Source organism: Pogona vitticeps, chromosome 1, assembly GCF_051106095.1.
Source record: "Pogona vitticeps strain Pit_001003342236 chromosome 1, PviZW2.1, whole genome shotgun sequence".
Taxonomy (NCBI): Eukaryota; Metazoa; Chordata; class Lepidosauria; order Squamata; family Agamidae; genus Pogona; species Pogona vitticeps.
This window is the reverse complement of record NC_135783.1, coordinates 120,270,501-120,541,446: the sequence shown is the minus strand read 5'-3', so window position 1 is coordinate 120,541,446 and position 270,946 is coordinate 120,270,501. Positions and strand designations below refer to the sequence as shown.

The 270,946-nt window shown below is 41.0% G+C and overlaps 2 protein-coding genes across 2 annotated transcripts; both read right to left on the bottom strand.

Annotated features, from left to right (window-relative positions):
- Positions 1 to 28,419: 28,419 nt before the first annotated feature.
- On the bottom strand, positions 28,420 to 140,936 carry LOC110073003 (eyes shut homolog). The gene is made up of 7 exons (XM_078386662.1): positions 140,844 to 140,936; positions 138,087 to 138,168; positions 124,882 to 125,072; positions 119,597 to 119,688; positions 97,826 to 97,976; positions 68,597 to 68,709; positions 28,420 to 30,598 (listed from the first exon to the last, which is right to left on the bottom strand). The coding sequence occupies exons 1-7, from the start codon at positions 140,934 to 140,936 to the stop codon at positions 30,304 to 30,306; spliced, it is 1,017 nt and encodes a 338-aa protein (XP_078242788.1). The 3' UTR covers positions 28,420 to 30,303.
- Positions 140,937 to 147,120: 6,184 nt separating this feature from the next.
- On the bottom strand, positions 147,121 to 199,085 carry LOC140707322 (protein eyes shut homolog). The gene is made up of 3 exons (XM_078386185.1): positions 198,056 to 199,085; positions 191,967 to 192,198; positions 147,121 to 190,684 (listed from the first exon to the last, which is right to left on the bottom strand). The coding sequence occupies exons 1-3, from the start codon at positions 198,212 to 198,214 to the stop codon at positions 188,856 to 188,858; spliced, it is 2,220 nt and encodes a 739-aa protein (XP_078242311.1). The 5' UTR covers positions 198,215 to 199,085; the 3' UTR covers positions 147,121 to 188,855.
- Positions 199,086 to 270,946: the final 71,861 nt, after the last annotated feature.

The window sequence follows — 270,946 nt, the reverse complement described above, 5'->3', positions numbered from 1 at the left end:
AAAGAAAAGACAGAGACACAAAGGCAACTCTTAGTCCCAACTACAATAGACCTATTCAATCAGTGGATCTACAGTACATATGCATTGATTTACCAGGATTCCATTCATTCAATACATCTGCTCAAGCGGAGACAAGCAGCTGGATTACTGACCAGAAGAAAATAACAGGATGATAATGACTAAATGACAGGGTCATTTGGATGCTCCAGAAAAGGGGAATGAATGAAGCACAGCAATGCCCCACTAAACCACTAGTGTGAAAGACCTCATAGAATGATATATAATATACTAATACTGCCTGAAAATGTGGCTGGTATTTAAGAAAACAACAACTCATACACTAAAACTACTGTCTTGATGACTACTGCATAATGCCAGTGGCATTCTGAAACCAGATTTGTCTTATTCTATTGGTAAATTTGCTAAACAAACGTCACTGTATACTAATATCATTATTTCTTGTCAGAAAACTACCAGAACACTCTAAATTCAGATGTGAGATGATCTAAAATTCTCCCAGCTGTTTCACATAACTGTAGATCAGCATAACTGCATATCCTTACCCCATGGTTATATCATAGTGTGCTAGGTACAGCATTTCCGCAAAAATATTTATAGCTTGAGCGTTCTGAAAATGCCTTCAAGAGAACGCACATATTTGTGTACTTCTCTGTATGAAACTTGCACTCTGAAAGAGGACCACATTGCTGGCTGTGCTACACAATTTTCCCCCATTCGGATTTTGCCTAAAAATTCTTGAAATGGCATAATAGTCACAATCTACTGGACCGAAATCTTTTCCTTTCCCAAGAAAGAAATAAGTTTCAGTAAAGAGTGGTATATAATTAGGATTCCCCATACTTAACTGAATTCTTTCCCCGACTTTTTCAGAAAAGTAAAATTTTCTCTTCTCTTTTAAAAACCTTCTCTCCAGTATTTGTCAATTTTGTTACTAAGGCTCAGACCTATAATTTGTGAATTACTTTGGCTACAAAAGGCAATTTCCATTTCCCCTGGTAATTTTACATAATGCATACTAACAGCTGTAATTGCATAGGATGATGATGATCATCATTTTATTTAACAATTCATATAAAGATAGCTAGAATAATATATCTTGGGCTGTTGCCCATCACTTCAATGAAGAAGTTTCATGTTTTCCATAGATACTAAGACATTATCATGTAATCAGCCCCCAAATTTTAACCCCCACTTAATGACACACAACTGCTTCTTTTCAAATATATATTCTTAATTTTTTGAAAAATGTTTCCTTTTGCCAATCACAGCTTATTCAAACTATGGTTGTGAATATTCTCCAATTCCTGCATTCTTTAATATCGAAACTGGTTCTTTTCCCATTCTCCTTGTTGAGAAAGAATTTCATGCACTGAATTAGTCAGGAATTTTGCTATTAAATTTCAGACTAGTTTTGGAAGTCATTTTGCTAGCACACCATATCTATAAACAAGCAGCCACTACAACAAATTACAGTAGCATAGAGTATTTCTGTTCCAAATGACAGCCAATCAGTCTTATTCTCCTTCTGCCTGGTTCCATCCTCCATGCCCACTGACCATCAGAGGGTAGACTTTTTGTCTGCCTACTCCAGCCAGCATGGCCAAACATTTATTTTAAAAAATGGGTAAGCAAAATATCTTCATATTTCGTGATAATTAACAAATCAGCTAGAACAGTATCAACACTGTCATCTGACTATTAACTTTCTTGTATTTTTAAAATCCCTTCAAAGCTAATTTTTAATTCCTTTGATTTGTCAGTTGGGTTTTCAACAACTACAGTACAGTAATTCTTCATTGGTACATATTACATTTCTCTGTGAAAAATATAATACATTAAAAACTCACAGCAATATGAAATTACTGCTGCATGAAGCCAAATGACAATAACCAATATAATTAACCTCATGGCTAAAGTTTCAAGAGCAATATACAGCAGTAGGAAAAACTAATAAACTTCCCTCCAGGACTTTAGGAAAATACAGTGGTGCCCCGCTTGACAACGAAATCACTTGACGATGAGTTTTTTGTGATCGCTATAGCGATCGCAAAACGATGGTTCCTATGGTTCCTATGGTTTTTTTTTTCGCTTTACGTCTATTAGGTGCCTGCTTCACGAACCATTTGTTTGCAAAATGATGTTTCCCCCCGTCTCCGCAAAATGGCTTCCCTCCTTTCGCAAAATGGCTGTTTTCCAGACAGAAGTTTTGGAAGACAGTGATTTTAAACAGCTGATCGGCAGTTCTCTATGAGCGATCTTCACTGGACGATGAGGTATTTCCCCATCCGGTTTTCAATGCATTCCAATGGGGGTTTTTTTTGTTTTGTTTTTTTTGCTAGATGACGATTTCGCTTAACAGCAATTTTCCTGGAACAGATTATCATCATCAAGGGGGGCACCACTGCTATTGCAGAACATACAGAGACTGGCTATACAGTGTCTCATGGGTAGATGAGGTTTTCAGGACCCCTCAAGAAGATACAGAAAACGAGACCTATATCCATGATTGAGACAGACAGTTGGGTCTATTTCCAGTCCATGTCAGTCTTAACAGTGTTCATACATAATCCTCATTTATATGTGGGTTAAGTTTTATATGTTGGTTGTTGCTTTTTCAAAATCTGCACAATATGTGAAATATTGTGACATTTTCAACATATTTTCGCACAACATAGCATTAACACACAACTTTTATCTCAAAAAATTGCATATTTTACCTCAATGATTTTGGTGAAGTTGTTGAATCTTAAGCCACTTTAGGGGAAATTGAGAAATGCAAAATCTGAACCTTGGTGACTATAAATCCCAGTTTCCTTCTATTTCCTCACAGGTTTCACTCTGAAAATTAGCTTCTGGGATTTGCCATACCTATCTCAAAGAAATGGTGAATATGAAGATATTTTGGTGTGCTTTCCTTCTTCTTGAACTGAAGAATTCCAAGCTTCTTCTTTACTATTCCTGCCAGCTTCCTGGGTCTCCAATGCCATCCCCATCTCTGCATTACTTGTACATCTCCCAGTTACACTTCCTGAACACCATCGGCTTTTTCAGCCAGCATAGTAGGATGCTACATAGCTGTGTGCCCAGACTTCCTTCTTTCCCATCCACTAGTACTGCCACCATCACTAACCTAGTACAAGCTTTAAAGGAAAGCAAGGAGTAAGGATGTGGTGCTAGGGTGCTTACCGAGGGTACTTTGTGGTATGGGATGGAAGGGGTGGACTACCATATTTTTCTGTGTATAAGACACCCCCATGTATAATATGCCCCACATTTCTAACCCAAAATTAAGAAATCTAAGCGGAGCTTAGCAAGTGGAGGGGGGAAACAGGGATCAAAGTGCTTTGATTCCTGCTTTCTCCCTCCACTTTCTTGCCAAGGAAGTCCCTGATTTCCACCTCCACTTTCTTGTGAATAAAGTGCTTTCCCCCTCTACTTTATTTGCAAGAAAGTGGAGGGGGAAGGCAGGGATCAAAGTGCTTTGATTCCTGCTCTAGCTCTACAGTTTCTTTCAAGGAAGGTGCTTTCCTCTTCCACTTTCTTCACAAGAAAGTGGAGGGGGAAAGCAGGAATCATCAGAGTATAAAAGGCACCCTTTCTCACTGTCATGAGTTCAGCTGAAGAAGACCTGGAATTGGAGGATTGGAGCCAAGGGAAGTGTAGGGGAATTAGTGGAACCAGAGGCCCCTCTGTTATCACAGACAGCAGATTGCTGCAATTAGTAATGAATCACTGCCAGATCCGCCTCCCCCACTGGCCAGAGTTAGAGATAGGCTCTGGCAGAAACTTACAATACAGGGATCTGAACCTCGCATGCATGCTTCTCATAGAATCATCAGATCAGCCAGTCCAGAGTTTTAGCAGGATGAAGTTTTCCAGGAACTAGATGATTGTTGCTACTATATAACTTGTACACAGAAGTCTGGGAACTCATGGAAGCAACAAGTCAATTCCCTGGCTTGCATCCACACTCTTGCTTATCTTGAACTACCTGAATCTTGCTCTTCTGACCCTTGGCTCTCGGACTCTGACTTCAGACTACAGTTTGTGTTTTGGTTTTGACGATTCAGCATCTATTTTGATCTCCTGGGCTGTCCACCTTGGGCTGGCTTATCGGACTTTCACCTGCTGAATCCCCTGAGAGCGTGACACTCACTGGCAAGTACTCCTAGAAGGAAACTTATCAGAACCCAGCACCAGTCAGTGGCATAGCATGGGGGAGAGCCACAGGTGTGGTCACTCCAGATGCAAAGGAATCCAAGTCTCTGTGGGGGCTCTTATCTTCTCCCCAGGGACAACAGTGGCCATCTTCAGAGGCAAGAGGCTGGCCTTCCCTTCCAGGAACCAAGGGCCTGCTGCCCCCCCCCATCATCTGCAGAAAGGCATGGGCCACTCAGGAAGGGAAGCCTCAGGAGCAGATGGGGGGGGTCGTGCAGGGTGGCAGGGGGGGTCACAGAGGGGGTGAGGTGGGGGTCACTGGGGGGTCAGGGGTGCTTGGGTTCCTTTTCAGGCCCACTGTATGCACGGGCCTGGAAGGCAGCAGGGCAGCAGAAGCACATGGAGAGTTTGCCTTGCTGCAGATGGTGGCAACCCACGCCATGACAACTGGCACCAGTTGTGCCAACTTCTGACTCAAGTTGCAAATTGGACAGGAGCTCCAAATGGCAGGTCTTCTATCTAGTTCCAACTACATTCCCTTTCCTTCCTGTTCAATAGCTGTTAAGCCCTTTGTTTCAGAAGGCAGATGAAAGTGCAGAAACCGGGATACCTCAGATATGTAGTACAGTATACCAATGGAGAATTGTTCTGCAAACAGAAGTAGAATTCTTATTAGCGAGTGTAATTAAAGAGTGTGGTTACAGTCACAGTGGAAAGGTAAGTGCCGGCATGCCAAAATGTGTGATTTACTTGTGGCTTCTTTTCCCTTCATTCTAAAAATGTGAATTACTGAGATGAATTTATTTCCCACAGTTCTTTGCATGATATCAAACCAAAGGTTGATACCCTAGGCAGTTAAAATTGTCTGATTAAGCATTGAAAGAGGAGAATGGAGCTAGAAAAGTCATTTTCTCCCCTGGTGTAATATTTTTAAAGTCTCTGATGTCTCTTATCAATAAAATCAGCCTACACACAGCTTTTCAAAGGGATTTTGGAAAAGAGGTTGTTAGAATGCAGAAATTGAAAACTGGAAAAAGATAGAGTTTGGCTTTAGGGAAGAGAGAAATCTATTTTGTTTAGCTTTGACTTGCCCTATATTACCCATTACAACACTTTATTTAAATACATGTATAAATTCACATTGCTTCCTTTTTCAATTTCTAATCTCAATATACATGAGAATTTTTTTTATACAGCATAGCACAGTTAAGTAAGAATGTGTGTTCCAATTCAAATTTTATGTCCACCATAACCTAACTCAGGGCAAGACAGCATGTTAACTTTGAAGATGTATGTAGCATTTGTGCCCCAAACCCAGTTACGCACTTGTATTAAATCTGGTGACCATGACCCTTATTATGTCACTGAGAGCCAGGATGTGCTGAACGAGGGCTCAGGAAATTCACATTTAAACCACAGAAACTCATTTGGGTGTGTGTGTGGCCATGGGAAACTACTCCTCGAACATCTCAAATTCTTTTAAAAAAAATCCTATTAGGGTTGCCATAAGGTTAAAGTGACTTGACAGCAAATGTCACTTGAAGGAAGCTCATTCATTTTGTCTTAGTGGATTTTTTGGGGGGTGGTTGTTGAAAGAATAGAAGAAACTGTGGGAAAACTCAGTGGAAAAATGTTCTTGTCTAGACCCCCACAAAATTCCATGGATAAGGCCAGATGGCTGTACCATGAAGTCTTATCTGGAGGTATCCTACTAACAGGATGTTCATGCAAGAGTGCTTCCTATCTGTAACTTTCCTCTGTTTTCCCACTACTTCATTCATTTTTCTTTTAGCATCAAAAGACAGGAGAAGAATGCCTTTTGACTGGTAGTCCTAGAGATGTCAGTCCAGAACAAGTCAGGATACATACCATGATTATTTGTGTCTTTTTGCTGTTGGATATGTTTTAGAAAGTGTACATCACTTTTTTTTTACTGGAAGCTCTCTCAGATAGGAGGCAAGAACTAAAAGATAAAAGCACAAGGATAGGAAGATAGATGTCTGTGCTTAGGTTTGTTAAAGTTACATTAGTATTTGAAGGAATTCCATGAATCTGAGCAGTTGTTCACAACATTAAACAACTGAGAAGTTGTGTAATATGGAACATGCTATCAGGACCATATCCTAAATGACATGCATCTACAAGAAGGAAGAAATGTTACTTTTGTAAGATAACAAGAATTTCACAGACTATATTTCCAAAATGTAGACCAAACATGAATAGAGAGACAAGAGCATTCCTGGGAATATGTGAAGTGTCCCTTCAAATATATTACTTTTTTGATATATATATAAAGCTTAGAGGAGGTCTCTTGGATTTTCTTCAGATTTTTAGAAAGCTATTAGGCTGGATGATAGAATGATTTCATGCCAGTTCCTGAACAATCTCAGAGTGTTAGGGGATGACTTTAAATTTTAAAGGCTATTCTATGTTAAGGACAAATTAGGCCATAGTTATAAATTATATATCCTAGTGTTCCCATTCTGGCTGTTATTACTCCTGTTGCTGTTCTAGCAGTTTTATAAGTAATATACAGGGAACACTTAAGTATTCAATCCAAGCTTATTTGATACTATGTGACTCAACAAAAAAAACATGCTGTTAGCTTTTATTTGCTTTTACCTGCAGCCTAAACAGTTTTAAGATTTTGGACTACACTTTCATACCCTCCAGCCTGTGTTTTGAAGGTGACCTAGGTCAACTTTCCCTAAGCTACTGTCCTCTTGATGTCATTGGACCAGAGGCACAAAGGCCATGCTTTGTGGGAATTGTCATCTGAAACATCTGGAAAGCACCAGTGCTGGGGGAGATTGGTTTAAATGAATATTTTGTGACATAGGTTCATGCTGCCAACTTTAGCCCTTTTCACACATTTTGCAGAACAGATCTGGGTTTGCCTCTGAAAGCAGTCAATGGCGACATTTAGGGCTAGTACAGACATTCTGTTAACCAGGCAGTCATTGCAAATAACTACTTGTGTGAGTGGTCCAGAAGCAGTGCAAAGTCTAATGGGAATATCTGAAGCTATCAGAATGCTGGCTTATAGGAGACACTCTGTTATTTCTTGGTATTCTTATTGTAAGGAAATGGAAGGAAACTGGGACTTGTAGTCATGAAAAAATGGAGTCTGTTAGGTTCTGTGTAAGCTGAATTTAAAAGAGATGTTTTACTTTTTAAATTTTTTTTATTTCTATAACTATAACAAAAGCAAAATCATATGCATAAAACATATAAACTCAAATACAATAACAGTGTTCCCCACCACCATATACGGGACCTCTTGCCATATTCTTCTTTTTCTTCTTCTTCTTCTTCTCCTTCTTCTATTGTCCTCTTCTCCAGAACTGCATAGATTCTTGATTTGGAGATGTTTTTCAAGAGCTTGTTGTGCAGAGTTGTTTGTCAATGTCACGAGGTTGGACAGTCCAGAAAAAGAAGATGAAACAAAAGCCTGGTGCATGAGAACCTTGGATAGTGATCAGAGCGATCTGAGTTACACCCACTTGGACTTAATTGGGTGTTAGCTTGAAAGTGTAATGAAGAAAGAGGTCCTAAAGAGTTGTAAAATGAGAGGATTTGTGTATGTGTAGAACGGTCCATAAATGCTGTGGAATGTGAGACAGAAAGGCTTGGTTTTTCTTTTCAGGAAGGGGGAGAATAACTCAACTTTTAGATGCCAACATGTAGGACATAGAGCAAAGAAGATTATGTAGCTGTTTTTATTTTAATTAGAAATTGTAAGGTTATTTAAATATTGTAATAGTCTGGAGATGCTCAATGCATATGCTTTAAAGCTACAACTGTATTCTAATGCATCTATTTTATTTTCTTAATAAAACGATATGATTCTTCAACAGAGGACTAGTCTTTTGCTACCGCAGGACTATATCTAAATCCAGTGTAGATGAAAGAAACTTACAGTGGGGTCTTGACTTGAGAACTTAATCCGTATTGGAAGGCGGTTCTCAAGTCAAAAAGTTCTCAGGTCAAATCTGCATTTCCCATAGGAATGCATTGAAAACCATTTGATCCGTATTTGCTGTTTTCCGTCCATAGAAACTAATGGGAAGCTGCTATTCCGCCTTCGACCACTAGAGGGGGATATTTTGTTTCTTTTTTTTCTTAGGTCAAGAAAGGTTCAGGGAAGGCAGGGAAAATACAGTCCAGGCAGTACCAGGCAGTCTGAAGACTGTCTCCCAGTCCACTCTCTAAACGCTGGGACGAGTGAGGAAGCAGACAGGCACCCTTTTCACTGGCCAACAGTTAAATGAAAGTTCAAATTTTGCACTTTCCCTGCCTCCCACGTGGGTTTTTTTCAGTTTGTAACTCAAATCTAAGTACGTAAGTCAAGTCAATATTTTCCTATGAGAGTGGTTCTTAAGTCAAAATGTTCTTAACTCGAGCCGTTCTTAAGTCAAGACCCCACTGTAATAGTTGCCACTGTAAGTTAAGAGGTCCTACTATCATACTTGGTGCGGCTGTTGTGCATTCTAAGGAAACAAAAAGCCTATCTTTTATTGCTTTGGAAGCAATCAAAGGTTACTTTTAAGCTTCTGGCTTGTCTATGGGACTTGTTACGCACTTCTGAAGCCTAGAGGACCTACCTCAGGAAATAAAGGTGGTAGTTTTGCACCCAGAGGGACTCCCTGACTGTGATCTTTGTCTCTTTAGGGAGATGGGATTGTTACACTTATCATAAATATGTAAACAGTTTTTTTCAGAGGACTGCATGCAGCCAGTTTTGGCTGTACAATGTAATTAAAAATTAGCAGGGGGGATATCTGGCATGCTAGACTTCCTTGTCTGTTCCTGTGAGGTCTCAAACTAACCCCAGACCTCCTTCAGTCTCCTTTAATAGGAGCTACAACCTAAAGCTCTAAAAAGAGAAGGCTTCCCTTACATGGAGAAGAATCCAGGTAAGCTGGCAACTTGGTATTCTTATTTTAAGGAAATGGAAGGAAACTGGGACTTGTAGTCATGCAAGTTATCGGTTGTGAGGATTGCTTTTCATGCACCGAGAAGAGGATGTCTGAGAAGAGAAACAGATAAGATGGCCGCCTCACAATCAGAGAGTGATGAAAGAACAAAGTGAAGCAAATGACTGAAGAGGGCTTTAAGTAATGGCATGATAAAACAAGCAGAAGCAGGAGAAGTGAAAGATACATTCAATTTCTTGTTATGGATTTTTGCACATGGACATCCACCAGTATTTCAGAGGTCTTAATGATGTCAGGGTGCCTAGCTGTGGATTAGATTTGAGTAATAATGAAGCATTATTTGATTTACAGGCTGGTAAGTTTTCGTATGCTTCTTGAAAAATTTCTGGTTTTAATCATGTGGATTTATATCTGTTTTAGCCACAACTGCAATGTCCCATTGCTATCAATGGCACTGGCTCAAAAATTAAAGCAGTTTTCATCCAAAAACCAAGTAAAGAAATATTTTGTGAAATCTGGACATACGTGAGGTCAAGAATACAGAGAGAGAGAGATAGGTATTTCATATATTGGCTCTAGCCGCCATGACTCTGTTTAAACAGCCCACTGCTAGACAGAATGCATAGGGGCTTCCTATCAGGTCTATATTTCCACACCGACATGAATAACAGCAGGATGCCAGTTTACTAACCTTGGTCCAAGTTATTTGGCTTGTCTCACAACTTCCTCACTGCTTGTCTCACAACTGCCAAATTTGAAATCCAATCTGGCAGGAAGAAGTGCCTGAAAGAATTTTCTCAACGTATTTCAACAGATGGGGAGGCTCTAAGTACATACAGGAAGCACTTTTACACTAACAGGGACGGTTCTGACTGCAAGCAAACCTCTGGATCAGGACATCTGTATTTTTCTGGCCACTTTCCAGTGACAGATAAATTCTTCTATGGTTTTTGACAAACACATTTTCCTTCCAGTTTTCAGTGCCTCAAATGCTGCAAACTTGGAAGAAAAAAACAATCTGTATTTGGCAGCTATAAACTGGTCGAGGAAAACCATAGAAGTGAAGGCCATCATCTCAGAAATATCATCCTTATATATTCTAGATGGTACCATCCAGAACATTGAAAAATATTGTCTTGATTCTTTAGAAGCTGCCAGCACATATTTCAGACTGATAGTACTGCTGGTAATATAGTCACGAAGCCTTAGGTCTTTAATAGCTAAAATCTTTATATACTTGTCATATTCTGCGAACAATACAAGGAGATTTCACGATCAAAACCTCTTCTGGAACCATTCTGTTATAACACATGACAGCAATATGAGCCCTTGGTCGGGGAAAAACAAAAACAAACAAACCCTCAGTTATCCTTGACGGCCTCCTGAAAGAATTAGGACTTCACCAGGCCTCAGGAAGGGTAGCCATGAGGCTCCATAGACCTCTCTAGTGAAGTCCTTCTAAAACAGCCGAGAAGTGTCAGTGGTAGGATTCTGTTTAAAGAGTAGACAACCTCCTACTCTCTTTTTCCTCTGCCTCAGCTTGGTTCACCTGCCATTGGAGCCCCTGTTTTTCTATATCAATTTTTTTAATACTACATTTTGCTAACCACCTCTGAGGAAACCTATGCTTTGTCAGAGAGTCTTTTGGGGAATAGGTACAAAGGCTTCTGTTAAAAATTCCTGCTCATCACACTCTAGTCTGCTGTGTAAATCTGTGGTTTTGGTCTCTGGCTGCAGAGCCAGAGGTTGGGAGTTTGATGCCCCCACTTGGCCCCCTTGATAGGGGCTGGACCTGATGACCCACAGGGTGCCCCCTCCAGTTCGGCAGTTCAGAGGTTACGTTGGGCATCTCCTGCTTCTAGCATTTTGTTTCACCTGTTAAAACTTACAATTTTATCAATGGATCTTTCTGCTTCTTCCTTTGCCTTATTCAGAATGGTGTTGCTTTCCTTTCAGGCAATCCTGCAGTGGTTAGTTTATATATTAAAGAAGGGGATAGATAACTTCTGCGGCCTTCCATGAAAACTGCTTTGGTTCTAGAATGCTTTTGTATCTCAAAGCCATTGTCTCTCACTATCTTCTGTGTAAACAATTGCTGCAAATTGATTTCTGCATATTTAAATAAGCATCTGTTGTTATTTTTATTCCAGCAACACAATCAATTTCCCTACTCAGTTCTTGAACTATCTGATTTAACTTGGGGCTTTGGCTCGTTGCTCCCTCTTTAAATACATTGGCAAGATTAATTTTTTTTCTACATCTGATCCCATCAATTTTCACAGTAAAGCAACAAGAGATTTAGTTGCTCATGTAACTTTAGCCTTATCCCAGATTCTAGATATTAGTGGTTTCTTTTTCAAGTCTGTAGCTTACTGATCTTTGTTCCTGGGGAATGGTGAGTCTTTGCTTACCACTTGCAAGGCAGCTAGCTCCATGGAGAGCAGAAAATCCAGCACAAAGCTACCTCCTATTGCTTTCAAAATCTGGAGCAAAAAGCGGGTTATAAACGTTTACTACATTTTTTCCACTACTGGTAATGATGGTGGGGCCTTCTAGAGAACTGACATCCAAACCAAGGACAGTTGCTAACTGAGGCAGAGAGAGTACCCCAAGAAATTTTGGGATGAGATGATCCCATCTCTGTCCATAAGCTGTTCACATTCCACATCATCATGATGGCCAATGACACCCCATCCCTCTTCTAGACCTTCTGTTAATGCAATATCAACAATAAAGCCCATTGAAGATTGACTCACAATGTTGTATGACCTGTGGTACAATCTCTCTGACTGCATTAGCAAACCCACAAGGTAAATTTCTAACTCTCTTGTCTTGATGCAGCATGTCATTTTGCTTGCCTAAGGATATACTGCTGAAATCCTGTTACTTAAACATAATAAGTTGCAACTAGAGTAGGCCCATTGAATCAGTGGTGATCTGGTGAGTCAACTCCTCTGTAAGTTCCATTGATTAAATGAGCTGCTCTAGTTGTCACTTACTATGCTTAAGCAACAGGGCCTCAGCCATTTTGATTTGAGTTCAGTTCTAGAATTGTTATAATATGTGGAACATTTTCAAGCTGCCTGGAAGCCATCCCCACCAGTATTTGGCTTTGTGTTAAATGCAGCACAAACTCATTCTCCTGCATAATGCAACAGCGAGGCTGTCATCCAGATATCACCAGCTGTGCCAAGGACAAGTAAGTTTTGAATTATTTCTGTCCATGGAAGCAATTGTGTGTGCTCCAATCCAAGGTAGTGCTGAAAGACTCTGAACTGCTGTTTTAGAAGGAAAGAATCCCTATATTCCACTTATGACTCATCACAGCTATTCCACCTTTTCATGATCACATTACTGTTTTTCTTGCCTATTGTTCGATGGCTTAATTTTTCAGTTCATCATCCATTGTTTATACCAAACAGCTTAAAGACTTCTTTCAACCTGAATGATAATTCACTGAGCAAACTGCAAGTCTCTGTTTCTTTTCATGGCAGTGGGTTTTCTTTCTTTTGATATCCTCTTGATATCCTCCCAATGAAAAAGAAAATTCTGCAAAAACTGAAGTCACAATTCTTGGGCATCTTTGGAAGCCTCAAGGAACAGTAAATAAAAATAAAAGAGAAGTGGAGTTCAGGCAACATTTGGCCTTGACTGCTTGTACATTTTGCTTATTTCAAGGAAGCAGTTCTTGGTAGGTCCTGGCAGTAAGTCTTAGACCTTCTGAAGTTTCCCATTCCTGTCATAATGTGGCCTATACAGTTTTTGGAATAGGTCTTCATATACAGGACATCATGATTCCTGACAGAGAACAGGTTTGAACTTTACATTGTTTTTTAATGGTTTGAAGTTCTACCCCAAAGAAAAGTCAAAGAATTCTGGCAAAATGGACTAGAAAGTGGTTGCCAGTTCTGAGGACATCTGCTGAAGCCCTAGTGAATTGTTGTGCTCTCTGGCTCTCCAGACAAAGAGACAAACTACAGAGCAAGCAGGGTTAAACAAGGAGAAAGTTTGGGTTTTGAACATGAGGTGGCTTTATAGCTTGGGCAATCACCTTCACTCATTCTCAGCAAGTGCCCAGGCTTGCTGTGTATGCATGAAGGAGTCTTTGTTGGTGCTGCACTTACACAACAGGGCATCAAAAATCCAGAAGTGAGGAAAGTGGACTCAGAAGAGAGCTGTGAGTACTTGGCCTTGGGCGTATTGTGCCATTTGGAGCAAAAGAGAGAGTGGTGTACTACTACTGCTACTTATGAACCCTCTCAGAGCAGTGATACAAGGCCTGTGGGGAAATGGCCCTATGGGATCACGATGAACCTTCTCCCATGCCCCACCTGTGATGGAGTTGAAGCGGTATGGGATATGTAGTCAGAGAAATATAAGATGGAGTCAGACAGGTTCTGTGTGAAGATGATTTGAGAGACATTGGAATGTGTTTTCTAAGTGCTATGAGAGCATTTTTCTGAAGACCCCTACAGCGTGGTTCGAGATAAAGCTGAAGGTCGGACAAGGAGCCTGTGAAAGACTCAACATTCTAAGCTAATTGGAGAAGAGATAAAACACCTGGATTTTCATGGGAATTGAGGGAGGAGGAAGATGTTATAGCCCCTCAAGGCTAGTTGGTTAACAGCCATGAAGTGTTAAGAAGGGAGGAGTTAGAGAATGTAGAAAATGGATGATGGGTTATGTGGGAGAAGTTCAAAAGTTCTATTCCATGATGATGGGAGAGAAACAGAACTTGATGGTTTGAGTACGTGGCTTGGAGGAAAAAGAATGTAAGTGGGAAGAAAGGAGGAGGTAGGGCTTAACAGCCCAGCTTAATAGTGTTTATTATTTTAATGGGGATTAGTTATTTTATTTAACTGTAATGATCTTTGAATATGTTCTTTATGCTAAAGCTTGAGCAATATAAACTGATTCTATGAAACTCTATTTTTCTAATAAAAATTAATTATAAAAATCCTTACAAAAGACTGGTCTCTTGAACAACAGGGTCTGGCTAAATCCAGGGAGTGGAGAGGGCCAGAAACTAGCTATCTTTAAGAGTCCTACCTAACTGAGCTGTTGTGAGTTCTAAGGAATCACAAAGCCCATGTGTCTGTACTTGGAAAGTACTGGGTAAAAGTAAAGTGTTCTTTTAAGGTCAGACTTGTTCAAGGGGCCTACGCTATGTCCTGCTGAGATCTTGGGACTTGCCTCAGCACAAAGGTGGCAGGTAAGTGGCCTCTTGAACTCTCTGACCGAGTGCTAGGCGCTCCTTAGGGAGGCTTGGGCACTACACCACCAACAAACCACAAAATACATGTAGGGCCTGAACAAACTCCCCATGTCTCACATGTGGTAGGTAAGGTAAGGTAAGATTCTGGCCAAAAGTCTTTTCAAGTAGTTCTCAAAAGCCTGGAACAAATCTTTCCAGTTTCATTTACAGTAGGTTTTGTGCAAGAAACTAATATTTAGGTCAGCACATAATATAGACATGGGTGGGAAAATTGCCCCTGCAATTTCAGTACCTAGCATGTCCACATGCCAGGGATTATGGAAGATGTAATCCAAAGCATCTAAAAGGCCAGAGATACAGATAAGATGGTATATTCAAATAAACATTTTTTGTGTTTTATTGCATGGTATTTAAATAGCCCTTTTCTACACTGGTGCTTTTATTGGGGGGATTATAATAGCCCAAACTCTGAGCCTGTTTAAAATGTTAATCCCACAATTAATAATCACAAATGTCTAAACCCCCAAAGCACCAGCCACTGAGAGTCTAAATCTATTATGGTGAACTTTATAGAAACAGACAGCCATCTGCCAATATCCAATCCTCTTCCATGAAACATACACGGATGATGTTATGTTTTCTGCACTGGGAAACAGTGAGGGGGTAGGAATAAATTAACTGACTTTCAGAGAATGAGATTTGCTTTTATATTCAGACCTACAGGGCTTACTTACATATGAATAGATCCCCTACGTTGTCTCACCTCTATGGCATTTCATCTGGCACTTTCCTTGTTCCAAAATAAGGAACAAGGAAAGTTCCCTCAATCCCTTGGTCCCATCACTGGTGGGGACACCTGAGAGGGTCTACTCTGTTATTGCTCTCAGACTCTGGAACTGCCTCCCACAGGAAGCTAGGCTGGCCCCATCATTGCTGTCCTTCCGCAAGCAGACAAAGACCGTTCTCTTCAGACAGGCTTTCTCTTAATGACCGGTGGTCTGAAAGAGACTTTTAAATGGATTGTTGGGCTCTGTTGTTTTAAATGTTTTTTTAAATATTGATTTTATTTACCATTTTAAATATAATACTCATTTAGTTCTTTTTAAATAGTAGTTTTAGCTTTTAAATAGCAATTTTAGCTTTTGAATAGTGTCTGTTAGCTACCTTGTGATTTTAGCTTTTGAATAATGATGTTAGCTTCCTTGGGTCCTTTTGGGGAGAAAGGCTATAACTATTTTAAAAAAACAAACAAACAAGCAAGCAAACACAGGTTAACCAGCATAACTATGCAGCATTAAAAATATGAAAATCCATGGACTGAAAACATGCTCAACAACCAGGTGTATAAGTATAACCCTATTCAGATCTGTGTGTGTTGTTACCAACAAGGGTAGGGATGAATGACTAGCCCCTCTGTAGAAAGCAATGTGTCTGAAGAGGACAGGTTGCTGATGATGTGCCCACTTTCCATCCATGGAAGAACCCTGATTCACAAAACCATTCTGTATGTGAGCAGGAGTTTCCCTTCGTCAGACAAAGCTGAGTTTCTCCTCTTCAGAAAAAGGAATAACTGACAAAGAGGGGGCTAGTCAAATCTTTTCCAAGTATGTTGAGAACAACATAATAGATTTATTTATGATTTATTTATTTAAAATATTTATATGCCACCTGTCTCCTAAAGGATCCAAGGCAGCTTATAGTATTAAAAGAAACAAACCTAAAAGTTAAAATAATAGATTATTACAATATTTTTTTTAAAAAAAATGTAAACAAAGATTGTATTAAAACTAATAAATAAGAGCAATTTTAAAAGCACAAATAAAAAAAACATAATGAATGAATGAACATAGGATAATGAATGAACAGAGCTTTCGCTTTTTGGCTGACCCTCATCATACCTAAATTGGAAGAGAATAATACCCAGAAGAGAAGAAAATATTGTTTGGCTGAATGTGGTTAAATTGTTTCCACACTACATCTGCTTGGCATCTACACTTCCAATTACCTTACCCTCTTGGGATATTTGTAATTGGCTGTTATTTGTCTATTATCTCACAGTTCAAAGAAGTATCACACCATTCTTTTGAAAGAGGTGAGCATAATTCCCTCCTGAAACAAGGCATTATCCACTGCTTGGATCTCCTTTCTCTTCTAAATCCCATCAATCAAAATGAGCAAGAGTTAAGTGAAGAAATGATTCACCTAAAACCTGCTAAGTATTATGCAGTCAGCAAAAGCATGGTATAACTGAACTCCATATTACATGTTAAAAGGAGAAGTGTTTTTTCTTGCTATAAAAGCAAAAAGAAGTCTATGCAAAATAAGCTTGTGTTTACTTGCAATAGAAGCTTGTGTTTCCTTTCCAATGAGCAGTCATTTCCTGTTTCCAATGAGCAGTCATTTTCCACTGTTCAAGGTTCAATCAATATGCCCAATACAGTCATTTCTTACTATCTAGGCACTGTTGGTTGTTGCTGTGCACTCTTTTTGTTTGGCACGATCACTGAGAAAGCGTTGAAGGACACAGGGAATTCCTTAAAATTTTTTTCACTTGTATTCTTGAAGGCTTTCACGACCAGGATCCAATGGTTCTTGTAGGTTTTTCAGGCTGTTTGGCCGTGTTCTGAAGGTTTTTCTTCCTAACATTTCACCAGTCTCTGTGGCTGGCATCTTCAGAGGACTGGACTTAGAACTCTGTCTGTGTTCTGCTGTAGTGTGTGGGATAGTTGAGTATTTTTATAACAAAAAACACCCAGATCACCACAATCACTCAGTCTTCTGGAAAGGACAAAAAGCTGATCCCACAACTACAAAAGCTCAACTATCCCACACACTACACCACAACACAGACAGAATTCTAACTCCTGTCCTCTGAAGATGTCAGCCACAGAGACTGGCGAAACATTAGAAAGGAAAAACCTTCAAAACACAGCCAAACAGCCCAAAAAACCTACAACAACCACCTTTTTTTTGCTTGTGTGTGTTTAAGGGGATTCCAAGCCTCCATGCAGAGGGTAAAAAAGCAGAAGCATTTGCTTCACATTGAATCGTCTCCGCCTCCCTCTAATGGTCAATTCTGGTAAATACACCCTGGAAATGTATATAAATACTGTACCTATTTTTTTAAATTAGCATTTTCAGCCAGTGGATAAGTGAATCAACGAATACTGATCCCATAAGCAGGGGGTCCTACTGTATATAATTCATACTGACTGTAATGACGTTCTGGATCTCTGAAATTTCTGAACTTTTATCATTCTGAATTCCAAATCTGAAGGACTGTAATTTCCTAATTTCAGGTCCAAATTTTAGTGCTAGTGCACATCCCTAGTTGACAAGACCCAAAAGACAGAGACCCTTTTGTGGTAAGTGAAACCCAGACAAAAGAGGCGCCTCCACTCAAGAAAACAAACCAAAACAGAAATTAAAAGTTTCTGTCACACACTGGTGCTAACTCTCGTTTGACCCTGAAACTGACCCACACCCTGGAACCAGACGGTGCTTCGATAATCTCCGTTGGTTCATCAGGTTTGATGCAGCTGTGAGCAACATTGTCCCCCAAGTCCATTTGTTCCAACAAGTTGCAGGTTGTCAGCTGAGCCTTCTCTGGGATGCTGCTAAGTAGCCGGTTCATGACTCGATGCAGCTAATGTGAGTGGTGCTCTGAGGATGGTGGTAGAGAAATAAACCTTCTTTGCCACCAGATTTGAATTATTCTCCATTTATAAAAGAAAAGGTCACACACATACAAAGTAGCAGGTCAGACAGCAGTATAGGTTGCAATCCCTGCCCCACTCCCGCCTTTGAAATTCTGTTCCGTTAAGTACAAAGACATTTTTTAAAACCTGGAAGTGCCCTCCGAAGATTATGCCTGGCTGTGTTCTGAAATGGTACAAAGCAGCCAAAGCTACACCACCGGATTGTTCTGATCATGCATTATCCTCACATACTACATGTCTGGAGATTTCCACTCAGTGTGGGCTAGCTGGCAGGAATAGCAATAAGCTCAACAGGCAGATGCGGACTGATTTTTCAAGCGGGACATGTTTTCAGGAAACCACTGCACCGTTCACTAAATACACGAAGCAGAACCGAATGTAAACTTGCTTGCTTTAATAGGTGGATTGCAGTGCGCACTCCCAGAAACCTACCCTCGGCACAAATCTAAATTCAAGATATTATAGAAGATTTAAATGCCATCGTCATAATGCACATGAGCAGGTTTGCCAGGTCAATAATATCCCATTCCTTGAGAATCCAGGGGACATATGACTGAGGCAGCTTGTGAACCAAGACGGTGAGTGCCTTTCCCCAAAAATTTCAGGAGAGGCACCTTGCCTGCCTGGTCAAATGTGGGCCCTCAGTGCTCCATGATGTCACAGAGGCATGGCACTCGCGCATTGGGAGGGAAGCACATAACAGTGCTCCTGCAGATGCCTCTGTACTGAGCTGCATCGCCTTGCCACCAGCTTGCAGTGGGTGGAGACAGTTTTAAATCCCAGGTGGACAAACCCAGTGGTGGTGGTGGGGACCTTGAGGGCCATTTCTCCAATTTGCTAAAACCTTGACAAGCTGCGTTTTATTTTTACTTTCCGATTTGCTTATGGAGACTAACATGGAAACTTAATTAAACAAGGAAAGCTTGGACCTTCACGTTTACCTTCATTCCAAGAAATAACATAGAGATCAAAGACTTATTTGTTTAATTATAATGGTTAAGGCAGAGAATGGGCATTTTACACAAAAACAAAAGTGCTAGACTCTCATTTTAGAATTAAATTAACACTTGAAAAAAAGAAAACACACAACCGGCCAAAAAGGATGACACCCTATGTGCTGCTGTATAAGCAACAGAGACACTGAGGTCTGTAGTGGAAATTCTTTATTTTCTTTCTTTATTTGGGGTGGTGGTGGTGGTGGTGGTTATCTTCTGCCCCCCCAAATGTCTTCTGTCCCCCAAAATGGGTCCCCTCCACTATATCTCCCCCCCATTACAATTTATGCTCCTCCAGCACTACTTGACTTGAGACTTGTTCCCTTGTCTGGAGACCTCAAGAAGCACAACAGTTCCCTCTTCAAGCTTCAACCCTGAGACTGACTAATCTTCTGCATGAGAGTGAAGTTTTACGTTATGTTATGAATATGTGGGGGTATTGCTAAGGTGGCCCGATGTTTCCGGATCTTTCTTTATCATTTGCACTAAACAGACATATTATGTGATCTGTCCTACCCATGCCATCTGCTGTTTCTTGAGGCTTCTCAGAAATGGATCGGAGGTGGGGGAAGGGTTTGTGAACACAAGTCTCAGTACTACACTTTAGATCAAAGATCTTTTCTCGTTAGGGACTGGACAAGCTGTTACAGCATGTAAGACAATAAGCAAAAAGCAAAAAAAAAAAGGTATTTAATTCCAAATCATTTGACACTGATGAGCAGAAGATGGTTATTATGAATGAATTTCATTGCAGAAGCATGGGGATTCTGTTCCTGTCCCCAAGCATGTATTTATTTTTAACCTGATGAGAAGTTAATGGAAGGTAAGAAATGGAGTTATTGTGTGGAGAATTTGAAAAAGATGAAAAGATGAAAAGAATTAAATGAAGTGCATAAAAGGAATAAAATTTTAATCTTAGAACTGCAAAGCTGGAAGGGACCCTATGGATCATCAAGTCCAGCCCTTTTCAAAGAGACAAAGTGGGGAGTCAAACTTGCAACTTCTGGCTCAGCGGCCAGGGGCCTAAACCACTGACCTATCCAGCAATTAAGGAATTTGTGTCTTATTTTCCTTCTACCATTGACTGGGGGCCACCTGCCAACTGTCACCTTTTAAAAGAATCAGAACCAAAAAACCCCACACCTTTTAACAGGCTATTTGTTCTACGATTCTATCAGCCACACAAATGTTAGAAATTCAGCAATTTTATTTGATTTCAACATCAGTGAAGGAGATAAAGAAAGTCTACATGTTTAATTTTTCAGGTATCAAACTAATGTTATAAGTATAGACTCTAAGCCAAGGAAAAATAGTGAGGGTACTGAGAACTTCACATTTTCCATTAGTAAATAAATAAACAGAGTAAAGCTTCAGCAGTAGGAAAAGATTTGGGATGGGTGTCAATCATATGATTTGCTGTGAGAAGAGCCTTTCAAAGCAACTCCAGTGACCTCTTACTGCCACCCAAAATGCAACACAACTTCAAGGGGATTATCCAGGCAAGGGTTCAGCAGCTGAAGCTTCAAGGTTAAATCCAGGGATTGCTTCCTCGCTTGTCAATATAGAGGGCAAAAAAGAAATGTGGAAAAGGTTATCTCTCTTATGAGACAACCAAGACATAGGTCACTTCAGAGACTGGGATCTGAGATGCTGATGCACTAACTCAGCTACTTCTCGAAGAAGATGCCAGGGAAAATTAGTAAGGACCATTCCTTGAACTCCCTTTGCCTCTCTGCCATTTTCTCCCAGCTGCACTCCACACAATGTTTTCTTAATTTCAAGCCTTGCTTTACATAAATCTGAGAGATACATTGCCACAGATCAGTTCTCCAACAGCAGCTTGAAAAACATGAATGCTGTTTAATTTACTACAAACATGAGGAACAGGATTTTTTTAAAAATACTTTTTGAAATCGGAGGCGTCATTAACCAGGACTCATCATTTCTAGCCCAGAGTCATTTACTGGATTCACATACAGTGTAATGACCTACTTTCAACCAGCGTTGCCAGCTTGGTTTCCATTACTTTCAAATATATTGACAATCTGGCAAGTGCATTTTTGGCTGTACTTGCCCTGTACTTATTTCATACAATGGAAAGTCTATTAGAAGGATATTAGAGCTTTAATTATAATAGAGGCACTCTTTCATTTTGCTACACACTAGTAACTCCCAATAACACTAATGGAAATTATCCAGCGTCAACAAAAGGAGAATGTGCCTTAGATGCTAGCAGTCATTTAAGTATCAGACATATCAAAGAAATGAAGTTTCTGGGAAGTAATTGAATAAAAAGGTTATGATTGAAAATTCAGAAAGCAAAAGATATTGACTGGTTTGCTCCATAATGTTTATATACGCACACACATTTTCCAAAAGTAGTTGCTTTAGTGTTTTATTTCCTTTGACTTAAAAAAATTTAAATGTCTTTATGGTAATTAAAAGTGGCCAGTTATAATTGAATATGCTTAGTAAAGTCTGTGCAAATTCAGGTTAAAATCAAATATAGAAGGTAGAGATTAACGCATACACAATTTTGAATACTCTGTGGATTTTTCAGGGAACACCTTTTGGTTTGACTTTAGTTTGACAGGGGCTTCCAACCACCACCACCTTATGAGGATATTTTGTGTTGCTGGCCCTTGTAGTTTTGCACAATTAAGGTCCAATGTCAGGATGATTAAAGGGGATGGATCTTTCCCCCCCCCCCCGGATGAATAAGAAAAAGACTTCAGATAAAACTGGTCTGCCATATGAATGAAGTCATTTACACTTACAGTGGGGATTTGGTGATCCCGTTCCTTCATGCTCAGACTCTAGATTTAGGTCTGGTCTACAACTATGGCAGCGAAGGCTGGGCAGGGATTCTAGAGTCCTGAGATGGCAAGGATGAGAGGCGGCATGCCTCTCAACAACAGCAGCTGGGAGATAAAAGTGGAGGAGGAGTGCTGTATATGGGCTTCCCCCAGACCTCTCTGCTTGACAAGGTCAGGCTTTTGGTCTGATCCCCCAGGGATTCTGCTTGTGACACCACATTCCTACAAAAAGACATACATTTCTATCTGCAATCCATTTTAATCTTCCATTTAAAAAAATTCCATTCAAGTAGAGAACCAACACAGAAGAGAGTAAGGTTATAAATTGTGAAGGTGATCGAGAGAGTGTGCCGTCCTCCGTTAAAAAGGAAGATGTAGAGGAAGGCGGATGTGTGGAAGGGGTGCTGATAGAACTGGACCAAACGGAGGTGGTGTCTGAGAGGGCTGAGGAGGTGTGTCTTGTGGAAGAAGGAGGGGAGGAGGTGGATCTAATTATGTGGGAGGAGATAAAAGAAGGAGGAGGCGCGCGGGACTTTAGAACTTGGACAGACTTAAACGTGAACAGACCAAGACACCGAGGGGTCCAGACTGAGCCCATTCTCGACCCAAGTCAAGCGTCTGGAGCAACATCGGGGTTCCCTAATCTGATGACAGGAGGGGGACTACTGCCGGATCCACCCTTCCTGGGAGCCAAAGGCAGAGGTATTGAGCCCCTGGAATGGAAGGTTTCAGTTTTCCCCCTGAACTATCCTGGGGGAGGGAGACGTGTGATCCGGCCCGGGCCAGAATATCAGAAGAAACCTTTAGAGGGAGATTGGGCCCGCCACCCTTGCTGCGGCACGGTGTGTGCACTGAGGAGCGCGCCTTTGCGTCAGATGACAGACAGGGAGAAGTTTGGGCCAGCTCCCTTCTAGGCGAACAAACCGCGGTTCCTACTGTTCGTCCTAAGAAGTACCATTTGTTGAATGATCGGTTGTTGCAAGATCCGTTTGATCCTTTAGAGTTGGAAGCTGTTTACAATAAAGTGTTTAATAATGAACCCCGTGATGAGCCTCCGTGTCTGTTTCCCGCCTTCACCACAAGTGCCCCCCCCGCTGGAGAAGGACCTTCTTACACTGGCGCCCAACGTGGGGCGGGGGCGGTACCGAAGGCGGGAAAGGAAGAATGGCTGGGACTAAAAGAGACTATGGACCGGCAGGCGAAGTTAATAGAATATCTGGTTGAACAACAAACGCTGATCGCGAGACAGATAAGACGGCAAGGGCCAGAGGAAGAGAGAACGGAGAGACCGGCGGCAGCAGTAAGGGGGGGCTTGATAGCAGGGCCTGCCCCCATTCGTATGCAAAAGATGACAAGCTCTGATGATCCTGAGGCCTATTTGCATACCTTTGAGAGAGTGGCTGTAGCAGCTGGGTGGCCGAGAGAACAATGGACCCTTATTTTGATTCCATGCCTTACAGGGCTGTTGCAGGAAGTGGTGGATACTTTGAGCACACAAGAGGCCTCCCAATATGAGTCAGTAAAGAGGGCTATACTTCGAACATTGAATTTGACTGAAGAAACGTATAGGAAAAGACTGAGAGATCTAAAATGGAAGCCGGGTTCCCACCCCCGCACAGTGGCGCAACGGATGAGGGCAAACGCGTTGAGATGGTTAAAACCTAATGGAGAAGACAGCGAGCGGGTAGTGGATTTGATTGTTATGGAGCAGCTAGTACAGACGTTAGGAGCTGGCGCGAAAAACTGGATTCAACGAAACAACCCGAAGACGCTGGAGAAAGCAATTTCCTTATTGGAGGATTATAGTATGACGGAGGAGGCTGCGAAAGAAGGCAACACCCCCTGGGCGGAGAAAGGCAAACCACGCGGTGGAGAGGCTTCGCTTTCGTTTTCTAATTCAAGCACGCGGTCAGCAGTAGAGCCAAGCGGAACGCAGAAATTCAAAGGGAAGATGTTCGAACCCTTTGGATCTAAACCTGTGCGCCCGGTAACTGTGGATCAGCGGATTTATGCTCCTGGGACGGGATGGAGAGAGGGCAAGGACGGGCGCCCTATTTACACTCCCGGAGCAGGGGTACGCGAGAACAAAGAGGGGCGCCCTGTCTGCTTCGCCTGTGGGGTCCCTGGCCACGTGAGGAGGAATTGCCCGGGGGCCGACTGTTCGTGGGTGGGGCTGTATGACAAACCTTCCCCCCCTAAAGTGGATTCATCGGAGAGGTGGGAGGAAGAAGCCTGGGTGAATGGAGAAAAGAAAAAGGCTCTGATAGACACAGGATGTGCCAAGACGTTAGTACGGGACCTTTTGGGACAGAAAAAAGAAGAGGGATTGACTGTTCGCTGCATACATGGGGATGTAAAGAAATATCAGACATTATGGGCCACTGTGAGGGTAGGGGCAGAAGAACGAAGGATGAATATAGGTGTGGTGCCGGGGTTATCGAGGGAAATGCTGCTGGGAAGAGATTGGGTCAGATCTAGAGATGTGGGGAAGATCAAGGAGGGATTGCAGGGAGAAATGTTGAAAGCTGAAGACCAGTCCGATTTTTTGCAGCGCGCCTCGCGGGAACAGATGCGATTGATGCAGCAGGACGATGCATCGCTTCAAGAACCATTGCTAGCGGCTCAACCGGTGGGAACTGTGGTGAAGGGGCAAACGGGATGGGAGTTGGATAGGGGATTGTTGTATAGGGTGGAGGGAGACGGGGGGAAGAAGCTAGTGGTACCCCTGAAATGGCGAAGTAAGGTAATGGAACTGGCCCATGACGTACCCCTAGCTGGGCATTTGGCAGAGGAAAAAATGAAAGCACGAATTAGGCAAAGGTTTTGGTGGCCAGAGATGGAAAAGGAAGTTAGAGAGTATTGTGTCACCTGTCCACAATGTCAAAAAACGCAAAAGCGCCCAGCAAAGGGTGCTGAATTAATGCCAATGCCCCTCATGGATCACCCTTTTCAAAGAATTGGCCTTGACATAGTAGGACCTCTGGTTAAATCAGCAGGAGGTCATACCCACATTTTAGTGTTGGTGGATTATGCCACCCGATACCCGGAGGCAATCCCCTTAAGGTCCACCACGGCTAAGGTAATTGCACGAGAGTTAATGCAGGTATTTACAAGACTAGGCTTCCCTAAAGAAGTCATAACAGATCAAGGGACCAACTTTATGAGTATTACACTGAAAGAGATGTGGCGCTTACTTGAAGTCAAACCTATTCACACCGCGGTCTATCATCCACAAACCAATGGCTTAGTGGAGCGTTTTAATAAAACACTAAAAGGCATGTTAAGGAAACTGGTTATGGAAAAACCTAGAAGGTGGCATGTATTAGTGGCACCCTTAATGTTCGCCATTAGGGAGGTACCACAAGCATCTACGGGCTTCTCTCCCTTCGAGTTAATGTACGGATGGAATCCCAGAGGCATACTGGATTTGGTGAGGGAAAAATGGGAAGAGGGCCAAGATGATGCTCAGATCACGGTACAGCATGTGATGGAAATGAGGGACCATTTGAGGACTGTTCTAAGTATTGCCAAAGATCATTTGGGAAATGCCCAAGAGGGACAAAAAAGAAGGTATGACCAAAGGGTAAAAGTTAGAGAATTCCACCCAGGCCAAAAAGTCTTGTTATTGATGCATTCCGAACAAGCTAAACTATTTGCCACGTGGCAAGGTCCCTACGAAGTGGTTAGGAAGGTAGGAGCGGTAGATTATGAAATATACATGCCGGATAAGACCAAAAAGAATGGGATTTTTCACGTCAATTTGTTGAAGGAATGGAAGGAAAGAGAAGCCCTGTGGGGGGAAGTAGGAGAGGAATTTGGTCCCGAAGTAAGTATGTGCCTAAGTAAAGACCTAAGGTTAGAGGTTGATGAAATTTTGGAAGAGGCCCAACAACTAGATGTGAGGAGGTTGGAAAAGGAATTCGAAACGGTATTTTCAGGCATACCAGGAGAGACAAATCTCATTCAGCATGAAATTCATACACCCCCGGGGATGGTTGCTAGAATGGGGGATAGGACCTGGCCCTATCATTTGAGAGATACTATCAATGCTGAGGTAGCAGAGATGGAAAAATTAGGCATCATAGAACCATCCCGCAGCCCTTGGCGAAGCTACCCAGTACTAGTTCCTAAGCCAGATGGGCAAGTTAGGGTATGTATTGATTTCAGGCGCCTTAACGAAATTTCTAAATTTGATGCCTACCCAATGCCAAAAGTGGATGACCTCTTGGAGAGGCTGGGGGGGGCCGTCTACCTGACCTCGCTGGACCTCACTAAAGGTTACTGGCAAATTCCAGTAAGGAAGGAAGACCAGGAGAAAACCGCCTTTGTCACCCCCAAGGGGCTGTTCCATTTTAAAAAAATGCCCTTTGGGCTACATGGAGCAGCCGCGACTTTCCAGAGGCTTATGGACCGTGTGTTGGAACCGGTAAAGGATTTCGCGGGTGCCTACATTGACGATATTTTGATATACAGCAAAACTTGGGAGGAACACATTGACCACCTTAGGAGAGTCTTGAGGGAAATCGAGAGAGCCGGGCTAAAAGTTAATCCTTCCAAGTGCAAAGTAGCCAGGAAGGGGGTCAAGTTTTTGGGGTTCCGAATAGAGGGAGGAAAGATTCAACCAGTGTCTGACAAAGTAGACAAAGTAGTGTCATGGACAGTTCCGCGGGATAAGAAAGAAGTCCAACAATTCCTAGGACTGGCTGGTTATTATAGGCAATTTGTGCCACACTTTGCAGAAGTAGCTGCCCCTCTCACCGACTTAACCCGCAAAAGGAAGAAGAGCCGAATAGATTGGGGTCCACCGGAACAGAAAGCCTTTGAGGAGTTAAAGGGGGTATTGTCATCTTTGCCTAGTCGTTTCGCTCCTGATTTTTCTATTCCCTTTATATTGCAAACGGATGCTTCGGACAGAGGCCTAGGTGCAGTACTATCTCAGAAGAAGGAAGAAGTAGAGTACCCCATAATGTATCTGAGTAAAAAGTTGAGCGACCGGGAGAGGAAGTATGCCACCATAGAAAAAGAGGCGCTGGCAGTAAAATGGGCCGTTCAGGCCTTAAGATACTACTTGTTAGGAGCTCCCTTCATTTTAGTGACGGATCATGCCCCTTTACAGTGGCTGAACCGAATGAAGGATACCAACCCTAGACTTACCAGGTGGTATCTAAGCTTACAACCCTATTCTTTTCAAGTGCAGTATAAAAAGGGGACAGCCCATTCTAATGCGGACTATTTCTCTCGACAGGACAGAGGGGAGCCCGAACTGGAGTCGAGGACGGCCCACTCGGAAGGGGGGGCGTGTGAAGGTGATCGAGAGAGTGTGCCGTCCTCCGTTAAAAAGGAAGATGTAGAGGAAGGCGGATGTGTGGAAGGGGTGCTGATAGAACTGGACCAAACGGAGGTGGTGTCTGAGAGGGCTGAGGAGGTGTGTCTTGTGGAAGAAGGAGGGGAGGAGGTGGATCTAATTATGTGGGAGGAGATAAAAGAAGGAGGAGGCGCGCGGGACTTTAGAACTTGGACAGACTTAAACGTGAACAGACCAAGACACCGAGGGGTCCAGACTGAGCCCATTCTCGACCCAAGTCAAGCGTCTGGAGCAACATCGGGGTTCCCTAATCTGATGACAGGAGGGGGACTACTGCCGGATCCACCCTTCCTGGGAGCCAAAGGCAGAGGTATTGAGCCCCTGGAATGGAAGGTTTCAGTTTTCCCCCTGAACTATCCTGGGGGAGGGAGACGTGTGATTCGGCCCGGGCCAGAATATCAGAAGAAACCTTTAGAGGGAGATTGGGCCCGCCACCCTTGCTGCGGCACGGTGTGTGCACTGAGGAGCGCGCCTTTGCGTCAGATGACAGACAGGGAGAAGTTTGGGCCAGCTCCCTTCTAGGCGAACAAACCGCGGTTCCTACTGTTCGTCCTAAGAAGTACCATTTGTTGAATGATCGGTTGTTGCAAGATCCGTTTGATCCTTTAGAGTTGGAAGCTGTTTACAATAAAGTGTTTAATAATGAACCCCGTGATGAGCCTCCGTGTCTGTTTCCCGCCTTCACCACAAGTGCCCCCCCCGCTGGAGAAGGACCTTCTTACATAAATACAATATATTACTCTTAATACAAATATTACTCTTAATAGGCTACCTTCTCCCATCCTCTGGGAATACTAAATCAGCATTCCTTTTGTGTTTTGAAATAGTACCAGTCAGGAATTTGCAGCCTTATTCCTCTGCAGTTGTACACCAGACCATATAATCCATTTGAATTTGGACAATGCTACATTATTCTGCTGAAAACAGGAATGGGAGAAGACAATGCTTTCTGTGCAGGTTGCTGACTCTTACGGTACCCTTCAGAAAGGTCACATTAGCAAAGGGCTTCCCCTAATCTATCAAAGACCTGTTGGACAACGGGTGCTGAGTTTTATTGGCTCACATATTGTACTGCTTGAAGCAAGAGGAATGTCCTGCAGTAGATATTGATAAATGATCTAGAGATTTTAAAAGCTTCTCTGATTTCTACTGTTGTTGAGAGCTCCCAAGACTTCCATTATGACCCTGCAGTGATGGGAGTGCTGGAAGAAAATATTTTTCTCAGACTTTCGACAGGAAACTGTCAGAAACTGATTCTTGCTTGCCTCGATTCAATATTCAAGTATGGATCAACCTAATTCTTGTTATATTCTGGTGATCTAGTAATAAGGCAGAAAGGATCCTTTCACTTTCCCATTCTGGTGGTTGTGTCTGTCAAGATAAAGTACATATCTGGGACTGACAGATTGTCTGCAACTTTCCAAACCTATCACACCAGCCTCTAGATTAAAGTGTGTCTCAGTCCAAAAGGCTAGCTCTATTGGACCAATGAAGCAAGAGAGAGATGTCCAACACTTGGTTGACTTTGCAAAGAGAAGACTTAAAAACTTTCTCTCCCACATCCATCCCCAGTACTCTGTGAAAGGGACCGTGGACCAAGAAGGATCTTTGCTTCCCAACATTCCTCCTGCCAGTCTAGAACCAGGGGAGCAATCAGGATCAGGCCACGTCCCCCAAACTACTTTTCTGAATTTCAGCACAAGTGTATTGCATATAATGATCACACACATACACTGGACAGAAGCAGAACAATATGCAGGAACAATGCCTACAGTGTGACAAATGAAAGTAGAATGCATTTCTATATATAATGCCTCTTGTGTGCTTGCTTGGAATGTGTAGAACAGACCTTTCCACACATGCGTACCATAGCAGATCAGTTTTATACTCTCCTCACCCCTACCCTTACGAACAAAACCCATGTGCAAAAAATAACAAGGTCCTACATGAGAGTAATTAGAATTGCCTCTGCTAAAAACTAAATGCACTAAAATCCTCATGCAATCAATGTGATCCAACACTCTCTAGATTGTATCCTGTTCCTGATCTCCAGTACATGCTGCAAGGTAGACCCATAACAGAAAAAAAATGTGGCCAGACTGACACAGCTTTGATATAAGTTTGATACAACTTTACATACTCAGTTTGTTCAAGCTGAAGCCTGTCAACATAACTGCTGAGAACATTACTCTTTGGATATACAGTACTGTAATTGCCAGCATGGCTACCCATGGATTTTGGGAGTTGTAGTCCAAAAACTTACACACACCCCCCCAATAATGCATAATGGGGTGTTGTAAAGGTACACAGGTTGGGGCTGCATCTACTGCTGCTATGTGTTCTGGCCACATCCCCCACATCATCAAATGCTTCTCAACTTCTGAACAGTTTGAGAAAAGACTTTATACATATAGGCCAAAATCCTGTTGCTTAGCATAGTAAGCATAAACCCACAGAATCAGTAGGGATTTAGTTAGTCAACTGTTCCATAACTTCCATTGATTCCAATGGGTCTACACTAACTGAGATGCATCCAAACCTAGTAAGTCACAGTTAGAGTAGACCAATTTTAATTAATGGAACTTACAAGGAGTTGACGCACTAAATTTCCACTGCTTCTGTATGCTTATTCTAGTGCAATTTACTATGCTAAGAATAATAATTTTGTCCATGGTGGTGGACCTCCATAGAGTTCTTCTTAACAAGGAGCGTTCCTGGCCCACCCACCACATGTATTCTTTCAATGGCTAAAATTCAGTAGTGACAAGAAAAGGTCAATTGAACCCCTGTGAAGCTGGTGAGTCAGCACCTATGTACATTCTAATTTAATGGCCCTACTCTAGTTGTGACTCATTACTGGATTTCAGCCAGTGTGTGGGTATATTTGTGTAGGTGAATGAATAACACAGGTTAGGCATCTACAGTTCTGGTGCTACAAGGATGAAACCAATATAAATAAATTCAACTACTAGGGCTGGTGTGCATGATCCAAGTTAGACAACTCTTTCACTCAACCATATTTCCCTTAGAACCCCCCCCCCAAAAAAAATTACTTTATGCATTCTGTGTTATTGGAATCAGCAAAAGAACTGTAATTTTTTTCGTAAGTTGGAAAATGCACAGAAAAGTGAAGCACGCTTACCTTTTTCACAGAAACGGCCAGTGAAATGTAGAGGGCAGTCACACTGAAATGAAGCCACACTGCCTGGAAGATTAATTTGCTGACATGTCCCTCCATTTTGGCACAAGTTCTCTGGGCAGGCTGATAATAATCCTGGGTGGGTCGGTGAGGATGAAGCTGCCTTGAATGCTTCAGACTCCCCTGAAAAAGTGCCCTTGATGGCTGCTGATGTTCCTTCAGATAGGGAAAACCTGTGGAACAAAATTTGTTTCATTTTAGGCATTTATATGAAGCAATCTTGTCACTGACAATGAAATCAATAAATCTCAGATTTGCAGGAAGTCTGCCACTCAGTACCAGTGGCTGGACAGATGACTGTTAATTTCAAGCTCAGCTGGCCACCTTACTAGAATCATGTGGCTAGCCGATGAGCAAAACAGGATTCTGCACTAGATGGACCTTGTTCAGCAGAGCTCTTGTATTTCCATGAATACATGGAATTGATTTGGTCACCCCAAGGAAATGGAACTTTCCTTTTAAACTGGCTAACACAATGTAAAAACATGCATCTTCTCTTATCACAGAAAATGCATATTATAGGCACTTTTAACTGATCCAGATGGCAGACAGCATTATATAGCCAGCCATTTGTGTGTACATAAACTCAATATGCACGTTTGGTGATTTTTCCTATGCCAGCACAAAAAGCCAACCACTATCTCCTTGCTTTCCCCAGCCACTGCCTCTAAGAAAAAGTGCACAGTATGGTGTGTAGAAATAGCATAGAGAGGAGTCCATCGATTATGCCTGCCATTATGGCATGGATGCCATATGAGCGTCCTTCACTGTCACATAAACCTTTGCTTCAGTTGTCACAATATACAGAATACCAAATATGCCATTTAGTCCTTTAAATATCTGTTTGACAGTCTGCTTCTCATTTTCTAGCCAAGCACACTTCTTTCTAATTGTCCAATTATAAGCTCTCTTTTCATGTCATAGGAAATCATGTCATATAAATAGTGAAATAGTTGAATTCTGCCAACTGCACACCATTGTACTGATGAAGAAGAGGTGAGAACACTGAGGATTTGAACGGTTTATCCTTGCCTTAATTTATATTTAAAAAAAAACAAATTAAGCCCATTCACTAATCTGACATTTTGCTTCTTAGCTGTCTAGTGTTTTATCTACACACATGACTCACTGATTTCCAAGCAACATTTGAAAGCAACGAGACAGACTTTTCAGTTAATTATTATTTTAAAATAAAGGAAACAAAATTGTGTACAAATTCAAGTCTTTGTGAACTTCAAGAAGAACCTTGGAGAGATCCTGAGACTTGAAGAGAGAGAGAGGACAGAAGAAGAAGAAAATCTGAAGAGAGCTAAAAAGAAGAAAGAGCAAATGAGACTGGATGGGGAAGAAGAGAAAAATGAAACACAAAGAAAAACAGTGTGAAGGAGAGAACAGCCACCATTCATAGAGTAGTAGCAGCAGCATTGCTAGCATGTAGAACAGAGACATCACCTTGCCAACAAAAGTCCGCATAGTCAAAGCTATGGTTTTTTCCTGTAGTGATGTATGGAAGTGAGAGCTGGACCATAAAGAAAGCAGACCGCCAAAGAATTGATGCCTTTGAACTGTGGTGCTGGAGGAGGCTCTTGAGAATACCCTGGACTGCAAGAAGAACAAACCTATCCCTTTTGAAGGAAATCAACCCTGAGTGCTCACTGGAAGGACAGATCCTGAAGCTGAGGCTCCAGTACTTTGGCCATCTCATGAGAAGAGAGGACTCCCTGGAAAAGACCCTGATGTTGGGAAAGTGTGACGGCAAGAGGAGAAGGGGACAACAGAGGATGAGATGGCTGGACAGTGTCTGCGAAGCAACCAACATGAATTTGACACAACTCCGGGAGGCAGTGGAAGATAGGAAGGCCTGGCGTGCTCTGGTCCATGGGGTCACGAAGAGTCAGACACGACTAAATGACTAAATGACGAGAACAGAGCCTGAGGCTTACACCTGCTTCCAGCATTTGTGCAGTCTGAGAGTTGTTAGAAAAACTCTGAATACACAACTCTGTTTAACTCTACTATTGGACTCCATACACCCCTATTGTGTTGCCCAAATACCTGCTTTAAACTGTGCACGTATTCGGCTTGTTGCTTTCGTCTTTTCCGCAGCCCCTCCCAAGAGCCATCTAAATCCTAGCTCTCATTCATAGGGCTACCCTTGAAAAGTGCCTGGAAGCTTTGCAGCTGGTGCAGGCCAGTACAGTATCTGGTGCATGGTTCAAGGTGATGATTTAAACTTCTAAACTTTTAAAGGGTGTGCAAGTTGCTGACTGCTAACTTTAAAATTGTATGTGTGGCACCAAGTGGTGTACAGTTCAAGGTACTTGTATTTAAAAGTAAACAAACAAACAAACATTAAATGGCTTGGAGCCTGCCTATGTGCCCACTACATTTCATTGTAAATCTGCCTAGATATTAACTTCCTCGGGAAATGCTCTCTTGAGAATACCACCACCTGTGGAGACACACTTGACTAGCTCTCTCACGTGGCTCCAGATTGAGAAAATAACTGCCCTCAGAGTTGCAGTCAGTTCCCACTCCTACTGTTTTTAGGTGGGGCATGAAGACTCATGTCTTCATAAGAGCCTTTAAAATGCTTTTACAGGTTCTTGTGAAATCACTTTTGTTATTGTGATTTTAATGGTTTTATTGAACCATCTGTTTTTGAGTTGCTTTTGATGATGTTTGAGTGCTCCTTCTTAGCAGAAAAGAGGAATACTGTATAATGGTTGTGTCTGTGTCTCCCTCTCTATGTATATACTGTATATGTATATAAGCAGAATCGTGCAAGTTACCATGACTAATTGTGGGGGGAGGGGAGGAAATCTTGCAGTCAGACACAGACGGATCAGGACGGAAAAGAGTCACATCCCTGTTAGAACACCTATTGAACTCCTTTCTTCTTTTTCTTTTTGTCTTTTCCTCTACGAATTCTTTCCTATTGCTTTCCTTCTATAATCCAAAATCCCTTCTCACTCCCCATTCAGTTCTTGTCATTTGCCATAGATTTTCAGTGTCTACTTTGACAATTCTTTCTGAAAGGCTTTATGAGGGAACATTTCACCTTAGAGTCCTAGTCCATCACTCTGTCCCTTACAGCACACTGGCAATCCAACCTTGGGTCCCCAGATGTTCTTGGACTACAGCTCCCAGAAATCCTGCCCAGCACAACTAGTGGTGAAGGTTTCTGGGAGTTTTAGTCCAAGAACACCTGGAGACCCAAGGTTGGGAACCACTGCGGTAAGGCCTGGGTAATGTGCCACAGCTAACTGCAGTGAACTCATGAGATGCTAGCGAACATCTCAATTGTCCAACTGAGCATGTGACCAGGCATGTGACCAAGAAATGCCCTGGCATCTTGCCCATTAGCCACAATTAGCCTTCAAAAGGTACCCAAAACTTATGGGAACACCAATGATTCCCATAAGTTTCCCCTTTCCACCCTGAATTTCTGGGACCAGAATTTCAGCTTTCCCCCCTGAATCCCTGGGACCACACTGGTTTGCTTGTACAGCAGCTCCAAGTCTTCTATCATCTTTGAAAATGCAAGGTACAAATGCAGTTCAACTATAAATGCCAGATTTCCAGTGTGTGCATTTTTAATACATGCGAAATGATCTATGCTTGATTACGAGGACATTATAACAAACACTAAGCAGGATAGCTAACAAGAAATACAATAGCTCTGAGCTGGCCTTATCGAAGCAAACACATGGAACACTTGCATAAAGCCAGATGTCTTCAGGAGATTCAGACCCTGAATAAAATTACACAGTTAAAAAGCTGTTTCACCATTTATTTGCATAATAGACAAGGGGAATTGCTTCCATTTTGTGATTTGAGGTTTGGTCACATACTTTGGAGAAAACCTGTTTGCTAATGCATCGGTGGTCATTTCACAAAACAATGAACCTCTATTAAGGACTTGAATGTAATGTGCTACACATGTTTATATGGCTGTTTGTCTCCCCAAACACAACACAAATTATTTGCAGCTAAGTGCACATCAGATTGCTACCTCAAAAGATCAAAAGACAATAGCAGCGTTGATCTTTAAACATTTTTGTCTTAAAATTTTGTGTTCTGGCTTTCTGAACGATATTCAAAGTGATCCATATTAAAAGAAATAATAATGTTATTCGCGAAGGCTTTCACGGCTGGGATCTAATGGTTGTTCTGGGTTTTTCGGTAGAGCACAGGTTGTTGCCCTCTGAAGATGCCGGCCACAGAGACTGGCAAAACGTTAGGAAGAACAACCTTCGGAACACGACAAAGAGCCCGAAAAACCCATAATAACCAATAATGTTATTTTTTTTGGAAAATTATATGTTTGTGCTAGATGCTCCTTTTTTAAAAGGGTATTCTCTTTGCATCACTTGTTATTTTTAAAAAAAGTAGCATGTAAACATGTTCTGTTTCGCTGTTCTTAAGTCTTGAGTATATATATGTAAGCCGCCTAGAGTGTTCGTAATGAACAGATAGGCGGGGTATAAATGGAATAAATATAAATAAATAAATAAGTAAGTAAGTAAGTAAGTAAGTAAGTAAGTAAGTAAGTAAGTAAGTAAATAAATAAATAAATAAATAAATAAATAAATAAATAAATAAATAAATAAATTAAAGTTCCCAAAATCAGTGTTTTAAAACAAAGTGGTGGGCTTTAGGCCCTATGGCCAAATATGGCCCTCCGAGTGCCCCCTCCCCAAGGGCACCACTGTTGGATAGTTTTCACACCCTTGTACTCGCTTGAAAGTAGAAATGCTCCTCCTAAGGTTGGCATGCTGGCAGTAAAAGTGATAAGTGTTGTTATTTCTGGTTCCAACCTTTTCTGGTCCAGCAGGGCCTTTGGGCCAACTGGAATGCATCCCCAGCCTTTAAAAAAAATCATCTGAAATAGTATTTCGCTCTCAGGCCCAAAGATGTTCTTCATGCTTGTTTCAGCCATCTATGTGAGTGAGATACCCGATGTGGTGTAGTGGGTAGAGTAACAGACTAGGACTCAGGAGGCCTGGGTTCAAATCCCCACTCAGTCATGGAAGCTCACTAGGAGTATAGAGCTGGTAAAATCAGTCCTTAAGATATCTCAGTTATCTTGAAAACACTATTAAGGTCACTGTATGTTGGATCTTACTTGATGGCAAACAACAACAACAAATACAACAGAACTACGGTATTTGTGGGGGATTGTTTCCAAGCCCCCCAGCAGATGCTGAAAATTGCAGCTATGCAAGCCCTATATATATAAAGCATAGTGTCTTGTTTCTCTGGTTCCCCTTTTTTAATTTAATATTTCATTTATTATTTTCAAGCAGCACAGCAGATTACTGAAACCATGGGTGCTGATCCCACAGATATGATGATCTCTCTGCATGTAATACGGTACGTATTATATATTATACTACTTATTCATAGTACTTGGAATGAATTCTGAACTTGCAGATGTTAGGTCCATTAAAGTGCTGGCATAAGCATTTCTACAATGAAGGGTTCACCAAAAGAAGACACACACACACACACACACACACACACACACAAAATATACGTATATATTCATCATGGAAATTCTTGTGCCAGCTCTTTAGTCGATCAAACATTTGCAAGTGCATTCAGAATTCATTCCAACCGCTATGAATAAGTAATGCTCCTGATTCCAAACAGTTTAACTAAAACGCTTCTTTGAATAAAGACCTAGAAAACATTTAAAAGTCATTTAGTAATTGAGGGAATGGAAGCTTCAGCAATGCATAGTAGAATCGTATCTATCAAAGCTTCATTTGACTTTCAGCAAGGTTGCAAAATATTCAGTGAGTACTATACTACTGTTTTAGCCTCACATCTCCCCATAATTTTATTCTGGATTGTTTGCCATTCCCTTATAGCAAAATATTTAGCTGCCTTGGGGGCCAGCATCGCAGAAAGTGGATTTATATTTTAAAGAAACAAATGACTAAAACAAACAGGTGAAAAATGAAGGCTAGAATCCTGTGTACCTGATATTAGAGAGAAAACTACCTCAAACTCAGTGGAATTTACTTCCCAGTATATCAAGATATGTCACGGGTAAACATGAGCTGTAGCTTGGCCATGAAAATGTTTTTATTCCGGTCATCACATGCTTAGGAGTTTAATGCAACTGCTGTGCTAGAACATTACAAGAGGGAAGATACATTGTAAAGTTGAGATCATATCTTTATTGACCATTATAATGCAAAATAACATTTCCAAACTACTGATTTAAATCTGTTCTGAAACACCTCACCTGGGACTGTGTCATTGGAACCATCATCCATCAGAATGGGCATTTTAGTCCTGCAGGTTTAGTTTTTGTTCACAAAAAAACTGGAGCTACAAGCATTTTACAATAGCATTTTTATGACATTGTCACTTTATGCTGTAAATGTCTCTCAGTTTTACCCACATGCTTTGTAAAGGATTGTTTGCGGCTGGGACATAGGTTTCTCCCAACAAATGTGCTGTTTTTGCTAGTGGAGTTCTTTGCTAGTGTAACGGCCTCCCTCTACCTCACAAAGGGGGGTCGCTACGTCACTCCAAATCACTCTTCTTTTCCACTGCCACCAACCATTCCCTCAAATAAGTAGCTTCAGGCCAAAATATGATTTCAAAATAAAAACTCAGGTTTATTGGGTACAATGGTAAATCACTTATAATTAAATAATAATTCACTCACTATAACCAAGGCTCTAGCATACACAGACTCTCACTATATAACACAGATCTCCTAACTCTATCCAAGCCCTCTCAGTCCCTATCAAAGCCCTATCTGGCCCTATCTAAACTCTCTCACACACATTCACTCACATTTATACCACAGCTCCACCCCTTATGTCCTACCCTCTGTCACACCATTGGTAGATGACTCACAGTTTAGCAGTGACGGACAGGTGAGGTCATAGCTGTATGTAACAAGCATTTTACAATAGCATTTTTATGACATTGTCATTTTATGCTGTAAATGTCTCTCAGTTTTACCCACATGCTTTGTAAAGGATTGTTTGCGGCTGGGACATAGGTTTCTCCCAACAAATGTGTTGTTTTTGCTAGTGGAGTTCTTTTTTGTCCCACCCATTGTAATGTATTAGGCCAAAAAATATCCAACTTTATTTTGTTAAACAAATGATATACCTTGTTGTCAAAAAGACTGGCTTTGTTCGGCAGCAGGATGCAAATTTAAATTAAACCTGTACATCTAACTCCCACCTTAACCCTATCTTTACCCCAACCCCTGGCATGTGGATGTTCCAAATGACCAAGAATATAAAGAGCTGGCCCTTGGATAACCCCGTCCCTCCTGCAGTCACTCTACAACTGTCTATCCATTCCAGTCCACAGACAAACCTCATTACATCAAGACAAGAGTCATAGCTTAACAGGGAAATGCATGCTTTGCATGTAGAATGTCCCAGGTTGAACCTCAATGTCTCCAAGAACAGACAGGAAACAGGTCTTCCTGAAACCACAAAGATCAGTTGTTAGTGTTACCAATGCCAGGCTAGAAGGACTGTATTTAAGTAGCATTATGGGTAGCATCAAATAACCTACAATTAGGCCCTTGGAAAATTAAAACTCAATATAAAATAAAGCTGATTACTCTGTATGTCAACGAGAACACAATTCCTTTCCTTAGAAAAAGTGGCATCCAAGAGCAGTACCCAAAGGAAAAGCAGATGTTAGCATGCCACAGAACTTCTCCAGGAATCAGGTACAGAATGAAAAAGGCCATTTTATATCACATTTGTAATCACATGAACAGATGCTTGAAATCTGTGTTTGTAGCTGGTGGAAATTTGGCTTCTGTAACCAGCATAAAATTTATGTAAGAAAATCTGGCACTTAGTCCTACAGCTATTGAGAGGAAAATTAGTGCACACTAAAGAATTCTTTGTTCAGGTAGCTAGATTATAGCAGGTTCATCAATCATGGCTAATCTACTGACATAACTAGCACTGCTGATCAGTCTGTAACAATATCGTATTCTCACACCTTCAGGTTCATCCTGTTAGCAACAACAGAATGCTCTTTTGTGCACTTCCATAGAGATGAAGGGCAGGTATCTTTCAAGTCCTCCGAACTGCCAAATGTGTGCATCGCTCGTCATCTAAGGCACTGGTTCTTAACCTTGGGTTACTCAGGAGTTTGGGACTGCAACACCCAGAAGCCTTCACCACCAGCTGTGCTGACTGGGGTTTCTGGGAGTTGCAGTTCAAAAGCATCTGAGTAACAAAGGTTAAGAACCACTGATCTAAGGCAGTGGTTTCCAACCTTGGGTTCACGAAAGTTCTTGGACTACAGTTCCCAGAAATCCTGGTCAGCACAGCTAGTGGTGAAGGCTTCTGGGAGTTTTAACCCAAGAACACCTGGGGGCCCGAGGTTGGGAACCACTGATCTCTAGATAGAAGTGTCAGAAGTTTGTTGCCTAAATCTCTCTAGATATCACAAAACTTCCTTAAATACAAAGATTTAAAGAAACCAGGAGAACATCTTGGAAGGAGGATGGGTCACATCTGCAATTCAGGAATTTTTGAAACAGTTCCCATGGGTGTCCCAGGTACTGTAAGCATACAGTGCTCCACATCTGACAGTTTTGTGCCCTCATATACTCCATGGTGTACTACCTATTCTATATTGTACACCACCAATCTAGGGAAATCAGAGCTGTTCCTCTATCCATGCACAATGAGGAAGCTGGAAAAGATGATAGATTCCTGAAGTGTATCACACTAACATGTAGGTAGGAGACTGTCTTTGTCAGTGTTATCCAAAATAAACTCTGTATGGAGAGAACTAACATAAAGGACTGAAAGGTTTGGCACCGGCTGGCGAATCGATGGCCCTGTGGATGTTGTTGAACTGCAACACCCATCAGCAAGTCTTAGCGTAACCCCAGGATCTGCAATCCAACTAAATTTAGAAGGCTATGCATTCCCTACTCTTTGTTTACAAAAAGTTATCTCTCAAACTTGTCCTTTTACTACATGCTGACAGTTCTTATGGAAGACAATATTAGAAAGTTGCCTCCTAGAACTGTATTCTGAGATGCCCAGTTCCTATTGTAAGGCTATAACCTCAACCTTCATAAAGTATACAATTCCCTAGAATGATGCAGGCCAGCTTTCTCTATGGACAAATTATGCTTAGTCTGATCTTGGGCTGCTTAATTTTAGCCTGTTCTTGGGCTGCTTAACCTTGGAGGGCTGAAAGGAGTGGTAGAATATACCAGATGGGTGGGATATAAATTAAACAAACAAACAAACAGGTTAGTAATGGCCATAAACTGACCTCCTGCTACACACTAAGGATCCTGCTCCCTCTTATGGCTGTACTACCATATTTTCAAGTACCCAGCAGATGACACCTCCCCTTCACCCAGCTTTTCTCTTTGCTATCAAGGGAGCAAAGGGCTGGGCTGAGTTCTGATACTGTTATTTGTTTCAGAAATGCATATGCATATAAAACATATCAGAGGGACACTTTGTTCTGGGAAGTCCAACATCTGGAAATTCCACTTCTGCTGGGTCATGTGTGTTATGTGCTGTCTTGTCACCTACGTAGGGTTTTCACGTTGTGTGAGATATTTAAGGAAAGGCTTTATCATTGTCACCCATGCATTGAGCTTTGGAGGCCAAGAGAGATTCTAATCCAAGTTTGATTAGTACTAGTCCATTACTCTGTCCACTATGATATACTGTATATCCAATGGGACATACTGCACATGGTTTTAATTTAAATTGCAAGTCTTCACAATGGTGATTTTAAGAAGGAGTGGGAAACATGCAGCCCTCCTGGGATTATTGTTAGGGGCCAGCTCCCATGGTCTTTTACCCTGGATTATTCTAGTTAGGGTTGATGGGCATGAGAGTCCAGCAACATCTGGATAGAAATGTATTTCTTTCCCCTGCTGCATGGTATGTACTTACAGGACAATAGATGATAAGACACAACAGGGAAATGGTATGAAGCAGTAGTTTCAATGTGAGACCGATGTTCATGTCCCTGCTTATGGCCACCCCTAAAGAACACTGGTGGTCCTTAAAATGGTATATCTGTCTCTCAGGTTTTAATCACATAAAGGAATTGTGTGACAATAAAATGGGAAGAAGCCCTGTGTCTGCAGTAAAGTGTGGGGAGCTATAGCAATGATAGTGACAACAATAAAAATTTCTGAAAGAGCTTTGCTGGTATTTAGGCAAATTAGACCAGCTTGATGTTGAGATAAGCCATACTGATTCCACTCAGCATTTTTCACCTTTGTAATTTGAGAAATGATCTGATACTTATTATGCAGAAATGTTGATCCAACTCTTAAAAATTGAACAGGCAGTTCTTCCTGTTCGTGTTTGCAATTAATACTTGAACTGATGAGCACTCACAATTTCTGTGCTCCTCTGAGTTTTGAACCACCAATCATATATGGTAAACATCATTAGGCATTTTAGAAGGTTTGCAACTTTTACCTTTTTTTTTTTTTAAATAAAAAATCTGCCTTAGGCTGCAGTCCTAGGCACATGTAACCTGGCAGTAAGCCCCACTGACTTCAGAGCACGCTGACATTTCACATTTGTAACTTCTGCTTCACACTGAAAGTTTCGAGGCAATTTTAATTAAAGCTTATGGTGGGGAAAAAGCCTTCTTTTATGGCCATTTGTGCCTGATAACTCTGCCTATCCAGAGAGAGTAATAATTGTCAGAATCCTTCATTCAGCTAATGAGCCATATAAGTGTGGCCCCCATAGGGCAAGTATAGCTTGGTTTGTAATTCTCTCTGTCCTCTCTTGCTATAGGACAAAAACTGTTCCAAATACTTTTTTTTTGCACTGGAGCAGTGCTTTACAATCCATTTGCTCCAAGCACCTCCTGTTAGTACTCTTATTATTGCCCACTTACATGTTCCTTTATCCTTAATCTCAACCAACAATAAAGGAGCACAGGGAGAACAAAAGGATGAGATTTGGGGAAAAGTTGCACCTTTTGAATACAATTGTGGCCACTTGTGGTTGAAAATGATTTTACAAACCTAAGATAAGGGCATGCTAGTGAGTTGCACAATTAATGAAAAACGTTGGGCTCTGCCCTTCGAAGGAAGCAGTAGGATTGAATATGTTTATATAATCAGCACCATGGAAGTTCATTACATCCATCTGTACTTCATTTACTTTGTTCCTATCCCACAACCATGTGCTCTGCTTATATAAACCAGAGGCCACAGTACTTACTGTCTTCCACACTGTATTCTGTAACACTAAGAGTATATCAGTCTAGTTGGAAGGTTAGTATATGACAGAGTGGGTAAATGATAGTCTAGGGATCCTCAAGAGGGCTTTCTCCATTTCCTCCTCTCCATGCAAACACACAAGCATCTTCAGTGTAAGACTCTCACACCTCCAACATTCTTTAGAAGTGATGTCTATGATTTCATTTTCACTAGATAAAATGTAAGGCCCTCTCTTTAAGAAGGAATAAGCAAGAAAGGGGAGGCGACATAAAGCAATATAGGCATACAATCTGGGATGAACAAGCAGTGTCCAAGGAAATGAAATAGTAGATAAAAGGAGAATTCTGAGGTGGAGCTACAATAATGTCACAGCACTTCACTTTTTTTCCACCTCAGTAGGGAAACTGAACAGCTGTACAAGCCGTTTCTGGAACGTTACTGCAACAATGATGCACATTTATATATTACATCTTCACCCACTTTCCTTTTTTTCTTTTTGGTTGACAATATTCTACTAAAATAAAAAAAATGTAAATTAATATTGCTAACATACATTTATTTATTTAAAATATTTTTACCCCACCTTTCTCCTTAAAAGGACCCAAAATTCTATTACACACCTGAAATCCTGTTACACTGTTATGCAAAGGCATAACTTCTGGAGATGAACTGCCATTAAGTTAAATCTCTGTAGGTGCAACTCAAGTGTGCAACAGATAATGTCTACAGAGATTTCTCCATTTACAGCAATTCACCTCTAGAAGTTACACCATTTGCATAACAGTGCAACAGGATTTTGGCCACTGAGTAACAAATAGAACATTCTTAACACCCAGCAAATATAGCAGCAAGGTGGAATCGCTGATATGCCAAATTTCTGATGGGAAGAGGAAAAGCATAACTTGTTTCTGAAATAATGTACTACAGCTGCTTAGCCAGGCCACACAGAAGAAAGAATTGCCAATAGCCTAGGATTTTGTCAATAAAAGCACTCAGTGATTTTCAGTATATTTTAAAGTGCTTACTAGTTCATTCATTGCCGCATCGAACTAATATTCCACCCACAATGGGTATTTTATACATTGTACTTTCTAATACAGTTGGAAATGTTTGACTGTCAGTTGACATGGAAATGTTGTCTCACAAGTGCAGACTGAAACAGATCTATATCTAGTGGCTAAAGAATATTTAACTATTTCACAACATGGTTTGCAGTCATAGTCAGCTGGTGAAAAAAGCAGACATGCAGCTGGAGACAGTTTTCTATCTGGGCAAGGAACTTTTTAGACTCTTTTACTGAACATTCTTTTTCCAGGGCTCAGCCCTGGCTTTCATTTTCAGTTGTTTGGATGTCCTGGAACATCAAAAGTTAGAAAGAGAATTATATAAATATGGTTCTAAGTAGAGGGAGAATACATTTCCATATTACATTGTCTGAAGAGGCTTCCACAGCAGAACACGTTATTTCCATGGCATCTTAATCTGAAAATTAATGTATCTCAGGTGAGAAGGTACTAAGATACTACTCTATCTCTGCAACTGTTATAACTCTTCCAGTCATTGCACTGGCCAGTCTTCTAGCTATCTACTGAACTGGACCCGTGTACAGGTAGAGTCGTAGAGTTGGAAAAGACCACTGAGGCCATCCTGTCCAACCCCCCGCCATGTGCGAACATCCATCAAAGTACTCCCAACAGATGGCCATCCAGCCTCTGCTTAAAAACCTCCAAAAAAGGAGACTCCACTACACTCTGAGGCAGCCTATTCCATTGCCAGACAGCTCTGTCAGGAAATTCTTCCTAGTGTTCAGATGGAATCTCTTTTTCTGTAGTTTGAAACCATTGCTCCGTGTCCTGGTCTCTGGAGCCCTGGAAAACAAACCTGCTCCCTCTTCAACATGACATCCTTTCAAATATTTAAACATGGCTATCATATCCCTTCTCAACCTTCTTTTTGTAAGGCTAAAGATCCCAACTCCCTAAGCCGCTCCTCGTAGGACATTTCTTCCAGACCTTTAACCATTTTAGTCGCCCTCCACTGGACACGTTCCAGGTTGTCAACATCCTTTTTGAACTGAGGATTCAAATACTCCAGGTGAGGTCTGACCAAAGCAGAATTGAATGATACTATCACTTCCCTTGATCTGGACACTATACTCCTACTGAGTATACAATCAAGAATTGCATTGGCTTTCTTGGCAGCCACATCTCACTGCTGACTCATGTTAAGCTTGTGGTTTACCAAGACTCCTAGATCACTTTCACAGGCACTGTTGTCTAGCCAGGTGTCTTCCATCCTATATCTGTGCAGTTCATTTTTTTCTGCCTAGGTGTAGGACCTTACATTTCTCCCTGTTGAAATTCATTTTGTTAATTTTGGCCCAAGACTCTAATCTGTCAAGGTCATTTTGAATTTCAATCCTGTCCTCTGGAGAATTAGTAACCCCTGCCAATTTAGTATCATCTGCAAATTTAATCAACCTACTCTTTATTCCTTCATCTAAGTCATTGATAAAGATGTTGAATAACACAGGACCCAGAACAGAGCCCTGGGGCACCCCACTAGTCACCTCTTTCCAGGATGAAGGGGAGCCATTTGTGATCACCCTTTGGGTTCGGTTAGTCAACCAATTCCAAATCCACCTGACAGTAGCACTATCCATCCCACATTCTACTAGCTTCTTTGCAAGAACATTGTGAAGAACTCTGTCGAAGGCCTTACTGAAATCAAGATATGTACATCCACAGTGTTCCCTTCATCCACCAGGCCTGTAACTCTAAAAAAATTGAGAGAAAGAGAGAGATCAAATCAGTCTGGCATGACTTGTTTATGAGAAACCCATGTTGACTTCTAGTAATGACAGCATTGCTTTCTAAGTAATTACAAACTGTCTGCTTAATAATCTTCTCTAGAATCTTTCCAGGAATTGATGGAATTCCTGGAAATTGATCAGATTGATGGGGCGATAATTATTTGGGTCTTCTTTTTTCCCTTTTTTGAAGATAAGGAGAACATTTGCCCTCCTCCAATCTGCGGAGACTTCCCTGTTCTCCAATAATTCTCAAATATTATTGACAATGGTTCTGAAATTACTTCTGCCAGTTCTTTTAATATCCTTGGATGTAATTCATCTGGCCCAGGAGACTTAAATTCATCCAAGGTAGCCAGGTAATCCTGTACAACTTCTCTACCTCTTCTGTGCTGCATTTCCCACACTACTGGAACTGCTCTTAGTCCCTCAGGTTGAGCACTATTTTACTTTTTGGAAAAAACTGAGGTAAAGAAGGTGTTGAGTAGTTCTGCTTTTTCCCTGTCCCCTATTAGTAGCTGGCTATCATCTCCACGCAGAGACTCTACCATTTCCTTCTTTTTCCTTTTACTGATGACATAACTTTTAAAAAATCCTTTTTTGTTATATGTGTGTGATGACACTTGGCTTCCCCTTCCCACTGTATAACAAATTTGAAGAGAGTATGGTCACTCCCAACTAAGGCTCCCACCACTTCAACCTCATTAACAAGGTCCTCCCTGTTGGTTAAGATCAGATCTAATATAGCCGTTCCCCTTGTTGCTCTTCCACCTTCTGGACCATGAAATTGTCTGCAAGGCCAGTAAGGAATTTGTTGGACCATGTGTTCTTGGCAGAGTTTAACAGCCAACATATATCGGCATAGTTGAAATCTCCCGTTACTACTGCATAGTATCTGCACAGGTAACAAAACCTATGGCTGAAATCCTGGTGCACGGCTCCATGTGTGCAATGGGAATGATAGCATCATCAAAGGTCAATTGCTGCCAATTAAAGATTTCCTTTGGTGATTTCAGGGTGCATGCAGTTTGTACATAAAGTGAAGTCATGTGCACCCCAAAACTGCCAAAGGAAGCCTTTAATCAGGGACAATTTTGCTGCTGTTGCTGCTATCATTTCTATTGTGCACACAATAGTATTTGCAACTATATTTGTCTTCCTGAAGTTGTTTGCATCATATTTAGCTGCATATTTAGGGCAATTCAGAACAGAATATTTCCACCATGTTTGGATGAAAATTAAAACGAAGCATTCTTGGACTGCATTAATCCGTCAGTGCAATTAAAAAAAAAAAAAACTCACCCGCTCCAATTTAGCTCCAACAATTTTACATTTTCCTGATCAGATTCGGAAAAGCAGGTTTAAACTTTTGACTGCAGAATAAAGATGATATTGAAATAAGTCCAGTGTTAATAATGCATTGAAATCTAATAGATCTATTTAGAGAGACACTTATTTTAAATTGCTTAATTCCTGTGGCCCATTTCAGATAGTTCCTTTTTAGGCAATCTGCCAGCTGATCAATTGGAACTGTCTTCAATGTCACTTGGCCTGGCTCCTCATTCTATATACTGTACTGCCACCCAAGGTGAGCTAAATTTGCCTGAAGCACTCCATGTCATTCCTTATTAATAAAAGCAAGGAATATTTTGAAGATGCAGGAAGGATGATGATTATATGGTATTATCTTGCACCCATTCTTACAAGGATTTTCTATCCTTTTGGCTATGTTTCATAATGCTCTTATAGATCACTCTTCTTCCCTCTGAGACAAATTAGAGACGAATATGCAACGTGTAGGCACAGAGCCAAATGGTTTGGGACATCATATGCTGCTGAAATCTTGCATAGGGTAGACTCAGAATAGGGTTTTCTACTACTTTTCTTTCTTTCTTGGGTATCTGAATCATTGAAGTTCATGTCCCCATCTTGAAACTGCTTGAAACTCTTGCCACTCAGGGACTGAACAGAATGAAAATGTGAGTTAAAGTTCCATCTTTTCCGGTATTATGAGGATGGGTTCCTCTTTCCTGTGAGGACTGCCTTCTGATTTGCAAAAAAAGATTTATGACCTAGATAGCAAAGAGGACATGATGGTGTATAATGAGAAGGCTTTCAAAATCTTCACTGATCATTGAAGCACTCCGTGAATGTTTATGACCTTAGGTGATGGGATGAGAGAAGAAGGGTGGGGTGAGATCAACACTTAGGAAGAGAAGGACTTTGACACTTTCACTGAAGTCACTCACAGCGTGGCAGAGATGAGCTATCAGTTTATAGTGTACTTCATGGATCTGGGATCGTAAGCAGCTACATTCCTTCACCCCCCTCCCCACTGCTTTCTGAAATGTAAGAGAGAGAAAAAGCAATGCAGCTGTGGTGGATCTTGGCCTTCTTCAAAATGTATGGCAAATGGTGGTTATATTTGGTGAACACAATAATATTGCAAATTCTGATGTTCCAGCTTATAAAGAGCTTTCTAACCTGCTTTTCTTGTGAGTTGTGTGAGGTTTGCATAGAAAGTTGTGTGTGCGTGGGGAAATCACATGCTCTGTCCATCTGTCATCCACACGTTACTGAAGATGAATGTGAGGAAGAGACAGAGAAATGATTCTCCAATTACACTGTATTAATTTTCCTTATTGGAAGTGGCCCATACATAGAGTATTTCAATTCCCTTGCAAAGGGTTTTAAACAGACTAATGATGTCCTTGATTGCAGGCTTTATGTTTCAACCACCCTCCATGAACCTGCAAAAAAGCTTTACGTTATATCAAATAATTGTTTATCTAGCCCACCATTATCTGTTCTCTGCAGTATGTTCCAGCTCTGATACTGGAAATCCTTTGAACTAGATTGAACCAGAAATGTTCTGAATTCAAGGCATGCACTCTGCTAGTGGAATACTGACATTCCCTCCCGTTGCCTGCAAAAACTCATGTATCCATGCATCGGTTAGGATGAGGGGTCTGTCACACCCTTAGATGTCTGTGACTGTACATGTGCTGCATTGCCTGGATCAACATGTATTTGCCTACACTGACTACTAGAACGTAGTAGTCAGTGTAGCCTGATGGCTATAGTGGTGGTAGTGGGGGAAAGATGGAGAGATAAATCAGTTAGCTTGCAAGCACACATTGCTATTCCTAAATGCAAGAGCACATTGTCTATCTTATTACTGATCTGCTGGATTTTGAATAATGATCTCACAACCCTTACTAGCATTTAAAACACTTAGTATGAAACTAGGGGTTTAGATCATATGTATTACAACTGGTATATAAAACAAGAAAGCAAAAGAACCAAATGGATTTGCCCTCCACAAATCATTAAATTAACATAGCCAGGCTGCAGGGGGCACTGGTACACTGTGTATCTAAATTACAGTCCTGTCGTACTCAAGACATAATTTGGCACAGAAATACTGTAGGTTATAGATACAAGGAGGAGAAGCATAAGAACTATTTAAAATCAACCTAAACTTTGAGAAATTAAGCAAAATATTTATATGCAAAGCTCTCCTCGCTCCTTCCAAAATGCAATTTCTTTGTTAACATATCTGCTTGCCTGCTTGCTGCATTATGCTAGTGTTTGCTAACAGAAATGTTTCCTTTACTTTTGCTGTCAAGGTCTGATAAAGGTCACTCTATCTTTATAATGCTGCATTAGCCCTATCAAACTACCAGCCTCCTTTAGCCAGCAATGACTTTGCTGAATGGATTCCCAAATGATCCCATGGAGGATGCTTAATCTCGTTCACCAGTCAAATGAAGACCTCCAAAGCACTTCTGCATGGAATGTGGCAATCGTGAAAGTTTGGAAAAACTCTTTGTTGGGATTACAGCTCCTAGAATTCCTTAGCCATCCCAGCTAGTGCGTAAGGAGCCCTTTCCTTCTGATGTGTGCCTGTCTGTCTAGCTTATATGCGCCATTGGACAAGCTCTAGGCAATTTCTGTGTCCTTTACACCTAGCACACTGCAGCATGAAAATTCATGTTTGGTGACAAAAGAGTAAATTTTAATAAGTCACTGAGAGGTTGAATCATCCTGAATCCTCAAGGCCAGTATTCTAATTCTCCAGGAATTTTGACTGATTAAATTATCTTCTTTCAAATTCTAGTTTGATTAAATACTCCTCACACCATTGATAACCCCCTCTGTGAACACTGCTTGTGGAAATAATGAAAATCTGTAGAGCATATAGTAGGGCTGCAGTGAACTGTCAAGGATCATTAGCTGTTCCCCCAACCATAAAATCGGCTTTTTTGTTATGAGGTACATTTTGGGAGTCCCGTAGAAGGAATGGAGTAGCCCTCATAGTCAACAAAAGAGTGGGAAAAGCTGTAATGGGATACAATCTCAAAAATGATAGAATGATGTCAATACGAATCCAAGGCAGACCATTCAGCATCACAATAATCCAAGTTTATGCACCAACCAACATTGCTGAGGAGACTGAAATTGAACAATTCTATGAAGATTTACAACACCTTCTAGAACTGACACCAAAGAAAGATGTTCTTCTCATTCTAGGGGACTGGAATGCTAAAGTAGGGAGCCAAGAGATAAAAGGAACAACAGGGAAGTTTGGCCTTGGAGTTCAGAATGAAGCAGGACAAAGGCTAATAGAGTTTTGTCAAGAGAATAAGCTGGTCATCACAAACACTCTTTTCCAACAACACAAGAGGCGACTCTATACATGGAAATCACCAGATAGGCAATATCGAAATCAGATTGATTATATTCTCTGCAGCCAAAGATGGAGAAGCTCTATACAGTCAGCAAAAATAAGACCTGGAGCTGACTGCGGTTCTGATCATCAGCTTCTCATAGCAAAATTCAAGCTTAGACTGAAGAGAGTAGGAAAAACCACTGGGCCACTCAGGTATAATCTAAACCAAATCCCTTATGAATACACAGTGGAAGTAAAGAACAGATTTAAGGAACTAGATTTGGTGGACAGAGTGCCTGAAGAACTTTGGATAGAGGCTCGTAACATTGTCCAGGAGGCAGCAACGAAAACCATCCCAAAGAAAAGGAAATGCAAGAAAGCAAAGTGGCTGTCCAACGAGGCCTTAGAAATAGCAGAGAGGAGAAGGGAAGCAAAATGCAAGGGAGATAGGGAAAGTTACAGAAAAGTGAATGCAGACTTCCAAAGAATAGCAAGGAGAGACAAGAGGGCCTTCTTAAATGAACAATGCAAAGAAATAGAGGAAGATAACAGAAAAGGAAAGACCAGAGATCTGTTCAGGAAAATTGGACATATTAGAGGAACATTTTGCGCAAAGATGAACATGATAAAAGACAAAAATGGGAAGGACCTAACAGAAGCAGAAGACGTCAAGACGAGGTGGCAAGAATACACAGAGGAATTATATCAGAAAGATTTGGATATCCCGGACAACCCAGACAATGTAGTTGTTGACCTTGAGCCAGACATCCTGGAGAGCGAAGTCTAGTGGGCCTTAGAAAGCCTGGCTAACAACAAGGCCAGTGGAGGTGATGGCATTCCAGTTGAACTATTTAAAATCTTGAAAGATGATGCTGTTAAGGTGCTACATTCAATATGCCAGCAAGTTTGGAAAACTCAACAGTGGCCAGAGGATTGGAAAAGATCAGTCTACATCCCAATCCCAAAGAAAGGCAGTGCCAAAGAATGCTCCAACTACCGTACAGTTGCACTCATTTCGCACGCTAGCAAGGTTATGCTCAAAATCCTGCAAGGTAGGCTTCAGCAGTATGTGGACCGAGAACTCCCAGAAGTACAAGCTGGATTCCGAAGAGGCAGAGGAACTCGAGACCAAATTGCTAACTTGCGCTGGATTATGGAGAAAGCCAGAGAGTTCCAGAAAAATATCTACTTCTGCTTCATTGACTATGCGAAAGCCTTTGACTGTGTGGACCACAGCAAACTATGGCAAGTTCTTAAAGAAATGGGAGTGCCTGACCACTTTATCTGTCTCCTGAGAAACCTATATGTGGGACAGGAAGCAACAGTTAGAACTGGTCATGGAACAACTGAGTGGTTCAAAATTGGGAAAGGAGTACGGCAAGGCTGTATATTGTCCCCCAGCTTATTTAACTTATATGCGGAACACATCATGCGGAAGGCTGGACTGGAAGAAACCCAAGCCGGAATTAAGATTGCCGGAAGAAATATCAACAACCTCCGATATGCAGATGATACCACTCTGATGGCAGAAAGTGAGGAGGAATTAAAGAACCTTGTAATGAGAGTGAAAGAGGAGAGTGCAAAAAACGGTCTGAAACTCAACATCAAAAAAACTAAGATCATGGCCACTGGTCCCATCACCTCCTGGGAAATAGAAGGGGAAGATATGGAGGCAGTGTCAAATTTTATCTTCCTGGGCTCCATGATCACTGCAGATGGAGACAGCAGCCCTGAAATTAAAAGGCGCCTTCTTCTTGGGAGGAAAGCGATGACAAATCTTGACAGCATCTTGAAAAGCAGAGACATCACCTTGCCAACAAAAGTCCGAATAGTCAAAGCTATGGTTTTTCCTGTCGTGATGTATGGAAGTGAGAGCTGGACCATAAAGAAAGCAGACCGCCGAAGAATTGATGCCTTTGAATTGTGGTGCTGGAGGAGGCTCTTGAGAATCCCCTGGACTGCAAGGAGAACAAACCTATCAGTTCTAAAGGAAATCAACCCTGAATGCTCACTTGAAGGACAGATCCTGAAGCTGAGGCTCCAGTACTTTGGCCATCTCATGAGAAGAAAAGAGTCCTTGGAAAAAACCTTGATGTTAGGAAGGTGTGATGGCAAGAGGAGAAGGGGACGACCGAGGATGAGATGGCTGGACAGTGTTTGCGAAGCAACCAACATGAACCTGACACAACTCCGGGAGGCAGTAGAAGACAGGAGGGCCTGGCGTGCTCTGGTCCATGGGGTCACGAAGAGTCGGACACGACTAAATGACTAAACACACATTTTGGGATGAAACAAATATTTTTGATGTGGAAAGAACTGGGGCAACTTTTCCTATGGTCAGGTCAGCCCAGTTCTGAGGTCCTCGCTGGGGCCTCCAGTCGGGACGTGGTGGTGCTGTGAGCTAAACTGCAGAAGCCTGTGCTGCAGGGTCAGAAGACCAAGCAGTTGTAAGATCGAATCAATGTGACAGAGTGAGCGCCCGTCGCTTGTCCCAGCTCCCACCAACCTAGTGGTTTGAAAGCATGCAAAATGCGAGTAGATTAATAGGGACCACCTTGGTGGGAAGGTAACAGCGTTCCGTGTCTAAGTTGCACTGGCCATGTGACCATGGAAGATTGTCTTTGGACAAAACACTGGCTCTATGGCTTGGAAACGGGGATGAGCACCGCCCCCTAGAGTCAAACACGACTGGACAAAAATTGTCAAGGGGAACCTTTACCTTTTATCTTTTTACATTTTGGGATAAAACAAATATTTTTGATGTGGAAAGAACTGGGGCAACTTTTCCTATGGTCAGGTCAGCCCAGTTCTGAGGTCCCTCTTCAATGCTGAGCAACTAGCAGTCTTCCCTGAGATAATAACGGGCCTCTCAGTGAGTCCAACCACTCCAGGAGACAGCAGTGGCATACTAGAGATACAAACACATAACCATGGAAAACACAAACTTGTATAAACTTGAGTCGATCATTTCTTTGCGTTATGTAGTGGTATACACCACTACAAAGAAATGCTATTCACTGAAATCAACTTCTTTAAAACAAAATAAATTTTTAAAGCAAATCCTTCCTTCCTTCCTTCCTTCCTTCCTTCCTTCCTTCCTTCCTTCCTTCCTTCCTTCCTTCCTTCCTTCCTTCCTTCCTTCCTTCCTTCCTTCCTTCCTTCCTTCCTTCCTTCCTTCCTTCCTTCCTTCCTTCCTTCCTGTTTTGCAAAGCCCCAGGAAGAAAGAGGAGGAGGTTTTGTAAAACCCTAGGTAAAAGCAGAACAAAAAGTTTAAAGAGGAATCTCATGTTGTCTTTTGGAGAGAGGTGATCAAAGATTAACAGTGAAATCCTATGCATGCTTAAGAAGTAAGCTCCAATGAGCCAGTGGTCAGGTCAGCCCAGTTCTGAGGTCTACATTCTACGGGCACACTTTCAGAAGACAGTGTGCCTGTACTCAATAGTGATCACAATGACATTTTAAATCAAATGCTGTGTTACTGCTGTGATCAATCCATTGTGCTTTCTCCACACCCAGCTAATATGGTTGTGTTAACTTTCCAGCTCCTCCGTTTTCTGTATTCCCTCTCTTGATGTTCTGCCAAAACATTCCAAGACATATTTGTAAACATGTGCTATGTAGCTCCCTTGGTTAACAATAAATCATAATTATGTGCAATTAAGTCCAGCCTAATTTATGGCAACCCTTTCCAGGATTTTCTAGGCAGAGAGCATGCAGAACTGGTTTAGCATTCCCTTCTTATAGGGGTGCTTTGGGACTATGCGGCTTGCCCTAGGCTACATAGGCAGGCTCTTCTCAGACACACAGTAGGGAATGGAATTCCCAACCTCTGGCTCTGCAGCCAGATACCCAATTTAAGCAGCAATTACATAGTCAAATACTGTGGGATATGCTGAAGGTACAAAATGGCTATTATTATTATTATTATTATTATTATTATTATTATTATTATTATTATTATTATTATTATTATTATTATTATTATTATTATTATTATTATTATTATTATTATTATTATTATTATTATTATTATTATTATTATTATTATTATTGTAAATCACACAACACAAAGGCCAATTTGAATCAGGGTTGTCCGTTTGGTTCTGATGCATGGTTTTGTTCTGTCACTGGGGGCATTTTTCAAGCTGGAATGATTTAAAAGGACTTTCCCCCATGTGAACAGTGCTTTAGTTCTGCAAAATGATGGGGTGTGGGCAGTGCTGTGGTGACATACACGGACAGGGGATGAACTTTAAGGACTGCAGAAACACCAACCCCTGTCTTCTACTTTTTAAAAGTCAAATCCTTTCACTTTCTCTGGTGCAAAAAGGAAAGGCCAATCAAGCACACACACACATGCACAAACACAAACAAAGTGGTGTCTTGGCAAAGCACTTTTCTGCTTGTCTCCTGCCTCACAAGGGAAGACCAGGAGAGCATGCACACTCACACAAGCAGAGTCAACATTCATCTCTCTTTATAAAGCCTCTCTCCTAAGACACGTCTCCTGTGCACACCTGCTATTTATTTATATTTTTTACAGTTCACAAGATATCTCATGATCAAGACAAGACAAGGAAATAGAGTTATTGAGGATGGAAAGCCATGTTAAAGCAAGTTCCTTTGAATCATACCACCTATAGGCACTTCAAATAGAACTGCAATTAGAAGGATTTCCCTCCTCCTCTTCTTGCATGGCCACTTAAATGAAAGATAACCAAATACTCCAGCATGACTTCACAGTGAAAGAATGCGAGCTAATCTGCATTTTCCTTGTTGTGCAGTCGCATCCTTACTGAGATATCAAGCCAGCAGCGAATGGCCTTGTTGCTACTGCTGTTAATGCTGGGTATCTCCTCTTAAATCTTATCCTTTCCTGATCAATGCCACCTAGTCAATTCTGCAATGCAATTCTGCAATGCCAAACTGAGTTGGGAAACCCAACTCAGTTTGGGCTTCCCAGCTGAGTATCAATAGAAAATAAGAATGCAGGGCAGTGCTATTTTTATTTCTACTTATGCACAATCTCATGTTGTTAGATGCCAATTGCGCAATTAGTCATGAATTCTCATTTGAATTATTTAAAATGCTTTCCTCCTGGTCCCCCCTTACTTTTTTTCTTTTCTCACTCTTTCTGACTACTCTCCCCTTTGCTCCAGACTTCTGTTGTAAAGAAGAGTGGGAAGGAGAACCACAGCTTTTTAGTTAGCATTAACTAACTAGTGTGTGTCTGGGGATGGTGGTGATTATTCTCTCCTAGAATATCAATTCAAATTCATAAGTGAAATGAGTTAAGTGTTACATCTGGTGCAATAACAATTCCTCATATTTACAATCTTGCCATAATATGTATTTCATGAAATAATTATAATTCAGGATGGTCCAATATGGCCCCACATATTGAAGCAATTATGCCTCTGAATAATCCATTTTGATTGTCTTTGCAATTACTCCTACTAACTAAATGAAATACTCTAGTGATTGCATGTAATATTTTGCTGAAAATATTTATTTTAAATGGGAAATATCTTGAAAAATTATGATAATAATATCACAGGACAGTGTAAAGCTAAAGATATATATATAAAAATTCAAGATACAGCAGGTAGGAGAACCACTTTTCAGTTTCTCTAATATTACCATGCCTTTACATTTATGAGCTTTGTATATGCAAAAATAACATTGGACACCAATGGGAGAGCCATACGGTAAAATAAACTTTGAGAAGACAAACACTCCCTTTCAGCATGTTTAACATCCTTATCCATTTTCTTTAATGGGTTCTGCTTCATAGCAATACAATCTGGTACAATAACAATGGCAACTTTATTTCCATTATAAGAAATTCCCAGTAGATAACATGGAAATCTAAGAAGCCTGCTGTGAAGTTCTTAACTATTTATGAATGCATAACAAAACAATTTCCCTTTATTTACACTTTTTTTTCTTTGGTAAAAGATCAAATTGCAAGCTTTCAGATCTCAGTAGCATGAAGCAAACTGAATAAAAAAAACATCCACACATTCACACATACCACATTTCTTTAACCAGTTCTTCACTGGAACATTTTTCTTTTCTTTTCTTTTTTGTATTTGACCTCTTTGATTTTTTAATGTTGATATTTCTCTAGCAGAAACGAATCCTGCAATAACGATACAAAGTTACATCTGCAGTTTTTAAGCTCTTTTAAAAATAAAACCCTCCTGTGTTCTTTCATTCAACCTTGTTCCTCAGCTAATAGCTAAGTAAGTGGCAACAAAATATATATTTCCATCTGATGTAGAAGAATAGTTTTACTTAAATGCCATTTATACCAAACATAATCATTATATTTCAAACTAGCTGAGAGAGAAATCTGAAGACGGCTAATGTTGATTTTGCAAGGAATCCATGAAAACGGACTCTGTTGGGCTTTTGCATTTCTTTTAAAAAAATCTGAATTAGTCTGTGAAGTAGTTCATTTTTGAAAAGCCCTGATGATTTATACACACATGTGTGAGACCCGAGGCGAGGCTATAGAAGTCCTCGCCGGAGTGTCATCCTCATTTAAGAGAGAGAAAGAGACACAGACAGCGCCTACGACTTCCTGCATCGCGTTCAGACACCAGGGGGTAGACACGGGGGATTTGGAACAGGGTATAGAGAAGATGTCTGTAGTTACTCAGACCAGGGTAGAAAAGGTGGGAACTCGGGTGGATGAGCGACCGTTAGTAGAGGCGGGGCATGGAGAGTTGGGGGAGGAGCAAGATAAGATACCCGGGGGTTGGGAATTAATCTGGGTAGAGGATCCCTGGACAGGGAGATGCGAGAAGGTTAGGGTGCCTCGGGAAGAGGTGGACTATCGAAGAGGTTTGCCTCCCAGACCATCATACTGGGGTGAATCAGAGGCTAGAGAGTGGAGGAGACATTTGAGGGAAGAAAAGGAGAAGGTTGAGAGGGAAGAGAGGGAAAGGAGAACATGGCGTTTGGAGAAGGCTCATCAGAGGAGGTGTTCACCGGGCCCTGGGACCCCTATTCGTAGGGAGTCGACCCCTTCGACCTGGAGAGGGGAGATGAGGAGACCTTACCATTGATTGAAGTGGACATCGAGGCAAAGGGACCGGGTGATGTTAACCCGTTTACCAAGGGACCTTGGTACGATCCGAGTTTCAACCCATTTTTACAAGAAACATGGACACCCTCGTTTGACCCATTGCTGACGAGAGAAAAGAACACTGACAAGTTTAATGTTGATACCTTATTGTTTGATGTTCCAATAAACCCAAGTTCTGTTTTTCAAGAACAAGTGCCTCCCGTGTTTGTGTCTGATAAGCCTGAGGTAATCACTGAACCCTCACAACATGTTAAAGAAATACGCATCTTATGCTTGGACATAAACATTCAGCTACAATTTAATCTATGATCCATGTTCTACCAGATATTAGTTGGAAAGCAGCCAATGAATACAAAAAGATGGTTCATTTGAGGGCCAGCTATATGTTCAGGAAAGCCATCATTAGATCTGCAATCATATCAGTAATCTATTCATTTTATCTAAAGTAGGAGTCTGAGATACCCTGTGTGCAAGTGCCACAGGACGTGGTGATGACGTGCGGCCTAGATGCCTATAAAAGGGGATTGGACAGATTTCTGGAGGAAAAGTCCATCCCAGGTTACAAGCCATGAAGGGGATGTATAATCCCCAGGCTTAAAAGGAAGGGACCTCCAAATGCCAGATGCAAGGGAGGGGGATCAGGAGACAGGTATCTGGTTGTCTCATGTGCTCCCAGAGACATCTGGTGGGGCCACTGTGAGATACAGGAAGCAGGACTAGATGGGCCCTTGGCCTGATCCAGCAGGGCTCTTCATATGTCCTGAAGTGTACTGTAGTGTTAAACCCAAAAATCTACTGAAAGCAGATGATGGGGAATGTAAGGATAGGCCTGCTGCTGCTTAGAACCTGAATCTGTGGTTTAGTTAGTTAGTACTATAAAAATACAATAGCACTCTCAGTGGATTCAGTTTGGTAGATGGTATAATCTGGCCCATATGATTTGAAGCACACCTAGTGGGGGAAATGTTAATGTTCTGGCTCTAGAGAATAATTTCTTAAAAGGTAAGATAATTTCCAAATTGTTCTTTGAGCTGCTTTTATCTTTTGAACCTTTGATTTCCTGTATGTGGGTTATGGACTGTGAATCCTCAGACTCCAACTGAGCTGTTAGCTTTTGTGACTTGAGCACCTCCCTCTTTAAGCCAGTGCTCTCTAATTCCATGGTCCCATCTTGAGGGGGTCCTTCCATGTTAATGCAGACCAACAGAAGAGGGATGCATACTAGAGTGTTCTTGAGCTCTGAAAACAACATCAGCGTAGGTCCTTGGTAACACTACATTGTCATTTGATGTTTCCCATAGGCTTCTATATGATTGTTTCACAAGCCTGGCAATGCACCCACATTCTAGAACTACACAGAAAGCTTTAGAGTCTCAGGACTCAGTTGAAGTAAAGACAGATAAAAGCCTTAACTCCTTGCCAACTGTATCTAAAAGCTGATCCATGAACAAAATAATACCTCTCATGCCCCTTATTCAACACTCATCTCACAGAACCAATGTACATTGGATGTTCACACTCTTCCCAAACATTTCTAAGGCAAAATGCTAGCTGACACTATAACTAGCCAAAAGATCTCTCTCTCTCTCTCTCTCTCTCTCTCTCTCTCTCTCTCTGAAATGTGAGAATGTAGCATTTTAGCAAAATTCTGTGTAATTGGCCCTACTCTAATGTCTCCACCACAAAGTCTCCCTGCTTCATTTATTTCCACAGAAATTTTAAACTCTTGTGCAGCTAACAACATACCAACAGTGAGTGAAGAATAATTAAGACGACTGAAGTAGGAATTATGCAATCCCTTTTTCCTTCCTTTTTGTCGACACTGTTTATGGTGATTTAAAGTACAAAACCATGTAGCAGCTACAGACAATAAAGCTAGTACTTCCATGGAGTCATGGAGAAGAGAATCTTTTTATTTTATTTGTGTTGTGCTGGTCAAGGAGAGAGGTCCATAAACAAGCTGGAAATTGTATTTAGATGCGCAGGCGCGTGTGCGTGCGCGCGCACACACACACACACACACACACACACACACACACACACACACACACACACACACACACAGGATTCGTTTAATATCCAAGCCAATCCACCAGAGCACTTCATAAAACCACAGCACTGAAGATTTAAATAATTTGCAATGGTTCTGAACATTAAAAATATACAATAAGATTACACCTGCCCTCTTTTCTAGCACTATCATTGCAACGCATCATTTCCACAAGGAGTCTAAAGACAAAAAAATGGGTGACAGGGGAAAACACACACAAAGGCAGATATGAATTTGCACAGAAGGAGCTACAAAGAAAAGAGCAGAGTGAAACAAATGTAATAAAAGGATCAGGAAAATCAAAGACAGCAAGACAAACATAGGTGATAAAAACAATGCTCAGACATCAGAAAGTGAATAAGGGAAAATCACAGTCATTGAGGAAAACTTTCAGGAGATTCAAAGAAAAGTCCTTAAGGACAGCAGTGCAGATTTTTCATCCCCTTTAGGCCACAACTGAGACCACCCACATGCACCACAAATGATCATCTAGCCATTCTTGACCAGTATGCTTGTTGGCACACCCCTGCTTGCTTCCAGACAACCACCCAATCTCAAACAACTATTGGCACACAACAAATTGCACAACACTGATGCAGAGATGGGATGTAAACTCTGTTATAAACCCAGATACAGTACCAGCTCTATTCTCACATCTGCTCCGGCAACAGAGTAACAAGCCCCAACAATGTTATACTAAACATCAGGGATGGGTTTGCTTGTCCCTCTGCTAACAAGTGGTATGCCATCCTTTGCTAGCAATGCCTTTCTGCGCTCTGCATAGGACAAACAAAACAATCTGTATAGAAGCAAATTAATGGACATAACTGACATCAGAAATGGCAATACAGAAAAAAGATTCAGAATATTTCAGTTCACTTGGACAGACTTTGAATGATCTGAAAGTGACTGACTGTCTTACGAGAAAAAACCACAGAACTAGATTTGAAAGAAAAACAGATGAAATAAAGAACACACGGATATTGGAGACCCACTCAAAAGGATTAAACATCAATCAAGGGTTCCTAACTCATTACCAAGTATGAAATCCTACATTGATTCCCACAGTTTACCCCTTGGATCAGCATTGTTGTTGGTACCTTGTAGACTCATACAGTGGTGACTAAAATTATTCACAGAATAATCTCCTTTACTAGCAAATCATTGTTACTTGGTTCACCATCTATGTATGTCCTCACCTGCTCACACAGGGTGATGTGTAAATATGATACACTGGTGCCTCGCTTAACAATTGCCTCACTTAACGAGGAAATCGCTTGACGATTAGGTTTTTGCAATTGTAAAGCGATTGCAAAACGATGGTTTAAATGGGAAAAATCCGCTTCACGATGATCGGTTTCCTGCCTCGGGAACCGATTTTCACGTTATGACGATCTAAAACAGCTGATCGTCAGGTTTCAAAATGGCTGCCGCGTGTACAAAATGGCCCCCCGCTGTTTTCTAGGATGGATTCCTTGCTTTACAGGCAGCGAAAATGGCCACCCCTGTGGAGGATCTTCGCTGGACGGTGAGTTTTCAGCCCATTGGAATGCATTGAAGGGTTTTCAATGCATTTCAATGGGCTTTTTTATTTCGCTTAACGAGGATTTCGTTCTACAGCAATTTTGCTGGAATGGATTATCCTTGTTAAGTGAGGCACCACTGTAGTTATATAGTCTCACTCTTAATGTGTGAGGGAGTTGAACCATGAAAGCTTAAATTAAAATACATCAGCTAATTTTTAAGGTGCCACACTGTTTTTGTCTGGTTTGTTTTTGTTTCTTTGTTTTTGTTTCTGTCTGATATGCTTGTACAGATTAATATGGCTACTTCTTCAAAGATGACAACCGTAGAAGGCATTGGATTCAGCCAAATACATTGGAGATCCATCGACTTCATGAAGCGATATGGCCAGGTACAAATGGTCAACAAGTTCCTTTCAAACAAAACTTCATCCCCAGGAGACTTACACTGAGGAATCTTTTATGGCCAGCATACCCAACTAACTGTGGTGAAAGATTATGCAGCACTCTACAAAAAAAAAATTACTGACCAACCTAATCAGCATCCTATACAGCAAAGAAAAAAAAATCCAGGAGGAAATAGCAGATCTTGAACCACAGGTACAGAACCAGCCCTCTGAACTGGACAACACACAAATCTTCTTCACCACAAAAACAAATGAACAAACAACACATCTACAATGCACAACTTGCTTCCCTATGGGAAAAGAAAGGAAACAGACTTAATCTACTGCAGGACACCTTGGTCCACAATAAGATAACGGGCTTACACGAGAACATTATAAATCGGTCCAGCCACACACTGAATAAAAAAGAACTGTCAGCCCTCTCATGGGACCCATACCTTGTCCCACCAAGTCTGCACAGATGATACAGCTCTGTGTTCATCTGGAGGCCTTTTCCTGCAGACTATTACTCAAAGAATATATCCACAACTGTGACAACGACCAGTACAGCAACACACAATATATGTATATCTCATTCTCTACAACCTGAGAAGGAACTACAATACAGGTCTCTACAATACTGGAATATAATACATACCCACCCGTAGCCACTTTCTTCCCAACATTAGGGAAAGAAGAACTCTACACAGAATCCTCCTTGAAGCTTAGAACTGAAATTTTTCCATATACCTCTATCAATACCATGCAATCAATGTACAGATCACCGTCCATTTTATTGGCCATAACAACTATGTGGCAGAAACAACAGAGTTACAAAAGTTAAAGGAGCACGTAACCATGTTACTCTATAACAAAAGTGAAACCAGAAGTCTTGTAGCACCTTTAAGATCAACTATTGTTTGCTTGTGTTTTTTTTTAATTTCAGAAGCCTTTGTGTGTCCAAGCACACTTCTTTACATTAATGGAGTGGCAGAGTATAAAATTGTTAACCATATGCCATAAATACCCCCAGCTACATTAGAGATGCCATGGATTTCCTGAGGGAACTGCAATCCATCAGAAGATAACCATACTGGCAACCAGGATAAAAATAAAGAATACCATCCCGGAGGGGACCACAGGACATCTGGCCTTGAAACTCTCCAACCCATGCTGGCCTACAGACAGCTATTCATCCTAGAGTATTCTAATCCGTAACAGCAGACTGTCCGCTGGAAATACTGACTGACACAGAACCCAGATGCCAGGTGTGGCCACCTATTTATACAGCAATTACCATCAGAGGACCAAACAACATAATCCACAACATCAAGGGCTCATACACTTGCTTACCTTCTAATGTGATTTATGTCATCTTCTGTCAGCAATGCTACACTGCTTCTTATAGTGGACAAATAGGCCAAATTTTATTTAAGAAAGTAAATGGGAACAAAATGGACATTTGCCTTTACTGGACATTTGTCTTCTGATCTCAGAATTATGATCCTTAAACAAAGACATTTCAGAGACAGATTCCAAAGGGAGGCTACTGAGCAGGAACACTTCAGAAAGTTTAGCACACTCTCTCTAGACCGTAACAAAAATAATGGTTTCATGTGTCATTACATATAACAGTGGAATCATCTGAACTAGAGATGGGCATGAACCTTGGTTTGAAGGTTTGTGCAGGTTCACATGTATGATACCACAGATGCCACACGTTCCCTTCCTCAGCCTCACCATCTAGTGAGCCATTCACCAGTTGAAGTGCGCTCCTCTCCTCCTCTTTGACTGTTCAGCCAGTTACCTGTCTTGCCTTTTTGTCTGAGTGGGCGATCAGCCAAATAAGAAAGTCATTGGTTGGGGAGGTGGGGGAAGAGAATGTGCGGCACCTGTGGCGTCATGCATATGAGGCCGCAGAAACCTACAAACCAGGGTTCATGCCTGACTCTAATCTGAACCTTTGTCACTCACTAAGACCTAATCACCACCACTGTGTTGAAAATCATCCCTTCCTACTTGGCAAAATCCTATTGCATAATTACGTGAACGCAATTTGAGGTTGTCCCTGTAACAGTTACAATAGCACCGATGTAGAAGTGCTATTAACAAAGCCCTTCTGACAGCATGATGTGTAACTGGGCACGCTGGGGGTGCACAACCAATTATGCAATTGAATAAGGCAATTCTTTGCTCCTAGGTGCAATGCCTGGCACATTTATGCCAGCATAATTTTATGTTATGATGGTGTGAAAAAGATTTTCCCCACTGTCTGTTAAACTGCTGGTAAGGAGAACTGTTGGCAGTGTAGACCTGTTACCAGTGGTTTTAAGCTGCCAACAGTTGCATACTCCACCCAGAGACAAGACAATCCCATTCTCCCAAAGAAGTCTGCTTGGGCATACAAAGATTTGTGAAAAATAAAAACTAGTTACCCTTATAGGTGCTATGTGATTATTAACATACTTAGAAAGTAACTCAGTTTCAGCTTCACAAACCCATGAAGTAAGGCTAAAAAAATTGTGACGTGGTCAGCAACTGGCACCAGATCACACACTGACTGTAGAATGAGCTCTGGCCTCTTAGTTGACAACTGAAAATCAGAAAAGAGTGTTGTGGAGAAGAGATTACGGCTTTGGCCTTCTCTGTTGGGTGGGTGCCTCAAAGTGTTCCTCCCTTAAATAATTGTTTGTAATCAAGAATACAGCACCCTCCACAGAAATATACATATGCCACGTTGCATCCTTTTAAAGGAGAAATGCAGGACAGAAATATTTTAAATGCATAATAAACAACATATCTTCTAAGTTTTCCATAAAAATATTTGTAGCTCCTTGAAAACCTAGATGTGGGCTTCACTTCAGAAGTCCATGCTTGGCCGTAAAAGGGACGTCTCCCACTGGAGTTTTATATTTTCTCCCTTAAAAATAGAAGAAGACTGAGGCGGAGAATGAGAATATCACATGGAATCATTTCATTTCATTTTCCTTTCATGTTATTATTTATACACTGCCTTTCTCTCAAAGAAGACCCAATCAGATGCAAACTGAATCAGCTTTTCCTGGTATGTGTGATGAAAAGGATCAGGTGCAAACAGAATTGTCTAACATCTTTTCTGGTATTATCTTGTGTTGGCAACCAATTAGCTAGGAATGGTGCTGATGTTGCTAGAGAGGGTATTTAATCTCTGTTAAGGAAATAAATGGATGGAGTCATTTGACCAAAATTATAATATGCCTAAAGGAAAATCTAGCAAAAGCCAGACAGTTTTATCTTAATAAACTATGAATGAAGATAAACTTTCCTTGCACCATGGGAATACATTGCATGGTTTCACCAGCTAGGAAGCAAAGGACACAGTAGTGAATATGCGGATTTACAATATGCAGAAAGGTAGGATTTTCCGGTAATTATTTTTCACTGCTATGACAGACTGTTCAAAATATTATTCCAAAGAAAGCATAATTCAGTAATTATTGGTGCACAGATTAAAACTCCCTGAAATCCTGGCCATCACAGCTAATGGTGACGGCTTCTGGGCATTTTAGTCCAAGAACATCTACGGACACAAGATTGGGAACCACTGCTATAGACTAACTTGACTGCCTCCATTGGTGTTGTCAACATCCAGGCTGCCCTTTGCTATGTAAAGCTTGGGACCTTCTTCCTGCTGGCAAAGTGGGCAGGATATTGTGAAGCAATTTCAGGCCATTTCCTGGCTTTTGGAATCATGGGTATAGAAGCACAATATCCCACATTCACAAACCAGAGGTTGTGGTGTTGTTGTTTCTTTTCTTTTCTTTTTTAAAGAATTGAATATTATTCAAGATTGTTCAACAGGAAGTATAATTCAATCAAGCCTACTGTTTTTCATGGGGAACCATGTATGTACAATTATGCCATATAAGTTTTGAAAAATGGAAAATTTTTGTGTGGTTGAACAGGTAGCTTAATTGTACATGGTTTCCCATTAAAATTGTAGCGATCTTGAAGGAACACACTGGCTGAAATCCTGTTGCATAATTGTATGCTGTGTCAGGCTGATTATGTCATCAGCTGCAGATGTTTTTCCTAAATTAAAAATTTGTAACCCCCTCACAGAAGGTCCTCAAGCTCCCTCAGGACCCTTTTCACTGGGTGGCATTGGATGCAGATTGTCTTTAGTTTCTGAAAACTGTACTGATACTACCAATTTTTGGAAATGAAGAAGTTCCAACCTCACCCTTATCTTGCAGCTGTCAATGGCTTCCCACAAAGAAAGGCATCCCTAAGGAGACATGGGGCCTTGAGACGGGAACTGGGAATATTTACTATCTGAAAAATTGCCATGAACATTTCCTCTAATTTTCCAAAGCTTTGCTCCCTGCATGCAGTATTCCAGATGTGACCAGAAGCAAATGGGTGAAAACACCAGCTTGGCTATGTGAACTCGATGCAGCACTGCACACCTGCACGCCTTAGGGAATGTTGGCCATGACTGATGATGTCATTGGTCCAATGTGGTACAGTATAAAGTTGTGCAAGAGGATTTTGCCTTTGGTTTAGTTCCATTTTGGTCCTTTCTGCATTTCATGTTCAGAAGAACAAACCAGGCTATTTCCCACCCTTCCCAACATGTATAATTCATCTTCCTGTTATTTTGCTTTTTCATGGATCCACCAACCCTAATTATTTTGTTCTTATCTGTAAGTTCCTAATAAGATAGTCTTCTTTGGAACTGGTGGTGGTGACTTATGGTTGTACAGCATGCCCAGGACGCCATTTGCAAATTCCTACCTCACCATCTTGTGGAGGAATTATATGTACAGAAAACCAGTAATTATAGAAAGGGCCCCATATTCTTCAATGTCTTGTGCAGTGATATAAACTGCCTTGGTGTATAATATTATAAAGTATATGTGTCGTCTCTTGAACAGAACTGTTTTACAGGAGAGCAAGTGAGCCTTTGAAAGGTTAATGAACTGCATGTGAAAGTTTGTTGTTGAAGACTCAGTACATTCTGCACATACATTAGTTTTCCTTTTGGTATTTTGAAATCAAAACAGATCTAGTTATAGAAATGACAGAATGTGTTTGGGTAAATTACAAACTGCTTAAATATTCATAAGTTTAAAATATACTCACAAATCTCTAATTTTTTAAAGGGGGTTTCAGGAGGGTGAGCTTACTCTAATTCCTCCTGGAAAGGGAAGAATAATTAAATAGCTAAAGCTCCTTACAGCAGTGTGATAAATTAAAGAAGGCACTGGAGAAGTTATAGGAAGAAGAGGAAAGGGTAGTGTGGTTGATGGAGAAGTTTGAATGACCTTGAGGAGGAGCACAGAATATTTTTTTTAAAAAAAAAAAAACAGCATTTTTTCAAATATTCCACACTGTTCTTTCACACACTAAAACATTTTTAGAAGCTAATACAGGTTTGATAGTACTGTTTGAAACTAGGCTGTAGAAGCTCTTGAGATATATCCCACAGATTCCAAATAAAGGAATAAAGAACACATGTAGTTCAAAATGGCATTTTTTTTAAAAAAAATGTCTATGCAGTCACCCACTGCTAACAAATCCAGAAGCAACTCACATATTTCTATGCCATGGAAGTGTACAAGTTGTCCTTTCAAACATTAACTCAAGAGCCTACCAAGAAAAGGCTGTGCTTAAGTTTTTCCATTTAAGCTATCTTATACATATGTAAATCAGTGTATTCACAGTAGTAAATCATTCTATCCTATGAACCACTTGCTATAAACTAAAGACTAGAGCAAGTGCAGGCAAAATCCAACCTCCAGATGTTGGAAGATCACAGGTCCTACCAGCCCTTGTAATTGTTGTCAATGGTATGAAATGCTTGGAGTTGAGGTCCAGCAAAACAGGGAGGGCTCCACTTTGTCCTTCAAGCCTATGTCCTAGATAGTTAAAGAACTGCCCAGATATCTTAAAAAAGGAAAATGTGAGATTGTTCTGATGTGACAAGTCAGAGCAACCAACCATTTGCTTTTAAACGATTTTGCATTTATGGGACCAAAGAGGTCCAACAGTGATGAAAGTGTCTGTAAAAATCACTACCATTATTGCTCTTGGTGTTTAATGTCTGGGTATTAACACTCTGAGCATTTTTGCTGATTTTTTTTAAAAAAAGAGGCCTTAAGGGTGTATGTGTGCGAGTGAGTAAATGTTTTAAATGACATATTATGAGTGAGTAAATGTTTTAAATGACATATTATGTATGTTATATTATTGTGTTTTATTATTCATGTAAGCCGCCCCAAGTAGACTGTCTAGAGGGGCGGGGTATAAGCCCAATAAAAGTAAAGTAAAAGACCTAAATGTTACTTACCAAGTCTTAGAGTTCAGTCACATTGTCCCCAAAGATACAGTATGTAGTTCAGTGCTCTGTGTGATTGCACCACCTTAGAGTGCCCGTTCACAACTGTTTATTTAGAAGCACTCATTCTCTCATACAGCTTACACCTGGAGAAGTCTTCTCCCTTTTTGGTAACCATTACAATCACAGAAACATCCATACAAAAGATCTCGCACATGCATTCTGCAATGGGACATTTGTATACCTGGTGCCTGCCTTACACCTTTTTTAAAAAAATCATCTCCAAGGGCTGAGGAAGACAAACCAAAGCTTGGGAAAGGGATTCTTTGGACTACAACGGATGGAACTCCGCAGCCAACAAAGCCTCTGGAGAATGTACAGAGTTGCAGCTGAGGCCAAAAATCAGCTGGGGTTGTCACCTTTTTTGCTGGACTCTTACTTTTGTGTGACATAAAGATTTGTAATATGAGCTTCAATAAGAAGACGACGACGACAATGATGAAGAAGTAGTCAAGTTAAAAAAAAAGTCAAGAGGTAGCATTGTTTCCAGTTGATATATGGTAGGAGGGGGATGCCAGAATCCTACAGGTTTGCTATCGAAGTGTAAGTGCAATAGTAGAAATCACAGCCATTTTTAAACTCATGCAGCAACTCGCGTGACTAGCTGCAAACAAGGGACACACACTGCAACTTGTTAACCAATAGCAGTTTGCTGCTACGGTCTATGAGCTTGCGCTGAATGAGGCAACCAACCAATGGGATTCTGGCCAAAGTGTTGAAAAACTTTGTTAGCAGAGTTACTGGATGCTATGCAGTGATTAAATGCACAGAACATTACTGAAAAAGACCAAAAGAAAGAAAGAAAGAAAAATAAAAACTGATAGGCCATCAGAGGCTTGGAGAACATAAAATTGCCCATCTCTATTCCATTAAATCCGAAAATAGCATTTTAATTTGTTGTTTATCTACCTATTGCAGGTTAAATGTCATACATGGCTGCAAAAGCCAACAATTACACTCCACTTCCATTTCATCTAAGCCAGGAATTAGCACCATAATACAGGATGCTTGCCTGCATGGGTTTAAACCTAGAAGAAGGCAGTTAACATTGAATCAGGCAGACCCAATTTCACTGGTGATAAATCTGGCACCATAAAAAAGAAGAGGATATTAGAAATGAGGAATATAAAAGGCCACATCTGCTGAATACTGAACAACACCTTCCTTTTATATAAATAAATAAATTGCTGACACTTTCAAAACAGTTTTAGAATTTCTGTTAAACCGTTCAGCATATTATACAGCTGGAAAGAATTCTTTAACTTAACTGTAGATGCCAAACGAAATGACAGTATTTACTGTAAAGAGTGACTACACAATATATCTCTTTGCTACCAAAACATCATGTATTATTATAAATAAAGTAATTACAGCTTGACTCCACTGGTCATGGCCTGGGAGGCAGTTCGTGCTCCCTGTCCTTTCTGTGCTTTCCCGTCCCCTCCCCTCTGATGCCCTGTGCAAGCTCAAGAAAACTCCATCCCAACTTCAAGGCTATCATATCTAACAGCGACTCGGTCATCAGAAATTCAATGGATGGGACTGTCACCTCACTGCATTTCCATGGTAGGAAGAGCTGTGCCTGTTGAATTTTTTGACTATTAAACACCGGAAAGCAAGGAGGAGATGGTGTTTATTTTCCACCATCTGGCATTATTAGAGCCCAACAACATTCCTCCTACTATTCACATGCAATATTAATAGGGATTCTAATATGCTGAGGTGAAATCCACAGAACTCTCCATTTTCCCTCCCTCAACCACCCAAGTATTTTTCCCTTTAGTTTTTATCTTGTATTCTTTTCTCTTTTTTTCTGTTGCCGCCACTGAGTAGAAGCTCAGCAAATGTAAGGTGTCAAGCTTAATTGGACATACCGTATGCAGTTTAAAAAAAATTAGGAGTAGGAGTAGAATGCTAGGAAAAACAAAAGATACATACTGGACATCATTCTTCTATGTCTCTTTCAGACTACTCAAAAACACGGGGAAGGATTGCTTTCTTTTGTTTGGAATGGATGCAGAAGGTGGTTTACCTGCAGCTTTTGATATTGTGTCTGTCCAGAGCCTTACGAAAGGTGAACGGTCCAATGTTATTGATTTCTGTAATTTCTAGACAGCCAGTAAAATTGCACATGGATCCAGTAACCTAAGAGGGAAGGAGAGAAATTCAAAAGAATTAGACATGTCTCATACCCGTGGTAAGAGGTCAACCCAGCTCTGGAACCATGTAGTTCCCTGCTGTGAGGAATTCATGGTACCCAGAGAAGGAAAAAAGTCCTGCTAACAGTCCTCCTCATGGTAGCAAGCAAATTAGATAGAAAATTTGCTTTATATCAAACGCTGAATCATGAGCATTTCAAAACATATTTTAACATTTATCTGGACCTACTAAATTAAAAGATGCCTGCTTCTTGGGAGGAAAGCAATGACAAACCTTGACAGCATCCTAAAAAGCAGAGACATCACCTTGCCAACAAAAGTCCCCATAGTCAAAGCTATGGTTTTTCCTGTAGTGACGTACGGAAGTGAGAGCTGGACCATAAAGAAGGCTGACCACTGAAGAACTGATGCTTTTGAATTGTGGTGCTGGAGGAGGCTCTTGAGAGTCCCCTGGACTGCAAGGAGAACACACCTATCCATTCTAAAGGAAATCAACCCTGAGCGCTCACTGGAAGGACAGATCCTGAAGCTGAGGCTCCAGTACTTTGGCCATCTCATGAGAAGAGAAGACTCCTTGGAAAAGACCTTGATGCTAGGAAAGTGTGAAGGCAAGAGGAGAAGGGGACGACAGAGGATGAGATGGTTGGACAGTGTCATCGAAGCTACCAGAATGAATTTGACCAAACTCCGGGAGGGAGTGGAAGACAGGAGGGCCTGGCATGCTCTGGTCCATGGGGTCACGAAGAGTCAGACATGACTAAACGACGACGGACCTACTAAAGGATCAGCATGCTTTTTTCAGTGAACATATGTGAAACAATATAAAAGGTGAACGTATTAAAATGCAAGAGAGGCTGCCCAGCTAAAGGTAAGCACCATTAAATCCAGTAGGTTTAACTGGAAAGGACAGCATGCATTTTTGTGTGTCTTTGTACATGCACTCACCTACACCGAGAGTCACATTACTTAACCTTGTCTTCTATTTAGACATCCTGTTTTATGCAGGTATCTGCACATGCATAACCCTGCTGCTGTAATAAATGAGTCTTTTCTTTTGGCTGAATCATGCCCAAAATACAGCAAAGAATTGGTACATTTAAACTTGGCCATGAACCAGGAAAAGAGAAATTGTGCACTGTTTCACAGAAATATATATATACTTGCTTGAATTATTCAGAGGATATGAAACTTCATATAAGCTGTCTGGATAGCTCAATGAGTTAGGTATCGGGCTGTAGTCAGAGGTTGGGAGTTCTATTTCCCACTGTGCATCTCAGAAGAGCCAGCCGTATAGCCTTGGTGTGAGGGCCTCCCATGATTGACACCACAATAAATAAATATATATAATTTTAAAAGCAGTTTACAATCTTGAGTTCAGTTATCCTAAGAACCAGTCTGGAAGGAAGACCATCTACTCTAGTGCAGAGAGATGAGCCAGAAATAGCAAGTAGCAACAAAAAAATGACATGTTGTGGGACTCCAGAACAGCCTAAATGGGAACAACCTTTGGGGACAAAGAATCATAAGAATGGGACAACCCCAAAGTTTGTGTAGCCTTTTCCTTGGAATTTATAAGATCCATTTACAGTGGGTCATCAGATAGCTAGCAATCTGACAATGTTCTAGCCAGATACAGCATTTGAGGTGGGGAGCAAAACTCCTGAAACTAAGGTTGTGTCTACACCACTGGTTCTTAACCTTGGGTTACTCAGGAGTTTTGGACTGCAACTCCCAGAAGCCTTCACCACCAGCTGTCCTGACTGGGGTTTCTGGGAATTGCAGTTCAAAAGCATCTGAGTAACAAAGGTTAAGAACCACTGCTCTAGAACAGTGGTTCTTAACCTTTGTTACTCAGATGTTTTTGGACTGCAACTCCCAAAAGCCTTCACCATCAGCTCTGCTGGTTGGGGTTTCTGGGAGTTGCAGTTCAAAAGCATCTGAGTAACAAAGGTTAAGAACCACTGGTCTACACAACAGGGGGGGAAAGCATGTTGATCCGCTATTAATTCACACCTGGGGATTTGGGGTTCTCTGGGTAAATTTGGTTTAGCTACCCTGAAAAGAGTTGGAAAGAGAAAAAGGAGGAAATTGCTCATCAACATATTTCCAACTTCTTACAGTATTTCTGCTGTCTCTTATTCTTTATTTATTTAGCTTATAGACTGCCCAACTTTGTGAGATCGCTACTTGGGGCAGGTGACATGATATAAAATAAACCGTACAACCAAAATTAGATTCAAAGGGAATACCCTTGGTACCTTAATCAATCAACATTAAGAAAAAAAGACAACCCACAGGTGATTAATAACTTGAACCAATTACAAAATCGTAACAGAATAAATAAAATATGCAATATATACTAGATAATAAATGAAAAATTATTAAAATACTGCCAAATCCAAATCACAAATATGGGTCACAAACAATGTTCCCTCTAAGCTGTGCAGCACTGTTTTGGTGCTGCACACCCATAGTCAGTGTTCCCATTCACTTGATTCCTGTCGTGGCCAGAATTTCATGCATGTGAGGTGGGGTTTCCGCTCAGTACTGGTGAAAAATTAGAAGGAAGGTTGGTCACAAAAGATTAACACTGAATGTTGCCAGAGGCCTCCCTAAACAATTCTGTCTTTAGTGATCTTCTGAAAAACTGTGGGGAGGGGGGCAGTCTAACCTCTAAAGCAGTCGTCCCCAATCTTTTCCAAACTGTAGACTGGTTGGGGAGCAGGGTCCGTGTGTGAGTGGGGCACCTGTGTGCACCCATGGGTGTATGGGGTGTATGCAGAGGGCGGGAGATCTGTTTCCGTTGCTCAATCCTGCTAAGGCCACAGCCTGGTACCGGGCCGCCGAATGGGGGTTGAGGACCCCAGCTCTAAAGAACATTTGTCCCACAAGGAGAGAGACAGTGAGGAAAATAACCAATTCTTAGTTATGGCTTTCTTTATTTCTCTTGGAGTAGACACCCTCAGTAATGAGGCCTGAGATGAATGGGGCGATGAGGTAGATATTTTAGAAAATGATATTTGATGTTTATGAAAGTTTTGATTGTCTGCTAGTGACCACCTGGGTTGTCTCACAGCATTTATCCTCATTTGAATATTTTAAATAGACTTTCATTATAATTTCCCCTCCTTGGGGTTCTAAACTAGGCAAGACAAATAGAATGTCATAGAAACAGGAACTCCTTAAGTGCTTACAAGATTTCTGATTATCATAGCACAAGCTTTTCTCACCTCCCGTAACTTTCACAATAGGTTCCTTTTATGATTGGTAATAAGGAGGTAAACATGGGCTTTCTTAACAATTCTGATTCCAAGACTGAAAGAATTCAGCTTCCACCGATGTGCTATTGCCACCCCAACCCCGGAATAAAGACACGAGACAGTAGATTGGATTAAATGCGGGCCACACTTTATTTAAATAATGAATTCCGTAAAATTGCCTTTCGGCCAGTTAAAGAATATGGGGGCCTGCTGTAGTGCGGAAAGCTGGTTAACTGGGGGTATTCCCATACCACCTGATCAATAAATGGGCGAGTCCCCAGCCCCCAAGCTCTGGTGGTCCCGAGACCACAGGATCCTGGCTAGCCGCTAATAAACACCCCCAGACCTCAAGACATCTTTGACTGATGACTGTTGGTCCGGAAGTGGCCCAGCACATCCTCCCCCCACAGGAACTGTAATCGCACAATCCGCAATACCAGAAGGTCAGATGCGCTGTTGGCTTACCTGATTTTACAAATTGGGATACACCGAAATACCGGTTATTTCCGCACTACCCACCAGTGCGACCAAATTAATTTCCACCAAAAGCCAACAACCCTCATCCAGTGTGGGATAGGCAAAAAATACCCCCATCCAAGGCCAATCAAGATGGAGGTCAAAAATTCCTATCCGGCCCCAGATGGTGACCAGAAAAACTCACACTAGATTTAGGGAGGGCGGGTAGGTGCCCGGAAAGAAGAGGACAACATGCGCTGGGTGAGTCACCTAAATAGGTTCCTCTCTCCCCCCAACCATCACGTGTCCCTGTAATGTCTCTGCCTTTTCCGGGGTGGGAGGCAAACAACGCTCGCTTGCTCAAAGTCTGCAGACTTAGCAGCCAGCTAAATCTTTGTATCACTTAGTTTGACACTCATTGATATCTATCTCTGCAAAAGAATACTATCTTGAGTAGTGGAGGGTGGCACTCAGCAAAAGTGATGCACATGTGGAACTCTTGCACCACAGAAGATGATTAGCGCCATCAAAATAGGTACCATCATCACCTGTCTTACCAAATTGCTAGCACACAACATCAACATGCATGTAACATTTTGCTCTTTGTGTATGTCTCTGGATCAGGGTCAAAATTACTATTTAATTTTAATAAACAGAGACAGGCCTGCACTTATATTTTAATGATATCAGAGGTATAATGTTGACATCAAGTTCGTAAGGAATTATTAATTGATTCTTGAGATGAATAATCCTGCCAAATCATATATTGGTCCCATGATAACAAGCTGTAACTGGATTCTTTAAGAAGTTCTGTTTTAAGCTTCTGGGTGGTTTGATGAATCTTTCAACCCTCCTTCTTCCAGTATCTCCCATATGCTAATGTTTCCAGTCAAAATCTTGTTATTGTTAGCAAAAGAAGCAAAACAACAAGCTGTGATAAAACTGTCAAAGGTCAAAAGCACCCCCATTATAACACTTACATCAGTGGCTGTCTTCATCCCCGTTCTTTCAGCATTTCTAATGTCAAGTTAGTGTGGGCAAAATCATCACCATAGCAACCTGAAATCTATATCACATGCTGAAGAGCAAATTAACAAGGCAGTTTGGGAATAGATAAAAAAGAAATTGGGGGGGGGGGCAGAAAGAAAGGTTATCAGCATCTTCTTGAAATTTTATTCTTTGTGTGTGTGTGGTTGTTGTTGTTGTTTTTAATGTTACAGCATGATTGACAGAAGCCAAGCCTGAGTTACATGGCCAGTTCCTCTGGATTTGTGCGTCTGTATATGTCAGACATAGTGCTCCCCCCCAATTAAAGATAGAGTAATTATGAGTCTTGCCTTCTTGCCCTGAGCACCACAGTCTCACAACCATTCCTGTCAAACAACACTCACCCACATGGGGAAAGCTGGGCTAAATGAGCTGCAGGACGTATACATAATTTGAGAAGCTGTTTATGGGTAATGGTGGCTGTTAGAAGGGAAGAAATGGGAATGAATGCTTCTGACCTTTAAAAATTTGCCCCAGAAGTGTTGAAGACCTGTTATATCCATCAGAACTAGTTATTACGCTAAGGTTTTTCATCAGTGTTTTCACATTTAAATTCATTTAAGATTTTTTTAAAGTGTATCTAGACACATGGAAAAGCTTCTTTTGTGAAAAGCTTCAACATTAGTGCTACTAATTTAGCAAGTAAGGTTTTTCTGTCTTCAAGGCAAAAAAAAAATGGCCAGAATAGTCACATTTCATTTTCTTTAAAATTGCATAGTAATGCAATGCAATCCTAAACCTTGGAGAAAGTTAACTGCAAGGTTTGTAAGCAGCAGCGTTCCCTCTCCATGGTCAGAGAGAACGATATAACCCTTACAAGTCTCATAATGGTAGTAGACATCTCCACTGTCATCACTGGTCAACCAGTAGTTGTCTGATGGAATTAGATTAGAGCAGGCCACTGATACACAAAATCCTGTTCCCTCTTGTCCACCAAATGGAGCCGATATAGTTAATTTTCTCCCATGGACAACAGTGGGATGAAAACAACCACCACAAAAGAATCAGAGGGGAAAGGTAAAACCAAGCTTCCACTCACACCTTCCATTCTATGTATAGAAAGGGCTCAGATGGCAGTAGGAAATCCACCAAGAATAACCAGTAGGAGATCCACCAGGTAGTCTGCACCACCAGATCCATCCTGGCCTAATCAGGACATGCACACCCTATGGCATGCCCTACCTGCCTATGCAAATACACACAAAGAGCTGACTTGATTAGCAGCCCCATCTGATGTGTTCTTAATCTGGAGGCAGCAGGGGAGCTGACCCTTAAAAACTACAAGTTACTAAGGCAGGGGCTGTAACTGATCTATAGGCCATCTTTATCTGCTTCACCTACAGAAAACAACAGACCATCAACTCTGTCTGAAATACTCTGTGATAGGCTAACTGTGGACATGTTACAAAGGCATGAACAATCATTGGCAATTAACATGTTAAAAGAATCAGGGCTTAGGAAGTTACTTTTAAAAAGGAGCTTGTGTCCATTGCTTATTACATTGTCTGAACAGTAGCCTGTTATTGTTACTGATTACAACACTGACTTTTTTTTTGGGGGGGGGAGTTACTTATTGCCATTTTTTTCGGGGAAAGAAACTCTTGGGATTGATAAAAAGATGGCATAAAACTTGAAAAATCCCTGACAAAGTGCTTCTAAAATGCCTTTTAATTCCCCTTAAATAACTTTTGAAAGCAATTGAAGAACCTTACCTATCACACCAATATAGTAACTTTGATACTGCTTGTCATGCTGCTTTTGGAAACACCACCATTACTCCAAAATGTAATTACATTACTTGTCTTTGTTTCTTCCAAGGTCTGACACAAATGATAGTAACTGGCTCTTAGCAGTCGGAGAGCAATGGTGAATGTAGTACACTGAAGGCAAACCCATGGATCTAAAGGCACCTAAGATGGCCTCTATGAATGACTAAGGGTGCAATTACATGGTGAGAAAAGCATGCATCTGATCCCATCAGAAAGGGTTGCTTTCACAGGAGAGAACTCGCTTCAGTCCAGCCCCAAAGAGTAGACCTACAGATGGACCCAAAAGCCCCAGCTTGGGCATGGACAGGCTGGAGCACTATCCCCTTTACATCATGAGATCACCAAGAAATAACTCTCATGGATCACTCCATCCGCGGTCAAAAATGTGAGCTATATGCCTACGTATGTAATCGCACCCTGAGTTATTACCATGCTATGAGAACACTGATGCTGAAAGTTTTGGTCGAGTGGGAGGAAACATAATTAAATTGTAAACAACACAGAGAGTGCTTTTACCACCATGGGGTGGTATATAAGCAGCACACTTTGGTTTACTGACTATCCTTCACTCCTGAATGTATTCTGTACATCTTTTCCAATATGTAACAAAGGCATTCTCAACACCTGTTTCAAATTGGAATGTACACGTTGTTGTACATCCATCTCCACCTCCTTCATGATTGCCACCATCCCTCTTATAAATGCAAGTGTACTTCCAGATTTTGACCAAGCAGAATATTTCAACATCCCTTTTGAAAAATTCTAAGGAACAAATTGCTGCTTTTCGTTGTAATATGTGATTTCTGGAGACTTCTTTGCCTTATTAATTTCTCCCTGGTCCAGATCTCTCATTAGTTTCTGCTGGCCAATCCAGTTGGTTCATTGACAACATTCCTCTTTCTGTTTCTAAGCACTGAAGGAGTTGATTTGGAGGCCTAGAGATGCCTCTGCTATCATGACTTTTCCTTCCCACCACTACTATTTGGGGCCCTCCGGGCTTTTCTTGCTAGGCAAGAACTAGCTTCTTGGAAGCTAGTTCTTCTCTTTCTAGATTGTACGTACGTTACCATTAATTGTAGGGATGAATGCCAGGAAACCTTTATAGCCTTTATGGTAGATTATCAATGTTGCCCGAATACGTTGGCTGAGTTGTGATAACGGCATAGGCATTATGTTGCTTAGGGAACCAATCTATCTGCTGTCCAATTTTTGTGAGGGATGAGGAATTTGTCAGTTTAGCCAAGGTTAAAAACCTCATAGTCTGAAGACTGGGAAGAGGTCCCAGAATGTATGAAAGCCAAGGGGGTAAGCATGGAGATTGAAGGGAAAATGCAAAGCTGGAAATAGGCTTACAAATAAATTGGTTACATATATTCAGCCTTTGGCTCTTTGCTTGCACTTTTTAGTATAATCACATAGATTTATGCAGTTTGCCAAGTTCAGGGCATCACATGTGAACAAACTGTGGCACACATATGTATGTCTAGATATATTTGATAAACTTTAGCCATGCTGGATGCCATAGCAAACAATAACAAAAAGGAAAGGAAAACACCCATGATGGCTTTGCATTTCTCCCCCTCTTGCCTACCAGAAGCTGGAGGGCAAGACTCATGGCCTGGTTGAGGGCTTCCAAAATGGCCGCTGGTTAGTCAGTGTGTGAGCTGGCCTTCAGTCTCATTGAACAGGTCTCCTCTTACATTCTTGTATTCTAATAACTTAGCCCAAAAAGAAGGGGGGGAAAAACAGGACAGCTAACAATTTTCAAGTTTTACAGCAGTCTGTATAAAGTGTAACTTCCCTCCTTTCTTCCAAATCCCTCCTTTCAAATCCCTCCTTAAAACCCAGTCTTTTCACATGGAATTTCATTTAGCATCTTATTCTCAGCCTGTCATCTCATTCCTAGTTTCAGTCAATCTCTAGCTACATTTCTGCTACTGTTTTCTATACACAATATGAAACAAATGCAGACGTCTTAATAAGTGTGCTAGAAAGAACTTGAGATGATGATGATAATGATGATGATGATGATTTAGTTAACATGGGAAAAAGCTAAACCAACAGATTCACCAGCCCGCAAAGAGGATTTTGAATGCTTAGTTCTTAAAAACCTGGGTTTGGATCCTTGTCTACACAGCCATGTTGGCAGGCCTTATGTCTCCCTAGCTGGCTTCTCATCTTCAGCAGCCTCCATGGCAGGGAGACACAACATTTCCCCATCTTTTGCAGTGGCCAGGGTCAAACCAATACCTTTTGTTGCTTGAGGTAGAGCAACAAATGGTAGCTCCCCTGAAAGCCAGGATAACTAGGCTGATATTCTGTACCTGTATTGCGGAATATCAAGTTACAAAGAAACTTGACATTACACAAGCAGTAGCTGTACATGGAGGTGCTATTCACGAATTGCGCAATCAAGTCATGCAAGCTTAGCTCCCTGGCAAATCTATGCCTGCATAACTTTACGTAATGAAGACCTACAGAGTTATTTGGGCAGCTCAGCCCTAAAAGCTCATGAGTGTATTTCCTCAGAGTAAAACTATATATAAAACAGCCTTCCTTGTGCACCCCTCTAAAGTCAGCTCTCTCTGCTGTATACTGCACTCTGCCTTATGGCAAGGGCTGATGAAGTTTTCCATTCCTGTCTTCTCCTGCCTTCTGGCTGCTCTTGGTCTATCTTTAATCCTAATTACTAGAAAGAGATCAATATCAATTTCCCCTCCTCATCTTTGAACAGCATGAAATGAAAAAAGAACAGGCAGTCCAAGAATAATGTGTCAGATAAATTGTGCTGTGTTTGATATGTTACTAAAAGTTCAAAAATGCCAAACCAATTTCAGAAGTGCTTCTCTCTGATCCAGGAATCTGTAGCACAGCAATTTAGAGTAGGAGTGGGCACATGTAATGCTGATGGACTAAGCAGTGCCATCATCATTGTCGTCACTGCTGTTTTCCTATCCCACCTTTCTGTCACAAATAGCTCTCAGAGTGACTAACTGTAATTAAATGCAGATTAAAAACAAGACATTTATCAAGACGCAACACCAAAAACAATCCATTTAAATCACAATTAAAACAGACTTATCAAAAACAAACAAACCTAGAACTCAACCTGTTAACCTTATCATGAATATCACCAGTAGTGGGCTAGTTTATTTGCCTGCCTCAATAAAATAATTTTTCCCTGTTTATGGAAGTATAGCAGACTGGAAGGCAACCTAGCTACTCTGAATAGACAGTCCCAGAGTCCAAGAAGTACTGTAGGTAGAGAAGATGCAACCAAGGGCATCCAGAGGTGGAGTTTGAAATCTACATTTATTATTGGGGTTTGCTGCCTACATTTCTGAACTCACCTTTAAGAAAGAGATCTAGCACAGACATTTGCCATGACTTTTTTGACTTTCATTCATTCATTCATTCATTCATTCATTCATTCATTCATTCATTCCATATATACATATTCTGCACTATTCTCAAAATATTGGGGCATAGCCTGACAAATACTAGTTCAGAATGAAAGCTAGCATATTTTTTTTAATTAATAGACCAATAAAAGTATCACTTGCCCTTGCTTTTATATTGTGTAAGAACCACATAGTTTTGTTTGATTTTTCCAAAGTCTCACAGTGGTTACTGGAAAGCTTTTCCTTGCAGCTTTATTATATGTGGCATTGATCGTAAAGATAAGCAGCGTTTTCTGATCTGGTTAAAAATGGACAAGGTAATCTTTCAAATAGCTTGCTGCCAATTCATATAAGGCTTTATAGGTCATAAACAACAAAGGAGTCACAAAGTCCCAATAACACACCTTGGTCAATCTTGGAACAGATTAAGTTTTCAAAACATTTTCATTGGCAACCCTGTATACCAGTGGTTCTTAACCTTTATTACTCGGATGTTTTTGAACTGCAACTTCCAGAAACCCCAGCCAGCACAGTTGGTGGTGAAGGCTTCTGGGAGTTGCAGTCCAAAACTCCTGAGTAACCCAAGGTTAAGAACCAGTGCTGTATACAATACATTGCATGTTATGAACTTATGCATCACTATGGCCATTTATCTGCAGGAACCAGTGCAGTTTGAGAAGTGGTCTCAGTGGCTCTAAATCACACCTGTCATTAAATTCTGTCCAGAAGTGATCTAGATGTATTTGGGTCCTGGAGTATCTCATTTTTAGAAAGCAGATGGTTCTGCCTCCTAATTCTGAGGCTCTTGCTGTCTCTTCCTGGTTTCTGTTCCTAATGTGCAAGGAAAGCAAATATTTGCAACAGTTTCCTCTCTACTGCATTGAATGATTGGTAGACCATAATGTGACAGGGGAAAACTGGCCACATATTCCTTTCTGTTGCCCAGTTCACTATCTTTATAGGGAAGGAGAAGAGTGAGAGTTTCATATAGGCTATGTGAATCCACCTGTATGCTGATCAGGGATGGAGATAATTGTTGGACCACAACTGACATGTTTCTTTAATAGGCCAACTAATGAGGGTCACACTTCAACATCTGAATAGCTCAGTCATTTAGGTCTCTGGCTGCGGAGCCAAAGGTTAGGAGTTCAATTCCCTTTTAAAATTTTTTATTTTTAAACTACTTGGAATAGGGTAGGGAATACAAAAGGTAAAAGGAAATGGAAAGGATGGGAAAAGGGTTTTAAGGGTAGGAGAGCACAGAATATACAAGCATCCAATCTATTCATTTTTCAATAAAAAAATCAACTTTCTACTTTTTTTGACTGTTTGATTACCCTCTAACTATCAGCTTACATTTATGTTTTAGTTTAAATCTAAGTTACTCCAACACTATCAGGAAACTGAGACCAATTGTAAAATACATCCCCTCTTTCAATTTCCTTCTGTCTTGGACATACGTTCAGCATGCCTGAAAAAGTATCTATTTCTATCACTTCCCATATTTTCTCAGTACACTTCTCTTGTAGGAGTTCAATTCCCCATTGTGCCTCCTAGACAGGGGCTGGACTCAATGATATACAGTGGTGCCTCGCATAGCGATATTAATTCATTCCGCAAAAATTGCTGCAGAACGAAAACGTCGCTATGCGATATTAAAAAGCCAATAGAAACGCATTAAAATATGATTAATGCACTCCTATGGGCTTAAAACTCACCTTTAAGCAAAGATCCTCCATAGCACCGCCATTTTGGTGCCTCTAAAGCGAGGAATCAGTCCCTAAACACAGCGGGCAACCATTTTGTTTGCCCGACGGCCATTTTGAAACCGCCGATCAGCTGTTAGAAATTATCGCTTTGCAATGATCGGTGCCTGAAGCAGGGAACCGATCATCGCAAAGCGAAATTCCCCCATAGGGAACATCGCAAAGCAATCGCTTTTGCGATAGCAAAAAATGCGTCGGAAAGCGATTTTGTTGTAAAACGAAGCGATCGCTATGCGAGGTACCACTGTATAGGGTCTATTCTAACTTAGTATATTCTAAGATATTCTAAGTCTGAGTCCTAAATTCAGTACATCCAAGTCATGAGCCTGTCTTCAAGCAGAGTGCAACCCCATTCAGCACAGACTGAATTCTTATTCCCTGTTCTGCCTCTCAAACAATCAGGAGTAGGGTTCCTCCCCCCCCGCCACCCCAGGTATGTAACAGAACTTCAGTTTATTCATTATCCATTACAAGCATTAGTGATTTCAGACATGCAACAAGACGAGATTCCTTAGATTTAGATGGAAATGAAAGAGAGAATTTGGTGTCATCAGGATACTGGTTTTATCAGTACCTGTAAAATGAATCATTACATGTGCTCGAATCATTTCCAACTTATGGTGGCCTTAACAGGGTTTCTGTGGTATGTGGAATGTTCAAAAAATGGTTTATCATTGCAGCCCCTTAGTGAGTTTTCATTGCTGAGCAGGGATTTGAAGCCATGTCTGCTGATTTCTAGTTTGATATGCTATCTACTACCCCACAGTGGCTCTCAACGTCAACCCTGCTGAACATTTTAAAATGGAATTCTGAAAGCACACATACCAAGTTAGTGTTTGTGATCACTAGCCATACGTGTACAAATGAAGTTAGTCTGTACTGATTATATAACTTTAAACAGATAAAAATGGCCATAAAGTTTAGCCTCCATTATTTAATTTGGGGAAAATGTCTTGATGATTCTATGTATAAAACTCATTTTATAATACTCCAGAAAGTAACTTAGGGTTCACACACAACTTACTGCTTTTGAACATACATTTCTTCTGCTTGCTTGATTTTTACAATAATAATATGATAGAGCTAGTTTCCTGTAATTCTTTCTTGTTTTGCTTTTCTAAAGAATAAGATACAAAACACACCTGATTTACATTACAAACAAAGAGGTTGATCTCAGTAAACTACTGTAATGTTCTAAAGCTCTGCTAGGAAGAATAAGTGTACAAGTAGCTCTTGCAGGCCCTGTTCCATACTCCCCAATTTTGGATGGCTTCCAATAGCAATTTCTTCCCATTCCCAGTTCCTGTGCTCTATTGAACTGGAAACCAGGGAAGCACTGGTGTATTTGTACATAGATAGTTAGATCTGCACATTTGGCTTCTTGTGTTACCAGCTACCTAAGTATGGATTCTTGCCCATACTCATCTTTAACTGATTATGATTGATCTTGAATATTTTGTTAAAGACAAATGTATGGCTAAAAATCCATACTTAGGTAGCTGGTAACACATGATTGATCTTGACTTCCAGCTTGATGCTACGATGAGACAGCAGGAGGAAGATGGGCTGAATTCTAACCTGTTTGGGATCCCCCAGGGGGTTAAAACCACCCTGAAGAGGTGGTGAAATGGGGGCAATGCCTTTTGATCATGGGGGGAAGCGGTGGTTATCCATGTTATCCAATCAACCAGCGGGCGGAAACAAGCAGCTGAATTAGCTTGCTTGCAAGTCGTCGGCAGCCAGCAAATGAAGAAGCGATAAAACAGCCAATTGACACATCGTCATTACCACTGGGTGAGATACAACATTTTAACTATACTGCTCTATGCTTATTATCCCTGGATGGTATAATGCTTTTAACAGAAATAAGTATCTCTTAGCCCCAACACTAAATAGAGCAGCGGTGGATCTGGAGAAGGGGAAAGAGACGCAAAGAAAATAAATTATTTAAACACTTAATTATACTTCAAGGAAGGAAGTTTGGTATTACTTTGGTGTTAAACTTAAGAAATTTCCCTCTTTAAAATATTTTAGCCAAACAATGCTGGGAGTAAAACTGTTTGTTACGACTATCTTACAGCGTTGGCAAAAAGCCCAGAACATGACCTTAAATACTCAAACTTGGAACTCTGTTTTGACTTTCCTTTTTTTCCCCTGAGAACTGACTAAAATATAGACAATTAACTTTGGAAAATCTAATACAAACATCGAGTGAATGGTGTTGTCAACTTACATCAGAGACTGGATTCAAAATTAACTCTAAAGGTGATCAATTTACTAAAGTGGACTTATTGAAGCAATTATTAATGGCACTGGACTGACTGCTCTAAGCTACTGGATATCTTTCACTTAAAATACAAGTACTTGGCATCTTGGGACATAATGCTACAACAAGGGAAATTTTGGGATGAAACAAAATCTAACTTTCAAGCAATATTAGAAATAGTGAGATCCCATAACAAAGAGGTGAAATCATTCAAGGAGCAACTAAAGAAGGACTATCTTCAACAGGAGACAGGGAACAATGAACAAGAAAATGTGAGGGTGGTGGATGATGTATGCCAACCAAAGGAAGGGCTGGAGGATATCAGAGGAGAAATTTTAGGAGATTTAATTCTAACCTTAGTGCTGAGGAGAATTTTAGCTGTGTTAAGGGAAGATAAGGGGAGAAAAACAGCAGAATTAATTATCAATAGCCTGGAAGATCTATTGGAGATAGATCAAGTGCATGAAGATGTATTGGAGATAGATCAAGTGTATAAAAGATGACACAAGGCACGGCAGAATGTTTAGGGAGATAGAAAGAAGAACTGGGAAAAGACAAATAAGAGCAGGAGTTACTTAGAAAGATGAAATGGGGGAAAATATTAAGGTGGCCCTCAACGTTGAAAGCATGTATTATACCTAACTTCTGGAATGGTAAAGGGGCATATCTTATATATTGAAAAATGGAATTAAACTGAAATAAGGGATCACTAATCAGGGTTAAGGCATAACACGGTGGTTTTTAAGGTAAATTGAAGCTAGATATAAGGATGGGGCAAAACAAATAGTACTGATATAGACATGATAGAAAATGTGGAGATAGAAATGGTTAAACAATTATATAAAGAAAATCTGTATCAAATACTTTAGATAACATTTATTTATTTATTTATTTATTTATTTATTTATTTATTTATTTATTTATTTATTTATTTATTTATTTATTTATTTATTTATTTATTTCCCGTCTATCTGGTCAGTTACGACCACTCTAGGCGACTATTATGTGTTAGGAACCTTCTCAGTTATTATTGGTATAAAATACAAAGTTCATCAGTTAAATCACCTCAAAATTATATAGATTTGGAACTGGAATTACTTTTATTAGATATGTTATTAGAGAATTTTGAGAACATTGTATACTATGAGAGCAATAGTATGATAGTAGCCAATATTGTATACCAAAATACACACATGAACAGTTTAAATGTTTAAAAAATGTATAGACTTTGAAGAGACAATTACAGTAAGACACCAAGATGCAAAAAAAACCAAATAATTCTAAGCAACCCAAGTAACATGATGTTTAACAAGCACAAATTGAATGTAGATAGATTGAAAAATTAATAAAATGTTTTAAAAATAATAATCATGATTTATCTGTGCAACTGCATGAGGACTGCAACTATAATAATAATCATGTGTCATCAACTCTGACTTATGGCGACCCTTTTCAGGGTTCTCTAAGTACTCAGAAATGGTTTACCATTCCCTTTTCTGTGAGTGCTCTGGGACTGCACAGCTTGTCCAAGGCCACACCGGCTGACTCTACTCAAAGGAAGCACAGTGGAGAACTGAGCTATTCAGACAGCTACAGTATAGCCACATTTATATGTGCTTTACCTTTGTAACCACTACTTGAAGGAATTATTCTATTACTCTATTCTATTTTAGCATCACAATAATCTTGTAAGGTACTTTGAGTTAGGAGTAAGGAATCCAAGATCATGCATTGCACACTGAAGGACGTTCTTCACTGTTGTGGCTGAACACTCCATCCACTGCAGTCCACCACTCCACGCTGGCTCTCTTTCATAATGTTCATTCAAAGTGATACTTTCTTGTAAAGCTCAGTGGGCGGTCATTTTATTTACTGTTGGTTCTCTCTGCATTTTCAAAAATGTATTCCTAAATCTGGGTGGGGGACAAGGGAAACAATAATGCTTCTTTTTACATTTCACTCCTGAAAGAAAGATTTAGATGGTGAATCAGGTGTCTAGCTCAAACACCCAAGTGTTCCTGTGTTTGCAATATACAAAGCAATTAAAATCCCATTGGGTAAAATAAAGTAATAAAACCTTGACTGGAAACATTACATTTGGATACTGACAATTAGAATAATTACTGGCCAGAGGGGGTCTCGGCAGCTTCCTCTGTCAAGTTCAGGATCTGAAAGCTGCAGGTAGCTTGAGTTCTTCCTTATTTCAACCTGTTAGAGTTGTTTCCAGTAGCATTCACTAGATGTCTTTATACAAGTGAAAAGCAGTCACTGCCGAGCCTGCCACAGTGTGATTCCTGTTAACAAGACACAGGTGACAGGCATAGTTTTGCTCTGAAGAGCCTACTTTACAGCCAGCCACTCCATTTTGCACTTCAAAGGGTGTACTGTATTTTAAGTTGGAGCCCTTATTGATTCCGGCAGCTTTTGGTCAGTGTTTTGTACATGAGGTGCTGGACACTCTATGCACTGTTTTCAGATGCTCGGATTGCTGCATCACAGAAACAGAGACCAAGACCAAGAGATACCATTCGGATTTATTCTGTAACAAGCTTTGCATTTAACACAACTAAGCTGGGATGTCTTCATTAACTGACTAATTAAAGGATCTCTAACCAGCCCTGTATCAATGGATCTCAGTGTGAGGTACCATCAGTAAAACTGCCTTAAAATAATCTAAAGCAATTTAACAAAGAAATAACTGTGCTTCACATAAAGCAACTTGCAAAATCTATGCTAACATAGCCTCTTTATTATGTACGCAAGGTTTTGCAATCACTTCTTCACTTGAAACAATTGAGTACCATGTGATCCTGAACAAATATTTCTAGTTTATAATGTTCCTTGTGAAAATAATGAACTAATTTGGTCTGGGATTCCCAGTGTGGTGTAGTGGATAAAGAGATGGACTAGGACTCTGAAGAAAAAGGTTTGAAGCCCTGCTCGGGCATGGAAACTGAGCAGGGGAGCTGGTAAAATATCCTCCTTAAATATCTCATTTACTTTCAAAGCCCTACATCAAGAGTCTGTTGAGGTCTGCCACTTTGCTGTTTGACCTGTTCAATTGTAACTAACAAAACCTTTTATTCTTTCTCTTACTAATGTCTCAGAATGCGTTATTGATACTGTAAATGCCAACTGATGAGGAAAAAGGGTAGACTATTCTGGGGAACTTGAAGCTAATCTGCTGTGAATCCCTGCCCCTGTCACACTGCTAGCGGAACTGAACTAGAAATTCAAAACTCCGCAACACTTTATGTAGGAAAGTCCTCACAGCATGCATTGGGCTTCACACATTTGTCTCAAATATGCCTCAGCTGAACCATGCAAGCAACAAAATGGGAAAATGCTATTTAGAACCATGAGGTAAAATCATTTGTGGTCAAGCAGTTTGTAATACACAAATTGCTTCGTGACAAAATGGAGATCAGCTCTCTCATAATTTCATTCATCGTTCTAGATTATTCCTTAAGTAAAAAATTAAAAATGAATACCTGTTAAAACATGAAAATAATGTGTACTGTGATGCTACTGTATGTGGTTCTGCAGTGATGTGCCTTTCTCTTGAGCATTCTGTAGTGAGTCATCGCCACCACAACAGCAATGTGGGCTTCATTGAAAGGGCATTCACTGAAAAAAATAACCCTTCTTCACTGTGCCCATTGTCCACAACTGGGATTTTTGCATTCTCTGTACATGCAGATAGAGTGAAAAGCTACGTACAGCAGTGACGATTTGTTCGTATCATTTTAAAATGTCCTTGCCCTGCTTGTGGATGGTGAGGCTCAGAATGATCCCACTGCTTTATGGAAACTGCTCTGGGGACCTTTTGTTGTATGGGTCAATAGGTGTGAACCTTACCCAGGCAACCAAGCCTCCATCTATCTCCTTACATAGCTTGGAGCCGGTAGTCTGGGCTGTGACTGCACTAACAGGGAGATGAGAGTTTTTGCATGCCAAGTTGAATAGTGAGCTTATCATTTAGATTCACAGAAGCTATGACCCTAACACGCCCTAGGTTCTTATTTATCAGCAGCCTCTCATTCTGCCTGTTACGTAGCAATGGGAGTGGTGTAGGACAAAATATGATCCCACTCTCATTGCATAGTTATTGGTTTGCCTTCCACCTGGCCCATGCATCATCCTGTAAGCCAATCAGCTGCACGAGTTGTTTCTGAGGATGGGGCCTTGTAGTGAACCTTTACACCCAGTCCATGGGTAGAGATCTGCCACAGACTTTAGCAGAGGCTCTTAGCAGTGGAGGTCAGCACTTGGGCTAAAACCCAGGGCAGATTCATTGTCCTCATGAAATTAGAGTGACCAGCCTCTTCTGTGCCTTCAAGTCTACAGTTTGCAGCATTATCTCACTCCAATCAGTTTCCTTTTAAGCAGTTTGCCTACTGAAACTGTCTCTCTTTTGCTTTCTATTTTCAACCAAGGACTGCAACCCATACATTTCACTGTGATATGAACATGTTGCTCTTGACGTCTGCACTGCTTTCATGTGCAGCCCGTGATGTGGAAAGAAGCAGCAGCAATCTTAGTCAATCTGTTTTTTTCAATGCATGTCAGAACTATTTCTTAGGATTTTAGCCAGGATTTCACCCAACACATTCCAAGAAATATACACTTCTACTGAAGGTAAACAATTCTAACAAAACAATCCAGATAACATGGAATTATTCGTATGGCTTCACTGGGAAAGCTCTCTGGCAGACACCAACTCTTTGCTACACTTCAGGCAGCTTTTTAAAATGTAAAGTTAATTGAAAATTGTCCCCTAATCTGTGCCTTTCATTTCTGAAATTCATATAAAATTAAACAGTAAAACAAAGAGTGACTGAAATGAATGAAGCTGCACAGAAATCAGCACAGCCCCTGAACACAGTAGAATTCTTCCATTTAATTACCCAATAAAGATGTATTACTATATGCACTTATTTCTTCATGAAGGTTAGTTTTGTCTTTTACCAAAAAAAGGGAGTTATGCCTTGTTATTTTGGTTTACTTTGCTTCCAAAACATGTACATCATCTTAAGGACACAGGCTTTCTGATCTGTATTTCACAGAAGTCAGGGGTACCTCTGACACTTTTAAGGTGTCTTCAATAAGTCCAAACCTCTCACTAAGAAGAAACAAACTTCCTAGAAATATATTGTTTCCATGGCAATTAATTTTCCTCTGTAATATACAGCCGAATGAATTCTCAGTATGTTTTAAATAGCATTTGTAGTGTGAAAACAGGCATCGCACAAAGGGAACTTCACAACTGCCCTTAGCTCCACAGATATATAGAGCAGATACCACTACATCTGGCTTTTGAACTCTTCAGGGCTTGATATTGCAAAGGGAAATGTACTTCTGAATTTAAGGGTAAAGCTCAGTGGTAGAACACATGTTTTGTATACAAAAGGTACCAGATTCAACATTGCAGCTGCCTGAAGGAAAGGCGTAAAGGACCTGACAATAGAACATGTGATGCAGACACAGCCTGGATAAAATGCAGAGATGAAATGCAGTGAAGAGATGCTAAGGAGCAAAGATTGTCCTTCAGAAAGCTCTGCTTTTTACCTTAAAATACGCAGAAGCGCAGAACTTATGAAAATACTGCCAACTATGGCACCAACTTAACATGATCATGTGACCCAGGATTCCCAAAGGATCAGCTGAGTGCCAAACTGATCCTTTGGGAATACTGAGTACTTTTCTTCAGCTCTAATATAAATTCTGCAGTTAGGCAAAAAGCACCTAAGAGTCTGATCTGTTCTGAATGGCCAAGGCCAACGTTCTTAAACATTCATTTGTTTGTTTGTTTGTTTGTTTGTTCGTATAGTCGTTTAGTCGGTGTAGGTGAGTGCATGTACAAACACACAAAAAATGCATGCTGTCGTTTCCAGTTAAACCTACTGGATTTAATGGTGCTTACCTTCAGCTGGGCAGTCTTGCATTTTAATACCTTCACCTTTTATATTGTTTCACATATGTTCACTGAAAAAAGCATGCTGATCCTTTAGTAGGTCCGTCGTCATTTAGTTGTGTCCGACTCTTCGTGACCTCATAGACCAGAACATGCCAGGTCCTCCTATCTTCCACTGCTTCCCGAAGTTGTGTCAATTTCATGTTGGTTGCTTCACAGACATTGTCCAGCCATCTCATCCTCTGTCGTCCCCTTCTCCTCTTGCCGTCACACTTTCCTAACATCAAGGTCTTTTCCAAGGAGTCTTCTCTTCTCATGAGATGGCCAAAGTACTGGAGCCTCAGCTTCAGAATCTGTCCTTCCAGTGACAGGAAAAACCATAGTTTGACTATTTGGACTTTTGTTGGCAAGGTGATGTCTCTTCTTTTTAAGATGCTGTCGAGGCTTGTCATCGCTTTCCTCCCAAGAAGCAGGCGTCTTTTAATTTCATGGCTGCTGTCTCCATCTGCAGTGATCATGGAGCCCAAGAAAGTAAAATCTGTCACTGCCTCCGTATCTTCCCCTTCAATTTGCCAGAAGGTGATGAGACCACTGACCATGATCTTAGTTTTTTTGATGTTGAGTTTCAGACCGTTTTTTGCACTCTCCTCTTTCACCCTCATTACAACGTTCCTTAATTCCTCCTTACTTTCTGCCATCAGAGTGGTATCATCTGCATATCGGAGGTTGTTGATATTTCTTCCGGCAATCTTAATTCCGGCTTGGGATTCCTCCAGTCCAGCTTTCCGCATGATGTATTCTGCATATAAGTTAAATAAGCAGGGGTTACAATATACAGCCTTGTCGTACTCCTTTCCCAATTTTGAACCAATCAGTTGTTCCATATCCAGTTCTAACTGTTGCTTCCTGTCCCACATATAGGTTTCTCAGGAGGTAGATAAGGTGGTCAGGCACTCCCATTTCTTTAAGGACTTGCCATAGTTTGCTGTGGTCCACACAGTCAAAGGCTTTTGCATAGTCAATGAAGCAGAAGTAGATGTTTTTCTGGAACTCTCTGGCTTTCTCTCTAATCCAGTTCATGTTTGCAATTTGTTCTCTAGTTCTTCTGCCCCTTTGGAATCCAGCTTGTACTTCTGGGAGTTCTAGGTCCACATACTGCTGAAGCCTACCTTGGAGGATTTTGAGCATAACCTTGCTAGCGTGTGAGATGAGTGCAATTGTACGGTAGTTGGAGCATTCTTTGGCACTGCCCTTCTTTGGGATTGGGATGTAGACTGATATTTTCCAGTCCTCTGGCCACTGTTGAGTTTTCCAAACTTGCTGGCATATTGAATGTAGCACCTTAACAGCATCATCTTTTAAGGTTTTAAATAGTTCAACTGGAATGCCATCATCTCCACTGGCCTTGTTGTTAGCCATGCTTTCTAAGGCCCACTTCACTTCACTGTCCAGGATGTCTGGCTCCAGATCAGCATCCACATTATTTGGGTTGTTTGGGATATCCAAATCTTTCTGATATAATTCCTCTGTGTATTCTTACCACCTCTTCTTGATGTCTTCTGCTTCTGTTAGGTCCCTCCCATTTTTGTCCTTTATCGTGTTCATCTTTGCACGAAATGTTCCTCTAATATCTCCAATTTTCCTAAACAGATCTCTGGTTTTCCTTTTCTGTTATTTTCCTCTCTTTCTTTGCATTGTTCATTTAAGACGGCCCTCTTGTCTCTCCTTGCTATTCTTTGGAAGTCTGCATTCAATTTTCTGTAGCTTTCCCTATCTCCCTTGCATTTTGTTTCCCTTCTCCTCTCTGCTATTTCTAAGGCCTCGTTGGACAGCCACTTTGCTTTCTTGCATTTCCTTTTCTTTGGGATGGTTTTTGTTGCTGCCTCTTGTACAATGTTACGAGCCTCTATCCAAAGTTCTTCAGGCACTCTGTCCACCAAATCTAGTTCCTTAACTTCATACTGTATGATCTCTCCCATCATTCGCAGCTAGCAGGATAGTTGTGGTCTCACACCAAGTTGGGATAGCTGGTTTAGAACATTCTGACCCTTGAAGGAGGAATGTGCACTTCAGTGCCTCACTATGTGAGAGGAGTTCCTGTCTGGAAGCCGTGTACCTTTAAGAAGATGGGGTTCTTTCTTTATTTTCATGGCAGTTTGCGTCAATCTATTTTCTAAATTGTATTAATTCCCTTTTTGAATGGCCAATTGGGAGACAGCGAGAATGTCCCCCCCCCAACACATGTCTGTTGTCCAAAGCAAGTAGCACTGAAAGATTTGTCCTTCCTGGAGAGATGACATATAGGGAGGAAACAGGTTTTTGCCTTCATGTTTGATCTGACTCTTAAAGGCACTACTAGACAATGAACGTTTGGGCTCTGACCATTTCCAACGGGACTCCCAAAATGGAACAACAGTCTTGTAACAGCTTTGGCAGCCACTCTATGATCTGACATGGGAAGCCGCTTGCAGATATTGACTGCAGCCTTAAAAGCACTGTGCAGTTGGAGTGTATTTCAGTAGCCTCCATATAAAGGCATTAATATTTGAAACAGTTTTTTACAACTTGCTGCCCTACAACAAATCCTCAAAGTGCTTTAACGGCTACGTTTGATTATTATTTTTTAAAACATACACACATAGACCAGGAGATTTGAAGGCAGTGTCATGATCATGAAAACAAACAGACACAACCAAGCTATTGGTGCAAATCAAACTGCACAAGGAGAATGGCTGCGGTGAAAAAGAGAGCAAATTACATCCTGCCTTATATCTGGATTCTGAAATTCCAGTGCAATTACCTAACTGAAATATGGTAACTAAAGTATCATTAATTGCTTAATTAGGTTGCATTGTGGTGCAGGGAATGTAAAATAGGTGCACTTGAAGGAAGATTAAAGGTTGTTGTCAAATACTCACACTACCAGTTGATTGCATTAATGGTGTTATTTGTGCTGCTGTAATTATTGCAGTAATTTATACTTCTGGGCTTATTATTATTATAGCACTGAAGATGTCAACTGTCATTATTTCATACTCCTCCTCTGTATATAAAAAAGACTCCTCAGCATAATTACACTTTGTAATGAAACTAAATGCATAAAACTTTGATGAGAAAAGAACACTCAGGTGCTGCAGCACTAATTTTTGCTGGAAATTGAGGAAATAAAAGGGATCAGAAAACAGCCATGACCGTTACCAATGGGGATGTTTCCTAAGAGGGCCACTTACACATTACAGAAAAGGGAAGAGAGGGATGAGATGATCAAAAGAAGAGAGCACCAGTTTGCATAAAATCTGTGACAACCCCCTCCTCTCCCCATTTTACCTTCAGGATATTGATGAGCTTATTGTCAAGGAAATGAGAAGGCCCCACTACTAGGTTCCCCTTCTGTCATGGCATTCACACGACGACAGCCTTGCGAAAAAAGTGGAGAAGATGTCCGTGTGCACTTCGTCCACCAAACGTTCCTTTGCACACTTAAAGGTTTTCCTTCATTGCACAACTTTCCATTTTCTCTCTTTATTCATACCAGAGTGCTGCACGGTTTAAAACTATGTACTTATATGAAAGATAGGTAATATGAAAAAAAAATGAAATGTTAAGATAATTCAGCTATTTTTGACCAAAAGTGGGCTACTTCAAGAGTGTTCTTGCAGCCATTTGCTGGATCCTTTTTAGTTCATGTGGTGGGGCATAAATTGCATGCACATAAATGCTGCATTGACTGAATTTCTCTGCAGTCACAGAAAATCTGGTCTCTATCAAGGAGACCCATTTTGCTTCATTATTCTTTGATCTTCCTACTTTGCTTCAATGTCTGCTAAGTGGCTGCCAGGTGGTCCAGCTGGAATCTTGTCCTGGTGGGAGACACTCTTTGGCATTCAACCATTTGACAAGACATGTTGTTTTCGTTCTCCATAGGTTTAGCCTTCACTTCCAGAAGCATTGCACTGTAAACCTTCCACTGATAAATAACTATGTGCACCTGTTCAACCTTTTAACCAGATGTGCTAGTTGGTTTGAGGTGTGGAGTTGGTGCACGAAAGGCAGATCATGGCACTGAGCTTGGATACAGAAATATATTTTGGAGCCACAAAAGTCAACAGGGTGAGTGAGGAAGAAGAGTCACATGACAGAGCCCTGACTTCAGTATCTGTGTACGCAGCATGAACGTCTATAGAAGGGAGAGTTATGTTGTTTTGTGAACTGGCCCCTCTGTAAACAAGAACCAGGATAGTGCCATGTCTCTCCGGGGGAGGTTTATGCTTTATGTGCATACATTTGGGGAGGTATTGTGGTACTGTGGATGAGGCTACCCAGTATGGCATCATTCATTGCTAGTGTGTTCAATTCCAGAGCACTTGAACAGGGTTAATGGAGGTGTGCACTCAGAAAGTATAATGCTTTGATTTAAACAAAACTAAAGCACTGATGGTTTGGCTCTTCCTACAATCCATCCTGTTCTTTCTGTCAAAGTTTTTCTCTGCCAAACAAATCTCTCTTAGTCTGTAATTTGCTCAGTGCTTCTGGGTGTATCTTTGTATTTGGACACCTCAGCTCTGGCAGAAGCCAGAAGGGTTTTTTCCCAGCTTAAGCTGACGTTATCTGCTGCATTTGTTTCTCAGGATGTCAGAATGGGCTGTGGTAGTATTTGCCACAGTTATATCCAGGCTGGATTATTTCTAGAGAGGTCTGTCCCTGAAACCCTGTTCTTAGCATAGTAAGTCACACCTAGAGTAGGAATCAACGGGACTTATGGAGAAGCTGATTCTCCAAATCCCTAGGGATTCAATGGGCCCACTCTACTTTTAACTTACAGTTGGAGTTATAATTTTTCCCCCTGTCATTCTGTTCTAGAGTTACACCAGACGGACAACAACAACAACAGCAGCAGCAACAACAATGGTTGTTGTAGTTTTTTTGGGATGTTTGACCGTGTTCATAATTTCTTAAACAGCCCGAAAAACCTACAACAACCATCGGATCCCGGCTGTGAAAGCCTTCGAGAATACAACAAGATTAATAATCAAAAAAATAAAAGACATAGTTAAATAACACCACAGAAGCAGCACTTGGTGGTTGTGGGAAGTAGCCAGTGTGAAGCCAGGTGGGTAGAGAACAAAGCCTCAAATGCATCTATTGTGGAAATCCGTGAAGCCCTCTTCACCGATATACAGCAGGCATCCTTCAGTCTCAAGAGACCATGGTAACAGAGAGGGAACAGCATCTAGTGTGGCTGAGAAGGCCAATTCAAAAGTAGCAATCCCTTCCACTGAAGACAAATACAATCTGTCCCCTGCCCAGCTCTCTGATTTTGCTGGTTTGGGGACTGCCTCTTTGCCTCGGCCTGCTGGACAATTGCCTCTTCAAATAGGAAGATACCATGCTGCACTGCCTGCCTCCAGGCTGCTCAGATGTCAAGGTTTCCCATCTGTTGAGGTCCATTCCTAAGGCCATCAGATCCCACTTGCAGATATCCTTGTATCACAGCTGTGGTCTCCCTCTGGGGCGATTTCTCTGTACTAATTCTCCCTACAGGCGATATTTTGGAATCTGACCATCAGCCATTCTCATAACATGCCCAAGCCAACGTAGAAGCCGCTGTTTCAGTAATATATACATGCTAACAATTCCAGCTCGTTCTTGTTGTTGTTTAGTCATTAAGTCATGTCCAACTCTTCATGACCCCATGGATCAGAGCACGCCAGGCCCTCCTGTCTTCCACTGCCTCTCAGAGTTTGGTCAAATTTATGTTGGTCATTTCGATGACACTGTGCAACCATCTTGTCCTCTGTCGTCCTGTTCTCCTCTTGCCTTCACACTTTCCCAGCATCAGGGTCTTTTCCAGGGAGTCTTCTCTTCTCATGAGATGGCCAAAATATTGGAGCCTCAGCTTCAGGATCTGTCCTTCCAGTGAGCACTCAGGGTTGATTTCCTTCAGAACGGATAGGTTTGTTCTCCTTGCAGTCCAGGTGACTCTCAAGGGTCTCCTCCAGCACCACAATTCAAAAGCACCAGTTCTTCAGCAGTCAGCCTTCTTTATGGTCCAGCTCTCACTTCTATACATCACTACTTGAAAAACCATAGCTTTGACTATGCGGACCTTTGTCAGCAAGGTGATGTCTTTGCTTTTTTAGATGCTGTCTAGGTTTGTCATCGCTTTTCTCCCAAGAAGCATGTATCTTTTAATGTCGTGGCTGCTGTCCCCATCTGCAGTGATCATGGAGCCCCTGACCTTCTTTTGGAGTGTGCTATGACTTTACCACTCACACCCAACTCTGAAAATGAATCTGGTGCTACTAAGGGCTTCTTGTCCTGGCTACCTGGGGAAGACCTTCTGAAGTTTTAAAAATAAAGTATAGAAGGATACTTAAAATCTGTTTGGCTGTTCGCTCAAGAAGGAAAAATGAGAGGGAAAAACAGAATGGCAACTGCTAGTGGTTGAAATGTGAAAATATGACTTTTTTGGAAGACAACTTCCAACTTCCAGAATCCCTCATCCAGCATGTCCTGTTGCATTCTTCCCGAACGTTTCTATTGATGTATATAAGGGAGAGATGCCTTTAGAAGGAAGGTATCATGCGCTGGATTATGGAGAAAGCCAGAGAGTTCCAGAAAAACATCTACTTCTGCTTCATTGACTATGCAAAAGCCTTTGACTGTGTGGACCACAGCAAACTATGGCAAGTCCTTAAAGAAATGGGCGTGCCTGACCACCTTATATATCTCCTGAGAAACCTATATGTGGGACAGGAAGCAACAGTTAGAACTGGTCATGGAACAACTGAGTGGTTCAAAATTGGGAAAGGAGTACGACAAGGCTGTATATTGTAACCCCTGCTTATTTAACTTATATGCAGAATACATCATGCGAAAGGCCGGACTGGAGGAATCCCAAGCTGGAATCAAGATTGCCGGAAGAAATATCAACAACCTCTGATATGCAAATGATACCACTCTGATGGCAGAAAGTGAGGAGGAACTAAAGAACCTTGTAATGAGGGTGAAAGAGGAGAGTGCAAAAAGCGGTCTTAAACTCAACATCAAAAAAACAAAGATCATGCCACTAGCCCCATCACATCCTGGCAAATAGAAGGGGAAGATATGGAAGCAGTGACAGATTTTACCTTCTTGGGCTCCATAATCACTGCAGATGGAGACAGCAGCCACGAAATTAAAAGACGCCTTCTTCTTGGGAGGAAAGCAATGACAAACCTTGACAGCATCTTAAAAAGCAGAGACATCACATTGCCAACAAAAGTCCAAATAGTCAAAGCTATGGTTTTTCCTGTCATGATGTATGGAAGTGAGAGCTGGACCATAAAGAAAGCTGACCGCCGAAGAATTGATGCCTTTGAATTGTGCTGGAAGAGGCTCTTGAGAGTCCCCTGGACTGCAAGGAGAACAAACCTATCAGTTCTAAAGGAAATCAACCGTGAGTGCTCCCTGGAAGGACAGATCCTGAAGCTGAGGCTCCAGTACTTTGGCCATCTCATGAGAAGAGAGGACTCCCTGGAAAAGACCTTAATGTTGGGAAAGTGTGAAGGCAAGAGGAGAAGGGGACGACAGAGCATGAGATGGTTGGACAGTGTCATCGAAGCAACCAACATGAATTTGACACAACTCCGGGAGGCAGTGGGCCTGGCGTGCTCTGGTCCATGGGGTCACGAAGAGTCGGACACGACTAAACGACTAAACAAAACAAAACAAATCATGCCATACATAACAACATACATATAAATTATTACATTAAAAAATAAACTAAATTTAAGACCCTACCTTTTCAGGTGACATAGAATTCTATGTGGCTATGGCTCCCCATTACAGTGGCAGCCTAGCCACATAAATATCCCTACCCGCCCCCAAACACTCTAAATTACTGTTTGTTCTTCCTCTCCACTGAGGCCATCAAATCCATGTACTGTACACAACGCTGACACTTCCATCTGCTGACTGAAAATTAATAATGTTTTTCAGTTATCTTAAAAACAACATCACAATAGTTCAGACATCCACAAACATTTTTGCAGCTTCTCCATTTTCACAATCCATTAACATTTTATCTCCCAAAAAGTGATTTTTAGTCTTGTTGCTTCCTTAGCAGCCATTTTTGTTTGCATGAACGGTAACTTAGTAGTAGCTTAAATGGATGCAGAAAAGATTACTCAATTCATTAAATCTTTTCAAATAAATATTTCACACCTTCAAGGGAAAACTGGGTGCAATGGGAGACTCATTTATATAGTTCAGCACATCTGTAGATTTTAACTGATTTCTTGTTTAGCCCATGGAAGCGGAAATAAGGTAACAGCTTATTATGTTTCTTATTAACTCATCTGGAAATTTCACTTAAGCTGCAATCCTACATTCATTTATGTGCACATTAACTCCCACTAAACTCAAGGCATACTTCTGAAGAACTATGTAAAACATTGCCCTGCAAATATTATTCAGACAACTAAATGACAACACAATAGCTTCCATCTATCACATTTTAAGGAGTGCATTTATTAACTTACAAAACAAACTGTTAGCCTTCAACCAATAGTTTATTATCAGCTATAGACAAAGCCCAATTACTCTGGCTTCACAGACAAGCAAATGTCAAAGCAAATTCTATTTAAATATAACCTTCATTTAAAAATACTGGTCCTCAAATGGCTCTGTGTACAAGATTTCCAGAAAGCATTCTGTAGCATGAACAATCCCGATAGGATGTGTAATATAGCTACGCATCACTATAATGAGGTAAAACAGAAAACGCCTTTCCAAAATATTTATGGACTTGGATCTTTAGTTCCTGTGAGAGGAACTCTGCTGATGGGATTCTCCTGCTCATGAAAGTGGAGAAGCTTTCCCCCACTGTTCCAGCTATGGCCCTCACACATCTAATCTGAAAATGTGGAAGCCCTTCAGCAGAGTGTGAGTTTGTGTGTGGCAGGGGCTTAGATGCGGGCTGTGAGGATAACAGAGGATCAGTGAACATTTATACAGATGGGACTTAAGTATTTCTACTTCCATCCCCTTCCCCAGGCAAATTTATGGTAGCAAAAGGTTCTGCTTTTTCATCCATCCAGCATCCCCCTCTTGGACCTACTCTTTCAACCATCATATGAAACAAAACACCACTCGAAAACCCTCTGCAGAGCTAAACCATCATTAGGTGATTTTAACCAGTAAGCTCCCAAGATGGAGCATCATATAAAATGCAATACAGTACCTGCTTTCTTGCGTAACGATGTGGTAAGCCACCTATAAATATGGGTCCTGTTGCCTGCCAAATTAAAGATGACCAATGGTTGCTGGGTATACTTTTCTCTGTAGTTATTCCAAGGAGAGTCACTTCAGCTTCACACCTCACCAGGTCTTGCCTGCATACATTTGGAAGAAAGACAAAGTTTATTAATATGCCGCATATTGTGTAAATGCTTCTCTGACTAACGAATTAGAGTGTTGCCAAATCAAGGGAGGAGGCAAATGAAGTAAGCAGCTCATCTTCTATTGAACCTTATAAACTCATTGATGGCAATTTGAGGAGGATACTAGATATTGATACATCTTTGGAGGAGTATGGGACGTGGTGGCGCTGTGTGCTAAACCGCAGAAGCCTTTGCTGCAGGGTCAGAAGACCAAGCAGTCTTTAGGATCGAATCCACATGACGGAGTGAGCACCCGTCACTTGTCCCAGCTCCCGCCAACCTAGCGGTTTGAAAGCATGTAAATGCGAGTAGATTAATAGGGGCCACCTCGGTTGGAAGGTAACAGCATTCTGTGTCTAAGTCGCACTGGCCATGTGACCATGGAAGATTGTCTTTGGACAAACGCTGGCTCTATGGCTTGGAAATGGGGATGAGCACCGCCCCCTAGAGTCGAATACGACTGGACAAAAATTGTCAAGGGGAACCTTTACCTTTACCTTTTGGAGGAGTAATTGCCATAAAAATGGAATTTTTAATGTGAATGTTATGGGTGTAATCACAATTTAAAGATGAGGTGGTGAAATCAATTATGGTAAAACCGATAAATACTTCTAAATCAAATGTTCATTTTCTTACTTCCTGGCAAATGCTTTCAAATACAATGCTGATGCATCATTAGCCAAGTAACATTTTCATACTAAAATGAAAGGGTAAAAAAAAGACTGCTTCTGTGGGCAGCTCATGTCTTGAATGCCACCTGCAATTCTGAGGTAAATTCACACTCCCCCCGGTCCAACCCGTGAGGTGCAACATATTCCTAGTTTAAAACATAGGACAAATGGAACAATTTCAATGCACTTGAATCAATGGTAATAAGTCAGATATTAGGAATGGCATCACAGAGAAAACCATTTCACATCATTTTAATTTACCAAGACATTCCACAATTTGAAAGTGGGGCCGTCCTAGAAAAAAGAAGCTACAGGACAAGAATCCAGAGAGAAACAGCTGAGATAAAATACTGTATATACACATGCTAGACACACATATCAATGGACTTAATTTAAACCAAGGTTTTTGGGTGCACTACCAGATATAAACATTACAAATATCATACTGTACTGCATCTCCTAGATATTTTCCCCCTTAACAGATCCACCTTAGAAATTTCTAAAGGTAAAACAGATTCTTTACTCTGCTCTTGTGGCCATCCATTGTCTGAGGTTAATTTACACACTATTGCAACAGATTACAAAGAAAAGCTTGTAGGGCAAAAGTTCATCAATGACTGTAAATAGCCCATCTAATTAACATTTACTTTACTGTACTGTTTTAATTTTACCATTGTTATGCTACCATTGTTAATTTATGACAGAGGTTTTCTCATTCTTTACAAGACAAGCTTCTATGGAAGACCTGCATATCAAAGACATTACACCCACTGGCTTTCTTACCTACCAATCACGATCCCTATTTTGATATCTATACTTTGATGCCATGTAGAAATATTTGCCACATTATAGCTCCTTCTTTTATGTCTGATGAAGTGTACATGTCCACGAAAACACACATTAGAAATTATAAAAGTTAGTCTTTAAGATGCCACCGGATTATTTTCATTTTATTTTGTTTGCACCTATAATAGTTTAAAACAGAAAATCTGCTGGTACCACCAGTACTTAGCCCCTTCCAGGATATCATTTTGGTGTTCAAATTGCCTCACATCATAGCTTGGAAAAGTTACATTTTTAGACTAAAACTGCCAGAATGGTTAAGGGATGCTAGAATCACAGTTTAAAGAGATAACTTTTCCAGCCTCTGCTTCACCAACATTAGAAATCTTTACAGCAGCCCTGTAAGGCACCAACACCATCATCTTAGAACTGCATAGCTGGAAGGGACCCTATGGATCATCGAGTCTTGAAGTAGCAAGATAATCTCCACGAATGTCTACAAAGAACAGCCAGTCCACAGATAATTAGATGTAATATCTCCCCCCTTCTGTATAGTAGTACAGTGATGTCTCGCAAAACGAATGCCTCACACAACAAAAACTCGTAAAACGAAAGCATTTTGTGATTTTTTTCGTGACTCGCAAGATGAATTTTTCCATGGCCATTCTTCACAAGATGAATTTCCCCCCTTTTTTGGGTTTGTTTTAAATTGCACAACCATTTGTACCGTGCTTCGCAAGACAAAAATTTCACAATATGACACGACACATGGACAATAATCCTGGAAAAGGTGGAAGGCAGCAGGAAAAGAGGAAGACCAAATAAGAAATGGATTGACTCCCTAAATTCCACAGGAGTTGAGCAGGACTGTTGAGGACAATACATTTTGGAGACTGCTCTTTCATGGGGTCACCATGAGTTGGAAGCTTCCAGATTTCAATGGGACCTTCTTCCAAGTGTGTATGTCATAGCTTAACTCTCACTCTTTGGAATAATACAGTACAGTGGTGCCCCGCATAACTATGATAATCCGTCCCATGAAAATCGCTGTTTAGCGAAATTGTCATCATGCGAAAACCCTTTCCCCATTGGAATGCATTGAAACCTGGTTTAATGTGTTCCAATGGGGAAAATACCTCCTCATCCAGTGAAGATCACCCATAGGGAAGCCATCTTTCGAGCGCTGATCAGCCGTAAAAATGGCTGCCCTGCGAAGCATGGCTCTGGAAAACACAGGGCAGCCATTTTGTGAAGCTGAAAAAATCACTGTATTGTGAACAAACGGTTTGCGAACCACGGACCTAATCAAAGTCCAGCGAAAATCCCTCATTGGAATGACTGTTTGGCAAATCACTATAGCGATTGCAAAAAGTCATCGTTATGCAGATTCATCATTTAGTAGGGTCGTCGTTAGCAAGGTACCACTGTATCTATAACTATTAGTACTACTACCACTAGCACAAATCATCATCATCATCTGTCATTCTGCAAACTGTTTTACTTAACCTAAGAGTTAAGGCCAAATATTTTATTTAAAGTATATCTGTTTGTAAAGAAAATAGCTTTGATCCTTCAGCTACAGTGAAGGGTCAAACATGCAAACATAGTTCACAGAAAACATTTGGCACAAGGCAAATGGTGTGGTTTTATTTTTCCGCTTAACAATGCCACTTTCATTAATATGCCTTCAGCCAACTCACAGGAAATGTTCTCCCTTAATCAAAGGAAGCACAGTGAGTACCTATGAAAATCAGCAACAGCCTCTCTGTTTGCTGTTTCATTATGTTCATCCTTTTTTCTCCAGCGCAGCAAGAAACAGAAGGCTGCTTATGAGCAAGGTCAAACCACTACAACTTGATCAGTTGGGTGATTAAAAAGATTCAAGACTCTTATGCTGTGGTGGCGACAGGACTGATAGACTGATATCGTATTATTCCAAAGAGTAAGAGTGATAAGCAACATTAAAATAAAATTATCTTCTTGAGTGGAAACAGGTTCTTGCTCTCATGGAAGTGAGGATGCTGCAAGCATATAATGTGTGAATTTAGTCGTCTGTGGACAGTGTATTATCCACTGTCATTCTGTAACTGATTATATGTGCCAACCCATGGAAGACTTTTTCACTCCATCTCCATGCATCCACTCTTAATCCACACTCCACATAAATACTGAAGCACATCTGACTGAATTATTCCCACACAGCTTTAAACTTCTCGGTTATCTCAATGAAAGCCCGCCAAAATTAGGCCCTTCTACTGATATGCTTCCTGGATTTCCCTTGAGGAATTTGACAGAAGATTCCTCAAACTCTCACCACCTCCATCTAAAGTTCTTCTACTCCTTTTGCCTTATTCTCCCTGACTGCCCCACATCCAAGTGAAACAAACAGCCATCAGAAGCTTTTGTTTCCAGAAATGAATTTTTTCACTTAAAAAAAAAGTATGTGAGAGGTATACCTGGTTCTTGAGATTGTGTGTCCTGGAAGTATGATTCTCTTAGGTGGTTGGTTGTTTTGTTTGTCAAAAAATCTTGTTTTCTGAGGTGAAAAAAAACAACAGGCAGTCTGAAGCCCACAAAATCACCCCCTTGCTCTGTAGTTTAGTTTATGAATAAATCCAGCCCTAATAATAGTGTAGTCCATCATGATGCTCTAACACGTGGCACTAAAGCAGCTGGAGATTGCTTCCTTTTTCCTATTTCCCTTCCTTTTCTCTGTTGTTTTCCCTGGTGCTGATTTTTGAACTGCAAGCCCCATGGGATAAGAGGCTGTTGTTATGTGTTCTGTAAAGAGCTGTACATGCTGATGGCACAATTTTAATAAATAATCTGTATTTTCTGTGGCATGCGTTTCGTCCTTCAAAACCCAACAGGGACACTGTCAAAATGGCCACAATGACTGTAGCTATGAACTGTACAATTGTTAACACAAAATTATGATTTTCTCCCTCCCAAACATTTTTCCCCCAAACAGTATTCTTCTTCTTTTTAATATCAACATATTGTTAAGTATCCTGGCTAATAATAATGGAAAGACTGGTTAATTTTTTTTTTTCCAGTTGGAGCTAATGGCACATTAGCCCCATGGCACAATGGTTAAACTGCAGTACCGCAGTAAAGGCTCTGCTTATGACCTAATTTGATTCTGATGGGCTCAGGTATCTGGCTGGAGGTTGACTCAGTCTTCCATCTTTCTGCAGTCATTAAATGACTACCCAGCTTGCTAGGGGGCAAAGCGTTGTTTGCATAACTATGGTATGAACTACCCAGAGACTGCCCAAGCACTATGAGGTGAAATATATGTCAAAGTAATGACAAGAACAACAACATGGTCATTTCCTAATATTAGAATATCTCTGAGAGATTTGAAGGAAATGGCCCAGAGAATGTGACATTGCAACTCTGTGTGGGGTTTTGAGTGTGTGTGTATGAGAAAGAGACAGATAGACACACACACACACACACACACACACAGAGAGAGAGAGAGAGAGAGAGAGAGAGAGAGAGAGAGAGGAGAGAGAGAATGATGAGGAAGAAAATAAGAGAAATTACACATTTTGGAAGAGGCAGTCAAAGGTGGCAGGAGAGAGTGCTATAAGGGGACTTTGATATGTATGCATATTTATGTACCACAAATGCTCCCAGAAGGTCTTTCCTAGGTTTTGACTTTTTAATTTCTGATGTCCTCGGAAAAGTAGGCCATCTTAATGTTAGAGACAGAGAATATTCAGTCATTATTAAAACATATGGTAAGCACATGTGACAAAAAACTGTCCCAGGCCTCCCCCTCCATCATCACATTTACCACAGAAAGTGACAGTCTGAGGAGAGAGAGCTTGATGTATGTATGTAGGCTCCCCGCTCAAGCTAGAACTCCATCTCCTTGGGCTGCAGGAGGGAAAGAAGAGGGAAGCAGAACAGCTACTTTGACTCGATAGACCAGCAAATGTCAGCTTCAACCTTATAATTTTGTTCGGGGGGGGATGTCTATTACTAGAACTTTAGAAATTAAGGAATAGTCTACCAATATACCGTAATCCTATGGGATATTTATGCACAAAGACGAGGAATTGCAGAAGCTGCTGCTGCTAATTGTGGCTAACTGACTAGGTATCAATGCGTAAATGGCACCGTACCAATTAGCATGGGCAACCTCTGCAGTTCCTTTTGTGCCTGTGCAAACAGTTTTCAGCCACTTCTTATTTTCTGAAAGCATCTCTCCTTCCTTCCCCTGTGATCACTCTGACTCAGTATAAGGCAGCTTCCTGGGTTCCCAGGTGATGTACAGCCAAACATTAGCTGCAGGTCTCCAGCTGATAAAAGATGTAGCTGTTGCTACAAGAAGTGTTCAGCCTAACAGCTGTTACATATGCATTTGCCTATGAGCTAGTAATATCCTGGAACAGGTTTCTAGAGCTTATATTCGGAGGACAAGTTGTTAACAATTCAGTATGCTGTTGGGCAGATTTCACCTTGTGCTTGTCAAGAGTGCAGCCCAGCACCTTTTGATTATGCTTGATTGGATCTTACAGGTATTGGCTAAATTGAAATAACCTTCAGATATTATTGTTTAACATTTGCTACGGACACAATTGCCCGATCACAGAGACATACTATAAATATGCCATACAGGTTTCAAAATGTTTTTTTTTTTTTTTGTCGTTGTTGATGTTTGAACAATCACTACACAGAGTGTTTTAAAGGTCAAGTGAGTTGAACATACTTTTGGGTTTCTCCCCCCCTTTCCCTCCTTTGCATTGTTGTAAATGTTGAAAAATGCATGCACAATCAGGCAAGTATTGCTGGTAGTTAGCTTCTAGTAATTGTATCCCAGCTCAACCCAGCCGTAATTGGGTAGCTTTCTCTTTTGTGCTTCTATAAATATAATCATGAAATACTGGCTTACTAATTGCAACCTGGATGATGATTTCTGTCTTTGCAGCGCTGAATGCTGTGCCCAAAGCCATTCAGAGCTGGATGGATTGAAAGGTCAGACAATCAGTAGCAGCACCACAGGGATACAGGGTGACTTAACACGGCAGTTATATTTGCATGTGTAAGTCCCTCCAAACCCTTGCATATGAGGTCCTTCTATTTAGTGACATTTGTCAGTGATAATTGAAAGTGTGCTTTGTATTCCATGGCACAGTATTGTAAAATGTAATGACACAGACAGATGCCATTTGGTAGACATACTGAATGTTACTGGGAATAGAGTCTCTTATTCTAGAACATGCTAGAACTAGAGTTTTTAAAAATTCATTTACATTCCGTTAAAAAGAGAGCTCAATTGAGACCTAGCGATCAATTGCTTGCTCCACTATTTCTTACTTCTCTTGCAATTTTTATCATGGTTTGTAGAAAGTCTGGAGCAAATCCAAGCAGACCACTAGAAAGAACGTTTCTGAAATCTTATTCTGTGGCAGTGATGGCATCCAAAGAACTAGTTCTTCTATTATATATCCACAAATTTACCCAGATAGCCAGATGTCATTATTTCCTGACCCAGACGAAGAGTACAGTTGCAATGGACACTTTTAAATTTTTGTGGACACAATTCTTAGAGGATTCAGTCCTTTCTTGTCCTAATGTTGGACATTAGGGGGGAGGCCCTTCCCTTGGCTCCACCGCCTTCCCAACCTCATTTGGTGAGGGCACGAGAGAGGGCCTTCTCAGTGGCTGCTCCCAGGTTTTGGAATGCCCTGCCCCAAGAACCCAGGTTAGCCCCTCCCTCTTGTCGTTAGGTGAAGACCTTCATCTTCAGGCAGGCCTTTAAGCAGTGAGTTATCTCAGGAATGCTGGTTTTTAACTGACAGGTATTAAAATGTTTTTGAATTGTTCTTATAGTTGATTTTTAAATGTTAATGTATGCTTAATTGTTTTTTAAAATGATATTTATATAATGTTTTTAAATGTATTGTTTTATCTGGGGAGAAACGGAGCATATAAATAATTTAAATAAATACATAATAAATTAAATAAATATACAGGCAGACTGGGGAGGGTGAGGAAGGCCTACCTGAGTTTGTCAGGTTGATGATGAATGATTCTTTACAATAGGGTGTGAAAGAGATTCAGGGACATTACACGGACCAACATGGTACAGGCAGATATTGCCCAGCAGGAGGCTCCAAAATGGAGGGCATGGTACACTTCCTAACAGAAGGTCCTCTGTATGCAGATGGAAGGGAACAATATCTTAAACCCTTAACAACTGGGATCAAGAAGACTTCCCCTTTATGTACAGTCCTATTTCTGCTAGCTGGCACAGACTACTATATATTCTATAGGGCCACTAAATCTATTAAACGAGCCACGGAAAGACAGAACTTATTGCCTGCTTCACAGATTCTTCAAGTTCATTTCACATCTTGATACTTATTTTTGAGAATCCTTATTATTATTATTATTATTATTATTATTATTATTATTATTATTATTATTATTATTATTATTATTATTATTATTATTATTATTATTATTATTATTATTATTATTATAATATCATTGTGTGCTTTTAATGTTTCTTTATATATACTTACATGAGATGCCAAGTACTATTTTAAATATTAGTTTAATCTATGCTCTTGCATACAGCCTGATGGGCTACAAAGAAATTAAGTATTTTGTATTCATATTTGTGATTCCATCTTGTCTAAAAGAGGTCTTGTTATTGAGACATTTGCATTAAAACCCTCCAAAATGGGGCTCTGTTGTGTGCCTCACCCCTTCATGGCAAGGAGTGCATTAAATCATGAGCCACTGTTCCACTATTCCATTGTTCCATTCCAAGACATGCTCAATCTTGAAGGATCCCTTCTTATTGTCTATACCACATTGTTGACCCTTCCCTCTGTTAGCTTCACCAGTATTGGCTCTGGACAAGGATGCTAGAGGACTCTACACCTGCTGTGCGCCAGCCTTTGGCCAGCCTTCTTAGCTGGTGGACTGGCAGTTATACACTTTGTTGTGGAGTCATGTCCCAGCATCCAGAATGACATACCAGCACATAGTTAAATGGTCAGAGGATCAGGACCCAGTACCTAGACAGGTGAACCAGCAAGTTATCAGAATGTTGTAGGATTAGTAGGGTGTGGGAAATAGGACTTCAGTAGTTACAGAAAGCTAGTGGGACCTGCCACAAGATGTTGCATGATATACTAGTTCATGGTTCCAGTAAGCCAGTCAGCAAGTTTTCTGGCAGTCAAGGCTCCTTCTGGTTTGAATATCCAATATCATGAAGTAGCTTCACAAACAAGCCACTTAAGGGTATTGGCAAATTGAACATTTCATTTGCTCTTTGGTGGAAGGGCAGGGGCAGTGAATTTTTTTTTTTAAAAAAGCACAGTAATAGACCATCGCTGATACACTGCATCAGTTATATAAAAAATATTCTCTTCACCTTGTTTTAAAGAGCTGGTCGAGAAACTGCCTCTGCCACCAGCCAAATCCGCTGCTGAATATTAGGACTGTGTTACTGCTCTTTAGTCTCACCTTTGAGACCGATTCTGGTAAGGAGGGATGTTGTTTTCAGCACTGTTGCTGCTTTTGTTTCTGTTGTTATTTACTTTGTTGCAATACTAGTACTAGTATTACAGTATATAATTTATTACTATAGTGCAACAGTAGCATAATGGGACAAACTCAAGTATTATAGAAGTAAATCATGAATACCTGATACAAATGTTAAATTTGAAGCTATGTCAAAAACGGTTCACAATTCATTTAATTTTTAATGATAAATCCTGTCTTAGAAATGCTTAAGTTTTATTGAAGATTTATTCTGATGCTGATCTTGATTGTGTTCAGTCCTAAATTTCTCTTTTGATGTCACTGGTTTGCAAAGATCTATTACGTGATTTGTGTCAAAATATGGCATAATAGCCTCATTAAGCTGTTATCTTTCAGAGGCTGCAAAACAATGGTTAGTATCAACTAATTGGTATGATTAGGTTGTTATTAACTCCATTATGATCAATTAAATATAATTACATTCATCTTGTTCAATTAATTTTGTAGAAATAGCAACTGCTTGTTCTCCCTCTATTCAAATGAACTTTCCCAATAATTACTTATGGGAAATAAAACACAGACACACACACTCCAAGTAGTGGGCTTTCATTTAATGAACACTTACAACTCTTTATAAAAACCATTTTGGAACAAATACAGTACAGGACAGCAGAAGAGGGCTGGATAGAGAGTGATAAGCCATATAACTATGATAGGCATTGGTTGGAATCATCTTTGAGTCAAACTGCTTGTACAACAGGTGTAACACAAGCAATTTGGCTTTTTGGCTCTTGTGCAGGGAGGTATCCAAGATCCAGGTATTCCAAATGCAGATCTCTGCTTATGCAAGGATAACACTTATGCAGGTAAGAGATCCCTCATTACCATACTGGTAGGATTCCGCAATCTTCCAGAACCAAACAATATCCTGGATGTTATATTTAAAGTGGATTGCTCATTATTTGGGTCTCGGCACACTCAAAATATCAGGCATGAAAGTGTTTAAAAGGATGAAATGTTATGGGCAAAATCTGGAGAAGTTTGGTTGCATTTTAAATCCTTTCAAAATAACTAAATCCAGTAAGGTTCGTTCCAGTAAAGTTCATTATACAGTATGTTTAAACCTTAGTGACTTCAAGGAGCGTGGGTTATAGTCCTTTGAGTTTTGCTCCAAGAGGAAAAAAAAATATTAAGAAGTGTTATTTCAAGAACTTCGTTGAAGTGTGAAGATGAGAAACAGTGCTTTATGGTTTGCACCTTCTCCTTCCACCCAGGGCGAGGGAGAGGGAGGGGGAGGGGGAGGAAGGGAGCATGATGAAATTCACAGAGAATGTTTATATGTAATATTCACACTGTAATTTTTGTGCAAATCTGGAATGTCAGCTAAGGAAAAAATGGGGTGGGGGATAAAAAAGAAGACGCAGTCTGTGATCAGGAACCAGGCCTTCTCAGGAATGCTGTGCCTGCGGAGATGCACCAGGCCCCTACCCTCCGAACTTTTAGAAAGCACAGTAAAACCTCCGTGTTCAGAAAGACATTTCAGGACATCCTTCCTTTATAATTGTTAGTTTTAAATTTATTTTTCTATGTTATTGGGTTTTTGCCTGCGGCTGCCATATTGTGCCTTTTGTGAGTTGCTTTCAATATTTCATGGTGAGGGTGGGGTGGGAACAGCTGTTATTTTGCATTTATCTTATGCTTTTGTTGGAAACCACCCATAGTTGTGTCATGCCACTAGATGGTGCTGCACAGAAATTTAACAGACAAATAAACAGACAAACAAACTAACTAACTAACAGTGAATGTGATAAAATGTATACAAGCAAAAGCTCATAAGCAGAGCTCCTATCAACTTACCTTCCCTTTTTTTCCTTCCCACCCCACCTTCTGGAGCTGTTCTCAGGGAAAATAGGTGTTGGAGTCTTTTGGGTGTGGAAAATGGCCCCTTAGTGCTCTTGTAATTAATGTGGCTTGCTTAAATGTGCCCACTCACTGCTTAGTTCAAATGAATGCACTGCATGTTTGGCATTTACACATTCTAGAATATACCTAGGAACCCACACCTTCTCTGAACATGCCTGGACATGGAATGGCACCTTGATCAGGTGGATAGGGAATAGGGTTGTGTCATTTGCTGTTCTTTCTTTCTTTCTTTCTTTCTTTCTTTCTTTCTTTCTTTCTTTCTTTCTTTCTTTCTTTCTTTCTTTCTTTCTTTCTTTCTCTCTTTCTCTCTTTCTCTCTTTCTTTCTCTTTTCCCCAGATTCCAATTCCAGAGAACTGCCCAATGCTCCCTGGAAAGACTAGATCTTTGTGGGAACTGTAGTCTCACTGCCCATTAAGCTTTATAGAAGATCCCTCTCAAAGAACAAAAAAGGAAGCACTAGGGCAGTTTCCTTTTTTGAACTGGATGTAAGGTCTGAGGTACAAAGCAAAGCCTGAGATAAGCCTTGGTCCAGGTGAGTGAAGTATATGTGTCTATCTTTGGGCTGGAAATCCCAGAATTCTGCCAGGAGAAATCCTGGAATTAGTGTCCTGTTAGAATTAGTATCCTGCCCCCTTCCCGGCTCGCCTCTGAAGACGGGAACTCTGAAATAAAGCCATAACCATTGCCTAGAATTTCTAAAGCAAAGCAAAACTCAACCTAATTGATCTCAGTTAAATTTTTAAAATCAGATGTATAGGAAGTGAATAAGCTCACGCAGATACACACTATGGAAAAGTGTCAGGCACATATATATTGTAGATTTCATTGAAAGATGTAATGTCTACTGATACTGAGTGGTGTGCAAGACCCCACCACCTTCAGTTTTCTTTTACTATAAAATGAGAAAGCACAAAAATAAACGACAAATGATTGTCCTTCTCTGAGATTTAAAAATTTCAGCTACTTACCCCGCCCCCAAATAAAAGATTAAAGATAATGAAAATTATTGTTTCAAATGCAGATTCTGCTTACGGCCAGGCAGCTCTTACAACTACAGTAAAACAACCTTTGCCAAACCATTTTTTTTCACATAACAGATGAACTGAATTTTGCATGCATTTACCATGAGTCTCTGCTTCTGACATTCGCAGGTTTGGTGATGGGAAAGCCATCCTGTATAAGGGAACCAGGGAGTTTTGATGAGGGGTAAATGAGCAACCGCAAAGAACAATTACACTTGCCTTGGTTAAGCAAGGTGGGAGAAATAGTCATGCATTCCTTCCTGTTATTTACTTACCTTTTCAGAAATATTTTAACTGGGTTTCAGCTAACCAGAGCTGGTCATACATTTTTATAACATTGTGTTATTTCCCCCATAATACTGCCTAAAGTCCTAGCTCTACAATCCTTCCAATAGCCCTACCTTTATATTAGTTTCATTAGGGAAAATGACCCTGGTGCAATGGAAAGAGATTGTTCCAGGTCACAGCGAAAGAATACCATCATTCTGCTCCTAGTTACTGTGTGATTAAAAATAGACAGACAGGCAGGCAGGCAGGCAGGCAGATAGATAGATAGGCTTCAATCTACAGAAGGTTATCATTTTAACTTTTGAAACAAAATATGAAAATATCCAAGGTCAGTAGTTGCTATAATTAATAAAATGAATTGTAGGCAGCAAAGCTAAATGGAGCCAAGAAAAGGTTCCTGAGGGCGGACCTGATTGAGACATATAAAATTATGCAGGGGATGTAAGTGGATAGAGGGAAGCTCTTTTTCCCTCTCATGCAATTCCAGAACCAGGGGATATCCACTCCAGTTGAGTGCTGGGAGAGTGAGAACAGACAAAAGAAAATCTTTCTTTATCCAGCATGTTGTTAGTCTGTGGAACTCCTTGCCACAGGGTGTGGTGATGGCATCTGGCCTGGATGCCTTTAAAAGGGGATTGGACAGATTTCTGGAGGAGATGTCCATCGCAGGTTACAAGCCATTATGGGGATGTACAGTATAATCTCCAGGCTTAAAAGGAAGGGATCTCCAAATGCCAGATGCAGAGGAGGGATATAAAGAGACAGGTATCTTGTTGTCTTGTGTGCTCCCAGAGGCATCTGGTGGGGCCCCTGTGTGATACAGGAAGCTGGACTAGATGGGCCCTTGGCCTGATCCAGCAGGGCTCTTCTTATGTTCATATGTTCATACAATGCTTACTAGAACTATTCATTTCTGTCTGGATTCAAGTCATAGGTTCAGGATTAGGTGGTGTGGTAACAAATAAATATTGGATCTGGACTATGGGCAACTTCTTGAATTGATCAAGAGGTGGATAATTTCAATGATCTTTCAAAACATGCACATTAATTGAGAGGATAAGACAAAATGGGCAGTATCCAAACTAAATACTTCCCACCTAGGTCTTACTGAAATCATTTGTGGGAGTGAGGTCCCATGGATTGCAATTGATCTAAGTGCAGCTTAAAGTGTAAGTTTTCATTTCATAAAGACATTAGTGCATTAATTTTTAAATGAAACAAAGAACTAATGCTTCTCTGCATCTTGTTTCAAGGGCACTTTCAAGAAGAACATTACTTCTTCAGGTCAGATGGTGTCCTCAGACTAGGGAGAGGATGATTTTTCAAGATAAGATTTGTTATCAGCTATTTTTGATGTTTCACCTTGTCAAGAGGTCCAGTGAGAATTTCGTGCTTCTGTAGGTTTCTGGCCATCCCTGACAATGATTCCAGCTCTTAATTTTCCTCCACCCACCTTTCCTACAATTTATTCTGCACAAGTAATAACCAGGTTCAGGCAGCAAGAGCTTCTTGAGTGGGAAGCATTTAGTGGTGGCACTAATCCATATACAAGCAAACCAGAAACCAGATACAGAGGATTTATTTTAATGGTTATCTTCGACATTCTTCACAGTGAAAGATAGCAGATTCCCATAGGAAATTAGGAGCAGAGTGGTCTTCTTCTGTCAAGAGCTGAGATGGGACATTTTCACTGAGAGTGCTGATCTCCCCTCCACAACAAAAAGAATCTTTCTTGGCAAAATGCCCACGACATATTTCAAGGAGAAGGTCTGGAAGACATCTGATTTACAAAGGAGACTAATTTTGCTATCCACGCTGTGATATGAAAGTTTTCTATGAAGTACCCATTCTCTAATCTGAACAACAACAATTCCAAACAATACTGTTTTCTGTTTCTGTGGGAAACACATGAGGAAATGAAGGACACTGTACTTTTTGATGGCTCAACATCAGATCCCTTTGACATCCGAAGCAGAGTGAAACAGGGCTGTGTCCTCGCGCCAACACTGTTTTGGATCTTTTTTGCTGTCATGCTGAAGCACGCCTTTGGAATTGGAACAGAAGGTGTCTGTCTCCAGACTAGATCAGATGGAAAGCGAGAGTTCTTCATCGATGATGCAGCTGTTTTTGCCCATTCTGCTGAAGACCTCCAATAATTTATGAACTGTTTTAGTAAGGCCAGCCAAGATTTTGGATTAACAATCAGTCTGAAGTAAACACAAGTCATGGGCCAGGGCGTGGACTCGCCTCCCTCTATTACTACCAGAATTAGAGGTTGCTCATACCTTTGTGTACCTTATCTCAATGATCTCTGACACCCTCTCCCTAGATGTCAAGTTGGATAAATGCATTGGCAAAGCAGCTACCCTGTTCTCTAGCCTCACAAAGAGAGTATGGCTTAACAAAAAGCTGACAGCATATATCAAGATCCAGGTCTATAGAGCCTGTGTCCTGAGTACACTCCTGTACTGCAGTAAGTCCTGGACCCTTTGTGCACAGCAGGAGAGGAAGCTGAACATGTTCCATATGCGTTGTCTCTGATGCATTTTTGGCATCACCTGGCAGGACTTGCAGTTCTAAGATCGAATCTACACAAGGGAGGAAGCCGCCATTGCTTGTCGCAGCTCCCGTCAACCTAGTGGTTCGAAAGCATGCAAAATGCAAAATGTGAGTAGATAAATAGGTACCACCTCGGTGGGAAGATAATAGCATTCTTTGTCTAGTCACGCTGTCCACGTGACCACGAAAGATTGTCTTCGGACAAACACTAGCTCTATGGGTTGGAAACAGAGATGAGCACCGCCCCTAGAGTCGGAAACAACTGGACAAATTGTCAAGGGGAACATTAACCTTTACCTAGAACAAGCTGGAATTTCTAGCATGCATACATTACTGAAACAGAGATGTCTATGTTGGCTCAGGCATGTCATGAGAATGGCTGACAGTTGGATTCCAAAAGATCTCCTGTATGGAGAATTAGTGCAGTTGAAATCGCCCCAGAGGGAGACCACAGCTGTGATAGAAGGATATCTGCAAGCAGGATCTGAAGGCTTTAAGAACGGACCTCAACAAATGGGAAACCTTGACGTCTGAGCGTTCAGCCTGGAGGCAGGCAGTGCATCATGGCCTCTCCCAATTTGAAGAGGCACTTGTTCAGCAGGCCGAGGCAAAAGGCAGTCCTGAAACCAGCAAAATCAGGGAACTGGACAGGGGACAGATTGTATTTGTCTTCAAGGTGGAAGGGATTGTCACTCTTGAATTGGCCTTCTCAGCCACAACAGACGCTGTTCCAAGACCTCTAGCCAGATCACGTTACCATAGTCTCTTGAGACTGAAGGATTCCTACACAACATCTGTGAGATAGCCAAGTAGTCCTGCAAAATCTCTCTCCAAAGACATCTCAAAAGTAGAAATCTCAGAGTTAGGAGAACAAGAGACTGTAACATCCACACCCTAGTCACACCATTTAAGTGGACGTGCTCCATAGTAGTAGTGGATGCTAAGTTTGTTACAAAGCTCAGTGAACTCTGAGTGAAGTAGATGGATCCAGCCACATATTTTAAGCCTGGAAGGAGTAGTTGTCCCCAGGGCTCATAGGAAATATGATGAGAAAGAAGCCAGCTTATAGTTTTCAAACAGCATTAGTATTTTGTCTGGATGCTACAAGGTCCTCCTGTCTCAGGCTTGTGTGTGGAATTGTAGCAAAAAAGGAACACAATACAACTGTCTGCATATATACAACTTGGATTGGAAACTGATCTGTGACATGCTTCAGCCACTGCTTTGCATGCTTGTGTCGATTTTATTTTTCTTCTTTTGCAACTGGATAACTGACATTGAATATATCTATTTATTTATCCATCTGCTTTGAAAACAGACCCCAAGGATGGAAGGCAGGCAGGCATGGAATTAAAACAGCAATGAGTAGTAAAATCTTTAATGGTGGCTGGAGGATCCACTTTACTGTGTTCTCCTACCACTGTCCATAGGTTGCCAGGCTAGCAATGGAACTACAGAACTGCCATCACTGACCGCTCATGCTTGGCTGAGGAAGACATTAAAGGAAGTGATTCTCATACTTCAGGAGGTAAGCATGAAAAGGACATGAGATTTCTTTGCACCAGATTTTTTTCCCCCTGAGAAATCTTACAGAAAAACTCATACAATTGTTTGGAGTGTGTTGTTGTTTTGTTATTGGTTCCTGGAGGAAATGCCAATTCTATATAGAATTATGACAATCCCTGGACAGAATTGCATCTATCTTGTTCAGGATTCATCTGGAAAAACAGAAGAAACGCCAAGCTGGGCAGGGCTTTCACAATTCCTGTAGAGAGTGCCATCTTTCTTGCATAGAATTCAGCTGGAGAGGGTAGAAGAAACGCCAGCATGTACAAGATTGTTTTAATTCCAGAATGGTCTGAGAACTCTTGCTGATGAACAGGGAAATCTTGGCAGTGTGTCTCACTGAGAATGAGAAATCTGGTGGGTCCTCCTCACATCTCAGATTTGCTGCACTTTGTTGACACAGCCTATTAATCTTGCTTGGCTGATGTACAGAACCTGGAAAAGTTACTTTGAAGAGGACTATGGCGACCAGGATTCCTCTGATAACATGACCACTGGCTAGGCGATTCTGAGAACTTCATCTGCCCAAATCTTCGTCGGCACTGATGTTTGTGTATGACAACATTAACTGTTGAAATTGCCCAGAAGCATCTCCAATTTTTGAGCTCTATATACAGTACTTTAGAGAGCATTCATTTGGCAATTATCATGACATATGAAAGGAATCAAAGCTGAATCCCAAATTGATTTGTACACTTACTTGTCTGTAGTATTCCTGCATTCATTATTACCATAGTGTTATCAACACTTTAATAGAATGGACTTGATAATTTCCAGAAATTTGTGTAATCTGAAAAAGTTGTTTTCCTTGAGGGTTTAGGGTTATAAAATCCCATTCTTTTATGGTGTGTTCTTATTTAGCTCCCCCCAAAAATATACTTGGAGGCTCACAAATTTATGATACTTCCTAAGATTGGTTATTACCCCAAGGAAGTGAGGTTATTAGTCCATCTGCCACTCCACTCATCTGTGAAAAAGACTAAGACAAAAATAATACTTACTAAACAGACTCTGCAGGTTAATGAAGCAAATTGAAAATATAGACATAGACATATTGGGAATAAAATGACTTAGTTAATCATGATTCTTGAAGGTCTTTTCATAGCCCTTTCTTCTTGGGACTAGCATGTTTTATGACCAGATAATATTGCATCTTAATTCTCACACACGATAATGCCACATCAAAACTGAATAATGTGCCATAATTTCCCCGTCTCCCATAAAATCAATACTTTGCAACAGAAGTTTTCCTCTTGTGCTCTCTTCAAGAAAGACCAGCTGCTCCAAGCAACCTCATCTTTTTTTAGACCAGTTAACCACCATCCTTGATTACTTCCATTTGATCTTGATGCATACTATGAATATATCAGCTTCCATTTATTTACCTTCTATACCAATTTATTCAAACCATTGCTTAATTACAGAAGGGCTCCAAATTAATTGCACTTATCTATATAATCATACCTCAATCGACTGTGTCACACGGATGCTACAAGAGGCAGTATAGGAGCAAGACTTAAGCCACCTGTTCAGATCTCACTTCTGCTATCAAATCATTAGCTGGCCTTACCATAGCCTTAGCCTTCTACAACATATGGATAGTAATATTGACGTCTATTACCAAGTTGGTAAAATAATTACTAAGATGAATGTGACATGGGCCCAAATCCTGTTTAGTGTAGTAAATGACACTACAGTAGGCCCACTGAATCAATGGAGATTTAGTGAGCCAACTCCTCTGTAGGTTCCATTCATAAAAATAGGTCTATTCTAGTTGCAACTTATTATGCTATAGAAATTCACTGTTAGATTAGGCCTATTAGAACCAGTGAAGCTTATAGAGGAGTTGATTCATGAAATCCCCATTCATTCAATGGATCTACTCTAGTATAATTTGCTACACTAAGCAACAGGATATGGGGTACACAGTGGTATAGAAATGTTTGTTACAGTGGTGCCTCGATTTATAAACTTAATCCGTAACGGAAAGGTGTTTATAAGTTGAAATGTTCATTAGTCGAATCAGCATTTCCCATAGGAATGCACTGAAAACAGATTAATCTGTTCCGGCTGCTTTTTTGTTCTTATGTAGAGACATGGTTTGTAAGTCGAAGCATTTCTTCCCATAGGAACTAATGCAAAAGCAGTTAATCCGTCCTCTACCACTAGGGGGAGAATTTTTTTACCCTATGATGACCTAAGGTTAAAAAAAGGGCAGGGAAGGAGGGAGGGACCTTTTAAACCAATTTTTACATTTTAAAATTACAGTACCAGGCAGTCCAAAGTCAATTTCCCGCTTTCCCCCCATTTTTTTCGTTTGTAAGTCGAAGCTCCGTTCGCAAGTTGAAGCAAAATTTTGTGAACGGAGCTGTTCGTAAGTCAAAATGTTCACATGTAGGGGCATTCATAAGTCAAGGCACCACTGTACTTCTCAATGACATAGTCACCTTGGGGAGCAGCGCAGAGCAATGAGATATTTGTTCCTCCTATGCTTGCACAATTCCTCCTGCTCCAAGAGCTTCTGCTACTCTCCTACCAGCTCTGATGGGGGAGGGTTGCACCAGATGTCAACACTGTCAGCATCACCTCCTTGCCCACCCATTCCTGTTTCAGCTGTCTGACACACAGCAGCTGCCCATCCCTTTGCTTCTTTGTATGGGAAGAGAAAGAAACAGCTTCTGTCTCGTGTCAAGTCACCCCAGATGGTTCTTCAAGTCCTGAAATATGCCTGGTCTGCAGTTTGATGGCTGGAAGGCATACAGGTGACTTCTAAGAACAGGCCAGTGAATTCCAAAAAGTGTTTTGTGGCAGTCCCAGTTCTCTTCAGGTACATCTCTCTCTGCCAGAAACAAGTCTGATCCAGTGTTAGGACTTAGCTGCTTGGTGGCACTTGAGGCAAATGCCCTCCCAAACCCACCCCAACTTTTGGGCAGTCTGCAGAGGATGTGTGGGTGAGGGGAACATCTGCCTCACACCTTTCTCCTCTTTTTCCAGTGGGATGGGATGTGGATGTCACTATGTTATGATGTGCAGTACTTTACTTCCCAATTCAGGTGAAAGTAAAGTGTGGCACTGCACCACACACCATATGGGCCACCTTTGGTCTTAAACAGGTACCACAAAGTGGCTTTCTAAAAGAACTACTACAGTGAACACAGTGACTCATTTCAAACATAACACAAACGAATAGTTCTTCCTATGTGTGCGAGCTGCAGTAACCCCCAGCTGTCTAATGCTTTCCTCCTCTTTTATGTGTCTTTCCCAGAGACCAAAACTCTGCATTGCTGGTTTTACTCAATTACAGTTCCATCTTTTCTGACCTCTGGCCAGGATATAAGAAAAGGAAGAGCACCACACAAATAAGAAACCATGGTTTAGGCCAAGTCAATAAAACATGAGAATCTTCCTGAGAGGAATGTGGACTTCACTATACTTAATGGGAGACAGTTGCTTTTTTTTGTAACTATAGTTATTATTGTCATCAGAAGGTGGGGGCAAACAGTAGGAAATTTCCAGATGAAACCATAATTCCTATGTCTGTTTGAATGAAATCCTTTGATGTTACCATTAGCATCTTCAAACTAGTTGGGGTAGGTTTCACCTAATTCAGGGTTTATGTCCACATTAAAAAACTTCATAGCATCTTCTTTTCACATTTTCTCTGAAAATTAATATTTTATAATTCCAATAAGGTACTTCATGGTGTGTGATAAGATCTACTAATGACAAGCAGTGGCGAAGAAAAGCACTTGGCCTAAGGTCTCAGTCTTAAGGCACTTAAAATTAATAAAATGTTCCTGTCATATCTTATTGCTCAATTAACTTACTTATTGAATTTTTAAAGTATTCTGCTTCATTGGAATTCATGGTGCCATAGTATAGCTAGTTAATAAATAATTGAGGTGATAAAATGTGCACAGTTTTATTAATTTTATTTTGCAGTTGCCTCTAGTCACTATGGACTGGTACAAACCTCATGCCAGTCCCTTGAAAACTGTTTTTTTTACATTTCAGCAGTTAGCGTCAGTGACACGTGCTCTTTGTCCTTCCCTACCCTCAGCAAATTGCTCCCCTATTCTCTTGGAGAACTTCAATCTTCAACCATGGTTTAGCATTACATTGGTGAGAACTTGGGTAATGCTGAGATTGACAAGACATGGTATCAAGTCATGGAGCCCCAATAACTCCTTGTACCTGCCATATGGGGCTGAAGATCATAGAAATCATAGAACAGTGCAGTTGGAAGGGGCCTACAAGGCCACCAAGTCCAACCCAATCATTACATTTCTACAGAAGGAACCGAGTGTCATGTTGGAAGCATCCTCCAGCAAGGGTGAACCTGACACTCTAGAACAGGGGTTTTAAACTCAATTTACCTGGGGGCTGCTAGAGGCAGAGTCTGGGTGAGGCTGGGCCGCATCAGATTTTCCGCCAAGCGGAGCAAGAGCCTGAGGAAGCTGCCCAGGAGTTTCCTTAGCCAACAGACAGGTGGGCTGGCTGGCAGGCTGCAGTTCTGGATGGAGGGTGCGAGAGGTGCTGTCTTGGGAGAGAGCCGGCGAGCGAGGCAAAGCTTTTTTTTTACTCTTGACAGCAGAGAATGTGTGGGCACTTTGGGGGGGGGGCAGGCAAGGCGAGGGCCACAAACTATCATCTGGGGGGCCGCAAATGGCCCCCGGGCGGCCGCAAATGGCCCCCGGGCCGCATGTTTGAGACCCCTGCTCTAGAACTCAGGAACCTCAGACTGTGGATGACACATAGCCAGAGGCTGAGTCAGAAGTGAGGCCCTTGCTCAATCCATGGAAATCAAGAAAGCTTGAAGCTCTGCTGCTCCCAGAAGGTTGATACCACCAGTGCATGGGTGCCAGCAATTCTACTGGGAATCAGGACTTATGGGGAGGGTGCATCTTGCTTCTTAGAACTATCTCCCCCTACGCACACATCCCAAAATCCAGTTGGGATATGTGTCATAGAAGGAATACTTGGTAGAAGGCAAAGCATGTGGCTCCCAAAAGCCTTTTGAGATGGGAACATATAATATATATTAATGAATGACATTATTTGCTTGATCATTATGCTACTGAGCTCTCTTTCACCAAAGTCAGTGCCAAATTCCTTCTGACTTCCTTAAAGTTAGGGCTGCATCACTGGCTGTGAGCAAAAAACAAACCAATTCATTTAGGCTGATCAACTAAACTGCGATGCCTCAGGCTGATCTGACTATTTTGAATAAGAAATATTAAAAAAACCTACCTAATTCGCACTTTGTATTTCCGTCCATCATTCACTCTAACGTTAGTACTGATGTTTCTAATTTCTTCTTGGACATCACATGCAAACTGGTACTGTAAAAAAAAAAAAGGGGGGGGAGAAATCCAAGGATGATATATTGTAATTGCAGCATAGCAGGGATTTTAAATGTTGTTGATTTCAGAAGTTAGCCTCGGTGGTTTTTGGACATTTGACCAAAGCAAAGCAAAGCAAAGCAAAGCAAAGCAAAGCAAAGCAAAGCAAAGCAAAGCAAAGCAATAAATAAATAAATAAATAAATAAATAAATAAATAAATAAATAAATAAATAAATAAATAAATAAATAAATAAATAAATAAATAAATAAATAAATAAATAAATAAAGCAAAAAACCCCCAACAGTAATAGGAATCCAATATTGCCATGGGACCGTCTCCACCTATCCTGTCTGGCCCCCCCCCCCGCAACAAAAATTTCTCCAGAAACTCTCCCAGTATACTGGATGCTGTGCTTATCTACTGCTCTACTGCTGCATAACAAGATGGAGAGAGACGGAGGATGGAGGAGGAAGGTGGGTACATAGAATATGCAGAAGGAGGAAGATGGGAGTGTCCTGGAAGCAGAAATACAGTATACTTAACCCGAGTCATCAGACCACCCACAGAGGCTGCAGGCGCCCGCAGATGAATGGGGGAGTCTGGAGAACACCCGCACTGCAGGGGAAGAACATTTATTTATATTTATTTATATTTAATTTTGACACTGACTCGAGTATAAACCGAGGGGGTGCTTTTGCAGCCAAAATTTTTTGCTGAAAAACTAGACTTATACTCGGGTATATACAGTAGTTTTAAAAGAAAATGATGGATATTTCACTTTATTTCAGATATGACCGGGTATGAGTAGTTCCCCTTAATTTTCAGTGGCTTCATGTAGACATTATTATTGTTGCTGTCAATGGTAATCAAGGTTACATTTCAGGCTAAATCTTTTTTCCCCCCCGTTTTTTGCTGACTCCTAACTGAGGAGACCAAGGATACAAAGGCAGAGAGGTAAGTAGTTTAGATTAACAACAGGAAGTGACATGGGGTAATCCCTGGGAATCCCCCATTCAGAAGCACCCTGTGCTCAGCTTAAGAGGAAGGGGCATGCCCTGATAACTGCTGAGAGCAATAATTAGCAGCTGTGAGAACTGGTAGGGCCTTTCTGTTTGCTGATTTCTAACAGAGCACAGTACAGGAACAAATCTGAGAGACCCCAGGGAACAAGTGACCAGAGTAAGCGAACAGGAATTTGAAAGTGGACACCTCTAAAAATATTTTTGTTTTCTGGATATAGTTATATATTAGTGGATATTCCCAGCATCCTTCAAGACAGAAAAAAAACCCTAAAAAACCAAAGGAAAGGGTACTAAGAGATAAACAGAAGAAAGTAAAAAAAGGGTAGTAAGGATTATGGTGGGAGGAGACACTTCAGTGATGGTGACCTGCAAAATGTGTGCAATGTTTCTCTTCATTCCTGAGAACAACACTGTGCACACATGCAGCAAGTGCAAACTATTTGCATTGTTGGAAGACAAAAATTAAAGAACTGGAGCAGCAAGTGGGCATGCCTAAGGCTATAAGAGAAGATGAAGAGTACAGAGACAGAACTCTCAGGCAACAGTAGCCAAGGGAGAGACACTGGAGGTGGAAAAACAGCAAGACAAAGCAGAGGAGGAGACTATGGAGGGGAGAATGAACATAGTGGCGGAAGCACCATGGAAAACAGTCACAGATAGGAGCAAAAGAACAAGAAGACACTCCTCACCAGTGGAACTATAAAACTGCTTTCAGATTCTTGAGGAGGAATCTGGTAGACAGCATGCAGAGGAAGACATATAGGAGACCCTGCAGGAGGATATGGGAGAGGCTAATGTTCAGCCAAACAGAGTCACATAACTCACAACCTAGAGAGAGAGAGAGAGAGAGAGAGAGAGAGAGAGAGAGAGAGAGAGAGAGAAATTGTAGTAGGAGACTGCCTACTGCAAGTGATTGAAATGGAAATAGGCCAGGAAGATCCATGGACCACCAGGTATGCTGTCTTCCTGGAGAATAGATTAGAGATGTGTCAGAAGGATTACCATCACTCATAAAACCCACAGATGACAATCCCTTTCTTCTTATCCACATGGGGACAAGCTACACAGCCAAGATGACTTATGAAGAAATAACATCAGACTTTGGAGCTCTGGGAGAGAAACTCAAAGACTTTTGAGCCCAGATAGTCTTCTCATTTTTATTGGACTTGGATGAGGGGGTGCAGGGATTGCTTGTGAACTCCGCAGATGAGACAAAATTGGGTGGAATAGCTAATAACTGAAAGACAGATATAAAATGCAAAAAGCTCTTTAGAACCCTGAGCACTGAGCTGAAAACAACAGAACGAAATTTTACAGGCATAGGTGCAAAGTTTTATACTGGGGGGGAACCATCTGCACAGTTAGAAGATGGGGGATAGTTGGCTCAGGAATGCCACAAGTGAGAAGGGTTTTGGAATTGTTGTAGATCACAAGCTGAATATGAGTCAACAGTGTGATGTAGTTGCAAAAGGGCAAAGGGGTTCTGGGTTTTAGGATTGTTATGAGGGTGTGTGGGTTTTGGTCTGGTCTCTGAGTGTTCTTTGTGAATTTCATTGTATGTGTATACAGTGTATATACGTTCAATGAAAATAAAATTATACTATATTTTTATATTAAATGCATTAATAGAATATAGTTTCAAAATTCCATGATGTACTAGTTCCCAGCAATTTGGCATTGATTAAGCCTCATCTAATCAATCCCAAACTGGAATTAAGATTGCCGGAAGAAATATAACAACCTCTGATATGCAGATGATACCACTCTGATGGCAGAAAGTGAGGAGGAATTAAAGAACCTCGTAATGAGAGGGAAAGAGGAGAGTACAAAAAATGGTTTGAAGCTCAACATCAAAAAAACTAAGATCATGGCCACTGGTCTCATCACCTCCCGGCAAACAGAAGGGGAAGATATGGAGGAGGCAGTGACAGACTTTACTTTCTTGGGCTCCATCATCACTGCAGATGGTGACACCAGCCATTAAATTAAAAGACACCTGCTTCTTGGGAGGAAAGCAATGACAAACCTCAACAGCATCTTAAAAAGCAAAGAATCACCTTGCCGACAAAAGTCCGCATAGTCAAAGCTATGTTTTTTTCCCGTAGCGATGTATGGAAGTGAGAAATGGACCATAAAGAAAGCAAACTGACAAAGAATTGATGCTTTTGAATTGTGGTGCTGGAGGAGGCTCTTGAGAGTTCCCTGGATGGCAAGGAGAACAAACCTATCCATTCTAAAGGAAATCAACCCTGAATGCTCACTGGAAGAACAGATCCTGAAGCTGAGGCTCCAATATTTTGGCCATCTCATGAAAAGAGAAGACTCCTTGGAAAAGACCTTGATGTTGGGAAAATGCGAAGGCAAGAGGAGAAGGGGACGACAGAGGACAAGATGGTTGGACAGTGTCATCAAAGCTACCAACATGAATTTGACCCAACTCTGGGAAGCAGTGGAAGACAGGAAGGCCTGGCGTGCTCTGGTCCATGGGGGTCATGAAGAGTCGGAAACAACGAAACGACTAAACAAAAACAACAACAAAGGCCTCATCTTGAGTATTCTGTCTAGTTATGGATTCCACACTTTAAGAAAGATGTGGGCAAATTGGAACAAGTTTGGAAAGGTGCAACAAGGATGAGCAGGGGAATCAAATCCTTTCAGGAAAGACTAGAAGTACTGAGGGGAGAAATGATAGCATACTTGAAAGACTGTCATAGAGAGGAGGGGCAGTGTCTGTTCATGATCGTCACAGAGTGCAGGATACATAATAGTGGGCAAGTTATAGGAAGCCAGATTTTTGTTGAATATGAGGAAAAACAACCTATTAGAGTAGTACAACAATGGAACCAATTACCTCAGGAGGTGGTGAGTGCTCCAATACAAAGAAGAATAGAAAATGCAATAGAAAATTTTACAACCTGTCAATATACTTTTATTTGGATTCCTGTATTGACCAGGGAGCTGGACTCAGTGGCCTTATAGGCCCCTTTCAACTCCATTATTCAACAATACTATGATTATATAGTATTTTTATAAAATAAATAAATAAATAAATAAATAAATAAAATGACATACTTGTGTAGCTTACAGCTTATCCACATATTTTGTTATGAAGAACAGTAGTGCAAATGTGAATCTTTGTTTGTTTCATTCTCTGTCATGAGAATGAAATTTTCAGAAGTTTTCTTCCTGTTGGATATGATTAGGACATTTTGTGCATTTTTCACATTTTCACACTTCTTCATAAAAAATGCAGTGGTGTTTCTTGTGCAAGAATGTGTCTTGAATAATAAGAACTGTGGGAACTTGGTTCTTAAGATATCAGTCATTCTCATAAAATTACAATACTGACAGGTCCTTGGACAACCATGTATGTGATATTGGTAAAGTTATAATGAGAATATGATTTCAAAATATCAAACTGTGCTGGGTTAGATGGTAAGTAATCCGATCTAGTACAACAGAGCTCTCTGCTTTACCTTGTATATCTATGTGGATTGTCAGCTTAGGTTAATCAAATGTTGTATCCTAAAGTAATTGTTTGCACTATTTTTAAAAAATAAATATTACACATATGTCTGTATTTTTCAACATCAGTTTTCATAGTTCTGCATCAAGAAAACTGTGAAGATTAAGGGAAAAATAACAGTTATCTTTGAATCACCTTTTTTTGATGTAATCAAAGTTAGAGCAAACCTTTGAGGAGCAACATAAGGATTAACACCTACAAGTCACTGACTGATTCACTAATTGAATGGCTGGCTGGCTGGTTGGTTGATTGGTTTTCTGTCCAGGAACTTTAATATTTTTTGTGATGTATGTCATACTAACTCATGGTTCAGTGCATTAGAAATATTTTGTTTTCAGCCGAGAACCTAGAAACAGCAATGTATAAACAGGACTTTTATGTCTTAATTGACTTTTGTACATTAACCAAGAGATAATCCCCACATCGCTTTCCTATTCTATTACCCACAAATATCATTCCTAAGTGTCCTGCTTATAACTTGTACTGGAATTCAAAAAGGGGGCAATTCAAGCAATGGATTCATTTAAACTACACTAAACTGGACATTTGTAAGCACAATACCTGGAAAAATTAGATAAATGCTTGTAAAAAGAAAAAGCATATAGCTTAAACATCAGTATAAGAGAACAGACTATAAGATTACCTGTAAGAAACCATGGTTGATGTAGAGTTGAATAAAGAAACGTCCCACTGTTGTTGGTCTCTGTTCAATATATAGAAGGACTCCCTGGAATCCAGTAGTCTGAAATTCTAAACTGATGTTGTTTTGTGGATGCAAATGGAAACCCTGAAATTCCACATAAGAGTCTTCTTGAAAGTGGATGTAGCTAAAATCTGGAGAAATTTTTTAACACATATTAATTAATTACATGTTGAAGAATTAAGGGAGGATGTTCTTCATTATAAAAATTCATAGGTAAAACAGCATCACTTACGATCAATCATGCATGTAAGTAGAATCCCTAACTGCCCAAAGTTTGGATGGCAGGATTCCTGAGCATTAAATATCATAGTACAACCAGAAATCAATGAGCAGAACTTTTATCTAGTATGGAGACTCAGTGATAGGGAAGACCTCCACTTTCAGAATTCTGCCTATTATGCAACAAACAGATTTTTGCCCCTTCTGACCAGGTACCCCGAATGGTTAGTTTATATAGTTCACACTATAGGAGTTCTTGGGAGCAAATTCTTTTTAAATTGTTTGAGAAACAGTAACCATCCACAAAATGCATTGACTGATGTCAGCATCCCTATAGTATGGTGCATGCGTATCCACTGGACAAACACAGTGAACCCATCAACAATGACTACACAAAGAATCTGGTGCATACAATCAGCTGTCATGTCTCCAGCCATGAATAAGATGAATGACTGAAGTTATTATTCATTCAATGAGCTACAGTAAGAAGCTTCTCATTTTCTGGATGGTTGCCCAGTTACTCAAGAGGAAACCTTAGGTGTGCCAATCACATTGTCAAGGTTATCAACGGAAACTGTCTTTCCCCCCCCCGAAATGCAATAAAAGCACAAAAATGATCAAAATATTAAGCGAAATAAAATGATAAAAGGCAGGTGAGGAGAAAGATTTCAATGTAACATCTAATTCAAGAAGCAGTGCTGAAGGGCCAAGCTGGATACTAACATATTTTCCCCCTAGACCTCAAGTTGGTTCCAGAATGCAAAATTTCAATGTGTTGCTAAGAGAGTAAATAATGGGGTCCCTTCCAGTTCTACAATTCTGTGATTATATGATCTGCCTATCTTACCCTAAAAAAAACTAAAAGTGACAGATCATCACACTGAATTCTATTGTCTTTGTATACTTTGTTCTGTGTGTGGTGTGTGAGAGTTCAGGTGTAATATTCACATGAAATACATTTTTCAAATTCAGAATTTCACAGAGTCTTATTCAGTATGTGCCGGGTAGGTGGGGCTCGTCAGCCATGGAAGGCAGCCCATCTAGGAGAAGGAAAACTCCAATTTCAAACCTCCACTGCCTTGTGGCTATATCCACTGATGGAAAAGGCTTCAGGAGTTAACCTCGAGGCAAAATCCGGAGCTGGAGTCCCGAAGGCAGCATGTGTCGTTCTGCCAACTCCTGCGACATTGCTGGAACCAGTTGTATTGGCTCTTGCCTTTCCATTGGACCATTTCAGCAATGTGGAGAGGGGGGATCTGCTGCTTGGGTAACAGCCTATCCTCCATATTACCTTACCCGGGCTTCATGCTCTGGAGAGGACACTCCTCGATTCAGAGTATGTTACCATAGTCTCTCGAGACTGAAGGATGCCTATGCTATTCAGTATGTGACGCTGGCATTTGAATGTGTTTTGAAGGGCACAAGTCTTGCTTTCAGCCTTCAAAGGAAGGGGGGAGGGAGAGGGAAACTTCACAGTTTTTAGCACATTTGGTTCAACAGCAGCCATGACAACATCCTCCCATTTTTAGCACACTCAAACAATTCAAATTCTGAAATGCTTAAACAAGTTAAGAGGTGGCATCCTCAACCCTGATGTTGATGGCTACAGAAGAGAAGCATTGCCAGAATCAGGGAGCTGTGGGTGTTTCTACCTCGAAAAGCACAGTGTACCTTGGGGGAAATACACACAATCAGGAAGCTTGCTTATAAACAAGTGGCAGGCCATGAACCCCAATGGCAGCTCCTTTGCCGAGTCCTTTGCATGGTTTACAAACAGAATAAACTGTGAGCTTGCAGCCTTTTACATGGCTAGTTGCAAAAGATTCAAAAGGATTTACTTGTAACTAGACTTACAAACTGTTCGTCTGATTCATTAAGTTAGCTCTCCCTCTTTTTGCCTAATTGCTACAACTGTCCCACTACAGTATAAAGGCTCCCTTCCTTAAGTCATAAAAGGTTTTGATTATTTAAACAGATAAGGCCAAGGCACAATCAGGTTTGGAAATCAGCCAGAGGCTTGTGTTAGTTCAAAGGTTAAACTACTCAGAGGTTTATACAAAAAGATACAGTAACCAGAAACCTCAGAATGGCGGTTGGCAGTGGGGGAGCCTTCTGGCCTAGCCCTCCATTAGAATTTTTTCCTCAGCGAATGTTGGTTTTGCCCTATAGCTAGGGAAGCAACTCCAAGTTGCCAGTCTTCTCCAGTAAGGGTGACAGCTTGTCATGGAGAGCACTACCTCCCGTTTATTTTAAAATCTGGACTGTAGTGAATGCTGTATTATTCCCCGATCCAACGGTTGTTGTTATTTATGTAATTTATTGATTTAATTTGTTGTAGTAATTTATTGCTATCATTTGTTGATTTTTTGATACTTAATTTTGTTACATTTTCATACTTACATGTGTTTGTGGATTATTGGTTCAATCTAAATATGGAAGATATTAACATAAAGGCTATCCCGGAGACAACTAGAAGGGGCAGATATGATGTGGGGACGAAACAAACCATTACAGAAGAGGTCATTCTAAATAACACAAACTGGAGCTCGAAACAGATACAACACATATCTGTTTTGAGCTCAAGTTTTCCTTCCTGCCAGCAGTATTGAGGTAACCAGCTCCACCGACCCTCTGATCTGACCCTCCCGCTGATCACTGCTAGGTCAGTATATTGAGAATTAAGTAACTTAGATTTATATTATATAGGCTGTATATTGTCTCCCTGCTTATTTAACTTCTATGCAGAATACATCAGGCAAAAGGCTGGACTGGAAGAATCCTAAGCCGGAATTAAGACTCCCAGAAGAAATATCATCAACCTCAGGTATGCAGATGATACTAGTTTGATGGCAGAAAGTGAGGAGGAATTAAAGAACCTCGTAATGAGGATGAAAGAGGAGAGCACAAAAAATGGTCTGAAGGTCAACATAAAAAAACCCCTAAGATCATGGCCACTGGTCCTGGCAAATAGAAGGGGAAGATATGGAGGCAGTGACAGATTTTACTTTCTTGGGCTCCATCATCACTGCAGATGGTGACACCAGCCACGAAATTAAAAGACACCTGCTTCTTGGGAGGAAAGCGATGACAAAACTCGACAGCATTTTAAAAAGCAGGGGCATCACCTTGCAAACAAAGGTCTGCATAGTCAAAGCTATGTTTTTTCCAGTAGCGAGGCACTGAAGTGAGAGCTGGACCATAAAAAAGGCTGACCGCCAAAGAATTGACACTTTTGAATTGTGGTGCTGGAGAAGAGAGACTCTTGAGAGTCCCCTGGACTGCAAAGAGAACAAACCTATCCATTCTAAAGGAAATCAACCCTGAGTGCTCACTGGAAGGACAGATCCTGAAGCTGAGGCTCCAATACTTTGGCCATCTCATGAGAAGAAAAGACTGCCTGGAAAAGACCCTGATGTTGGGAAAATGCAAAGGCAAGAGGAGAAGGGGACGACCGAGGATGAGATGACTGGACAGTGTCTGCGAAGCAACCAACATGAATTTGACCCAACTCCGGGAGGCAGTGGAAGACAGGAGGGCCTGGCGTGCTCCGGTCCATGGAGTCACGAAGAGTCGGACATGGCTTAACGACTAAACAAGAACAAAAATTGTTTACTGAAACCACTCTTCAGTGATGTATGCCTGAATTCTTTTTAGTAAACACTCTATTTTATACTACATCATTATGTGGCACTATTCTGCATCATTATATGGCACTATAGTTCAAAATATAGATTTAACATTTTTGTAATACTTCAGTCTCAGCACTCAATTACTGCTGGTGTTTTGCATGCCACTATTTTGATGTGACTTGGCTGATGTCAACAGCTGGGCAAAAGGATCCCTGTTTGTTTCACTCACAGAAAGAAACCACTTCCACCCCCCGATTCACAAATGTATGTAAGCAACTGAGCAAAAATAAACAATTCATGATTGTGCTTACAGGATTCACAACATAGAAACCATTACCCAGTGACTATATTAGATTATCATTCTCAATAACCCTTCATGGAAACATTAAGGAGAGACTTTTAAAAAAAAAATCTAGATGTGCAGATTACATTGCATCGTTGTCTAGAAGAGGGTATTCCATCAGGTTGCAATACTATGCAATGGCAGGCTTCACCTGCTACGATTTCTCCTTTTGCACAACTTCAAAAAGGTGCAGAGGCCCTGCTCTCTTTGACACTTAGTCACTTCCAAAATTGTCCTTACCACACAGACCAATCAGTTTGCAGTTCCATTTATAAGTATTCTTTCACACTTCCCAGTTTCCTTAACTGCCACTGCTGGCACACATCCCCACATACATCAATGGATCAATTAACCCTAATCCATTGCCACACATGCAAATGCAAACTTTTAGGTAAAATATCTATAAAGTGTAAAATTGCCACACCTTTTAACAGCTTCATGAGGTAGATACAATTGTTGCCTCCCCATTTTTGTAGATGAGGCTGGGATTGCCTAAAACCACTGATGTTTTTCTACCTGAGGGAAAAAATTCATATCCAAAAAAGAGGTGGCCAATGCGGATGTGGGTAACCATCAAATCCACTCCCTTGGTGTACACTCTGTTGCACAGAAGCAAACAAAATAGTCTCCAGATCTCCCACCATTTGTTTTTTTTAAAAGACAGCAAATTAACCAAATAATTTTAACAAAAATCTATCAGAGAAAGCACACACCATTAACAAAATAAATAATACAGCAACTTCATGAAATAACAATTAAAAAAAATCAATCAGAGAAAGCACAGACACATTACACACAGAAAAAGGACACAGCTACTTCTTTCGGAAAACAAGAAACTAAACAAATGAATAAAGGCAAAACCCAATAATCAAAGCCCTCCCAACAAAAACTACCAGACTAAGAGATCTGTCTCCCATCTGCACTTGATGCCTTCTCTTCTCTTATTTGAGTCCAGCAGGCAGCAGCAAAAATGATCCAAGAAAGGAAGGAAGGGAAACATCGAGAAGGAAAAGAAATTTGGGGTTGGGGTGGTAGGGACTGAAAATAATACTCCCAAGAAGGCATGCTGACAGGTTGACTATCTCGTGGCAGCAGCAAAAGTAAAAAAAAAGGGAGGGGGATTTTGCACAAACATTTTGAAAAAGGCAAAAGAGGAGAAAAGGATAATAGATGGAAGCAGTGAGGGAGGCAGAAAAACAGGCAGCACAATCCAAGATGGAGGGCACCATGAACTCAGCAGCACACAATAGTCTCACCCAACAGGAATGACTGAAGCAAAGGCGTATCTGGGTTCCAACCAATCCAGGCCCTTGTAAAGATTTAAAAAATCATTCTCTCTTCCCAGACATTTTAATTGGCTGCTGACAGTATTGGTTGAAAAACATTCTGAGAAATTTGATAGACAGAGGGTGAATGAAAGGTTAAACAAAAGAGGGAAATATACACACACACATACAGGAACAGTTGTGTGCCTTTTTAAAAATTCATGTGAATCGTTCGTGTTTTAGAGGCTCTCTTTTGCCAATAACAGAAAGAACATGAAAATGAAAAAAGAGCCTCTTTTATGATTTTTTTTGTCTTTCATTAAAAAAATGAAAGAGCCACCCCTTTTCTTCAGTGGAATCTCAAACAAGTCTGCTTAAAAGGAAGCCCTGCTCAGTTCAATGAGATGAACTTGAAGGTAGTTAAGGATTACAACCTTAATTATGCATATTTTTTAAAAATGGAACAACTAGTTCAGCAAATGATTTTAAACATATCGGACTCTTTGTCCCCTTTCTGCTCAACTTTGATTAACATAAAGACATCTGTAAGAATTTCAGTACATCTGTTTCCTCCTCATTTCTAATTTTTTGTAACAAAAAAGTGTGTGACAGTGCAGCAAAATGGTTAATGGTTTCATATGGCCAGAACATATTGAAGAGAATTTAGTAATCTCGTACTAATTTATGGATGGAGACAACAAAGACCCTGTCTTTAGATTCCCCAAACATTTCTGCTTTGTGGGATATTCAAATATCTATAGCTTTACTGAACAGACAGTTTTAAAGGAGTGCCAATCAGTCCCTCCCTCCTTTTACTGAATAAATATTCTCCTCTAGTAATGATACTTGGACTGTGGCTTTATTCACGGCAAGTCTGTACCCTGAAATATTTATTTTTTATTAGATATAATGGCTTAAATCCTATTGCTTTGTGTAGTAAATCATAATTAGAATACATCCATTTGAACTTACAGTGGTGCCTCGCAAGATGATGTTAATCCATTCCATTGAAATTGCTGTCTTGTGAAAACACCATCTTGCGAAATGTGATTCACCATTGGAATGCATTGAAATCTGTTGAATGCATTCCAATGGGGAAAAATCATTGTCCTTTTGCAAAAATCGCCCATAGGGAAGCTGTTAAAATCACTGTCTTGCGAAGCATCAGTCCCAAAAACACCCGTTTTGCGAGTCGCGGACCTAGCTGTCAAAATCGTCTTCTTGCGAAGCACCATCCCCCCCCCCCAAAAAAAGTCTTGCGAAGCATGGACCAAAACATCGTCCAGTGAAAATTGCCCATAGGAAACACTGTTTTGCCAAGCGCTATAGCGATCGCAAAAACTCATCATGCGGATTCGTCATTTTGTGAGGTCATCGTCTAGCGGGGCACCACTGTACAGAGTTGTTTCACCAAATCCCCACTGATTCAATGGACCTACTCCAGTGTAACCTACTGTGCTAGGTAGCAGGATTTCAGCCACTATTTCCCCCTTCTCCCCACAATATGGAAGGACAAGAAAGGTATCTAATAAAATGTATATGAAATTTAATCACAAACATTTCACTGAGAAGAACTTCACAGTACACTGGAGGTTTTTTTAAAAAAATATGGCTTATTTGGATCTATTGCAAATGGAAACACTAATGGAAAGGAGACAGGGCTTCGCTTAAAACTGGCAAAACTACAAATATAGGAATGATCCGGCTAAAATTAAGGATTTCCTCTCGCTATTCTTATTCTTATTGATTGAATATCCCTCCTTTCCACCACATATAGCACTCAGGGCTAACGTGCAATATAATATATGAAATGATAATTAGAGTATAAAAGCACAGAACCTAAAAATGCATCCATAGAAAATGAAACAATCATGCATAAGCTTATATCTACTACTGTGAACAGGTTAAAAGGCCAAAAGCTTGCCTGGCAGAAGGACAACAGAGACAACATTAGAATTTGTCCCTTGTCCTTTTGGCAAGAGTTCTGAAGACTGAGTGCCTTTGCTGGGGTCAGGTTCTTAAGCATTAAAAAAATAATAATAGTAATAACAAAACCTCTCACTAAAATAAATAATGGGATTTGGAAGTGCTTTGTCATAGCTAGATTACATCCATGTTAAATAAACTATTTTCACCTCCTGTCCCTGGCCATTTGAAACTGGCTACATGGAGCCTGAAGTGGAAAAACAAATTACAACACTGATTAACTGAATAACGTATTTTTGGTGTGACGTGTCTTTTTGATAGAGTTCAGTTTTAGGTGCTGGGCTGGAACATGGGAGATCCAAGTTCTAGTTCCTGCTGAACCATGAAAACTCGCCCAGCTTCTGCCTTTCCCCTCTCCAGCACTCACTTCCCAACATGCTATGACTCATTTATCTTCCGCTGTTGTTGTGAGGATAAACTGGACTGAATTAGAGCCATTTACTCTGCCTCGAACTCATTGGGCAAAAGGTGGGGTATAAATGTATCTAAGAAATAATGCAAAGGTAAGTGCCCCACTTATACTGGGTTGACCTCCATTAGAAAGCCAGGAATCGAGTGCTAGAAATGTGAAGAGAAAGTAGGGAGGTTTTTTTTTCATATGTGATGGATGTGTAGTAGGGCTAAGGACTTCTGGAAAACGATACATGAAATTGTAGAGAAAATTTTATGGGTTAAAATTGCCTTAACACCAGACGATTTTCTATTGAACATGATACCACCCACAGTTGAAAAAAAGAGGTTTATTTGATTTTGCATCTGATAACTGCAGCAAGAATTTTGTGCGCTAGCAATTGGAAGACCACAAAGTTACCGACAAAAGAGGAATTTCTTGACAAGATTCTAGAACTGGAAGAAATGGACATCTGGACAGACACACTAAATGACAGAATAACAGGAATGAAGAAAAACAAATGGGAACTGCTTTATATCTGGATTGAATCTACATTGACTTAAGTAGAACAAATTAAATCACTACTATATTAGTTAGAATAGGATGAGATGAAAGGAATTGTATATACTGTAATAAACCTCTGATTGCAACAACACGCAGAGAAGTAGAAAACAAAACACAATAAAAATATTTTTTAAAAGAAAGAAAGCCAGAAAGTTATAATGTAGGAGTAGACATCCTTCAGTCTCAAGAGACTATGGTAACGTAGCCTATGGAGGACTTGGAACAGCATTTAGTGTGGCTGAGAAGGCCAATTCAAGAGTGATAATCCCTTCCACACTGAAGACAAATACAATCCGTCACCTGTCCAGCTCCCTGATTTTTCTGGTTTCGGGACTGCCTCTTTGCTTCAGCCTGCTGGACAAGTGTCTCTTAAAAATGGGAGAGGCCATGATGCACCGGCTGTCTCCAGGCTTAATGCTCAGATGTCAAGGTTTCTCATCTGTTGAGGTCCATTTATAAGGCCTTCAGATATGATCTTTGTATCACAGTTGTGGTCTCCCTCTGGGGCGATTTCCCTGCACTAATTCTCCATACAGGAGATATTTTGGAATCCAACCATCAGCCATTCTCACGACATGCCCAAGCCAACTTGGATGTTGCTGTTTCAGTAATGTATACATGCTAACAATTCCTGCTCGTTCTAGGACTACTCTGTTTGGAACTTTGTCCTGCCAGGTGATACCAAAAATGCATCAGAGACAATGCATATGGAACATGTTCAGCTTCCTCTCCTGCCATGCACAAAGGGTCCAGGACTCACTGCAGTACAGGAGTGTGCTCAGGTCATAGGCTCTATAGACCTGGACCTTAGTATATGCCATCAACTTCTTATTAAGCCACGCTCTCTTTGTGAGTTTAGAGAACATGGTAGCTGCTTTGCCAATGCATTTATCCAGCTCGACATCAAGGGAGAGGGTGTAAGAGATCATTGAGCCAAGGTACACAAAGTCATGAACAACCTCCAATTCTTGTGTGGAGATGGTAATAGAGGGAGGTGAATCCACGCCCTGGCTCATGACTTGTGTTTTCTTCAGGCTGGTTGTTAATCCCAAGTCTTGGCAGGCCTTGCTAAAATGATTCATGGGTTGTTGGAGGTCTTCAGCAGAGTGGGCAACAACAGCTGCATCATTGGCAAAGAGGAAGTCCCACATGCATTTCAGCTGGACATTGGTCTTCGCTCTCAATCTAGAGAGATTAAAGAGCTTTCCATCTGATCTAGTCCAGAGATAGAGACCTTCTGTTGCAGTTCCAAAGGCATGCTTCAGCATGACAGCAAAAAAGATCCCAAACACAGCCCTGTTTCATTCCACTTTGGATGTCAAAGGGATCTGATGTTGAGCCATCAAAAACTACAGTGCCTTCCATTTCCTCATGAAAGGACCTGATGATGTTAAGGAGTTGAGGAGGAGATCTAATCTTGGGAAGTATTTTTAAAAGGCCGTCCCTGCTAACCAAATCAAAGGCCTTTGTGAGATCTATGAAGGCCACAAAGCGTGGCTGTTGTTCCCTGCATTTCTCCTGCAACTGTCTGAGGGAGAATACCATGTCAGTGGTAGATCTAATAGTTCGAAATCCGCACTGTGATTCTGGATAGACTCTGTCTGCAAGCACTTGGAGTCTCTTCAGCACAACACAGGCAAGCAGCTTCCCTACAACGCTGAGAAGAGAGATGCTACGGTAGTTATTGCAGTTGCCCCTGTCTCCGTTGTTCTTGTACAATGTGGCAATGTTTGCATCCTTCATGTCCTGTGGTACTCTACCTTCCCTCCAGCAAAGACAAAAGATTTCATACAGCTTGGTGGTGATGATTTCTTTACAGCACTTCAGCAGGGATGTTATCCTTCCCAGGTGCCTTGCTGGAGGCGAGGGAATCCAAGGCCGCTTTTATTTCTGCTAAAATTCGTTCGCTGTCCAACTCTTCCAAGGTTACTACATTCTTTCTGGAATATAGCTCAGAGTGTGTAGGAGGGTAGGAGTGTACAGATAAAATATCACTAGGTCTTAGCCCCTCTTAATATGCACCAAGCTCCATGTTTTGACCGCATGAGTTCTTTAGTTTCGCAACAGCTCCTCCATGCATCCATTTTCTGATCATCTATCCTTTCCTGACTTCTTTTCCTGATTTCCCTGCCTTCCAGGTGATAGCACAGAATGGGTCCTATGGGAGATGGCAAGTAAATAGGCAGTGATGGTAGCCGTGAAAAGGAGGTGGGTCTACTCAGGGACGAAGGTCCACAGAATATACACTGCTACCCTGCTAAGCCTGCCTGTACATCAAATAGTCAATTGAGTTCTGTATAATTTGTGACCTATCAAGCTAACTATATTTAACCAGCCATGTGTTGCAACACACAATGGCTCCCTAGAGATCTCTGGTAAAAAGAAAAAAAATCTTCCCCAGGACTGAAAGATGGGAAATTTGAAGTACAGGAGTCATAAGCTGTGTTCTGCTTGGTGGGAAGTTGGGTATGCAGGCTCATATTAAATTTTACAGGGAAAAAAGAGGAAGATATAAAATGGAATGGCCCCACAAAGGTTTGAGTAAGAAAAATGAGATACAAGGCCAGCAATTTGATTTAAAGAGGACATGAAATGCAAGCAACCAGTGTTGTAGGTGTTTTAAGGCTTTATTCACCAGATTCATTTATTTGTATTTTGTTTTAAAGAAAAACTTGCATTCAGTGAGATGTGGCGTATTTTGGGACCCTGTAAGAATTCTAATATATTGAGGATTAGTATTCAGAAGAGAAGACTCCCTGGAAAAGACGGTGATGTTAGGAAAGTGTGAAGGCTGGAGGAGAAGGGGACAACAGAGGACGAGATGGCTAGACAGTGTCATCGAAGCAACCAACATGAATTTGACCCAACTCCAGGAGGTAGTGAAAGACAGAAGGGCCTGCCGTGCTCTGGTCCATGGGGTCACAAAGAGCTGGACACGACTTAACAACTAAACAACAGCAACAACTAAGATTAGGGTTAGGGTTGTGTTGTGCTTACGATTTAATATGCACATACTATTTTTCCAGAACCTGCATAAAATTCCAATGTTCCCTTCTGAATTGGGTCAACACACTGACAAACCAGAATATGTCCTTACTGCTCCTCAGCTTCATAGTTTGCACAAAAATAGCATGGAATCTCTTTTGGTCTCAATATACTATACAGTACATTATCCTGGATTTGATTTTAAAAAAACATGTCAAGTATTTCAGAATCTGAATCTAAGGTATTTACCCAAATGTCCCATTATTGTCCAAAAAAATCACTTTTGATTCACCAGCGACATTTCAGAGACTCATGGACCAAACACTGCAAGGGCTTAGCGACTTCACAGTGGCTTACATTGATGATATAGGGATCTTTAGTCATACATGGAAAGATCACCAGTATCACCTGGAAACAGTGCTGCAGAGAGTGAAAGCAGCAGGGCTAACAGTGAAAGCTAGCAGGACTTTGATTTCAAGGTACGTGTAATTAAAGGGACTCAAAATGGTGCTGCAGATGCCCTTTCAAGAAGACCCGAAGACTAAATAAGAAATAAAAGGACTTTGGTAAAATGGCAAATGCTATGGAATATTTAATTGCACCTCATTAAATGTTGTATGCTGTGGGTTATATGGAAAAAAATGTATATAAGTATTTTAAGTGTTATGTCATGTTGTTGAGTAAGCACCTGTATAGGCAATTGAATTGGTGAGTAATGTAGTTGAACGAGTAACAGAATTACAAAGGTAATGTATAGCATGCAAATAAGTTGTTGAATTATTGCTTATGTTCAAATGTGGTAAGTTTGATTGCAATGTTGTGTAATGGATGATTTACTACTGTAAAGCTCCTCATTGTTCATGAGGGTAAAGCACTATAGCTTTAAACCTATGAAACAACTTTTTAAGGGAGGAGGTATGTAGCGAACAGCCCTGCCCTCACCTGTCCGTCACAGCTGAGCAGTGGAGAAGGAGCCAATGAGAGGACGGAAGGCGGTTCCAAGGGGGAAGGGGTTTGGATATAAAGGCTGGTGTATGGGGTATGAAGGCAGTTCAGTGAGTGAGAAGAGAATCTGGTAGTGAGAGAGATTCTGGTAGTGAGAGACTGTGTGAAACTTAAGAGTGAACTCAGGGTGATTGAGAGATCTGTGAGAACGCTGAATGGTACAGAGAGTGGAAAGAGCTTCAAAGTTACAGTAGTACTGATTCAGATTCAAGTGATTAGCAACCTGTGATTTACCTACTGTATATTAATCAGATGTTACCCTCCCTGATCAAATAAATAAGTTAAGTTTCAAAGGTACACATGTTTCCTTGAGTGAATGGTATTGAGACAGCAATACCTGGTGGCAGCGAAGAAGGAAGAAGAGTGAGAACCTCGTGAAGGCCTGGGGGAATAGTAGGGGCTTCAGAGGAGACCGCCCCTATTTCTTTTCTTTCTTTCTTTTTCTTTTTCTTTTTCTTTTTGTTTTGTTTTTGGCCTTCAGTACAAACATGCCCATCCAACATGTGGAGGTGCCTTGGGAATTTGTCCCCATACTGAATCAGAAATAAAGCATGGACCAAGATTCCTTTTTGCAATTGGGAAATTTAAAGTGGTGGAGAAAGTCAAATGCTGCAAAAAAAAAAAAAAAAAATCACTTAAAGTCCTATAGGTAAAAGACCCCAAACGTAGTGACTAGAGATGGGCACAACCTGCCACTCTGGCAGTTCATGACAGTTTGTATTTTGGCCATACATGTGTTCGGCGCTTCCCAGCCTCACCTCTTCTGGTAGGTGCCCACTCCAAGGCAGTGGCTGGAGGCGGTGGGGCAGGGAAGCCAGGACACTGCCTCTGAGTGAGCACCTGCCAGAGAAGGTGCGGCCAGGAAGCATCAAACATCTGTTTGACTGGAAAGCAAACCAGCGTGAATCGTCAGTATGGTGGTTCATACTGATCTCTAGTTGTGCCATTCCTAGCCTCCTCACACACGGTTATGAGTATTCTAAGGCAGTGGTCCCCAACCTTGGGCCTCCAGATGTTCTGGATCTACAACTCCCAGAAGCCTTCACCACCACCTCTGCTGGCCAGGATTTCTGGGAGTTGAAGTCCCAAGAACATCTGGAGGCCCAAGGTTGGGGACCACTGTTCTAAGGGACATCCTTAGCGAGAGAGTTGTGCTGCAATGTTACCGTGCTCTTACTTGAAATTTCATTGACTGTCCCCTTTCTCTGCATACACCTTTCACCCATTTCCCCTGTGAGATGGAAATAAAAGCTAAATGCCATGATGTGAATGAGATGACTTTAGCAATCACACAACGCAAATAAAGAATAATAAATAGTCCAGGTGCCAAGTCAGCAAGCAGACTTTAGTAAGCAATTCATAATTTTTCCAGTCTCTTTGCAAATTATGTGCAAATAAGGAAAAAAATGTTGAGATGCATTAAACAAACTATTTGTTCTTGGTCCTTTTAATGTTCTTCTTAACCAGTTTTGATCTCACGTTGTTTGGCAGTTTGAAAAATGACTGCACATGCAAAAATAAATGCATTATTACAAACTAAGAGATAACTTAGGGAAAAACAGAGTCATAACGGTCAATAGCTGGGACGTGGTGGCATTGTGGGCTAAACCGCAGAAGCCTGTGCTGCAAGGTCAGAAGACCAAGCAGTCGTAAGATCGAATCCACGCAACGGAGTGAGCGCCCGTTGCTTGTCCCAGCTCCTGCCAACCTAGCAGTTCGAAAGCATGTAAATGCGAGTAGATAAATAGGGACCACCTCGGTGGGAAGGTAACAGTGTTCCATGTCTAAGTCACACTGGCCATGTGAACACAGGAGATTGTCTTCGGACAAACACTGGCTCTATGGCTTGGAAACGGGGATGAGCACCGCCCCCTAGAGCCGAACACGGCTGGACAAAAAATTGTTAAGGGGAACCTTTACCTTTACCTTTACCTTAACGGTCAATAGGCAGCAGCCAAAGATGTCACCACTGGTTTGAAGTGTTCAGTGTATTTATCTATGGCTTGACTTTTTCCCCCCCTCCAATGACTCTAATTTGACTCTTGACTTGGAGCCCTCCCACCCCTCCCTATTTTCCCTGCAGAAAAAAAGGTTATTTTCAATAGGGACTCAGACCTGGGGCTTAGGACTTGCTACTGGGTACCAAAGATGTGGATTCAGGACTCAGACCCAAATATTGATGACATTTAGTGGGGCTTACTCCCAGGTAAGTGTGTATAGGATTGGGAGCTCACTCAGCATACATCTGCGACTGAATAAAATCATGCTTCTGTGGCAATGTTGGTTGTGTGCGTGACAATTTCTTCACCTCAGAAGAACTTCATGTGTGAGAAAGAAGAAGGAAATAATTTTAACTGAACAAAACGTTTGGTTTTTAATCCAACATAGAGATGGGCAAGCTGGGAACCTTTGGATATTACGGTTTACAATTCCCATAATCCATAATCCCTGGCCATGCTTGTTGAGCTGATGAGAATTGTAGTCCACAATATTGGCGGGGTGGGGGCACAGCACTGATTACTTGATCTAACCAGATAATTAAGGGCTTCGGCCCCAGTGGCTGGAAAGGAGGGCATTAAAATAAGTCACCTTTCAGAAACAACAGAGGAGAGAGTTGTCTTGCTTTTGAAAATGAAGGGGCATACAGATTCAGAGCAGGATTTTCTCCCCCTTTACAGACCATAAAAATACCTTAGGGGTTAAGGCAGAACTTTTACGTGCAAACAAATCCACACTCTTTTTTTGGCATTCTAAGATGCACACTGGAAATACATTTTTCATAACTAGCAAAAACAACAACATTGGAGCAATTTATGGCTTTTGTGGTTCCACTTTTCAGATGGCCATACAAATCACTGCAGAACATGCCCTATTTTTCCTTTTCCTTATCTTATACGCTAAGTCCGTGGTTGCTTTCAGAATAACTTTTTGCTTTACAACAGAGTATACTCCTAGTCATTCCAGCTCAACTGGCTGAAATAAAAGCATTTGAATGATTCCTAGTCGTTGTGTTTCCAGACACGCTGCTGGGCAGATATAACGCTCCTCACCTTTGGTTCCACACAGTGAATCCCGGCTTACGAAGAACCTATGTTTTATTCTGTCAGAGAAGTCTGTGCTGCCTGACTTACTAAGAGTTATGGTTGTGTTTTTCCTCACAGAGTTGAAATGCCCTCTAATGTGGCATGCTGTACAACGATAAAGTGTGGTTAACGTCGAAAACTGTTTTCAATGGAGCCCATAAGGGTTTCTCAGGCAAAGAAAAACAACATTTATGAATAAAAGCTCTTTAGTACTCACTCTGTCACCACCAAGATCAACCCCAAGTCTTCAGGAAATGACAAAAATGTTCTATATATCAGGACACTGATGAAATACCAAGGGAGGATTCTCTAAGACAATGTTTTACATGCCATGAGAAGGCAGTAGCTTTGCTTAAGATAGAAAATAGTGAGTTCCCACAGCAACACTCCCACTTTCTTGCTGGTCTTTTCCCCCCCCCTCCACCCCAGTACTTGTTCAAACTCCATGCCACTGCTTTCTGTTCCTTCCCCTTCCTCTTCTTTTCTTTCTTTCAGGCCATTCTTTTCCTCCAGTTCTGTATTCATTCCGCCTGTACAAAGCAACATCCCAGTGTCCTTCCTCTTGGTCTCTCTATGACCACTTCTGCAACAGTGTCCTTTCCCCACACGCCCATATACCCAACACCTTCTTTTTCTTTCTCACTGGTCTTTCTCTTCCTTTGCCTCAGAGTATATCCAATCATCATGAAGCAAACAAACATATCAGAATTCTTCTGGAAGAAAATGAATAATGAGTATCTGTATTTTAAAAACTCATCTAAGGCTCTTTAAAAAAACAAACACAGAAACAGAAGTGTTCTGTCTTGACAGTGAACAATAAGAGCCATTAGTATATTTAATAGGCCCAAGTCCCATATAGGTAAAGGTAAAGGTTCCCCTTGACATTTAGTCAGTTGTGTCTGACTCTAGGGGCGGTGCTCATCCCCGTTTCCAAGCCGTAGAGCCAGCGTTTGTCTGAAGACACTTTCCACTGTTACGTGGCCAGTGCAACTTAGACATGGAACGCTGTTACCTTCCCACCGAGGTGGTACCTATTTATCTACTCGTATTTGCATGCTTTCGAACTGCTAGGTTGGCAAGGAGCTGGGACAAAGCGACGGGAGCTCACTCCATTGCATGGATTCGATCTTACGACTGCTGGTCTTCTGACCCTGCAGCACAGAGGCTTGTGCAGTTTAACCCACAGCGCCACCAAGTCCCATATATATGCTAATAAAAACCAAATTTACATCTGCCTATTTGTAAAAAGGAAGCAATCATAACAAAAGAATTTGAAACAATTCACTTTTGCCAAAAAATTAAACAATTGTAAAGATAGCTTAATGCCCTTGTACATTTTATTTTTCATCAGTATGTCCCAGTGGCCCCTTAGACAGTATTATGTAGTTAGGAGGAAGGGGCTAAATTGTGATGACAGAACACATTCTTTTCCCAAGATAAATTCCTTACCTGTGTATTTAAAAAAAACCATACCCAGTAACTAGACTGAAATGACCCTCTTTTTTTGAATTTTAGGAGATCTGCTGCCAGTTAGAGTAAATATTCCTGATCTACCCAGAATTCAGAAAGGGATTTTGTAGAACTTCAGCTCCGAGGTGTGGTACAACACTCACCAGGCTGGTTGGGAAGTTCTGGGAAAGCTGTAGTCTTCCCGCTTCCCGACAAACTTTCCCAGTCTGTGATGTAGACATACCAGTTGTCTGGCAATGCAGGACAGCTACAGTACAGTATATGTCTTTGCGTGATGTGATACTTGAAACCCTCTGCAGCTCACCAGGTGATCAATAAATTTATTCTGTGCAGTTAGAGGACCTGCTGTGATTCAGGATCAGAGGCTCAGCAAAATTCCTACGGCGATGGGGTCGACAGGGTGCAGTTGTCATTGGGTCAGTGGCTTGTGGTGGTGGCAAAACATGTTCAGTGTAATAGCTGGAGAGTAACATAGAGAACTTGTATATTACCCAGACAGATCTTACCTAGCAAAGGTTAGAATGTCTTGTTTTTCTGTCAGATTGCCTGAATCGAAGACAAGTTTGCTTGCCCTCCCCATTGCCTACACAGATGTGGTAAGCAATTTTGTACATACTTCATTTGGATGGTCCTACCCATTAAACCCCTTCTGCCTCTGTCAGGCAGCCCCTTGAAGGTGCCCCTTAAAGGCATGGTGGTCCATGGGCTGAAAAAGAGTTGCCGCCCACAATGAGATTCAACGTATCGGCCACTGCAAATGGTAGATCTATACGAGAGAGAGAGAGAGAGAGAGAGAGAGAGAGAGGAAGGCACGGAGAATGAGACCTGACCCTTAACTGTGAATGATCTGCAGCAGATCAAGAATCAAGGACTACTCTTATGGAGATTATGGAATATATTTTGTAATTTTAGAAATCCTAAATTCCAATAATTAGGAACTGGGTTTTTTTTTTTCCTTTTCTTTTTCACCTACAGAATGATTCTGGACAGTCCAAAGAAAGCACTGTATTCCTGTGTTTTCTACACTAGAAAGCAGAAAGAAGGTTGAGATGGGACATGATAGCTATGTTTAAATATTTGAAAGGATGTCATGTTGAAGAAGGGACAGGTTTGTTTTCTAGGGCTCCAGAGACTAGGAAACGAAGCAATGGTTTCAAACTACAGGAAAAGATATTCCATCTGAACATTAGGAAGAACTTCCTGACAGTCAGAGCTGTCCGGCAGTGGAATAGGCTGGTGGAGTCTCCTTTGGAGGTTTTTAAACAGAGACTGGATAGCCATCTGTTGTTCCCGCATGGTGGGGGGTTGGACTGGATGACTTCAGAGGTCTCTTCCGACTCTATGACTCCAGCACTGTTCTCTTTTGTGTCTAACAAGCAGCTTGCTACCCTCCTGTTGAGCCAGCCATGAAGCTCTGCTCCCACACAGGTGTTCTAGAAATGCACAAGGATTGTGCAGGAATAGCCCAAAGTGGGTTTTAATCTCTCAGTTTTATAGGAAACAATTATTTCAGATTATTTTAAGTCTAACATTGCTGGGAATACCCTTATGAAGTTTTACTTCCTCCAACACACACTATGATCCTTTCTCTCACAGCACTGTTATTTGTAAGGGTTAAAAAAAAGGCAGTGTTAACAAATCCTTTGTTAACGCTGCCTTTTTAAAAACCCTTATAAATAACAGTGCCATGAGAGAAAGGATCAAAGTGTGTGTTGGAGGAAGTAAAACTTCATAATCACAACACACTTGTGATTATGAGCTGTATCCAATGTTGAACATTCATGTACAGTATGCAACATATTAAGGGGGGGTATGATTTCTCCTTCCTGTTAGAACCCCTCTGAATTAGTTTTAGGTCGACCCCAGAGACGACAATGGGGAAAAGAAGGGAAAGAAAGTTAATGTGAGTTGCTTGGACTGTATAACTATTAGCAAAATATGGAACTGGATATCACTGTGTAATTCTGAAGAGGTATTTTAAAAATAATAATATTACTTTTATGAATGTATATATTTATTTTATATCCTGCCTTTCTCTGCCGTCTTTCTCACAACACTCCTGTGAAATGGCCCACATTATGGCCATATAACTAGCGAAAGATCACTAAGTGTGCTTCATGACCAATTGAGGATTTCAGCCTAGGTCTCTGAAGTAGTCATCTAACGTGCTAACCATTACACTATGCTGACTCTAGAGATTCTACTATTTAAGTTATGGTGGTAAAGGTAAAGGTTCCCCTTGACAATTTTTGTCCAGTCGTGTTCGACTCTAGGGGGCAGTGGTCATCCCCGTTTCCAACCCATAGAGACAGCGTTTTGTCCGAAGACAATCTTCCGTGGTCACATGGCCAGTGCGACTTAGACACAGAACGCCCTTACCTTCCCACTGAGGTGGTCCCTATTTATCTACTTGTATTTGCATGCATTCGAACCGCTAGGTTGGCGGGAGCTGGGACAAGAGACGGGAGCTCACTCCGTCACGTGGATTCGATCTTACAACTGCTTGGTCTTCTGACCCTGCAGCACAGGCTTCTGCGGTTTAGCCCACAGAATTATTTCCATGTGGGTTTTTTCCCATACTTAAAAGCCTGCCTGCCTCAGTGCTTTAGTCCTCTAGATTTAGACCATTGTCTCCGATGTAGTAAACTTGGCTTCAGTGAAGTGTTTCAGTTTAATTAGGTTGTAGTACTGTCCAGCTGTGACTTGGCTTAATTTATGTTAAAGCAGCTGATAAACTGAGTCCATGAAGTGCCATCTTTTCTTTTCTTCTAGGATGATAAAACATCTGAATAAAATACTCAGAAAAGATAAGCCCTAGAAGCTCTTCATTCCTGTTGTGTTCAAATAAAGATTTCTACAGGGGAAATGAAGTAAAATCCAAGCCTCTTCTTAAATATCACGGAGCAAGGATCACCACAATTCTTTCACAGATATAATAATGGACGAAGCAGCAGACAAAAGACATCTGAAATAACACTGCCCTTTTTTTAACATTAGGATGACAATATTTATTTCATTTATAGCTTTAGCAAAGTAGAAACTGATTCTCTTTCGGTGTTAGAATAAAATTGTGGCCATGTATTCCAGTTACATTCCTGCAATATTTTCTGAAGAATACAATTATTATAATTATTTACTAAATTTGTTGTTCACCTTTCACTTCTAGTAATATACGCAATTAAGTAATATTAATCCAAAGATGCAATTGTAACGTCAAAAGAAAAGCTTAAAATGGGGCAGTCTTATACTGGTCTTTCAAGCAAGAATAAAAGGCCAGAATTCTGTTGGTTAGCTATGCTGACCTAAGTGAAACAGCGTAAATTGCAGTGGTGAATTGCTGCTGGTTAACAAGCCTTCTCATTGCATATCAGCTATGTGAGTTGGTGCATAACAAGGGATACAAGTTGCAATTTGTTAATTAGAAGTCATTTACCACTATAATTTAGGCCATTGCACTTACTAAGGATAGTGCCCATTCCATCTGTCACGGAATTGCTTCAGCCCAGCTGCCCAAAATACTAGTAGCCCTACAGCCAGATCAAAAAGTTCCAGTTTAGGCACAGATCAGGGTCAGGCTGGAGTGCAATTCCTTGTGTGTCATGCAATTGCCAGGAAACAGCTCACGGCAGCCTGCTCCACAAGTGGTCCAAAATGTGATCTAGCTTCATAACTAAGCAATAGCATTCTGGCCAAGATACATTTTTTTCACTAGAGCTTTCCAAAAAGGAGCTGTCTTCTCAGCTCCCAACCCTTGTTTATTAGCAGGCATCCAGTTCTTATTGGTGCCAAATGTGTCCCAAAATGTGTGAACTTGAAACCTTGATCAAGGCAATTGAAGGGGTTCCATCTGCACACATCCATTTGCACTCCCTTCAGATTGGTCCAGGTCACACTTAGCCAAGGAAAGAAGTTGTGTTCATTGCCACCTACAGGATGGGAGAAGTTCTGCAGGTTCTGGCTAGCCTTGTTATGCACTTGGTGCTCTTCTTTCTGACAAACTCCTCACAGATTAAAAAAAGAGAGAGCAAAAAATAATAGCACTTGCTATCTTGTCTTCTGACTGACAGAAACTTTTTCTTTTTCTTTAGCTACCAAATGGTGGCTCATTTAAGAATAACCTTTCTGAATGTCATTGCATTCTGGAAGCTGTTTTTCCAAGAAGTTTGTCACCATATGATCCTTTGAGTTTTCAGAATATGGAGAAAAATGTTAATTTGTAGAAAGGTATTTGAGGACGTAGGGATAATAGCTTTAAAATTGCTTTCAGTCATATATATTTTAATTATTTTTCATGTGGAATTGTAATCATCTTTGTTTGAGAAATATGCCATATAAATCTTTTAATAATAATTAAAGAGATCTGCCTGGTCAGTTTGTGTTCAGTGAGAAAAAAATAAGTGGGATATCAATTTTAAAAAAATAGATAATAGTAATTGCAATGTTTCAAAATACCATTTATTATGGAAACTGCAGTATTTATGTAAATGAATGAGAAATCCTTTGAAATTCTCTGGCTTATTGAACAATGTAGAAGTTAATTCTCTATTAACATTGTCTAATAGCTGCCATAGTTAGAATAGCTTTAGGGTTATTTCTTCAGCACAAGTGTTATGAAGAGAAACTATAATTACAGTGGAGAAAAAAAATCCTGAAATACAAATGCCTCCCAATAATAGTTTACATTGGTTCAATATATATATGTACATTTGAAATATAATACTGTATATGCAATATTGCACCGCCTGATACTTACGGTATGTTGCCCACAGCAAACTTCCTAGCAGAAAGCTGTTGATAGAACTGATTTTTCTGTGCTACTGTCTTTACTCTACTGATGAAGAATTACATGTACTTATTCCCATGTGATAGAGGAATTTGTAGTGACTATTGATAACTTAAGGTAAATACAATGGAAGTCCAATTAGATCCATCTCCGGAAACATGATCAAAAGTGTAAACTTGCTATATTTAGTTCTATTTACCACATTAAGATAGTAATTATTAAGTGCAATTATTGCTGTCAGAATATTTAAAGCCTTTTTTCTTTCTCCTGCAAAAAGTTGAGTTTCTATTTTATACCTTGTTTTTATGTATAACTTATTAACCGATGTAATTGAAATTGTTTATTTAGGACTTGAGAGACCTGGGTTTGAATCCCTACTTAGCCATGAAGGTCACTGGGTGATCTTGGGCTAACCCAATTCTCTCAGCCTCACCTACCTCACAGGGCTATTGTGAGGAGAACATGGGGAGAAAGGGAATCATTTGTGTCATCTTGAGCTCATTGGAGAAAAGACTGGATATAAATGTACCTAAACAATTAAATAAGTACATTTATCTCTGGATATACCTTCATGGATCATTTATTACTAATGACAGGTGAACCTAGAAAAATCCAGCTTTGGAATTAATGGTATTGTCATGTTTGTCTGGATTGCATATCCTGCTTTAGCCTTTATTTGGGGCAACAGTGTCTCCTGTATGAGACACTTGTAGTATCATACCTGTGATGGTCAGCTTTCCAAAACAGAGGGCAATTTAGAGAGTCCTATTTACTTTGTCAACTGGCTGACCTACGTTGGGGCTCAGTATGAAACTGATGCAAGAGATGAGGATTCCAGCTTGTTCCTCAATTACAGATGTATCACATTTCTCCTTGGATCTTTAAGCCAGTTAATGGATCTTAAATGCACACAGAACTGAAAATGGACTTATAAATGTATATTTTGAAAAAAAAAAACAGTTATAATTTTCATTCCAAAGAGCTCACAATATGATACAGACCAGAGCCAGCTCAACAAGACTTTGTTTCATTGATTCATACATTTCTGTGGATAGCCAACATAATTATTACTCAGTTCAGTTATTTCTACATAGTGTTATCAAACCATTTTTTTGGTTGATCTAGTGCAGTAATGATGCTTAAAGTTAAGTAGTTACTGAACAGCTCAGAACCAATAGTTGAGATCCTGTTGCTTAGCATAGTAAGTTGCAGTAAAGTGGGTCCACAGAAACAGTGGGGATTTGGGGAGTCAGTTCCTTCACAGATTCTACTGATTCAAGTGGGTTTTCTCTAGTTGCCATCTACTACAGTAAAGTGGCTACTAGCGTTGGCCCATTTGAATCAATGGAATTTAATTCAGCAAATCCCCATTGATTCAATGAGCCTACTCTAATGCAACTTACTACATTAAGCAATAGGATCTCAGTCATCATTTACATGTCATCCTTGAATGGAGGTCAGAATGCAAAGAATTCATAATTTACTTGTCAGAGAAGAATATCTGCTTCATGCAAGCCCAATGATATATGTATCTTTTCCTAATTTTTCTTAGTGGTACAAGCTTCATTTCTCTTTTTCAAATATCTCTGTGTACTTGCAAGACCAGTAACACTTTAAAAAAAAACAGGACTCATCTTCAGCATGGATTATTGCTATTTTTCACTAGTACTCCATCAGAAACAAACAAACAACTACACACCTTGTTGTAACATTTCCTTTAGTATTAATTTTGATGTGATGGAAGTATGATGGTCATTAATATCTAGCCTGCATATGGAATATAACAGTTCTAGTTGCCTAGCAACGACCAGCTGAGTTTGTAAAAAAAATGAAGGCAGCTCCAAAATTAGGAAGGTTTTAGCTCTCGCACATTGCCAGGCTGGGTTAAAGCAAAATGTATTGAACTGAAAAATGGACCCCATTGTTGTAGGAGGAACATTGCCACCCAGACTTTCCCAAGAAGCTTACTGGGAGGCACTAAATTAGCCTTTCTGTGGTATATCTGTGACTCATATCTGCGACTTATCCAAAGTATTATTGTCACTTGAAAAGTCACATAAAGTACAGTACTGATGGATGTGTGTGTGTGAGTAAGTGAGAGAGAGTATGTATGTGTATGAGAGGGAGGGGGAGAGAGAGAATTTTATAAGAGGAGTGTTACGCAGTGGGTGTGTTTATTACCATCTCCCCTCACTTTCATCCCCTATCTTTTGTCAGATCTAATTCCCTCACCCCACAAAATTTATGTCAAGTATTTTATTTTCAGTCTCTCAGAATCTGTTTCAGAAGCTAGTTTGCAGCTCCCAAAACAACATCTTGCATTATTTCTAAAAATGGCCCTCACCTCCATATTTAAACAGGGATTCTCTGTCTTTACTAAAAACACTTGTAATTGGATATTTAGCTATATAAGCTTTCCCGACCAAAATCTGTGGTACTGGAGGCTTGCCATTTAATGTTCTCCATTACCAGCAAAGGGATATGTACAATTACTTGGTCTCATAATCCAATGAGCAAGATCAAAGAATATTTTATAGTTCCCCTGCCCTGTGCTGGTTTAAAGTAACCTAATAGAATCTCATGCACCAGTAGATGCAGTATTAAACAAATTAAACAGTTATTGGATAGGCTTCTATGCAGACTACACAAGCCATTCTCTCAAACAAGAGCAAACCAGGTCAGCTACAAATGTAAGCAGTGAACAAAAACTCAGGAGAACATGCACAGTTTTTATCACCTAGCCGTTGTTAGCTTACATAACTACTCTTCCGAGGTTCCAGTGCATCAACAAGAAGATAACTATGATTTATGGGTAGATGGGGAGCTTGGGAAGAACTTCTTTCTACATGTCTTACACTTGATTTTTCAAGAATTGTATTTCTACATTTCTAACTCTACCAAAAAGATCTGAAAACAATACTAAAACCCTGTTCTAATTCTAAAAAGGAATATGCATGGCCAGCTTCTTTCATTATAGCAATGTGGAGTCTTAGCTTCTGAAGATCCCCAACAACAAATAAGGCAGAATAATGTGGAATGTCAAAAGTCCATAACACAATATTCAAAACAAGCTGGCTGAGAGGCTGAATACACAAGATATTTAGCTCGCTCTTGTGCACTCCAAAAGATGGTGATCAGAGACCTCTTTGCTGGAGCACACCAACCCACCCCCAGAGTGTTTCTCCCCGCACCATTCAGGCCTTTGACAAGGGTCCTCTACTCTTCTGGCATGGGTAGGATCACTCTGGTTTGGACAAGTTCCAGTATGAACCAATCCAAAGCGAGCCTTCCTCTTTCAATTTGCCAGTATTGTGAAGTAGCTTAATAATTGAGCCACTTCAGGATATTCTCAAATTAATCATTTCTCCTGCTCGGCAGAGGGCAGGGGAAGTGAAAAGAAAGTATTTTTGACTAAATGTAAATTACTGCTTATGTGCTAGATCAGTTATACAAATGTTATAAAACTATTTTCTTCACCTCACCATTAAGAGTTGACCAAGAAACCGCCTGCAGTTGAATCCACAGTGGTGGCTTTGGCTATAGGCAGTCTTAACTGGCTCTTTAAGAGAAGGCAAAGAAAATCCATTTTAAAATAATGGATAGAGTGCATCAGCAATAGTCTATATAAAGTCTCTACTTCCCCTGCCCTCTGTTGAGCAGGGGAAGTGATTAATTTGCCAATATCTTGAAATTGCTCATTTATGAAGCCACTTCATGATATTGGCAGCAGCAATTTCTGTGTGAATGGTCAGGCTTGATTAGATCATTTGCAATGCAGTTCCGTTGGAGGAATTTTGCACACATTCTGTTCCAGCACAAGACATGTGCCAATGCTTTACTGTGTAAACCTGAACAGGTTGATTTAAAAGCACACCCAACTGAGTTCAATAGGATTTTTTGCAGCTTTAGTACACATAGTTTTCCATATACTGGATCTATACAAATGAGAGAGACCACTGGGAGATTGTTGTAGCATTCCACGTATCAGGCTGGCTTCCCATGAGGAATACAGGGTTTCTTAGAATAAAAGCAGTAGTGGTGTGAAGAATACAACAATATAGGCAATCTTAACACATTGTTGACATGCTATTGAGAAACTGCTGCTCCTTTGGTCCCTCAACCTCCTTTGGTGCATCCAGTATGAAATAAGACAAAGACATTTTAATTTTTCTACTGAGGCTTCAGCAACATTCCCTGTGTCCACTTGCACTGCTACTAAAACACCCATACCAATGGAATCTCTCTTCTCATTGGTGAGAACAAAAAGTTTGGCGACTTCGACTGCAGAATGCAGATTATGGGAATCACCTCCCCAGAAAATAACATTTTGCCCTATCATTGCACACTTATACGGGTATTCAATACAGGTCTGTGTTAGCGGGTGTTTCTTTTAAGAAAACAATTCTGGATACTTTGTTGGCGTTGCTTCTAATTAACTGCCTTTTATTGCATTTCATATTATGATTATTGTGAAGGTGTTATATTGTATTATTTGTTGATTGATATATATGAACAAATAAGCAACCCTGAACTTTTTTTTGATATTAATCTACGAAAACCCATGGCATCTGTTCTCTTTTAACTTGCAGTTCTGAGGAAAAGACTGTCCAGTGATCACCTACTTGAGAATGAAAGCTGTAAGGGGAATAGGACTCTGGTGTTTGTTTCTAGAGAATAATAAGAGTTCATTTACAATCTGCACTTGAATGGATTTTCTTTAATGCATTTCCTCAGTCGTTTACCATAGCCTGTCTCATAATGGCAAGGGTGCTGTTTAACCAAGCTATAACATTTATTAACTTCTTGAAGCATCCCAAATGCTCCTCTGGGGCCCGAAAAGATACAGAAGCATTATTCCAAACACAAATCACAGAAAACAAAATAGAGGGATTCGTTGGTAGTTATTCCCATTTGTCTGTCTTTGTTTAGCTTTGTTTATCCTCTGCATGTTAACTGAAGTCTTTTCAAGAGTTTGTGCTGGCTGTGTGGAATGATCCAGACCAAGGGTGGAGCAATTTGATGAGGTGCATGACAAATGGCCATCTCACTTTCTCCAGCTCACAGAAATGGGTGGCTTGTACAAAGACACGTTGACATCCTGTCAACTGGGAATGTGCCAAGCCTAGCCTTATGGTGATGACTCACGATCCTTTATAAAAGGGAAGGGTGACACACACGCCACAAGCTGCATTATTTGGTCAGTGAGAAGTCTCATCACTATTTTTTAAACTCAAGTCAACATGATTCTTCATTAAAAGATGGCACACCCCTTCCAGCTTCCTGTTTAGTACAAAGTGGGACCAGGTAATTGGAAAAAGGAGGAGATTCTTCCTCTGCTCTACCCAAGCCTGCTTGCAAGGTCCAGCTGGGGGGCTCCAGTGGAGACAGATGTTGCACAGTATGGCAAAGTGGGGAGCAACCTACTTTGGTGGGCACATATCAAAGGACTGGAGATGAGGGTGCTGGGCTTCCCACCCACCTCATATGAAAAGCATAAAGGACACTCCTATAAAAAGATGAGACAAAAATTTAAAACAACACCATGCAGTTGGAGAAGTTGAACACTTATAGGCCATGAAGTATTGCTGTGGCCTCATTCTCCATAACATTTAGGAAACATACTGATGGACAGACTGAATGATTATTTGAAGCCACTGCTGTGTACCAGATTTGAGATGTTTGTGAGATGCTATGTAATCTTAGCTTGTGATGCTTTGTTTGTGATGGGCATTTCACACATACAGTTTATCATTTCTTCTTCAGTGACTAAATGATGAAAGAGAATGTGCAATCTTCCCCTCGGAGCCACTGTATTGCATGTTAAGCTCTGTTTGGAAGAACAGAGTACAACCATGTTTCTCCCTAAGTGACACCCCCCTTCCCCAGTGAAATAAGGACAAGGAACAGTGAAGTCAAAAGGAAAGGAAAGGATACAGTTCAAAAACTACTGGGGAGGCAGTCCTCCACATATATTAAGAGACTTAAGGTTCAGTAGCAAACACATTTACTCAGAGGTAAATCCTACTGAGCTCTGCAGCATTTACTCCCTGTGAACATTAAGTTGGCACCAGTAATGACTACTAAAGAAGTCACATAACTTTAGTGAGGACAACAACAAAAAATCAAAATGGCCAAAGATGTTCTATTCCTTGACTCAATCATTGACCAAAATGGAGACTATAACTAAGAAATCAAAACGAGATTGACACTAGAAAGGGCAACCGTGAAAGAAGAGGAAGAAGAAAACCTTAGGAACAAAGATGTGTCATTGGAAACCAAAGTCAAGATACTTCAGAATATGTTGTTCCTGGCCATTGAATATAGATGCAATGAAGCAGGTTGACTGGGGGAGGGGAAGATGATATATTTGAAATGTGATTTTATGAGAAAATGGTAAGGTACCATTGGCCACCAAAAGGATGCTAGATCAAACCAAACCTGAACTCTCATTAGAGCTAAAGTGATTGAATTGACGCCATTGTAATTTGGCTGTATTATGAGAAGACAAGGCTCAATAGGGGAAACAATAATTCTAGGGGGGTGGGAATGGAAGTAGTAGCTTATATTTTTTTCAGCATTTGTGCTACTGTTTTCCATAGCTGTAAGACTTTTGGATGTTTGCAATTTTGCACTATTTTTGTGCATTTGATTGCTGTTGAATAAACCTTGTAGAATTGGATAAACTGACGTTGCCTGAATTATTGCAACAATGCAAAGACTTATATCTTGATACACAGAGGAAATGTGATATGATTGAAAATGATTCATTTCATTCTAGAATTAACCCTTATTTGGGACAAATGTCATCTGTGGTGAACACAGGTTTCTGATTTTTTTCCCCTAGAGTTCTATAAAGTTCTGTAGGGCTCTTGGGGCGACGTTCAGGCATCAGAATTTCTGACCTGACACATGGATGGATGACAACCATGTGAAGCATGATAGCATGACATTCTCAGAACAGTTTACAAAATAAAAACAATTTTAAAAGTACAAGAGCAAAACATGCAATATAATAGGCATAGTGAAACGTTTTTAAAAACTGCTGTTATAAGAAACAAGATAGAAAGCAGGGATAGGAAGATTAACCGCAGACGTAAGAACAATGTTTAAAGAGCTACAAAAAGATTTTAAAGGACTGGGGAAATAATTCTTAATTTGGCAGTCAGAAAACATTAACAAAAAAAGTGCATCTCATTTGCCTCTCAGAATGCTACAAAATTTCCTTTTTATTATCTCAAATACATCTAATCTACATGCATAGTGTAGGAGGTAATCTTAAACCAGTAATGTCCCCCTCTTGTTTTTCTAGTTAGTAAATTTGGGAAAAACAACATGAAATACTAAACAGTATGATTAAGTGCTTAGACATTGAGCTAATCTAATAGGCATAACTTTCCTCACATATTTTGTTAAGTGTTTTCTGCACTTCACATGTCCATTACTGGCTAGTGGAAAAAAGACAGGCTGACATGGCTACATTATAAGTCAACTAGTGTACTTTGAATCACACATGCTCATCTGACACACATAATAAAAATGCATTAGGAAATTATAGGTCTGGAATTTAGAAGCTTTTTTAAAAAAAAATGGAGAAAAGATTAGAAAGACATAAAAAAAAACCTGCAATGTGCATGAAGAAATAAAGATAAAAGCCAGTTTTGAATATAAAACCATTGAAATTATGCAGAAAGGGCCATTTTTATCTAATATGTGAAACTTCAATTTCTGCAAATGAGAAGGAATATAGAAATACAGAAACCAATTGGATATATTATGTTACATTTCTGAAGTTTAACTAGTTTTAAAAAATAAATTAGTATAAAATTCAATCCAAGTATATCTATACCACTTCCACTGAGGCAAGAAGCTAAGAATAGAGATGTACCATTACTTTCCTTGATGCGGACACTAGAATGCTGTTGATGCAGCTGAGTATCAGACAGCCTTTCTTTGCTGCATCACACTGTTGACTCATGTTTACCTTGTGGCTTACTAAGTCACCGAGATCTTTCTCACATGTACTACTCTCAAGCCAACTGTCTCCAGTCCTATAACTGTGGATCTGATTTTCCCAGCTTAAATGCAGAACTGTTTATTTTTTCCTGGTGAAACTCATCTTGTTTGTTTTGGTACAGTTCTCCAGGCTGTTAACATCTTCATGCGTCCTGATTTTATCTTCTGAAGCTTTATTCATTCCTCCCATTTTAATGTCAACTGCAAATTTAATGAGCATCCTGTCTAGATCCTCTTCCAAGTCATTTATGAAAAAGTGGAACAAGACCGAGGCTAGGGCAGAAACCTGTGGCATTTGCCTAGTCACTTTTCTCCGAGTCTTAATTACATCCATTCACGGGACTAGAATGAAAAGGTTGTGCCTATGTATCTATGTAACACCCTCTGTGTTTGTGTTTCTCAACTCTGTGCCAAAATGAGGTAAGCGGGCATGAATAGGAAGAGGTATCAGCAGGCCAGGCAAGGGTGATCAGCTGTGGAACCCCTGAGACTTGATAGATGCTCAAGAGTGCCAATCCAGACAATATTGTTGTGCCACCAACCTAATCCATTTTCAGAAAGAAGCAAGACTTGACAAAATTGTAATACAAGGAATATATAAAGCCACTGGTTTCAAAAAGACAGTTTGCTCTTTGAATTGGCAAGATGAAAGAAAATAGATGGTAATCCGCAACAGGAATCCATATGACTCCAGATTACCTGAAGATATGTCAAGTGTCAGAAAAGGCAAAGGTTTCTGTAACAAGCTTCCAACCTTTCTTTTGTCTGATCTGCGCTGCTGAGGATAAACTGAGTCTGTTTTGCTTTTTTGCCAGGCTAATCCTCGATTTGTTTCAATAGTCACATGTGTCAATGTCCCCTAATGCTTAGGAAAAGGAATTATCTTGAGGCATAATGAGAAGCTACAGATTTCCTTTAACCATCACAGTCTGCATGCTGAATGCCAGTCTTTTGAAATATACAGTAACTCTTTGCCTAGGAAAATCCAAAGACCCTCAAAAGTGCAGACATTAAGTTTCCAGTTAATGTTCTATTTTTTATTTAAAAGGTGCAAGGCAACAATTTCTTATGGCAGAGTGAGATCACTAAGAAACCAATTACTCTCCCAATTCCCGCCTCAGATCAATTTCAAGGGAGCTGTAATATGTGCATTGCACTTGTGCATCTAACTATAACTCATGTATCTTATGAGAGTGTTTCCTAATATCCTTTTGCCTTTCCTCCTAATAGGCCTTTTGGTTCACGAACTTGCTTAAAGCATCTATACTGGCTAAATCTGCAGTTTTTAAAAACAAGGTAAGCTCCTTTTGTAGCCAGGACATTTCATGCACTGTAGGGCTCCTTTTAGTCAGGAGAGTGGGACCTGATATTTGGAATCAACGTCATTTAATGTATGTTTGTGTCACCTGAACACTGCCTACAATTTTCAAATAATAAAAAAGACTGCATGTGAAGGGCAATATGAAGGAAAGGTGACTTCTGTAACCACTTTTGGTTGCGCACATTGAAAAAATTAGCATTCATTTGTTTAGTTCACATGATTTGTTATTAATTAGCCATAAGGAGAGACAAGGAATTATGCAAAGCACAGAAGGCCTTCATTTTGATAATAAGTAGTTTCCCCCCTTTCCTATTGCTGGCTTTTGAAAAATCACCAGGAATTTCAAAGACACATATGAATGTATCGTTAAATCATAAGGGATAGAGATTTTATTTTTTCCTTTGTTTATAGTTTGCTTTATGAAAAATTACGTAGCTTCTGTGTCCAGTATCAATTTCTGAGACCTTAATTAGAGCTCAGGCCCTCTTTCCCTCGTTACATATAGTACCACTGCAACCACCTCTTGCCTCACCTCTCTCAACTCCTGGCTGCTTTCCTCTGACCCTTGTCCTCGCTGTTGTTGCCAGTTGGCAAGTTTCTATGATACCTTCATAGACCACTAAAAAAAACCCATGCAATCTACTAGCTTTCATGGATCAGGACTGTCCACTTCGTCAGGCTTATACTGGCGTAAAGAATGTAAAGTCCCAAAAGTTCATGGCAGGAAGGTTTTTACAAAGTATTTTTCTTAGCTGTAAGTTATGAGAGATTGAGGCTGCACTGAAGTTGTTGCTTTAAAGTTAAAGCAGAGGAAGAGGTGGATTGGATGTCACACCCCAGTGCTTCAAATAAAGAAGTGCAGACCTATGCACACACCTTCCCCTTGGCCTTTCTTTTGAAATTACATGTTCCAGTTTGGCTTGGGAATGGGGGTGATGAAGAAAACCTGGAGTCCTCCATCTTGTTGTTCAACAGAGGAAGAAGGGGTGGGAGCAGCCTGGCCAGCCAACAAGCAGGCGGTGACAAAGGTGATGTGAGATAAACCAGAAGAGGAGGAACCACCACCACTAAACAAAGGGTTGGCTCTGCTTGAAGCACACTTCCCACTTTGAGTGGCCAGTACTTGTTGGCAGAGGTCAGCTGGCACTGAGCTGAGGGGATGGAGGTGAGGCAGCAGCCATATGACAGTGGTGAGGATAAACAGAAGAAAACTGGAAGAGAAAGGTGTAAAAATCAGCTCCGTGAAACTTTTGTAACAGCACAGTTACAAAATGTGTAGGCCCTTTGTTTATTGGACTACTCAAACATTACAAGCAAGGTGAGCTTTGGAGTTCTACAGAACTCATCAGGCAAAGATAGTCTAGAGAGCTTGTGGTTCAAGCAGAAAGACTAGAAATAGGGCCAGTCTGGCAGGCATGGGCCACAGCCATCAGACTGACTTAGCTCTTAGCAAGGGGGCTGCCATAAAATGTGAAGGAAAAACAGCATTGCCTTAGGTATAGCCCAGAGTACATTCCAGAAGACGGGATCTGCTTGAAGCACGCTACCCATATTGAGAGGCTGGCACGTGCCAGCAGAGGTCTCACTGAGTAATTCAATGAGAATTAATCCCTACTATGTGTTTATAAGGTTTAAGGCTACACTTGCTTCCATATTTGGTAAGCAGTATATTACTTATAGTAATTATATGTTAGTTTGATTACACCAGCATATATTAGCTGAAATTTAGGTATGCAAATGTAATGTGAAAATGTCCTCCTTTTGGGTGAAAATGTCCTCCTTTTTTGGCAATATGTGTTCTCTGTTTTTGTGGTACATCTCCTTTTTGACACTGCAGTGATGATCATCCTAAGTGTGACCATCACACGACTGCTACTACATTAATTAGCTGCAGTTTGCCACCACGACCTACTCCATTTCACTTACTTTGGTGTAAAACCCCAAGAGAATTCTGGCTGGGAAGATTTCAGAAGCAGAGGGTCCTAAAACATAAGGTCACCATTATTAGTAGGTTCTCTGTGTCCTTTTTATTTGGTATGGCGCAAGAGTATATGCATTCCTAGTACTGTAAAAAGTTAATGAATAGCATGACAGGTATGCTTGCACATATTGGTAGACTTCCAGGAGGAAATCTTTTATTGCACATTAATACAGATGTCATTTTCCCTATAATGGAAATGTTCAAAGTTAATGAATATCAAAAGCAGAAATAGAAGTGTTATTCTGATCGTATTTTGCAGATTTCTCAAAAACGAATGAACTATATTAATAAACGCATGCAGCCACATAAATCCTAGACTGCACTGAAAAATGCTCATCTGGAGAAGAGGAATAAATATTCACCAAAAATTAGTGCACTGAACTTAAAAATGGAATTAGGTTCTGGCAGTATTTTTTTGTCAGTGCAATCCTTGGTTCAGATCTAAATGAAAAAAACAATACATGATGTATTTTATTAGCTTTTCTATTGCATGCAACACCATTGTACCTTAAGAATATGGGGAACAGGTCTGAAATTAGCTATATTGACCGATGTTTGAACTTTGATGTCGAAGCCTTTAATCTTCATTTCCCCATTTGGCCTGTGATGAACAGAGAATGAAAACTGCACCACTGAGCTGCAAAACCACCAGGAAATGATAAATGCCTCCAAATGAAGGTACGAGGAGAGCAGAGGTAGTCATAAAAATGATTCTAAAAAGTGTTCATTGTCTTTTGAATGTATGTCCCTTTTAAAAAAATTTTTTCTAATCTGCATCTGAAAGGCATGTGTATAATGGGAAGAGAGAACTGTCTGGTGAGCTTTTGTAGAACTGGTTCATTGTACTGAAAATGGCCTAAAAAAACAATAGTGGAATCTGAACAGCTGTGGCAAGGCCTTAATGTAACAAGTAAGGAGGGACAAACAATTTATACAATCTGAAGAGGTGCCAGAGTATAAAACACTTTTAAAAAAGAACACTAATAAAATTGTGACGCACCTCACAAAAAAATGCAAAAACTCAGGCCTAAATCCAGTTCCTATTTGCAAACAGATGACATGCATTGAATCAACTAGTGAATGTTAAGTCAGCACATCCTGTGCCTAGATATCAGACGTATGGTGGAGGAAAGGCCCTCCACACCATCTGTTCTTCTTACTTAGGTAGATACAGTAACATCACCACGCGGAAACTCTACTCCCAGGAATCACCATACTTTGAGGAGGTGGAGTGGCGGTATACTAAAAGCAGAGTTGCTGCTGTTCTCCTCTGTGGCCACGGAAACAACTGCAGCACTCAGGAATTGTCCTGCCATTGTGGTGGCTGGAGCTGCCACGTCATCAGTGTAAGAGGTCAGGGACAAAACCTGAAGTTCGGAGTGGGCTTTCCCCATGTCACAGGGAAGACCCTTGTGGGGTCACAAGTAATTGTTAAAAAAAGGGGGGGAAGTGGGCTCCAGGTATGAACCTGAGGCAGGAAAATAATTGCTCCAGCAGTCAGGTGGCAAACTATTGCCACCAGCTGCTATGGTTGCTGCTGTTCTTTCTAGAGCTCACATTCTATATGCTGGGTCCACAGGCACACATACTACAGTTTATGTACAGCACACATAATGCATGAGTTTTTCTAGGCCCTAGGCTGGGCACAGGGAAAGCTCACTGCCAGCCCATGGCAGGTTTTTCCCCTGGTTCAGCACCCAGGGTTTGTGCCACAAGAAGCTTATGTGCTGCAGTGCTAGCACTCCAGTCCCTTGTTCCAAACGGCATGAGGGGGTCTAAATGCACCCACCCACCAGCGTTTTTATCAGTCGTCTCCACTCAGACCTGGCTCTCTAGTACACCAATGCTGTAGAAGCAGATTGCTACCTTTGTGCTGATACTAGCTGGCAATGTTTGGCAATGGATGCTCATGCTTTACAAACCCTCTCACAAAGAAAACGAAATGGTCTCCTTTTCCTCCAGTATAGCTGACCCTGAGATTTCTCTTTTCCCCACCCCAATCTGAAGACCCAGAGAAGCATAGTAAGTTCCTTTGATTCAAATAGGCTTACTCTAATTGTGACTTACTTGCACATTTATTATGTTAAGCCACATAATTTTGGCCATTGTGTTGGCCAGCACGTTGGACTCATACAGAAGTTTGGTGTGGCCCAGATCATACAAGACACATTATAATTCAAGCCTCATGAGATTTCCTGTCTCTTTAAGGCCTCACTACCTTTGGCAGCTGCCAGTCCCACAAGCAGATGGATGAATGAGAGGAATGTGAGGGCTGTTAAAAAGCATAGGCCTTTTATTATCATATCTGAGATATGCTCCATCTCTGCCCATTTTAGATCAGGGGGATGGCTAAAAAACCCACCATGTTAGAGTTAATGAAATGCCAATACTAGTAAATATTTCTCTCAAAAAGCACAGTCATGACTGCAGAAGGTTTTTCCTGCCTCATTAGAATTACCCAGACTCGGAGGTATTAATTGATCCAGAAGCTATTAATATTTTAGACGTATACAAGGCAAGCAAGGGGGGGGATCAGAACCTTTCATCAGAGAATTATCTACTATGAAGAACTGACAAGCTAATTGAACATGTCATTCAGCAAAGAGGTGATATATAACAGTACAATTTCTCTTCAAAAAAGCACTATTTTAGTATCCTGTCTTGTTCAGAAAGTAATTTTTCTTATTATGGACAAAAGGGAGGCCCTCAATGTTCCTGAGTCCATGACTTCTTTAATTTTACATCTTACCCAAATGGCTGCTTTTCACAGAAAAATGACTAAATGATATACAGCTGCTATCCAGGAATGACTGTCTATCTCCCAGTCAAGAAATTTGATAAAGAATTAAATTTTGTGGAACATACAGACTAGCTGAGAGCAAGAAATGTGTTATGACACTACCAATGTAATAACAAATGCAATATTCAGATGGGTCTTGAAATGGGGTCCAAGGTCTGCTGTCTGGGTTAACAAATGAAGGGCCTGGCAACATTATAATTCTGTAGCTATTGTAGACTGGCCACATTTCGATGCTGAGACTATAACTGCTCACAGTTATGGACATATCCTTCAGGATTGTCAGAATAGAGACATGGGATCAGGTCTGCTGGTGGTGATTTCTGATTATTAAAGGCTTCTCCCACTATTCATGAGGTTTCCAAAGGATAAAAGGGAGCCCCAGGGAACTTCAGAACCTAAAATAGAGGGATAGGAAGCTTTTAATTAATATAAGTTAAATATTACCAGCACTGGCTGATGACATCATTAGCTTCCACTGGTACAAATTTACACTAGCTGGATTTGGGCCTCTGCGAACACAGTCACAGTGCATATACCGTGTGTGTGATTTACAACTGCTGTTTGCTTTTCATGCTTGGTTATTTTGTATTACTGAAACATTTTAAAATGAATATGAACGATTAATAGATGAGGTGTTTTTTCCCCAAAGCAAGGCAGAAGAAAATATATGTGCACTCCCAGTCTCCTGTCTGTTCTAGAATAGAATAGTCCCTGTGATACACCTTAGTGTCTTTTGGGGTCTCTGTAGGATACAGGATGTGCTACCAGGCTGCAACACAAAACTGTGCATTAGATAGTTGTCTGTCCCCTGCTTTTCCTTCCTCTGAGATATTTATAGCTCCCATTCCTTCTGACCAGCATCCTGTTTACTAAAGTAGTAAGTTGCAGTGAAGTGTCACATTTGAGAGTGCACAGGACAACCTAACTTGATGCTGGTTGCAGTAGAAGATTCAATTCTTCAAGAAACCTCCAGTTTATCCATGCAGGGTATTGTGCTTCTGTATTCACAATTCTGAAAGCCACACCTCCAATGCAGCCTGTGGTTCCCCCCCTCCCGTTCATCTTGCCATGGGACTTTCATTTATAACTTTTCTGCACTATCCACATAATATCAGTGCACGGCCTGAAAAAGTGGACCTGACCCACGAAAGCTTGCTGATTGTTTGATTGTTTTAGTGGGCTAATCAAGTTACCCTTCCAACTCCTGCATTAAAATCTGGCAATAAGCCATAATATCCTTTATACAAATTTACAGTAGTAGAACAGTGCCAATTCTAACTTGACTTTTGAATCAAGAAAAATCTCATGCTGGGAGGGCGATACAATAAATGCATCCATGATAAACCCTTTAATTCTTTGATCAGTCAGTTAAGATATTAATGAGAGATACAGGCAACCAGCCACCCTGGACCAGCAGCAGAAACATCTCCATGACTTGATAATGACGAGATGATCAAAAACAGTGGGTGAAAGTTTAAATACAAATCCACCTGTGCCATAAAACAATAACTTATATGCATACTAATACAATAGCTATTTGATAAATTAATGATGGTAAGATACTTTAGAAATTACACATAGATCATTAGGTTTTCCCAGATATAATATGTACATATTTTATTTTTCATATTCCATTGGTTCAGAGATACTTTTCTTTTCTTATTTATGAAACAAAGTCAGAAAGAACATTGGTGCATTCAGAATTTATAAATGCTTAAGCCTCACAGCTTTGGAATCTGAATAATTCCCTTTCAACACTGCCAAGGGAAATAGCAGATTCACAGTTCAACTTAAATTGGTAGTGTTGCCCCACCCACCCAAGGAAACTTTTAAAAAAACTTACAAACTGTCATTGAAGAGGGCTTAAGTTGAGTTAGGGGTCTGACTTAGAGCCTTTTAAAAATGGTAGGCATCAGCACAAAAATATAAATCAATTGCTGCATCTCTGAGTGTACTGCATTGCTTATTGACATTTGCAGGCTTTCGGGTTTTACAAAATGGCGCGATGGCAAAGACTCGTCACTTTTTGGAGTAGAGAAACATGAGGAAAAAGAGGCGGTCAAATCAAGTAGCTATGGCTAGGAGCTTCTAGAACTGAACCTGAGCACTGGCCTTGGATCTTCCCTCACCATGACTAACTCTCATGCTGTCCCTGAACTTAGTTTGAACACCAGCTCTGTCTGGCTGCACACATTCCAGGAACTCCACAGTAAACTTTTTACTGTGGCCTGTCTGAAAATAGGTGCAAACCCACCTGTTTTCCTCACACCAAAGCAGCACGTAGAGCAGCCACCAGCCTGCTGGCCAGCCGGCGCTAGGAGGTTTCCCACCACTACTAACAGGGCCAGGGTGGGGGCAGAAGCTCTCTCTCTTGACATGCAATGAAAACCGCTACTGGAGCAGCTCTTATTCAGGAAGGACAATGTTGCCAGCTGGCCAGTGCCAAGGTGGCCAGGAAGTACTGGCTCAGCAGTGATGTTGGTTCTTGCCTGAAGGGGAGAAACAACATTGTGTTGCATGTCGGGCCCTGATCCCGATGCTGTCGGTACCTGGGAAAAGTCCCAGGCGATGGAAGCCCTGGTGCAGTTTTAAAAAGTGCATCTTGGTGTTATTTTTAAACCACACCAGGGCTGGTGCGTGCAGCCTCTGAAATCACTGTGAATCCATTTTCCATTGCCCTGTATTTTTAGTTACAGCCACAAGGTCTGCTTCTGAAGTGTAGCACTATAAAGAATAAAAGGGTTGGGAATGCTAGAGAATGTACCACTTCTATCCCAGCCTGAATAACTGTTATGACCGTAAAAAGGGGGCATTTCTTAAGTAAGGCAAGAGCTCAGTGAGTAGCAGCTGGCAATGACATGACAAGTGGAAAGGGGGAAGAAAGAATCCCAGATCTGCAAAGATCCAAGTTGAGTTCTCTGTCTTATCTGTAAACATCTTACATTTCTGAAGTTTCTTAGCTGTGTTTGGGGGTGACAATACGACACCAGGCTAGAGTTTGGGGAATGTTTTGTTCCACTTGTTCTCATGAGAAATCAGCTATATCCCTCCATCCTTTCTGGGGGGGGGTGCCCTTGCTTTTACATACAATAAAATATAGCACAAGATGCACCAAGAGAGAGACTCAGTACCTCCTGGGACCGAGCCGAATGCCGAGTGTTATTGTACACTGGCGCTCCGTGCGCTTTCATTAAAGCACAGCAAAAGGGCTCTGTTTCTTTTCTCACACATACACAGTCCTAAACCTTGTAATATTGCCACATCTGAAGTGTCTGCAGGCTTGTCTTCTTCTTTTTAACTCCGACAAATGCAAAAGTCTAAAGCACTGGTTTTGTTATTTCTCTGTTATTGCAGCCCTATTGAGGTATTCAATAGAAATATTAATTCTAAGTTGTGGGTAGAGGAAGCAGGCTGGCTTCCTCCCCATCTTAGCTCTCATTTGTGGAAAGTTAAATATGAAGAAGACTGCAGTCGCTATCTATGGAGCTTGCCACAAGATCGGAGAACCTGAGGCTCTCAGCTGTGTGGAGATGCTCCAGATGTACTGCTTTTCCTTTCAGATGTAGCTTTTTTTTTTTTTACAAAGGAGAGCTCAGAGAGATGGGGGCAAAATCAGCTTGTTCCCTCTGCTTTTGGGTGAAAGTGAATGCCCAAATAGGGTTTATATCTCATTGTTTTGCTGAAGTTCTACAGACCACCTATTACCCACCAATGCCATTTGTGAACCCTACACTGGCCAAATGTGCTTCTGATGTCAGTGACAATCCACGGCACCCAAACTCAGTGACAACACCAGAAGACAAGTGTGTGAACCTTGCTTCTGGATTTCTACCCAGGCCTTGTGGGACAGCAGGTTGCACTCACGTTAAAAGCCACTGCTGCAATCACTGGATTTTGGCAATGGTGGTAAGACAATGCCAAATTTCAGTGTGACTCCGGATGGGTTCCAAAAATTTCAGTGCAGTCTCTAATCTCTGGAAGTCCTCCCCACTCCCCCAGTGTTATAGATCTTTGCTATAACTTAACCAGTCTTCCCAACTGGTGTCATCAGATAGATTGGCTTAAAATTCCACTACCCATAGCCACTATTGATGAAATGTTCATGTTAACCAGAATGATGGGGGGAGGGGACAGAAAGAGGCTCTCTCTCTTGTGTTTATAGGGTCCTTTCATGGATTCCTGAAAGAAAGACTCTTAAACCCAAAGGATTCATTTAAATGAAAGAGAGGAAGACTATATGTCTCTGTTTTGTGTGTGTTTACCTTTTATGATGAACTTTTCCTTCATCTAAATCCAATGGGAATTTTTCCTCTCCCACTGCCACTGGTGGGCACCTTGCCCTGCCGCCAGACCTGTCATTCCCACTTACCCCTCACCCTCCTTCCCTCACTTGTCACCCCTGCCACCACACTCCTCAGCTTCCTGCCAGCCCTCCCTCCCTCTACTCTCCCCCCCGCCACCACCATATTTCTTACCCTCCTGCCAACCCTGTCACCCTAGTTTTTCCCTGCTCCTGCTGCTTCCACCATCAAAAGAGGTAAAGCTGGACTGAGATATACCAAAAGAGGTACCATGTTTTGGGGGTAAATGAAAAGAGTTTCACTCCCCCCAAACCCCCATGAACTATAGAAGCACCCCATGATTGCAGCAGCTCACTTAATTTTCCAGTTTGATGTTATTTTCTGGCATTTCAACGATTTTATTTATGGGTCACTTCTTAGGAAACTAGTGCCAACTATTTATTTGATTTTCCAAATTTCACATAGTCACACTTTCTCTGCTTCTCCATCTGATCTGAATATCCAAAGAGGCTAATAAAAACATAATAAAGAGGAGAGAAAGAGAGAGCAAAAAAAAATTCTCCTACTGTATAACAACAGAATCAATATCTGACTCAAGAAATTCACTAAAGCGGTCAAAGAATTCAAGTTTTTTTGTGAGCAGCCTCACAAAAAACTAGGTATCCTATATGGCATACCGAAAGCAGGATTAGATGCCTGTTTCCCAAAAACCCTCCTATGAAACATGACAAATGGCTTTTCAAAGAAAGGTACAGTTCAAAACAATTTGTGATATAGCGTGCAAACCTGTGTCTGCACGCATGTTCGCATGGTTCAGAGCAAAAGCATGACAAATCCCATTGGTACTCGTCAGCCTTTGAGCTCACTTAAAATAGATAGCTGAGTTTATACATTAAGGTCATGCCCCTGTCATGGTCTCATGAGGCCCTTTCATGCACCATTCAGCATACACAGTTGATTGTAGGGAGAGGATATATTCTCATATTGAGTAAACACCCCTGTTTCCCTGGGCCAATCTTGGATTCTGGATGCACTTGTAGACTGGACTGAAGAATATCGAACAAACATTTGCTGACCACTTGGAGGAGGCTGAGAATCCTTGAAAGGCAAACAGATGGGCTCAACCAAAAACAGACAGTCAGAATGTTCAGATCAGTTACAGTTATGAAGAGAGGCTTAAAGTGCTGAGAGTGTTCTATGTGCTGCCTTTACACATAAAGACTTGGGGGTGAAAACATTTTTTTTGAAGGGAAGACACTTTGTAGGGAAGTGATCCGTTGGAAGAAATAAAGCTTTAGGTCATGCCCATCTTCTCACAAGGCAGACACAGCTTACCATACTTCGCATTCCAGATCACAATATTTCACTTAATTGTGTAGTGTTTGATAGGTATATTGAACATTTGATCACTATTGTCAATTTTTTTTATTTGTAACATTTCTAAATTGGAAATATTTTAAATACTATCCAAGACAGAGAACAGAGAAATTAACATTGTTGTGCATGAAGGGACGTTACTGCTTAAAATTTATTGCCTAAAATAAAAGACAGAACGGACTTCTTGATTAATTATACAAAAGTTGCAAAAGCAGTAAATTAACAATGTAATTACATTCCAGAAAAGACATCTAATCTCTTGTGGAATGTTCAGATATTTAACTGGGATTTAGCAACTTAGCTGTAACAAGCTAATTAAATAAATTGCTAATAACTCTACTGGGCATATAATAAATAAATCAATAGAATTAGAATTTGATAGTGCAAATTAACAATAACTTTGATAATACTTTATGCTGATAAAATGATTAAATAATGTCTCATTAAAGTGTGTTAAAATACTACTAATTTTATGTATGGATAAAAATGTAATTTACATTGATAATAAAATTAATTCTCACCTAATTGTCCCAGATATAAACCAGGTTATAATCTGCTTATTCATTACATTCCAGCTTTAAACAATCAAGTTGGACATATAATTAAATTAACATAACTTTGTTTTACCATGCAAATTTAGCATTTTGTTTGTCTCAAGTTTAGTTTTCTTTGTAATATTAAAACTTAATACTAAAATGCATTTATTTACTGGCAGATCATCAGATCTGGGTTCTCTTTTGGCAAGAAGATATATAGCCAAACAGAAGTCTTCAAGAAGGCCCTGTCTTACATTCCTGCCAAAGTCTGGCAGAACCACTTTTGAAGCTTTTAAATAAACATCTCTAGAGATTTCATTATTAATAGGAACTTTTAAATAAAGACATTTACAAAGATGAGTTAAATGAACTTATAGACTAAATGGAACACCTGCTTTTCAGCATGGAAACTGTACTATTATTACATGCCGTGATTACAGGATGTTCAGGTGCAAACTAGGAAAAGATGTCAAATATGCATTTTCTATGGGCAATTTCAGATTATAGGATGATTTTTTTTAAAATTCTGAAGAATTTCCCTATGACATTTCTTAGGGCTGAACCTGATATTTAGAATAAGAATATTTGAGTCATTGGAATTATTGCAGTCAATGAGGCTCCTTAAAAAAAGCCCTATCCTAAGCATTATAACAGTAGGAAAAGCACAATGTAAGGTAGGAGACCTTTCCATAACCATCTCTGTCACCCTGTTCACATGCAGAGTGACTTGCTGAAGAGGATACACTTTCTAGGTGATCTTGACATTCCCAGGTTCCAGATCATGTGGAGGGTCTCCACCAATAGAGGAAAACCTCCTCTTCAAAGAAGTGTACTGAAAGGGCTAGCATTCCTCTCCCCATATTTTAAATATCCTCACATCCATAATGCCTGAAGATGAGAAAACAAAGTGTTTGCTGTTAACTGTGCACTTTGTTATGAAAATAAGAGGCCCATCATTATACAGGGATTGTGATTTTTATGAAGTTTTTCTCCAGAATGAAATGTCTGCATACCTGAATGAATATTCCATATTCTTACTTTAGTTGCTGACATTTGTGTCTTTTTAGAAAGGTTGTATGTGGGGAGGAATGAAGGTGAGTGGGTTCTGCTTTTGGTCTTCATTGTATTTTTTCAATGTTTGCTTTTTAAAAAAGTATATTAATCCAACCTCAGAAAATGCAATATGTCTGTACTTTGGAAGTTCTGGAAGTGCAAGAAAGCAAACTTTTAAAAGCCTAGCCTTTCTAAAATGCCTCCTTCAATTATATAGGTCAACCCAGTTCTTGTTTCACTTCAGGCACATGAATTTGAATGCCCGAGGTTAACCGTCGTACAAAATGGCACCCACAAGAAAAGGTTTATATATTTGTGACCAGCAACCTAAGCCCCAGGCTTTTAGGGTGCCAGAAAACGAAACACTTCAAATTGCTTCACCTTCCACCCCTAATGATTTCATATGAAGCTTGGGTGAATATGTATATTGATCTCTCCAGGTAATGTATACATCCATCATTACCAGAGCAATGGGAACACCCCATTGCTTAAAAAGAAATGTCAATGCTCCCAGTGTGTTACCATGGAAATAATGAATCCCTAAAAGCTATTATTTGCATTGCTTCTACCTAAGGCCAACCCAGAAACTTGCTGAAATCCCTTGAGACAGTGCTAAGTGTTAGCATCAAGCAATTCTGAACATAAAGTGTGGCGCACACACTTATTAAGGATGCTCTCCCTGAAACCTTTTTGTTCTCTGAGTTATATCAGACTTGCTAAGGGAGAAAGCAACGTGATAATTAAAAGAGAATAATATTAATAACCTCCACCATGGCACCAGTATGAATGACAGCTTTTCAATATTAACCACTGCTATCCATTACACATACCTCTTTGAACATGTCTGTGTTATAGGAAATAAAGCCTGTAATATACACTGAACTTGAACGACGGCTAGTTAATTCATGGCTCACAGCCGGTATAATACTGAGTGGAAAGGGAGTTCCTTGCTTCCTTTCAGGTAATGGCTATCAAGGGGAGAGGATGAGGTATGCAATGATACCGTGGATCAGAAGGATAAGGAGGGAACATGGGGTTAGTGGGATTGTCTTTATAAGCTGTTGCGGCATCAAAATTCTGCTTTGCATACACAACACAAAGAGTGGTAACGGGAGAATTGGATTTTCTAGGTTATCCTGGGATACATTATTTTCTTTTTGTTGTACACTAGCAATGGCAATATAACGGAAGTATGATGACAAGGTTTCCAGGAAGAAATACATATTTCCTTAAATAAAAACAAAAGCAAAAAAAGAGGTTCCCACACTTGAGTTCTGGTAAACCAATGATTTTGGAGGTTACTGGGTGTTTTTTTTAATCATCTGCCAGTCCATCTGCAAAATGACTAATTCATTCACCAAATACAATTTGACCCTTGAATTCCATCATCAGCTCAACTGGAGGTTGTGACCTTGATTATTTTACATTCCAAAAAGATCACTGATGATAATATAGGCACCACAGTGGAAGTGCATCATTACATACAATGATATGTGGGGCATTTTTTTGTTTTTTAGACCCAAACCACAATTCTACAGAGTTTCAGTATATACTGATCGACTGTTAAATCTGTCTACCTACCCATTACACACTTAACTGCATTTCTCTCTCTGTGTCTCAGATATTGCCATTAGTGTTGTGGGAGGAAAGGAGAATGCTGATTAGTCACCCATTATAACAACAATAGATTAAGTGTGAATCGCACACACCTCTGTATACACAATATATAGCTTATATCCTAAAATTGTCAGTGAAATGGGTACTTCAGCAGTTCTTTTTCAAATTAGGCACAAGAACAGCTGTACCATTTGTATGACCCACAGTCAGTTACACTGCAAATGGTGCATAATACATTTAGCAATCCCTATAGCAGCAACCTAGTAATTACTTTTAAATAGGAAAAAAGTACCTTTGTTGAAACCATTTCAAGTGTTCACAGTTAACCGTATGTATTGCAATGAAGCTTCAATGGTGATTTGGTCCCTAATGGAAAATTCTTGTAAGGAAAAAGAGATGTTTGCAATTATCCAGTCAAAATCTAAGGGAAAGTGTCAGGCAGTGGAATTGTGTGTATGATGATTAACACAAAAAAGTAGACATTACACTAGCCCTTCATGCACAGCGTGCCTCAGTTACATGGAATATCACAGAATAAGTCTTGATCAACAGGCAACCTAAGCAAGAACAACTTCTAAGGGGCAAAGGTTTTGCTGAAGTAACAAAAGGAAGGTGCAAGGGGCTTTTTTATCCCAAGATGCCCTTAGTGCAGACATTTTGATAGCTAGAAATAAAAAGCAATGGCAAGGTAACAGAGAATCAATCTGCCCAAAAAAGCAGGCAACAGTAAATCTAACAGCAACTCAAGCCCACCAAAATATAAACCTTTAACAGATTAAACACACAGTAAATCAACCAAATAACTTTAAAAAGCAACAACAGACCAATAGGGAATGCACCCCACTTTGTACACAGGGGCAAAAAGCAAATAGAAATACACACACCATGTACAGGCTCTAATGCCAAAAAAGAAAAGGAAGGAAGGAAGGAAGGAAGGAAGGAAGGAAGGAAGGAAGGAAGGAAGGAAGGAAGGAAGGAAGGAAGGAAGGAAAAAGAACTAAGCAAATAACGGCAAAGGAATCCAATTAGATTCCTCCCCCACCCCCAGTTAGGATATGAGGTTTCTGTCCCTCCTGTATCTTGACTTCTCCTTTCTTGTTTGCATCCAGCACAGAAGCAAATAGGCAGCAAAATAATCCAAGAAAGAAAAGGACCAAAGAGGACCATTATCCAAAAGGAAACCTGCCAGCATAGCAGGAAAGGATGAAGGCAGGTAGATAGGCTGACGAGATACAGGGTTCCAGGAGCTCACCCATGCACAGGAAATGACACAGAAACAAAGAATGAGCACTTCCGCTGGGTTCCAGCCAATCTGGGTTCTTTCACAGATCCAAAATTCTTGCTCCCTCCACTGGATCTTCTGTTTGGCGGCAATAAATTTGCAGTAATTTATAGTTAATCCTAAACTCATGTGATAACAGGAATGAATTTAAGATTGGAAAATTAAGGAACAGAAAGAAACTAAAACTAACAGATTCATCCCATCCCAGTTTAATGTCAAAAAGCCTGACAATCCTGACAATAATATAGATGTTCATCCCTTTCTCGCTATGTGAAAAATGTACGCATAGTGTCGGCGGAAATAAATCTGTTCACCTTGGTGGTCAGGTTTTGAACGCAATTCCCGAAAAGATTTTTTTTTAATCTAATGTTTTCTTTATTCATAGTCATACCCACATTTACACACAGATAATTTTTTCATTTGCCTGCTTTTCTTAAAAGTGGGCAATGCAAATAAATCAGAGCTCATTCCAGAATCTCCTTTTCGCATGTGAGTGCTATATGAATAACAACTGCATAGACTAGATACTATGATTGCCATAGAAACAATTTCTATGGAGACAGGAAAAGAAAGCATGGGTGGGTTTTTGTGTGATAGCTGTACATCTAGAAGAAAACAAATGCACTCCTGAATTTAAGAGTGTAAGTGCATATCCAAAAACTTCAATTAAAATGCTGAAAGCAAGAAAGGCTAACATGAATTGGGGGGGTGGATTTATTCTTTGGTCAGACATACTGTATCTCCCAAAAAGCCATTTAAAAACCATGAAATATGTTATTTTTTGAAAGGAAATATTATCCTCTTACTCCATAGTTCCCAGAATCCAAACTTCAGTTGTCAATGGAATTATGGGAGTGGTGGTCCAAAATGGAATTCTTCCCATTTCTGGTTAAGAACCACGAGTTCCTACACATGAGGGTACTTTAAAAAAATGGGTATGCCAGCCTTCTTGACTATTTCAGTCATACATTAACCTACTGTTGTTTCCACTTTATCTATTGTCTAATGTTTGACACTGAAATAAAGACAGAATCCCATAGTTCCCTGGAGCCCTGATTTTTTCCCCCCCGAGAGGTCTCCTTTCAGAGAGAAAGATTCAGCCTTGCACACTCCATGCTCCTGACTGTAGACAGGCCTATGTGTAACACTGGAAGGGAGGAAGAGGAAGCACATTTGAATTGTCCCATGAGTGGCATCAACTAGGGATTAGTTAAAAAGTGTATGACGAACCTGAGTAACGTTGAGTAACGTTACACACATAATCACTCTTTATTTGGGAGTGCGCAAGGTCTTCTTTGATGTTCTAGAATTGTACTAAATGACTCATATGGGTTTCTTGGGATACCTTAAGTGTTGAATACAACTTTTATTCTTTTTCACTCTTCCAAGTGTTGAAAACTGTATATGAAGCTCTCTCTCTTTTCCTTTGTACTGTGTCTCAGTTTCACACACACACACACACACACACACACACACACACACACACACACACACACACACACACACACACACACACACACACACACACACACACACACACACACACACACACACACACACACACGCCACAGAAACTGCAAGAGATAGGCTTTTTGAAAAGCTCACCACTAGGGAACATTATTATAAGATAAATTTTCTGTTGTCCATTTTAATGAAGATTGGTTCCAATTAAGCATTGTAACTCCTGAACCATTAGTTGAGAAAAGATAGAACTTCTAATTTATACCTCCCTGGGGGTAGGCTAAGCGGCTCTTTTTGGAGCATTTATAGATGCTTAAGGGTAACAGATGGAAAGACGGGCAGACTTGTGCAACAGACAGTCAATAAACATACAAAATAAGATAGTCTAGTTCAACTCCCTGGGTCCCAAAACACATATTTAGCATTAATGGAAGCCAATATACTTGGCAGACATTAGCAATCATGGTGAGCATGTGCAGTGGCTTCACAGGGAACCAAAATTCTTTGGCAGAATGTTGGACTTGATGACCCATGATCTCCCCAGTTCTATGATTTGTTAATTCTATAACAAGCTTGTTCTACCACAAGGTTTTGTCTTGCAAACAATGGTCCAGCTTTGTGAGCTATCAAGCTCATTAACAACAACCCGACAGGAAGCTGACCATTACTGCTGCTTCTAGGGCCTTGGCTGTCTATGAATGCTGCCCTCCTTGGATCCAGATGAAGCTGTAAATCTCATAATCATAATAACTATGTGCCATCAGGAAATTTTTTAATTATTGTAACTCTTTTCATCATTTTCTAGGTAGAGAGTAATCAGAACTGGTTTACCATCTCCTTCTTCTGAGGGCAACTTGGGACTGTGCAGCTTGCCAAAGGCCATATAGGGTAGCTGCTTTGGGATATACAGTGAGGAACTGAATCATGGAAATGTGAAGTTGGAAGGGACCTAAAGACCAACAAGTCCAACCCCCTGCTTGATGCAGGAGTACAAATAAAAGGATATCTGCCAGGTAGTTGCCTAAGTTTCCATTGAATGCCTCCAGTGTTGGAGCACTCACCACCTCTCTAGGTAATTGGTTCCACTGTCTTACTGCTCTAACAGTTAGGAAGTTTTTCCTGATAATCAATTGAAATCTGGCTTCCTGTAACTCGAGCCCATCGTTGTGTGTCTTGCACTGTGGGGTGATCGAGAACAGACCCTAACCCTCCTCGATATGACAGCCTTTCAAATATTTGAAAAGTGTTATCATGTCCCCCCTCTGTCTTCTCTTCTCAAGGCTAAACATGCTCAATTCTTTCAGTCTTTCTTCATAGGGCTTGGTTTCCAGCTCTCTGATCATCTTTTGAACTTGTTCCAATTTGTCAGCATCTTTCTTCAATCGTGGTGCCCAGAACTGGACACAATATTCAAAGTGAGGCCTAACCAGTGCTGAAAAGAGGGGAAATAAAACCTTGAGGGATTTGGAAACTATATTTCTGGTAATGTAGCCTAAAACAGCATTTGCCTTTTTTCTAGCCACATCACACCATTGGCTCATATTCAACTTGTGAACTATGACAATTCCAAGATCCCTCTCACTTGTAGTATTTCTGAGCCAGGTATCCCCTCCCCATCTTGTAAATGTGCATTTGGTTTCTTTTTCTGTGGTGCAGTACTTTGTACTTGTCCCTGTTGAATTTCCAAAACATATCCTACTGTTTCAAAGTTTAGATCTGTCCTCAAAATGAGAGAAGAGTATAATTCTGACACATTTAAACACTTCCTTCAAGTGACAGAAAGATTACATGCAGCCTGCAACTTAATACTCGTGTGATAACCATTCTTTGATTGCATTTTTCAGTTTCCATAAAATGACTCGTAACCATAAGAGAGTGACTTAACAGTGTAAAGGGCATGCAAAGGTCTAATTAGCATGAGTGCAACAGTCCATGCACTCTTTCTACATATATTTTATTCCCAAGAGGAAAATTAGAAGCTGGAATTCAAGCAGATCAGTAAAGAAAAAAATGTAAGGAGCTGAAAATGAAATGTCGTTGTGGACAAGGTAAGGCAAGGCACGGAAAAGCTTTTAGCACAGGCTGAAATGGCATAATATTTACAGCTTTATAAATCTTAGAGTTGTCACACTGCCACTGATGATTCTTTTACACTGGGTACTGTTGAAGATGGAGATTTTTATTCAGAGCTGTAGGAAATGCATAGGGAAAATATCAGTGAAAAGAAATAGGAGAGAACAACGAAACAGGAAAAAACAAGAGATCACTTCCAGGACTTCCAAGAAATTAAATGGAAATTTAAGCATAAATTAGGAATGCTGAATGACCAACAGAGAAGCACACAATTTGACTGGAATAAATAAAGCAAAGGTGGAAACAGTATACTGAAGACATACAGAGAAGAGATGAAAGGATGACAGATTCCTTTGAAGTGGAATCTTATGATGAAGAATCGGCAACTCTAAAAAGTGAAGTGAGAGGTGCTGAAAAAGCACTAGGAAAAAATAAATCACCAGGGGTAGATGAAGTACTATTTAAAGCCACAGAGATTGAATCTGTAAAATTCTAACATGAATATGTCAACTAATATGGAAAACAAAACAAAGGCCCCCAAACTAGAAATGTTCAATATACATACCAATCCCCAAGAAAGGAGATGCCAAGGAGTGCAGCATCTATGGGACCATTGATCTAATTTCTCATGCAAGCAAAGTGATATTCAAGGTGTTGCAACAAAGGTTTTTTTCTTAAAGGGAGTAAGAAATGCCGGATGTTCAAGATGGATTCTGAAAAGGAAGAGGCACTCAAAATCATATTGCAAATATCCACTTGCTACTGAAGCACACCAAGAATTTCAGAAGAGTATCAGTTTATGGTTTATAGACTCCAACAGTAAAGGTGTTGATTATGTGGGTCATGATAAATTATGGATTGTTCTAAAACAAATGGGTGTGCCTCAGCACTTGATTGTCTGGATGTGTAACCTGTATAGTGGACAAGAAAACTACTGTTAGGACAGAATATGGAGAGACAGAAGGGTCCCCTATAGGCAAAGGTGTCAAGACAATGATGCATCTTATCCCCCTGTTTAATTTGTATGCAGAACATATCATACGGAAACCCAGACTAGATCCAGATGAAGGAGGAGCAAAAATGGGTGGAAGAAACATCAGTAATTTAAGGTAGGTTGTTGTTGTTTAGTCATTAAATCGTGTCCGACTCTTCATGACCCCATGGACCAGAGCACACCAGGCCCTCCTGTTTTCCACTTAAGGTAGGTAGATGACATTATCTTACTGGCAGAAAGCAATTACTTTAAACAACATCTGATGAAAATGAGAGAGAAAAGTGCCCAACATTAAGAAGACAAAAACAATTACAGAAAAATTATACAACTTTAATGTAGACAATGAAGAAATTGAAATAGTGAAAAATTTTCTATACCTTGGTTCACTCAACAATTCAAATGGAATCAGGAGAAAACTGAGATTTAGAAGGGCACGAATGAAAGAATTAGAAAATAACATCAGGTATAAGGATGTATCACTAGAGACCAAAGCCAGGATCATCCACATTCTTGGATTCCCAATAATCATATATGGGAGTGAAAGCTGAACAGTGAAGAAAGCTGACAGGGAAAAAATTGATTACAGTGGTGCCTCACATAGTGATCGCTCCGTTGAGCGACGAAATTGCTTAGCGACTGAGTTTTTGTGATCACAAAAGTGATCGCTTTGCGATGGTCCCTATGGGTTTTTTTCGCTTTGCGATGATCGCGGGGTAGCGGGGTGCTGGATGATAGCTTTGTGGATACCTTGGACTGTCAGAATGTCAAAAAATAGGTCCTAGAACAAATCTAGCCTGAGCAATCTCTGCAGAGAAAAATGGCAAAACTGAAGTTGCCCTACTCTGGGCACATCATGAGAAGGCAAGATTTGCTTGAAAGACAATAATGCTGAGAAAAGTTGAAGGTAGCATGAGAAAAGAAAGCTCAAATAAATGATGGATTGATTCCATAAAGAAAGCCACACTGTTGAGTCTGCAGCAGCAGAGCAGAGCCATTGAAGACAGAATTTTTTGGAGGTCCTTCTTTCTTAGTTCATCCTAAGGCAACGTGACAGCACGTAATAAAACATATTCAGGTACATCGGAAAAATGATTCAAACTATAACAAACTATTTTACTTAGGAATTTTTTGTTTGTTTTGCTTGGATTGGTGAAATGTAAATTATATGTAAGAAGATTTCTCGGTTATTACTTGCTGACACTAAGACCTGAATTTGAATCAAGTAAGTCTAACAATATTTAATCATGTAATCACATACATTGATTTGAGTTGCACATCGTAAGGTGCCAGGTCCTAAATAGCAAAGCTTTTTTCAAATAGCACTTTCCATTCATTTCCATCTTATTTTGGGATGCAAATCAATTCAGTCTTACCTATTTTATTCAGTTTTACCATTTATGTGAAAGGACGCTGCACAGTGAGTAACGTTTTTAATATGTGTAACACCGACATCATACATAGTTTTGTTGCTTGTAAATAAGTTATCCTTTATAAGAACATTAAGGATAGCTACACCTGATGGGATCAGATTCACAAGGAAAAGAGCAGCTCTTGGGAGGACAAGCTACCACCTCAAGCTATTTTCAATCTTTTTTTTTGCCATGGTCTTAAACACAACATGAAAGTAATATAGGCTGAATCAGGGTTGTATAAGTCTCATATCAAACTTTATAGGGTGGTGAGTGAAGAACTGTTTTCAGTCTGTGGCCTCCTCCAAATGTGCCAGGACTCCCTTGGAAGCCATATGGGCCCCATTGAGAATGGCTGCTCTAAAGGCTCAATTGAAAATTTCCTTGCCCCTAAACCTCAAAGTCCCTCTGAACTTTTTATGTAAAGTTAGATGTGGAACATTTTTGCCCTGTTTTTGGTCCTTGTATCCAGCTGCATACCCCCCCCTTTTAATTGGCCATTAGTGGATTGTGATATCTTTTTCAGAACCCCTACTTCCAAACCAAGAGCATGGCTGCACTAGTGAAATATACTGGATTCTTATGTATCAGGGGGTTTCAAATCAGTGTAAAGTCATGTTGTAGTCATGTGGATTTTGTGTCAATGTGTACATCCCCATGGGACAATTTTTAATCCAGTGTTAAGCTTAGCTTTAGAAGGATCAAGGGAGCTACATGGAATTTCTTTTTTTTTCCCACTGGCTGCCTATCACAGCCACTCACTATTGCTGCTGCAGTGTTATTTTCAATATTTTAAAAAATTCTTTCAAACTGGGATAGCACTAGTTTAGTATTACAGATAGAAAAAAGATACATGGATGCATGGTCCCACATTGCACAAATTGATCAGTTCTGCTTGAGTCCAACGAAAGCTGCTTCCTGACTGTCTCTTCTCTAATTTCCTCCTCCAGCATCTCTCTCTCCTTCTCCATTTCTTGCAAGGCCTCCATAGATGTGCAATCCGGTTGAGATGAGTCAGTTTGTGCAAAAAGAGGGGACAGAGCTCAAGAAAAAAAGAAGTATCTCTTTCCTCTCCCCACCTCTTCACCTCCATTCAGAAGCCAGACAGAGGCTTCTCTTTCAGTAAATGTTTAAAATGACAGCAGCCTCCTCTCCTTGCCTGAAAACTTCTGTGACAGTGCGGTTTCTCTGAGGGTGACACAAGGGGTCTCATCTTTTTTAATATTTCAAATATACCACTTCATTGCATAAGCACGTACATGATATGGCAATTTAAAAAAATATTATCTTGAAGATATTTATGTCCCGTTACTCTGAAGCCTGAAACCCAAGATCCTGACATCCAATACTTAATGAACCCCCTGAGGCTCAATTTACTCCGACGGAGGTATTCACATATGCTGAAACTATTCAAAATAAATCAATTTCACAAGTTAAAATGAACGACTCCTTGGTAACGGATTAAAAAACCCCGCTTCATGACCAAAACATGCTACCTATCAAAATAAATCCACACTTCCCTGTGTGTTGTGTAGTTTAAATTGATTTGAAACATCCTAATTGATTCAAAACCAGGGTTTTTTTCACATGTAACCCAGCTCTAACTAAATGTTTTGTATCTTCCTTGGTTTAATCATCTTCAGAAGACTTTACTCAATCAAACACTGTTTCTGGGGGGCGGGGTCTGACTTTCCTTTTCACTGAAGACTGTTTGTTTTCCAACATGTCTCAATAGTTAGGGGCTGTTTAGCCATCAGAGATACACAGACCTGATTCTGCATGCTGCCATCACTACCACCTTGTTAAAGTAAAAACCTGAATAGTACTAATACGGAAAGAAACAAAATCTTGTATAGCAAATAATTCTACTTTACAAATTGGCCAAAAGGAATAAATTTGATTTCCGGAGAACAAATAATTTATTATTTTTTTAATTAAAATGTTTAAAGATTAAACATTTAATGTGTTTATCGTGTCTTAATTAAGTTTGTGTGCTTATGTTTGGGGTGGGGCATAATTAATTAATATTCTATTTAAGGAGAGAAAAGACTTTTAAAAATAAATATAAAAATCATACTTTACTAATTTTAAACATTAAGTGAACAAATAAATAAATTATATTAAAAAAAACTAATTAGTCATTTTGGCCATGTCTCTCCTGGCTTTAGCCATACTGTTTTGAGACTATTGTCCTGAGTTACTGAAATCTGAAAAATAGCCTTCGGCCCCAACTGACGTTGCCCACGCCTGGTAAAGATATTAAATATAATCATGCACAGATTATTGAAGAATTAGCACAGTTGTCATTAACCGTCTATGTGATAGCTGGCTGGATAGCTCAGTGGTTTAAGTATCTGGATGTGGAGCCAGAAATTGGGAGCTCAGTTCCCCACTGTGCCTCCTGGCCTGTCTAGTGATGGGCAAGTTGCACAGTCCCAGAAATTCATTTAGTATTTCCCTCTCCATGATCTTATTTGTTAAGAATAGTAGGGCAAAAAAAACTCAGGTTCTAAAACATGTTTAGTTATGATGATTAGTGACTAACAGGAACCAGTTATATTCTCTCAATCTGACTTTTTTACAGGGATGTTGTGAAGGCAAATGTATGCCATTTAGAGAAAATGTGGGCAATAAATTTGATATATATGTAACAAACAAACAAGTGCTGGTTAGACAGCTCAGTTGCCATGGAGCCAGAGGTTGGGAGTTCAATTCCCCGCTGTGCCTCTTGGGAATAAAGCCAGGCTATGTGGCCTTGGGCAGGTTGCAAAATCTCAGGATGCCCCTCAGTCACGAATGCTGAGGCCTCCAAAACTATGTATTTGAACTTTGAAAATTTAAAAACACCTGAAGCTGTCTTATATTGAACCACGTCATTCAATCATTTAATTCAGTATAATTTACACTGGCTGGAATGGTTCCTCAGAGTCCTAGCAGGAGATCCTAAGGACATTCTGCATACAAATAAGGTCCTCTTTCTTGAGGTAAGTCCGGATCCTCTATTTAAAAGGTGGCTAATGGCCACTGCCTCCCCTCTGATCAGCACTGCATGAAGGATGAACCACAACATCTTATACCGCCCAGAGTGGTTGTTTGATCAGATAGGCGGGGTGCAAATACAATAAATAAATAAATAAATAAATAAATAAATAAATAAATAAATAAATAAATAAATAAATAAATAAATAAATAAATTCATACATACATACATACATACATACATACATACATACATACATACATACATACATACATAACGGTTTAGGGCCTTGATACTTGGCGGAACGCCTACTCCCACCGAGATCTACCCGTGTCACTCGTGCGAGCCAGGAGGTGAGGCTGAGGAGCCTAACACCGAGGGACGCCCGGAAGGTAAAGACAAGAAATCGGGCCTTCTCGGCGGTGGCTCCTCACCTTTGGAACAACCTACCTCCTGAGATTCGCGTGGCACCCTCGCTGGGTATCTTTAAAAATCAACTAAAAACATGGATGTTTCGGCAGGACTTCCCTCCAGACAATTCCTGATGCCCTCTCCTCTCCCTTTCCTATTGTTTCCTCCCTCTCCTAAGGTTTCTTCTATTTAAAAATTTTTTATACTATTTTATGCTGTTAGCCGCCTAGAGTGGTCTTAACCGACCAGATAGGCGGGATATAAATAAAATAAAATAAAATAAAATAAAATAAAATAAAATAAATAAATAAATAAATAAATAAATAAATACACACACACACACACACACACACACACACACACACACACACACACACACACACACACACACACACACATATACATGCATACCCTAAGTGAGTATGATGCCCCTGGTCTGCCATACTGGAACTCCTTAGCACTACTGTTTGTAACCCTAATAGAATCTCCACACAGTCAATGCCTCTATGTGAGACTGTCTGAGAGCATCAAATACATCACTTTGAATGTTCTACTGGGAGAAAGCAGGCTATAAATGGATTAAGTAAATATAATCAATAAATGAATAGATAAAACAAACAATTGTTACCCTGTCCTGCTTTAGAGAACCAAGTAGACTCATTGGCTCACCAGTAACCTAAAAAGGCTCAGGGACAGCTAGGTGTGTGGGTTTCTTGTGGGCTCCCCATGGAAGCATCTGAATGCCTACATGACCAAGGAGATGCTCAAATGGGGCTCAAGATGTCTATAAAATTAGGCAATCACACTGGTCATCCAGCTGAAGGAATAAATATCTGAGGCCCATTTTTGGAAAAGAAATACTAAAAAGCCAGGAAGCTCCTTGGAATTCTCTGTACCACTTGGAGGATTCCTTTTCTGTCTTTCAAGCATAATCAAGATAGCAGATCATCATGCAGCTTTGCAGAATTTGGAATCACAATTTTGCATTAATCTTGACAGCATTCTCTAACCTACAATCTAGGTCAGATCTCAGCTGAAAATGGAGAGAAACAACACTTGCTTTGAAGTCTGGTTGTTTGCTCGCTGCTCTATAAGTATTTATTAATATTAATGGTGTAAAGTTAAGCTCTCCTCATAAATTATTTAACCAAAGGCTTTATTGTAAATGATAATGTATAGCTGAAATATTAAAGTTTAGAAATGGTCCGGTGTTACCTCTTGTTTTGACAATTTTCTTTATTACGGAGATAATAGTCTGACACAAGCACAAAAGATTCACATTTGTTTCATTTATTTACACATAATTGAAGCATTTTATTGTTAAGAGGGGGAAAATCAAAGGAACTTACAAAGCTAGCCTACACAATGCCTGTGGGAGACTAGAGGGGCCCTCCCATTTTATTACTTTCCACTTGGATTGCAAGAAACTTAAATGTTGGGAGAGTGGATCAGAGGAGTACAATGTTTTAAATAGTGCAGGACTCAACAGGAGCAAGTAAAGTACTTTCCAATCTTTCGTATGCTCATTTGGAAGTAATGCCCACTCATACACACAAGCGCTGTTCAGATGTTCAGTAAAAGGGCTGAAGAAAATACACACAAAATTGAGTTTGCTATCCTTCTTAATCTTCAACACTATCATCGTCAATTATAGACCCATGACATGATTTACTTAGTAGACAAATACATATGTGCTTACGAGACAGAAAGGTAGAGGAAGATTGTTCCGGACCCACTTGCTACTGGAATGTGGCCCTTTACAGGCTACTCTGAAACACAGGTGTCATTTGACCAAGCAAGGGGATACCCTAAGTCAGCGATCTCAAACTCAATTCACCTGGGGGCCGCTGGAGGCAGAGTCTGGGTGAGGCTGGGCCGCATCAGATTTTCCGCCAAGTGGAGCAAGAGCCCGAGGAAGCTGCCAAGGAGTTTCCTTAGCCCGGCTGGGGCTCCGAGGAGGAGGAGGAGCAGAGGCGCACAAGCCCTCATTGCCGGCCACGACCCCCTCTGGCTCCTTCTTCACTAACACCACCACCAGCAGCAGCAGGACAAAGAAGAAGCGGAGAGAGATGGATGGAAACCTGGACAGGAGTGAAGTGAGTGCACTTGCTTGTCTGCTGGAGGGGAGGCTGTTCTGGGGTTTGGGGGGGTGGCCATTCAAAGCCAGGGAAATGGGGGCCATTCGGTCCCTCCTTCCTCTTAAAGCCAGGGAACAGGAGGCACTTTTATTCCCCCCCTTCTGCCCTGACCCCTGACTCCCCCTGGGGCATGTGCAGAGTGCATTTCCAGATTTCCAGGTCCAGGAGCATATGCAGAGTTATCCCCCATGCTTGTGGAAGCTGGAAAACACACACACACACACACACACACACACACACACACACACACACACACACACACACACGGATTTCTCTCAGCTTGAGAAATTGCAAAGGTTGGAGAATATGACTTTGTGTGTGTGTGTGTCTGTCTGTCTGCAAATCCATTTTCTCCACCCTTTGCATTTCTCAAGCTGAGAGAAATACACATCCTCTTTTTTTCTGGTTTTTATAAAGTGTTTCAAATCTGTCACACAGCTTTTTAAACTTTTCATTTCACCTTATTATGTTTTTATTAAAATAAAAAAAATCAATAAATAAAACAAGTGGGATGGGTCTCCATTAAAGGAAGGAATAGATTGTCTCCATTGGTCCTGGGAGCCCAGTAAGTGTATATGTAGATTTGTTTTGTTTTGTTTTAATTTTTTAAAAACATTTTTTAAAACACGAAAACACAGTGGTCAGTGGATTCTGAGTTTTGTAGTCCAAAAAATGTAACTTTCCCAGACTTAACCTTTCAAGACTGAGTAGGTTGAATGGTTATGGTATTGCCCCATGATCAAAGAGCTATTCTCCCCAATACCTAATTCCAAAAGTGACATGTCCCGCACCCCATCCCGTGCACAGAGCCCCCCCCCCAATACGTCCTCCTTTGTCCTCCTTTTTGGCTTTCTATGTTCTCCTTTTCGGACACATGTATCTGGCAACCCTACCTGGGCCACATGTTTGAGACCCCTGCCCTAACTTGAAATGTTGGGGTGAGTGCCTCTCCATCCCCACACACTTGGGGCCACAAGCTGCCATTGTCCTGAAGGAAGGGACCTTTCAGGTTGTAAAAAAAGATCCTCATCCCTGTTTTAGAGGCTCTATTTTCACTCCTCTTTTATGATCACATAATGCCTCATTAATAGTACTTCATTATGGCTTCTTTTTCTTAAACAAGAAACAATGAAAAATGAGTCACTCTCTTCAAGAAAATTAATAAAAGAAATATTTCTCCCACTCTGTGACTGTGCTGGTGCTGAGCATTGTTGAAGAACTCTTTCATTAACCTTGAACAGAGGGAAATATTTAATATAACTCCAGCACCAGAGCAAGCGAGAGAGAGTGAGACATACAGAGAGAAACAATCCAAACAGGCACTTTAAATATTTGAACAGATACTTGAGATGTGGTGGTTGAAATCCTTTCATGACAGCATGCCATTTGGATGTGCTTCACTCTCTGCGCTGTTCAATCAAGCATGAAAGAGTACACAAGGATCATGAAGGTAGACTGCTTTTCTTATAGAAGTGAGTTGGTTTACATTTACAGAAGAATAAAATATGCCTATATATTTGTTGATTAAAAGCATATCATAAGACCAGTGAGAACAGGAAGACATCCAAACAAAGAATTGAAATAAAATTAATTACTGTGTTCCATTCCCCTTCTCACTTTTCGAAAGGGGGTGCCTGTTCTAGGTACTTGATGAGCTCACCTTAGAATGGATGAGATATTCATTGAATCTATTGCCACTGCCACCCTCCCACCCAGTTTTCCTTACTCCACAACTCCCAGACCCAGGTATGGAATCAAACATAATCTCTGGCATGAAAGCTCTACAATTATGAGCTTGTGATACTTTCTGCAAAAGAACAAAATACATCCAACAGCGCGCGCGCGCATTTACAAAACTGTAGCATGGAAACCGCAAAGAATTCTAAATACAGCCAAATATTCATCAGTCGATGTGTGCATACATTAAAAAAATGCATACAGTTGGAAAACAGATGCTAAAATTGCATATGGATTTTCATGCCTAAGGGGATCTCATGGAACTGAGTTTTAATTATCTTGGTAGTAGAAAAACAGGAAACTCAACTGTATCAAGCCTGACAAATCCACCAAACTTTTGCACCTCCCATTATGTGCCTCATTAGTCAGTCTACACTTCATAGTATCGCAACCAAGCCACAGAGGTTGCCTTGGTGCAATTCTGCCTTGCAGTCAATCACTACTGACCCAAAAGGCTGGCTAACCCAAACTTGGGAACCTGTGGAAAGAGTGCTGGTGCATGGGCATTTGCATTTCGTGGTCAGGTCTAAGGCATCACTGAATCACAATAGAAGGTCCAAATATTTGCTACTGTATTCTATCTGCAATAAAATGCAGTACCATTTCTAATCCAAGAGGTGTCTCTTTAAACCAATTCAGGGTGCATGGAATCACTATGATGCTGCTGACTATAGAGAGGATACACTGCAATGCGTTGATGCCTAAAGTAATGCCATATACTACTGCATGCAACAGTGCTGAATCTTGAACAGCTTTCTTGCAACAGGAAAATTGCTTGGAGAAGAGAAAGCATATAAGAGGGATCCACCAAGAAGATATGAGGAGAGGTTTAAGTCTTGAGCTGCTTGCTGTTTCTCATTTTCAAATTACCAGCCTCCTAAACGCTTTGCCCTTGCAAGTGGCACACATTTCAAATCCATGAGAAAGAAAGCTGTAAATGAGAGATGTGCACTAGCACCAGAATTCAGCTTCCAAAGTCAAATTTGGAGTTACAGCCTTTTAAATTCAGAATTCTGCATTTTAAAAATTTGGGATTCCCAGGTGTTTGGAAGTCTTTGCAGTCAGTATGAATGCTATATTGTCATTATTTCTCATTTTAAAAAAACACAATTGGGCAAAAAATATTTATGGAACCTGATTTTTCAGGTGTGTATACGTTATGCACAATTCTCTGTTAATAAATCAGCCACAAAGGTATCAACAAATTTTCAGAAAGCATTCAAATAGGCACTAAAATGGTGTAGCTCTCCCTCAAATACTCACCAGATGGTGCCAGCTGGTAAAGGCTAACAAATGAAGCTGTGGCTGTTATTCTGTGTTACAACTTGCTTTGGGTTTTTCTTTAATAGCCCAGGTACTCCAATGCTCTTGCAATTTACTGTCTACACTGTTAAAGTAGAACTGAAAGCCCGATTTTTATCAGGAAATAGTATATATTGTGGCGTCGCACCTTTAGCAAAATACGTTTGCATAGGAAGTGAATAGTCAGTTACTTCTGAACAGGAGATCATATCAATACACAATGCTGATAAGGAACGCGTGCCAAGAAAATCTACCCCAGAACTTGTCTGTGAAATGGCACCACGTGTGAGAGGCCAATCAAGAATCTTCTCCATACTGATCTTCCTCTATGAGAAGGAAGCTGGAAGTCTTCCACCTTGGCACCCTTTGTAAAACTGAGAAAGAGACTGAATTTGAAGCAATGGATGTGTGCTTCAAAGTTACAGCCCATCAAAAAGCCTTTTGGGGCGGCAGTTCATCTCTAAATCAAAGTAAATGCATGCTAGGTTTGTACTTTATTCTTTGCTGGAGTGGCTGTTGAGTATATCACTGAGGAGGTTGACTGCTCCAAGTGAGTTCTGTAGACCTATCACATTTAGGCCATAACCTAAGTTGCAAAGATGAAATCCAGGAGCCCAAGCTGATCTCAGAAAGAGGTGAGCTGATAGGTGTGGGTGAATGCTGCCTCTTGGTTTCAACAATTAATGGATTTAAATGCCAATGAAGCAGAGTTAACAAGACTTGCTTTAAAATAAGCACATGACCAAGGCTCCAGGAAATGAAATTAAATAGCAGGAGATGAATAATAATGACATATCTGGCAGCACTGATAAAGACGAAGCTTAAAGTACTAAAGAGTGTGATAGCAGCTCTACTGAAAGAAGCTGACAAAAATACATGTGATAAACCAGTATTAGAAGGGGAAGGTGTCGCTGAACATCCCTTATAAACATCTGCTGAGAATATTTTAAATACACTGCTGGTACATGAAAAATAAAAAATAAAAGGTTGAGATGCGTCAATTGCTATACAGCAAATGTTTTAAACACTTTAAAACAATAATAACAGGGTGCTGGCAGTGTTCTCTTTCCACTTTTTTTTAAAAAAAGGAATAAAATATGAACAAAGTAGAATGTGAGCAAAATAGAAATCCAACAGCAGATTAGAGGCATGAAATATTTATCAATTACAGTGAAGTGAATCCAAAGTTGCAGACAGTTGAACTCCATTGTAGACTCTCCTGCCAAGGGAAAACAGAGACTTTTTTTTTTGTTATTTCTTCCTCCTTCCTGCCTTTCCACCATGCTTCTGTAAATCTGCTGTAAAAGAGTTGGAGAATTCTCCAGCAAAGCACAGCAGGCGCACTGGAGCTTGCTTAGGGAACTGGAAATTGCTAGAAACCCATTTACCACCATGCCAACCAGATTCTGGTTGATCTTATCTGATTTTGGAAGCTAAGCCTGGTCAGGCCTGGTTAGGACTGAGAAAAGATATTTGCTCAGTGGTGGAACACATTTGTGTGCAGATCCCATGTTCTGTCTCTAGATGAAGTTAGGAAATTACTCTGCCTCACACCTCAGAGAGACTGCTACAGTTGTACTACAAAGTACAACAAAACACCCATTGCTCAGAAAGCCTACTGATGTGGCTAAGACAAACCATCCATCTCAAAGGCCCTTTCCCCTTTCAAGGTTCTCACTGAACTAGAAAAGACAACCATGAGAACTGTAGTACATTATCAGCTGAAGTAGAAAGATGCTATAGTACTCTTTACATGGGGCTGCTCTTGAAAGTGGTAAGGAAGCTGCAGCAGGTACGAAATGTGTTGGCCAGGCTGATCTTGGGGACTTCAAGATACAACCATATTTCCCAGGCTTTGGCTTGCCTTCACTGGCTGCTGGTTTGCTTCCATGCCAAATTCAAGGTACTAATGTTGACTTACAGAGCCCTGAATGGTTTGGGACCTTGCTATCTATTGGAATGCCTCTCCCTGAGGTCAACTACCTGTGCTACGTGTACCTCTCAGGCTTTGATGTTGTGGGCGGCCATCCCAAAGGAGGCCAGGAAGTCCATGACTAGGAGGTTCTCTCTGTGGCATGCTCGACCTTTGGAGGTGTGCCAGGCCCCTTCCCTCCTAATGTTCAGAAAGCACATTAAAACATTGCTTTTCAGGCAGGCATTTCAGGATATCTCCCCTTTATAACTGTTTATGATTCAGTTTCTCTCATTATGTTCTGTAGTCTGTACTCTTCTCTGTTGCCACCATCTTGGGTTGTCGGGAATGTTGCCATCCTTTTAATATTTTTATATTTTATGGGTTGGTTGGGAGTTGGTTGGTTTCTTCTTAGTTTATTTTTCTAATTGGAAACCACATGCCACTAGATGGTGCAGTATAGAAAGAAAGGAAGGAAGGAAAAATGAAAGGAAGGAAGGAAGGAAGGAAGGAAGGAAGGAAGGAAGGAAGGAAGGAAGAAAGAAAGAAAGAAAGAAAGAAAGAAAGAAAGAAAGAAAGAAAGAAAGAAAGAAAGAAAGAAAGAAAGAAAGAAAGAAAGAGAGAGAGAGAGAGAGAGAGAGAGAAAGAAAGAGAGAGAGAGAGAGAAGAGAGAGAAGAAAGAAAGAAAGAAAGAAAGAAAGAAAGAAAGAAAGAAAGAAAGAAAGAAAGAAAGAAAGAAAGAAAGAAAGAAAGAAAGAAAGAAAGAAAGAAAGAAAGAAAGAAAGAAAGAAAGAGAAAGTTCAAATGTCACAATCTGGGGGGGGTCAGGTAGTGATGAAAATCTTATGGCAGCATTTTCATCCATTGTTTACAACACGATCACAAAGAAAAATTCATATGTCGAGAAGAAGACTATCTTATCACCTTTTTACCGCAAAACATACTTTTCTAAACAGCAAGGAGCATATGAAAGCCCATCTGAAGTATAAAGTGGTACAGTCCAAGCTCTAGCTTGTTTCTTGAGCTACTGAGCGCCAAGAGTGTAGCATATCTACATTATACAGTTATAGCAGCTTGATACCATTTTAATCCACCATTATGAAATGCTGGGATCTGCAGTTTGGTAAAGGAACTCAGAATTCTCTGCTAGAGTGTGCCAGCGCCCACCCTGGACAATAGCAAAAGAATTCTAAGCATCTCAGAAAACTGTAACGCACAGGATTCCTTAGGATGGATCCACGGCAGTTAAAGTGGTATCAGCCTGGTACAACTATGTAGTACAAATACATTCAAAGTCTCAGCAGCAGCTCTTAAAAGAGAAAACACATGTAATATGTAAAATACCAGGCATCTTGTTAGTCTTGGTATACCCTCTGGTTACTTTGAGTTCCATTTTCGGAAATGGAACCTTATCTTTCAGGTCTTTATGCACTGTGCACAATTCTCTATCAATAAATCAGCCACAAAAGTATCCACAAACCTTCATAAAACATTCAAATAGTCACTGAAGAGAAGTAGCTCTCCCTCAGATACTCACCAGATGGTGCCTGCTGGAAAAAGGTAACAGGTGAAACCGTGGTTGTTATGCTGTGTGACTGTGGTACATGAATGTTTAAACTTGCTTTTGTTGTTTTGTTAATAGCCCAGGCACTCCAATGCTCTTGTGATTTACTGTCTGTCACGGTTAAGGTAGAACTGAAAGCCTTATTTTTATCAGGAAGTAATAGAGATTGTGGCATTGAACCTTTAGCAAAATATGTTTGCGTAGGAAATGCGTGGTCAGATACTTCTGAGCAGGAAGTCATATCAATACACAGTGCCGGTAAGGAATGCATGGCAAGAAAATCAACCCCAGAGCCTGTCCGTGAAATGGCACCATGTGTGAGAGGCCAATCAAGAATCCTCTCAAGATTGATCTGATTGTGTGTTGTGTACTCATGAGGGTCGTATGTAAGGTGGCTCTCATTTTCTTTTAGAGGACTACCGCTAAGATGAAGAATGAAAGATGTGTCCTGCTGAGTCCTTAACTGAGGTGTTTCTTCCATCGGCTCATAGAGTGGGTTGTCCAGGAAAGGTGATGTATGAACCGAAGCTGGCTCTTCTACATTAGTTAATGTCCTTGTCAAATGAATGTTTCCTCTTTGAGAGGCTGTGATTGTGGAAAAGGATGGCTCCAAGCAGATAGTTGGTGAGAGGACACTTGCTGCCCGGTCCAAACGAACACTGGAGATATCAATGTCTAGCTCCTGTAGGGGTGTAGTGAGAATGTGATCTTCCACCCTGAATGTACCCTTGCTTCTTTCAGCAGGATATAAGGAAGATACTTCTGTGTGCTGCACTGTGGGCGCTGTTTCCCAAACTGAAATAAACAAATGCCCAGAAGTATCAGCGGTAGATTTCATTAATGTGTACCAGCTGGTTAATATCATCAAATTCATCCAAAATGCTTGGTAAAGTGGGGACTCTTTGCTGTGCAAAACTTGATCTGAGGATTCACCTGAGAGTTTTATGTCAGCTGAGGACCCCCTCACATATGTTTGCTTTAATTTGCATAAGGAGCTAGCAGATTGCAGGCTGAGGTCTGTGAGCTCCTGGTAGAACGACAGAACACTAATATCCAGATATCCATCTTGAAGGGATGTTTGCCTTTTGGAATCCAGCACCACAGAGGAGCTAAAGCAACCTCCCCTTTCAAAACTGTTTCCTTCTGAGGGAAAAACAAATGTCACCAGGGGGTTTGGAAACATCCTGTCCCCACTTATTGATACCAGAGGAACAGCCGATTGTTGTCTCGTATTCTCCTGAGGCAACCTCGAAAGAACAGAGCATGCAATTGCCAGAGTAGTAGGCTGGAATCGGGGAGAAAATAATGAGTGACTGTTTAATTCAATCTTGGTCTCTGGTATGTGACTAATTACTGAACTGAAGTCTGTGGCAGATAAAGCGAGAGTCATATGGTTCCCTACTGACAAACATGGCACAGAGGAGACAGGAATTGTCATTAATGACTCCGTGATAAATGAGGTCATATCATAGTCTTCTTGTGAGAGCAAGACTAGTGTTACATCTCCTGAACTTTCAGTCGCTGAATGTGATGCAGCTATTATGCTTAGCTCTGTTCTTGTTGAGAATAGGCCTACATACCCCAACAACTGTGAAGTAGGAACCGCTGCTGTTGAGGTTAGTGAGGATGCTGCTGAAGACTCACAATCAGTGGTTAATGATCCTAGTCCAAAGCTTTCAAACCATATGCTGGGCAGTAATTTAGACATAGTAGAGGTTGCAAGAATCCCATGCCTGGGAAAGTCTGTCTTTTGCAGACCTTTAGAGGATAAAGAAGTAAGGAGGAAAAGTTAGAAGAACATAAAAAATGAACAACTTTGGCCCTAGGCTGGATCGGCAGCAAATTGCATTACTACCTGAAAACCATTAATTCTCACCCAGGCATTCTATAGCAGACAAATATAACTCCGTAAATCATATTCTTAATAAAAGTGTAAGAAAGATTTTAGTGACCTCAAGAGCTGACTAAATGCAAACCCTCACATTATTCACATTGTGAGGGCTGTAGCCAGAACAAATAGCATTGCTTGGAAGAGATGTATTAAATTTGCTAAATCAAATTGTTCCTGAGAATCAATACGAAAAGAATAAATTAAAGCTCTGTGCCATTGAGAACTTGAAGAGATGACAAGATGAGTTGGAAAAGTTACAAAGATAATTATGTTTACTAATTGGATTGCATTCAGTTTGCTTATCTGCATCCCATATGAAATATTACTTAGTTTTAAAAATGAGGAAAAGACAGCAACAGCAGCAACAAAACAGCCAAAAGGAAAACTAGAACATGCATTCTTAAGTTCACTATATAGTGCTTAGAGCAGTCATGGTTAAATGAATGGGTGTAGATATTTGACACTCAAAATAGGGCATTGCATTTACGATGTTCTTACATTTTTAATGGTTCCCAGGCTAGTAGATTTTTTTCCCTTCTTTCTGAATCTCAGACACAAGGACCCAGGGAAGGAAAGTGGAAATGTACAAAACCTTGAGGGGCTTGTTACAAGCATCCTTATGTATGAAAGCATCAAGAGGATGAGGAAAGTTGCACGCAAGAAAGACCACAAGCTAGGAGAAGAAAGCCAAGATTCTTGTGAGCAAAGTACAATTAGCTGCCTTCCAGTCACAAGGGAATCACACTCACAGTGGGAGTAGTGACATTTTGTGAAGCGGATGAGATGGCACGCATCAGCCAAGCTGAAATGAGAAATTCAGGAAGTTGTGGAATAACGCGGGTCTCAGCACAGGGCAGGTCAAGAGACAAAGAAAGAATGTTGTCCCTAAGAGCAATAAAATAAAGTAAAAGAATGCTCAGGTTGATCAGAAGCGGTAATAAACAAAGCATGGCATGCAAACTCACATAGACAAGACAGAGGCGCATTTAAAGAAAAGCAAACTGCAAATCTGGAAAGTAATGGAGTGGGGGATAAATGAACATGGAATACAGATGACAGTCCTTACCAAGGAGAACACCTACAGATGCACACAGTGAAAGGAAAGGCTTTCACACATAATCCATCAGGCTTTGGGTACATGGTACTTACCTGCGGACGTCTGAGATGCAGAAATGTCAGGTGTCAAGAAGCTTGACTGAGGTTGTGTGAGGCCTCTGTGTAACAGCTCAGTAAGGGCTGAGCCTTCTGTTTTGGTAATGATGTGTCCTCTCTGGGGAACTGCAGGTAAACAGGTGATATTGTTTATTCCATCCACACAGAGAAACCCAGCAGGACAGGTCCGTATTAAGCAGTCATCATAATTCAGCTCACAGTGTTGGCCCTGAAGGAGATGTGTTTAAAAAGTCAGTCTGAAGGACATCTGCATTTTCACAGTCACATAGTTCACATTACTGCTTCTTTTTTCATTCCACCCCCACCCCCTGCCCTAAATGCTGTGTATTTAAGTTTGGAAGAGTGAACTTTCCAAAAATTAATCTGATGCTACGGAGCGTCTTGCCTCTGCTAATTTCATGGCCCAGATCTAGGCTTTTAAATTGGAATTTAATCGTGCCATTTTGCCTTCCAATCAGTTCAAAGACCAACTATTAGTGCTAAAATATTTAATTTCATAGTGTCTATGATATGTTATATCCCAGGAATAGCTTTGTTCCCAGATTGTCTGCTGGTTACCTGTGTAACAATATGCTCCTTGGAGATTAACTTAAAGTGATAGAGAAGGATGTAAACAAAGAATCTGTCGATGCTGTAATTACTTTATGTTGAACTGGTTGCGAGTACACAGTTCTTCCCATACTTTAAACTTGATTTGTGCAGCCCATTGCTACCATGTTCTTACAAAAAAGGTTGTAGCATGTTGAAATTGTAGTTTGTTCTTTGGGAAGCAGGGGTTCTGCTGCATACCTAAGCAGTTACACTCTCAAGTTTGGGATGGCTCTTCACCATACTATATTTTTCCATACTGTGTAGTCTTTAGAAAGGAAGAGAGGATTGAAAAGGCTGGGATTCCAAAAGTTTGAGCCTTACAGTCAGAACATTATTTTAAGTTCCATATATGACCGTGCTACTAACACACCCATGTAATGGCTAACATATATTTACTTCAGATTCCCTCTTTTTGTATATGTGTTCACCAACATTCTCATTTGCAACGTTTATGTGTGCCCTCTTCACTATAAGCAAGCAAACCATTTTTTTTTTAAAAATCCAACCCTTAGTTTTTCTTACAAGTTTTTACTACACGACTTTTCTCCATATTCACGGCCATCTTTTTTCTGCCTGCTATCTATCTATCTATCTATCTATCTATCTATCTATCTATCTATCTATCTATCTATCTATCTATCTATCTATCTATCTATCTATTTATTTATTTATTTATTTATTTATTTATTTATTTATTTATTTATCTATCCATCCATCCATCCATCCATCCATCCATCCATCCATCCGTCCATTCAATTTATACCCCACCTATCTGGTCAATTACGACCACTCTAGGCAGCTTTCACTTCTGTCTCCTCCCCAGAGCTTGAAAGTAACTAGTTACTGGCTGCGACAATGGGCTAATTAGGAGTGCACTGAATCATGCCAAAAAAACCAAAAGCTCTAGCCCTGCTAGTAAAGGGGCAGGATGGGCTGATCTAAGTAGAAACATGTATGGATAATCTGATTTGAACTGAACCCTACCAACATCCGTCCAAATGCTGATCAATACTTGTCTGGACAGGCCCAAAGACTTCTGTGTCTCTTATCAAGCTACAAATCCCAATATTCCATATGGACCACAAAGTACTCAGAGGTGATCTACCAATCCCTTCTTGCAGAGGCACTCTTAGACTGTGCAGCTTGCCCAAGGCCAGACTGGCTGGCTTTTCTCCTACAAGGGACAGTGAGGAATCAAACCTCTGATCCCTGATTCTACAGCCAAGTACTCCATCTCACTGAGCGATCCAATAAACTGTTGGTGTTTAAAGGTGTTTTTAAAATCATTGCTGAAACAGAGACTTATGTCTCATTTCCTTTGAAAGCCTCAGTCTTAATTCCCAGACTTTGGAGTACACTGCCCCAGAAGCCAGGTTGGCTCCCTCCTTTTTGTCCTCCTGTTGTCTGGGAAAGACCCTCCTTTTCAGGCAGGCTTTGAAACAATAAGGGGGATGGTGGTCTGGGGGATGCTGTCTTTATGAAATTTAGATACTTTACAATATTTTAAATTTTGATTTTAATCTTGATTGATGTTCAGTTGTGTTTCAATATTGTTTTGTATAGTATTTTAAACCTGTTGCCACTGTACAGTTTTAATTGTTGTGAGCCACCTTGAGTCCCCTATGGGGAGAGAGGCAGCAAACACACACGCACATGCACACGCACACACACAATGTACAAAACAAATCCAGCAAGCCCTTCTATTTATTTCCTAGCAATTTTTTAAAAATTGTATACAAAACTCACATTGTGGGAAGGTAGAGATGAGCCACTACAACTATTCGTTTTCTTCTGGTTTCAAACTGATATATTATATAATTAAACTATTGGGCACTGATATTATAAACTACAAACATAGATCACTTTGATGTTAACAACACAATTTCAGTTCATTTTGTCCCAGAACAGTAGGGAAAAAAAGTTAGTTTCATCTGAATAATGCTTACAGGTATATCGTAAAGTTGAATACATGAATAATGTATATCTGCTCAGCAGGGAATTTGCTGAGCATTATTAGCCAAAATCCTCAATCCAGCAAAAGCAATCTGTGCATGACAATGGTATAAAACCAAATGGAGGAAAATAAGCAAGGTGAAAATAATTATAAAAAGCAAGCAAACTAGGTATCTATGGATAGGTCTTTCTCTCCCACCTCATGGCTGATGGAGTGGGAATTATGCCAGGTCTTGGAATGCAATGACAATACAACACATCTGATGCCTGACTTGGGAGGGCATCATAGACTCTTCTGGGTTTAGGGCAGAGTCCACAGTGGGTCCAGATGCAAACCAAACAGGAAATGCTCAGCAGGTTAGGTGGTCTGGGGCAGACAGTAAATAAAATAGGTCTGTTTGTTTAAGGATTACAGATTGAAAAACAGCAGGTGGGAACAAAAAGGGAAGAACTAGATAAGATACCAGTTTAATAACTGAAATGGGATTACCACCCCAAATAAATTTAATTGCAGAAATAAATTCTGCTCCAGTCAAACTATCTCATGAGCCATCCCATCTCCTAACTGTATGCCGTCAAATCAGATCTAAGGTATGGCGACCCTTTCCAGGGTTTTTTAGGTAGACAATACTCAGATATAGTCCATCATTCCATTCTTCTGGGGGTGCTCTGGGACTGTGCAGCTTGTCCACGGCCACACAGGGGCTGATTCTTCTGGGATGCAGAGTGGTGAACTGAACTCTCAACGTCTGGCTCTGCAGCCAGATACCTAATTCACGTTAGTCCCAAAGAAATGTTGAGTTGAAACACAGGCTTTAACACGGTCAACATGTACAAAGAACAGATTTGGAGTGCATAGTTACCACCTCCCCAGGCTTAATGAGGGTGAAGAAGACGGTGCTGAGCATGAGTAGAGGGGGAGGCTGTTGGGTAACCCCTCCCCCCAGGCTCAGACTGCCTGGCTGGCTGGTGGTGGGATTCCCCTGATAGGCCTACATTGACTGGTGGGAAATCCAAAGAGAACTGCAGGATAAGTGGACTGTGGTAGAGCAGTCCCCATCCCACCTGCCCCACATAAATGAGGAGGGAACCAGCTGCCAACCTCAATTATTTAATGCATGCCAGCCTTTTCCCCTCCCCCCTTTTATGGAGATAGAAAGGTGTTTTGATTCGGGCTGTTTTGGTGAAGGAACGGTGATTATTTAGTATGATAAACGTATATTGTCAAGTAATGTTTGTCACAATTGTGTTGGCAGTTGGGGGCATTAGAGTTGGATCTGCTATGAGGGCAAAATTGGAACCTTATCTTCCAGAATGGTAAAGGGACTTCCCTGAACAGGGAGAGCAGGGGCAGGACCAGGTGGCAGAGAATCATGGAGTGGTGTATGCCTGTGTGGTCTCCAGAAGATGGCTATTCCTGGTGGAAGCCTCAGTGGCTGCTGAAGCAAGTGTTGGTGGGCCTTGGGGGGCAATTGGGCCTCTTGATGCACCAGACCCAGTTCTCAATGCTGGTTAAGGACTGCTGCTGTAACCAATAAGGTTTTGGCCTTTTTTTCCCTTCCACGAAATATGTGTATACATTCCTTGATGTAGACGCAACGTCTATGTTGGCTTGGGCATATCGTGAGAATGGCTGATGGTAGATTCCAAAAGATCTCCTGTATGGAGAATTAGTGCAGTTGAAATCGCCCCAGAGGGAGACCACAGCTGCGATACAAGGATATCTGCAAGTGGGATCTGAAGGCCTTAGGAATGGACCTCAACAGATGGGAAACCCTGACATCTGAGCATTCAGCCTGGAGATAGGCGGAGCAGCATGGCCTCTCCCATTTTGAAGAGGCACTTGTGTAGCAGGCTGAGACAAATAGGCAGTCCCAAAACCAGCAAAATCAGGGAGCTGGACAGGGGACAAATTGTATTTGTCTTCAGTATGGAAGGGATTGTCACTCTTAAATTGGCCTTCTCAGCAACACTAGACGCTGTTCCAAGTCCCCCATACAAAGCATGTTACCATAGTCTCTTGAGGCTGAAGGATGCCTAATCTGAATCTGAATTCCTTGGTGTGTAGTTTAAAAAATGCTCAGCAATAAGCCTGCAAGTCCATCCTCAGTGCTGAAGAAATGCTGAGAGGAAACACAGACTTTGACACTGTTAGTATGTACAAAGAGCAGATTTGCAGTGTGTAGTTACATAGTCTTTACTGATCTTGGCCAATTTATCTGTATTTGGAGAAGGAAAGTCTCATTGTGATTAATGGGTACAATCAGAGGGAAACTGAAGATTGTTCTCCCTTTAGGGAATCAAAGAAAGGACCTCACCTCTTGGGTCTACTTTGTGCTGACATTAAGATACAAATATGGTATATCAGTGAGCGCATATTTTGACCAAGTAGGGTGCTTGACCTCTATTTATTCTGGGATATATTGCATCACCCCTAACTTATAGTATTCAGTTGAAGATATTTTTTTCCTTTACAGCTTTCTCTGCCTTTTGACACACAGGAACACATAAACCAGTATGTTATTGTAGAAATGCACAATGGAATCATGTAAGCATCTCCCCAATCAGGCAGGCTCCTCATTGTATGTGTGTTTGGGTGACCAATCCCACACTGGTTGTGAGATAAGTGATGAAAATGAGCACACACCAAGAGGTCCACAGGTGCATCAGATAGCTTGTCTAATGATCCTTTCACTCCATGTTTCTGCAATAGGATAGTGGCCAGAGACCTCAATGGCAGGATAAGAAAGTCTTATCTCCACTCAACAAAGTAAAGTAAGAGTAATTTTTTAAAAGCCACTATCTCTACCTATTCTCAGATGGATTCCTGGTTCCCTAGCTTAGTACTAAGGTCCTTATATGGGTCTTGTGCATGTGCAACATCCGTGTACCAAAAAGCAAAAATTGCACATAGGACTGGGAAGAGAGCTGGTGGGTGCATGAACTTGTACCCGTTGTGCCATTTGAGGCAAAGTGTGTAGCAGAGTGCCAGTGTTGTGACTGGTGATCTTTCTGTTGCACCAGCCTTTGGAATTGCAGAGCTGGCCTGGAAGTGTCTTCTCATGGGTTGGCAATGGGCTTTTCACATACCCTTAGTGGCAGTGTAGAGTGTGGAAAAACTCCCTATGTGTTGTGTGTCATTTTTGCTCGTTGGCAAAGTCGAGCTTACACGTAGCAAGGACAGCAGTATTGTGAATTCAAAAAAGCACATGCTCCAGGATGTTGAAAAGAATGAAAACAAAAGCAATCTAAACAGATACTGTAAGCCTGAGTTTGGAAAACATTACTTTTTTGAACGATGACTCCCAGAAAACTCCCAGCAGCTGCTGAAGATTCTGGGAGCCATAGTAAAAAAGAGGAAAATTTCAAAGCTCTCGTAAATAGCTATCTTATAAGCCTGTGGGTGCATAGGACTTTGCATATACTGGGAAGTTTTCAATTAGAATTTAATTTTGGAATCTTAAGTTTTCTAGCAAGAATGTGAGACAAGATAATTGATTTAGTTGGAATTCGCATCATACCACAAATCCAGGCTCGCAGTAACAGGTATAACCCAAGCCTGGTTCATTCTGGATGCAGATCCCATGCGTACAAGGGTCAGATGCACATTCATTGATATCCTCTTCACAGTGAAACCCTTCCCAACCTGTTGGAATGGTAAAAAAAAAAGGATACAGCATTGACCTTGGTCCTATTGAAATCAAATTGAAAAGTCATTACATATCTATCTTGGATAGAAAAATATGGAGAGGTTTGGATTTAATGAGTAATTCCAGAAAATCAGTAACCATTGCATTACAGAGAATGTCCTTTTGCAGGTATCTCCAATATTTCTTTTCAGGTAAAAAACCCCAAATTGTGAGAAGCAGAAGGGTGAACTGAAAAAAGCCATACACCAGGAGTAAAGGCAAGAAGACATTGTACAGTCGAGGTGGGCTTTGGGTTTGTACTTCAGGCAATGGGTATCTTAGGTCAATAGTTTTTATTCTTGTCCTCCCCTCAAAAACAAACAAAAAAACCCACCCTCACAACAGCATTTCTTGTATTGTTTTTCTTTCTCTTGGGAAAAACATATAGTGAAAGGAGTTAAATGATCCCATCTCAGATGTAATTTTAAGGTTTATCCATTGGCAACATTACTAATTTCCATCACATAAAGAGGTAAAAAAACCAATTACATTATCAAGGTATATAGAAGTGGTAGCCATATAGATATTTCAAATCAGTCTGCCTTCTCCACCACCCATTTGTCATCTAGTTGTTGCTGCTAAAGAGATGAAAACCTCCCAATGCTGCATTTCTCCCACCCCTACCTGCGTTTTCTTCCTGTCCCTTTTTCTTTCATATTTGTTTGTGACACTTTATGCATGTAGTTTCCATAAAAAATGTCGAGCATATTTTGATACATGAATTTCCTAGTGTATGCCCAATGTAAAAGTTTTCTTAATGGGTACATCCTTGTGCTTTCCCAACCAAAGATATTGGCAAAAGCAAATTAAAATCTAAGAACAACAGTATCTTATACTTCTTAAAACAAAAACAAAAACAAAACAAAAACCTAACACTCTCCCACATGCCATGCATACATATATTTATTGGACATAACACTACTGAAGTTAGGACACTGGTTTCAGTCATTTCAATGGGACAATGTTAATTATTTTTAATTATTTTATCTTTTACTGTATTGAATTTTAATGATTGTAAGCCGCCCAGAGACCTCTGGGTAGTGTGGGCGGCATATAAATTGAATAATAATAATAAAAATTGTGTGGCTACATTTCTCCTGCTAGACTTCCATATTTACAATACTAGTTTGATTGGACTCTTTATTGGGCAACTAAAAGTAGAGAGAAGCTGGCTGGATAGCTCAGTGGTTAAGGTAACTGGCTGTTGAGGCAGAAGTTGGAGTTTCGATTCCCGGTTGTGCCTCCTGCGAGTAGAGTCAGGCTGTGTGTTTTGGGGGAGCTGCACAATTCCAGGGAGCCCCTAGAAGAAAGGAACTGTAAACCATTTCTGATTATTCTCTACCTAGAACACTCTCAAAAAAGGTTGCCATAAGTCAGATTTGACAGTGTATTATTCTTATGAAGAATGCAGAGATAGCCAGTGCGTCGCAATAGTGATGGACTAGGATGTAGAAAACCTGCGTTCAAATTCCTCCTTGGCTATGGAAACTCCCAGGGGTGGCGGCACTGATAAAACAACTCCTTAAACATCCCAAATACCTTTAAAACCCTATTAGGGTCACCATATGTAACAAACAACTTGATAGCACGTAACAATTCAAAAATCTAGAGAGAGATGCATGACTGATTTATCAAAAAGATCATTTGAACCTTAGAGCAGACACTAGGGATTCTGATTTTGATCAGAGAAACTGCATTTGGGAAATGAGACTTCCCCATTCATATTATTTTCGTAATCTATATTAACCTTGAAATGCAAATGTTGGAGGCTGGGGTATGGATCTTACACATCTCAGATACTTCACAGATCTAACAAACAGTCGCTGCTTATGGGCATACAGCCCCACGAAGGCCAAACTCCAAAGACTTGCTATAGGCAGAACTGAGGCCTTGGGCAGTCTTTGGGAAAATGTGGTTTTGTTTATTTTCCCCATTGAACAATGGAGCTCCCTTAAGGTATTAAGATGTTTTCTTGAAACGCGGCTGCATCTCAGCAGCAGCACGCCATATCATTGGGAGGATTTCTTCTTGTCAAAGAAACCCAGACATCCTTTGGTTGAGCAGAATTATTTGTGCGTGTTTTTTGGGTGTCAATAGGGATGTGGTGGCACTGCAGGTTAAACTGCAGAAGCCTCTGTGCTGCAAGGTCAGAAGACCTGCAGTCATAAGATCGAATCCACGCAACGGAGTGAGCCCCCATCGCTTGTCCCAGCTTCTGCCAACCTAGTGGTTTGAAAGCATGCAAAATGCAAAATGCGAGTAGATAAATAGGTACCACCACGGTAGGAAGGTAATGGCGTTCCGTGTCTAGTTGCGCTTGCCATGTGACCACGACTGGACAAATTGTCAAGAGGTACCTTAACCTTAACCTTGGGGTTTCAGCCAACCTAAGGAGCTCAGAGTGAACTCACTGAAGGAGCTCACTGAATGCATAAACAAAACATAACTTGGGGCAGTCCTAAAAGCAGAGAACCTAATTCCAAAAGTGAATTTTGATTTATTTGCACTCATTTTCTGAAAGAAAAAGAATTAGCTCGAAACCGGCGGTGTGATTGAAACCAAAAGATACACTGGCTCTAGTGAGACTGGAAAGCCTATAGTGCCAGCACACCTGCTCTTGTGCTCACTGAGATCAGAGCTACTAGCACTAGTGATGTGCTTGCTGAGATCAGCTAGCAGAAAAGCCAAGAAAAGGGTGTAATATGGGGAGGTGCTGAATTACCTCAGATCCAAACCTCTTTTAGCCGAGACTCATGACCACTCTGCGGCACAGAGTCAGGCCACGGTCAGAGTTGTTACATGCAGCCAAGTCGCATCTGACTTACAACAACTTTAATAAGGTTTGTGAGATATTTAAGGGATGGTTTTACCAGTGCCACACCTCAGTGAGCTTCTGTGGTTGAGCTGGAATTCGCATCCAGGTCTTCTAGTTCGACACTGCAGCCACTGCAGAACACTGTATTTCATAGTCTGAGATTTTGTAAGCAATTTCCAGCATCTGTTAGCTGGAAGGGTTTGGATTCAACGCAGCCAGCCCACAGCTATCTTGATTATTAAGGATTGCACCTTCAGCCATGCTCAATATATATCCACTGGATATATATTGAGCGTGGCTGAAAAGAGGACAAACCAATCATGACTATCTTAGGCCTGACTGATTCGAGTTGGTGTACTCCAAGCATGGCACAGGTCTAAATTCCAACATCATGCTGACACAATAGCGTTAACAAAAACAGAATCATTCTCCTCCCATTGCTCCTGCAGGCTTTAGACCTGCATTAAAACTGGCTTGTTGATGAGGGTCATGGTTTCCAGAACAGGTTTTAGAGTTCATAGGGACAGATATGGGAAGGCCAAGGCCCCTTATCTCTCCTAAATTCTATCATTTTACTGATGGACATGTAGCACTGGTTCCTTCTCTATGTGTGTATCCAGCCATTAAGTTTCTCATCATGGTCTGTGTGAGGGCCAGGCAGCTATCTCATCTAGTCTATTCAATGTGTCTTGTTATCAACCCAATTCCAAGAACTGTCTTAATTCAAAATGCAAACAATTTGTTCCATAAAGTTATTTTTCAGTGATAATTAATTATTATTTCCCAAACTTGGTGTAATTAACCACTTTAAAATGCTAATAAATACAATTTGTTCTATCTTTGGATGGTGGACAATTTTTAAAGTGCATTTCAGTTGCTCCCATTGGAAAATGTCTTTCAGTTTTGATTCTTTTTAAAAATCAAGTTTATATTTCCGCGTAAGAGTCATTCAGAAATTAAGAACAAAGGCATTTCCTGATATATTACTTTCTGTTTACAGAAAACATTAACTACACTACTTAATTTCCCTTGTGTCTTTTATTATCTTGGCAGAGAGAAAAAATATGTAAAGTTAGGGGTTGTTGGTTTTTTTTCCTAGTTAATATACTCCAATTCAAAATGCTTTCCCAGTAATTAGTTACCTTTCTGACATCTGCAGAAGTACCCATTAATAAGGTCTTCACAGATGGAGTCATGTAGGCAAGGTGATGAACTGCACTCGTTCACGTTTGTTTCACAGAACGGACCAGAGAATCCATCTGGGCACCTACAGATACAATTATTACATAATAATTTAGTGTAGTACAGCTTGATGGAACATCATGCAGGAATAAGAAAGATTTTTACAGACATCATTGATATATTTGGCCATAGTTTGATCTAGGTTGGTCTTCCTCAAGCATTTCTATATATCTTATTTAACTTCTTGGCCATGTTGGCTGAGGCAGAGAGGAGTTTAGGCTCAACACATCTGGGCTGGAGAAGGCTGATGCAGGGCTGGTCCAGATGGAGGGAATTTGGAGCAGTGTGGTTCACGCTTAAAAGGTTCTTATCTTCAGTGCAATCTGTTTTATCTCTCACACTTTACTGATCCTTCCATTCACGCTGGAGATGTTTATTCTCCCTTGAGAAGGATCAACACAGGTCTTTGGGTTTTTTTTAAAAATTAAAGAATATAAAACAAACACAAACAAAATGCAAAACCACCAAATAAAAAATTTAATACATATATACATGGACAAAGTGTCCCCCTCCACTGAGATCCTTTGAAGACATACTACTGTATATTTATTTCATGTATGATACCCCATTCCCCTTCCAAAACTGAATTTATTCTTTTCATGGCCCTTCCCTTTAATTAATACATAGTCAACAAAAACTCCCCAAATCTCTCTAAAATTATTTTTGTTCATCAAACCCTTTTAAAACTCAATATCACAAGTTAGTTTATCATTAATAGCTATATTCCATAGTTCTTTACACCAATCACTCAACTGAATTTCATGTCTTAATTTTCCAATTTTTAGCTGATTAATTGGGTGGTGTATCTAATAGCTTGTAGTTTGTCTTTATTTATTTATTTATTTATTTATTTATTGGACTTATATACCGCCCCATAGCGCTACAAGCACTCTCCGGGCGGTTTACAATTTTTAATTATACAGGCTACACATTGCCCCCCCAGCAAGCTGGGTACTCATTTTACCGACCTCGGAAGGATGGAAGGCTGAGTCAACCTTGAGCCGGCTACCTGGGATTTGAACCCCAGGTCGTGAGCACAGTTTTAGCTGCAGTACAGCGTTTTAACCACTGCGCCACGAGGCTGGGATATTAGCATAGAGTGCCTCTACATCAGTGGTCCCCAACCTTGGGCCTCCAGATGTTCTTGGACTTCAACTCCCAGAAATCCTGGCCAGCAGATGTGGTGGTGAAGGCTTCGGGGAATTGTAGTCCAAGAACATCTGGAGGCCCAAGGTTGAGGACCACTGCTCTACATCCATTGTGGCTAAAATGGTGCTGTCAGGAAGATTGTGTGTGACTGAAGTTTACTTAGGAAGTCTGTGGTATCTCTTACATAACTATGTAGATTTTCAAGGTTTATTTTAATGTGTCTTGCAGCCTGGCATTTGGTGCAGATCAAGCTTCTACTTGTCAGTTATGGATGTGTGCTTGCCCTATAGGTTGAAACCTGTAGACCCTCATAAAATGACATCACTTTTTCCAAAATGTTTAACATTTCTTGGAGAAATTTTCTGTCACTTTGCACTGATGCCACTCTCCTCCTCCTCCGCTTTAATATTACTTGGATAATGCCATAGCTACTTTATTTCCCACTGGCATTAAAGATTAAAGGGCAATGACAAGAGTGCTGTCCCAGGGATAAAGTAACAGAAATCCTATATCAAAGTAGATTTGATATCACAGCGGAATCAAACTAGATTTCAGTATAACCCTTAGCAGAGAAAACACAGGCCTCAGAGAAACTAGGCCCAGGAACATTCACACAGGTTGCTGTCCTCTGAAGATGCCGGCCACAGAGATTGGCGAAACGTCAGGAAGAACAACCTTCAGAAAATGGCCAAAGAGCCCAAAAAACCCACAACAACCATTCACACATAGCTCAGGCAAATAGAGGAACATTCACACATCGTATGGAATGTCATTGTAACACTTTTGTTTGGCCCATCCTCCTTCTGATCGGACAGATAGGCTGGCCCTGGAATGCAGGCAGGAGGAAACCAGCGATGACAGGCCAAAACATTCACACCAGGGAGCCGGAGAGTGAAGGCCATATATCAGGGCCCAGGAAGTAAACACATAAACATGCCAATAGATAAGGGAAATTAGACACTCTTGTCCCCAGACTTTCAGGTGCATCGTGGGCATAGGTCAAGGAAAGATGGGAGCACAATATGCATATTCACAAATGACCAATAGATTAGGGTAGTTGGCATCATTTGCCCAATGAGGGACTGGATCCAAAGTTGGGGTACAAGTGACCAATAGAATTGTACTACTTTTATTGCTCTTTCTTCGTATCATTATAAAACATATGCACTCTGTATTCTCTGAGTCTTCTCTGCTTTTAAGAGACGTCCCAGCTGACCTTTTCTTTGCTGCTATTCAAATAATATTGTGGCTTTGGTTCAGCTGTTGTGTCTTTGCCTGATTCCTTGCTGGAAAAGCGGGACCCAAAATTGGCCGGTAACATCTGGTGTATTGGCCGGTCTTTCTGGTAATCCTTGGCATCCTTAACGGAGGAGTCAGGCTGCTCAACTTGTTCTGTCTGACACCTGCTCTCCTAGGTGAGTGACCTGAAAGACGGTGCTCAAAGAAAGGGGGTATCCTGAAAGATGGTGCCCCTGTTGGGGTCCTGGGGGGGTCTGGTTGGAGGCCTCCCCTTAGCTGTAAAGATGCCCCATCCCTTCTGCTAAAGCTGTGGCCTATGACGCCAAGGGGTGAAAGCCAATGCATAGTGAATGGGGGGCTGATTGTGATATGTGTGTGGGTTGTGTGAGTCCCTAGATGCCCTTGGATGAAGACGTGGCCAGGCAGATGACTTGCGAGGCATAAGAACATGCACAAGCAAGGCATACCTAATAAGGGGGACGCTCCTCAGCTGTGTTCTGGAAAACTGGAGAGAGCTTGTGGACAGGGGATCAGGGCTGATGAAGAGATGCATGATTAAATTATGTACAGAAATTTGGCCAGCGGTTCTTTCTTTGTCACCTCCATGGCTCACTGAAGGAAGTTTCCCTGGTTGATTGGGCAGAGGAGGAGACAAAGGGGGGGGGGAGATCATCTGAGATACGTAGGCTGTTTGCTTCAGTAGCCGGAAAGCTATGAGGGAGCTTTAAAGTTAATCTCTCCAAAAAGAACTAAGAACCCGTATGGTTCTATGGATTATGTAGCTCCCCCCCACCAACACCGAACCTGCAAGAATATTACAAAGTTTTAGTGGCAGGTCTTAACGAATATGAGGAAACAGAAAAAGACAAGGCAGGTGAAAAAGAAAGAAGGGGGAAAAGTTGCAAGACTCAGCAATGGGAGAGGCATGGGGACTTCCCCTTCCTTCTCCCCTGCCCCCCGGAGGAGTCCTTGGAGGGGGGTGAGGATGAAGTCAGTTCTCAGGGTCTTCTCTGCTTTTAAGAGAAGTCCCAGCTGACCTTTTCTTTGCTGATATTCAAATAAAATCGGGATCTTTGCCTGATTCCTTGCCGAAAAAGCTAGACCCAAAATGGGCCGGGAACAGATTTGTTTAGGAAAAAGGCCAGATAAAACTGCCCCTAATTAACAACCACACTGCTACGGACTATTAACAGTCCTGATAGAAAAGAAAGGAAAATGTACTTTCAACAGACATCACCGTTTATGACTAAAAACGCCTTTGTCAGAAGAGAGCACAGCCAATATAAGAAGAAAGTCTGCAAAATAGCTGGTGCAACAGGGAACAAAGCACAGTGACCCGGATGTGGCGTGATCAGGTTGTCTTCGTATTTCCTATGTTTCTGCATTATAACATGTGTTTCCACCTCTAGTGACAGCACAATTCGGAAAGTTCTACCCCAAGTGCTTGTAATAATTATTTTTTTCCCAAATTAGCTTGAAAAAGATGCAACTGAATCATGGTCCCAACTCTAAAGCAACCTCATTTGTTCATATATCCAGAGGCTATCGACAAAAACCTAAATGCCTTTCTGCTTGAGCAACTCCCTTCAGTCTTCTGTTGGGCTTGCAACTCCCCAAATGTCACGCTACCTCCCCTCCTCCATTTCTAATCCATATCCTGCTGTAAGCCATTGTTCTTTGTCTCTATTTCTCACCTGTACCCTTTTCTCATCTCTCTTCATCTATCTGCTGACATTTCACAGCTTATGAATAATTTGTATAACTGCCAGGTTGAACACTACAATCTCAAAGGCTGGATTCCTCCAGCAGAGCAGTTTGCTGGGTTTATTCAGGGGGAGTCATTAATTGCCATTTAACTAACCAAGGCAGGACTTGTTTACTGTTTACCAGTAAATTCTGCTAAGCAGAACTGATGAGACAAATGCGATACTCTCTATTATTAATTTGTATAAGATTCAGTTCCAAACTGGAATAGAGGTTACGCCTCTCAAGTATTTTCCCCTCCAATAATTAGAGCTTTGAAGAGAATAATAAATCACAATAAAAGAAGTTGCTCCTGAGTTCCTGTGAAATAAAATAATCTAGTGAAAATTCCGTTTTTGGACATTCGTCCTATTTCCCCAGCCCAACCCCCTTCAAATCTGCATTTTCTGGTCAGAATAAATCTTTTTAACTACTCCACTCTAACAGGCCAGCTCCATCACTGCAAATTTATATTGGGGTGGCTATCCATTATTAACAAGCTATGAAAAGTCACTGGCTAAATGTCATGGCAGCTGAGATATAGCAGCACCTTGGGATTCATATTGCAAACAGTTTAGTTTTAATCATCTTTGGACCACGAGGTGCCTTGACATTTGAGGGACAACTTTTTCCTTTTTAACTTCAGCTGGAGTCAGGCCTCTATTATCTCAGCCATAATTTTTGACCACGGCAGTGATAGAATGTTTTACCTCCTAAATTAAAAATGTGAAAAATCGATCTATCATGGATCTTATCATTCGTTTAATCAATGTTCTCATGCAGGCCTGGAGAATAACAAAAGAGAGAGAGCATGAGAGAGAGCAAGGTCAGCTGATAATTCTACAATCTTCTGATCTGCACCCCGTTCGGTTCAATGATTACATGAATGCCACAGTTTGAATTGTACTAAAGAAGAGAGACAATCTTGACTCTTTTTTTGGGGGGGAGGGGAGAAAAAAAGATGGGTTTTATAACTCAGAGCTGTCCTGCACTCCCACCCCTCAAACACTTCCATTATATCACTGAAGCAAGAATCTACAGTACAAAACCAATATACAATTACAATCATCATCCACTAATAAGAAGCATTCTTGCAATACAGAGGCAAAGCACAGCTGGTAGAAATTCCACATGCCAGTCTGGCTATTCAAAGAGATAACATTAGTCATAGACAAAATAAAAGGAAACAAGCACTTTTTGTTAGCAAAATGGAAAAGAGGCATTGTTCTAGAATATAAAAGCATGGTAGATGTTTGAAATCCCAGTTCTATCAAACTTGCCTCTGACAAGCTGAAAGCTCTTTTCATGCTCTCAAAAGTTCTACAGAAATGTTTCAAGCTTAGAATTTTCTTTCAATTCTTTTGATTTCTTTCAAACTGTATGCCTGCCTAATTTTGCAATTATTATTATTTAATTCTTCTACACTTCTCTACGTCCGCCCACAGACTAATTGCAAGCTTGCAATTAAAGCAGAAATCAAATGGTAGCTCCAAGATAAAGAAGTAGCCCTTCTCATAAGGCTACTATACCGCAATGAACCTTGAAGATTCTCTTCCATCTTGAGCAAGACATTTGAGCCCTTTGCCTGTTCTTCCAATTCTTTGTCATCCTTGAATTTAAATCTATTGAAAGAGGATTTCATTCAGGTACACTCTCTACATGCCTAGGCTTATTCCTTCTGTCATTCTGTGGGGTAGCTCAAAAAGGAAGGGGGGCATCGAAAGAGGTCCTTCTGAACATCCAGCACAGGACACATTACTTGAATTTCATTTGTAACATTGGCTACTCCCATTTGTTTCCAGCAGGAGGTCCATGAACAGGACGCGAATCTGTCCAAAATATTTATTGTAATGCCACTCTTTAAATGTTAGCCATAAAGCCATCCTTTGGATGGCAAAGAGCTGATGAAATAAAATCCTCAAAGTACAATCCTGGAAAATGGCCAAGGATATGACATGTTTTGTAAGGCTGACATTTTAGAAAGCGTAAAGTTTAGCTTGCTGAAAGCTTCCACCTTGCAAGCTGAATGAACCAGGTAGAAGCACATCTAGCGCTGGTTGGCAATAAAAGAGATATTTTCCATGCGTCTGGCAGCCTACCTTTGCATTTTATTACTCCCACATTTAGTCCCAACTTGTACATTCATGTGTTAGACAGCCTTCATTGGAAACGTTTACACACCCTTCTAGAATTAGAGGTGGTCTATGTAGGCTATAGAATTCAGGTGGAAGCACAGAGAGGTACTAGATTGGGTCCTGCCAATCCAGACTTTAGGAAGAGGATCCATTGCTGGCACCCGGTATGTGTGTGTGTTTGTGGGGAGGAGGGCTTCAGCAAGATGGAAAGAATATGGAAAGAACACAGCTAGATTACTCTGTGCAGACAGAATGGTGGCAGAGAAGAAAACATACAGAAGAAGAAAAAGATACAGAAATAGGTGACTGAGGAAGGAAAGCCTTCTTAAAGTCATTCATTTGAAATGCACCACCTATAGAAATTTCAAACAGAAATGCAATTAAAACGCCTTTTCTCTCTCCTTGGCCTGTGTGGGTATTTACATTAAAGGGAACGGAATGCCCCAGTTAAACTTCAAAGTAAGAGAATGCAGATTAATTCACATTTCCCTCACTTTGTAGCCACACCCTTAGTCAACATGACTATGATGATACTTCATCCAATATTATACGTAGATGCTTTGTTGTTCGGTGCCGTCAATTCAGAACCAAGTTGCAGTGAACCTAAGAGGGCTTTCAAGGCAAGTGAGATATTTAAGGAGTGGTTTTTACCAGTTCCACACCCTATTAAGCTTCCATGATTGAACAGATATTCACACTATCCTAGTCCATCACTCTATCCACTGCATCACACCTGGTATCCCTGGTACAGATTCTAGACAACCACTATTTGAATTTGAATATGTTTGGCAGCCATTTGAAGACATGGCTGGTATATTCTACTTTAGGAGGCTCTGCAGTCTCAACATCTTTTCTAGCATTATTTATGTGATTCTTCTTTCTATAAATTAGTCCTTTCTCTCTCCTTCCCTTATACCTCTACACACAAATGATACTGCTTCATCTAGCTCCTGTATCCCTGGACATTATTTATTTATTTATTTATTTATTTATTTATTTATTTATTTAATTTATTTATTTATTTATTTATTTGTTTGTTTGTTTGTTTGTTTATTTATTTATTTATTTATTTATTTATTTATTTATTTATTTATTTATTTAACTTATATGCCGCCCACACTACCCGAAGGCCTCTGGGCGGCTTACAGCATTTAAAATACAATAAAAAGGCAAAATAAAAGGGCAAAATAATTAAAATGCAATTAAAATATATATTCTAAAAAACTGCCATCAGATGCTAAAAAATGGGGAGTGTGTTGTTATACAGACTTGAGTATATGGAAACATTTGATTAGGCTTTCAAGTATGCCCCTTCTTTGTCAGACAAATAAGAATGACTACTTCCCCCCCCTTTTTAACGACTTCTTTTTAATCCCAACAGTCTGAAACAGTGGTCTTATTTATCTATGCATAAATCTTGCTTTCTTGTGGAAGTCTTCTGTAATGAATAAGAGATTGCCACAAAACAACAACTTACAACAACCTTTTCCCTTCTTGCAGGATAGAATATTATCCCTTTATCAAGCTCCTAAGGAAAGTTTTGCCTTGAACGTTGATACAGAAGGCAGGCGCTTGTTTTCTTACCCCCACCTTCCCTCTCTTCCTATTTCCAAAGCAAGGAAACTGAAATCCCATGGTTACTCTTCAAAGAGCCAGGTTTTCAGAGATGTCGAACATTCATAGCTCCCAGTTGCTTTCACTGCAAATGTAGATCTTACAGGAGGCTCTGTCAACTCCAAGGCATAGCAATCTACATCTGATTCCTGTTTCCATCTCCCCCTCCTCTTCCTCCCCACCTCCAAAAGTGAACATCGTATACTGGTGTTGGACGTATAATGAACTCTTGGTTCAATTGTGAACCAAAATGTTAGATATCAGATTAACGAACAGTCCAGAATGAGGGAAAAGGTACCCAATGATTTAAGAAGTTTCGAAAAATCATGGAAAGCTTCCAAATACAAGGTTCCATATTTGTCCTAAAGGGGAGGGTAACATAGGACCCTCCAGGTACTATGGAATTGCAACTCCCATCATGCCTCACATCCTATACTTTGGCTATGCTGTCGAGGGTTAATGAGAATTGTAGCCAAGAAACTCCATGCTTAGTTCAGTCTCGTTCTTCTCAGTTTTTAATATCACCTACGACCTCATCATGCTCACTTAAGATACAGAGATTGAATCTGAGACTATTTTGATGAATTGGTTTGCTCCTGCCTCATTGCTACATTCCTCCCTCAGCAAGTCACAGGCCTTCAGCTGAGAATTGCACACTCTTAGGCTTTTAGTATGATCAGTAGGTCTGGGAGCTGGGTTGGGATGAAAGTCACAGCATTTCTTTGCCTGTCTCCCACTTTTTGTCATTGTTTAGTCATTAAGTCATGTCCAACTCTTCATGACCCCATGGACCAGAGCACGCCAGGCCTTCCTGTCTTCCACTGCCTCCCCGAGTTGTGTCAAATTCATGTTGGTAGCTTCGATGACACTGTCCAACCATCTCATCCTCTGTTGTCCCCTTCTCCTTTTGCCTTCACACTTTCCCAACATCAGGGTCTTTTCCAGGGAGTCCTCTCTTCTCATGAGATGGCCAAAGTATTGGAGCCTCAGCTTCAGGATCTGTCCTTCCAGTGAGCACTCAGGGTTGATTTCCTTCAGAATGGACAGGTTTGTTCTCCTTGCAGTCCAGGTGACTCTCAAGGGTCTCCTCGAGCACCACAATTCAAAAGCACCAATTCTTCGGCGGTCAGCCTTCTTTATGGTCCAGATCTCATTTCCATACATTGCTACTGGAAAAAAGCATAGCTTTGACTATGCGGACCTTTGTTGGCAAGGTAATGTCTCTGCTTTTTAAGATGCTGTCTAGGTTTGTCAGTGCTTTCCTCCCAAGAAGCAGGTGTTTTTTAATTTTGTGGCTGCTGTCTCCATCTGCAATGATCATGGAGCCCAAGAAAGTAAAATCTGTCAGTGCCTCCATATCTTCCCCTTCTATTTACCAGGAGATGATGGGACCAGTGACCATGATCTTAGTTTTTTTGATGTTGAACTTCAGACCATTTTTTGCACTCTCCTCTTTCACCCTCATTAAGAGCTTCTTTAGTTCCTCCTCACTTTCTGCCATCAGAGTGGTATCATCTGCATATCGGAGGTTGTTGATATTTCTTCCGGCAATCTTAATTCCAGTTTGGGATTCATCCAGTCCTGCCTTTTGCATAATGTATTCTGCATATAAGTTAAATAAGCAGGTGTGGGAAAACCCTGCTCAAGGTCATTAGTTGTTATCTGTTACAGTGAAGAGCAAACTCTCCTGGCAGAGAGGCAGCAGCTGCCAGTGGGCGGGGTGACCTCTCATTTTGCCTTTCTGACTAGAGTTAGAGAATTAGGTCATAAGTTAAAAGACTTTCTCCGGCCAATCCTAAGTGGTGCTTAGGTTACTAGTGTCCTATCTGAATTCTCACAGCATTCTGTGTAAGTTAATAAAAAGAGTTCTCAAGGGGTTGCTTTAAGCTCTGCTGGCTCGGACATATGTGGTTGAATCTTCTTTGTAATTTCTCTGAAGGCTAATTGCCTTCTCTTTGTTCTGTGATCACCTACAATCAGGGAGACCATATACAGCCTTGTCATACTCCTTTCCCAATTTTGAACCAATCAGTTGTTCCATATCCAGGTCTAACTGTTGCTTCCTGTCCCACATATAGATTCCTCAGGAGACAGATAAGGAGGTCAGGCACTCCCATTTCTTTAAGAACTTGCCATACTTTGCTGTGGTCCACACAGTCAAAACCTTTTACTTTAATAGCTCCTGAATAGGACCATGATGAATTAATCACAGAAAAGTGGGAGGGCCACTCCTTAGTTGTAGGGACATTTGGCAGTTTGACATCTTGAACTGGGTCACTTGAAGCTTTCATACAATCAGCCACTTTTCTTTTTGCTATGTGTGCATGCTTTGTTTTACAGAGGAAAGGATTTTACAGAATAAACAAAAGAAAAACAAAAGCCCCTTGGCTGGATGGAGAAGGAGATTCTCAACTGGTTCCCAAATTCCTTATTAAGCCACCTTGTCTAGCTGAGATAGGCAGAACTGATGAGGACAAGAGTATACTAAACATCCCTGGAGAGCAATTATTGGCTATCTGGGAAGCGGTTGTCCCAGCACACCAAAACCTATTTAACAAGAAAGAAAGAAAGAAAGAAAGAAAAAGAAAGAAAGAAAGAAAGAAAGAACCCACTAGCAAGCAAACATCCTTTTATTCATGTGTCTTTTCAATTCTTGCCAAATGAGTCTGCTTAATTTTTAAAATTCATTTCTTTTTTAAAAGGTTTGGTGTCATTACTTTAATTGAACTATATAACAATCTGCTTGACATCAAAATGATACCTTAATACATTGTTTCAGCCCTTAGGTGTTATGATCTTTAGTTTCCCATTTTTGAAACCATCTTTTATTTTTAAAGTCATTTAATCCTCCCCCCTGCTAATTTCTCCAGCTGGCCTTCATGCATTACCCTTAAAGAAATATGCCCCCTTCATTTCATCACTGACAGACTAATTAAAAAGAAAAAAAGAAAGAAACTACTGTACTACAAGCTAATCTACTGGCACATAAACTAAATGACAGGCTTATGTAAATTCCAGAATTTCAGAAGTTCTCGCTCAGAGTAACTGTACTTCAGAATTTTCTTAAATTTATCAAATTTTCATAGAAAACATTATCCTTTCAATTGAAATGCAGATGAAAATAAGAAAATCTCACTGCTCTGAGTAAATTGGACTCTACCCGTCCCAAATGAAAATGCAGGCTCAGTGGTAACGTTCAATTTATTGTTTACATACGAGTTTATCTACAAAATAATGCAAAACTTCAGTCATTGACTGAATAATTCTGTCTTCAGGCCTTCAAATCTGTGAGTCAATTTATTTAATGAGAAATTCTTTATTTGTTCTCCTGTCTCTGGGAATCAGATTTCCTTGTATCAGATTTTGTGGTACCTATAAGATCATACGTTCATTCCATTTGTTCTGCATATGTTGCAGTTCAAACAATGTATGAAACAGAAGGCTTATCAAAAAAGTTTGCACTGTGGGTTTAACATAGTTCTCATTTATCTGAAATGTCTCTTCAGCTTTGGAAGGAGCCATCATGTATCTTGAAGGGCCAGGGCTAAATCCAATTATATTAGGGGAAAAGAATGAAGCCAACAGATTTTTTTTTTAAAAAAAATCTTAAATTTATGGGTGTGTGCTTTTTAAATCCTTATGCTGATCTTAATTTAAAGTAGCCTGAGCTTTCTTCAGATCTGATGTAATTAGACATATAGCCATGATAAGTAGAAGTAGCCACGTTTCAATAAAATTAGTTAAGGTCAGTTCTTACTAGATGGCAAACCCAGGCTTTGCCTTGGGAACACATAAGGCTCCTGACAAGCTCACAGTTAGGAAGCAGAATTGTTATTTCCATGAGCTGGAGCCTCTATACAGGAGTAATACATGCTGCCACCATCATTTAGATTACTCTATAAGGTGGTCGGCTATACTTCTTTTCCTTCCTTTTAAAATGCATGGAAGCAGCAACTGGAAAAATACCATGACCTTTTTTACTTTAAAGGGGAAATTGCAAATAATACACAGGATACTTTATGGCTACTGCCGTGCACATGCACTTTGGACTCATATCCACACAAGTTGCGGAAACCCCCCCCCCATTAGAAGCTACGTTCTTGTGAAATATCCAAGAGCATGGAAGATGACACATCCTATAATGATCTCATCACTAATTAGGGCATGAACTTTCAGGGCACTAGTGTAAGTCTCAGGAAACTGTTGTCCTTCTCTGGGTTTCCATCAGGCAGCCAAATCTCATGGCCAACAGTACGAGAGGAGTGGGCCTTAAAGCCTCGGCACCTATTTCCAGCTGTCACTGTACTTTAGCTGTTTAGCTGCCTTTGTATGTGTGTTGACAGCTTGTGGGTGCATCCAGTTGGGCGTATTGTGCCATTTAGATAAAAAGAGGCAATAGAGTACCATCATCATCACTCATAGCCACAAACCATGGCAGCAGTGGAACAGAGCTCAGAATAAAAACACCACATGCACTGGCAATGAGCCTTCTAGGAGTAGCACAGGATTTGGAAAACTTGTTATGTCATGTGTGCATCCCCCAGACTCAGGTTTTGGCTAAGAAATTTCAGGGGATGCTGCTCATCTGGCAATCCTACTGCTATACTACCACATACACATTCAGGTAATATTATACAAATACATGATTTCCCTCTATACCCATCATAAGGACAGTTCACATGGATTTTGGTGGATGCAGCGAACAAGAAACAAATAAGCAAAATGATAAGCCTTACCATAAATCTTATACATTCACCAGATCATCTGCGAAGTTCGAACATGCCTACAAATTATACATCAACGTCAGTGTGGTCTCCTACATGTACATATCACATACACATGCAGAAGCCATAGAAACCCTATATGAGCATTCTCTGGTGTATTGTATAGGGATGGGGATGAAGTGCACACAAGGCTATCCCCATCATCCCCAGGTTCATGGGGTCGTTTCGAAGATCATTCATTAATTTATTATGAAGACATCAAGGAAAGTAGTAAATGCTTTCAGTGAGTCAAGTTTATAAATCTGTGACTAGGTAGAAGCTGGAATGGGTGGGAGTTGACTCTTGATAATAAAAATCAATGCAAAAGCTAGTGAGATGTGATGGGCACACATCAAAAAGAAAGGTTACTTACCTGTAACGATGGTTCTTCAAGTGGTAATTCTGTGAATTCACACAAAGGGTTAATACCAGCGCTAGCGTTGGTCCTCTCGGAACATTCTCTAGCTGCAAGAGAAAAGTAACAATGTTTAGGACTACCCCTACTGCGCACGCCCAGCCTAACCGTCCCTCAGTTCCATTTGTCCGCCACAGGTACCTGGAGTTATAGAGATACCAGTGACAGACAGACAGAGGGGAGGCCGGGCGGGATTGTGTGAATTCACAGAATGACCACTTGAAGAACCATCGTTACAGGTAAGTAACCTTTCTTTCTTCATCGTGGTCTTCTGTGAATGCACACAAAGGGTGATTAGCACGCTTACTAACCGGATGGTGGGCTGTCACTGAAGAACAGATGTTAACACTGCTCTCCCGAATCTCGTCTCATCTCTTGCCCTCATGTCCAATCTGTAGTGGGTTATGAAGGTAGAGGCATTGGACCAGGTAGCGGACCGGCAGATGTCGGGTAGGTCGACGCCACGCAGTAAGGCAGTTGATGAGGCTATAGCCCTGGTGGAGTGGGCCCTAAGTCCCTCTGGAGGGTCTCTGCGGTTGAGCTCGTAGGAGAGAGTGATGGTAGATACAAGCCACCTAGAGAGTGTCGACGGCGAGGCTGGACAGCCTTTCTTTGGACCAAAGTAACAGCGGAAGAGCCTGTTCGCCTGTCTAAATTCCTTGGTCCTAGATACATAGAAGGCCAGGGATCGCCTAACATCGAGCATGTGGAGCATGCGCTCAACATCGGTAGTCGGAGACGGAAACAAGGTTGGCAGAATCAGTGGCTGATTCACATGGAAGTCTGAGACCACCTTAGGGAGAAACGAAACGTCCAAGTAGAGCATAACCTTGTCCCTGAAGAATTGGAGAAATGGCTGATCAGAGCGAAGCGCTGCTAATTCACTAGCCCGGCGAGCAGATGTTATAGCCACCAGAAACAGTGTTTTCAAAGAGAGCAGCTTAAGGTCACAGGTAGCCATGGGCTCAAATGGAGGCCTAGAAAGGGCATGTAGGACCAAGTGAAGGGACCACTGTGGAATTGGTGGACGAATAGGAGGTCGAAGATTAGAGAGGCCCCTCAAAAACGTCCTAACTGTAGGGTGAGAGAAAAGCCGGGAAGAGGGTGAGCCTCTGGGTTGGAAGAAAACAACCGCTGCGAGATATACTTTGATAGTAGAAATAGTAAGGTGAAAGTCAAACAGGTAACGCAGGTACTGCAAAAGCGTGGAAACAGAGACAGGGGACGGAACGAGATCCCTCTGCTGGGTAAACTTCAAAAAACTTTTCCACTTGTACGCATACAAGCGAGACGTGGAAGGCTTGACGGCACTATTCAAGACCTCCTTGATCTCGGGACGATCTTCCACGCTGTCAGGTGGAGCGTTTCGAGGTCCGGGTGAAGGACTTTGCCCGCCTCCTGGGTCAGGAGGTCGGGCCATAAAGGGAGGGTTCTGGAGTGCACAGCCATCTTGACTAGAGTGGGGAACCACACCTGCCGAGGCCAAAAGGGTGCGATGAAAATGGCCGGAATCATCGAGCGTCGGAGTTTCACTAGGGACCTCTGTATCAACGGAAGAGGCGGAAACATGTATAAGAGGCCCTGATTCCAAGGAATCATGAATGCGTCGCCGAGAGAGCGTAGGCCGAGGCCGGCCCGAGACGCATACCTGGGGCATTTCGCATTCCGAGGGGATGCAAAAACGTCCAACACGGGGGTCCCCCACCGGTGGCAAAGGTCCTCGAAGACCAGAGGGTTCAATTCCCATTCGTGTGTTTGATGTTGAAGTCTGCTCAGAGTGTCTGCGACTGTATTGTCCTCTGTGGCCACATGGATGGCTACTGGATAGACATGATGACGGTAACACCACTCCCAGAGGAGGATGGAGAGGTATAGAAGTGACTGAGAACGAGTTCCTCCCTGCTTGTTGACATAATGCATTGTGGTAGTGTTGTCCGTCACTAGCTGAACTCCGCGGCCCTGTAGCAGTGGAAGGAAGGACCTGAACGCTTTGATGACTGCAAGCAGCTCCAGGTGATTGATGTGGAACATTGCTTCCTGTGGAGTCCAGAGGGCGTGAATGGTGTGGTGGCCGCAGTGCGCCCCCCAGCCGGACGGACTGGCGTCCGTTGTGACTTGGGCAGTGAGACGGAGTGGACGAAAGGGACGGCCAACCGTGAGGTGAGGTGTGTACGCCCACCACTGGAGCTGTCTGACTAGCTCTGGCGTGACACGAAGACGTTTCCTCTGGCTGTCCACCATGGGGTCGAAAAGAGCCAGGAACCATGACTGGAGTGACCGTAGCTTGAGACGAGCGTGGGCTAGCGCAGGTGTGGTAGAAGACATCAGGCCGAGAAGGTGCTGGGCATGATGGGCTGTCACCCGGCCACGTGGCTGGAATTTTCTGATGGCTCGTTGTATCTTGTGTATTCTCTCTGGGGGGAGAAATGCACGACCCCTTACGGCGTCTAAGCAGACCCCTATGTATTGTACCGTTTTGGAGGGGATGAGCTGAGACTTCTCCTTGTTGACAGTGAGACCGAGGTTGCGAAGGAGATACAGGATGAATTTTGTGTCTTTCAGGGATTGTCTTCGTGACGTGGAGACCACTAACCAATCGTCCAGATAGGGATAGACGTGGATACCCCTGAGACGAAGGTAAGCTGCCACTGGGGCCATGACCTTGGTGAAAGTTCGGGGAGCTGTGGACAAGCCGAATGGTAGGGCTTGGAATTCGTAAATTGTGTCCTGAAAAATGAACCGAAGATACTTGCGGTGGTCGGGGTGGATAGTGACGTGAAAGTAGGCGTCCTTTAGATCTATAAGGACGAACCAGTTGTTTTTCTTCAGCAGGTGCATGATGGACTCTAAGGTGAGCATTCGAAAACGTCTGGGTCGCAGGTAAGTATTTAGGAGTCTTAGATCGAGGATGGGCCTTATGCCTCCTCCTCTTTTTGATACAGCAAAATAACGGGAATAGAACCCGTGTTGTATGTCGCGAGGTGGTACTGTAGAGATGGCATCTTTTTCCAAGAGAGATGAAATTTCTTCCTCTAGCGAGGGATCGAAGGAGGAGTGACTTATGAAGCCTAGCGGAGGAGATTTTATAAACTCCAGCTGGTAACCCTGTTGAATGATCCTTAGAGCCCAAGTATCGGTTGTGATAGCAGACCAGTTGTGAAGAAACGGCTGAAGACAGGTGGTGGGTGGTGAATGGGTAAGTATGGGAGGCCGAAAGTCAAAGATAATGTTTTTGCTTTCTTGCAGGTGGTTTAAAGGATTGACGACGGTGAGACTGACGAGGCGGGTATCCCTGATATCCCTGAACAGAAGAGGAGGACTGTCCGGAGCGTTGCTGAGGTAAGTGCTTATAAGGACGGTATTGTTGAGAAGGTTGTTGGTATTGACCGTAAGATTTACGCCATTGGGGTCTCCTCTGTCTAGACTGAGTTTGAACAGAGTAGGACTTTGCAGTCCTCTTGGCTTTGTGAAGATCCTCTAAATGGGAGTCAGTCTTTTCATTGAACAAGCCACTAGTGTCGAAAGCGAGGCTCTCAACTTTCGATTTGACATCATCCAGTATGTCTGCAGAACGGAGCCAAGCATGCCTTCGGATAGTGATGGCAGACATAAGAACCCTAGCAGCGATCTCTGCTGCATGGCGAATGGAGAGACGTTCATGTTTGGATACTGTCTGAGCCTCCTCATACGAATTCAGAAAAGCTTGCCGGGTGTCTTCAGGTATCATTTTCAGCCCTGGCAAAACTTTGAGCCACAGCTGTTTGTGATAAGCCCCTAACACAGTCTGATAATTGATGACTCGGAGCAACAAGGTGATAAGGGAGTATATTTTCCTGCCTATGATTTCCAGTTTTTTACCCTCTTTGTCAACGGGGGTAACATGAGCCTTGGCAGATGGTCTTGAACAACTTGTTTCTACAATGAGTGAATTCGGAATTGGATGTTTGAGCAGAAAATGGGTGTCAGCTCCATGAATTCTGTAAAAGTTCTCCGTGCAACGAGGAACATTTGGAGTATTCGCAGGCTGAGCCCAGAATTCTTTAATGGCCCCCATAACCACAGACACAAAGGCTATACTGGGAGGAGCGGTGCTATCCTTCTTAATGTCCCCGAAGAACAAGTCTTCGCCCGGAGGTGAAGGAAGATTCAAGTCCAATTTCAAGGTTTTTGCCAGCCTTGACATCATCTGGGAGTAGCAAGAGAAGTCCTCAGATGGAGAAGATGCGTGAGGATCCCCAGTGTCCGAAACCACGACATCTCCCTGTGGTAACCCCTGAGGTGGCAGGGGGAGGAGTTGTTCTTGATCGGAGTCAGAAGAGTGCTCTGTGGACACCTCATCTGGGTCCGAGGAGAAGACGTCCCTTTTCTTTTTTGGAGGTGGTCCCTTGACGCCGACTGACGCTGTCGGAGGTTGTGGCGGGACCGCAGACGATGCCGACGTCGAAGGTACTGGTTGCGGTGCAGGGGCAACCGGTAATGAAGGTGGTTTATCCGCGACGCGGATAACTCGACGCCGACGTCGAGGACGGGTGGACTCCGACGAAGAGGACAGGTAAATGTACCAGATCTTTTTATGATATCGACCTCGAGACACGGACGTCGAAGACGAGGAAAAGGACCTCGAGCGACCATGTCGACGTCGATGGTGTTTACGACGCTTGGGTCAGTCCGAGTCCGCTGAATAGGAAGAAGAGGATCGATGTCGATGTTTACTACGACGTCGATGGGATCTGCGTTTCTTTCTAGAGCGTTTACGCTTCGAAGATTTCGAGTCCGAACAGTGGGAAGAGTCGGACTGGGTTGAAGCCCGATGCTTCCTCTTCGACCGTTTTCGTCGAGGAGACTTCGATCTCGAGCGGTCGGTAGAAGGGGACCGACTCGAGGAGCGATGCTTCTCCGTGCGAGGGCGCTTGTCTCGAGGGGATTTCGACCTTGATCACACGGGTGAACGAGGACCCTTGTCTCATGGAGATCTCGAGTCCGAGTGTACGGACGAGATCGACAGAGGAGACGACCCCTGGCCCGCGGGAGATGGGCTATGCAGGGCAGAAGTCAGGCCAGTAGTGGCTCCAACCAGCTGGCTCGGCGTCGGAGAAGACATTCCCGCCGGTAGCACGACTTCAGTGCGTCGAACAGGAGGTGGAACGGGTGCGTCGGACGAAGCTTCGAAGCGTCTCGACAACCCCTCGAGGATCGGAGAAGGTATCGACCCGGAGCTTGGAGACAGCCGAAGGGACGTCGCCTTAGGCTTGGCAGACGCCTTGGCTCTCGACGCTTTGGCCGGCTTAGTTTTCGGTGGAGCAGGAGCCGGCGGCTCGGGATTCGAAGCAAGAGTGGTCGACTTCGGCGCCGCGGACTTCTTCGACATTTTTGAAACTTTGGAAACCACAGATTGTACGGGGGCTGCTCTGGAAGTGGAAGCCATTTCCCCCTCCGAAGGCGCTGTGGAAGATAATGTTGACTCCCACAGGTGAAGTTTAAGGCGCTGCTGGCGAGCCTTAAGGGCGGCTTTAGTGAAAGCTTTGCAGTGTGGGCAAGTTTTGGAGTTGTGCGATTCACCCAAACAATACAAACGAGTATCGTGGCCGTCTTGGTGGGGAATTTTGCGATCGCACACCACACACCTGCTAAAGGGTCCGGACGGGGACATAGGGTGGTAAGACACCGACGTCGACTAGTTAAGGGAGAAGGCAAAGAAGTCCGTAAACAGTCCGAGTGAAAGCCGAGGAAGAATAGAGAGCAAACCGATGTCGTCTAGTTCGAAGGAAAAAACGCGCGAGGGTAGTCCGTATAGCTAAGCCAGGTCAAAAAACGAAGGAATAAAGCCAGATTTCTAAGATAAGAATGCAGCTAAGAACGAGAGGCTCCAAACCGCCAGGCGGAAAAATGGAACTGAGGGACGGTTAGGCTGGGCGTGCGCAGTAGGGGTAGTCCTAAACATTGTTACTTTTCTCTTGCAGCTAGAGAATGTTCCGAGAGGACCAACGCTAGCGCTGGTATTAACCCTTTGTGTGCATTCACAGAAGACCACGATGAAGAACAATGTGTTACAAATCTAACCCATCAGACATTAACTTTTTAATGCCCTAAAACTAGCCAGGGCAGAAGAGGTCTGGAATGGCAACTTTTGAGTAAGATAAATCAGCCAAATTCACAACTCATATGTAACTAGATAGGTAAAGGTAAAAGTTCCCCTTGACATTTAGTCCAGCCATGTCTGACTCTAGGGTGCGGTGCTCATCTCCAAGCCGTAGAGCCAGCGTTTGTCCATAGACAGTTTCCATGGTCACGTGGCCAGCACGACTAGACATGGAATGCCGTTACCTTTCCACTGTGGTTGTACCTATTTATCTACTCGCATTTGCATGCTAGGTTGGCAGGAGCTGGGACAAGTTACGGGAGCTCACTCCGTCATGTGGACTCGATCTTACAACTGCTGGTCTTCTGACCTTGCAGCACAGAGGCTTCTGTGGTTTAACCCACAGCGCCACCATGTCCCACCTAGATAGCAAGCCACAAAAAACCAAAACCAAACCTAAAAAACCAACCAACCAACCAAAGAACTACATCCCAGTGTCTGTTCTAGGCAAAAAGAAAAAGGAAAGGAAAGGAAAAAGAAGACAAAAGAAAAAAGGCTCATCAGAACAGATGGAATGACAAGTGCCAAATAGGAAAGCATCAAAATGTGACCCTAGGAATCTTTTTCCAGTGCCTCTTGCAGGCAGAAAATCCTTATTCTACAAAACTGTCCAAAATGGCCTGGCTTCCTAGTAAGCCAGGCCAACCAAAGGCCTATTGGGGTCACTTTAAGTTGGTTCTGACTGGATGGCACAGAGTAACCAAAATGAAAGGTAACAAAATTCAACCCTATTGTATACCTTCTTCAATATCTTGTGAAAGGATCTGTATCTGCTTGATATGATACTATCTGACATAAGTGCAGACACAATGAGAGGTAATAATTTGTAATTCATTAATCTTGATATTTGTTACGAGGCTTAACATTGTACATCTCAAATCAGTGCCTTAAACTACACTTGACAAACCATGTAAGCCATTAATCACCATTAGAAAGCAAGTTACAGCTGAATAAATATCAACATCTGTCTTTTTTCCTGATGAAACTCTTGCCTTGTTTTGTCATTTTGAATGGGCACAGTAACAATTGGCACAGGAATTTTGTTTAAAAAAATGATGATAATGTGCATCATCAGTAAAACAAAAATATGTTCTAATGTTTCTCCCAGATGGGGAAATAAATGTCTGGATGCCATTTTGACTAGTGCAGCATGGCTGGAATGCTTTTTTACACAGCAGGATCAGAATTCTCAATTAATATTTCAAAACTACCCACAGAGGCAGCAGGAAATGATCCTTTGTCACTACCTAAAATAATAGCCAAAAAAATGCCTCTGGGAGATTTGATATTTGGAACAGAGAGGGCAGTTTCGATAATTTGTAGAACACTGATCTGTTGGTACCTTAGCAAATGATGACATCTTCTCTCTCTTCATCAGATACGCCTCAGTCAACACAAAATATATGTTTTGGTGTACACCACTGTTCTGTCCTGAATAAGCAAACAGGCACAAATTGCTTTGTAGATGTTTACCACCAAATATTCATTCCCTAAAACCAGTAAAATGAGCAAACAATGACACAGATATAACAGATGTGCGTCCCACCATTGGTGGGAAACCAATTGGAAAGATTTATTACTATTAGATTCCTTTAGTGACGAATCGCTTGAAATGTTACATTTGCAAAGAATGAGCATAAAGACGTTCGTAACTAAGCAGCAGTACCATGATTTTCTGAGACTCATAGCATCATTCTACCACTGCCTGTATGATGGAATCTGAGAGATGGAGAAAATCAGTGCTAAATCTGAACAGAAAGAGAAAATCCATTTTGAAAGCATCACACAACACAGCTAATGCATTTTTAAACTTCTGCTTAAAAGCCTCCAATGGTGAGTCCACCATCTCTGGGATTCTCAAGTCCACTGCTGAACAATAATTATTACCAGGAAGTTCATCCTAATGTTCAGTTGAAATCTACTTCCTTGTGATTGAAATCCATTATTTTGGATCTCATTCAATGAAACTGCAGAAAACAAGCTTGTGCCTACTTTTATCTGACAGCCTTTAAATATTAGAAGATGGCTACCACGTCACCTCTCAATCTTCTCCTCTCTAGGCTAAACTCAGCTAACTTCTACAAACTGTTCCTCACAGGGCTCAGTTTCCATAACATTTAACATTTTGGATGTCCTTCTCTGGACATTCTGCAGCTTGTCTATAAACTTCCCACATAGTGGGATACAATATTCCAGGAGAGATCTGACCAAAATAAAATAGAGTGGCACTATTACTTTCTTTCGTCACAGTAATTTAAAAAGAAGTCAAACAACATCAAGCCCAAAACAGACTCCTGTAGCATCCCACTTGTTATTTCTCACCAGAATTATGACAAACTATTTGCAAATCCCCCTAACAGTAGCATTTTCTAGCCCACATGTTCTTTGCTTGGACACAAGTATATCATGGGGACCCCTGCGGAAAGCACGGCTGACATCAAAATACACTGGATCAACATCATTTCCCTGCTCTACCACGCTTGTCATTTTGTTTAAAAATGAGATAAGATTCGTCTAATATGACATGTTTTTAAGAAACCCGTGCTGTCTCTTACTAATTACGTTGCTTCTTAGTGCTCACAGATGAACTGTTTAATGCACAGCTTGGAAATAAGTCATCAATTTGAATGTGCTAATGTTAGATTTGTTACATTTTTTTGCCATCTGGCACAACATGCCATCTATATGTCTATTGTTCTCAAAATAATGTTATAAAATTAACACTAACAATGGTTATACACGTTAAAATGATTAATCCTTGCTGTACCCTCTGTAGAGGGCACGTATGACTCATTCCCAGGCATGCCAGATGTTTTCTAACTACAACACCCAGAGTTCCTGGCCAGCATAGCCAGTGACGAGAGCTTCTGAGAGTTATAGCCCATGATTTTCTGGGATCCCAAGCTTGGGAACCATTACTCTAGAAAGAGCCATTAACACCCTGATCACGTTAGCCAAACGTGACAAAACCTGCTACCTAAAGTACAGTGTTACAGAAAGCCTGCTTAGCAATCCAGACATATTTGGCCGCATAGCTATTTAGGTCACAGTGACCAAATTATTACCAAACTCACCAGTTCCACAGGACAGTCACACAGCTGAAAACGATTCCCATAGTCTCCCATAGGTAACCTAGGGCCTGGCCCCACTGCTGGAATAAACCAGGAGAGAACTTTATTTCTTTTTGGAGTCACATGGACTTTAGCCTGGATCCAAAACTTTTGGAGTACTCTGTCCATCCCCACTACCACCACTTCTGATAGCACCTTGCCCTCCCCTTCTCCACCTCCACCATCTTGACCTCCCCACTGCTACTGCCTCGATCTCCCCAGGCAGAACAGTGCCTGCCTGGTGCCAGTGGAGCAGCTTGCCTGCCACCAAGAAGCCAGTCGAGAGGAACAGTGGCAGGTCACTGCCTCTGAGTGGCACCGTTGTGCCACCCAGCTAACCCAGGCCGTGAAGCCCAGTGCTCCTCCTCCTGCCTCTGCCCCTGCTGGTCCTCCTCCTCTCCACTTCATTTTCTCCCTTCTTGCTGGTAAGACCAATTTACTTTAATAGAGGGATTTAGATGTGCCAAACCAAATAAAATACAGTTGTGCCCCACTGGACGATTACCCCGTTCTACGACGAATCCGCATTACGTCGATGAAAAGCGATCGCAAAACGATGTTTTAAATGGGGGAATTTCGCTTCACGTTGATCGGTTCCCTGTTTCAGGAACCGATTTTTCGCTTTACAATGATCTGGGTTTCAAAATGGCTGCTGGCTTTCAAAATGGCCACCCGCTGTTTTCTAGGACAGATTCCTTGCTATACAGGCACCGAAAATGGCCGCCGTATGGACAATCTTTGCTGGACAAGCAGGTATTCAGCCCATTGGAATGCATTAACCGGGTTTTAATGTGTTTCAATGGGTTTTTTCATTTTGTTTGATGATGTTTTCACTCTACAGTGGTTTCGCTGGAACGAATTAACATCATCAAGCAAGGCACCACTGTAAAACAGTTTGGCAATCAATTAAAAACAGATGACCCTCTGGCAGAAGAGCATTTTGGGTCATTTTCAAATGAAAAGCCATGCTTCCTTGGCATAATAATCCATGCTTATGCTTATGTCATGGAGATATCTTATTACTGTATATTGACAAAAATTTTTAGAAGTCTGCATCTGGAGGGTTTGGAGCAAAACCATCCTCCAACCTCAAGTGCAAGATGAAGCTGGTATGACTAATAAAAGTAAATATATTCACCTTGTGGGGATTTATGCAGGTCAAAACAATTGACTCTCTTCCAGATGCAGGTGACTACACTGTCATAGAGATTACATGTGAAGATCCTTAGCAAATAATTTCTGGAAACTAAGGAAGGAGACAATCATGAACATGAATGCTAGGTTAGTATTAGGGTATGCCCTATTTTCCTGAGGAGAGCATATTGTCAACCGACATCAGGGACTGTGTTTCTTTCAGTTCAACCTTCATTCTCTTCCCATCCTTCATAATTGTAAGGTTGTGAGTCTCTGCTATTCTTTCCCTTCATGGAATATCATATGTGGTAACCCAGGTCATGAAGCATGGGTCTTATTTTTGAACACTTTCTAAAACATATGTGTTGCTTGTATATATTTTCTCTATTAATAAAAGCCTGTTTGTGTATGCTTTGTAGTTGTACACATGCTTGCCATTTCACATTCTTTTTAAAAATGTGTGGTGTTGAGCATATTTTTGAAGAAAATTCACTACATGCCAAGCAAACTTACAAACTACTGAGGCAAGGAACAATTCATCCCACAGCAAGTATTGGAAGGTGTGTAACGACTAAATTCTTTCCCCCCTCTCTCTGGCATGCAGTGGCCCATTATTAGTGGTGGTGATGAAGAACACAATACTGGAACTAACTGAGCATGTAATGGGCTTAAAGATTCCAGCTACCCCAAATTTTTACAGGTGAGCTGGAAGGAATGTGATTGTAACTGTACTGCTGAGCTGAGTTGTGGAATGAACTAGCTTTCCTGGAACCATGAAAATCAAATTGCTAATGCAATTAATAGATAGTGTTTCCATGGGCGAATCACATGGTGATCACACTGTCATGAGACCTGAGCCTGCTTTGAGACAAATTACTAGTCTGAATAACTGAACAACAGGTCTATTTCTATTGTTGACACAGGAAGAAAATAATTTTAAGACACTTCCACCAGACACATGGAGACTAAAGGCAAGGTCTGGCAAGCACGACAATGGTGTGGAAAGAGGCTCCTAGGTGCAGCCCTGCTTTCCCTCAAAACATGCAGGGAGTATATTATGGGGGACTTGTCAACTCCTCTCATGTTTGACATTACTTCATTACACTATGAATTTCCTGACTCACTTAGTGAGGTGCAGAAGCATGGAAATGACTCAGTGGAGTGTGACATCACACACTAGCTTAAGCACCCTTTAGACCTGCCTGAGGGAGAGGTAAGGAGACAGTGGAGGCAGCAGCTCCATGTCTCTCAGTTCTCCTGAGAACTGACAGAGCTAAAGAGGAATGGTTATGTGTGGTGCTTATGTTATTTAAGTGGGTGGGAATAATAGGACACAAAATGGACCATGTAGAAGACTTTGTGCTATAGGTGCTCCCCCTGCTGGAATTCCCTCAAATAAATCCAATCCTAGTCCAGGCAGAAGCTCTTCACACATGACACAGGAGTTTTCCTGGTTCCCTAGCTATGCTGGAAGGAGTCAGTTCCATAATACTTGATCATCAGCAGGCTGTCCAAACTGCAGGTGTTCCAGGATAGCCTTTAGCCAGCTGTCTCATCCTTTTTGCTCAAAAATGGTAGATTACACCCCCTGAAGAGTGTTCGGGGCATAATTTTCCCTTTAAATTTAATGTTCTAAAAGTCAATCTTAGGCCAGGTAGAAAGGATTTGTCAAAACATACAAATGACTGAGGTTGTGGTGTGAGGTGGGAATTACATCGGAATGCCAAGCTGTAATCCCAGAGCTCCTTGTAGCACCATTTACTCTTTTAAGGGTAAAGATTTCTGGCAGATGTTGTGGGTGGAGGAGATTCTACTCTCCATGATTTGAGGAAGGACATAAATGGCTTCCTGATCTCTGTGAACTTGCCCATCCCTGCCACAGAACATGCTGGCTGAAATGTTTGGGGGCAGCAGTTTGAATCTTGAAGGCTACCATTTGCCTTCTTCTGATTAAGCTGCTGGATAGCTCAGTGTTTTAGGTCTCTGGTTTTGGAGCCAGAGACTGAGAGTTCAATTCCCCACTGTGCCTCCTTGATGGGGCTGGACTCAATCATCCATAGAGTCCCTTCCAGCTCTGCAGTTCTAAGATATACCAGCTCTAAGTAGTGATGATGATGCCACAGATTTGCAGTAACAGTAGAAACCTATCAGGGGTATTCATGAGAGTATTTAATATTCAGAGAGCACAGATTAAGTGTAGCTCCTTTCCCATATTTAAACTTTAAAATAACTTTATGGATATGGAAGTGAGCAGACATTGCAGTATATATTTTTAAAATTGCAATATGTTTCCTCACATTTTAAAATTATCATGAACTTTCCCGAAATACAGACTATTCTCCATTTATTGCAGTCCTAATGCATACTGCTTAAGATGCTCGTATCTTAGGAGTAAGAAATGTGTTTTCATTTTGGACTTAATTTCCAAAATAGAAGTGACATCTGTTAGAAAATGTTCTTATTGTATATCTGAATTAGACTACTGTTGGAATGTAAAACAGAGAGTACAGAAAATAAATTTGTGATGAATGTCATACCCGACATAAAAAGCAATGATTCGGAGCTGATCTCTAGTTATCTTTACCTTTCAAAAATCATAGAAGCTACCAAGCTTTGCCAATAAAAAATAATAATCAACTTACATAAATTATTGGCGAATCAAAATGAATAGTTTTTTAAAACAGTTTGGGAAGAATCACATCAGAGGAACACAGATCACCTTCATCATCTCGGTGTGTTCAATTGTGTGCTTACATTTTCTCAGCGGAGAAGCAATGGACACTTGCTAAATCCCTCATTCTTGTCAATTCAGGCTGTTTCAATGCTATGAGACACCTTGACAAGGCATTTTGAAGCCCCACAAGATTTCTTGCCTCCAGGTGAGAGTGAGACAAGAAGCACTATTTTTTCTCATCAAAGTCTTTGTAACTTGGACAAACTGTCTCTGTGGAAAGCTAAGTTCCTTTGCCTTTGAGAAGCAAAGTACAAAAAGGAATGATTGTTTTAAAAAGATGCCAACAACCCATTCCTTCTTATCTTTAAAAATGCACTCTACAAAGCAGCTGCCATCATACTTCGGGTAATGTGTGTGTGTATGTGTATGTGTCTGTGTGTGGGGGGAAGACATTCTCGCCAACATGAGAACTCTCATTGTGAGCACTGCACAGTTTTCCCTCCACCTTCTGCAAGGTATGGAGAATATTTGTGTACAAGGAAGGGACAAGAACTCTATTTCTAAGTCAGTGTGCTTGGGTTTGTGTAGAATCACCATGCTTATGCAGGAGTGCATGACCCCACCTGTATCTAATGTCTGCATATGGAAACAATGCATCTATAGCTGAGATGTTCCTGCTCACATTTAAGCTGTACATGCAAGTAGGAGTCTTAAGAACCATGGTTCTCCATGCAAGAAGCACTATCTACTCTGCAGATGTGTCAGTTTCCACATGGAAAAAGCAGTGACAGAAAGCTGCAGTCTAGGCAATCCCTTTTGATGTATTCTCGAAGGCTTTCACAGCTGGGATCCGATGGTTGTTGTAGGTTTTTGGGGCTATTTAAAAGACTTTCAGGCTAGTCTAAAAGACTAGCTAACAACATCCATCAATCACAGTGACAGATCATCTCCTCTTATCACAACAATACACCCATAACAAAAAAACACCCTGATCACCATAATCACCCAATCTCCTGAAAAGGACAAAAAGCTAATCCCACAGCTACAAATATTGAACTATCCCACACACTACACCAGAACACAGACAAGAGTTCTAACTCCTGTCCTCTGAAGATGCCGGCCACAGAGACTGGTGAAACATTAGGAAGAGAAACCTCCAGAACACGGCCAAATAGCCTGAAATATGTACAACAACCAATCCCTTTTGAGTTTGGTGATTCTGTCTGTGTCAGTAACACCAAAATAGAGCTTATGAGGAATGGTATTGCATTGTGCTTGCACCTAATCAACTCAGAACCATATCAGACGGTTACCAGTGGATGATGTATTAGCAGGACTTAAAAATAAATACATTGCTCAAAGATTTTACGGTTGACTTATTTAGGTATTATACACCACTATAAAGCTCTACCTGGCAATTTTATCCTTCTCTAACATTTTTTCTTTTTTCTATAAGTTTGTCACTACATCCTCACTCAGTACAGAAAACATCTACATTGCTTGCTATACATTCTAAACTACACCCTACTCAAGCTTACACATGAAACCCACACCTTTAGTAGCAAACCCCAACCTTGCAGTTAGACAACATTTAGTTATTCCTCTGCATGTTGTGTCATTATTCATTGTTTGCTTAATTTTAGAAAATAATAATCTAGCCTGATTTTTTCTGTACATGTTGCAATATTGCCTTGATCCTTTTTTACACATCCCTTAAGTTTTCCCTGAATAAGTCTAAGGCTGCTGGATTTTATTTCCATCTTATATTAATCCTTTTAGATATCTGTCCCACAGCACAGCAGAATAGTGATTTATCAATGCAATATAATCACTATGTTTCTCTCATATCCCTGCCACTACAGTTCCATAAGGAAACTAAAAGTAGAACACATATATAGAACACACTTAATTTAAACATTTGAGAAAAGGATGCAAAATATGTTGTGCATATATATTTAAAGACCAATTTTCCTTTTCTGTTTTTTTTTTGTATAACTATGTGTGCTACTAAAATCTAGAAAAAACAGTAGCCATGCAGAAATATACCTGGGGAAAAGGGAAGTTGCAGACAATGCTGAGAAAAGACCAGAACTTTGTAGGAAAGAATATACTTCTGATGCAGAAGGCCCAACATTGCATCCTTGCTAGGGGTGTGCACTGTAAAAATGTTCATATTTCTTTCATTTTGGGTTCTTTTGTGAGTGCCTCTTTGTTTTTTTTTAATGTGATAGTCCTTTCATTTAACATGAAAAGGAAAGCCTTGTTCAGATTCTTTCAATTCATTCATACCCTTTGGCAGTCCATAAGCCCTATAGAATTGTTATAAACTGCTCTCAAAAAGGAGAGAGGCGAGACAACAGATAATCAATCTACTCCAAAAGCAGACAACTATATATAAGAAAGAAATATCATCATCAGACCTATGCTAATAGTAGTTAACAGAGAAAGAAAGCCTCTGGCAATGCCCACCCTCCAGCACACACCACCATCAGAGACCACACAAAAATGTTCCTCCAGCCAAGACACCCCCCTCTACTATTCATATGCACAGAACAAAAAATACATTTCTGACCCACACACCAATTCAAATACAGGCAAAGCACTCAAAAATTGCAAGGGAGGGGGGAAGCCCCACACATAACAGTCTGAGTTCAGTGTTACTGCTACCCAGCCAGCAGAATAGACCATCTAGGCTTGGCAGCACAATAAAAAAGTGAAAAAGCAGTCAGCCAGTCTGCTTGCCAAGGAAACCAACAACACAAAACACTCCCCCCTCATCAAAATATACTTATTTAACAGAATAAATGAACATTAACTTACTCAAAGAAGAATGTAAAAATCAATCAAAAAGGGAAAGTCCATACATGTGGGAGGTTTAATAGCACAATAAAACACACACAACCCCTTCCCAAAAAAACAAGAAAAGCAAGCAAATGAAAAAGGCAAAAAATTCAGACCTCCCCCCAAACAAAAATCTACTAGAATTTGGGGAGATTCCCCCCCCCCACATGCGCCTTTCTCTTGTCTTTCCTCTCTGAGTACTTCAGGCAGAAGCAGGCAGGCAAAGCAGAGAGAGCAAGAAATTATTCAATATACATTGAATGGGGTGGGGTAATGGCTGTATGGAAGCAGGTAGGCAGCAGAATACAAGAAGGAGGGCATCAGTTGTTCAACAGCCCACGTTAAACCCCACCCACAAGAATGACTTGAGCAAAAGAGTACTTCTTGCTGGTTCCAATCAATCTAGGTTCTTTTGCAGTTTCCAAATTAACCATCTGTTCACTCCTAGATATTCTGACAGCAGCTCTTACAGTGACATAGGATGAAAAGTTTCCTAGGCATTTTGATAGACAAAATGTTAAAAGATAAGATAAAACAGGGAAACACAAAGGGACACAAAATGTTGTATACTCCTCTGTGTTTAAAATGAATCATTCATGTTTTAGAGGCTCTGTTTCATAGAATCATAGAATAATTGAGTTGGAAGGGGCCTAAAAGGCCACTGAGTCCATTGCAGAAATCCAAATGAAAGCAGATCTGGATTGGTTTCAGGAACCAACGAAAGAACATGAAAACAAAAAGAGAGAGCCTCTTTCAGGTCCCCCTCTTATTATAACATGGTAGGCCAATCCATAATCCTTGCCTTGTGATTTAAGAAGGAATTAGCAAAGAGGGAGAAGATCCTTCTGGAACTTCCACATCTAGATGCTCCAGCTACTTTGAAATGTTTTAGAGATGGGCTAGGTGCAACTTACCTGACATGGAGGCATAGATAGAATAATAAGGATCTCATTGGGTGTTCTATAATTATACTGTCCTTCATCTGATCTGATTTATGCTGATGTTCCTTCTCATATATCCTCTCTTAACCTACCTGGGAAAGGACAGGTTAGAGATCTTGCCTTTGTTCTCAAGAGGTAGGTGGTAGCCACTGTACTTTCATGTTAGTTAACAAGAACTACAACTACTATCTTTCTTGGCTTTATATTTTTCTGATAAATACTAGCTTCCTCATATTTTTAGCATAAGAAGTATGGATGGGATTTCTTTCCATAACATGAAGTGTGTTCTTCTAAACTTTGTGACCTGGAGGAGATGGAGCGACAAGTTAATTTAGCTACAGCTTACTCTGCTGACACAGTGGAGGTCTCCAAGGCTTTGTTTGTTCCCACCATCTTCAGGACTTGCTGCTCAGGTGATTGGAAGCAGCAACTCCCAGTGGGGCCACATTCTTTCTATCTTCCCTCTTCTTTCAAGTTGGTCACCTTAGGGAGGGGTGGGGTGTCCCTTGGGGCCCAGGACTGCCTAATGAGGAGGGCTGGCAGGCTTGATTCAGCATATGGGCCAGGTTCTCGCCTCAATGTAATATGGTAGCTTCCTAGGCATCTGGCAGGCCAGAGGTGTAAACTAGACGGAAATTTGATGAATACAGAACCCTTGCCATGTTGCTATACCAAGTATACTATGCATGCCAATGCTTCTGCACAGAGTAGAGTAGTGACAAGGAAAGACTTAATCAAGATACCATTATAAGTGAATAGAAGCTACATGAAATATAGATCATTTTAAGTATCTCTGTTCTATGTTCCAGTGAAACCTGTGTTGTTATCTTGTTGAATGACAACTATGACAAATTGCCACAGAGAAACTGTAAATAGCAAGCCATAATTCCTCCTGAAATGTATACTATCTCACACTCATGCCAGGCTCTCCAATGTAATTTTCCAGCACAATCATTAATAAATTATCAGTTATTAGCATAGGTAGCGCTTCCAATGACATTTTCATTATTTTTTCCTTTTTCAGCAATTTATCAAACAAGGATTCTTTCTTTTCTCTTTTTATACATATCATACCATTTAATGTTACATGAGCCTGTCTTTCAATTGGCCTTAACCTGAGAGTCTTCTTACAAACACAATTTTTGAATGAATTGATCAGTTGACAATATGTCAAACATGTCTAGACATAAATGACTGTAAGAAGCAGAAGCAGCAGTGGCTATTCACTGCTTTCTCATGGAAGGATGTGTCTTTGAGCTCCAATTCAATCCTAAATCCAAGTAGATGCTGTCTACGGGAGCGGGGTAAAAATCTAATAAATAAATCTAATAAATAAATAGATGTTTAAGAATTTAACCAGGAATACTGGTAGACTGGATTTATCAAGACATTTTTGGCTGTGTGAGCCATGATGGATGAAAGGTACTGTAAGTTTGACACTGATAGAGAGAACTCCTCCTCTATGATACATCTGGACCCTTCAGTGGTTATTTGTACAGTTAACCTCTACAGAAGCTGTTGTCTGGAAGTCTGTAAGGCCTGTTGTTGTTTAGTCGTTAAGTTGTGTCCGACTCTTCGTGACCCCATGGACCAGGGCATGCCAGGCCCTCCTGTCTTCCACTGCCTCCTGGAATTGGGTCAAATTCATGTTGGTAGCTTCAGTGACACTGCCGAACCATCTCATCCTCTGTCGTCCCCTTCTCCTCTTGCCTTCACACTTTCCCAAGATCAGGGGCTTTTCCAGGGAGTCTTCTCTTCTCATCAGATGGCCAAAGTATTGGAGCCTCAGCTTCAGGATCTGTCCTTCCAGTGAGCACTCAGGGTTGAGTGTAAGGCCTGAGTAGCTAGCAAAGAGTGCCAGGTTTCTATCTCAGGTACTTCATTTTGTTTTTGAGGGAATTCACTTGAAAGGTTTTTACTGATGGTGCTCCTTTAGCTACTTGGAGTTTGTGTTCTCCATATTGCACCAGATGGGGTTGATTGGATGGCCAGAACCAAGAATAGGAAAGCCTCCACTCTTGCACCCTCTCTCTTCATAAGATAATTATGTATCCTGTAAAGACATTCTTCCCTCTGACTTTGTTTTCTGAATTGATTGGAAGCTTAGCTTGTTAATACTACAATTCATTCACTACATGTATGAGAATATATTTTCTACTAGTAATTGAGGCAAACACAACATTATTTCCAAAGGGGGGGGGACTTTCAGGAAGTTATGTTTGGAGCTATACATCTCAGGTTAAGGAAATCTGGATCACATGCACACTCAAACCTTGAGTATCTTGATGAACGCCTCTTCTACCTATAAACACTATATAGTATAGCACAATCTTATTGTGGGCTCCAATGTGGAAGACTAGAACAAAGTCAGGCGGAGGAGTCACCAATGCAACTTTCAATATTTACTAGATGTGTTTGCTTGAGGTTGGAAAAGTTACATTTTCATGTGTTTCAACTTCCATAAACCCCAAAACATGCTGACCACAGGATTCTGGTGATCTTCATTATCAAAAATAGTAACTTCTCGAACTTCTGGGATATACTGTATTGTGTACATACATTTGCACTTTTGCTTCCTTATTGTTATGGAACACAGCAACAGGAGAAGAGTGGAGCCTTCATGTCTAGTGGGATATAATCCAACCAAAAGCTGCAACATGCTGGAGATGAGATGTCTTCAACACTGTCTTACGGATGCCTTTTGCTTCACAAATGCAAGTTGTTCTCACAATTATTATGAATGGACTTGGTGCAGAGGAAAGAAAGCAACATGGCGAGCTATGTATACCTGGTTTGAGGGTATTTTTTAGGGACACAAGTTCTCCTCCCATTCTTATGCATGCTAACAAGAAATCTCCTTTCCCCTCCTCCTCAGCAGCAAGTTATTTCCTCCTGCCATTAACAAGAATTCTTGCACATCAAAGAATGACTTTTGTTCAAACTGCACAGCCATGCTATTGCATACAGTTATGATACCTACTGCCTCATTGCACAGCATTTCAGTAATTACAATAATTACTTCTCAGTGGAGTGAGGGAACACCAACATATCTCCCCCACCATGGCCACTTTGCATCGGTTGCCTGTATGCTTCCACATTGATTTCAAAGTTTTAATGGTTACATACAAAGCCCTAAACGGTTTAGGGCAGACCTGGGCAAAATGCAGCCCGAGGGCCACATACAGCCCGCAAGCTGCTTTTGACCAGCCCGCCGGTCATCGCTCCAGTCCGGTGTGCAACCACTTGTTCAAGCCCAAGACAGACTAGATTTCTCTCACTGGACAAGTTGAACATCGAAACCTTTGATAGCTTTTTGTCTAAAGTTAATCAGTTGCTTATCTTTAACATACAGTGGTGCCTCGCATAGCGACGATAATCCGTTCCGGAAAAATCATTGCTATGTGGATTTGTTGCTATACGGAACAAAAAAGCCCATAGGAATGCATTAAAACACTTTAATGCATTCCTATGGGCTAAAAACTCACCGTTATGCGAAAATCATCCATACGGCCACCATTTTCGCTGCCCGGTAAGCGAGGAATGAGCGCGAAAACACAGCGGGCAGCCATTTTTTTACCCGGTGGCCATTTTGGAACCGCCAATCAGCTGTTCTAAAAACATCGCTATGCGAAAATCGGTAAGCGAAACAGCTTACCGGTCGTCGCAAAGCGATGTTTTACCATTTAAAACATTGCAATGCGATCGCTTTTGCGATCACAAAAACTTAATCGCTATGCGGATTTGTCGTTAAATGGGGCGCCCGTCATGCGGGGCACCAATGTACCACAAAAAACCTCTTTAGTATTTGTGAAGATTAACAAGTTTAAAATAAAAACAATCATAACATCACTGTTTCATTTTATTTTTAAGTAAAGTTGGTTCGGCCCCCGAACACAGTTCAGATTTTTTATATGGCCCCCTATAGAAATTAATTGCTCACCCCTGGTTTAGGGCCTTGATACTTGATGAAATGCCTCCTACCACCTAAATCTACCTGTACCACTTGATCCAGTCAGGAGGGGTGATCGAGGACCCTAACGCCAAGGGAGGTCTGGAAAGAAAAAACAAGACACCGGGCCTTCTTGGCAGTGGCTCCTTCTCTTTGGAACAAACTCCCTTCCGAGATCCGTTTGGCCCCCTCGCTGGGCATTTTTAAAAACCAACTTAAGATCTGGTTGTTCAAACAGGCCTTCCCTCCAGGCACTACTTAAATTTCTTCTTCCCATCTTGAACCATTGTTTTCATTGTATAATGCTGTAACTGTTATTATATATTAATTGTTTTTATCTTGTTTGTTGTGAGCCGCCCAGAGTAGACAATGTCTAGATGGGCAGCATATAAGTGCAATAAATAAATTAAATAAATAAAAATAAACATATCTGTCTTTTAAATCAATCCACTTGTCTTTCTATGTTTTTTTCTCTCTCTCATTCTACTGGGTCCTTTTTAAGGAGAAAGGTGGGATAAAAACATATTAAATAAATAAACAATACTGTGCTTCACAAATTGAAAATACAGTGGTGCCTCGCTTGACGACGATCCCATTAGATGATGAAATCACTTTAAGATGACATTTTTGCGATCGCTATAGCGATTGCAAAATGAAGTTTCTATGGGCGATTTTCGCTTTACGTTGAGTAGTTCCCTGCTTTGGGAACTGATTTTTTGCTTGGCGACGATCTTTACAGCTGATCGTCGGGTTTCCAAATGGCCTCCCGCTGTTTTCCGGACCTATTTCCGGAATACAGCTATTGAAAATGGCTTCTCCTATGGAGGATCTTCGCTGGACGATGAGGTATTTCACCCACTGGAACGCGTTAACCGGTTTTTAATGCATTCCAATGAGGTTTTTTTTACTTTCGCTTGATGACAATTTCGCTTTACAGCAATTTTAACGGAACGGATTATCATCGTCAAGCAGGGCACCACTGTACTGTATACTAGTTCAACCGAGATCAGTGAATGTTGTCCAAATTGCAGAATCATCAACAAGGAAAAAATGTGCTGGTCGTTTTGTTCTTGGGCTGGAAGTGCAAAATCACAGAATTATAGAATACTGAAATTGGAAGGCGATCATAACGCCATGAAGCCCAACCCCCTGCTCAATGCAGGAATACAAATCAAAGGATATCTACCAGGTGGTTGTCTAAGTTTCTCTTGAATGTCTCCAATATTGAAGTACTCACCACCTCTCAAGATAGTTGGTTCCACTATTGTACTGCCCTAGAAGGCGTGAGAATTTCTCAACAGGCTGTCTCAACATATAAAGAGCCTCTCTGTCATTGAGAACAAGAATTAAAAGAGTTCAACACATCCCTCCTTTCCTCTGGCTACCACTTCCACAATGCACCCTCTCCAACATCTGGCTTCTGTGGTTGTAAAAAAAAAAAACCCAGATAATTCTCTTCTTCAGTACAGACACAACTATTTGTTCCAAGGCCAGGATGGGCAGCACTCAAATTCCTCATTATTTATGGTGTTACTTTTCAAAGTTATGTGTGGGCACATGCTCTGGAGTCCCAACACCTTAATCCCAAACCTTTGTGCATTCCACCTTTGGCCGGGCTAGTCCATAGTGAAATGTACAAAGACTGAATTCATCAAACATTTCTACTAATACCTCAACCCTAAAGATATTATGCTAAAGGAAGCGTGAATTTACCTCTAATTAAGTACACTGTGGATTAAGTTGCCTTTAAAATAATTATACTGCTCAGTAAGATGAAAGATAAAAACTACTCCGCAAGAGAGCAAAAAAGAAGAGCACACTGCTAATGTCAAAATCTGTAAAAATTTACATTTTACCATTTTAGCTACGTAGAGTAATTGGTACTATTCCCAAAGTCTGTGTCAACATTAAGGTAACTGTCATATTTTGAGTACCTTGCAGTATGCTATTATTTAAAAAATCCTGAAACACACCATAAAGAATGAAGATCCATCAGCTCTGGGAAAAAAAGGTGATATAATTCTACCCAATTTCCCTCCAGATAACCTAAAGGCATAAAGATTCTCAGGCAGGAGAACATCGGCGTGACTCAGGCACTGCACACAGATACACAAATCTGAATGTTATATTATGGTTTAAACATTGAAACTGATGCAGCTAAGGGTCTGTCCAGACAGGTATAAAGGTCGCTGTTTGGACTGCTGTTGGTTTGGTTTGGTCTGAACCAAATAACAGCATCCACACATGTCTCCTTAAGTCGACCCATCCTGCCCCTTTAAGAGCTTTTCCACTCCTGTCTGGCACACAGCTAGATGCTTCTTGTTTTGTTTTTGTTTTTTGGTACAATTCAGCACATTCCTAATTATCTTGGACTCTATGTGCATGGAGTCCAGGACCTTTTGTGCACGGCAGGAGTGGAAGTTGAACACATTCCATATGTGTTGTCTCCGATACATTTTTGGTATCACCTGGCAGGATGAAGTTCCAAATAGAGTAGTCCTAGAATGAGCTGGAAAGGGACGTGGTGCTGCTGCGGGTTAAACCGCTGAAGCCTCTGTGCTGCAAGGTCAGAAGACCTGCAGTCGTAAGATCAAATCCACGCAATGGAGTGAGCACCTGTCGCTTGTCCCAGCTCCCGCCAACCTAGCGGTTCGAAAGCATGCAAAACACAAGTAGATAAATAGGTACCACCATGGTGGGAAGGTAATGCGTTCCGCATCTAGTCGCACTGGACACGTGACCATGGAAGATTGTCTTCAGACAAACGCTAGCTCTGTGGGTTGGAAACGGAGATGAGCACCACCCCCTAGAGTCGGACACAACTGGACAAATTGTCAAGGGGAAACTTTTACCTTTACCTTATAATGAGCTGGAATTGTTAGTGTGACAAACCCAGACCTACTGGGATCTGCCACACGTTAACTAAGCTGCCACCAACCATTCCCTATAAGAAGTCACACAGACCAGGGATGGATTTTTAAACAAATAAAGAATAAGGTTTATTTAAATACAACACACAGGGAAAATAAAAAGATCAGGTGAATAAGATATAGTAACGTGGCTTAGTCTCATTCATACATGCATACAGTTTGGTTCACACAGAACCCTTAACTTGAAGCACAGACCCTGAACCTATCAGTTCTGGCTAACCAACAGACACCTGAACCTATCAGGTTGGTACTCTGACACACAGTAGTACCCTGTCTGACACACAGACTCCCACACCAGCTTCTTCTTCCCAGCTGCTGCTTCTTCACATCCCAGCGTCTGCTAACTTCTCCACCCACGCTTCACATATATATACAGTACAGCCCCTCCTCCTGATGTCCCGCCTTCCACTCCCCATAGGATGGAACTTTCCCTCCAAACCCATGACAGACAGGTAACATCAGTGCTGTATGTAACACCTCCCCTCTTTATAAGTTGTTTTGTAGGGGGAAAGCTAAGGTGCTTTTTCCCAAAAAACAACCTGGATAAAACACACAACAACAGTTATACATACCATATCATACTTACTTATACTTACATTCTAAGTTAACCATAGCAATTAGGCATTTAAACATTTACCATATACATTACATCAATTTACTTTTATTCATACAAACCAAGTTCAAAAAACAGGTACATTTAACTTTTTGTCATCAATATATATACATAGTCCATGTTTCTTTCGCCGTCTTCATTCTTCAGGTCTTCTTGACAAGGCGTCAGCAACACAGTTCACTGACCCTCTGACCACCTTCACTTCAAAGTCATAGTCCTGTAGGTTTAAAGCCCACCTCATAAGTTTGCTATTGTGGGTTTTCATTGTCTTTAACCATTGCAGTGGTGAATGGTCAGTGCACAGAACAAAATGTCTTCCCCAGATGTAAGGCTTGGCCTTCTGGATCGCGTAGACTATGGCCAAACACTCCTTCTCCACGGTTGCCAAATGTCTCTCACCTTTTTGAAGTTTCCTACTCAGGTAGGACACTGGATGCTGGTCACCATTCTCATCCTCCTGGCACAGAACTGCTCCTACCCCGCTGTTAGACGCATCGGTGTAGATGATGAACTCCCGGTCGAAGTCTGGAGCACGCAGCACTGGATAGTTGATTAACGCCTCCTTCAACCTCTGGAACGCCGCATCACAGTCGCTGGTCCACGGGATGCGGTCATCAGCCTTCTTCCTCGTCAGATCGGTCAGCGGAGCCGCAATCTCGCTAAACCTCGGGATGAACTTTCTGTAGTAGCCCACCAACCCAAGAAATGATTTGACTTTTTTCTTGGTGTTGGGTCTAGGCCAATCACGAACTGCTTCTATTTTGGCCTCTAGGGGTTTTATCACTCCTCCCCCTACTATGTGACCCAAGCACTTTACTTCTGGGCTACCCAGCTGCAGTTTGTTCCCTCTGCAAGGCCTAGGCCAAAGCACTTCCTCCCCTGGGTTTAAGTGCCTCTCCCTGCCTTCCTGGTCATCCCAATCTTTCTTTCTGACCTTCTGAGCTTGCAGGTTTTCTGCTGCCAGCTCTAGATTTCTCTTTAGGTCATTCATCAAGGTGTCTATGTATGTCACAACACCTTGTGGGTCATCCTGGGTGATCTGCTCCCAATTTTGTTTGATCAAATCAAGGGGCCCTTTCACCCTTCTCCCAAATAAAAGTTCAAATGGACTGAACCCGGTACTGGCTTGTGGCACTGATCGATAAGCAAACAAAAGGGATTGCAGCTTCTGGTCCCAATTGTTTGGATTCTCTGCCAAGTAAGCCCTAATCATGCGCATTAGAGTCCCATTGAACTTCTCAGTTAACCCATTACTTTCAGGATGATAGGCAGTAGTTTCCTTGTGCTTAATTCCACAGATTTGCCATAAGCGTTTCATGAGCTTTGATGTGAACGATGCGCCCAAATCTGTGATTATTTCTGAGGCAAATCCCATCCTGGACATATACCCCACCAAGGCATCTGCCACTGTGTTAGTTTCAATGTTAGTCAAGGGTATGGCTTCAGGGTACCTCGTGGCATGGTCCACAATGGTGAGAATGAACCTGTTCCCCCTCTTTGTGGCCTTGGGCAAAGGTCCCACAATATCCACCCCTATGCATTTGAACGGAGTGTCAATCACAGGCAAAGGGCACAACTTTGCTTTGGTCCTGTCGCGGCTATTCCCCTGCCTTTGACACACATCACATTGTTTACAGAACTCCCTGATCTGCTTCCCTATGTCAGGCCAGTAAAAATTCTGTGTGATTCTCTGCTGTGTTTTGTTCACCCCTAAGTGTGCAGCAAACATGTCAGAGTGCCCCCTTTGTAAGATCATGGGGCGATACTTTTCAGGTACCACCAGCTGACTTCTGATCCCATCTCCCCCTTTTGAGATATTCCTCAGGGTCTCTCTATATAAAATCCCCTTTTTCTCCAGAAATCTCACTGGGGTTTCAGGTGTTAGCTGGGCGTCAGTCACCTGTTCAAAACACTTTTGGAGAGTGGCGTCTGCCTTTTGCTCTTGTCTAAATCTGCTGTCTGTGGTTAAGGTTTCCACCACAGCTTCTGAACTCCCCTCTGCTTCCGTCTCTGGCTCATCATTACCCCCCTGAACTGTCCCCGTGGTGGCTTGTGAACGTGTAATCACTAGCACCCGTTTCACATGTTCAGCCAGGTCATTTCCCACGAGCACGGCTGCTGGCAGAGTCGATGAAATTGCTAGCCGCCAAACTCCCCTCCAGCCTTGAAAGTTGACAGGTACCTCCGCGACTGGCAGTGAGATTACCTGCCCCTCAATCCCTGCCACCTTCATGCTCTCATTTGGGATTACATACTCCCTAGGAATAATATCTGGATGGCACAGGGTCACCTGGGAACAAGTGTCCCGCAGCCCCCTATACTGATGGCCAAGTATTCCTACGTCCACCCCTGCTGTCTCAAACAATTGAGAATCTGTTCTCACCAGTAGGCAGCGCCTGACCTCTACAAGAGGACCATTTTCCTCAGCCTGATCAGCAGATGTAGCTGTTCCAGATTGAGTAGCCATGGCAACAGGCTCCCTCAGTGACAGTGAGCCTTGCTCTTTCTGGACACAGAACACAGCTTTTGGCTTGGTTCCACTCGAATCCTGAGGCACAATTCCTTTTAGCTGCTTTAATTTCTCACACTCTGAGATTAGATGGCCCTTTCCCTGACAGAAATAACATTTTCTGGTGTATTTTGATTCTCTCTCATCTTGTTTTGGTTTTCCCTCCAAAATCTGAGGTCTTGGTTTCATGTCTGAGGGCTTCCCTTCACCATGGGCCCCTCCCCCTTGCTGGCTTTTCCCTGGTCCCTGAGAGTACTTGCTGTAGGTTTCTTTGGGTTTACCTACAGATTTCTCCTCACCTAAGGGCTTTCTGATTTGATAAATAAAATCTGCGATCTCGGCTGCTTCTGCCACAGATTTTGGTTTCCTTTCCCTCACCTGGAATTTCAGTTCCCCATGCAGGACTGAATAGAACTGTTCCAGCGCTATCAAGTCTTTGAGCTGCTGAAAGGTCTCTGTCCCCTCCTGAGATAGCCATTTCTCTAGCAGCCTCACCAATTGGGCCCCCACTTGGGTAAAAGTCTGCTCTGGTTTCTTTGTGAGGGACCTGAATCTTTGCCTCAGCTGTTCCGCATTTATCCCATGTCTTGCAAACACCAGTTTTTTAAACTCTGCAAAATCTCTCATCAGTTCCTGTGGCATCTCTGAATAAACCTCAGCCAGGCTACCACTGATTAAAGATCGCATGATGGTCATCTTCTCAGTTTCCCTCACTGAGAAGTCCACAAACGCTCTTTCCACTAAGGAAAAGAACACCTCAGGACAATCTCCCTTGTGGTACACAGGGAATTTCTTCAGGTCAGCCTTAGACAATTGGCCTCCCTCAGAATCCCTATTGTTATTATTGTTCTGATTCATCAGTTCCAATTTTCTTAATTCAAACGCCATTTTCTCTCTCTGCAATTCCAATTCAATTCTCTGTCTCTCTAATCTTTCTTCTTTTTCCATTCTCTCTCTCTCTCTCTCTAATTCAAATTGCCGTTGTTTCTCTCTTTCCCTCTCCTCCATTTCCCTCACCCTCAGTTCATGCTGTTGGGCCAGGAGTATTTTTCTGAGTTCTGGGTTTTGTTCTCCCGTGCTGTCACCCTGCACTGAGCCAAATTCATCCTCAGAACCTTGGTCAACCTGGGGGTCTTTCACTTCACCCATTTCTGCCATTTGGCTTCGAGTCAAGGGCATAATCCCCCCCCAGAACAGGCTGCTTTAAAAAAGTCAAGCCTCAAAATAAAGCGACCACTTTTTTTTTTCTTTTGCCTCAGAACCAGCTTTCCCTATAGATTGCTGCTGTCCTTTCAGCACTAACTTGCAACTGTAGCCAGCCGGAGTCCACCCCCCTCTGCTGGGCCTCTCAGCAGACAAGCTAGCTCACTGCTATTTCACAGTTTTGCCTCAGCTTTTTCCCGCCAAAACAGGCTGCCTCAGAGCACCCTAATCTAGTCTCCCCAGTTGGCACGTTCTTCTACTAGCGCACCTCCCCGTGAGGTACACCTAGAAGATTACCTACGCGCCTCAGATTGTCCCTGACTAGACCCCCCTTGCTCTGGGCACACTTGCCAAGGCTTTGCTGGACCGCTGGACAACTGGACCAGTCGTATCCCACACGCTGGACACCAATCAATGTGACAAACCCAGACCTACTGGGATCTGCCACACGTTAACTAAGCTGCCACCAACCATTCCCTATAAGAAGTCACACAGACCAGGGATGGATTTTTAAACAAATAAAGAATAAGGTTTATTTAAATACAACACACAGGGAAAATAAAAAGATCAGGTGAATAAGATATAGTAACGTGGCTTAGTCTCATTCATACATGCATACAGTTTGGTTCACACAGAACCCTTAACTTGAAGCACAGACCCTGAACCTATCAGTTCTGGCTAACCAACAGACACCTGAACCTATCAGGTTGGTACTCTGACACACAGTAGTACCCTGTCTGACACACAGACTCCCACACCAGCTTCTTCTTCCCAGCTGCTGCTTCTTCACATCCCAGCGTCTGCTAACTTCTCCACCCACGCTTCACATATATATACAGTACAGCCCCTCCTCCTGATGTCCCGCCTTCCACTCCCCATAGGATGGAACTTTCCCTCCAAACCCATGACAGACAGGTAACATCAGTGCTGTATGTAACAGTTAGCATGTATACATTACTGAAACAGCGACATCTACGTTGGCTTGGGCATGTTGTGAGAATGGCTGATGGTTGGATTCCAAAATATCTAGTGTATGGAGAATTAGTGCAGGGAAATCGCCCCAGAGGGAGACCACAACTGCCATACAAGGATATCTGCAAGCGGGATCTGAAGGCCTATAGAACAGACCTCAAACCTTGACATCTGAGCGTTCAGCCTGGAGGCAGGCGATGCATCATAGCCTCTCCCATTTTGAAGAGGCACTTGTGCAGCAGGCTCAGGCAAAGAGGCAGTCCCAAAACCAGCAAAATCAGGGAATTGGACAGGGAACAGATTGTATTTGTCTTCAGTGTGGAAGGGATTGTCACTCTCATATTGGCCTTCTCAGCCACACTAGACGCTGTTCCAAGACCTCTATTCAGAGCACGTTACCACAGTCTCTTGAGACTGAAGGATGCCTACTACTACTAATTATCTTATTGCATAGCCCATGTGGATGGCTAGTTTGCACCCAAATGGAGCTGTGAGCAGCATTAATTGAGGAGACAACCCTGTGATGTATTGAGTTGTGACACTAAAAAGGACAGGAAAACCCACCTCCTCTATTTTCTTCTTTTTCTTCTTCATATTTCCCTAACTAACATAGCAAAATTCTATTACCACACTAGACTGATGCATTTCTATTTCAATATGCCACTTACTTTATTTAACAACAGCAAAAAAGGAAAGTCACTGCAGCAAGCTGAATGACAGCCATGGCAAAAATTGGGGAAGGGGGCTAGTTGACTCCACCAGCTTCACCCCCACAAGCCAGCACAACCCCAACAGAGTCCTGACTTAGGAGAAAATGGAGAAAGGGGGTAAAAGGAAAGCAAAGTGTGCTGCTTATATACTGCCCCATAGCAAATAAAACACTCTCTGTGCAGTTTGCAATTTAATTATGCAGGCTACACATCTCCCCAACATATTCCCCCCACACAGCTGGTCAGAAGTAAACCAGATAAACCTGCTCACAAGTAGATTGGCAATACAAAGATCTGTGTAGACTCTTCTCAAGGGAGAATAAACATCCCCCATATGAATGGAAGAATAGCTGAAGTGAGATATAAAATAGATCATACTAAAAATAAGAACCATTCAAATGCAAACCAGACTGCTCCAAATTCCCCTGTCTGGACAGGCCCTAAGATGAAAATCATGGCGTGCATGTTATCTTTGAATCCACGGTCCTGCCAGCCAGCGTATGAGGCCACCTCCTTAAAAGCAATGCAGATTATCCATTCAGACTTGGAATAGGGAGCTGGAAGTAAGGATGAGACTCAGAGAGGGACAGAGAAAGAGAGAGAGAACACACTGAAAATCTGTTGACTCTGTGAACTTTTATGTGAACTAATCTTTAAAAAACATTAACATGTAAAGGAGGCATCACTGAAATGGCTTATCTTTAATAACAAGTGTCGGTGCTTCCTTTGAGAGCTTCAGGGAAAATATCAGCCCTTCACCTTCATGAGAGATCAAAAACACATTTCCTAATGTGTTGCATTAGGTATCTCAGTCCATGTGCAAGACATTGCTTTTATACAGTATATGCTCTGTAAAAATTCTATAAAGGCTGGGTTATATGTTCCGCTCTTCCTCTGTCTGTGATGTTTCTTCCTTATGCTCCTCTTTTCATTCCAAAACTTAGAGAGCAAACCTGCATAATAATTTCAGATGTCTGACCCTTTGGGGGTTATTGAAGATATTTTGCCCCACCCTATCCTTGGCCAAAAAGAGTACAAATGCCCCTAGTTCTGTCTGTTTTTCAACTTTTCCTTGAAGACAGTGCATGTTGCCACTTAATAGCCTTCATTAATTCATCCAACTATGTACAATGACATTTGGCAATTGGTATGATTATTGTATGACAAGGAATCTGACTATAAGGTAAGGTTAACCAACAGGGTTACCCTATACCTCAAGAGAAAGAAGTGACTGAATCCTAAGATTGTAGTGTGTAAATCCGAAGTATGAAATAGGATGCCTTTGGCAAACGCTCTCCAAAATGAAACAAGACCCTCACAGACGGATGTTTCTTCTCAGCTAGTGGGATGGAATTGAATCAAGAAATAAGGAATAGAGAGGGGTTAAAATGTTATCAGGCTGTACATGTTGCTGTAACATGTCTGAATTCTAAAACTGTTATTTAAGAGCAATAAATCCATTGGGGTGCAAAGAAGAAGGAAGGAAGAGAGACAAGGATGTTCCATTGCCTCTGCAGACACACCAGCTGCCTCTGGCCCACCCTCAAGAATCATCTAGCAGGAGACAGTTCATCATTAGTAACTCTAAGAACTGGTTTCTGCGTTTACTTTCCCCCATCTCCTTTCCCATTCATTTTTCTCCCTTTCTGTTGTTGTTGTTGCTGCTGCTGCTAAAGACAGAGGCCAAGGCTGTCATGAGCTGATGGAGTTGTTGATAAATAAAGGTGATATATTTGTGTAGCTAGACATTGCAGTAGAGATGACAGAGAATAGACATGGGAACAGCAGGATGAAACGCTGCATAGTCTGATTTTAAATGTGCACTCTAATGTCTTTAGAGAAGCACATATTGATCCAAATGATGGTATCATTGTCACCATGGTGACATTAAATAGATCAGGTTTCAACAGCAAGATTATCAATATGCCCTGCCTTTGGACAAACTTGTGAATATGAACTGAGATCACTCCAAAAAGCCCAGAGGATGGCACACACACAAATATCTTGTGTCAAATCTGACATTCACACATGAGTATTGGAAGTGAAGAAAAAAGAAAGAAAAACTCAGGAAGAGGAAGGGAGAAACACACTCTTTATTTTGAAAATGAACTTTCCTGGTCTTTCCTGCTGCAAAGCTACTGATTAAATCATCAGAATCTTGTAGCTACAGTTCCACTAATATCAGATCTGGGGAACAGGAAGGATGAGAGCAGAGATGATGGATAACACTTTTCCAAAATTCTGTTCAGTGCAATGAATCTACCATTCCTGCTTTGGTCTGATTTGGCAAACGTCCTTGATGCCATAAGACAGGACTATGTGCTAATGACTACTGCAATGGGCTATCCATAACGTCACCCTACAAGCTAGTAGAAATCAGTAGAACTGCATTGCCCAACTGTGGATTTGGTGACTGCAGTTCAAATCCCAATGGTGCTTCCCAAAATAGGGTGCCAACATCACCAAAATGTCTGTAGCTGATGGGTGACGTTTCCTGATACCTGTACAGCCTTGGGCACATCCCATGGTCCCAGGGGACCATCAAAAAGAAGGACTGATAAACCACTTCTTGGAATTAACACCCAGAAAATCCTCCCTCCCTCCCCCTCTCTCCCTCTCTCCCTCTCTCCCTCTCTCTCTCTCTCTCTCTCTCTGTGTGTGTGTGTGTGTGTGTGTGTGAGAGAGAGAGAGAGAGAGAGAGATCACAATGATCTTGATGGGATGTGACTATTAATTACTATTACCTTAGGGACGAGATGTCTTTTTAGGAATCTGCTTAGTCATTATGATGTATATGATAAGGCTTCATGAGGACCCAGTTACCTACAGAGGCCCACTGCAGGTGACTGGGAGACTGGAACCTACTTTGCCCCCAATGTCTGTAATACACCTATTTTGTAATTACAATAACTTTTGCTATGTCATAAAAGCCACTGACACACATCCTTTTCATATATTTTTTTGCATTCTTTTTAGTGTTTTTATTGTTATTTTACTCATTTCAATTTTATAAATGATTTTTGTCAGATTTTATGTTGCATGATTTTCTCTTGTTATATACCGAGTTGGCAGTTTCTATAGAATGGGAGTATTATATTCATACAAGTGAGTAAATAATGCCATTTTAGGATTCTATCAGCTGATCCCCATGTCATGTTGTTGCATATATAAAGCCAGCTTTGAAGCTGTGAGAAACTTCTGCTTCAAGGTTGTACCCGCATTCTGTTCCAGTGACGTGCATAGGCTCCTGGCAAGAAGCGGTAGCTGCCAGCAGGCGGGGTAACCCCTTATTCTGCCCTTTTACTTAGAGGTAGGGCATAAGATCAAAGGGTTATTTCAGCCAATCCTGGTTACGATTAGGTAACTAGTATCCTATCTGTCTCTCTCACAACATACTAAGTAAATAAAAAAGCTCTCAGGGTGTTGCCTGTAGGCTTCGCTGGCTCGGACATCCGTTGTCGACTCCTTTGTTCTTTCTCTAAGGCAATTAGCGTTCCTTTGTTCTGTGATCACCCACAAGAAGCCAGAGCTGGCAAAACAAATCTAAAAGTATGAGCATTAAAACATTCTTGAAACCTGATCTATTTAATGTCACTATGCGTATACCGCATGAAATAAGAAACAGAATACTCAGAATACTAGTAAGAATGAAATTTATAAGAGGGCCCAAGTTCTGTGGCAGACTGCCTGCTTTGCCTGTGAAAGATCTTTCATTGAAATCTGTACTCACAGGGATTGGGGAAATTCTCCTGAGTGAAAACACTGAAGTGTCTCTCCCAAGCTATGGTTCAGCAACAGAGAGTTTGTGTGTGTGTGTGTGTGTGTGTGTGTGTGTGTGTGTGTGTGTGTGTGTGTGAGAGAGAGAGAGAGAGAGAGAGAGAGAGAGAGAGAGAGAGAGAGAGAGTGAGTGAGTGAGTGAGTGAGTGAGTGTGAGTGAATAGGTTCTTAGGTCCCCTGCATTGACTATGCTGAATTCTGTGCCCTGACACAGGATAAGACAGCTTCCCATGTTTCATGATTACTACCACAATTAGCACTACTATATATCAAAATCCCTAGCTATGTATTCCAAAAAAGTAACTTTTAGCAACACTGGTTATTTCCACATTTTGCTAATACTGTAGTGTTTTTTTTCTTTTTACAAGCTTCGATACTAGCACTCTATGCAGTTTGGAACCATATTTTAAACTTTACAGAACTCTGGTTGAATTAAATGCTTGATGTGCAAAATAAGACATCAGTTTGATGTGAAGACACTCCCCCCCCCCCCCACTTAAATGCTTTCTCCAGCAAAGAAGATGTGAAATGAAATCAAAACATCAGCTTCTTCTCTGCAGCACTTGATTTATCTCTAAAACAATACAAAGCTTATATTTGATCATAAGTAGTCACTCATTTCTGTTTTAAACAAAGAAGACGGCCTGAAAGAAGCAGGACATATTAATATTGTCATTTTGACAGATGTTTGGACAGTATATAATCAAGTCAAAAGCTATTTAGACATGTCAAAGAGATGGTATCTGAAGGTTTTCAAACCAGAACCCAGAAGCACAGCCAAAGGAAGATAATGAATGAGTGCACAGCTGTGCTGATGAATTTTTAGTATTCTGCATTCCTAAAGCTATACTCTGGGACATGCAAACAAAAGATGGAATCCTTAGGGAGGAAAGACGTTCGGATGAGAAAGACATGGTTAAGCACAGGGAGGGGAGAGGGAAGGAGATGGTACAGCTCTGATCCCAGTTGTCCTTCTGCAACTTAACTGTTCCTATGCTTAAAAAAAGAGGGAGAGTTGGATTAGTTGCCTTCATTTGCATGCATTACCTAGTTTAGGTAAATCTGTTCCTCTTCTTTGCTCCTCCATACCATGTTCCACCCCCACTGTCACTGTGTGAATGAAAAACAGAAAGAAAGAGGGACAGCAATGGTGAGACCTTTGTCTAGAGAAGGAGGGAGGAGAAAGAGACTTCAATAACAACCTGCCCAGACGGGCCATTTTGGGTGTGGGGTGGATTGGGTGGCAAAGGGTCTGTTGAGTTTGGAGGAAGGAGGCATGTGTTATTTGGTGCGCTCCTCCTATTGGAACAGCAAACACCCCTTGTTGCCCAATCAGCTGTCAGTTAAGTGCTTCCTCTGATTGTCTGTGGAGGGTCAGGACAAGTGATTTTAAAAAAAATGCTTCTCTCTCCCTCTGTCAGTGCTGTTCCGTTTTCTCTCTTCCATTTTCTCTGCTTCCCTTCCCTTGTTCTCCCCCCCACACACACACACACACTTTCTCTCTCGGAATCTGTAGCCACAATTGTTTTCTGTCTCCTGGCTAAATACGCTAGGCAATGAGCCAAAAAGAAGGTATGCCCTACCACTGGGCCAAAGAGGTGTGTGACAGCTTTTAAAGGGGAAGGATGAATTTTTCTAAGTAGAAACACTTGCAAACAAGGTCTTTCCTCCCAGTCCAAACCAAGCCATTAGAGATCCATATATCATATTGATATGCCAGTGTGGGCAGGCCCTCCGTCAATTGAGATGAAGAACAGAGCATTTAATCTTCTTCTTCCCTGGTCCAAACAACCACCACCAGCTGAATTTTTTTCCTACCCATCATGTTTGAGATGGATATTTGGAAATACAAATATTGGATAAGGAAAGATCTAACCTACCATTCCCTGGTTTACCTCAGAATGTGGCCTTTCTTGTCTTAACAAAAGAAAAGAAAAGAAAACCAGGTTAAAATAAGCCTCAGGCCTAATTTGTTTCTTGGTCTGCCATAAGCTTTAAGGCAGTTGCAGCTGACATATTAAAAACATTTAAAGTAAAGACTGTACTTGGAAACACACAAGAATAAACTATACATATGTATTCATATATATTTGGGGAAAAAATTAAACAACACATCACCAACAAGCCAGATTGCTGAAAAGAGATGTTATCTACCCACCCACCGTGAGTGACAATTTATTTGGTTCTGTTGTGATGAAACAATGCTTCTCACTTCTTACATTGCACAAAGCATGCATACTTGAATGAACTTTATTTTCCCAAGAACAAATAAAATGCATGGCTTCAAGGAAGAAGGAGAAGTTAAAGATGAACTGCTTTATAGTCCCTTCAGGCACATGAAACATTCAGCCATTACAGTGAAAATCAGTATTACTGAACAGACAAAAAAGAAAAAAACCTGAAAAAACCCAACACACACACACACACACACACACACACAAAACCCGTCTCAACATTCCGTTTAAACCAAATTGCCTCCCTAGATTTAAAATAAATGATTTTCTGTAAATATCTGGAATTTGAAAATAACATTCACTGGAAGAATAGTGGGCACTATGGCACATCTTTCTGAAATGTTTTGTTGGTTGGGGGAAAGTAGCTGAATGTTCAAATGCTGATGGCTCATTCTGTCCATGATTTATTCAGCTTATTGTGACATTAGCCATCAATCATAGTTAACACTGGGGTTCCAAAGAACCATTTATTCCATAATGTTAGAATCCCTATGAAATTTGACTGCCAGATTAATTGCAATTTATTTGCGTCATTCCTCCCTCACATCACATATCAATATGCCAGGGCACAAGAAGTTACATTTTTTAAAAAAATAGTTACCATTATACTTCCGCAACTCCAAATCTAAGTTGCCACTGTAGCAGCAATTTAAAAAACTAACTCATCTCTTCCTTGTTTTTCCAAGTAGCTGAAATACTTTTAGTTGCTTAGTAATCTGAATAGAAGTAAGATCTTGCCTGGGCTGTAAAACAGATTCTCCTTCCTTGTACCTCAAAATACTCTATTTTTCTGTGTATAAAACTCTACTTTTTCCTAAAATCGTTAGCCTAAAATTGAGGGTCGTCTTATACACAGAAGTAAGCCGGAAGAGAGAACAAAACGGCTTGTGCCTTTCCTCTGTAGACAGGATGCCTCCAATCACGAGGCTTAGCTTCCTACAATCAGGAAGTTTAGCTTCCTCCAATCACAAACCTTATGTAACAGATGTCACCTGATGCTGAAAAACCAACTGCAACAGTGCTCAGATGCAACAGGGATGTGTAATGTCCAAGCGTTCTGAGTCCAGAGGCTGCATAAATGTAAAGTATGATACATAATATGACAGTACTGGTATGTAAATGTTACCTAATTACTAAATAAAAATGTGTTCTTTTTTATGTTTAAAATATTGATTTCTTAATTTTGGGTTAGAAAAGTGGGGGGCATCTTATACACAGAAAAATTACAGTAATCTCAATGTTCATGAAATGAAGCATAGCACAAATTAGCACTTCACCGTATGACCTCTCATAATTTTGAGAGATCATCCACCATAACTAGAAAAATAACATAAAAATTTTAGTTACACCTCAAAAGCAGTAGTGTAATTCCTTAGTAATGTAACTCTCAATTGTTAGGGAATTTAGTTGTGCCTTTGTTACTGAAAAAAGGAAACCGGGTTCAAAGCAGCATGCAAAACACAAGGTAAATGATCAGTAACAGCAATTTTTTAAAATAGGCATTTCAACACCAAAATTAATAGCACATTACAAGCATAATTCTTACATATGTATAAAGTCTCAATCGCTATTAATTAAAATTGTTGAACAAATCTAACAGAAATATCTCCCAGGGCATTAAAAGTCTAACTGTAATAAATCACTAAGAGGAATGCTGAAGAGGCAAACAAACTTTTGCAATTTACCCCACATCCATCTATCACCTGTGGGAATACTGCACACCCTGTCTCCCACTATTGTCAGGGACATCCTGAATAGTACTAACAGATCAAGCCTCCTATCCTGGGAAGAAGTAGGAGAGGATAGCTACTGTCTGTTTAGTAGCACATATTAACATAAACAAGAGTCTGCTTGAGACTTGTAAATCAACCAGACAAGGTTAGGTCCAAAGAGGACAGGTCTGGGGATGTTAGAAGAGTGGGCAGCATACATGGTGCTGATACTTCTTACATGTCTTGATATTAGAGCTGAGAAAAATTACTTTTTTGGGGACTCCATCTCCTAAAGACTCCCAGCCATGATTGCCATTTTGTGATCTGGAGCCAAAAAAATATAATCTTTCCATGTTGTGGTTCATCTACACTGCTAGGGCACAAAGTTTTGCTCAAGTCATGTAAGCATGTTGGATAAACATGGGCAGAAAGGAAGTGTACTAATGCTGTGCCTCTATCACCATTACTTTGGCCTGCTGCGTGAGGTGGGTGACAGTCTCAAGTGCTAGCCATGGAAACTGCCTGTGTATTTGCAACTCTGATTTCTCAGGACTTTAAAATGGAAAGAGAGTCTCCTTTGATTTGTGTGTGTGTGTTTGTGTGTGTGCGAGAGAGAGAGAGAGAGAGAGAGAGAGAGAGAGAGAGTCCATCTTAGAAGACTGCTAAGTCTTTTAAGATGGAGGATGTCATGAGACTGGAAAATGGGGAGGGGGGAATGATGATTTCAGTTGCCTTTTGATAATATAGGCTTGTTAGCTTGTACCTGAAAGGAGGAAGTTAACAGAGGGAGAAGAATTTGTCCATTGGAAGGTTTTGCCATCAGTGTCTTATCTGCATGAGAAGGAATTTTCAAGGCCAAAAACTTAATTCTGGTACAAGCTAATTTACAAAACCAGTTTCAGTTGAAGTGAAGGGAGGGGAGTGGGTGACTTTGGAGAAGTTATCCTCACCTTGGAGAAGGTTTGGGACAACTTGAGGCCTGATTGGTAAATTCCCTCAAAAGGTCTAGAAAGTGGAATGGTGGATGCAAAAATGGAGAGGGAGTTTGCTTAGCATAGTCTGGTCTCTTTCAGGAGAACACTATGTTCACTTGCTGCTTTGTTACTTGATTTGTACTCTGCGATGTTCTGGAACCATGCTGAAATTCTGTTTCAATGTGAGTATTAGCTTAGGATAGTTACCTTTCTTATTTTCTGTGTGAATTGTTTTGGAATTGCCTTACTGCAATATCTTTAAAATGTTTATCTGCTCCACACCTTCTTGACTGCTTTTTGGAATTTTTGGAACTGCTTTTTTAAACTGTTAGGAACTTTTTGACTTCTCTTTGCTACATTTTCCATAAACTTATAAAATTTTAAAGCGGTTTGGTTATTTGGAGAAAAGAGGGTTGATTGCTGCTAAAGAAGGGCCTTGCCTTGACCACCTACTCGCTTCCTTCTGTTTTGTGGGTATTTCTGTATTCCTACATAGTAGAATGGGTGTATAGATTCAAAATTCTCATCCCTGTGAATTTATTTATGACTCCCTGGAGCACAGAACAGTCAGAGAAACTCAAGGTGTTGGAAGGGGGTACCAGGTAGAAAGATGTACTCCAGACTTCAGTACATTTAGCCCTTGGCTAAATGATTAGTGTGAGCCTTTCTGACCCAGCCATAACCTTGACAGAGGGAAATAAAAATGACAAAGGAGGGGTGAGGCTAACATCCCCTCTTCACATGTGTTTATGCAACATACGTGCAGAATGGCTAAACACAGATTTTGTCTCTCTTCAGAAGAAAGGTTACTATTCCTCAAAAACACTGATAAAGCCAGCATTTATTGTGCATCCTGAAAATGTTCAGGCTGAGGTAACACCTAGAACCTGCCATGCCTATTAGAAGAAGATTGTAGGACTTTACAAAAACACTGCCTTCACTCACAAAAAGCTAACAGCAAACGTTACTCCCCAACATCATAATGAATTACACTTGAGAAATGCCACATATCAGATACAGAAAGGGTACATAATGAGGAGCAGCTAAAAAGCATGCCCCTCATATTTTTTGTCACATCACTTCACAACTGTAGTCAATGAATGTGGCTTTAAACAAAATTTTAATAGCCCACACTATTCTACTCTAGGTCACAAACATATCCCTAATACACTTAGGAATATAATCACTACACAATGAAATTTTCCTGGGAAAAACAGTTCTATCAACTTTCTTTTAAAGCTATCCATTCCATCCTCTTGTAACAAATTCTGGGGTTTAACTGCACTGTGGGAGACAGTAATTCCTTTTTTCCTGTCTCAAATTTGCCATCGTCCAGTGTCATGGAATGACCTCACTTGCAGTATTACCAGTATTAAGAGAGGGGTGGGAGGGTCAAACATTTTCCTGTTCATGTTCTCAACAATTTCAGACACCTCTATTATATTTCTCCCAGCAATAGTTTCAGTACAGAAAGCACAGGATCAAAATGATGGGACGTCACTTTGTGAACTTGCACATGAAGCAGATAAAAAATTGTATTGGCACATGTGATCCGTTTACTCTAGTGAAATGGTTAGTAGATCATAATGTAACACACCTTTCCTTTGTTCACCTTTGGAAGCTGACGGTGCCTCCATGGAGGTTTAAGGGGACAGATAGCCTGACAACTCGTCTGACAAGGAGCTAGCGACCTTTGACCTGGTGTTCTACCACCAGGTCTCATGATTTCCATTTATTTCTGGTATAAATTCCAAAGGATTTGTAAACAAAAGCAACAAGGTTAACTTTAGATGCACAATAAAAGAAATGGTGTTGTGTACACTGATATAAGATGACACCACAGACAAGCCCTCCAAACTCGTTGATATTCACCTTGACTATCAGGTTTTAGACACCATGTACTCAGAAAATAGATGGATATTTATAAAGTGTTTTCTAGGATTGTTGAGACACTCTAAATTTTTCCAATGATTCTTGCAGTAGCTGTTAAATCAATATCAGACCCATTTCTTGGGCTATCAGCTGTTTGTTGACCTCTTTCTGAAACTGGATAAATAGTTCCTCTGCAGTTTGATCTTAGCCACATACTTACTTGGAAGAGAGCTCCACTCATTTCACAAGCAAGCACATTGGAGAGATAAACAAATGTGCTTAGGATCACTGCCCTAGTCACTGAGGATGCATAATCCTTAGTCCCAACAAAACTAACATTAACAAGACGAGGACATTTTTGTCCTATGTTGCCATGAAATGAAGCTGTTACGGCTATTTCCCACAGAAGGAGACTGCTTAAATGCAAACGAATAAAACTAAAGCACTAATCACACAGCAGGACTGGTGCATTTCACCATCTTTTGCAGCCAAAAAGCAGGCATTTCCCCATGAAGCTAATTGAATTCCAGCTGTTGAGATCCTCTAGCCACATGTCAGCACAACCTAATGCCATCCCAGGATTTTATGGTAAAGTCTTACATAAAGCCTGTTATACTCACTCCTTTATATTGTGATAAACTTGGCCAGCAAGGACAAGGCAATTTACTTTCATCACAGGATAGCTAGCTAGCTAGCTTGCTTGCTTTCAACACATTTTTTAAACACTTACATTTATGTACCAGGAGTTGGCATTTTAATCTTCCAGATTTGTGATTTATTTCAGAAAACCACAAAACTAGACCTCCAATGCAGACATTGTACACAGTGCCTTGTGTAAACAATGAACTATGAAGGTTAAAGGTCATTTACTTTGATCTGAATAACTGTACTGTCTCCTGTGTAGGATTGACCACTAGAGAGAGATTTTCAGTTGTGGCCATTCACTGATTCTCTTTCAAAGTCTTGAAAAAAATTAGTGACTTCACTCAGACATGCATATCTTTAGTATTAATTCAAATAGCAAATAAGCACTGCCTCTTACATTTCAACACACAGAATATGACGACCTTGGTCACAAAGAAGGATGGGAAAATTTATCAGTTTTAGTGTCTGTCATCTCCAGAATCTGCTAGTTCTTTCCATCCAAAATATGAAGACATTTGTGAATTATGGTACATTCTTCACAAGATAAATTGAATATCATTGTTCTTGATTTACACTAGCCAAATGCAATACATACAGCTATTTCCATGTAAAGAGGACCATGTTGTACTAACTAATCAAGTAGCTGTGAAAGATTAAGCACTTTTTAGAAAAGAAGAGAGAGAGAGAGAGAGAGAGAGAGAGGAAGCCACCTTAATTCAACAGTACAATCACTGAATACACCCAAGGCAATATCCTGTTTGATTTACTGTCCACAGAATGGCAAACACAGAAATTGTTAGCTCCATTTCCCCAACTGTCTACCACATGCCAGGTCACCTTTTACTTGTGCAACTAACTGTACAACTGGGGCCCTGCCAGACGCCCATAAAATGAAGAAACCCACTTGAATAATTGCCATGTCATACACAGTACTTCTCACTTAACTTTTAAAACTTGACTTGCATGCAGAGCCCTTAGCTTGAGATGAACAAACCTGTCATTTTCCTTTTTCTCTTGCATTTGAGTATTTCAAACTTTGAGCATTTTCCCACATGGAACATGAAGAAATTTTGCACTGGAGCAAATTCTTATTAAAATAAATGGAAATGAAATTCTCACCCGTTTCTAATAATTAAAAAGAGACTGTTTCCACACATGCTAGGATTCTGGGAGGCTTCCAGTGCACTAAGAGAATCTTAATTGCTGTGATTTGAATAGCTTCAGAATAGCTCAGTGGGTTATGTGTCTGGCTGTGGAGCCAGAGGTTGGGAATGTAATGTCCCACTCTTCCTCCTTGGAAAAAAAACCAGCCTTTACAAACCCAAAGCACACACAGAAGAAGGTAATGTATACTCCATATCTAAAAAAACTCTGGAAGTATCACCATACATCATAATTTATGACACATAATTATTACTGTTATTTGGACATTCTAAGTCCTCATGCAGCTAAGGAGAGAGGGGACTAGGATTTTAGCACATACTTCCGTTGTCTATATTATTCTTTATTATTCACCATCTGGTAAGTCCTACAAATTGGGGGAGGGAAACAAAACTCTGCAGCAAGAAGACATCTCTATTTGTGGAAATTTCCTGCATAAATCCAGACCAAGATTTTCCAAGGTAATGAGGACAGCAACTGAGGTGCAGGGCTAGTATGTTTATTCCTACCCAAACATTCACAGTTCCAATTGTGTGGGGAGTAAGAATGTCCAAAGATACCTATTTAATTCATGCTTCTTCCTCTGTAATCACTTGATCTTATTGCTAGTTAAATGAATTTCTTCAGAGACATCAACAACTGGATGAATTTGATTCAGCTTAAGCTTATTTCCTCAGCATGGTTCCTTTGCTCAAACACATTCTTTTTCCTGACCACACTGTTTGACCAATTTTTCATTCTCCACAGAGAGAAGGAATTACTATCAAGGGAGGAAAACATTCTGCTGTTAAGTGCTGAGGAGAAACTTGTCCACAGTCTGTCTGCACACAGAGCTTTAAAACGTGCCAGTAGGGTTGTAGAAGAAATATACAGTGCAATTTCTTTACACTGGCTTTTCAAGCCAAAAGATGAAAAGTATCACAAACTGATTTTGTTATGTGGCACAGCTAGATTATGTTCCAGCAGCCACATAAAGCATCTTTGTTTTAAAAAGATGGGGAAAACACCGTACATTATATCACAAGTTGGAATCCTCTATCATGGGCAAAGGCAATCTAAAGTTATGGTGACAAACCCTTCTTTGAGGACCACAGCCTTCTACTTGCTATGTATCACAGTTATTTGGAAGCATGGACTTCTGTTCTTAGTGGAATCTATTATTGGAAATAATACGGACATGGTGGCGCTGCGAGTTAAACCGCTGAAGCCTCTGTGCTGCAAGGTCGGAAGGCCAAGAGTTGTAAGATCGAATCCACGTGACGGAGTGAGCCCCCATCACTTATCCCAGCTCCCACCAACCTAGCGTTTTGAAAGCATGCAAAATGCAAAAATGCAAGTAGATAAATAGGTACCACCTTGGTAGGAAGGTAAACGGCATTCTGTGTAGTCACGTTGGCCATGTGACCATGGAGGATTGTCTGCGGACAAAATGCTAGCTCTATGGGCTCGGAAATGGAGATGAGCACCGCCACCTAGAGTCGGACACGACTGGACAAAATTGTCAAGGGGAATTACCTTTACCTTTTATTGGAAATGAGTGCTTAGGATCACACAGTCTTACCACACAATCCAATCAGCGGGCTGAAATCCAATAGTAAGTTGCAGCTGAAATCCAATAGTAAGTTGGTGAGACAACTCCTCTATAAGTTCCACTGATTCAGTGAACCTACTCTAGTTTGTTTATGCTTGGATTTCAGTCACTGGTAGGATTGCAGATACAGATCCTAGTGCTGATGTCACTAATGCCTCTGCTTTGCAGGGCCATCTGAACTTTTGCAGCTACCAGCTATGTCACTGAGGCATCCTCTAAGTCATGAATGGGAAAAGTCTGGCCCTCCAAGTATCATAAAGTTGCAACTTGTAGCATTCCTCACCACCTGTTATGCTGCTTAGGAGCTGAATAGCTCAGCAGTTAAGATTTCTGGCTGGAGAGGCAGAGGTTGGGAGTTCGATTCCCCACTGTGCCTTTTTGACAGGGGCTGGACTTGACGATCTGTAGGGTCACTTCCAGCTCCACAGTTCTAGGATGATGATGAGGAGGAGGATTATTAATGGGACTAGAAGTCCAGCAGCATATGAAAAGTCCCATATTCCCCACCCATGATATAAGCAGATGGAATATTGGACTGGTTACAGACCCATTAGAAAGTATTCAAAACATTGTATTCTCGAAGGCTTTCATGGCCGGGATCTGATGGTTGTTGTGTGTTTTTCGGGCTCTTTGGCCGTGTTCTGAAGGTTGTTCTGAAGAAGCCTAACGCCGAGGGAGGCCTGGAAAGAAAAAACAAGACACCGGGCCTTCTCGGCAGTGGCTCCCAGGCTTTGGAACACACTCCCCCCTCTCGAGATTCGTCTGGCCCCCTCGCTGGGCATTTTCAAAAACCAACTCAAGACCTGGTTATATAGACAGGCTTTCCCTCCAGCCTCTCTCTTTCTTTATCTATTCTGTTTTGTGTTATGTAGGAAACCGTTACTTTTTACTAATTGTTTTTATTACGTGTTTGTGAGCCACTCAGAGTAGACTATGTCTAAATGGGCGGCATATAAGCACAATAAATAAATAAATAAATAAATAAATAAATAAATAAATAAATAAATAAATAAATAAACAAACAAACAAACAAACAAACAAACAAACAAACAAACAAACAGCCATTTGCCTGTAGATCCCAATTCAGATGGTTGTGTTCGGTGCTGAGAAATTGAGATAATCTCTCCCCCCCATCACAACAAAAACATGCTGATTACCCTATCTCTTGAAAAGGACAAAAGCTGTTCCCACAGCTATAAATACTCAACTATCCAACAAACAGCAACAGAGCATGGACAGAGTTTCTACTCCTGTCCTCTGAAGATGCCGGCCACAGAGACTGACAAAACGTCAGGAAGAAAAAACTTCAGAATATGGCCAAAGAGCCCGAAAAACCCACAACAACTATTCAAAACATTCATTTATTTGTGCATTCCTGTGTCTGGATTTACTTATTTATTTGTATGTTGCAAGCTGCAAAGTATTCTTTATTTCCAATTATTGAAAGCTGAATGACTGTTCCTATGCACTCAGCACAGAGGGTTTTTTTTTCCTGTGTATTTAATGGATGTGAAACAATGGCTCTTGCAGATGCATAATCATGGCACTGAAAGAATTTTCTTTACACCTGTCTTCAGATGGTGAGAAACGAATACATGTTGAGTGTCATTATGTGAAGAAGAAAAGGAAGCCTGAAGTGCTATCTGAAATTGTCAGCTCTCCTAAGTGCATAATGAGAAGATGAAATTGCAATAACTTGTGAAAAGGTGAATATGCTTTTTTAACTCAAGGTGTGAAAATGTCTGAAAGACATAGTTTCATATGTCCTAGAAATCTGTATATGAACTTTAAGACTTTCTCTTGGCATCTTATACAGTTTTTTATTTAACACAGCAGCTATATTAAGCCCAACTTCAATGAAATATTTTCTAATTGTAGGTGAATGGGCAATGTATTGGGATGATACCTGGATTTTTAGTTACTTGGACAGATTAAACTTCAGTATAATGAGTGATTACAGTGTGCCAACCTAGCAGTTCGAAAGCATGCAAATGCAAGTAGATAAATAGGTACCACCTCGGTGGGAAGGTAAACAGTGTTCTGTGTATAGCCGCGCTGGCCATGTGACAACGGAAACTGTCTTCAGACAAACGCTGGCTCTACGGCTTGGAAACGGGGATGAGCACCACCCCCTAGAGTCAGACACAACTGACTAAATGTCAAGGGGAACCTTTACCTTTACCTTACAGTGTGAGAACATAGGCAGGTTGAATTAGATCATTGGTCCATCTGGGACATTATTGTCAGCTGTGACTGCCAGCAGTTCTCCAATGTTTTGTAAGATTTTTTCTTACTCCTTGTAAGATTTTTTCTTAATCCTACCTGATATTTCCTGGCGATCCATCCAAGTACTAACCAGGCTCAATCCTGCTTACATGGGCACAAGAAACATAGATTCTTGTTTGTCTGCAAGGAAGGTTATATGAGCTACCAGAACTACAATAGAATAGGGACAGAGGAAGAATGTATATTAACCAAGGGTGTTTATGAATGTAATGAATTCATGGCCTAAGAGACTTCTAGAAAAAGTGTATGCACCTCTTTTGGTTTCGCATCACTGGGAATTAGAAACTCCAAGACGCTGATTCCCTCCACTTTCTCCTTTTCAAATCACTGTACATGTACATAAATGTATTTGACCCATAATGCATATATTTGAAATGTACACAAACATACTTTTATCTTTGGGGGAAATCATGCAAAAATGTGTACACACACAAAAAGTATTGTAAGTCCATACACTAGGAGAACACACACACACACACTCACACACTCCTATGTATTGTAATTTCCATACCAAGTCTTGTATTTCAGTATGAAACAAAAACAAGAAGAAAATGCAGGTGGCATTTGAAGAAACAAAATGAAAATGCTATGACCACAAACCTGTTGCATCTGTGGGCAGGTTCCCCATAGAAAGAGACAAAACAAGCTGGTGTAATTCCTGACCTTTAAACTATAGAAGCAACAGTACACGAACTGGCTTGCTTATTTATACAGTTTGCAGTATTCATGAATACTTCAAGAAAAACATCATGCTACGCAAGAATTTGTATCATTCACAGATACAAGAAAAAAGAGCCCTCTGTAATGTTGTTCACATGCATATTGTTGAAATTAATCTTTTTTGCAATTGTTTGGATAATCAAGCAAATCAATAGCACGTTTTTCAACATGCAAAACAGCATGAAGCAAGTTTGGAAAAGTTACTTTTTTTGCACTACAGCTTGCACAATGCCCAGTACATCATAACCAGTGACCACCCTGGCTGAGGAGTCCTGGAACTTTTTAGTCCAGAAAAGTAATATTTGTAAGCTCTCACATGCAGGTGGGACAGTTGTGTATGTTGACTGTTGGGTGGTCTGATCATTGGATCCTGTGGTTGGAAAGCAACTGCACTAAATTCTCACCAAGAGAACTGTCACCTGTTACAACCCACAGCAGTCTTAGCATGATTATTTTCTAGTCCTCTCCCTCTGCTCTGTTCTGTGGACACAAAGACTGAAGTCCTGTTGCTTAGTATAATAAACTGCAACTAGGGTAGGCCCACTGAATTAATGGAACTTCCAGAGGAATTGACTTACCAAAATGCCACTGATTCAATGGGTCCATTCTAGTTGCAACGTACCACATTAAGCAACAGGATTTCAGCCACTGTGACACATCATAAGAAGTACTGTAACATCTTTTAACAGAACTTGTAAAAATAGACTGCAACTAATTAACTAGAGTGGCATGGATTTATTTCCCAAGATGAAGCAAACTCTCAGGCTTTATGCTTGAGCTGGTATCTAGGAATCAGTTTGCGTGTCAGTTAGTTTGCCCTATCCCCTAAAGTTTCCCTAAGTAACTTCTCACTTCTAAATACTCAGCAGAAATACTATTAGTGTTGCCTCTCACTCTGGCACCAAGGTGTGTTTATGCTTCTGTGTGCTTATATGAATGACTTTGAAAGTCAAATACAGTACTCTTCTCAATAATTCAACTTAACCAGCATTTTTTAAAAACAAATGGACAACCAAACTTTCTCATTAGGTTGTGATTGTGCTTCTTTGCTTCTTGGCATATTGTTTGAAAGCCACTGTAAAACACAAAGCAGAACTACTAATGTGAATTTAATTACTGCTTAGAGTCCTGTTACCTGAGAAAATGTGCCTATTGGCTCAGGAAACAGAGGATGGAAGTCAGTGAAATGAGCTATTCCCTTAACAAAATCAAAATACAATGGCGACTTCACCAGTATTCCCTGAAGAAGACTGCCAGAAGAGGAAATCACATTTAGGTCTTTTTTTCTGCAGTGTACCCAATATTATTATTGTTCTTTTGCAGAAATAGCTTTCATAGTAAATAAAGGATCACACTTGCAACTGTATATTTCATTTTTGTGTGTCAGTTAAGTTCTTTACACAAAGCAACACCGTTGTTTGTAGAACTTACTAGCCAAAATCCTGTTGTGTACTCTGTCTGTGCAACTAGAGTGGCATCAAAGGCAGTGGCAGGCTGCTGCTAATTAAAATGTTTCTTTTTCACTTTTGGGGTGTGTGCAGCTTGTGTACAATGACATAAAGTGGCTTGCACCCCAAAATCGAAAAAGGAACTCGTTAATCAGCAGCCATCTGCTGCTGCCTGTGATATCACTCCCACTATGCAGGCAAAGTTATGCAACAGGATACTGACTAGTGTTTATTCCCATAATGCTTAAAACCTACTGCCCTAAACACACCTGATCTCATTTGATTTCAAAAGATAGGTAAGGCCAGACCTGGTTAGTACTGGGATGCAAGACCATCAGGGAACACTATGGATATCTAGGCAGGACTAAGAAAAAAAACTTGTCCAAAACCCCAAACATCTGCTCTCTGTCAATCAGGGATCACAAGACCAGGGTACATGGACCAATCAAAGCAGCTCCCAATATTTGTGTGTTCGTATATAATACGGTATTTGTGTGAAAATATATGAAGTCCAATCAAATCATTAAAACTATTAATTTAAGATGAATGACTCCATTGAGTATTAGCAATGTTATCCCAAACTATGTGAGATTACTGTGTCCCATATCTTATTCCCTATTTTGTATTTAAGCATTTGATTGCTTGTACTTTTTTTCTTTTTCAATAAAGAGACAAGGAACAGAGATAGGATAAACCAAGCACTATAAAGTAATTAGTTGATTATATAGCCAACCAAAACCTAGCACTGAAAACCAAGGAAGATACCAATTCTTTCTCAGTGCCCTCTTCTGCTTTCAATACTGAGCTCCCAGTCCTAGAGACCTACACAGTCAGACCTTGGACAGCTTTCCTTATCTGGGGAGGCCTGGCCAAGTCAATTTTTTTAAAGTCCCATAATCTAAAGGAAGTTGAGACCCAGTTAGCCTACAAGTTTTTGGCCTTCCCCCAAAACAGTCTGTGACTCCTGTGATCCAAGGTGGCAGTCTGTTGCCTCCCCCCTTCCTCTATAAGTGGCTGTGGGCAGTCACACCACATGGCAGAATATAAGGAATGGTGGCAGAGCTGTTACAGCCACCCACGGGCTTCCACAGAGTCCATCACAAGTGGAAACGCATAGCTGCTCCTCATCACCGTTTGCTTCCCAGCTCAATATTTCAATAATGTCTAGTAAAAAAATATGCCTGGCACAGTGTGCTTTGACCTTAGAGCCTCTCGTGGAGCCAGGCACTGTTGAAATAGTTGCCTGAGAAACACTGGGTTATGAAGGCAGCACCAAGGATGTTCTTAAGAGGGCACATTGTCTGCCTTCTCTCCATATTCTTTGGTGGTGTGTAGGGAATAGACATGGGGATATTTATATACGAAAATAAATATCCCTGTGCAGCTGGGGTTAAGGAGGGTCCAGCCCTTGGGGCCAGACCATCCACTCACACATCCGGCGGCAGCCCGTCCCTTCCTTCCAATCGCTCTGGAGTGCTGCTCGGCTAGCCACTTGGCAGCCTTGCAGGGAGACTCGTCCTCCGTCCCTCTGCCAGGAGTGGCTAGACAACTGGGAAGAGAATGGTGCTCAGGAGCAATTGGAAGGATGCGCGGGGCCATCAGCAGCGGTGGATATGTGAGAGGACGGTCCGGCCCCAAGGGTCAGACCCTCGTTAACTCCAGCTGCGCTGGGATATTTGTAGACTAATTTGAATACCCCCATCTCTAGTGTGGAACACTGCCACCTACCCATCTCTGCTGTTACTGCTGCCACTGCCACCCACCACCTCCTTTTCCTCACCCTCTCTCTCCATGATTGTTCAAGTCCCCCCCCCCGTTGTGAGGGATAGCAATTCACTTCCTGCCTCACACAGTAGGAAAGCATGTGTTGCTCCCGAGTACCAAAGCAAGGTACAATCTTCATCTATGATATCAGATTAGACTTTTGCTTAAAATCCTGGCTTTGTTGTCCTGTTCCATATTTTGCCCTCACTGCTTGAATATGCTATAATTCCTTTATTAAAATAATTAGTAAACTGGTTGTTGTGGGTTTTTCGGGCTCTTTGGCCGTGTTCTGAAGGTTGTTCTTCCTAACGTTTCGCCAGCCTCTGTGGCCGGCATCTTCAGAGGACTAATTGTTCTTGCAGTATTTTTATTTGCTTTCCATGTGATTTTTAACTCCCATCTACTTAGAGGAGGGGGAAATACTTGCATTCATTGAGCTGTGGGATATTCTCTGACCCCATGAGAACTGCAAAGTACTGAAAGTTAGCAGTTGGGTTAAGGTTTAATGTTGATAGCATATGTTTCTTGAACCCCCTACAAATTCCCGTGTTCCCTTGAGTGGGCCCAAGCTATCAATAATCAGATTATATCACATTCACGTCTTAGCATGCTGGTTTGCTGAAAATGGCATAGAACTTTTTTGTTTCTTTCACTTTTTGGTAAGTGTATTATACTGATTTAAGAAATGACAAAAAGCAACAGATTTAGGATAGGTTTTATTTGGGCCATTTCCCCCCCACTTTTTTGGGGGGTGGGTGAAGTTAAAAATAAAGGACTATCCAGTGTCTGAAATCTGGCAACACCACGTTCAGCACTTCAGGTGGCAATGCTGTGGAATGACCTCGTTGCAGGGTTGGTTCTGTATGGGCGAAAATGTCCCATCCTGGTGCATGAGAGATAATTGTATCTTTGTGTAGTGCTGTTGCATCCAAATGGAGGAAGGCTGTTTCTAACATGCCTTAATATATATAGCTATGGATACAAAAATGTAGAATACCTTTCTCTCCCATGGAATTAAGAATTGCCACCCTGTGTTGTGAATACAGGTGCCTTAGAAGACATTTCTCTCCTTTCTGCGTGGTGTGTCTTGAAGCAATTGACTCCAGATCTGTGAGAAACAGCATGCCAGATTCCCAGCAGCCAGATATCTCTTCATTTGAATGCCAGTCACACATTCAAGCTTTGCACTCAATTTTCAACTAATCTCTGCAATATGCACCTCATATGCTGCTTCAGGTCTCCAAGAAAAGGCTTGCATTGGTTGCATCCCTTAGGATACTTATCTCATTAGTGGTCTGGGCCTGTCTTTCCTCTTCCTTCAGTGCCTTCTTTCTGCCAGCTAGTTGAGAAGTTCCGACTGATAATCTGGACAGCCATCGCTTCCTTCGTTCACAGGCTCAGCTCCTCACTACCATTACAGCAAATCTCACAGAAATAAATGTTTATCATTACCATCAATTGAAACCTCCCAAGTAGGTAAATAAAAAGGAAGGAAACAAACTTCTACACAAGAGCTGAAGCCATGGTCTTAGCTGGACATTCCCCCCCACACACACACACCACAAAACTTAGAAATAACATAAGTAAAGATGTTACTGGAGTGCGTTACTTCTTGGAATAATCAGGGCATCTTCTTTCTTCAATTAACAGTATGGCCGAAATCCAGTCGTAAGTTACAACTCGAATAGGCCCACTGAACCCATAGAACTTACAAAGGAGTTGACTCACCAGGTCCACACTGATTCAGTGGGCCTACTCTAGTTACGACTTATGAACTTTTGCTTCTTACTTCTTTCACTACTTGAGGGGAAATGCTTTGGGGATGTCTTTAGGTGATTTTCTCATTCCCCCCCCCCCTCAGTTTTCTTGGCTATTGTTTTGATGCAGAAAAAGTATGAAAGGATAGGAGAAAGTTAGGAGTAATGTCAGAAGAAACAGATAAATTTCAGGAAGAACTGAAACGACATAGCCACACCCTAGTTCTCCGCATCTAGGCAGCCTAGCTTGCATATGTGGCAAACTATGATTATGCAGTCTTACCTACATAATAAATTAATCTGAATAATATTGCATAATATTATGGAAACAATATGGATATTCCCATATTATGTAAAGTAATCACATTAACTATTATATTGTTTCTCTGCCAGGATAGGTTATTGGACTTGGAACAGAAAGACTCGAGTTCAAGTCCCACTTTAGTCAAAAAGCTTGCTTGATGTTCTTGGGGCAGCCTGTCATCCAACCCCACTTTACATGTTATTTTTCGTATAAAATGGGAAGAAGAGAACCATGTAGAAAAGCTATGTGCATTTCTGGTGCATATAAATAAAGACAAAATGAACTTTTTGCCATGAATATTGGATTCTGGCGATATTCTCACAGGTGGCTATTGTCTTTGCCACCAGTTTTCATTGATGGCACATATCTCCTGTCCCCAGATCCAAGAAAAGACCAACAGAAATCCCTTATGAGTAACACACATTCTGACAATCTGATTTGCCGGGGAAATTCAGGGGAAGGTAAGAGCAAACTTCAGAAATCAAGGGAAAGCACATTTTATTTACAGATGCAGATCAAATATTGTATAGCAACTAGAAAATATCCTCATTTCATTTTCTTTACACCTTTAATTTTACCCACACATGTGCCAGTTCAATATGCTAACTCTTTCCTACCTCATTAACTGCTGTTCTATTTCACTTCTATGGGCAGTACTGTAACAGGAAACGACATTCATGGTACAGCTTGAATATTTATTTTTTTGGATGACACTGGCCAGAATCCCTCATCAAGAATAGTCAGCAATCATACACTGTGTGATTCTGTGAGCTGCAGTCCAAGAATATTATAAGTATAAATATATCAATTTCTTATACACATTTTGCTGACATATAAGACCCATTTAATATAGAAGGATCTATTTCTATTTAAGCAGTTCAAAGAACCATGCCATGCAACCAAGATGAATATATGTAGAATTATTTTTTAATGGACATTATAATTTCTTTATTGTTGTTTAAAACCTCCTTCAAGAAATTTAATATTCATAACAACCATAAGATCAACCACAACTACATCAAGGATTAGCTTCTAATAATTGTAATGCCAGCCTCGTTATTGCTAACTCTTCCTTTGCTCAGGATAGCAAATACCTAAACTATAATTCCAAGCTCCCAGAAGCCTGTGGAAGATAAGTGGTGCCTTGACTTACGAATGTCCCAGCCTACGAACATTTCGAGTTATGAACAGCTCCATCCGCAAAATTTTGCTTTGACTTGTGAATGGAGCTTTGACTTACGAATGGAAAAAAAACATGGGGGAGGCGGGAAATTTGAACTTTCAGTTAACCATTGGCCAGCAAAGAGGCTGCTTGTCTGCTACTTTGCTCACCCCAGCGGTTAATAGAGAGACTTCAGACTGCCTACTGCCTGGTACTGTACTGTACGGACTGTATTTGTTTTGTTTGTTTGCTTTTAATTTTTAATTTTTTTATTTTTGACTTTCTTTTTTAAAACAGAGAGACGGCCTGTTCTGGGTGAGTACACTGTATTTACTGTGCAGGGGTTTTGCAGCTTGGGGTTGGGCTAGGGGGCGGGGTTTATGTTTCTGTGCTGGCTGTTGGTTTTAAAATCAGAAAACTGTTTGCAAAGGTCCGTCTGGCTGTTGGCCTCTAAAATGCATTTTAGTCTTTTGGTTTTAAAATCAGAAAACTTTTTACAAAGGTCTGCCTGGCTGTTGGGCTGTAAAGCTAAGTGACCTCTCTTGTTTTAAAAGATGTTGGTGGGTGGGTTTAAAAGGTGCTTGGTTTGCTTTAAAATGTGTTTGCTTAAAAGTGACATAATTTAAAATGTGTTGTTGTAAAATGTGTGGGTTTAAAGTGTGTGGGTTTAGCATGTGTGGGGTTAAAATGTGTTTTAGACTCCAAACTCTCCCCCCCCCCATTGTCTTCTCTCTCTCCGCTGTCTCTCTTTTTGTGCTTAAAAACACAAACCTTTGTCTGAGGGGTCTGTGTGCCCCAGTGATGACCTTCTTTTTTTCTTTCCTCTTTTCCCCATTGTTCCCTCCCTAACTCCTTTCCTGTCCATTTTTAAACCTAAGTTCATCTTAGGTTAAAAGAAGAAAAATTCTCCCTCTAGTGGTAGAGGACGGATTAACCAGTTTTGCATTTGTTCCTATGGGAACGAATGCTTCGACTTACAAACCATGCCTCGACATCAGAACAAAAAACAGCCAGAACAGATTAATCAGGTTTCAGTGCATTCCTATGGGAAATGCTGATTTGACTTACGAACGTTTTGACTTACGAACATCTTCTGGGACGGATTAAGTTCGTAAGTCAAGGCACCACTGTAAAATGGAATGGGTGTTTCTGGAAGGCCATAAAATCATAGACTTGCAGAATTGTAGAACCCCAAGGGTCACTAAGTGCAACCTGAAATATAGTAAGATACATAATATCAGAAGATGGAACAGTACTGGGGACTACAGCTCACATAATCTCCAAATCAGCACTCACTGCTATGGGTTACTTGCTTTGTATGCACTCTTTGCAGGGAACTCTGTAAGGACCAAGCCCTCAGATCTTTGGTTTACATATTTCTGAGTTCCTGGTAAATTGTGATGACTTCTCTCATTGGCTAATCACATGGAAATGCATGTTTTCACCAAACAATTGGCCACAACAGTGATGGCATGTTTTGCCTTATATCTCTGGTACCATATGGTGTATAGAGCTGCCTTTTGTTTTCAATAAAAGCTCAGAATATGGGCCAGCTGATGGACTAAACAGCAGTGGGTGGTGATTCTAAATGCTGGATACACCCCAGGCCACTAGAGGGCATGGAAACCCTAAGTACTGGGGGAAATCAAGTAATGAACAATTATAATGATTTTTTTTAAAAAAGCAACTTTCTTAGTCCTTTTCTTTCAGTGCTGTATCAAAATAGAGAGACACCAATCTTTGTGAGACATTCAGGAACTGAACTACGTTGGATGCACCTTGATCAGTTCTGAACAGGCTTCTGTTCAAAGCATTCTGACACAATGCTTTGACATCTTGTATTATGGTTTCCGAGTGAAGCTCTGTAATAGGAACTCTTTATATTTTAACACCTCCCCCATTTGGTTTTTCATTTCTGTAGCATTTCGTCCAAGTGTGTAAGAGAGAGAAGAGAAGAGAAGAGAAGAGAAGAGAAAAGAGAAGAGAAGAGAAGAGAAGAGAAGAGAAGAGAAGAGAAGAGAAGAGAAGAGAAGAGAGAGAAGAGAGAGACGAGTCAATGGAGCTTGCAATGGAAGACAGAGATTGCTATTTTGCCATGCCATCATTAACAGGCTTACTGTGGTGCAAGCCTTTTTGATTTTAGAGGGCCCTTTTCTTACTTAAGCATGTCTAAGCTTGCACTCTTAGTTATTTAAATTTGATACACAGTTTTCTCTTCATGGAGCCCCAGTTAAACAAATGATCAGCCACAGAATCACAAATTACTCGAATCCTATTAGTGGGCTCATGTGCATGTAGGCCTAAAATGATGGTGGGGATGTGGGCACACAAATAAACTGAAAGCCCAAATATCTCCCTGTTCTGAGCAGTGTCAGAGATCTTTTTGCATTAAGTGTGAAGACCTGAATAAGGTTTTAAAACCTCATTTAGCTGATTGTGATTACATAAGTCAAGTGATGTGGGACTCTGGTGAAGC

Bases quoted from the DNA above. Each gene is read 5' to 3' on its own strand.
- LOC110073003 (XM_078386662.1), bottom strand. From the start codon at position 140,936: ATGAATACAGAACTGGAGGAAAAGAATGGCCTGAAAGAAAGAAAAGAA. The intron at 119,689-124,881 runs GTAATCTTATAG...TTTTTTTTACAG, and splicing joins TCAACCATGGTTTCTTACAG to TACCAGTTTGCATGTGATGT. The intron at 68,710-97,825 runs GTACTGTATTGC...CTTCCCTCTTAG, and splicing joins ATCGTTACGCAAGAAAGCAG to GTTACTGGATCCATGTGCAA.
- LOC140707322 (XM_078386185.1), bottom strand. From the start codon at position 198,214: ATGCTGTATCCTTTTTTTTTTACCATTCCAACAGGTTGGGAAGGGTTT. The intron at 192,199-198,055 runs GTATGATGCGAA...CATCTCCTTCAG, and splicing joins ACTGCGAGCCTGGATTTGTG to GGCCAACACTGTGAGCTGAA. The intron at 190,685-191,966 runs GTAAGTACCATG...TATCCTCTAAAG, and splicing joins TGCATCTCAGACGTCCGCAG to GTCTGCAAAAGACAGACTTT.